Consider the following 238,934-nt stretch of genomic DNA (forward strand, 5'->3'; position numbering starts at 1 on the left):
CATGCCTGGCTGTGGAATTCTGGGAGCTGAAGTCCACAAGTCTAAAAAAATTTGAAACCCACCACTGTGTCAGTGCCTCACCAGCCATAAACTTCACCGCACGTCACTGAATGGTACATAAGGAAACTTTGGTTCTCTGGAGGAACGGCAATATCCTACCACTTTGGGGGCCTCTTCGGAGGTCAGAACAGTCTCGTAGGGACAGTGAGAAACAGGGGCGCTGCAAACCCCCTGGAACATCTGCAATAGCTCCTGACGCAGCATCTAGGAAGATAGCCTTTGCAAGCTATCAGAGTTGGGGCAGCCTCACAAAGAAAGAGAAAAAAGCAGCTTGGAGCATCTGGGTGAGATCATGATAATATCCTGGGGCACACTGTATTTAAAAGATTTTTTTCTCCCTGATTGACTGAGAACAAAAGAGAGAAGGCAAAAGGTGGGGAGTGGATTATCCCTTCACTCCAGAAGCAGAGGCGAAGAGTGAATGCCAATACAGATAAATGACTCATCCAATAGTTTTGGAAGGATGGTTTGGAGAAATAGAGAGCAGACTGAACAGAGTTGATTGCTAGTGAAACTTTTAAATCTTGATATTGAATATTTAAAGAATATTTAAAGAATTAGGAACTCTGAGGTTGCTTTTGGATTTTTTCCCCTTACCTACTTTTTAACAAAAGTGCCATCTAGTGGCAACAGAGAGAATATATTCGAAAAAACAAAGTGAAGTTGGCTGCGCATGTGCGAAGGAACATGGCTGCCGAGCCATCCGCTCCGGCGTTATATGGGAAAAACAGCCAAAAAAAAGAAGACATTGCTTTAGGAGATCGAGCTGGAGAGAGACCAGGGTACGGGCGATTTCTCGGAGGGTCTGGTGCTGGCAGCGGACCGGAGAAATTCTGCTTCTCCAGGCTGCCTTTCGCGAATAACGCCGACGCCGCTCGGAGGTGTTCGGAAGACGCCGCGGCCCAGCTGATTTAAAAAGACGATCAGAGATACCGCCCAGGTGCCGCTTGGAAGTTGGAGAGAAGACCAAGGCACGAACGATTCTTGGAGGGCTGGTGCTGGCAGCGGACGGGAGAGAATTTGCTCTCCGAGGCTGCCTTTTTTACGAAGAACGCCGACGCCGTTCGAGGGCGCCCGGAAAAAACACCGCGGCCCAGCTGATTTGGAAAGGCGTTTAAAGATACTGCCCGGGTGCCGCTTGGAAGCCGTTGCGGCCCATTTCGGCTGGAGACGCTGGGTAATTATTGCTTGGAGTACTGTTGGAGTCCGCTGCGACCTGGCTGATTTGAAGAGAGCCCTGACCCCCCCTCTTCTAGTGAGCTGAGAGAATCCCCCCCCTTACCCCCTTCTACTACTTTCTCTCGCCCCAAGGAGAAGGCGGTTAGCCTGAGACAGTACTGGGAGAGAATGGGAGGCGGTTTCTATCTGCTACGATTGCAACCCCATTCCTCTCCCCTCGGCTTGGCCTCCCCTGTTGGGGCATTCTTTCCTCCACTGGACCGTTGCCATTGCAGGCCCTTTTGCTGGTTGAGCTTAGACTCCCCTCGGAATGCGGCTACTGGACTTTTTGGATTATATTTTCATCTATTCCTTTATTTGCACTTTCATCTGCCACGGCCATTGGTGCCTGAGGCCGCCTTGGACCTGCTACTTCAGATAACATCATTACTGGACGAGTGGGGGTACCTACAGTATATAGGAGGCTCTCTCCTTTCCTTAACCACCTTGGACTTTTTTGGACTCTCCCAGAACTATTCGCACTTTACATTAATCAACTTTTTGCGCAATTTATAATTTCTTTCTTTTCTTTCACCTTTTTCTTCTTCCTTGTATGGGCTATGCATGAGGTATGCTTGATATGAATGAATGTCCCACTTTTATGATTATATTGTTGTAAATTTGTGTTTTTTAACTTTTTACGTGGGGACTGTCTGGGGGAGTGTATGAGTATGCGTGATTCGGAGGACCTGTCGGGAACTGCGGGGGCCACGGGGGTGGTTGAGGGGACCAGAGACACGGGAGAGGGTCGGGGTATTGCGGTCGTAACAGGGAGGGGCAGATACGGCGGGGACTTTAGGGCAGGCCATTACCGGGGAAGGAGGGTTCGCTACATTACAGAGATCCCTCCTTCCGGCCCTAGGAGTCCCACTCCAAGACCAGATGGCGCAAGTGGTCAGGACCCTGGTCTCAGGCTGTTGTCGCTAAATGCCAGGTCTGTTGTACATAAAGCACCTCTCGTCCGGGACTTAATTTTAGACGAGAGGGCAGACCTGGCATGTATTACTGAGACCTGGCTGGGCCCAGAGGGAGGAGTCCCCCTTGTAGAACTGTGCCCAGAAGGATTTCAGGTGCTGCATCAGCCGAGAGCCCAGGGAAGGGGTGGGGGTGTGGCCGTTGTTATCCGGGAGTCGTTAGTTCCTCGTAGGGTCCCTGCTCCGGAGATTGTCGGGTGTGAGTCTTTGCTGTTAAAGTTGGACCTCAAGGGTCAAGTGGGTCTGCTGCTAACGTACCTGCCTCCCAACAGCGTTGCAGCAGCCCTCCCCTCGCTCCTCGAGTCGGTAGCCGAGCTGGCAATTGAGTTCCCTAGGTTGATGGTCCTGGGGGACTTTAATTTGCCGTCGCTCGGTGAAAACTCTGATGGGGCGCAGGAGTTCATGGCTTCCATGACAGCCATGGGCTTGACTCAAGTAATCCGAGGCCCAACCCATTCAGCGGGACACATGCTTGACCTCGTATTTCTCTCGGAGCAGTGGATGTGTGATCTTGGTCTGAGGGGGAGTGACATCATACCCCTGTCGTGGTCAGACCATTGCCTACTGAGGCTCGACTTCCGGAGGCCAAACCCCCACTGTAGGGAGGAGGAACCGACCAGGTGGTTCCGCCCCAGGCGTCTTATGGAGCCAGCAAGGTTCCAGACAGAGCTTGGGGTTATTCCTGACACTTTCGCCCACAGTCCGGCAGAGACTCTGGCTGCTGCGTGGCACTTGGCAGCGTCAGAGGCCCTCGACCGGATTGCGCCACTGCGGCCCCTCCGAGGCGGCGGATCCCAGAGACCCCCTTGGTTCACCGAGGAGCTCCGGGAGATGAAGCGCCGGAGGAGATGCCTAGAGCACCGTTGGAGGTCCGATAAGTCCGCATCGAACCGAGCAATGGTAACCACCTGCACCAGGGAATATACTAGGGCACTTAGGGCAGCTAAAAGATCACACATAGCCTCCCTGGTCGCATCCGCTGAGTCCCGTCCAGCCGCCCTGTTTAGGATAACCCGCTCCCTATTGAACAAAAGGGAGACGGGGGAACCCTTGCAGGGCAGAGCTGAAGAATATGCCCAATTCTTAGCGGACAAAATTGCTCGGTTTCGGACGGACTTGGACTCCACACCTGCAGTTCCAGCCGAGGCACAGGGGGACCAAGTAGAACAGCTCTGGGTTGAGTTTCAGGAGGTTACCCCTGGGGATGTGGACAAGGCCATGAGAGCTGTGAGTTCCTCCACCTGTGTCCTGGATCCGTGTCCCTCATGGCTGGTTTCTAACTGCAGTGAGGTGACACGAGGCTGGATCCAGTCGGTTGTAACCGCCTCCCTTCGGGAGGGGAACTTCCCCGCCGCACTGAAAGCGGCGGTGGTGAGACCCCTCCTGAAGAAACCATCCTTGGATCCAGCTGTCCTTAACAACTATCGCCCGGTCTCCAACCTCCCCTTTCTGGGGAAGGTTGTTGAGAAGGTGGTGGCCTTCCAGCTCCAACGGTCCTTGGAGGAAGCAGACTATCTAGACCCCTTCCAGTCAGGCTTCAGACCCGGTTACAGCACAGAAACCGCTTTGGTCGCATTGATGGATGATCTTTGGAGAGCCAGAGATGAAGGATATCCCTCCATCCTGGTCCTCCTTGACCTCTCAGCGGCTTTCGATACCATCGACCATGGTATCCTTCTGCGACGACTGCGGGAGGTGGGAGTGGGAGGCACCGTGTTACGGTGGTTCTCCTCCTACCTCTCGGACAGGTCGCAGTCGGTGTTAGTGGGAGGGCAGAGATCGTCCCCAAGGCCCCTAAAATATGGGGTGCCGCAGGGTTCGGTCTTATCCCCCCTACTATTCAACATCTACATGAAACCGCTGGGAGAGATCATCCGTAGGCACGGGATTAGATACCATCAATATGCGGACGATACTCAATTGTATCTGTCCGCCCCGTGCCAAATCAATGAAGCGGTTGACGTGATGGACCGGGGGCTTGAAGCCGTCATGGACTGGATGAGGATTGACAAACTTGTGCTCAACCCAGAAAAGACCGAGTGGCTGTTGTGTTTTCCTCCCAAAGATTTGGCCAATAATCCAACACTCAGGCTGGGGGGTCAAATTTTACACCCCTCAGAGAGGGTCCGCAACTTGGGAGTCCTCCTGGATCCACAGCTGTCATTCGACCATCATATAGCGGCTGTGACCAGGGGGGCATTCGCCCAGGTACGCCTGGTGCGCCAGTTGCGACCCTACCTGAATCGGGAGGCCCTCACAACAGTCACTCGGGCCCTTGTGACCTCTAGGCTGGAATACTGCAACGTGCTCTACATGGGGCTGCCCTTGAGGAGCATCCGGCGACTTCAGCTAGTACAGAACGCAGCCGCGCGAGTGATTGCGGGTGCACCTCGATTCACCCGCATTACACCTATCCTCCGCGAGCTGCGCTGGCTACCTGTCGATCTCCGGATGCGCTTCAAGGTGCTATTGATCACCCATAAAGCCCTACATGGCAGTGGATCTGGATACTTGAGAGACCGCCTTCTGCCAATTACCTCCCTACGACCTATAAGATCCCATAGATTAGGCCTCCTCCGCATTCCATCGGCCAGCCAGTGTCGGCTGGCAACCACAAGGAGGAGGGCATTCTCAGCAGTGGCCCCGACCCTTTGGAACGAGCTCCCTGTAGAGATTCGTACCCTCTCCACCGTCCAGGCCTTCCGCACAGCCTTGAAGAACTGGCTCGCCCGTCAGGCCTGGGGATAAGGATTCCTACCCCGCCCGAATGTTGTATGCATGTTGCTCATTATTTTATTATGTGTTGTTGTCTCAATGTTGTATTTCCCCCTTCCCTGGTTTTCTGTGAGCCGCCCTGAGTCCCCTCAGGGAAAAGGGCGGCCTACAAATGCAAATAAAACCTCTAAACCTCTAAACCTCTGAAGTTAGAAATAATGACCTGGACAACTCATAGTGACTTGATTTGATTTGATTTGATTTATTAAATTTATAGGCCGCCCAATCCCGAAGGACTTGATAAACAGAATGGTGATTAAAAACTGCCACATAAGACAAAACACCAGCTATGGATTTATTTTTTTGTGCTTTTGTTTTCTGCTTTCCTGATTACAACTTTGGAGTTTTGGAACTATTTTGGAACTCTGCTTGTATTAAGAATGGAAGTTATTTTCTTGGTTCCTTTTTTAAATCAATTCATTTCTTGTTTTTTCCTTGAAATTCTCTACTTAGTGGGTACTTATTGGGTTTTTCCTTTTTATTTTTTTTCTCTCCTCCTATTAAAGCTGGAGGTATTCCCTTATTCAGGAGGATTAAAGACATATTTTTATTTTACAATTGTGGTCAATTTTTTACTATTTTTTTCTTTGCTCTTTTTTTTGGAATTTGTTTTTTTTCCTTTCTATTCTATTACTACAAGTGGATTAGGGTAATAAGTACCTGAAGCATGGCTGACCAGACTTGGAGGGTTGACCTTCAAAATTTGGATTTTCCGCGTTTTCTCTTCTTTCTTTTTTTTTAACATTTGGATTACAAAAATAAATCAACAAGATGAAGAAGATAACAACATATTCTTCTTCGACAGCAACAACCTCCAGTCCTACAGCACAAAAGTAATCAAATACAACAACGCAACAAGATAAACCCAGTATGAAGTTAAAGAGTATGTTCCAGGCTATGCATGAAGACCTCAAAGAAAGAATAAACGAAGTGGATGAAGATTTGAAAGAGGTCAAAGAGATAATGGGAAAAATGAGCAGAGATTGCAGAAAGTGGAGGAAAAGATGGAAACAGCAGAAAAGAAAATAGAGGAGATGGAATCATAGTCGTGATACTGAACCTATGGCATGCGTGCCACAGGTGGCACATGGAGCCATTTGTTAGGGCACACGAGACATTGCCCTGTCAGATCCAGCACATATGTGTGCGCTGTCCAGCCGACTTCCGTCTTCATTTTCAGTTGTTTTTCTCCCCCCGGAGGCTTCTCTGAAGCCTCTGGAGGGTGAAAAACAATGCAAAATGCAAACTAGGATTTTGGGAATGGACTTCCAGGTTGCCCATAGGGCCATTTTTCTCCCTCCGTGGGGGTATGGAAGACTGTTTTCACCCTCCCAATGCTCCTAGAAAGCCTCTAGAGCATGGGGGAGGAAGGGTCCATCGTGTGGCCCAAAGTGAGGGAAGGGCAGGGATCACAAGTGCATTTACACAGGGGGGTCACATGCATAGAATTACAGGTGTGTGCATGCCAGAACACAACCCCCCTGAACTCCCCCCACTTTTGCCATCACTGGATTATAGACTGATAATAACAGACAAAAATCAAGAAAAGATAAATATCTTTTGGGAAATGGACAAGACTGATTATTATTTAAGATTCCAAAATATTGAAGAGGGAAAGGAATAGAACCTAGCAGAAAAAATTGCAGACATATTGGCAGATGAACTGGAAGAAACCAAGGAAAAGATGTTAAGTGGGATTGACAAAATTTACAGGGTCCATACAAGATAGTCTATGAGAAATAAATGACCAAGAGAGGTACATGTAAGAAAACACTGAGAACAGAGATCTTGCAAGCTGCAAGGAATATTACAGTAAAATACAAATCTAAAGAAATAATAGTTCTTTAAAAAGTGCCAAGAAGGGTGAAAGATCTAAGAAGAGAATATCAATTCCTGACCAAATGCCTAATAAAAAAGGAATTAATTTCAGATGGCTAATACCAGAAGGGATACTAGTAATTTGGCAGGAACAAAGACGTAGGCTGGGTACAGTAGAGAAGGCAGAGTTATTTTACCAACAGTACTTTGGACCACAAGAAGAAGAGAGGCGGAGAGAGGAAAGAGGAACAAAACTACAAGAAGAGAAGGAGAAAGAACAGAGAGAACTAGCTAAAGAACAAGAAGAAAGGGTGTTAAGAGAAGGAGCAAGAGCAAAAGAGATTGAAGAATAAATGGAGATGAGAGTGACTAGATCAACTAAAACTACAAATAACTAAGGCATGGAAGAAGAAATGAAAATAATCTCATTAAACATAAACGGATTACATTTGAGCATAAAAAGAAAGAGAACATTTAATAAATTAGAGAAATTGAAATTAGATGTAATATGCCTGCAAGAAGTACAGATTAAAAAACAACACAAAAATATTTGGATTATCCAAAATTGGGGAAGCTGTATACGACACTTGCTGATCAAAGCAAAAAAGGTGTGGCACTATATATTAAAAAGTCAATGCAATCAAAGCAAATATTTGAAGATGAAGAAGGGAGAATATTGATAGTGGAAATAATGATAATAATGATAGTCCAAAACTACTAGAACAACTAGAAGAGTATGGAGGAGTGGCAGGATTGAAAAGTAATAAAGATAAATCAAAAATTCTAGTGATAAATCAAAAAAACAGAAAAGGGAAATAATGGAGAAATTAGATATTCAAATAGTACAGGGCGGGGCATAACCTTTTCCTAGGGGGTCACAGCAACACTTGTAATAACAACACAAATAATTCATACACCATTCGAAAGCCCATCAAAAACTGAGTTTATTGACACGATTTAATAGTCAGTATGACCACCATTAGCCCTTCGAACAGCATTCAAACGAGGTGGATAAGAACACAACAAATCTTCAAACAGTTCCGTTCGATTTTCCAGATTTTTCAACACAGTTTCCAAATTCATTCTCAAAGTTTCAACCGAATATCGATTTTGACCTTGCTCCTGAATCATCAGAGCTTCCACTTCATCCTTAATTATGGCCCCAATGTTCTCTGCCGGATTGAGATCTGGCGAATTTCCCGGCCAGACGTCATTGCCCCAAAATTCGACATTGTTTTCCTTTAACAATTGCTGAGTCGCATTTGCACGCATGCAAGGAGCTTTGTCATGAAGAAAGACAGCCTCACCAACCACCAAGACATTGTCTGGATCACTGAGAAATGGAATGACATTCTCCAATAAAATTTTCTCACGGAAATAACTGCCATCCCAGGATTCCCCTTTATCCTTCAAAACCCAATGCAGTTTCTTGGCTGTGAAAATGACGAAAATCCCGCTGCAAGTCGGATTGCGAACGATTTGTCGATATCGTTCATGTTTGGCGATGTCGTCGACGTCTTTAGCCCAAATTCGATCGTTCTGGAAATTCGGTTTTCGAATGGCATAAACGAAGAATTCGTCAGATGGCGCCAAATGAAGAAAATCTTCCTCGGTCCATTCAGACAACCAATCGCACAACCAAAGCCGATCTTGAACGTGTGTTTGAGTTTTCAATGGTTTGCAAATGACGTGGAATGGCTTCAAACCTTCTCGTTCTCGATATCGGCCGATTGTCCTTTGATCAACTCGTTTTCCACGAATTTGAAGGATTTCTTGGGCCACTTTTCGGTTTCCTTTTCGTTGTTTGCGACTGCCAGTTGCAATGATGGCTTTGCTTTCTTGGGACAGTTGCAGAGGACGCCCTTCTCCAAATTTTGTGAAACATTCTTGGGCTGTTTTGTTCCAATTATCAGTAACCCAATCCGGATGACGTTTCAATTTGTTTGCAATCCATTTTCGATTGATAAACGTCGCTCCAGCATCGCGAGCCTCTCGAAAGGCAATGCATTTTATTCTGTCAATGATCCTTTGTTCTTCCGAATCGAATTTTCCAGCCATTCTTAAAGCAAATTTAACATTTAATAGCTCATTCAATTCAGTTTTTTATGGGCTTTAAAATGAGGTGTCGCGGAAGTTGTAAACTGCTGTCGATCTTGCTGTGACCCCCTAGGAAAAGGTTATGCCCCGCCCTGTAAAAAAGTGAAATATTTGGGAATACGGCTGACTTCAAGATATGTAACTATTAAGGAAAATAATTATTATAAATTAAGAAATCAAATTGAAATGTATATAGAGAAATGGAAAAACTTACAACTATCATTAATGGGAAGAATAGCAAAATTAAGATGAATATATTACCAAGAATATTATTTTTATTTCAAACAATACCGATAAAACTGGGAAAAAATACTTCGAAAAACTAAATAAAATAATAGGGAAATATATTTGGCAAGGAAAGAAAGCGAGAATTAATATAAGAATGCTACAAGATTCAAAGATTAGAGGTGATTTGGTGTACTAAATTGGGAATTATACTACCAAGCAGCAGCTTTAACGTGGATAAAAGAATGGATAAGAATTAAGAAATGCAAGGTTATTATCCTTGGAGGGACACGATATGCAACTGGGTTAGCATGCATTTTTGTGGTATGGGAAAAATAGATTCTTATCTTATCGGTCGGAGGGAGGTAATCGGCAGAAGGCGGTCTCTCAAGTACTCAGATCCACTACCATGAAGGGCTTTAAAGATGGTCAACAGCACCCTGAAGCGCACCCGGAGATCAACAGGTAGCCAGTGCAGCTCGCGGAGGATGGGTGTTATGTGGGGGAACCGAGGTGTGCCCACTATCACTCGCGCGGCCGCCAATGTTCCCTCTAATTTTTTTTCAGTGTGAGCGGAAAAGTATAGTGTTTGAGCGGCACATTTTCATGCCTGAGCACCTGAATTTTTTTCACAGATGTCACCTAAGACAACAACGAAATCAGTATTATTTGAAACTCAAAGTTATGTTTATTCAAGGTACCCGCTTAATTAAAAGTGTTATATAATATCAGTATCACTTAACAACGGTCCTGCTTAGCAACCAAAATGTTGGCTCAGAAACTCTGGCATTGAAGCGTGCAAGTCTTAAAGCTGTCAAGTTACAAGACCCTCGCACCCCTAGCCCTTTAGGAAAAAAACCTCAGGGGTCTTCAAACCTGACAGCTTTAAGCCTTGTGGACTTCAACTCCCAGAATTCCTCCTCCAGTCATGTTGCAGCAACGTCATCTGCGTGGATCTGCTCCATCTTCGGTTTTTTCACAGGAGGCAGGGCTGCTGCTGAAGATGCCAACGAGCTCCCGCCGCCACTAGAATATGCATTTGTTTAGCATGACATAGAATAGTCTTTCAACCAGAAGTATGGAATAAAAGAGAGACTGATAAATATTAAAAAAAATAAAACCAAAAAGCAGCTATTTATTTGAGTTCTAGATAAACATTTAGTTCGGAAGAGATTAGAATAGAATAGAGAAAGAATAGAATATAGAGAATACAATAGAAATAGAATTGGAAGGGACCTTGGAGGTCTTCTAGTCCAACTCCCTGCTTAGGCAGGAAACCCTACACCACTTAAGATAAATGGCTATCCCACATCTTCTTAAAGACTTCCAGTGTTGGGGCATTCACAACTTCTGGAGGCAAGCTGTTCCATTAATTGTTTTAACTGTTAGGAATTTTCTCCTTAGTTCTAAGTTTCTTCTCTCCTTGATTAGTTTCCACCCATTGCTTCTTGTTCTGCCCTCAGGTGCTTTGGAGAATAGCTTGACTCCCTCTTTTTTTGTGGCAACCCCTGAGATATTGGAAGACTGCTATCATGTCTCCCCAATTCCTTCTTTTCATTATACCCAGTTCTTGCAACCATTCTTCATATGTTTTAGCCTCCAGTCCCCTAATCGTAGAATAGAATGACAGAAGGGACCTTGGAGGTCTTCTAGTCCAACCCCCTGCCTAGGCAGGAAACCCTACACTACTTAAGACAAACGGTTATCCAAAATCTTCTTTAAAACTTCCAATGTTGGAGCATTCCCAACTTCTGGAGGCAAGTTGGTCCATTGGTTAATTGTTCTCACTGTCAGGAAATTTATCCTTAGTTCTAGGTTGCTTCTCTCCTTGATTAGTTTCCATCCATTGCTTCTTGTCCAGCCTTCAGGTGCCTTGGAGAATAGTTTGACTCCCTCTTCTTTGGAGCAACCCCTGAGATATTGGAAGACTGCTATCATGTCTCCCCTAGTCCTTCTTTTCATCAAACTGGACATAACCAGTTCCTACAACCGTTCTTCATATGTCAATATCATTTAGACAAAGTTGATCCCCTTATTCTCCACTCCAGAACCTTGGAGTTTGAAGTTCTTTGGTTCTCTTCTCCCACCCTCTGTGTTCCCACGAGGGGATTAGCATCATAGCTCAACTGCCCCCCTCCCACCCATAAAGACCAGGAGAGCATCGCTGCGCATAGCCAAATGCTACCATAGCAACTATGGCGTTGTCTGATGTCTTTCTTGCACGCTAAGATGGACTGACGGGGTGAAGCATAGCTTGCATTGTCCCTACTAGTGTGGATTCTTTTCCCAGCCTTGGTCACTTTACGAGGGGTGGACTTCAGTTCCCAGAATTCTTCAGCCAGGGAAATTCTGGGAGCTGAAGTCCTCCGTCCCTCCCTTATTCCTGTTTCCTTTTCCTTCATTATATTCAACTGTTTCAATATTAAGTGTAATTCTTCCTTCCTAACATTTTTCCATTTTTTTCCTTATATTCTTTTCCATTTCAACATTGTCTTTGTTCCTTCCATTCTTTCTTCCTTCTTTCAATCCTTCCAATATTTTTTCCTTCATTCCCTTGTCTGTTTCAATATTAAGTACATTTCTTCCTTTCTTCCTATACTTTTTTCCATTTTCTTCCTTATATTCTTTTCCATTTCAACATTGTCTTCCTTTTTTCCTTCCTTCCTTCCTATACATCTTTCCATTTTCTTCCTTATATTATCTTTTCTGTTTCAACAGTCTTTGTTTCTTCCTTCCTTCCTTCCTTCCTTCCTTCCCTTCCTATACTTCTTCTTTCATTCATTATATTTTCTTTTCCATTTCAATATTAAGTGTAATTCTTTGTTCCTCCTTCCTTCTTTCAATCCTTCCAATAATTTTTCCTTCATTCTCTTTTCCTTCAATATTAAGTGCAATTCCTTCCTTCCTTCCTTCCTTCCTTCCTTCCTTCCTTCCTTCCTTCCTTCCTAAGTTATTTCCATTTTCTTCCTTATATAATATTTTCTGTTTCAACATAAAGTGCCTTCCTTCCCTCCCTCCCATCCCTTTCTTTATGTTTTCTTCATGCTTTCTTTTTCCTCTGCTCTTTTTAAATCCCCCCCCCTTCTTCTCCTCCTCTACATTTAGGTTGGATTAGTTTGTACAACGGTCATCAAACTTCTGAAGTAAAAATAAATAAATAAATCATATTTAAGAAGAAGAAGAAAAAGGAAGACGTTTTTAGTTAAGTCAAACGTTTTAATAAAAGTTTCATCTTTTAAGATTCGTCCAACACATCCAATTGTAACCTTAACAGTAAAGAATATCACCCCAGCTGCTAAAGGTTCAACCAGTCTGAGAACCATTGAAAAGACAACAGTGCAAAATCCAAAAGACACAACTTCCTCACCGCCATTGCTTTGGTACCAAATCTTTGAGGAAGGGGCTCCAGAAAGAAGGAGGAGGAGGAGGAGGAGGAGGAGAAGGGAACCAAAGAGAGGCTTTTACCGGGTCTGCGCCCCACAGCCAGGACCGTCCTTGCGCCTCAAACCGCGTTTCTTCCTGCAAAGCCCTTCGGGCAACCCGAGAGTTCCGCTTGACGCCAGAAGGGCTTTGCAGGAAGAAACGCAGCTTGAGGCGCAAGGACGGTCCTGGCTGTGGGGCGCAGACCCGGTAAAAGCCTCTCTTTGGTTCCCTCCTCCTCCCGCTCCTTCCACAGCCTGTGTGACGCTGCCGCCGTAGGCTGAGAGCTGCCGCTGAAACAAGTTTGGGAAGGTCCTTTGCGGGCGGCCAGTTCTAGCCGCCTGCAAAGGACTTCCCTACGTTTACTTTGAAAGAAACCTCTGCGCGGCAGTTAGAAACCTCTGCGCGGGGGTTTCTTGCCATGTGCGCGGCCGCGCGGCCGCGCACCTTAGAGGGAACAGTGGCGGCCGCATTCTGAACTAGCTGCAGTCGCCGGATGCACTTCAGGGGCAGCCCCATGTAGAGCACATTGCAGTATTCCAGCCTAGAGATCACAACCACTATTAAAACCACTATTTGTCAAAATGTCAAATCAGACAACAATATATCAATCAATCAGAGTAACACTGGAAGGGACCTTCCGGCCAGCTACAGAATTGAACAGGGGGGGGGGGGTTGTCTGGTTAGGACCTTTGTGGCTCTATGAGTGTTTAAGGTTGCTGACCCTTGATCTAAGTGAACAGGTCTTCCAGCTCCCAGATCACCTATTCTCACACAGAGAAGAGCTACAGCCTCCCTATGCCAAGTTTGGTCCCATTTTGTTACCTTTTTCAGAAAGCTGCGCTCTTATGGCCAGACATGGAACAGCTCTGGGCTACTTTATTCTCACATGACTGTTTTGCGGCTGGATTGGAGTCAAAGGAGGGAAGGGAAAGGAAATAATTTACCCAACTTGAAAACTCTTTTAAATATCTTTGCAAAGGTGTCACACGTTGTGAAAAGCAGAAAAGGGTTCCCTATTTACTTCTGCCCTCTTAGACTGAAGCTTTCTTTGAAGAAGGTTAACTGAACAAACTGGCCCTTCTCGAGTCAGGTCTCAGTCTAAATCAGGGGTTAGCCACCCGCGGCTCTGGAGCCACAGATGGCTGTTTCATGCCTCTTCTGCAGCTCCCTGTCACCAGTCGGTAAAAGGAAAAAAGACACCATGCTAGGAGGAGACTTCCGGTCGGCAGAGGAAAAAGGAGGCCATGCTAGGAGGAGACTCTATGGTGGGGGTACCGAACTTCCAGCTGGCTCCAGAATTGAACGGGGGGGCTTCTGGTTAGGACCTTTGTGGCTCTTTGAGTGTTTAAGGTTGCTGATATTGCCTAACAAAATATTTTTGTTAGGCAAAATACCACAAAGTTATGATAAACAGACCAAATGCTCAATGCTGCATGTATTTATTTAAACATATTTTTTATTTCCATTTTCATAACATACAATCACATGTATACTATACATAGCCAGTATCATATAGTAATAAATCATCAACGCCCAAACAAGAAGAAAAAAAAGAAGAAAAAGAAAGACAAAAGCCCATTGTTAGCTCTTCTGCTCTCCATACACCTCTTTCCTCTACCTCTCTCCTACTTCCTATCTTCCCTCCCTCATCCTTTCCTGCTCTACCTTCCCTCCCCTTCTCCTTCTCCTCTCTCTACATTCCACTCCTCCTTATCCTCACCCTCCTCATCTTCCCCCCTTACCCTCTCTCCTATCCCATCTTTCTCTCTACATTCCACTCCTCCTTATCCTCCTCATCTTCCCCCCTTACCCTCTCATCTCTCTCTCTTCCCATCTCCCTTCTGTTTCCCACTCTTCCTCTCATTGGTGTATTTCCACTTCTGAGCCAACTCCAATCTATGTTGATAGTTTTTGTACTTCCATAACAATATACTTAACAAATCATAGTTTTAAAGAAAACATAAGGGAAAACAGTATACATGTGCAATCATATTACCTTAGAATTTAACACCCCTTGTCAAACCTCCCTCCCTCCTACCCTGCCACCCAACCTCCACTCAACCTTCCCTCCCCCGACTTCCCAGAACCCATACACGGTGTAAATCTAAAAAAAAAACACTCTAAAATATATTGGGGGGAAAAAAGAATAGAAAAATTGATAACTTCTTTACATCAAGCTTAGCTCCTCCTTGCTAAACTAACTTTAAACAGTTTATATCAGTCCTGGTGTTAATCATAAGCTATCTGGAATTTCTTAGTCCTGTATTTATTTTGAATATAATCAATCCGTTTTTCCCCATCTCGTTTATCCATATTTATTTTGTATATAATCAATCCATTTTACCTAGTCTCATTTATTTCTCTCGTTTAATTGGTGCTTACGATATGTAGGTATTTTAGCCATCTCGGCTAAATCTGTGACCCCAAGTGTCCCCTCTTGGGTTATAGGCAAGTCCTCCCTCCTCCAGCATGGCGCCACCGACAACCCAACTACAGTCATTAAGTGCAAAGTCAAATCACTCTCCACAGCTGTACATTCAGTCCATAGATGTACCCTTATTCATATTAAAAACAAAGTATTCTGCTAACAATTTTTAATTCATTAATATATTTCACATGTCTGAATAAATTTTCATTCAATCTCCCAACCCCTTCTAAATTGCGTCACCCCTCCCAACTCCATCCAAACTGGGTTATGAATTGATGAAGCTCTGGCACATATCTTTATCTTCTTCACCCTAGAAAACAAATCATTGGTAATTAGTTGATTGTTGTATTTTTAGTTGTTGACCCATTCGTCTGGTAATCACACGGTATTGACTTTGTTCCTTGGCGCCTTGTACTTCTGAGGGAGAGAGATGATCCATCCTTGTTGATAGTTGTGTAGTTTGCTGTCTATCTTGTCCTTCTTGTTCTCTTTCTCTAGGCCCAGGTGGGGCAGGATGTCCGGCCTTCAAGATATTATGGTAAAAGTCTCGAGCTTCCCCTACTGATCTAAGACGGTATCTTTGCCACTCAAAGATGAATGATAGTCCAACTGGTGCCTCCCATCTGAACTGTAGCTGACGATTTTTAAGCTCTTCAACTAAAAAAACATAGTCTAAAAACTTTGCTTTTCTCCAGGTTAAACTTCATTTTGTTGGAGAGGGCCCATTGTTCAAGCCTCATCTGTGAATTTGATGAGTTCCCCTTATATGCCCTAATTAGTCATTTATGAAGATGTTGAAGAGTACTAGGCCTAAGACAAAACCTTGTGGTACAATCTTTTAAGTAGTCATTCAATAACATACTTTTTTTATCCATATGTCATTTAACAGCTTATAACAGTAACTCTGAGTATTGTTCCAACAAGGCAAGAGTTTAATTACCTCCAAAATGCCAAGGATTAGATAAAGTTCCAGGTCTAATGTCTTCATATGTTTTTATTTCATTACTCAGTTCATCAGTCCTAACAGAGACAGATGTGTATAGGTCAAATAAAGCTAGCAGTTTATGTAGTTAAGATACATGGGAGCCATCATGTCGCCCACTGTTTTAACTGGAAGCCCATTAATCCCATCATAGGGTATGGGTGATAACCTCAACATTTCTTCCAACAACTGGTTCTCTGAACTGCTTAGAAAGTTAACAACCGATTCTCCCGAATAGGTGCAAACTGGCTGAATCCCACCACGGGGGTACGTTGTTTTTTTTTTTTTAAAAAGGATGGATGTGAAGTAATTAGACATCATATAGAATCCATTTTGAAGACGGTCTTTGCTTTAAATGAACATGAGCAAGGTAGTCCTTGCTTAACTATATTAATTAGGAGTGCAATTTCTACTCAAATTAGGAGTTCTAATTTCTAAGTAATATGGTTGTAAAGAGCAATGTTATGTGAGCTCATCCCTTAGCAACCACAATTCCAGCAGTCCTCATTGCTGTTGTTAAGTGAGGATCCCCTTGCAATTCCCTGCCAGCTTCCAACAGGCAAGATTCATGGGAAAGCTGGCAGGAAGTACCAAATCCCAGGCAAGCAGGTAAGTGACTGCTGTGGCATAGCACAAGGATGACTGAGCAGAGAATAGGTGCTACAGGGTGCAGTAGGCATGCCATGTTAATACAGTCATGTGAGCATGGTATACAGTGCATTGTGGGTGGGTGCTGCTGGCAGGTGCACACACTGGAACTGCTATTATATACCGGCCTCTATGCCTGGGAGAACAGCCAATTCCTCGTGGCCTTCTAGAATGGACAGGATCAGGCAATCTCAGAGGGATATTATTCTACATGACAGCACAATGACACAGAGGGCACACTTTCTATGACTCAGAGTATGCACACTTTGGACGTTGTAAATGTTGTAAAATGGGGTAAGATTCACTTAACTTAGCAACAGAAATTTTGTCATCAATTGTGGTCTTAAGGATTATCTGGTGTTTTCTTCACTGTATTGAAATAAGGTGTTTCATACAGCTACCTGCATACATTTTCTCTAGTGACTAATCCATGTTGTGTACATGTCTGTTGCCTGTTTATGTAGGCCCAAACAGGAAAAGTACACCCATCTGTATGTTTGTTTTCTCCTGGTATTACATGTGGCTTTGTATACATATGTGCACAGGGAAGCACATGGCTGGATGCATATGCCCTGTTCTGCATCATACAACCAGCTGGGAAAAGGGGAATTACAGCAACAGGCCAGGTCATTTTCCAAAGCGATGCATGAGGAAAATCCTTCTGGAATTTTCTTCTCTGCAACCCTTGTCCAAATCCATTCTATTTTTGAAGCTCACCTGTTTATTTTTGCCATTCCTCTTCCCATGCCAAGTGTGGTCCCATTTTGTTACCTTTTTCAGAAAGCTGTCCTCGTATGGCTCTTTCATCCCCAGTCAGTAAAAGGAAAAAAGACACCATGCTAGGAGGAAACTCTATGGTGGGGGAACCGGACTTCCAGCCGGCTCCAGAATTGAACAGGAGGGCTTCCAGTTAGGACCTTTGTGGTTCTTTCAGTGTTTAAGGTTGCTGACCTTTGACCTAAGAGAACAGGTCTTGTAACTCCCAGATCACCTGTCCCACTCATAGAAGAGCTACAATCTAAAAGGGCAGGAGAACCCAAAAAAGACTGAGAATAGAAAGGTAATAGAAGAGGATGAAGAAAAAAAAGATGAATAAGCAGCATATCGATGAGAGAGAGAGAGAGAGAGAGAGAGAGAGAGAGAGAGAGAGAGAGAGAGAGAGAGAGAGAGAGAGAGAGAGAGAGAGAGAGAGAGAGAGAGAGAGAGAGAGAGAGAAACACAGAGTGACAGAGATGGGAGAGAGGGAGGGAGGGAGAAACAGAGACACAGAGACACACATACACACAGACTGAGTGAGTGACACACACACACACACACACACAGAGTGACAGAGATTGGGGAGGGAGGAGAGAGACAGAGAGATAAAGAGAAAGAATGACAGAGAGAGACAGAGGGGGAAGGAGGGGGAGAGAGACAAAGAACCACACACAGAGAGACAGACAGACAGACAGAGACAGAAACAGAAAGAGAGAGAAAGAGAAAAATATATTCTCTTAATATATAGATATATTAAGAAATATTGCATAATATATAATTACATATTGTTTTTGTGATTAATCACTATGTTTTAATTATGTTCAATTTATAACAATAAAAATATATCCTGCATATCAGATATTTACATTACAATTCATAATAGTAGCAAAATTACAGTAATAGAGTAGCAATGAAAATAATTTTATGAATGGGGGTCACCACAACATGAGGAACTGTATTAAAGGGTTGCGGCATTAGGAAGGTTGAGAACCACTGGTTTATTACAAACAATTTATGTATAAGCTGCTTAAGGGTCTCCAGCTAGAAGAGCTTTCACCAAGCTAATGAAAATTGTGGTGCCCCATTGGTGTACCTGAAAGTGGCAAAATATACTGTTTAAAGGCCATCACTCCGAGCTTAACTTGGTTACCAACTAACAACTAAAGAAACTGCACCCTATAAAGTACTTTTCAAAGATGACTCCAGCAAGTGTTGTCTGAAAAAGGCCAATATTCTTTGCCAGGCATCTTCCTGTGCCTCTGCATGTTCTTTCCGCTTTCCGCCCCAGTTTAGAAGGCCCCCAAGTGCCTTGTTATATGAAATACAGCATAAGGGCATATAAGGGGGCTCCAAGAGGTGTCCAGCTCCAGGATAGCAATAGAACTCCACATGACGTCCATTCTGCTGAAGGCGACTAACAGCCTCTTGGCAGAACATTTGACTTTTCAGGTTTTTGTCATCCTGTCCACATATGAAGAGGAACTTGCTTGAGGACTTTTCAACAGGGATGCGGCATGGCCAGATCGATGGGTTACTGAGGTTATCCATTACTTCAGCAAAATTTAGTACATTCGGAACATCAGTAGGTTTGGCCTTCTTCAAATCAAAAGGATGAGGTGGAATGATGTGTCCTTTAACTTTCAAAGGGAAATATGTATTTGACCCTGAGCCAGAAATACTGACAGTAGCTTGGATGTCTGGCCAAAATGCAGGTAAAGAAAGACCGAGATCTGCACCTTTCGATAGTCCCAGGACTCCAATTTTCATAGATTTAACCTGAAACCATACGAAAAGGATTATCTTAATATCCATATCCATTCTTTACCCATTAATTTAAATTTATCTCCTAACTTCCTTTCCTCCAGATGGTCTGCAATTATAACATTCAAAATACACAACGAATTTGGAGAACATTAAGTGGAGGGAGGGTGGCCAAATAGAAATTTTTGCAACACAACATGAAACCAAACCCAAAACCTCTTCAGCATCAGCTTAAGATAAATTTGCATTTATGAATCTCAGTATAAACTAAAGTTTTCCATTGGAACAAGACTTCAGATTAACTGCATTGCACTACAAAACTATAAAAGCACCAAATTATTTCTTGCTCAAAGGTCAATGCTCCATCACCCATGATCTTAGTTTGCTTCCATACCTTTTGTTGTTTCTGCAGGAACATTATTGCTTCACCAAAATAATCTAAGTCAATGAACTGTGGGACAGTTGGGAGATCTTCAAAAGCTACAAAAGCAAGTGCCAGTGTAACAAAACCTCTGCTTGCCAAAAGACTTGCTCTGTACTCCACCAGTCCGCTTCCAAATCCATACAAGTCAAGAACTGCTGGGAAAGGTCCAGGACCTAAAAAAGGACACAAAAAAGAACAGGGCTTTACAGGAATATAAAACCACACAGGCTGACACTTTTGGAAGGAAAATTCAGTGACCAGCCCTACAATTTAAGACACCCTTTCCCAGTTCTCCAACAGTTGGTGGACTTCAAGACACCCAAATCAAACCATCTAGAGATTTTGAGCTATCCAGCACACCTGTGGAATAAATGCTGGACAGACCTTGTTTAAGACTGCTAGTAAAGCCTTGAACCTAGAAGGGAAGCAGCTCCAGGGATGGAGAGATGTGTGTTTGTCTCAGGTATTTTCAATCATCTACCTTTAGGGATGAAATTGTTTCCAGTCAGTTCATTCGCTGCCCGCTTTTCCACAGCCCTCCTAAGCGGGTTCGTTTCAGAGACCTCAGCCCCGCGAGCCCCGGGATTTCAGCCCATCCACCCGTGCAACTTGCAACTCACCGGGCGGGTAGAAAAGCGTGGCTCTGAGCCGGCCTTCTCGCACGGGCACCCTCTTCACGCCTTCGGCCACGAAGTGCCTCTCGCTGCGGCAGCTGCAAAGGAGCGAGCCGGTGACTCCGCGCCCGTCGTACACCTCGTAGGTGACACAGAACGGGGTGAGGACGTTCCTCTTACTCAGCCTCTTGTAGGGCGTCGTGGATTCCAGCGCCCACAGTAAGCCCATGGGCTCCACCCCGCAGTAGCTCCCACCTAGCGACGGGGAGCAGCTGAGGTCCAGTTCTCCGTTCCCTTCAGCCCGATAGTACGCGCGCGATTGGAAGAGGTGGCCGCTCTCATCCTCCAAAGACGCCGCGACGGTGACCTCCTGTAGCGGAGAGAGGCCCTCGATCTTCACCTGCACGGGATCGTCATGCAGGCAGACGGGGGAAGGCAAGAGCAGAATGCGCACCGCCATCACAGCAAATTTGTTAAAGCGGAGAAAGCTTCGTTTTGCTCCCGCTCAGACTTGCCGTGCTTCTTTCGCCTCCTAGACTTTGGCTCCCAGTTTATAACCCGAAGGAAAACACGCCATGGAGGTTTCTGGGAAATGTAGTCCTTAAAAATAATAAATAATAACAGTCACAAAGTTCTGACAAATTGGGTGTGGGGGAACGAAGCGGAAGTCAACTCAACCCTGCGAACTGCCAAGGGCTTGCAAAAGTCCCCTTGCTGGAGTTTGCTCCCCTGCACAGCAGAACTGGCAATCAAAAAGCAAAAGTGAGAATTTTTGACATTGACTTTAATTATATGATGTAGAGATTTTGTGGACACCAAACCTACTCAAAAAGATGGGACTATCCTATTAAAACAACTGGCATATTCAAATATTGCCACGATGTCTATTATAAATCATATTTATTAGGGACCAAAAGATTATTGGTTTTTTTACACATTTATTTAAATATTTATTTGCAACCATAGATGTTACTAAAACACATATGAAATTACAGCCGTCATATTAGTTCAACAGATCAGCCCCAATATTAAAACCACTATTTGTCAAAATGTCAAATCAGAGAACAATATATCAATCAATCAGAGTAGCACTGGAAGGGACCTTCAAGTTTTACTAAGGTTTTATATAGTGGTACTAATACTTCACATGATTTTTATTCTGTGCCTCTGTTTATACAACCAAGGATTGTATTAGCGTTTTTGGCTACACACACCCACTGCTGCCTCATATTTAAGGGAAGGCAAGACCAGGATGCGCGCCGCCATCACAGCAAATTTGCTTCAGCCAGACAAACTTCCCTTTGCTCCCGCTCAGACTTGCCGTGCTTCTTTCGCCTCCTAGACTTTGGCTCCCAGTTTATAACTCGAAGGAAGGGCGGAGAGTAAAAGCACGCCATGATGGTTTCTGGGAAATGTAGTCCTTAAAAATCGGAAATAATTTGGGGGGGGCAACGAAGCGGAAGTCAACTCAACCCTGCGACCTGCCAAGGGGTTTGAAAAGTTCCCTTGCTGGAGTTTGTCCCCCTGCACAGCAGAATCCGTTTATTACATTGGTTCTCAACCTGTGGGTCGCGTCCCCTTTGGGGGTCGAACGATCTTTTCACAGGGGTCGCTAAGAACATCGGAACTCTAAACTTTAAACTCCACTTCGCGTTCCTCGAAACCTCCCGCGGATGGGCTCCGGAGTCATCGCCATCTGCGCAGAGAGTTGCCGCGGCTAACGCTGTAGAAAACATAGGTGCGCATGCACACCTCGTACAATTACAGCTTCGGAGACTTCATAATGGTGAGAAAGTGTTCTTACTCTGACAAAGCGCTGCCTTGTCTTTCACAGCCACCTCGTTTCCATTTTTTTTTTGAGGGGGGAATCCTCTGCATGGATCCCCACAATTGGAAACGAGGCGGCTGTGAAAGATGTGTGGGGTCCAGAGCCCATCGGTGGGGAGGGGGTACCCATCGTGTTTCTCGTCTTCCCGGATGGGCTCCAGAGTCATCCCCAGCCGCGCAGAGCCTCGCCGTGGCTCCACACCATTGAAAACAGGCATATGATGTGCACACACCCTGTAACTTACAGCCTCGGAGACTTTCCGCCACGGAAAAACGCCGCTGCCAGGTACTTTTAACCTGTGATTAAAGGTGACCACAGTATGTGTGTGTGTGTGAGAGAGAGAGAGAGAGACAGACAGACAGACAGACAGACACACACACACACACACACACACACAAACAGAGTGACAGAGATGGGAAGGGGGGAGGGAGAGAAATACAGAGAGAGGGAGAATCAGAGAGACAGACAGAGAGTGACAGAGATGAGGAAGGAGGAAGGAAGGTAGAAACAGACAGAAACAAAGAGACAGAGAGAGACAGAGTGAGTGAGTGAGTGAGTGACAGACAGACAGACAGACAGACACACACACAGAGTGACAGAGATGGGGGAGGGAGGAGAGAGACAGAGAGATACAGAGAGAGAATGACAGAGAGAGACAGAGGGGGAAGGAGGGGGAGAGAGACAAAGAGCCACACACATGGAGACAGACAGACAGACAGAGAGACAGAGAGACAGAAAGAGAGAGAAAGAGAAATATATATTCTCTTAATATATAGATATATCAAGAAATATTTCACAACATATATGTAGTCCAACCCCCTGCTAAAGGAGGAGACCCAGTACCATTTCAGACAAGTGGCTCTCCAGTCTTTTCTCAAAACCTCCAGGGATGAAACATACAGAACTTCCGGAGGCAAACTGTTCAACTGGTTAATTGTTCTCACTATTAGAAAGTTTCTCCTTAATTCCCGGTTGCTTCTCTCCTTTTTTTTTTTTTTTTAGATATTATTTATAGGCCGCCCTTTTCCCTGAGGGGACTCAGGGCGGCTTACAATTTATGGGAGGGAGATACAAGACAAGACATGAGACAGTACATAAGTAAAAATAGAACACAACATTCATTCATCATTCGGGTGGGGACGGATTAGAATCTTTATCCCCAGGCCTGACGGGATATCCAGGTCTTGAGGGCTGTGCGGAAGGTCTGGACGGTGGTGAGGGTGCAAATCTCCACGGGGAGATCGTTCCAGAGGGTCGGAGCTACTACTGAAAAGGCTCTCCTCCGCGTAGTTGCCAGTCGACACTGACTGGCAGATGGAACTCGGAGGAGGCCTAATCTGTGTGATCTAATAGGTCGTAGGGAGGTAATTGGCAGGAGGCGGTCTCTCAAGTACTCAGATCCACTACCATGGAGGGCTTTATGGGTGGTAAGTAGCACCTTGAAGCGCACCCGGAGATCAACAGGTAGCCAGTGCAGTTCGCGGAGGATAGGTGTTATGTGGGCGAACCGCGGTGCGCCCACAATCGCTCGCGCGGCCGCATTCTGGACTAGCTGAAGTCGCCGGATGCTCTTCAAGGGCAGCCCCATGTAGAGCACGTTGCAGTATTCCAGCCTAGAGGTCACAAGGGCCCGAGTGACCGTTGTGAGAGCCTCCCGGTTCAGGTAGGGTCGCAACTGGTGCACCAGGCGAACCTGGGCAAATGCCCCCCTGGTCACAGCCGACAGGTGGTGGTCAAAGGTCAGCTGTGGGTCCAGGAGGACTCCCAAGTTGCGAACCCTGTCTGAGGGGTGTAAAATTTGGTCCCCCAGCCTGAGTGATGGAACACTAGCCAAATTATTGGGAGGGAAACACAACAGCCACTCGGTCTTGTCCGGGTTGAGTACCAGTTTGTTAGCTCTCATCCAGTCCCTAACGGCCTCGAGACCCCGGCTCATCACGTCCACCGCTTCATTGAGTTGGCACGGGGCGGACAGATACAACTGGGTATCGTCCGCGTATTGGTGGTATCTTATCCCGTGCCTCCGAATGATCTCGCCCAGCGGTTTCATGTAGATGTTAAATAGTAGGGGGGATAAGACCGAACCCTGCGGCACCCCATATGTTAGGGGCCTAGGGGTCGATCTCTGCCCCCCAACCAACACTGACTGCGACCTGTCCGAGAGGTAGGAGGAGAACCACTGCAAAACAGTGCCTCCCACCCCCACCTCCCGCAGTCGTCGCAGAAGAATACCATGGTCGATGGTATCGAAAGCCGCCAAGAGGTCAAGGAGAACCAGGATGGATGCATGGCCTCCATCCCTGGCTCTCCAGAGATCATCGGTCAATGCGACCAAAGCGGTTTCTGTGCTGTAACCAGGTCTGAAGCCGGACTGGAAGGGGTCAAGGTAACTAGCTTCCTCCAAGGACTGTTGAAGCTGGAAGGCCACCACCTTCTCAACAACCTTCCCAACAAAGGGGAGGTTGGAGACTGGACGGTAATTGTTAAGAATGGCTGGATCCAAAGATGGTTTCTTCAGGAGGGGTCTCACCACCGCCGCTTTAAGTGCGGAGGGGAAGTGCCCCTCCCGAAGGGAGGCGGTAACGACCGCCTGGATCCAGCCTCGTGTCACCTCACTGCTGTTGGCAACCAGCCAGGAGGGACACGGGTCCAGTACACAAGTGGAGGCACTCACAGCTCTTATGGCCTTGTCCACATCCCCAGGGGCAACATCCTGAAACTCAACCCAGAGATGGTCTGCCAATTTGTCCCCTTGTGCCTCGGCTGGATCTGCAAAAGTGGAGTCCAAATCCGACCGAAACCAAGCAACTTTGTCCGCTAAGGACATAATCCTCAGCCCTACCCTGCAAGGGGTCCCCCGTATCCCTCCTACTTAGGAGGGAGCGGGTTATCCTAAACAGGGCGGCTGGGCGGGACTCAGCGGACGCAACCAAGGTGGCAATATACGTTCTTTTTGCTGTCCTCAATGCCCTGATGTATTCCTTGGTGCAAGTTGTTAAGAGTGCTCGGTTCGATTTGGATTTATCGGACCTCCATAGGTGCTCTAGGCGTCTCCTCTGGCGCTTCCTCTCCCGGAGCTCCTCGGTAAACCAAGGAGGCTTCCGAGATCCGCCGACCCGGAGGGGCCATAGTGGCGCAATCCGGTCAAGGGACTCCGATGCTGCCGAGTGCCAGGCAGCAACCAGAGTCTCCACCGAACTGTGGGCAAGAGTATCAGGAATAACCCCAAGCTCCGTCTGGAACCTCAAAGGGTCCATAAGTCGCCTGGGGCGGAACCACCTGGTCGGTTCCTCCTCCCTACAGTGGGGGTTTGGCCTCCGAAAGTCAAGCCTCAGTAGGCAGTGGTCTGACCACGACAGGGGTATGATCTCATTACCCCTCAGACCAAGATCACAAGTCCACTGCTCCGAGAGGAATACGAGGTCGAGCATGTGACCCGCTGAATGGGTTGGGCCCTGAATTACCTGGGTCAAGCCCATGGCCGTCATGGAAGCCATGAACTCCTGCGCCCCATCAGAGTGTTCACCGAGCGAAGGCAGATTGAAGTCCCCCAGGATCATAAGCCTGGGGAACTCAATTGCTAGCTCAGCTACTGACTCGAGGAGCGAGGGGAGGGCTGCTGCAACGCTGTTGGGAGGCAGGTACATTAGCAGCAGACCCACTTGACCCTTGAGGTCCAACTTTATCAGCAGGGACTCACACCTGACAAGCTCCGGAGCAGGGACCCTACGAGGTAACAGAGACTCCCGGATAACAATGGCCACACCGCCACCCCTTCCCTGGGCTCTCGGCTGATGAAGCACCTGAAATCCCTCTGGGCACATCTCTACAAGGGGGACTCCTCCTTCTGTGCCCAGCCAGGTTTCAGTAATACATGCCAGGTCTGCCCTCTCGTCAACAATTAAGTCCCGGACGAGGGGAGCCTTGTGAACAACAGACCTGGCATTTAGCAACAGCAGCCTGAGACCAGGGTCCTGATTACTCGCGTCATCTGGCCTCGGAGTGGGACTCATAGGGCCAGAAGGAGGGATCTCTGTGACGTAGTGAGCCCTCCTTCCCCGGTAATGGCCAGCCCTAAAGTCCCCACCATATCTGCCCCTCCCTGTTACGACCGTAATGCTCCGACCCACTCCCGTGGCCGTAGTCCCCCCAGCCACCCCTATAGCTCCCGCGTTCCCCGGCAGGCCCTCCGAATCAAACACACTCATTTATTCACTCAGACAGTCCCCACGTAATAGTTAAAACACATAGAATACAATAGTAATGGGGGTAATAAAAAGTGGGCCATTCATTCAATCACAAGCAGATCCCATACACTCACCATACCAATTAAAAATTTGCGCAGTCGTGCGAGTTCGTAAAAGGTCTTAAAGATCTTATGCAGAAAAGTGGCTCTTCTCCCTCTCCTGAGGCCATACAAGGTCCAAAGCCTGGGAGGCCACAGTCTGGAACTGGCTTAAGTTGCTCAAGAAGGTGGAGGGGAGAGCACCGATTTTCGCAATGCCAAGTCCTCGCTCCTACGGCTGCCATCCTCTATTGCTCCAACGGGGCAGCACCAGAGGGAGGCTGTGATGATAAAGAGGCCAATAGAGGGCCGTCCAGGCCTCTCTTCTCTCCGGACTAAGGAATGCAGAAACGATGTTAAACGGCACGCCAACTTCCTCTCCACTCCGAGCACAGGCAGATGAACGGCCAGATCTGATGGATGGGGCTTTATTCCGCAAAGGGCCCACAAAGGGGCGGCGGCAGGGTGAGCAAGGCGGCAGTAAGGTAAACAATAGAATCGAGGGGGGGGCGTCCAGGGACGGCTACAGCGACGGCAACACAGCCAGCCGCCTAATCCGCCAATCCCGAAGGTCTCCAACAGCCCCCACCCTTCACCATCTCTCTAGAAGATAATAAGAGTCAGAAGATAATAAAAGTCAAGTCCTCAGGCTCACCGCTCAGTCAGAATCAGTCCCCAAACTCCCCGCTCCGTCAGAGTCAATCAGAGTAGTCAAAAGAGGAGGGGGGGTATCAAGTTTGCAAATCGCTGCAGTCAGTTCCAGGCCGCCACCAGGGCGAACGGCTGGGGGCAAGAGTCAGTGTATCCGCTAGACTCGTCAAAGAGAGCGCCGCTGTTGTCTGTTGTTTGCACAGTGAGGGCGGGCGCGCGATGGGTGGGGGGGCGCCTAGCTGTTACTCGCCCCTAGAACTATCCAAAGCCCCCAAAAGCAGCCCCCTCCAGATGGAAACGCCGCTCTTCCCAGCGAAAACGCTGCCTCTCCCATTCAACATCAGGCGAAGAACGCTGCTGTTAGCTAGAAACCACCATCTGGGGGGGGGAACGCCGCCCGAAGGCCATCCCACACCACTCGGCATCGCCGAGGCCCGTCTTAAGCAGCCCGAAAATGTCTCTCTCAAGCAACAGCTCCCCAGGACGCCCTGGATTCCTCTCACCCCAGTTCTCCCATTTGAGAGGTCTGGCAGTCGGCGGGGGCTCGGTCCAGGCGTTTTTCTCTCTTCCAACCTGAGCGGCAAGCTCAGGCAACCATCTTCCATCGCACATGCGCAAATCACTCTTGACTAGTTTCCATCCATTGTTTCTTTTCCTGCCCTCTGGCGCTTTGGAAAATAAGTTGACCCACCCCCTCCTCTCAAATACTGGAATACTGCTATCATGTCTGACCTAGTCCTTCTTTTTTCCTGCCAAACCAACGCAAATCCTGCAGCCCTTCTTGATATGTTTTTGTCTCCGGGCTTTTAATCATCTGAGTTGCTCTTCTTTGCACTTTTTCCAGTCTCAACATCTTTGTTGTAATGTGGCGACCAAATTGGATGCAGTATTCCAGGTGTGGCTTTACTAAGGTTTTATAAAGTGGTACTAATACTTCACATGATTTTTATTTTATGCCTCTGTTTATACAACCAAGGATTGTATTAGCATTTTTGGCTACAGACACCCACTGCTGCCTCATATTTAAGTGATCGTGCACTATGACACCAAGGTCCCTCTCAAGTTATTGTTTTTGAGCCAGGTTTTGCTTAATATGAACTTGTACCTTTGGTTTTTCCTACCCAAGTTTAAAAACTTTGCTTTTCTCCAGGTTAAACTTCATTTTGTTGGATAGGGCCCATTGTTCAAGCCTGTCAACATCATCTGCGAATTTGATGAGTTCCCCTTATATACCCTAATCAGTCATTTATGAAGATGTTGAAGAGTACTAGGCCTAAGACAAAACCTTGTGGTACAATCTTTTAAGTAGTCATTCAAAAACATAATTTTTTTATCCATATGTCATTTAACAGCTTATAACAGTAACTCTGAGTATTGTTCCAACAAGGCAAGAGTTTAATTACCTCCAAAATGCCAAGGATTAGATAAAGTTCCAGGTCTAATGTCTTCATATGTTTTTATTTCATTCCTCAGTTCATCAGTCCCACAGAGACAGATGTGTGCAGGTCAAATAAAGCTAGCAGTTTATGTAGTTAAGATACATGGAGCCATCGTATCATCCACTGGTTTACCTGGAAGCCCATTAATCCCATTATAGGGTAGGGGTGATAACCTCATCATTTCTTCCAACAACCGGTTCTACGAACTGCTTAGAAAGTTAACAACCAGTTCTCCCGAATAGGTGCAAACTGGCTGAATCCCACCACGGGGGTACGTGTTTTTTTTAAAAAAAAGAATGGATGTGAAGTAATTAGACATCAAATAGAATCCATTTTGAAGACGGCCTTTGCTTTAAATGAACATGAGCAAGGTAGTCCTTGCTTAACTATATTAATTAGGAGTGCAATTTCTACTGCTAAGCAATATGGTTGTAAAGAGCAATGTTGGAGTTGGAGTTTGGAGTTTATTCAATTTGTAGGCCACCCTATTCCCCGAAGGGTCTCAGGGCGGCTGAACAAAATCCAAGGGAGGGGAAATTACAAAAAGTAAAACAAAAACAATCGGACAATACGAACAATTTAAAAGCACAACAGACACAGCAAATTCGAGTGGGGGGGGGGGGACTCAACCCCAGGCTTGCTGGGACAGCCAGGTCTTCACGGCCGTCCGGAAGGCCCGAAGGGTGGAAAGGGTCCGAATCTCCATGGGGAGCTCGTTCCAAAAGGCCGGGGCAGCCACAGAGAAGGCCCTCCTCCATGTGGTCGCCAGCTGACATTGGCCGGCAGATGGAATACGGAGGAGGCCTATGTGAGCTCATCCCTTAGCAACCACAATTCCAGCAGTCCTCATTGCTGTTGTTAAGTGAGGATCCTCTTGCAATTCCCTGCCAGCTTCCAACAGGCAAGATTCATGGGAAAGCTGGCAGGAAGTACCAAATCCCAGGCAAGCTGGTAAACAGGCTGGCGAGCAGGTAAGTGACTGCTGTGGCATAGCACAAGGGTGACTGAGCAGAGAATAGGTGCTACAGGGTGCAGTAGGCACGCCATGTTAATACAGTCATGTGAGGATGGTATACAGTGCATTGGGGGTGGGTGCTGCTGGCAGGTGCACACTAGGTTGTATGAGTTCCCTGGGATTCTCTACTCTCTGGCTGGGCTCCTCAGGAGAAAAAGCAGCAGAGATGATCTACAGGAATGACTTGCAACCTTCCCAACCAGCTTCCCCAATGACTTTGCTTGCCAGAAGATGGCAGGGAAGGTCACAAATGGTGAGCATGTGCCTGCAGGACACTGCAGCTATCAAGTTGCCAAGGCCCAGTGTCAGGTCCCCATAGCTCCCTATCAAAATGCTGCCATTCTGGTGGGAGGAGGGCGTGACCCGTAAAAACCGGGGTCCACTAAAGTGCGCCCGATTAAAGCGCGTACCTGACATCATCAGCAGCGCGACAAATACGACCGCAGAGAAAAAAGGGCGCTTTAAAAAGCGCTTTTAAAGCAAGCCGATTCACATAAAGGTAAGGATTAGGTTTAGAGTTAGGGTTAGGGTTACGTTAAGCGTTAGGGTTAGGTTTAGGGTTAGGTTAAGGGTTAGCGTTATGTTAAGGGTTAGGTATAGGGTTAGGTTTAGGGTTAGGTTAAGGGTTAGGCTTAGGGTTAGGTTTAGGGTTAAGTTTGGGGGGATTATGTTTAGATTTACACGTTAATTTTAAGTTTACCGCTCACAGCGTGCTGTTTTCGTCACGCTGTGATGACGTCACGTACGCGCTTTCGTCGAGCGCGCTATAGTCTATCGCGGTTTTGTGGTGGAACTGAGGAGGGAGCCTTGGTATTTTTATGATCTGTCACTTGCTTTGGTCCTTCTTTACTTCAATGTATCTTCCTGGGGAGGGATGAGCCTGGGACCATCAGTTTTGTCTCAGCTCTGAAGAAGATGAGAGTGCAGTGCCTGAGAACAGCTTCTTATCACCGACTCAGCTTGAAGTTCTCACAGCAACCCAACACCTGGTGATTGGCCCGTGTCGGACTGAGCAGGGGAGTTGTTTTGACCAACAACTTTTAACCTAACATTCTAGTGCAGGAACTTTAGATGCTGCCTCTTTGCTATCACTGTCTCCCAATAAAAGACACTTCAAGAGTTCTGCTTTCTTGAAAGGGCCACTGAGGTTTATGATTGCAACAGTGCGGAGATGACCAGTCATAAGTTCCAATTGTTCAGCACTACACTAACTTCAAACTGAAGAAATGGTCATTAATCAAAGACTACTTACAGCATATATACAATTCGTACCTTGATTTGCAGCAAAGAAACTGCTAAACTCTCAAAATATGGTGGTATATTTTGAACTTTCCAATTAAAATGCAACATTATTTTCAGATCTCATCTGTTCAAAGGCTGACTTGGACCCTGAGTTGCCTTCTATAAAATAAATATTATTTCAAGTGGAAGCCCCAATTACTAGAAGATGATAGAGGTAGTTTTTAGCAATTCTTTCTTTTGCAATCTCCTCAAGGTCACCGAAGACTCCAGCTAAAATGTCTGTCTGCAGAACAATTCCATGAGTAGAATTTGAATGAGTGAAGCCAGATCTTTGCCTACAAATGGTTTGTTTTGAAATGATCACAATCTCTCTCCTTCCGGATGAATATAATAACCTTTTAAAGATCCCTACGCTCATCTAATGCTCTTACTCTTGTTTTTAGATTCTTTAAAGCTTGCTTTTTATATGTATTTTCGGTTTTAATACATACATCCTATACATCATCTAGGTTTGCACTTTTTTCTCTTTTTTGTTACTGTAAATTCTGGTGAGTTTTCTATGCTTTTAAATTGACTGCATCTCGCCCTCCTTATACTGGCTTATGATGATAATAAAGATTGGATTTGATATTTTGGAATGACATTGAACACAATCTAACTGAAGACAGAAGGAAACCATTTACATATTGATAGAGAAATCTGATGAACTTCTACCTATTATAAATTAAATGATACCTTTGGAATTTTTCTTGCCTGCTGTGCAGCTATGCAGCTATGCAGCTATGAGATTGCGGAACATGAGGGAAGCAAAGAGGAGGAAGATACAACATTTCACCAGACTTCACAGGACATCTTAAAGGCTTTGCCTGAACATATCCTGGGTATTGTTTCAGATGTGGACTTAAAAGATCTAGAGAGATCCAGGGTACCCTTGCGGATAAAAGGTTAATATGATATTAATAGCTAATAATAAGATAATTATTTCTTCCAGAACTGAATCATTTTATTTCTTTTTAAGATAAATATTCCAGCTGGGAAAAAGGGGATTTCAGCAACATGCCAGGACATTTTCCCTAGGGAGTCATTAGGAAAATTCTTCTGGAATTTTCTTCTCTGCAACCTTTGTCCAAATCCATTCTGTTTTTGAAGCGTGCCTCTTTATTTTTGCCAGCTCCTCTCCCTATGCTAAGTTTGGTCCCATTTGGTTACCTTTTTAAGAAAGCTGCCCTCTTATGGCCAGACATAGAACAGCTCTGAGCTACTTTATTCTCACACAACTGTTTTGTGGCTGGGTTGGAGTCAAAGAAGAGAAAAGAAAGGAAATAATTTAGCCGACTTGAAAACTCTTAAATATCTTGACAAAGGTATCACATGTTGTGAAAGGCAGAAAAGTGCTACATGCTACACGTATTAAGAGCAGTGAGAATTGTATTTGCACGATATTGGAAAAATGAGAACACCCCACCAGATGAAAACCAGGGACGTGCAGTCACTAGAGGCAAGGGAGGCAGGGTCTCACCAGTCTCCTCAGAGAAAGGAAAGGATTTTAAATATTTTTTTTAAAATAATTAAAGTCAGGGTAGTTGCTACCAGATTTCAAGTCACAGTGGCCTGGTGTCTGCTCTCAGTATTAACTAGGAGGAGGCCAGAGAACTAGGGGCCTCTTTTGCATAAGGAATTTTTCGCCTTTGAAGAGTTAAGCAAGGGTTAACAAGCGAAGAATTCCTTATGCAAATGAGGCACGTATTCTCTCGCCTCCTGTAGAGGGCATTTTTAGATGCTTTTTAGAGTTCTCTGGGAGCAACTAGCTCAGTCTGACAGAGCTCTGGCTTTTCAAGAGGGGAGGGCAGGGCAGGGCAGGGAGAAGCAGAGTTGAAATCGTCTCTGAAACAGCTGGTAAAGGTGCGTGTGTGGGGAGGGGGGAGGAATTCAAAAAGTTTGATCGAAAGGCAGCAGGGGAAGGGGAGGTATGACAGAGGAGCTGCTTTCAAGCCTTTGGAAAATATATCCAATCCAACTTCTGTGTTTGTGTTTGAGAGTGAGTGAATGAGAGAGGGATCGAAGTTCTCTGTGTCCGTGTGTCTGTTTGAGAGAGGGGGGAGGGAGGGAGGGAGAGAGGAAGGAAGGAGGGGGAGGGAGAAGAAAAAGAATGGGAAAACTTATTTTGCAAGGAGGAAAAATGCTGTCGCTTTAAATCGGAACTGAGCATACCTGGCTGTGGAATTCTGGGAGTTGAAGTCCACAAGTCTAAAAAGTGCCTCACCAGGGCTAAAGCTGACCACACGTCACTGATGAAAACAATTCAGAAAATATTGGACTGTGCAGAGATGGATAGATTGACATTGAAAATAAAATATAAAGATACAGCGTACTATTCAACATGGAATAGGCTTCATCTATGATTAGAGATAAGAGGTAGAAATTAGATGAAGAAAGTTTGTTATATGTAAGTGAAAAAGGAACGTTGTTTATAATTATAAATATGCTAGTACAATTAATATATTCATAAATAATATAATATAATTATAAATATGGTTATAATTATGTGTATAATCATTATTACAGTCAGTATATCTGTTATTGTTTTCCTTCTTTTGTAAAGTGAAATGCCAGGACAAGAGAATCTGTATGTAGTATCAAGGTGAGAGCGGAAATTGTTTATCGGGTATGGCAACTATATTCAGGGTAGTTGTATATGCATGTGCAATTCACTTATATGGGCCCATTGAAAGCATGATGACACCTAATACATCCTGATAGTTTGCCTCTAGTCCACAGAAACAATTTGCAAGTCAGGTTTTGTAGTCTATCAATATGAAATACTCAAACTGCAACTGATTGGAGAGAAGGATATTTCCTTTTATTACATACGATGTATGTGTGAGGTGCTGAAGGGTCTCCAGCTGGACGAGTTTTCACCAAACTAATGAAAATTGTGGTGCCCCATTGGTGTACCTGAAAGTGGCAAAATATACTTTCTAGAGACCATCACTCCGAGTTTAACTTGGTTACCAACTGACATCTAAAGTAGGACAAGCAATTTAGCCTTTCTTACAACCAAGTGCAAAACTGCACCCTATAAAGTGCTTTTCAAAGTTGATTCTAGCAAGTGTTGTCTGAAAAAGGCTAATATTCTTCGCCAGGCATCTTCCTGTGCCTCTGCATGTTCTTTCCACTTTCCGCCCGAGAGCATAAGGCCCCCAAATGCCTTGCTATATGAAATACAACACAAGGGCATATAAGGGGGCTCCAAGAGGTGTCCAGCTCCAGGATAGCAATAGAACTCCACATGACGTCCATTCTGCTGAAGGCGGCTAACAACCTCTTGGCAGAACATTGGACTTTTCCAGTTTTTGTCATCCTGTCCACATATGAAGAGGTACTTGCTTGAGGACTTTTCAACAGGGATGCGGCATGGCCAGGTCGATGGGTCATTGAGGTCATTCAATACTTCAGCAAAATTTAGTACATTCGGAACATCAGTAGGTTTGGCCCTCTCAAAATAAAAAGGATGAGGTGGAATGATGTGTCCTTTAACTTTCAAAGGGAAATATGTATTTGACCCTGTGCCAGAAATACTGACAGCAGCTTGGATGTCTGGCCAAAATGCAGCTAAAGAAAGACCGAGATCTGCACCTTTCGATAGTCCCAGGACTCCAATTTTCATAGATTTAACCTGAAACCATAGGAAAAGGATTGTCTTAATATCCATATCCATTCTTTCCCCATTAATTTAAATTTATCTCCTAACTTCCTTTCCTCCAGATGGTCTGCAATTATAACATTCAAAATACACAACGATTTTGGAGAACATTAAGTGGAGGGAGGGTGGCCAAATAGAAATTTTTGCAACACAAGTTGGAACCAAACCCAAGACTTCTTCAGCATCAGCTTAAGATAAATTTGCATTTATGAATCTCAGTATAAACTAAAGTTTTCCATTGGAACAAGACTTCAGATTAACTGCATTGCACTACAAAACTACAAAGGCACCAAATTATTTCTTGCTCAAAGGTCAACACCCCTTCACCCATGATGTTAGTTTGCTTCAATACCTTTTGTTGTTTCTGCAGGATCATTATTGCTTCACCAAAATAATCTAAGTCAATGAACTCTGGGACAGCTGGGAGATCTTCAAAAGCTAAAAAAGCAAGTGCCAGTGTAACAAAACCTCTGCTTGCCAAAAGACTTGCTCTGTACTCCACCAGTCCCCCTCCAGTTCCATACAAGTCAAGAACTGCTGGGAAAGGTCCAGGACCTAAAAAAAGACACAAAAAGGAACAGGGCTTTACAGGAATATAAAACCACACAGGCTGACACTTTTGGAAGGAAAATTCAGGGACCAGCCCTACAATTTAAGACACCCTTTCCTAAGCTATAGTTCTCCAACAGTTGGTGGACTCCAAGACACCCAAATCAAACCATCTAGAGATTTAGAGCTATCCAGCACACCTGTGGAATAAATGCTAAACAGACCTGGTTTAAGACTTCTAGTGAAGCCTTTGCTTCAAGATAAATGGATATCAGAGAATGTCTCACCCAGTTGTGAAACAGAATTCTGAGTTTTATTGAGCTGGAATTCTTCTCTATTCAGATCTAGAATAATTCTTTATTTTAACTATTTTGATTTAATGCTGCTGTTTGATAAGTTAGTTTCTGTAGAATTTTAAGGCCAGGTTTATGGTCTACAACTGTGAAATTTTAGTCTTTAATTTCGTACAATGTATCTTGTATCCACAGCAAAGAGCACCTAGACTTGGAAGGGAAAAAGGCAGGCAAAAAATGGAGATTAAAAATCGAAAGCACACCTGCTACTCTTAAGACATCACCACTTTATAGAAATTTCTACAGATGCAGTTTGTTCATGTGCTCTAAGATGCATATGAGTGGAAAACTCCTGGATTTGGGAACTTAGAAGGGAAGCAGCTCCATGGATGGAGGGTTGCGTGTTTGTCTGGACTAATTTCAATCATCTACCTTTAGGGATTAAATCGTTTCCGTTGTGCTCCCTTTTCCACAGCCCTCCTAAGCGGGTTCGTTTCAGAGACCTCAGCCCCGCGACTGCCGGGGTTTCAGCCCATCCACCCGTGCAAGTTGCAACTCACCGGGCGGGCAGAAAAGCGTGGCTCTGAGCCGGCCTTCTCGCACGGGCACCCTCTTCACGCCTTCGGCCATGAAGCGTCTCTCGCTGCGGCAGCTGCAAAGGAGCGAGCCGGTGACTCCGCGCCCGTCGTACACCTCGTAGGTGACACAGAACGGGGTGAGGACGTTCCTCTTACTCAGCCTCTTGTAGGGCGTCGTGGATTCCAGCGCCCACAGTAAGCCCATGGGCTCCACCCCGCAGTAGCTCCCACCTAGCGACGGGGAGCAGCTGAGGTCCAGTTCTCCGTTCCCTTCAGCCCGATAGTACGCGCGCGATTGGAAGAGGTGGCCGCTCTCATCCTCCAAAGACGCCGCGACGTTGACCTCCTGTAGCGGAGAGAGGCCCTCGATCTTCACCTGCACGGGATCGTCATACAGGCAGGCGGGGGAAGGCAAGACCAGGATGCGCGCCGCCATCACAGGAAATTTGCTAAAGCGGGGGAAGCTTCGTTTTGCTCCCGCTCAGACTTGCCGTGCTTCTTTCGCCTCCTGGACTTTGGCTCCCAGTTTATAGCCCGAAGGAAAACACGCCATGGAGATTTCTGGGAAATGTAGTCCTTAAAAATAATAAATAATAACAGTCACAAAGTTCTGACAAACGAAGCGGAAGTCAACTCAACCCTGCGAAATGCTTCCAAAAATTCCCTTGCTGGAGTTTGCTCCCCTGCACAGCAGAACTGGCAACCAAAAAGCAAAAGTGAGAATTTTTGACATTGACTTTAGTTATATGATGTAGAGATTTTGTGGACACCAAACCTACTCAAAAAGATGGGACTATCCTATTAAAACAACTGGCATATTCAAATATTGCCACGATGTCTATTATAAATCATATTTATTAGGGACCAAAAGATTATTGGTTTTTTTACACATTTATTTAAATATTTATTTGCAACCATAGATGTTACTAAAACACATATGAAATTACAGCCGTCATATTAGTTCAACAGATCAGCCCCAATATTAAAACCACTATTTGTCAAAATGTCAAATCAGAGAACAATATATCAATCAATCAGAGTAGCACTGGAAGGGACCTTCAAGTTTTACTAAGGTTTTATATAGTGGTACTAATACTTCACATGATTTTTATTCTGTGCCTCTGTTTATACAACCAAGGATTGTATTAGCGTTTTTGGCTACACACACCCACTGCTGCCTCATATTTAAGTGATCGTGCACTATGACATCAAGGTCACTCTCAAGTTATTGTTTTTGAGCCAGGTTTTGCTTAATATGAACTTGTACCTTTGGTTTTTCCTACCTAAGTTTAAAAACTTTGCTTTTCTCCAGGTTAAACTTCATTTTGTTGGATAGAGCCCATTGTTCAAGCCTGTCAACATCATCTGCGAATTTGATGAGTTCCCCTTATATACCCTAATCAGTCATTTATGAAGATGTTGAAGAGTACTAGGCCTAAGACAAAACCTTGTGGTACAATCTTTTAAGTAGTCATTCAATAACATACTTTTTTTTATCCATATGTCCTTTAACAGCTTATAACAGTAACTCTATTGTTCCAACAAGGCAAAAGTTTAATTACCTCCAAAATGCCAAGGATTAGATAAAGTTCCAGGTCTAATGTCTTCATATGTTTTTATTTCATTCCTCAGTTCATCAATCCACACAGAGACAGATGTGTGTAGGTCAAATAAAGCTAGCAGTTTAATAGTTAAGATACATGGGAGCCATCATGTCTCCCACTGGTTTAACTGGAAGCCCATTAATCCCATTACAGGGTACGGGTCATAACCTGAATACTCTCTGTATTGTCAGAGAAATTATGACAAAGGTAAGTATTCTGCAATGTATTCTTTTCCTTGCTGGTGAGGGTACGTCAGTGGTGGGATTCAAATAATTTAACAACCGGTTCTCAGCCCTAATTACCAGCTGGGTAGGTGTGGCTCGGTTATGTGACTATGTGGGCGTGGCCAACTCAATGTCACTCAGGTCAATGGGCACTTCGCCTTAGTTGTTACAATGTAATAAGGGTTAACCAGAGAGGCAGTTTCTATAGGCAGGGCAATAAAGATGAGGCTAGAAACAACACCAGAATATTTACTCCTGCCTTCCATACAAGATTAACCCTGTAAAATGGAAAAAAAACACAAAAAGAGATTTCTTCCAACAACCAGTTCTCCGAACTGCTTAGAAAGTTAACAACCGGTTATCCCGAATAGGTGAGAACTGGCTGAATCCCACCACTGGGGTACGTGTTTGGTTTTTTTAAAAATGGGTGGGTATGAAGTAATTAGACATCATATAGAATCCATTTTGAAGACGATCTTTGCTTTAAATGAACATAAGACTGAGCAGGGAAGGGTTTTGACCAACAACTTTTAACCTAACGTTCTAGTGCAGGAACGTTAGATCCTGCCTATTCTCTTTGCTATCACTGTCTCCCAATAAAAGTTCCTTTTGAAATGCTACCTGTTTCAAGAGTTCTGCTTTCTTGAAAGGGCCGCTGAGGTTTATGATTACAACAGTGCGGAAATGACCAGTCATAAGTTCCAATTGTTCGGCACTACAATAACTTCAAACTGAAGTAATGGTCATTAATCAAAGACTACTTACAGCATATATGCAATTCTTACCTTGATTTGCTACAGAGAAACTGCTAAACTATCAAAAGATGGTGGTATATTTTGAACTTTCCAATTAAAATACAACATTATTTTCAGATCTCATCTGTTCAAAGGCTGACTTGGACCCTGAGTTGCCTTCTATAAAATAAATATTATTTCAAGTGGAAGCCCCAATTACTAGAAGATGATAGAGGTAGTTTTTAGCAATTCTTTCTTTTGCAATCTCCTCAAGGTCACTCCAGCTAAAATGTCTGTCTGCAGAACAATTCCATTTGAATGAGTGAAGCCAGATCTTTGCCTACAAATGGTTTGTTTTGAAATGATCACAATCTCTCTACTTCTGGATGTGTATAATCATATTTTAAAGATCCCTACGCTCATCTAATGCTCTTACTCTTGCTTTTATATTCTTTAAAGCTTGCTTTTTATATGTATTTTTTGTTTTAATACATACATCCTATACATCATCTAGGTTTGCACTTTTTTCTCTTTTTTGTTACTGTAAATTCTGGTGAGTTTTCTATGCTTTTAAATTGACTGCATCTCGCCCTCCTTATACTGGCTTATGATAATAATAAAGATTGGATTTGATATTTTGGAATGACGTTGAACACAATCTAACTGAAGACAGAAGGAAACCATTTACATATTGATAGAGAAATCTGATGAACTTCTAGCTATTATAAATTAAAAGATACCTTTGGAATTTTTCTTGCCTCCTGTGCAGCTATGAGATTGTGGAACATGAGGGAAGCAAAGAGGAGGAAGATACAACATTTCACCAGACTTCACAGGACATCTTAAAAGGCTTTACCTGAACATATCCTATTATTTCAGATGTGGGCTTAAAGGAACTAAAGGATCCAGGGTACCCTTGCGGATAAAAGGTTAATATAATATTAATAGCTAATAATAAGATACTTATTTCTTCCAGAACTGAATCATTTTATTTCTTTTTAAGAGAAATATTCCAGCTGGGGAAAAGGGGATTTCAGCAACATGCCAGGACATTTTCCCTAGGGAGTCATTAGGAAATTTCTTCTGGAATTTTCTTCTCTGCAACCTTTGTCCAACTCCATTCCGTTTTTGAAGCTCGCCTCTGATTTTTGCCAGCTCCTCTCCCTATACCAAGTTTGGTCCTATTTTCTTACCTTTTTCAGAAAGCTGCCCTCTTATGGTCAGACATGGAACAGCTCTGAGCTACTTTATTCTCACACGACTGTTTTGTGGCTGGGTTGGAGTCAAAGAAGAGAAAAGAAAGGAAATAATTTAGCCGACTTGAAAACTCTTAAATATCTTGACAAAGGTATCACATGTTGTGAAAGGCAGAAAAGTATTCCTTATTTTCGTCTGCCCTCTTAGAATGAAACTTTCTTTGAAGAAGGTTAACTGAACAGACTGGCCCTTCTTGAGTCTCAGTTTAAGTCAGGGGTTAGCAACCCACGGCTCTGGAGCCACAGATGGCTCCTTCATCCCTCTGCTGCAGCTCCCTGTCGCCAGTCAGTAAAAGGAAAAAAGACACCATGCTAGTGATGCAGGAGGGGTTGCACAGATAAACCCACCAGTGGCTGGCCAGGTTAGGTGGTCTTAATAGAATGGACCTTATAAATTCATATTAGTTTGGCTTTTCATTCTAGTGCCCTGGAGTCCCAAAGTTGACTTTTAGCTGGAGTGAACTTTTCTCTCCAACTTCCTTATAAGTATTAAAAATAGGGCTGAACAGTGTGGCAAGATCCTGTAAGGGGGGCACAGGAAGCCAGGCGTGGGTGAGAGATAGAACAGAGGTAAAAACTGTTGACAGCTTAAGACATTATAGGAACTGCTCTTTCTTGTATTTTTCCTATGTACTTTGCTGTAACATTCCAAATGAACTTCTGCTTTTTGAAATGTCATGCTTGTCTCGTGTATGGAAACGCCTTGAGAATGCACAGTGTGGAACACGGCATAAAAGTAGGATCCTGGGCAGAGCCCAGGCAGTTCAGATTTTGGTGTGTGAACATGCTGAACTCGATGCATCCAATAAACCTGTTTCTCTCACCTTCGTGGTATCAAGTCCTGGTCTTTTGTAAGTAGATTACAAACCTCAATCTGCTGCAACACTAGGAGGAGACTTCCGGTCGGCAGAGGAAAAAGGATGCTGTGCTAGGAGGAGACTCTATGGTGGGGGTACCGGAGTTCCAGACAGCTCCAGAATTGAACGGGGGGCTTCCAGTTAGGACCTTTGTGGCTCTATGAGTGTTTAAGGTTGCTGACCCTTGATCTAAGTGAACAGGTCTTCCAGCTCCCAGATCACCTATTCTCACGCAGAGAAGAGCTACAGCCTAAAAGGGCAGAAGGACCCAAAAAAGACTGAGAATAGCAAGGTAATAGAAGAGGAAGAAGAATAAAAAGATGAATAAGCAGCATATTGATTTAAAGCCAGAAATATTTTTATTAGGCATAATACCAGAAAGTTATGATAAACAGACCAAATGCTCAACGCTACATGTATTAACAGCAGTGAGAATTGTGTTTCCACAATATTGGAAAAATGAGAACACCCCACCAGATGAAAACATAATTCAAGAAATATTGTACTGTGCAGAGATGGACAGATTGACATTGAAAATAAAAGATAAAAGGAGATACAGCGTACTATTAAACGTGGAATAGGTTTTACCTGTGGTTAGAGATAAGAGGTAGAAATTAGTATATGTAAGGAAAATATGTTGTTTATAATGATAGGTATGCTGGTACAATATGATCCTAAATAAGCTAATATAATTATAAATATGATTGTAATTATGTGTATTATCATTATTACTATTAGTATATCTGTTATTTTTTTTCCTTCTTTCTTTCGTAAAATGAAATGACAATACACTGTCTTCAAAATATTTATATATGAATTAAAATTTTGACTGTAACAAAAAAAGAAAGCGAGAGAAAAGTCTTCAGATGAACTTAGATCTCTCAACCGTTCATAGTGAAAAACTAGAGAATATTCACGATGGGCTCAGCAACCTAGCACCTGCTGAGATACAAGCTCCCTTGTCTGGGCCACTTTGTCTCCCTTTGTGGAAAGGGCTCTAAACCATGGTGGAAAGAGATGAACCCAAAGCTGGTCTCTGCCCTTGCAGAAGAGGCCAGAGTCATTGGCAGCAGAGGAATGGGATGTTGCTTTCTATTGGTCTCAGAAACCCATCATAGCAGGTAGTGTCCAAAATGTCTGTCTGCCTTACGCAGAGTTTATTTGGCTTTTATACAGTTTCAACAAGCAAAGCAAGAGCATAGGTAGCATCTTATTGATACATTCTCCTTGTCAATTTCTAAGACCATCCCAGACAGGGTAGAGGCTTCACAAAACACAATAGTTCATGGTACTATCTGGCTACTAATTAGGTGAGGTCATAGATGTTGAGGTAACCGGTTACTGTGATCATGGCAGTTTGCTGCGCATGTCTGTACATAACCTTTGTATAACCTCTACAGCTTTCCTAAAAGTAAAAGGGCCTGAAACCATTACATCGCTAATGACATTTGTGGCAGTAGCTTAAGGATTTTATTACCAGAGAAACCTTGAATATCCAAATACAAAGATGTATAGCTGGAAGAGAATCGAGGTGGGAGTGGAAATAAATTGTTTATGGGGTATGGTAACTGTATTCAGCTGGGTTGTATATGCATATTCAATTGACTTGTATGGGCCCACTGAAAGCATGACAACACCTAATACATCTTGATAGTTTGCCTCTAGTCCACAGAAACAATTTGCAAATCAGGTTTTGTAGTCTATCAATATGAAATAACCAAATTGCAACTGATTGGAGAGAGGGATAGATCCGTTTATTACATATGATTTATGTGTAAGATGCTTAAGGGTCTCCAGCTGGACGAGTTTTCCCCAAACTAATGAAAATTGTGGTGCCCCATTGGTGTACCTGAAAGTGGCAAAATATATTTTCTAGAGACCATCACTCGGAGTTTAACTTGGTTACCAACTGACAATCAAAGGCGTACGAGCAATTCTGCCTTTCTTACAACCCAATGCAACTGCACCCTATAAAGTACTTTTTAAAGTTGGTTCCAGCAAGTGTTGTCTGAAAAAGGCTAATATTCTTTGCCAGGCATCTTCCTGTGCCTCTGCATGTTCTTTCCACTTTCCGCCCCAGTTTACAAGGATCCCAAGTGTCCTGTGAAGTGAAATACAGCACAAGGGCATATAAGGGGGCTCCAAGAGGTGTCCAGCTTCAGGATAGCAATAGAACTCCACATGACGTCCATTCTGCTGAAGGCGGCTAACAGCCTCTTGGCAGAACATTTGACTTTTCCAGTTTTTGTCATCCTGTCCACATATGAAGAGGTATTTGCTTGAGGACTTTTCAACAGGGATGCGGCATGGCCAGGTCGATGGGTCTTTGGGATCATCCATTGCTTCAGCAAAAGTTAGTACATTCGGAACATCAGTAGGTTTGATCCTGCCCAAATCAAAAGGATGAGGTGGAATGATTTGTCCTTTCACTTTCAAAGGGAAACAAGCATTTAACCCTGTGCCAGAAATGCTGACAGCAGCTTGGATGTTTGGCCAAAATGCAGCTAAAGAAAGACCGAGATCTGCACCTTGAGACAGTCCCAGGACTCCAATTTTCATAGATTTAACCTGAAACCACAGGAAAAGGATTACCTTAATATCAATATCCATTCTTTCTCCATTAATTTAAATTTATTTCCTAACTTCCTTTCCTCCAGATGGTATGCAATTATAACATTCAAAATACACAGCAATTTTGGAGAACATTAAGTGGAGGGAGGGTGGCCAAATAGAAATTTTTGCAACACAAGTTGGAACCAAACCCAAAACATCTTCAGCATCAGCTTAAGATAATGTTTGCATTTATGAATCTCAGTATAAACTAAAGTTTTCCATTGGAACAAGACTTCAGATTAACTGCATTGTACTACAAAACTATAAAAGGACCAAATTATTTCTTGCTCAAAGGTCAATGCTCCATCACCCATGATCTTAGTTTGCTTCCATACCTTTTGTTGTTTCTGCAGGAACATTATTGCTTCACCAAAATAATCTAAGTCAACGAACTTTGGGAAAGCTGGGAGATCTTCAAAAGCTAAAAAAGCAAGTGCCAGTGTAACAAAACCTCTGCTTGCCAAAAGACTTGCTCTGTACTCCACCAGTCCCCCTCCAGTTCCATACAAGTCAAGAACTGCTGGGAAAGGTCCAGGACCTAAAAAAGGACACGAAAAAGAACAGGGCTTTACAGGAATATAAAACCACACAGGCTGACACTTTTGGAAGGAAAATTCAGGGACCAGCCCTACAATTTAAGACACCCTTTCCTAAGCTATAGTTCTCCAACAGTTGGTGGACTCCAAGACACCCAAATCAAACCATCTAGAGATTTAGAGCTATCCAGCACACCTGTGGAATAAATGCTGGACAGACCTGGTTTAAGACTTCTAGTGAAGCCTTTGCTTCAAGATAAATGGATATCAGAGAATGTCTCACCCAGTTGTGAAACAGAATTCCGAGTTTTATTGAGCTGGAATTCTTCTCTATTCAGATCTAGAATAAGTCTTTATTTTAACTATTTTGATTTAATGCTGCTGTTTGATAAGTTAGTTTTGGTAGAATTTGGGAACCTAGAAGGGAAGCAGCTCCAGGGATGGAGAGATGTGTGTTTGTCTCAGGTATTTTCAATCATCTACCTTTAGGGATGAAATTGTTTCCAGTCAATTCATTCTCTTCCCGCTTTTCCACAGCCCTCCTAAGCGGGTTCGTTTCAGAGACCTCAGCCCCGCGACCCCCGGGATTTCAGCCCAACTCACCGGGCGGGCAGAAAAGCGTGCCTCTGAGCCGGCCTTCTCGCACGGGCACCCTCTTCACGCCTTCGGCCACGAAGTGCCTCTCGCTGCGGCAGGTGCAAAGGAGCGAGCCGGTGACTCCGCGCCCGTCGTACACCTCGTAGGTGACACAGAACGGGGTGAGGACGTTCCTCTTACTCAGCCTCTTGTAGGGCGTCGTGGATTCCAGCGCCCACAGTAAGCCCATGGGCTCCATCCCGCAGTAGCTCCCACCTAGCGACGGGGAGCAGCTGAGGTCCAGTTCTCCGTTCCCTTCAGCCCGATAGTACGCGCGCGATTGGAAGAGGTGGCCGCTTTCGTCCTCCAAAGACGCCGCGACGGTGACCTCCTGTAGCGGAGAGAGGCCCTCGATCTTCACCTGCACGGGATCGTCATGCAGGCAGACGGGGGAAGGCAAGACCAGAATGCGCGCCGCCATCACAGGAAATTTGCTAAAGCGGAGAAAGCTTCGTTTTGCTCCAGCTCAGACTTGCCGTGCTTCTTTCGCCTCCTGGACTTTGGCTCCCAGTTTATAGCCCGAAGGAAAACACGCCATGGAGGTTTCTGGGAAATGTAGTCCTTAAAAATAACAAATAATAACAGTCACAAAGTTCTGACAAATTGGGTGGGGGGGAACGAAGCGGAAGTCAACTCAACCCTGCGAACTGCCAAGGGCTTGCCAAAGTCCCCTTGCTGGAGTTTGCTCCCCTGCACAGCAGAACTGGCAACCAAAAAGCAAAAGTGAGAATTTTTGACATTGACTTTAATTATATGATGTAGAGATTTTGTGGACACCAAACCTACTCAAAAAGATGGGACTATCCTATTAAAACAACTGGCATATTCAAATATTGCCACGATGTCTATTATAAATCATATTTATTAGGGACCAAAAGATTATTGGTTTTTTTACACATTTATTTAAATATTTATTTGCAACCATAGATGTTACTAAAACACATATGAAATTACAGCCGTCATATTAGTTCAACAGATCAGCCCCAATATTAAAACCACTATTTGTCAAAATGTCAAATCAGAGAACAATATATCAATCAATCAGAGTAGCACTGGAAGGGACCTTCAAGTTTTACTAAGGTTTTATATAGTGGTACTAATACTTCACATGATTTTTATTCTGTGCCTCTGTTTATACAACCAAGGATTGTATTAGCGTTTTTGGCTACACACACCCACTGCTGCCTCATATTTAAGTGATCGTCCACTACGACACCAAGGTCCCTCTCAAGTTATTGTTTTTGAGCCAGGTTTTGCCTAATATGAACTTGTACCTTTGGTTTTTCCTACCCAAGTTTAAAAACTTTGATTTTCTCCAGGTTAAACTTCATTTTGTTGGATGGGCCCATTGTTCAAGCCTGTCAACATCATCTGCGAATTTGATGAGTTCCCCTTATATACCCTAATCAGTCATTTATGAAGATGTTGAAGAGTACTAGGCCTAAGACAAATCTTTTAAAAAAAATAAGTAGTCATTCAATAACATACTTCTTTTTATCCATATGTCATTTAACAGCTTATAACAGTAACTCTGAGTATTGTTCCAACAAGGCAAAAGTTTAATTACCTCCAAAATGCCAAGGATTAGATAAAGTTCCAGGTCTAATATCTTCATATGTTTTTATTTCATTCCTCAGTTCATCAATCCACACAGAGACAGATGTGTGTAGGTCAAATAAAGCTAGCAGTTTATGTAGTTAAGATACATGGGAGCCATCATGTCTCCCACTGGTTTAACTGGAAGCCCATTAATCCCATTACAGGGTACGGGTCATAACCTGAATACTCTCTGTATTGTCAGAGAAATTATGACAAAGGTAAGTATTCTGCAATGTATTCTTTTCCTTGCTGGTGAGGGTACGTCAGTGGTGGGATTCAAATAATTTAACAACCGGTTCTCAGCCCTAATTACCAGCTGGGTAGGTGTGGCTCGGTTATGTGACTATGTGGGCGTGGCCAACTCAATGTCACTCAGGTCAATGGGCACTTCGCCTTAGTTGTTACAATGTAATAAGGGTTAACCAGAGAGGCAGTTTCTATAAGCAGGGCAATAAAGATGAGGCTAGAAACAACACCAGAATATTTACTCCTGCCTTCCATACAAGATTAACCCTGTAAAATGGAAAAAAAACACAAAAAGAGATTTCTTCCAACAACCAGTTCTCCGAACTGCTTAGAAAGTTAACAACCGGTTATCCCGAATAGGTGCGAACTGGCTGAATCCCACCACTGGGGTACGTGTTTGGTTTTTTTAAAAATGGGTGGGTATGAAGTAATTAGACATCATATAGAATCCATTTTGAAGACGATCTTTGCTTTAAATGAACATAAGACTGAGCAGGGAAGGGTTTTGACCAACAACTTTTAACCTAACGTTCTAGTGCAGGAACGTTAGATCCTGCCTATTCTCTTTGCTATCACTGTCTCCCAATAAAAGTTCCTTTTGAAATGCTACCTGTTTCAAGAGTTCTGCTTTCTTGAAAGGGCCGCTGAGGTTTATGATTGCAACAGTGCGGAAATGACCAGTCATAAGTTCCAATTGTTCGGCACTACAATAACTTCAAACTGAAGTAATGGTCATTAATCAAAGACTACTTACAGCATATATGCAATTCTTACCTTGATTTGCTACAGAGAAACTGCTAAACTATCAAAAGATGGTGGTATATTTTGAACTTTCCAATTAAAATACAACATTATTTTCAGATCTCATCTGTTCAAAGGCTGACTTGGACCCTGAGTTACAAAATGTCTGTCTGCAGAACAATTCCATGAGTAGAATTTGAATGAGTGAAGCCAGATCTTTGCCTACAAATGGTTTGTTTTGAAATGATCACAATCTCTCTACTTCCGGATGAGTATAATAATCTTTTAAAGATCCCAACGCTCATCTAATGCTCTTACTCTTGCTTTTATATTCTTTAAAGCTTGCTTTTTATATGTATTTTTGGTTTTAATACATACATCCTATACATCATCTAGGTTTGCACTTTTTTCTCTTTTTTATTGTAAATTCTGATGAGTTTTCTATGCTTTTAAATTGACTGCATCTCGCCCTCCTTATACTGGCTTATGATGATAATAAAGATTGGATTTGATATTTTGGAATGACGTTGAACACAATCTAACTGAAGACAGAAGGAAACCATTTACATATTGATAAAGAAATCTGATGAACTTCTACCTATTATAAATTAAAAGATACCTTTGGAATTTTTCTTGCCTCCTGTGCAGCTATGAGATTGTGGAACATGAGGGAAGCAAAGAGGAGGAAGATACAACATTTCACCAGACTTCACAGGACATCTTAAAAGGCTTTAACTGAACATATCCTGGGTATTATTTCAGATGTGGGCTTAAAGGAACTAAAGGATCCAGGGTACCCTTGCGGATAAAAGGTTAATATGATATTAATAGCTAATAATAAGATAATTATTTCTTCCAGAACTGAATCATTTTATTTCTTTTTAAGAGAAATATTCCAGCTGGGAAAAAGGGGATTTCAGCAACATGCCAGGACATTTCCCCTAAGGATTCATGAGGAAAATTCTTCTGGAATTTTCTTCTCTGCAACCTTTGCCCAACTCCATTCCGTTTTTGAAGCTCGCCTCTTTATTTTTGCCAGCTCCTCTCCCTATACCAAGTTTGGTCCTATGTTCTTACCTTTTTCAGAAAGCTGCCCTCTTATGGTCAGACATGGAACAGCTCTGAGCTACTTTATTCTCACACGACTGTTTTGTGGCTGGGTTGGAGTCAAAGAAGAGAAAAGAAAGGAAATAATTTAGCCGACTTGAAAACTCTTAAATATCTTGACAAAGGTATCACATGTTGTGAAAGGCAGAAAAGTGTTCCTTATTTTCGTCTGCCCTCTTAGAATGAAACTTTCTTTGAAGAAGGTTAACTGAACAGACTGGCCCTTCTTGAGTCTCAGTTTAAGTCAGGGGTTAGCAACCCACGGCTCTGGAGCCACAGATGGCTCCTTCATCCCTCTGCTGCAGCTCCCTGTCGCCTGTCGGTAAAAGGAAAAAAGATACCATGCTAGTGATGCAGGAGGGGTTGCACAGATAAACCCACCAGTGGCTGGCCAGGTTAGGTGGTCTTAATAGAATGGACCTTATAAATTCATATTAGTTTGGCTTTTCATTCTAGTGCCCTGGAGTCCCAAAGTTGACTTTTAGCTGGAGTGAACTTTTCTCTCCAACTTCCTCATAAGTATTTAAAAAAGGGCTGAACAGTGTGGCAAGATCCTGTAAGGGGGGCACAGGAAGCCAGGCGTGGGTGAGAGATAGAACAGAGGTAAAAACTGTTGACAGCTTAAGACATTATAGGAACTGCTCTTTCTTGTATTTTTCCTATGTACTTTGCTGTAACATTCCAAATGAACTTCTGCTTTTTGAAATGTCATGCTTGTCTCGTGTATGGAAACGCCTTGAGAATGCACAGTGTGGAACACGGCATAAAAGTAGGATCCTGGGCAGAGCCCAGGCAGTTCAGATTTTGGTGTGTGAACACGCTGAACTCGATGCATCCAATAAACCTGTTTCTCTCACCTTCATGGTATCAAGTCCTGGTCTTTTGTAAGTAGGTTACAAACCTCAATCTGCTGCAACACTAGGAGGAGACTTCCGGTCGGCAGAGGAAAAAGGATGCTGTGCTAGGAGGAGACTCTATGGTGGGGGTACCGGACTTCCAGACAGCTCCAGAATTGAACGGGGGGCTTCCAGTTAGGACCTTTGTGGCTCTATGAGTGTTTAAGGTTGCTGACCCTTGATCTAAGTGAACAGGTCTTCCAGCTCCCAGATCACCTATTCTCAGGCAGAGAAGAGCTACAGCCTAAAAGGGCAGAAGGACCCAAAAAAGACTGAGAATAGCAAGGTAATAGAAGAGGAAGAAGAATAAAAAGATGAATAAGCAGCATATTGATTTAAAGCCAGAAATATTTTTATTAGGCATAATACCAGAAAGTTATGATAAACAGACCAAATGCTCAACGCTACATGTATTAACAGCAGTGAGAATTGTGTTTCCACAATATTGGAAAAATGAGAACACCCCACCAGATGAAAACATAATTCAAGAAATATTGGACTGTGCAGAGATGGACAGATTGACATTGAAAATAAAAGATAAAAGGAGATACAGCGTACTATTCAACGTGGAATAGGTTTTACCTGTGGTTAGCGATAAGAGGTAGAAATTAGTATATGTAAGGAAAATATGAATGTTGTTTATAATGATAGGTATGCTGGTACAATATGATCCTAAATAAGCTAATATAATTATAAATATGGTTGTAATTATGTGTATTATCATTATTACTATATCTGTTATTTTTTCCCTTCTTTCTTTTGTAAAATGAAATGACAATACATTGTCTTCAAAATATTTATATATGAATTAAAATTTTGACTGTAACAAAAAAAGAAAGCGAGAGAAAAGTCTTGAGATGAACTTAGATCTCTCAACTGTTCATAGTGAAAAACTAGAGAATATTCACGATGGGCTCAGAAACCTAGCACCTGCTGAGATACAAGCTCCCTTGTCTGGGCCACTTTGTCTCCCTTTGTGGAAAGGGCTCTAAACCATGGTGGAAAGAGATGAACCTAAAGCTGGTCTCTGCCCTTGCAGAAGAGGCCAGAGTCATTGGCAGCAGAGGAACGGGATGTTGCTTTCTGTTGGTCTCAGAAACCCATCATAGCAGGTAGTGTCCAAAATGTCTGTCTGCCTTACGCAGAGTTTATTTGGCTTTTATACAGTTTCAACAAGCAAAGCAAGAGCATAGGAAGCATCTTATGGCTACATTCTCCTTGTCAATTTCTAAGACCATCCCAGACAGGGTAGAGGCTTCACAAAACACAATAGTTCATGGTACTATCTGGCTACTAATTAGGTGAGGTCATAAATGTTGAGGTAACCGGTTACTGTGATCCTGGCAGTTTGCTGCGCATGTCTGTACATAACCTTTGTATAACCTCTACATCTCATTCTTTTTTATTTTATTAGACAAGGCATCGTAAGAGGGGTTAGTAAAAGAATCATAATAAAAAAAGAAACATCCTTACAATTACTTATATAGGGCATATACTTGATCCTGAGGCAGTACAGAAGAGGGTTTCAGGACAAAAAGCTGTGATACATATATTTTGCAAAGGTAGGGAAAACACTGAACAAAACAGCACCCATCAATCAAAATTGCACAAATAATGACTAAATAATGTTGGACAATTTCCAATAGGCCTGTGTGCAACCAAGCCCAAAAGCTTTCCCACCAAGATCCTTAAGTATCAATTTTCAAATCAGAGGCCAAATTGTGGAAAAAATTGAGCTGGTACTGGATGGTTCATGGTTCATCTGAAAAATTCAGACTTTGTCTGGCAGCCTACCCATAACCATAGAAAACACTCCTAGAGCGGCCGCTGCTGGAAGAATAGACAAAACGGCAGGCACAATGAAGACAAACTTTTTCTGATCAGGGGGGCAGAGAGGGATAGAGGAAGAACAATCCTTTAAGCCAATTATTTCATGATCTTCTGGAATCAAATTAGGTGAACAGACATAAAATGTATCTTCTATACCCCCCCCCCTCTTTTGCTAATTGTTCCTCTGACCATGGAGAAGCAGAAGAATTAACCTCTCCATGAGGAGCTGAAAGTCCAATTAAAGATGATTTTGGGGGAATAATTTTGAACTGATCATAATCAGGCAAAGGTTTTGTGGTCAATTGTTGCCCTGCCAAAACTTTAGATCCATTTTTTTCCACTGCATGACGGCACTGAAACCATAGCTGTAATATCTGTACTGGAGCCCTGGGTTAAAGATGTAAAGTTTGTCCTCTTTTTTCTCAGTCACGTAAATGAAACATTCCTCGTTCGGGATACCAAAGACAATGTTTACCTATCTCACCAACCAGCCTCCTTATCTCTGTCTCAGGTGTTGCAACACCTGAATCTGTAACAAGAAGCTAAGTTCTTGTACATGTTGTTGTTGCTGGTGAGATAGACTGCAACAAATATTTACCTCCAAGGGGTCCGGTAGGACGATTGGTGCACCTTGGGGTCTGTTCCGAATGGGAGATAAGTATGTTGGCGATTGCTCCCCCGTAGGGTGCCCTTGGTTCTGTTTAGGCACCAGATGTTGGTCTCAGAAATCCATCATAGCAGGTAGTGTCAACAATGTCTGTCTGCCTTACGGAGAGTTTATTTGACTTTTATACCGTTTCAACAAGCAAAGCAACAGCATAGGTAGCAACAGCATCTTATTGGTACATTTTCTTTGTCAATCTCTAAGACCATCCCAGACAGGGTAGAGGCTTCACAAAACACAATAGTTCATGGTACTATTTGGCTACTAATTAGGTGAGGTCATAGATGTTGAGGTAACCGGTTACTGTGATCCTGGCAGTTTGCTGCGCATGTCCGTACATAACCTTTGTATAACCTCTACAGCTTTCCTAAAAGTAGAAGGGCCTGAAACCATTACATCGCTAATGACATTTGTGGCAGTAGCTTAAGGATTTTATTACCAGAGTAACCTTGAATATCCAAATACAAAGATGTATAGCTGGAAGAGAATCTGTATGTAGTATCGAGGTGGGAGTGGAAATAAATTGTTTATGGGCTATGGTAACTGTATTCAGCTGGGTTGTATATGCATATGCAATTGACTTGTATGGGCCCACTGAAAGCATGACAACATCTAATACATCTTGATTGTTTACCTCTAGTCCACAGAAACAATTTGCAAATCAGGTTTTGTAGTCTATCAATATGAAATAACCAAACTGCAACTGATTGGAGAGAGGGATAGATCCGTTTATTACATATGATTTATGTGTAAGATGCTTAAGGGTCTCCAGCTGGACGAGTTTTCCCCAAACTAATGAAAATTGTGGTGCCCCATTGGTGTACCTGAAAGTGGCAAAATATACTTTCTAGAGACCATCACTCGGAGTTTAACTTGGTTACCAACTGACAATCAAAGGCGTACGAGCAATTCTGCCTTTCTTACAACCCAATGCAACTGCACCCTATAAAGTACTTTTTAAAGTTGGTTCCAGCGTTGTCTGAAAAAGGCTAATATTCTTTGCCAGGCATCTTCCTGTGCCTCTGCATGTTCTTTCCACTTTCCGCCCCAGCTTACAAGGATCCCAAGTGTCCTGTGAAGTGAAATACAGCACAAGGGCATATAAGGGGGCTCCAAGAGGTGTCCAGCTTCAGGATAGCAATAGAACTCCACATGACGTCCATTCTGCTGAAGACGGCTAACAGCCTCTTGGCAGAACATTTGACTTTTCCAGTTTTTGTCATCCTGTCCGCATATGAAGAGGTATTTGCTTGAGGACTTTTCAACAGGGATGCGGCATGGCCATGTCGATGGGTCTTTGGGATCATCCATTGCTTCAGCAAAAGTTAGTACATTCGGAACATCAGTAGGTTTGACCCTGCCCAAATCAAAATGATGAGGTGGAATGATTTGTCCTTTCACTTTCAAAGGGAAACAAGCATTTAACCCTGTGCCAGAAATGCTGACAGCAGCTTGGATGTCTGGCCAAAATGCAGCTAAAGAAAGACCGAGATCTGCACCTTGAGACAGTCCCAGGACTCCAATTTTCATAGATTTAACCTGAAACCACAGGAAAAGGATTACCTTAATATCCATATCCATTCTTTCCCCATTAATTTAAATTTATCTCCTAACTTCCTTTTCTCCAGATGGTATGCAACTATAACATTCAAAATACACAGCAATTTTGGAGAACATTAAGTGGAGGGAGGGTGGCCAAATAGAAATTTTTGCAACACAAGTTGGAACCAAACCCAAAACCTCTTCAGCATCAGCTTAAGATAATGTTTGCATTTATGAATCTCAGTATAAACTAAAGTTTTCCATTGGAACAAGACTTCAGATTAACTGCATTGTACTACAAAACTATAAAAGCACCAAATTATTTCTTGCTCAAAGGTCAATGCCCCTTCACCCATGATCTTAGTTTGCTTCCATACCTTTTGTTGTTTCTGCAGGATCATTATTGCTTCACCAAAATAATCTAAGTCAACGAACTTTGGGAAAGCTGGGAGATCTTCAAAAGCTAAAAAAGCAAGTGCCAGTGTAACAAAACCTCTGCTTGCCAAAAGGCTTGCTCTGTACTCCACCAGTCCCCCTCCAGTTCCATACAAGTCAAGAACTGCTGGGAAAGGTCCAGGACCTAAAAAAGGACACGAAAAAGAACAGGGCTTTACAGGAATATAAAACCACACAGGCTGACACTTTTGGAAGGAAAATTCAGGGACCAGCCCTACAATTTAAGACACCCTTTCCCAGTTCTCCAACAGTTGGTGGACTCCAAGACACCCAAATCAAACCATCTAGAGATTTAGAGCTATCCAGCACACCTGTGGAATAAATGCTGGACAGACCTGGTTTAAGACTTCTAGTGAAGCCTTTGCTTCAAGATAAATGGATATCAGAGAATGTCTCACCCAGTTGTGAAACAGAATTCCGAGTTTTATTGAGCTGGAATTCTTCTCTATTCAGATCTAGAATAATTCTGTATTTTAACTATTTTGATTTAATGCTGCTGTTTGATAAGTTAGTTTCTGTAGAATTTTAAGGCCAGGTTTATGGTCTACAACTGTGAAATTTTAGTCTTTAATTCCGTACAATATATCTTGAATCCACAGCAAAGGGCACCTAGACTTGGAAGGGAAGAAGGCAGGCAAAAAATGGAGATTAAAAATCGAAAACACACCTGCTACTCTTAAGACATCACCACTTTATAGAAATTTCTACAGATGCAGTTTGTTCATGTGCTCTAAGATGCATATGAGTGGAAAACTCCTGGATTTGGGAACTTAGAAGGGAAGCAGCTCCATGGATGGAGGGTTGCGTGTTTGTCTGGACTATTTTCAATCATCTACCTTTAGGGATTAAATCGTTTCCGTTGTGCTCCCTTTTCCACAGCCCTCTAAGCGGGTTCGTTTCAGAGACCTCAGCCCCGCGACTCCCGGGGTTTCAGCCCATCCACCCGTGCAACTTGCAACTCACCGGGCGGGCAGAAAAGCGTGGCTCTGAGCCGGCCTTCTCGCACGGGCACCCTCTTCACGCCTTCGGCCACGAAGTGCCTCTCGCTGCGGCAGCTGCAAAGGAGCGAGCCGCTGACTCCGCGCCCGTCGTACACCTCGTAGGTGACACAGAACGGGGTGAGGACGTTCCGCTTACTCAGCCTCTTGTAGGGCGTCGTGGATTCCAGCGCCCACAGTAAGCCCATGGGCTCCACCCCGCAGTAGCTCCCACCTAGCGACGGGGAGCAGCTGAGGTCCAGTTCTCCGTTCCCTTCAACCCGATAGTACGCGCGCGATTGGAAGAGGTGGCCGCTCTCATCCTCCAAAGACGCCGCGACGGTGACCTCCTGTAGCGGAGAGAGGCCCTCGATCTTCACCTGCACGGGATCGTCATACAGGCAGGCGGGGGAAGGCAAGACCAGGATGCGCGCCGCCATCACAGGAAATTTGCTAAAGCGGGGAAAGCTTCGTTTTGCTCCCGCTCAGACTTGCCGTGCTTCTTTCGCCTCCTGGACTTTGGCTCCCAGTTTATAGCCCGAAGGAAAACACGCCATGGAGATTTCTGGGAAATGTAGTCCTTAAAAATAATAAAAAATAACAGTCACAAAGTTCTGACAAATTGGGTGGGGGGGAACGAAGCGGAAGTCAACTCAACCCTGCGAACTGCCAAGGGCTTGCAAAAGTCCCCTTGCTGGAGTTTGCTCCCCTGCACAGCAGAACCGGCAATCGAAAAGCAAAAGTGAGAATTTTTGACATTGACTTTAATTATATGATGTAGAGATTTTGTGGACACCAAACCTACTCAAAAAGATGGGACTATCCTATTGAAACAACTGGCATATTCAAATATTGCCATGATGTCTGTTATAAATCATATTTATTAGGGACCAAAAGATTATTGGTTTTTTGCACATTTATTTAAATATTTATTTGCAACCATAGATGTTACTAAAACACATATGAAATTACAGCCGTCATATTAGTTCAACAGATCTGCCCCAATATTAAAACCACTATTTGTCAAAATGTCAAATCAGACAACAATATATCAATCAATCAGAGTAGCACTGGAAAGGACCTTCCGGCCAGCTACAGAATTGAACGGGGGGGGGGGGTCTGGTTAGGACCTTTGTGGCTCTATGAGTGTTTAAGGTTGCTGACCTTTGATCTAAGTGAACAGGTCTTCCAGCTCCCAGATCACCTATTCTCAACCAGAGAAGAGCTACAGCCTCCCTATGCCAAGTTTGGTCCCATTTTGTTACCTTTTTCAGAAAGCTGCCCTCTTATGGCCAGACATGGAACAGCTCTGGGCTACTTTATTCTCACATGACTGTTTTGCGGCTGGATTGGAGTCAAAGGAGGGAAGGGAAATAATTTACCTAACTTGAAAACACTTTTAAATATCTTTGCAAACGTGTCACACGTTGTGAAAGGCAGAGAAGTGTTCCCTATTTACTTCTGCCCTCTTAGACTGAAGCTTTCTTTGAAGAAGGTTAACTGAACAGACTGGCCCTTCTCGAGTCAGGTCTCAGTCTAAATCAGGGGTTAGCCACCCGCGGCTCTGGAGCCACAGATGGCTGTTTCATGCCTCTTCTGCAGCTCCCTGTCACCAGTCGGTAAAAGGAAAAAAGACACCATGCTAGGAGGAGACTTCCGGTTGGAAGAGGAAAAAGGAGGCCATGCTAGGAGGAGACTCTATGGTGGGGGTACCGAACTTCCAGCTGGCTCCAGAATTGAACGGGGGGCTTCTGGTTAGGACCTTTGTGGCTCTTTGAGTGTTTAAGGTTGCTGATATTGCCTAGCAAAATATTTTTGTTAGGCAAAATACCACAAAGTTATGATAAACAGACCAAATGCTCAATGCTGCATGTATTTATTTAAACATATTTTTTATTTCCATTTTCATAACATACAATCACATGTATACTATACATAGCCAGTATCATATAGTAATAAATCATCAAGGCCCAAACAAGAAGAAAAAAAAGAAGAAAAAGAAAGACAAAAGCCCATTGTTAGCTCTTCTGCTCTCCATACACCTCTTTCCTCTACCTCTCTCCTTCTTCCTATCTTCCCTCCCTCATCCTTTCCTGCTCTACCTTCCCTCCCCTTCTCCTTCTCCTCTCTCTACATTCCACTCCTCCTTATCCTCACCCTCCTCATCTTCCCCCCTTACCCTCTCTCCTATCCCATCTTTCTCTCTACATTCCGCTCCTCCTTATCCTCCTCATCTTCCCCCCTTACCCTCTCATCTTTCTCTCTTCCCATCTCCCTTCTGTTTCCCACTCTTTCTCTCATTGGTGTATTTCCACTTCTGAGCCAACTCCAATCTATGTTGATAGTTTTTGTACTTCCATAACAATATACTTAACAAATCGTAGTTTTAAAGAAAACATAAGGGAAAACAGTATACATGTGCAATCATATTACCTTAGAATTTAACACCCCTCGTCAAACCTCCCTCCCTCCTACCCTGCCACCCAACCTCCACTCAACCTTCCCTCCCCCGACTTCCCAGAACCCATAAACGGTGTAAATCTAAAAAAAAAAGAAAACAGTCTAAAATATATTGGGGGGAAAAAAGAATAGAAAAATTGATAACTTCTTTACATCAAGCTTAGCTCCTCCTTGCTAAACTAACTTTAAACAGTTTATATCAGTCCTGGTGTTAATCATAAGCTATCTGGAATTTCTTAGTCCTGTATTTATTTTGAATATAATCAATCCGTTTTTCCCCATCTCGTTTATCCATATTTATTTTGTATATAATCAATCCATTTTACCTAGTCTCATTTATTTCTCTCGTTTAATTGGTGCTTACGATATGTAGGTATTTTAGCCATCTCAGCTAAATCTGTGACCCCAAGTGTCCCCTCTTGGGTTATAGGCAAGTCCTCCCTCCTCCAGCATGGCGCCACCGACAACCCAACTACAGTCATTAAGTGCAAAGTCAAATCACTCTCCACAGCTGTACATTCAGTCCATAGATGTACCCTTATTCATATTAAAAACAAAGTATTCTGCTAACCATTTTTAATTCATTAATATATTATACATGTCTGAATAAATTTTCATTCAATCTCCCAACCCCTTCTTGATTGCGTCACCCCTCCCAACTCCATCCAAACTGGGTTATGAACTGATGAAGCTCTGGCACATATCTTTATCTTCTTCACCCTAGAAAACAAATCATTGGTAATTAGTTGATTTTGTATTTTTAGTTGTTGACCCATTCGTCTGGTAATCACACGGTATTGACTTTGTTCCTTGGTGCCTTGTACTTCTGAGGGAGAGAGATGATCCATCCTTGTTGATAGTTGTGTAGTTTGCTGTCTATCTTGTCCTTCTTGTTCTCTTTCTCTAGGCCCTGGTGGGGCAGGATGTCCGGCCTTCAAGATATTATGGTAAAAGTCTCGAGCTTCCCCTACTGATATAAGACGGTATCTTTGCCACTCAAAGATGAATGATAGTCCAACTGGTGCCTCCCATCTGAACTGTAGCTGACGATTTTTAAGCTCTTCAACTAAAAAAACATAGTCTAAAAACTTTGCTTTTCTCCAGGTTAAACTTCATTTTGTTGGAGAGGGCCCATTGTTCAAGCCTCATCTGTGAATTTGATGAGTTCCCCTTATATACCCTAATTAGTCATTTATGAAGATGTTGAAGAGTACTAGGCCTAAGACAAAACCTTGTGGTATAATCTTTTAAGTAGTCATTCAATAACATACTTTTGTTATCCATATGTCATTTAACAGCTTATAACAGTAACTCTGAGTATTGTTCCAACAAGCAAGCGTTTAATTACCTCCAAAATGCCAAGGATTAGATAAAGTTCCAGGTCTAATGTCTTCATATGTTTTTATTTCATTACTCAGTTCATCAGTCCTCATAGAGACAGATGTGTGTAGGTCAAATAAAGCTAGCAGTTTATGTAGTTAAGATACATGGGAGCCATCATGTCACCCACTGGTTTAACTGGAAGCCCATTAATCCCATTGTAGGGTACGGGTGATAACCTCAACATTTCTTCCAACAACTGGTTCTCCGAACTGCTTAGAAAGTTAACAACCGATTCTCCCGAATAGGTGCAAACTGGCTGAATCCCACCACGGGGGTACGTGTTTGTTTTTTTTAAAAAGGATGGATGTGAAGTAATTAGACATCATATAGAATCCATTTTGAAGACGGTCTTTGATTTAAATGAACATGAGCAAGGTAGTCCTCGCTTAACTATATTAATTAGGAGTGCAATTTCTACTCAAATTAGGAGTTCTAATTTCTAAGTAATATGGTTGTAAACAGCAATGTTATGTGAGCTCATCTCTTAGCAACCACAATTCCAGCAGTCCTCATTGCTGTTGTTAAGTGAGGATCCCCTTGCAATTCCCTGCCAGCTTCCAACAGGCAAGATTCATGGGAAAGCTGGCAGGAAGTACCAAATCCCAGGCAAGCAGGTGCTGTGGCATAGCACAAGGGTGACTGAGCAGAGAATAGGTGCTAAAGGGTGCAGTAGGCACGCCATGTTAATACAGTCATATGAGCATGGTATACAGTGCATTGGGGGTGGGTGCTGCTGGCAGGTGCACACACTGGAACTGCTGTTATATACCGGCCTCTATGCCTGGGAGAACAGCCAATTCCTCGTGGCCTTCTAGAATGGACAGGATCGGGCAATCTCAGAGGGATATTATTCTACATGACAGCACAATGACACAGAGGGCACACTTTCTATGACCCAGAGTATGCACACTTTGGACGTTGTAAATGTTGTAAAATGGGGTAAGATTCGCTTAACTTAGCAACATAAATTTTGTCATCAATTGTGGTCTTAAGGATTATCTGGTGTTTTCTTCACTGTATTGAAATAAGGTGTTTCATACAGCTACCTGCATACATTTTCTCTAGTGACTAATCCATGTTGTGTACATGTGTTGCCTATTTATGTAGGCCCAAACAGAAAAAGTACACCCATCTGTATGTTTGTTTTCTCCTGGTATTACATGTGGCTTTGTATACATATGTGCACAGGGAAGCACATGGCTGGATGCATATGCCCTGTTCTGCATCACACAACCAGCTGGGAAAAGGGGAATTTCAGCAACAGGCCAGGTCATTTTCCAAAGCGATGCATGAGGAAAATCCTTCTGGAATTTTCTTCTCTGCAACCCCTGTCCAAATCCATTCTAATTTTGAAGTTGGCCTGTTTATTTTTGCCAACTCCTCTCCCCATGCCAAGTGTGGTCCCATTTTGTTACCTTTTTCAGAAAGCTGTCCTTGTATGGCTCTTTCATCCCCAGTCAGTAAAAGGAAAAAAGACATCATGCTAGGAGGAGACTCTATGGTGGGGGAACCGGACTTCCAGCCGGCTCCAGAATTGAACAGGAAGGCTTCCAGTTAGGACCTTTGTGGTTCTTTCAGTGTTTAAGGTTGCTGACCTTTGACCTAAGAGAACAGGTCTTGTAACTCCCAGATCACCTGTCCCACGCACAGAAGAGCTACAATCTAAAAGGGCAGGAGAACCCAAAAAAGACTGAGAATAGAAAGGTAATAGAAGAGGATGAAGAAAAAAAAGATGAATAAGCAGCATATCGATGAGAGAGAGAGAGAGAGAGAAAGAGAGAGAGAGAGAGAGAGGGAAACACAGAGTGACAGAGATGGGAGAGAGGGAGGGAGGGAGGAACAGAGACACAGAGACACACATACACACAGACTGAGTGAGTGACACACACACACACACACACACAGTGACAGAGATTGGGGAGGGAGGAGAGAGACAGAGAGATAAAGAGAAAGAATGACAGAGAGAGACAGAGGGGGAAGGAGGGAGAGAGAGACAAAGAACCACACACAGAGAGACAGACAGACAGACAGACAGACGGAGACAGAAACAGAAAGAGAGAGAAAGAGAAAAATATATTCTCTTAATATATAGATATATTAAGAAATATTGCATAATATATAATTACATATTGTTTTTGTGATTAATCACTATGTTTTAATTATGTTCAATTTATAACAATAAAAATATATCCTGCATATCAGATATTTACATTACAATTCATAATAGTAGCAAAATTACAGTAATAGCGTAGCAATGAAAATAATTTTATGAATGGGGGTCACCACAACATGAGGAACTGTATTAAAGGGTTGCGGCATTAGGAAGGTTGAGAACCACTGCTTTATTACAAACAATTTATGAATAAGCTGCTTAAGGGTCTCCAGCTAGAAGAGCTTTCACCAAGCTAATGAAAATTGTGGTGCCCCATTGGTGTACCTGAAAGTGGCAAAATATACTGTTTAAAGGCCATCACTCCGAGCTTAACTTGGTTACCAACTAACAACTAAAGAAACTGCACCCTATAAAGTACTTTTCAAAGATGACTCCAGCAAGTGTTGTCTGAAAAAGGCCAATATTCTTTGCCAGGCATCTTCCTGTGCCTCTGCATGTTCTTTCCGCTTTCCGCCCCAGTTTAAAAGGCTCCCAAGTGTCTTGTTATATGAAATACAGCACAAGGGCATATAAGGGGGCTCCAAGAAGTGTCCAGCTCCAGGATAGCAATAGAACTCCACATGACGTCCATTCTTCTGAAGGCGACTAACAGCCTCTTGGCAGAACATTTGACTTTTCAGGTTTTTGTCATCTTCTCCGCATATGAAGAGGTACTTGCTTGAGGACTTTTCAACAGGGATGCGGCATGGCCAGGTCGATGGGTTACTGAGGTTATCCATTACTTCAGCAAAATTTACTGCATTCGGAACATCAGTAGGTTTCGCCTTCTCCAAATCAAAAGGATGAGGTGGAATGATGTGTCCTTTCACTTTCAAAGGTAAATATGTATTTGACCCTGAGCCAGAAATACTGACAGCAGCTTGGATGTCTGGCCAAAATGCAGCTAAAGAAAGACCGAAATCTGCACCTTTCGATAGTCCCAGGACTCCAATTTTCATAGATTTAACCTGAAACCACAGGAAAAGGATTACCTTAATATCCATATCCATTCTTTACCCATTGATTTAAATTTATCTCCTAACTTCCTTTCCTCCAGATGGTTTGCAATTATAACATTCAAAATACACAACGAATTTGGAGAACATTAAGTGGAGGGAGGGTGGCCAAATAGAAATTTTTGCAACATAGGTTGGAACCAAACCCAAAACCTCTTCAGCATCAGCTTAAGATAAATTTGCATTTATGAATCTCAGTATAAACTAAAGTTTTCCATTGGAACAAGACTTCAGATTAACTGCATTGCACTACAAAACTATAAAGGCACCAAATTGTTTCTTGCTCAAAGGTCAATGCTCCATCACCCATGATCTTAGTTTGCTTCCATACCTTTTGTTGTTTCTGCAGGAACATTATTGCTTCACCAAAATAATCTAAGTCAATGAACTTTGGGAAAGCTGGGAGATCTTCAAAAGCTACAAAAGCAAGTGCCAGTGTAACAAAACCTCTGCTTGCCAAAAGACTTGCTCTGTACTCCACCAGTCCGCTTCCAAATCCATACAAGTCAAGAACTGCTGGGAAAGGTCCAGGACCTGAAAAAGGACACGAAAAAGAACAGGGCTTCACAGGAATATAAAACCATACAGGCTGACACTTTTGGAAGGAAAATTCAGGGACCAGCCCTACAATTTAAGACACCCTTTCCCAGTTCTCCAACAGTTGGTGGACTCCAAGACACCCAAATCAAACCATCTAGAGATTTAGAGCTATCCAGCACACCTGTGGAACAAATGCTGGACAGACCTGGTTTAAGACTTCTAGTAAAGCCTTGAACCTAGAAGGGAAGCAGCTCCAGGGATGGAGGAATGTGTGTTTGTCTCAGGTATTTTCAACCATCTACCTTTAGGGATGAAATTGTTTCCAGTCAGTTCATTCGCTGCCCGCTTTTCCACAGCCCTCCTAAGCGGGTTCGTTTCAGAGACCTCAGCCCCGCGACCCCCGGGGTTTCAGCCCATCCACCCGTGCAACTTGCAACTCACCGGGCGGGCAGAAAAGCGTGGCTCTGAGCCGGCCTTCTCGCACGGGCACCCTCTTCACGCCTTCGGCCATGAAGCGTCTCTCGCTGCGGCAGCTGCAAAGGAGCGAGCCGGTGACTCCGCGCCCGTCGTACACCTCGTAGGTGACACAGAACGGGGTGAGGACGTTCCTCTTACTCAGCCTCTTGTAGGGCGTCGTGGATTCCAGCGCCCACAGTAAGCCCATGGGCTCCACCCCGCAGTAGCTCCCACCTAGCGACGGGGAGCAGCTGAGGTCCAGTTCTCCGTTCCCTTCAGCCCGATAGTACGCGCGCGATTGGAAGAGGTGGCCGCTTTCGTCCTCCAAAGAGGCCGCGACGGTGACCTCCTGTAGCGGAGAGAGGCCCTCGATCTTCACCTGCACGGGATCGTCATACAGGCAGGCGGGGGAAGGCAAGACCAGGATGCGCGCCGCCATCACAGGAAATTTGCTAAAGCGGGGAAAGCTTCGTTTTGCTCCCGCTCAGACTTGCCGCGCTTCTTTCGCCTCCTGGACTTTGGCTCCCAGTTTATAGCCCGAAGGAAAACACGCCATGGAGATTTCTGGGAAATGTAGTCCTTAAAAATAATAAATAATAACAGTCACAAAGTTCTGACAAATTGGGTGGGGGGGAACGAAGCGGAAGTCAACTCAACCCTGCGAACTGCCAAGGGCTTGCAAAAGTCCCCTTGCTGGAGTTTGCCCCCCTGCACAGCAGAACTGGAAATCAAAAAGCAAAAGTGAGAATTTTTGACATTGACTTTAATTATATGATGTAGAGATTTTGTGGACACCAAACCTACTCAAAAAGATGGGACAACTGGCATATTCATATATCCATGATATCTATTATAAATCATATTTATTAGGGACCAAAAGATTATTGGTTTTTTTACACATTTATTTAAATATTTATTTGCAACCATAGATGTTACTAAAACACATATGAAATTACAGCCGTCATATTAGTTCAACAGATCTGCCCCAATATTAAAATCACTATTTGTCAAAATGTCAAATCAGAGAACAATATATCAATCAATCAGAGTAGCACTGGAAGGGACCTTCAAGTTTTACTAAGGTTTTATATAGTGGTACTAATACTTCACATGATTTTTATTCTGTGCCTCTGTTTATACAACCAAGGATTGTATTAGCTTTTTTGGCTACACACAGACACTGCTGCCTCATATTTCAGTGATCGTTCACTACGACACCAAGGTCCTGCTCAAGTTATTGTTTTTGAGCCAGGTTTTGCCTAATATGAACTTGTACCTTTGGTTTTTCCTACCTAAGTTTAAAAACTTTGCTTTTCTTCAGGTTAAACTTCATTTTGTTGGATGGGCCCATTGTTCAAGCCTGTCAACATCATCTGCGAATTTGATGAGTTCCCCTTATATACCCTAATCAGTCATTTATGAAGATGTTGAAGAGGACTAGGCCTAATAATAATAATAATACTAGGCATAAAAGTAGGATCCTGGGCAGAGCCCAGGCAGTTCAGATTTTGGTGTGTGAACACGCTGAACTCGATGCATCCAATAAACCTGTTTCTCTCACCTTTGTGGTATCAAGTCCTGGTCTTTTGTAAGTAGATTACAAACCTCAATCTGCTGCAACACAAGGAGGAGACTTCCGGTCGGCAGAGGAAAAAGGATGCTGTGCTAGGAGGAAACTCTATGGTGGGGTACCGGAGTTCCAGACAGCTCCAGAATTGAACAGGGGGCTTCCAGTTAGGACCTTTGTGGCTCTATGAGTGTTTAAGGTTGCTGACCCTTGATCTAAGTGATCAGGTCTTCCAGCTCCCAGATCACCTATTCTCACGCAGAGAAGAGCTACAGCCTAAAAGGGCAGAAGGACTGAGAATAGCAAGGTAATAGAAGAGGAAGAAGAATAAAAAGATGAATAAGCAGCATATTGATTTCAAGCCAGAAATATTTTTATTAGGCATAATACCAGAAAGTTATGATAAACAGACCAAATGCTCAACGCTACATGTATTAACAGCAGTGAAAATTGTGTTTCCACAATATTGGAAAAATGAGAACACCCGACCAGATGAAAACATAATTCAAGAAATATTGGACTGTGCAGAGATGGACAGATTGACATTGAAAATAAAAGATAAAAGGAGATACAGCGTTCTATCTAACGTGGAATAGGTTTTACCTGTGGTTAGAGATAAGAGGTAGAAATTAGTATATGTAAGGAAAATATGAATGTTGTTTATAATGATAGGTATGCTGGTACAATATGATCCTAAATAAGCTAATATAATTATAAATATGGTTGTAATTATGTGTATAATCATTATTACTATCAGTATATCTGTTATTTTTTTCCTTCTTTCTTTTGTAAAATGAAATGACAATACACTGTCTTCAAAATATTTATATATGAATTAAAATTTTGACTGTAACAAAAAAAGAAAGCGAGAGAAAAGTCTTGAGATGAACTTAGATCTCTCAACCGCTCATAGTGAAAAACTAGAGAATATTCACGATGGGCTCAGCAACCTAGCACCTGCTGAGATACAAGCTCCCTTGTCTGGGCCACTTTGTCTCCCTTTGTGGAAAGGGCTCTAAACCATGGTGGAAAGAGATGAACCCAAAGCTGGTCTCTGCCCTTGCAGAAGAGGCCAGAGTCATTGGCAGCAGAGGAACGGGATGTTGCTTTCTGTTGGTCTCAGAAATCCATCATAGCAGGTAGTGTCCAAAATGTCTGTCTGCCTTACGCAGAGTTTATTTGGCTTTTATACAGTTTCAACAAGCAAAGCAAGAGCATAGGTAGCATCTTATTGATACATTCTCCTTGTCAATTTCTAAGACCATCCCACATAGGGTAGAGGCTTCACAAAAGACAATAGTTCATGGTACTATCTGGCTACTAATTAAATGAGGTCATAGATGTTGAGGTAACCGGTTACTGTGATCATGGCAGTTTGCTGCGCATGTCCGTACATAACCTTTGTATAACCTCTACAGCTTTCCTAAAAGTAGAAGGGCCTGAAACCATTACATTGCTAATGACATTTGTGGCAGTAGTTTAAGGATTTTATTACCGGAGTAACCTTGAATATCCAAATACAAAGATGTATAGCTGGAAGAGAATCTGTATGTAGTATCGAGGTGGGAGTGGAAATAAATTGTTTATGGGGTATGGTAACTGTATTCAGCTGGGTTGTATATGCATATGCAATTGACTTGTATGGGCCCACTGAAAGCATGACAACATCTAATACATCTTGATTGTTTACCTCTAGTCCACAGAAACAATTTGCAAATCAGGTTTTGTAGTCTATCAATATGAAATAACCAAACTGCAACTGATTGGAGAGAGGGATAGATCCGTTTATTACATATGATTTATGTGTAAGATGCTTAAGGGTCTCCAGCTGGACGAGTTTTCCCCAAACTAATGAAAATTGTGGTGCCCCATTGGTGTACCTGAAAGTGGCAAAATATATTTTCTAGAGACCATCACTCTGAGTTTAACTTGGTTACCAACTGACAATCAAAGGCGTACGAGCAATTCTGCCTTTCTTACAACCCAATGCAACTGCACCCTACAAAGTACTTTTTAAAGTTGGTTCCAGCAAGTGTTGTCTGAAAAAGGCTAATATTCTTTGCCAGGCATCTTCCTGTGCCTCTGCATGTTCTTTCCACTTTCCGCCCCAGTTTACAAGGCTCCCAAGTGTCCTGTGAAGTGAAATACAGCACAAGGGCATATAAGGGGGCTCCAAGAGGTGTCCAGCTTCAGGATAGCAATAGAACTCCACATGACGTCCATTCTGCTGAAGGTGGCTAACAGCCTCTTGGCAGAACATTTGACTTTTCCAGTTTCTGTCATCCTGTCCACATATGAAGAGGTACTTGCTTGAGGACTTTTCAACAGGGATGCGGCATGGCCATGTCGATGGGTCTTTGGGATCATCCATTCCTTCAGCAAAAGTTAGTACATTCGGAACATCAGTAGGTTTGACCCTGCCCAAATCAAAAGGATGGGGTGGAATGATGTGTCCTTCCGCTTTCAAAGGGAAACAAGCATTTAACCCTGTGCCAGAAATGCTGACAGCAGCTTGGATGTTTGGCCAAAATGCAGCTAAAGAAAGAGCGAGATCTGCACCTTGAGACAGTCCCAGGACTCCAATTTTCATAGATTTAACCTGAAACCACAGGAGAAGGATTACCTTAATATCCATATCCATTCTTTCTCCATTAATTTAAATTTATCTCCTAACTTCCTTTTCTCCAGATGGTATGCAACTATAACATTCAAAATACACAGCAATTTTGGAGAACATTAAGTGGAGGGAGGGTGGCCAAATAGAAATTTTTGCAACATAGGTTGGAACCAAACCCAAAACCTCTTCAGCATCAGCTTAAGATAAATTTGCATTTATGAATCTCAGTATCAACTTAAGTTTTCCATTGGAACAAGACTTCAGATTAACTGCATTGCACTACAAAACTATAAAAGCACCAAATTATTTCTTGCTCAAAGGTCAATGCTCCATCACCCATGATCTTAGTTTGCTTCCATACCTTTTGTTGTTTCTGCAGGAACATTATTGCTTCACCAAAATAATCTAAGTCAACGAACTTTGGGAAAGCTGGGAGATCTTCAAAAGCTAAAAAAGCAAGTGCCAGTGTAACAAAACCTCTGCTTGCCAAAAGGCTTGCTCTGTATTCCACCAGTCCCCCTCCAGTTCCATACAAGTCCAGAACTGCTGGGAAAGGTCCAGGACCTAAAAAAGGACACGAAAAAGAACAGGGCTTTACAGGAATATAAAACCACACAGGCTGACACTTTTGGAAGGAAAATTCAGGGACCAGCCCTACAATTTAAGACACCCTTTCCCAGTTCTCCAACAGTTGGTGGACTCTAAGACACCCAAATCAAACCATCTAGAGATTTAGAGCTATCCAGCACACCTGTGGAATAAATGCTGGACAGACCTGGTTTAAGACTTCTAGTGAAGCCTTTGCTTCAAGATAAATGGATATCAGAGAATGTCTCACCCAGTTGTGAAACAGAATTCCGAGTTTTATTGAGCTGGAATTCTTCTTTATTCAGATCTAGAATAAGTCTTTATTTTAACTATTTTGATTTAATGCTGCTGTTTGATAAGTTAGTTTTGGTAGAATTTGGGAACCTAGAAGGGAAGCAGCTCCAGGGATGGAGAGATGTGTGTTTGTCTCAGGTATTTTCAATCATCTACCTTTAGGGATGAAATTGTTTCCAGTCAATTCATTCTCTTCCCGCTTTTCCACAGCCCTCCTAAGCGGGTTCGTTTCAGAGACCTCAGCCCCGCGACCCCCGGGATTTCAGCCCAACTCACCGGGCGGGCAGAAAAGCGTGCCTCTGAGCCGGCCTTCTCGCACGGGCACCCTCTTCACGCCTTCGGCCACGAAGTGCCTCTCGCTGCGGCAGGTGCAAAGGAGCGAGCCGGTGACTCCGCGCCCGTCGTACACCTCGTAGGTGACACAGAACGGGGTGAGGACGTTCCTCTTACTCAGCCTCTTGTAGGGCGTCGTGGATTCCAGCGCCCACAGTAAGCCCATGGGCTCCACCCCGCAGTAGCTCCCACCTAGCGACGGGGAGCAGCTGAGGTCCAGTTCTCCGTTCCCTTCAGCCCGATAGTACGCGCGCGATTGGAAGAGGTGGCCGCTTTCGTCCTCCAAAGAGGCCGCGACGGTGACCTCCTGTAGCGGAGAGAGGCCCTCGATCTTCACCTGCACGGGATCGTCATGCAGGCAGACGGGGGAAGGCAAGACCAGAATGCGCGCCGCCATCACAGGAAATTTGCTAAAGCGGAGAAAGCTTCGTTTTGCTCCCGCTCAGACTTGCCGTGCTTCTTTCGCCTCCTGGACTTTGGCTCCCAGTTTATAGCCCGAAGGAAAACACGCCATGGAGGTTTCTGGGAAATGTAGTCCTTAAAAATAACAAATAATAACAGTCACAAAGTTCTGACAAATTGGGTGGGGGGGAACGAAGCGGAAGTCAACTCAACCCTGCGAACTGCCAAGGGCTTGCCAAAGTCCCCTTGCTGGAGTTTGCTCCCCTGCACAGCAGAACTGGCAACCAAAAAGCAAAAGTGAGAATTTTTGACATTGACTTTAATTATATGATGTAGAGATTTTGTGGACACCAAACCTACTCAAAAAGATGGGACTATCCTATTAAAACAACTGGCATATTCAAATATTGCCACGATGTCTATTATAAATCATATTTATTAGGGACCAAAAGATTATTGGCTTTTTTACACATTTATTTAAATATTTATTTGCAACCATAGATATTACTAAAACACATATGAAATTACAGCCGTCATATTAGTTCAACAGATCAGCCCCAATATTAAAACCACTATTTGTCAAAATGTCAAATCAGAGAACAGTATATCAGTCAATCAGAGTAGCACTGGAAGGGACCTTCAAGTTTTACTAAGGTTTTATATAGTGGTACTAATACTTCACATGATTTTTATTCTGTGCCTCTGTTTATACAACCAAGGATTGTATTAGCGTTTTTGGCTACACACACCCCACTGCTGCCTCATATTTAAGTGATCGTCCACTATGACACCAAGGTCCCTCTCAAGTTATTGTTTTTGAGCCAGGTTTTGCTTAATATGAACTTGTACCTTTGGTTTTTCCTACCCAAGTTTAAAAACTTTGCTTTTCTCCAGGTTAAACTTCATTTTGTTGGATGGGCCCATTGTTCAAGCCTGTCAACTTCATCTGCGAATTTGATAAGTTCCCCTTATATACCCTAATCAGTCATTTATGAAGATGTTGAAGAGTACTAGGCCTAAGACAAATCTTTTTTAAAAAAAAGTAGTCATTCAATAACATACTTTTTTTTATCCATATGTCATTTAACAGCTTATAACAGTAACTCTGAGTATTGTTCCAACAAGGCAAGGGTTTAATTACCTCCAAAATGCCAAGGATTAGATAAAGTTCCAGGTCTAATATCTTCATATGTTTTTATTTCATTCCTCAGTTCATCAATCCACACAGAGACAGATGTGTGTAGGTCAAATAAAGCTAGCAGTTTATGTAGTTAAGATACATGGGAGCCATCACGTCTCCCACTGGTTTAACTGGAAGCCCATTAATCCCATTACAGGGTACGCGTCATAACCTGAATACTCTCTGTATTGTCAGAGAAATTATGAGAAAAGTAAGTATTCTGCAATGTATTCTTTTCCTTGCTGGTGGGGGTACGTCAGTGGTGGGATTCAAATAATTTAACAACCGGTTCTCAGCCCTAATTACCAGCTGGGTAGGTGTGGCTCGGTTATGTGACTATGTGGGCGTGGCCAACTCAATGTCACTCAGGTCAATGGGCACTTCGCCTTAGTTGTTACAATGTAATAAGGGTTAACCAGAGAGGCAGTTTCTATAAGCAGGGCAATAAAGATGAGACTAGAAACAACACCAGAATATTTACTCCTGCCTTCCATACAAGATTAACCCTGTAAAATGGAAAAAAAACACAAAAAGAGATTTCTTCCAACAACCAGTTCTCCGAACTGCTTAGAAAGTTAACAACCGGTTATCCCGAATAGGTGAGAACTGGCTGAATCCCACCACTGGGGTACGTGTTTGGTTTTTTTAAAAATGGGTTGGTATGAAGTAATTAGACATCATATAGAATCCATTTTGAAGACGATTTTTGCTTTAAATGAACATAAGACTGAGCAGGGAAGGGTTTTGACCAACAACTTTTAACCTAACGTTCTAGTGCAGGAACGTTAGATCCTGCCTATTCTCTTTGCTATCACTGTCTCCCAATAAAACTTCCTTTTGAAATGCTACCTGTTTCAAGAGTTCTGCTTTCTTGAAAGGGCCGCTGAGGTTTATGATTGCAACAGTGCGGAGATGACCAGTCATAAGTTCCAATTGTTCGGCACTACAATAACTTCAAACTGAAGTAATGGTCATTAATCAAAGACTACTTACAGCATATATGCAATTCTTACCTTGATTTGCTACAGAGAAACTGCTAAACTATCAAAAGATGGTGGTATATTTTGAACTTTCCAATTAAAATACAACATTATTTTCAGATCTCATCTGTTCAAAGGCTGACTTGGACCCTGAGTTGCCTTCTATAAAATAAATAATTCAAGTGGAAGCCCCAATTACTAGAAGATGATAGAGGTAGTTTTTAGCAATTCTTTCTTTTGCAATCTCCTCAAGGTCACCGAAGACTCCAGCTAAAATGTCTGTCTGCAGAACAATTCCATTTGAATGAGTGAAGCCAGATCTTTGCCTACAAATGGTTTGTTTTGAAATGATCACAATCTCTCTACTTCTGGATGTGTATAATCATATTTTAAAGATCCCTACGCTCATCTAATGCTCTTACTCTTGCTTTTATATTCTTTAAAGCTTGCTTTTTATATGTATTTTCGGTTTTAATACATACATCCTATACATCATCTAGGTTTGCACTTTTTTCTCTTTTTTGTTACTGTAAATTCTGGTGAGTTTTCTATGCTTTTAAATTGACTGCATCTCGCCCTCCTTATACTGGCTTATGATGATAATAAAGATTGGATTTGATATTTTGGAATGACGTTGAACACAATCTAACTGAAGACAGAAGGAAACCATTTACATATTGATAGAGAAATCTGATGAACTTCTACCTATTATAAATTAAAAGATACCTTTGGAATTTTTCTTGCCTCCTGTGCAGCTATGAGATTGTGGAACATGAGGGAAGCAAAGAGGAGGAAGATACAACATTTCACCAGACTTCACAGGACATCTTAAAAGGCTTTACCTGAACATATCCTGGGTATTGTTTCAGATGTGGACTTAAAGGAACTAAAGGATCCAGGGTACCCTTGCGGATAAAAGGTTAATATGATATTAATAGCTAATAATAAGATAATTATTTCTTCCAGAACTGAATCATTTTATTTCTTTTTAAGAGAAATATTCCAGCTGGGAAAAAGGGGATTTCAGCAACATGCCAGGACATTTTCCCTAGGGAGTCATTAGGAAAATTCTTCTGGAATTTTCTTCTCTGCAACCTTTGCCCAACTCCATTCCGTTTTTGAAGCTCGCCTCTGATTTTTGCCAGCTCCTCTCCCTATACCAAGTTTGGTCCTATTTTCTTACCTTTTTCAGAAAGCTGCCCTCTTATGGTCAGACATGGAACAGCTCTGAGCTACTTTATTCTCACAGGACTGTTTTGTGGCTGGGTTGGAGTCAAAGAAGAGAAAAGAAAGGAAATAATTTAGCCGACTTGAAAACTCTTAAATATCTTGACAAAGGTATCACATGTTGTGAAAGGCAGAAAAGTGTTCCTTATTTTTGTCTGCCCTCTTAGAATGAAACTTTCTTTGAAGAAGGTTAACTGAACAGACTGGCCCTTCTTGAGTCTCAGTTTAAGTCAGGGGTTAGCAACCCACGGCTCTGGAGCCACAGATGGCTCCTTCATCCCTCTGCTGCAGCTCCCTGTCGCCAGTCGGTAAAAGGAAAAAAGACACCATGCTAGTGATGCAGGAGGGGTTGCACAGATAAACCCACCAGTGGCTGGCCAGGTTAGGTGGTCTTAATAGAATGGACCTTATAAATTCATATTAGTTTGGCTTTTCATTCTAGTGCCCTGGAGTCCCAAAGTTGACTTTTAGCTGGAGTGAACTTTTCTCTCCAACTTCCTCATAAGTATTTTAAAAAGGGCTGAACAGTGTGGCAAGATCCTGTAAAGGGGGGCACAGGAAGCCAGGCGTGGGTGAGAGATAGAACAGAGGTAAAAACTGCTGACAGCTTAAGACATTATAGGAACTGCTCTTTCTTGTATTTTTCCTATGTACTTTGCTGTAACATTCCAAATGAAATTCTGCTTTTTGAAATGTCATGCTTGTCTCGTGTATGGAAACGCCTTGAGAATGCAGAGTGTGGAACACGGCATAAAAGTAGGATCCTGGGCAGAGCCCAGGCAGTTCAGATTTTGGTGTGTGAACATGCTGAACTCGATGCATCCAATAAACCTGTTTCTCTCACCTTCGTGGTATCAAGTCCTGGTCTTTTGTAAGTAGATTGCAAACCTCAATCTGCTGCAACACTAGGAGGAGACTTCCGGTCGGCAGAGGAAAAAGGATGCTGTGCTAGGAGGAGACTCTATGGTGGGGGTACCGGACTTCCAGACAGCTCCAGAATTGAACGGGGGGCTTCCAGTTAGGACCTTTGTGGCTCTATGAGTGTTTAAGGTTGCTGACCCTTGATCTAAGTGAACAGGTCTTCCAGCTCCCAGATCACCTATTCTCACGCAGAGAAGAGCTACAGCCTAAAAGGGCAGAAGGACCCAAAAAAGACTGAGAATAGCAAGGTAATAGAAGAGGAAGAAGAATAAAAAGATGAATAAGCAGCATATTGATTTAAAGCCAGAAATATTTTTATTAGGCATAATACCAGAAAGTTATGATAAACAGACCAAATGCTCAACGCTACATGTATTAACAGCAGTGAGAATTGTGTTTCCACAATATTGGAAAAATGAGAACACCCCACCAGATGAAAACATAATTCAAGAAATATTGTACTGTGCAGAGATGGACAGATTGACATTGAAAATAAAAGATAAAAGGAGATACAGCGTACTATTCAATGTGGAATAGGTTTTACCTGTGGTTAGTGATAAGAGGTAGAAATTAGTATATGTAAGGAAAATATGAATGTTGTTTATAATAATAGGTATGCTGGTACAATATGATCCTAAATAAGCTAATATAATTATAAATATGGTTGTAATTATGTGTATTATCATTATTACTATTAGTATATCTGTTGTTGTTTTTCCTTCTTTCTTTTGTAAAATGAAATGCCCGGACAATACACTGTCTTCAAAATATTTATATATGAATTAAAATTTTGACTGTAACAAAAAAAGAAAGCGAGAGAAAAGTCTTGAGATGAATTTAGATCTCTTCATAGTGAAAAACTAGAGAATATTCACGATGGGCTCAGAAACCTAGCACCTGCTGAGATACAAGCTCCCTTGTCTGGGCCACTTTGTCTCCCTTTGTGGAAAGGGCTCTAAACCATGGTGGAAAGAGATGAACCCAAAGCTGGTCTCTGCCCTTGCAGAAGAGGCCAGAGTCATTGGCAGCAGAGGAACGGGATGTTGCTTTCTATTGGTCTCAGAAACCCATCATAGCAGGTAGTGTCCAAAATGTCTGTCTGCCTTACGCAGAGTTTATTTGGCTTTTATACAGTTTCAACAAGCAAAGCAAGAGCATAGGTAGCATCTTATTGATACATTCTCCTTGTCAATTTCTAAGACCATCCCAGACAGGGTAGAGGCTTCACAAAACACAATAGTTCATGGTACTATCTGGCTACTAATTAGGTGAGGTCATAGATGTTGAGGTAACCGGTTACTGTGATCATGGCAGTTTGCTGCGCATGTCTGTACATAACCTTTGTATAACCTCTACATCTCATTCTTTTTTATTTTGTTAGACAAGGCATCGTAAGAGGGGTTAGTAAAAGAATCATAATCAAAAAAGAAACATCGTTACAATTACTTATATAGGGCATATACCTGATCCTGAGGCAGTACAGAAGAGGGTTTCAGGACAAAAAGCTGTGATACATATATTTTGCAAAGTAGGGAAAACACTGAACAAAACAGCACCCACCAATCAAAATAGCACAAATAATGACTAAATAATGTTGGACAATTTCCAATAGGCCTGTGTGCAACCAAGCCCAAAAGCTTTCCCACCAAGATCCTTAACTATCAATTTTCAAATCAGAGGCCAAATTGTGGAAAATATTGAGCTGGTACTGGATGGTTCATGATTCATCTGAAAAATTCAGACTTTGTCTGGCAGCCTACCCATAACCATAGAAAACACTCCTAGAGCGGCCGCTGCTGAAAGAATAGACAAAACGGCAGGCACAATGAAGACAAACTTTTTCTGATCAGGGGGGCAGAGAGGGATAGAGGAAGAACAATCCTTTAAGCCAATTATTTCATGATCTTGTGGAATCAAATTAGGTGAACAGACATAAAATGTATCTTCTATACCCCCCCCTCTTTTGCTAATTGTTCCTCTGACCATGGAGAAGCAGAAGAATTAACCTCTCCATGAGGAGCTGAAAGTCTAATTAAAGATGATTTGGGGGGAATAATTTTGAACTGATCATAATCAGGCAAAGGTTTTGTGGTCAATTGTTGCCCTGCCAAAACTTTAGATCCATTTTTTTCCACTGCATGACGGCACTGAAACCATAGTTGTAATATCTATACTGGAGCTCTGGGTTAAAGATGTAAAGTTTGTCCTCTTTTTTCTCAGTCACGTAAATGAAACATTCCTCATTCGGGATACCAAAGACAAAGTTTCCCTATCTCACCAACCAGCCTCCTTATCTCTGTCTCAGGTGTTGCAACACCTGACTCTGTAACAAGAAGCTAAGTTCTTGTACATGTTGTTGTTGCTGGTGAGATAGACTGCAACAAATATTTACCTCCAAGGGGTCCTATAGGACGATTGGTGCACCTTGGGGTCTGTTCCGAATGGGAGATAAGTATGTTGGCGATTGCTCCCCCATAGGGTGCCCTTGGTTCTGTTTAGGCACCAGATGTTGGTCTCAGAAATCCATCATATCAGGTAGTGTCCAAAATGTCTGTCTGCCTTACGCAGAGTTTATTTGGCTTTTATACCGTTTCAACAAGCAAAGCAACAGCATAGGTAGCAACAGCATCTTATTGGTACATTCTCCTTGTCAATCTCTAAGACCATCCCAGACAGGGTAGAGGCTTCACATAAGACAATAGTTCCTGGTACTACCTGGCTACTAATTAGGTGAGGTCATAGATGTTGAGGTAACCAGTTTCTGAGATCATGGCAGTTTGCTGCGCATGTCCGTACATAACCTTTGTATAACCTCTAGAGCTTTCCTAAAAGTAGAAGGCCCTGAAACCATTACATTGCTAATGACATTTGTGGCAGTAGCTTAAGGATTTTATTACCAGAGTAACCTTGAATATCCAAATACAAAGATGTATAGCTGGAAGAGAATCTGTATGTAGTATCGAGGTGGGAGTGGAAATAAATTGTTTATGGGCTATGGTAACTGTATTCAGCTGGGTTGTATATGCATATGCAATTGACTTGTATGGGCCCACTGAAAGCATGACAACACCTAATACATCTTGATAGTTTGCCTCTAGTCCACAGAAACAATTTGCAAATCAGGTTTTGTAGTCTATCAATATGAAATAACCAAACTGCAACTGATTGGAGAGAGGGATAGATCTGTTTATTACATATGATTTATGTGTAAGATGCTTAAGGGTCTCCAGCTGGACGAGTTTTCCCCAAACTAATGAAAATTGTGGTGCCCCATTGGTGTACCTGAAAGTGGCAAAATATATTTTCTAGAGACCATCACTCTGAGTTTAACTTGGTTACCAACTGACAATCAAAGGCGTACGAGCAATTCTGCCTTTCTTACAACCCAATGCAACTGCACCCTATAAAGTACTTTTTAAAGTTGGTTCCAGCAAGTGTTGTCTGAAAAAGGCTAATATTCTTTGCCAGGCATCTTCCTGTGCCTCTGCATGTTCTTTCCACTTTCCGCCCCAGAGTGTAAGGCTCCCAATTGTCCTGTGAAGTGAAATACAGCACAAGGGCATATAAGGAGGCTCCAAGAGGTGTCCAGCTTCAAGATAGCAATAGAACTCCACATGACGTCCATTCTGCTGAAGGCGGCTAACAACCTCTTGGCAGAACATTTGACTTTTCCAGTTTCTGTCATCCTGTCCACATATGAAGAGGTATTTGCTTGAGGACTTTTCAACAGGGATGCGGCATGGCCAGGTCGATGGGTCTTTGGGATCATCCATTACTTCAGCAAAAGTTAGTACATTCGGAACATCAGTAGGTTTGACCCTGCCCAAATCTAAAGGATGAGGTGGAATGATTTGTCCTTTCACTTTCAAAGGGAAAAAAGCATTTAACCCTGTGCCAGAAATGCTGACAGCAGCTTGGATGTTTGGCCAAAATGCAGCTAAAGAAAGACCGAGATCTGCACCTTGAGACAGTCCCAGGACTCCAATTTTCATAGATTTAACCTGAAACCACAGGAAAAGGATTACCTTAATATCCATATCCATTCTTTCTCCATTAATTTAAATTTATCTCCTAACTTCCTTTCCTCCAGATGGTATGCAATTATAACATTCAAAATACACAACAATTTTGGAGAACATTAAGTGGAGGGAGGGTGGCCAAATAGAAATTTTTGCAACACAAGTTGGAACCAAACCCAAAACCTTTTCAGCATCAGCTTAAGATAAATTTGCATTTATGAATCTCAGTATAAACTAAAGTTTTCCATTGGAACAAGACTTCAGATTAACTGCATTGCATTACAAAACTATAAAAGCACCAAATTATTTCTTGCTCAAAGGTCAATGCTCCATCACCCATGATCCTAGTTTGCTTCCATACCTTTTGTTGTTTCTGCAGGAACATTATTGCTTCACCAAAATAATCTAAGTCAATGAACTTTGGGAAAGCTGGGAGATCTTCAAAACCTAAAAAAGCAAGTGCCAGTGTAACAAAACCTCTGCTTGCCAAAAGGCTTGCTCTGTACTCCACCAGTCCCCCTCCAGATCCATACAAGTCAAGAACTGCTGGGAAAGGTCCAGGACCTAAAAAAAGACACAAAAAGGAACAGGGCTTTACAGGAATATAAAACCACACAGGCTGACACTTTTGGAAGGAAAATTCAGGGACCAGCCCTACAATTTAAGACACCCTTTCCCAGTTCTCCAACAGTTGGTGGACTCTAAGACACCCAAATCAAACCATCTAGAGATTTAGAGCTATCCAGCACACCTGTGGAATAAATGCTGGACAGACCTTGTTTAAGACTTCTAGTGAAGCCTTTGCTTCAAGATAAATTGATATCAGAGAATGTCTCACCCATTTGTGGAGTTCCAAATTTTATTGAGCTGGAATTCTTCTCTATTCAGATCTAGAATAAATCTTTTTTTTAACTATTTTGATTTAATGCTGCTGTTTGATAAGTTAGTTTTGGTAGAATTTGGGAACCTAGAAGGGAAGCAGCTCCAGGGATGGAGGGATGTGTGTTTGTCTCAGGTATTTTCAATCATCTACCTTTAGGGATGAAATTGTTTCCAGTCAGTTCATTCGCTGCCCGCTTTTCCACAGCCCTCCTAAGCGGGTTCGTTTCAGAGACCTCAGCCCCGCGACCCCCGGGATTTCAGCCCATCCACCCGTGCAACTTGCAACTCACCGGGCGGGCAGAAAAGCGTGGCTCTGAGCCGGCCTTCTCGCACGGGCACCCTCTTCACGCCTTCGGCCATGAAGTGCCTCTCGCTGCGGCAGCTGCAAAGGAGCGAGCCGGTGACTCCGCGCCCGTCGTACACCTCGTAGGTGACACAGAACGGGGTGAGGACGTTCCTCTTACTCAGCCTCTTGTAGGGCGTCGTGGATTCCAGCGCCCACAGTAAGCCCATGGGCTCCACCCCGCAGTAGCTCCCACCTAGCGACGGGGAGCAGCTGAGGTCCAGTTCTCCGTTCCCTTCAGCCCGATAGTACGCGCGCGATTGGAAGAGGTTGCCGCTCTCATCCTCCAAAGACGCCGCGACGGTGACCTCCTGTAGCGGAGAGAGGCCCTCGATCTTCACCTGCACGGGATCGTCATACAGGCAGACGGGGGAAGGCAAGAGCAGAATGCGCGCCGCCATCACAGCAATTTTGCTTAAGCCAGACAAACTTCCCTTTGCTCCCGCTCAGACTTGCCGTGCTTCTTTCGCCTCCTGGACTTTGGCTCCCAGTTTATAACTCGAAGGAAGGGCGGAGAGTAAAAGCACGCCATGATGGTTTCTGGGAAATGTAGTCCTTAAAAATCATAAATAATAACAGTCACAAAGTTCTGGCAAATTATGGGCGGGGTGGGGAGAGCTAAGTCAAATCATTCCTGCGAACTGATTGCAAGAGTTCCCTTGCTGGAGTTAATCAAATTGGCAATCAAAAATCAGAACAGTGCTGGAAGGGACCTTCAAAGTTCTTCTACTCCAACCCCCATTTTTCAGACTCTCCAGTCTCTTCTTAAGATGAAACCAGTGATGAAACACACAACTTCTGGTGGCAAGCTGTTCCACTGGTTAATTGTTCTGTTAGGAAGTTCCTCCTTAATTCCAGGTTGCTTTTCTCCCTGACTAGTTTCCATCCATTGTTTCTTTTCCTGCCCTCTGGGGCTTTGGAAAATAAATTTCCCCCCCCTCCCTTTGTGGCAAGTCTCAAATACTGGAATACTGCTATCATGCCTGCTTCTTCTTTTTTCTACTCACCAAACACAAATCCTGCAACTGTTCCTGATATGTTTTCATCTCCAGGCCTTTAATCATGAGTTGCTGCTCTTTGCACTTTTTCCAGTCTCAACATCTTTTTTGTAATGTGGCAACCAAAACTGGATGCAGTATTCCAGGTGTAGTTTTACTAAGGTTTTATAAAAGTACTAATACTTCACCTGATTTTTATTCTATGCCCCTTTATACAACCAAGGATTGTATTAGCTTTTTTTGGCTACAGAGACACACTGCTGCCTCATATTTCAGTGATTGTCCACTAGGAAACCAAGGTCCCTCTCAAATTATTGTTTTTGAGCCAGGATTTGCCTAATCTGAACTTGTACATTTGATTTTTCCTACCTAAGTTTAAAAACTTTGCTTTTCTCCAGGTTAAACTTCATTTTGTTAGATAGGGCCCATTGTTCAAGCCTGTCAACAATCTTCTGCAAATTTGATAAGTTCCCCTTATATTTCCTAATCAGTCATTTATGAAGATGTTGAAGAGTACTAGGCCTAAGACAAAACCTTGTGGTGCAATCTTTTAAAAAATAAGTAGTCCCTCAATAACGTACTTTTTATCCGTTGTTTAAGAGCTAATAACAGTAACTCTGAATACTGTTCCAAGGCAAGAGTTTAATCCTCTCCAAAATGCTAAGGATTAGATAAAGTTCCAGGTCTAATGTCTTCATAAGCTTTTATTTCATTCCTCAGTTCATCAGTCCTCACAGAGACAGATGTGTGTAGGTCAAATAAAGCTAGCAGTTTATGTAGTTAAGATACATGGGAGCCATCATGTCGCCCACTGGTTTAGCTGGAAGCCCATTAATCCCATTATAGGGTACAGGTGGTAACCTGAATACTATCTATATTGTCAGATAAATTATGAGAAAAGTAAGTATTCTGCAATGTATTCTTTTCCTTGCTGGTGAAGGTACGTGTTCATCTACCTCATTCTGAGAGGCAGCTTCTATCCTAGAATCCCAGAAATGTTGCAATAATTGCAGTGCAAACAATGTGACATAGTGTAAAACTTGAACCGGGCCCAAACTCAGAGATGACCATATTGCTTGGAGGCCTAATGGGTAAAGAAAATGGGTAAAACTAGCAGATACTATCCACTAATCACTATTCCGTGTTTTTTCATTCAACAGACAAATACAGATGGTGAATGATATTGAGGGCATTAAAACACTGTTTATCTGCAGGAATCCATTTTACACTAGGAATAAATGGTGTCATTTCCAAACATTATCCTGAAATCTCATTGAAATGGAGAAGAAAATCTGCTTCGTTTTTTTGTTAATCAGAACATGATTTGGCAACTGACACAGTGATGAGACGAAGTATTTCACTAAAAATAGGAAAACAGCCGTGTAAGATACAATTTGTCCAACATCTCCTATAATGCACTCATATTATATAAAAATTGCCTTTTATCTTTATGAGATCAGTTATGAAAATATTTCTTTAAATTACATGAATAAAGATATACAAAAATTGGAAGCACAGTTCCATATCAGATGTAAAAGGTTAGCTGTTGCAAGAAGAATCCAAGATTGGTTGTGCAGCTTTTGTGAGAGAATCCAGTAGCTGATAATAGGAGTATTTTAGATCATATTCCATATCATACCAATAATTCACTGAGGAAGAAAAAAAAGTATTTTAATACTATTAATAATATTCTTACCTTGTAATTTAAGGTTTATAATTCACTCTGTGATTCAATGCAAATTAAAAACCAAATATACAGATAACCTGCAGATTCTACCTTTAATATTATTACCAATTCTTTTTAGAGATTCTGTAATTGGAACCTTGGAAGGAAGTAATCCAATTGTTCTGCCCACTATAAATAAATTCAGTCAAGAGATTTCAACAGTTCTGCTTCAATAAACAACTTTATTACTAGAATTAGTTACTACATGACTATAATGACATTCTGATACAATATTTTCAAATGGAATGTTGGTCCTACCTGAACGTTCTTCTCAGCGTAGCGCAGGACGGTCCAGAAGTGGGTTGTTCAATCCTTATTTGCCTCATGGCCTCCAAACAAAATGGCCACCACCTACACTGACCTCCCCAAAATGGCCACCATACAATTCCCCTTCCAATATGGCTGCCCCCAGGGCCCCATACTTTCGTGGAAGGCACTCAAGGCAGAATTGTGATTCCGGCAAGAGAAAACGGCCCTGAGAACTCCGGATCAGCTGCGCAACTCCTTTGCAGAAAAACCGCCGCTGATCGCGCTCCCAGCCAGCCAGAAAAAAACTCGCACAGCTCGCCAGCGCTCTATCTATGCCATCCCTGCACTCCTCGCATTGCCGCTTGCCTCCTGCTGCCACTGCGAACCAGCGGCAGGATCGGAGCCTCCAAGAAAAGGCACACTGCACCAGGTGACCACAGAGAAAAGCAGGGAAACTGCCGCAGAAAAGCCCCGATAGCCAGTGCGGCTAGCGGCTCACTATTGAGAACCCGGGAAAGACTTTAAGCAGCGCCAGGTGTTAGTTCTCCTTGAAGACGATGCACGCTGGTGAAAGGGATTTGGGAGGCAACTTCTCCACCATTGAGCCAGCCAAATTAATAAATCCGGGAGGTTACATAAATGAACTAATACCAGAACTAAAAAAATCAACTCACAGCAATCGAAAAAAGCATCTCTTTTGGGGCAAGACTGAGTCGGAATGGGAAGTTAGCAGGGGAAGCTGGAGGTGTGGTTTCAATTCTGACTCAGTCTCTTGGGCAAATAAGGATTGAACAACCCACTTCTGGACCCTCCTGCGCCATCAGCTGGAGAAGTAACTGGTTTTATGTATTTTCATGGAAACAGAAGTTATTTTTTGAAATAGTAAAACATCATATAGATGATATTTATTTTAAATGAACATAAGCAAGGTAGTCCTTGCTTAACTATATTAATAAGGAGTGCAATTTCTACTGCCAAGCAATATGGTTGTAAAGAGCAATGTTATGTGAGCTCATCCCTTAGCAACCACAATTCCAGCAGTCCCCATTGCTGTTGTTAAGTGAGGATGCCCTTGCAATTCCCTGCCAGCTTCCAACAGGCAAGATTCATGGGAAATCTGGCAGGAAGTACCAAATCCCGGGCAAGCTGGCAAGCAGGGTGGTAGGGCAGGTAAGTGACTGCTGTGGCATGGCACCAGAGAAACTGAGCAGAGAACAGGTGCTATAAAGGTAGTTTTTAGCAATTCTTTTGCAATCTCCTCAAGGTCAGCGAAGACTCCCTCTAAAATGTTTGTCTGCAGAACAATTCCATGAGTAGAATTTGAATGAGTGAAGCAAGATCTATGCCTACAAATGGTTTGTTTTGAAATTATCACAATCTCTCTCCTTCCGGATGAATATAATAACCTTTTAAAGATCCCTACGCTCATCTAATGCTCTTACTCTTGTTTTTAGATTCTTTTAAACTTGTTTTTTTATCTATACTTTCGGTTTTAATACATATATCCTATTCTAGCTGAATACCCATGCTCCGCTATGACTATGTGATCGGGCTTGATAAATTGACACTTGCAGCTTGAAAATTAATAAGTAGTTACGATCAACCTCTCCTCTCCCCTTCTCTCCCTCAGACTTGCCCCACAGAATCCTCCCCTATCCTATTCCCTTCTCTCCCTCCGCCTTGCCCCACAGAAACCTCGCCTATATTATCCCCTTCTCTGCCTCAGGCTCCTCTCCAAACTCCCAGCCAGCAGGCCGGATGAGTCACGTGCTGGCCATGCCCAAGTGGCAGTTTGAAGAGAAATCTTTTCAGGTAGGGAGGGGAGAGTAGAACTCTTTACCATCAGAGTGTGTTATTAACAATATAACAAATACTAATGATCTGATGGTAATTTCAAAAAATCCTTTCCAAGGGAGCAACTAGAAGCCAAGAGGAACATATGTGCCACATTTCAAGTTTGTAGGCTCTATGGTTCTGGAGATTTCGTGATCCGGCGTGAGTGATTTTCACTTTTATATATTTAGTTCAATCCTACAGCCATGTTCCTTTTGGGATCTTTGGCCTGCCACACTTCTATTCTACTATTCTGTTCTATAGTGGGTAATTGGGAAGGGGGATAGTACGGAGTAGAATGTTATGTAGCCAAAATAAAATTCCTTTCTAGATTGTCAAGGCCATCCTTTGTTTTGGTACCTCTGCACCTGACAGGAACTGGATGGGTGGAACAGCCAGCATGGCAGTGGAAGATTGGACCATGTAGTGGACTTGTGGGTGTGGGAGCAAGATCATGAACTTCAACTTGGGTGGGGGGGGAACGGAAGAAGCTCAGATTCAGGTTTTCCCCCAGATGTGCTAGCCTGGCTCTCTTAATAAATTGGAACTTTGAGCAGCACGTTGCCTTGGACTCTGATTTAATTTTGGATGCTATCTGGAATGCTGACATTTAGATATCATCTATGTTTTCACTTTTTTTTTCTTTTGTTACTCTAAATTCTGGTGTGTTTTCTATGCTTTTAAATTGACTGCATCCCACCCTTATACTGGTGTATGATGATAATAAAGATTTGATTTGATATTTTGGAATAACATTGAATACAATCTAACTGAAGACAGAAGGAAATGTTGACAGAGAAATCTGGTGAGCTTCTAGCTATTATAATTTAAAAGATACCTTTGGCATTTTTCTTACCTGCTGTGCAGCCATGTGATTGCTGAACATGATGAAACCAAAGAGAAGGAAGATACAACATTTCACCAGACTTCACAGTACATCTTAAAGGTTTTGCCTGAGCATATTCTGGGTATTGTTTCAGATCTGGACTTAAAGGATCTAAAGGAATCCACGGTACCTTTGTGGATGAAAGGTTAATACAATATTTAGCTATTAATAAGATAATTATTTCTTCCAGAATTCAATCCTTTTTTTCTTTTTAAGATGAATATTTGAAAAGCACTGAAAATAGAATCCTGCACATACAGCACGTACAACCACATATCAAAGGATTTTAAAAAACAATTACTGTAGAGATGGGACAGAGTTCCAGGAGGACAACCATCACTGCCACCCTACACCGATCTGGGGTTTATGGCAGAGTCGCTAGACGGAAGCCTCTTCTGGGTGCAAAGCACTTGAAAGCCCACTTGGAGTTTGCAAACAAAAACAAAAAAAAAACCCACACCACCTAATGGACACCAAGACTACAAGGAACACCACACTCTCACAGTTCACCACCTGATGAAACCAAGATTGAACAGTTTGGCCTAAATTCTAAACATTATATCTGGAGGAAACCAGGCACTGCTCATCATCTGCCCAATATCATCCCAACAGTGAAAGATGGTGATGGCAGCATCATGCTGTTAGGGTGTGTGTGCGTTTTTAAGCAGAAAAGACTGGGAGACTGGTCAGGGTTGAGGGAAAGCTGAATGGAGCAAAGTACAGGGTTCCCCTCAATGAAAAACTGTTCCACAGAGCTCAGGCTCTCAAACTGGGCCAAAGGCTCACTTTCCAACATGTGTCATGGTCCTGTTGGAGCCTGAGTCTGAAGAGGAGGATGAAATGAAGCTAGGGCAGATGGAGGAATGACCGGAGTAGGAGTAGGAGGCAGTCCCAGGTCCCTCGGGCCTGGGAAGGATCACCAGTGAGGGAGAGGGGGCACAGGAGGACCAGGTGAGGGCGGAGGACAGGGCAAGCAGTAGAGCAGATGAACAATTACCTACCCCCGCCACCCCCAATCCCCAAGCACGGAGAATGGAGAGGAGGCAGGATCAGCACAGGGCAACCCAATGATCGGGAGGAGGATCATAAAAATATTTTAAATTAATAAGATAAAAATAGGTTAATAAAGTAGACTGAAAGTTAAGCATACCTTCTCTGCCGTTTTATCTTCCAGAATATCAAACGACCCATCATCTGTGATGTGGTAAGTTGCTGGTGGATATAATTCTGGAACATGAAGTACATATAGCAGTGTATTGTTTACGATTAACTCTGCAGTTCCCACACTGTGTGCATACCACAGCACCTCAGGGCAATGTGGCAAACTCACTGGAGCAGCATGGAATATTTTACCACTTAATACAGATTATTACCCTTAAAACAAATTGATTTACTGGAAATTATTTTTTCCAGAAATCTGAACTTGAATTTATATATAGCTGGGAGGGGTATATTTATGTATGTAATTATTCATATAAATATAAAAACATCATATATAAGTCCACATATAAACACCTGTTTTAATATTGAGGACAAATTAGGCATTCTGTGGGAATTCATGACTGGAATTCTCTTTTCCTGCCTTTCTTTTTAAGCCACACTGGGAAAGAGAGTTGGAATGGGGCCATAGCACAGCATAAATACCATCTCAACTCTTTCATTAATTAATCCAAATTCTAGCTCCCCAATATTGATCAGCATTGGAAATTTTTAACCATAATATTCCCCCTTCAAAGTTAAAAGCAATTTTAGAAGAAGGGAATTTAGCAAGGAATAGACCAGCCCCCTCCCCCTTCCCAATTGCATCATTCTAAAATCTCCCCACTTTCACACAGATGCTTTTATAAATATTTTAAAAGCAGGAAAGAAACCACAAATCCCATGTAATCCCCAGTTTGGTTACTGATTTTTTTCTTCTTCCAGAAATTGTGCCAAAAGTTCAAGATCTACAGTATAGCCTTCTCCAGCACAATGTGTTCCAGATGTTTGAGGACTATAACTCTCAATGCCCAGCTCACAAAATTATTGTTCCAATAATCCATAGAGTAACAGGTTGGGAAAGGTTACTGTAGTGCATTACGCCCAAGTACAGGTAGTCTTTGACTTATGATCACAATTGAGCCCAAAATTTTCATTTCTAAGCAAGACAGTTAAGTAAGTTTTGCCACTTTTTATGACATTTCTTGCCACCGTTAAGGAAATCACTGCAGTGAAGTTAGTACTGTAACACACTTCTTATGTGTGTTACTTGACTTTGCTTTTGTAACAAGGTCGCAAAATGTGGTCAGATGATCTCAGGACACTGCAACTGTCATAAATATATATAGGTTACCAAGCGTCCAAATTTTGATCACATGACCACAAGGATGTAACAAGGGTTTGTGTAAAAGTTATAAATCACTTTTTGTCAGTATTGTTGTAACTTCGAATGGTCAGTAAACAAATGGTCGAGGACTACCTGTAATGTTTTCTTCATCTGACTACAGTTAACATCTCCTAGGTGAACAAGTAGCCAAAGCAACAGAAGAGGAAAAGGCCAAGAAGTACCAAAAGGATCTCATGTTCCTGTCTCTTTTCCAACCTTCTCATAAACCTCAGATATATCTACCAAATGTGCACCCATGCTGTATGGTAATCCCGAGGTTACAAGCACTCCCTTAATGAACGTTCAAAGTTATGCAATAAGCGCCCCCTAGCATTTGCAAAAAAGTCCCGAAATACAGCACCACAGTAGTTGTTCGCCCTTACAAATAACCACAGAGGCTCTGCAATATTTGTCCTGAACATTGCCAGCTGAAATGGATCTTCCGAGGGGCGGATTCACTGAGAGGTTGGAGAGGAGACTGCCTGCTAGATCTTCACAAGGTAAGTGACCCGGCATGGCCAGTTTGGGGTGGGGGGAGCAATTGGGTGGAGCATGAGGTATTTCAGTGGGTTGGGGAGGCCTTGGGTGGTCTTAAACAGGTGGGTTTGTTCCATCACTACCTCCTCCCCACCGGGCTACTCCACCCTGAAATACCTTATGCACACTTAACGAGCCTTACATTCAATTAGTGAATGTATGGACGAAAGGAGGGAGTGATCCAATTCAAGGTACAAGATTCACTCCCACAAATCCTTGGGTTGCAAATAGAATGGGTAGGCTCCATTTCACTCGTAATTCAATGACTACCCGTATAGCAAAATATTGGGGAAGTTGAAGCCCAGGCATTTTGTTTGAATGACTCACGAAATATTAGCGTCATATAGCTGACACCATTCCTATCCATTTCTCAAAATACCTACCATATGGGATGAAGGGACGGTCACTTGGCGGATGCAACAAAAAATGTTTCTCTCCAGAAATCACGCAGTACAAGTTTTCATAATGATCTTTGTGTACTAAGATTGGAGGGAGAAAAATGAAAAACTGGGAAAAGGAAGAGGGAATGGTCATTTGTTACCTCCATTATAAACATAACACAAAAATAAAGGAAAAATATGAATTTGTAAAGAACTAGCATATTTGCATATGTTTGCACTGTCCATGAATTGGGTTGGTTTTTGTTGTTGCTGTTTTTGCTATCTACCAATCATTTTAAATACAGATTATAATGATATTTAGCAATCAGGACTTGGGGAAAGAAAACCTCAGCAGGTTTCTAGGTAAACCTTTTGTTATGCAATTGCTCTGCTTGATTCCATGAACTGAGACCAGGTATCATTGCCTGTTATTTTAATCCTGTGTCTTTTGATCGCGCCTCCCACCCACTTTCTTTCCTCCAAAATTCTGTCCAGATGAAGTAACTGCAATATGGGAGTGGGGAACTAGGTTCAGTTATGGTAACAGTTAGGAGTAAGGAAGATATTTCAAATATTGTTCCCCAAAAGCAGAAACTTTCCTTTAAAAAAAAAAAGTGTTTTGGTACCAAATTTGCCTTCCAATTATGAACTGCAGCAGAGAATGTTTATGGAGATTGTCAGTTATCCAGGTCATGGCTGTCCCAAAGGTGCTTTTTCAAGAGGCAACTGGACTTTCTGGATTTTCTTTCAAGACATTTTGCTTCCAAAAAACAACAACACACCAGAACATCCAGTTACTTCTTGGAAAAGCACCTTTGGTTCAGCAGAGAATGCACTGATCCCATACGTACATGAAGTCACTGCAGAAGATTCTCCCAGCCAAAAATTCACAGCATCAGGCTTCTTTCCTATTTTTTTAAAAAAAAGTCAAATCAGAAAAAAGATCTGGATTTCTATTATTTTATCTTACAGATCTTCTGGTAAAGAATGTTATTTTCACTCAGTCAATTAGCAGCCTTTCTTAACATCCTTTCTAAATAAATCTGGAAGAAACAGCTATTAATGTCTCAGAAATATATATTATCACTTTTATACACAAGGATGAATAATTTTATATTCCCAATGAAAACAATTTTCAATTTTCAATTTAATAAAATTTGTATGCCGCCCACTCCCTTGGGACTCTGGGCGGCTAACAACAGAGGCTCATTTTCATTCTGGGTTTTTTTTTCTTCCTAGCATTTTCCTGAAAATTCAGGATCTATTTTCAGATCACCCTAGTCCATGATTTTGAAGAGGTAAATTAAAAAAAAAAGTTTTTGCACTCTGCAGGCCTCCCAAACCCTCTGCATGCCTTGGTTTTTTTGCAAAAAAAAAAAAAGGGGGGGGGGAGATGCAGAGCTTTGAGAGGCTATTAAAGTGCTCCTGGAAGCTGGGGGAGGGGCAAAAATGAGCAAACAAATGGTCCATTTTGTGCTCATTTTTGCCCTCCCCAGGCTTCAGGAGCACTTTACCAGCCTCCCAAGTTCTCTGCACAGCCATTTTTGCAAAGGGGGTGAGGTTTCAGTAGGCCAAAAATGCTGTATTCAGTTTATAAGACACACAGAGATTTTCACCCTTGGGGGGGGGGGAGAAGGTGCATCTTATACTCCGAAAAATACGGTATTCTATAACATCCCTTAAGCCAAAATTAAAACTCAGAGAACCAGATTCTAGAAGTTGGAAGGAATCTAATGAATCATTTAATGAAATCTTCTGCAGTAGCCACCCAGCAAGAAGATTCGTCACTAATCTAGGCAGACAGTTCCGCTGCTCAAGAGTTTTTATCAGCAGAAAACGTCTAGCATTCTGCAAGTTTGGCAACACTCAGATATAATTATTTAAACAGATTTAAGTTTTAGTGTTATAGTTTTTTTTTTTTTAAAAATGTAACTACTTGGGACAATTGAACCTATATATCCTCTGTAAGCTTCTATAATAAGGTTTGGGAGAAGGGAAAGAGTTAAACTTGATTAAATAAACTAAATTTTTCTAGAGAATAACGGAAGAACTAAATAGCACATTAACTCACATACTAGCAACACTTCACCACTACATGAACTAAATATGAGAATTAGTCTAAATTCAACGGATTTACCTCTAAACTGGTTATAGGTATTAATGGAACTGTTGGACATAGTTAGGGATATCAAAGAACTGCTGACAAGTAAAATACAGAAAACACCTACACAAATACTTGCAGCATTTAACGAGGATGTTCAAATTATGCAATACAATTAATTATTTCTACATTTATTGTATAACACCATTTAACATATTATCCTTAGATCTCCAAATTTTCTCTTCTTGTTTTCTCCAAGCACCTACTAAAAAGCAGTGATTACAGCAGTAATTAACACCAACAGATCCAGGGGCCATTGAGAACTCCATGGGAAACAACTCCCGCTATTGGTGCAAATATAGCTATAAAAAAGGGACATTGCACAAAGTGGAAAACCTCAACATGGTGATTGCAACTGCAGGATCAAAGTCATGTCCCTTTTTATGTATGTTGCAATGCACATTTTAAAATGTAACTTGGCTTTGATGGAGTGATTAATAAGGCTTCCATTGGGCTTTTTCACACTGCCCCATAACATACCCTTATGTCACTCCTATAAATGGCAAGCACGACTTGTGGTTTTAGGGCTTTATGAAACTCTAAAAAACTTTGGGCTGGCCTGCATGTGTTTGATAAATTAAAATTGGATTTTTAATTTATGGCACACAGAATACGTTAACTGTATTTAACAGCTCAAATAGTTCTGTAAAGTCTTGGCAGGCAATTTCTACTACACCACTCAAGGCTCTTGGTCATTGTGACCAATAACATCATATAACTTATTATTGTTATGATACATATTATTGTTATAGAAGTACATACACAGTAATAAAGCCATCGGTTTTTATTGCAACATCTCCATAAACAATAAAACTTGGAGCATTCCAAAGCCAGAAAGCAGCTGTCTACTATAGTATCAATTCTGGAATATTAGGATTTTAATATTTACCCAGTGCTTCGCTCATCCAAGGTATCTCAGGCTCCACGTCACCTAAAAGTTCAGGGAATTCCTCAGTCAGGTTTGAACACTGTTTCTGCACATAGAACACCCCTGGAGAAGTTATCTTTTTCTCCAAAATGTCCAAAAACGCACTGAAAGGCATATGACGCTCCTCTGGCATAACAAACCAGTCCTGATAAACTGCATCAGCATAACCATTGGGGGTTACTGCCACACTCACCAGCTTGGAGCCCATTATTTGCCTGCATCAAAAACATCACAAGAGATTCATCACTGAGCAAGAAACACAGATATATGCCAGAAAGAATGGTCACAATATTTTAGGCAAAAGTGGAAGAAGACTGAAGATATGCTGGAAACATCATCAAGACATCATAAAAGTGATTGAGGTGTGTGTATATAAGATAGATGGATGGACGGGCAGGCAGGCATATGTATATGCATATGTGTGTATACACCCACAAATACATATACACATATCCCATCGTTATTATTTGTAGCCTCCTACCTCAAGTAACCCAGGGTCCACTTCTTCAGAGCCGGCCAGTGGTGGAAAGCATTTCGGATTATACATGGTTTGTTTGGGCAGATCCATTCCCGGTAGAATTCAAGGGGAGTCGGAAGAATATCAAGGTACGGCACGGATTCTGACCAACACAACTCTATTCACACAGAAGAAGAAAAAAATCTATGAACAACAATCATTTTAGGGATTGACAACTCTGCCTAAAGTTGTTCTTGGAGCAGTTATAATTCTGTCACTCTTCCCAGAAGATTCAGTAACAGACCCAGGAGTAGAATGAATAATTCTTGTACTGTACTAGATATTTTTGCTGTGCAGGCTGGGGCTGCTGAGTGCCACAACTGAACGGGCCTAGGCTTTTGGTTATGACATTTCATTACGCTTCTATAGAATGTACAGCATTTTGTGCATCAGAACTCCTAATTTTGGAAAGGGGCAAACACATTGGTTTTGGAAATGGGAATTTTAAGATCGCCAGGGTTATGATGATCCAGTTGGGGCGCTAAAAAGTTTGCGATGCAAATATCCGGATGTTCCCTGGATGGCAGCAAAACTATGCCGGTTGTTTTTTCAATTGGGGAGGGGGGATTTAGCAGTCAGGGGTGGGGTGGGGGTGTCTTTTTGCAGGTCTCCAGGGCAAAGAAAGGAGGGCCATCCCGCGATCTTTGGATCACCTTAACACAGAATCCAATCGGCGAGAGACAACGTGTAATTCCTAAAAACCTCCCCCTTGTAAAAGAATGTGATCTCACACTCTGCAAGATTCAGCCTGGTACTAAATTACTATCCTTCTCTTTTCTTCCGGTTATTCTTAGTCCATCCGTGGATCATATACTCTCAATTCCATTTATGCACTGGTGGAACCAGGGAAGGGGAGGAAGCTTTCGCTGTCTCTGACGTGCCTCTCATCACACAGGGACATTCAGCTCACCCCGGGCTTCGGTGGGAAAATCAGCCAAACAGCGTTTCATCGCTTGCAACATCCCGGCTTTCCTTTCAGCCTCGGCTATAGAGGAGTCTCAGCCCACGGCCATTCTCAGGCTCCGCCTTCTCCCTCCGCAGAGGAAGACGCTCAACGCGCCTCACGGCTCCGCCCCTTCACCACCACCACCCCCATTTTCAACTCGACTTCAGTGCCTGGTCGCGAGGCAGAAGGGAAACGTTTGTCTTTCGAGCTGACAGACACCCGAGGCCGCCTTGAACAGTTTCCCTGAAGGAAAACGTGTTCAATATAAAACTTCGCCACAAAACGTGCGAGCGCTCTCTCTCTCTCTGTCTCACACACACACAAAATAAAAAGTGTTCAAAATTGTGTTGGATTTCAGGTTCTGCAGTTAGGTTCAGTCTGAAGACAGAAGAGTCTTCAGTCTTAGAGACGCCTCATTTCCCAAGCTGGGAAATTTCCAATTAGGTTTCACTTGTTGGCAGAAAAAATGCCAAAAGCAAGCCACAGTATGCTAATACTGGTTCAAAGGATGCAGTTTCAACTCACTCCCAAACCAAAGTTAAGGTGTATAATCATTAAAATATGCTTTTTGACAACCCAGTTAAAAAACTCTCATCCCAATTCAGACCACAAATTCAATGGTGACTAAGGAGTATGTCTCATTTAGTTTACCTTAATCACAGTGCATAATCCTGCTGAGTCCAGACTCACAATCACTTTATATTTATTTATCAGACTTGTATGTTGCTCATCTCACTGAAGTTGACTCTCCTATCCATTTCCATAGGTAAGGGTTTATTTGCAAAACATACAATGCAAATGTTGTAAAACATACAAATGCAAACCATACCTAATATTCATATACTCACTTCTCATGAGATGGGTAGCTATATAAATTTGATTAATTAATGAATAGTGTCTTTGGATCAGTCTTGATTCCTGCCAACTCCCGGGACAATACCTACAGTTTCCTTAGCAAGATTTTTTGTAAGTGGTTTGTCATTGTTTTCTTGATAGGGCTGAGAAAAAGAGACTGGCTGAAGATCACCTAGGCAGGACTGGAACTCCTGGTCTCTGAGTTCTAAGCCTAGTGTTTGAACTACTATTCCAAAGTGATTCTCCTGAGCAGTATTGTGGTATTAAAGTATTTTCAGTAGCAAAACTAAGAATTACTACCAAATAATTACTACCATCTGTACCATACTGATACAGAAGAAAATATGTAAATCTCACTTTCTATATACAATATATTTGTACTGATGTTTCTTCCCACTATAACTAGGTTAGCTAACAGATAATTGCTGAAACATATGGAAACACAATTGGCTCTGTTTTACTGTACTAAATTTTACCTGCTTGGCAGTTCTCTCTCTCTCCCCCACCCTCCTTCCTCTCTCTGATATAGGACATACACTATTAAATATACATTTATTTTAAGGCCGCTGTACAGGTGGTCCTCAATGGTAATGCTTCATGGACATCATTTAAAAGGATTGACCTGCAAAATCTACATTTGCACATACTGCACAAGAAACTGATTTATAGAACAATAATTAGTGATAGGTTAAGGAACTTTTGCCTGTTTTCTCAGTTCAACATTAGTAGGGGAAATATAGCATATTCCACTTTATTTTGTAGCCCGACTAAGTTCATCAATTGCCTTAACAAAATCATAGTAAACAATAGTATGAAAATAAATTTGTAACAATAAATTTGTTTATTGAAATTTAGACATTGAATACAAATGAATGCAGAATTTAAAATACCCCCCAAAGTCGCTCACAGTGCAAACCCCCAACAACCATTAAAACAATTTTCAAATAATTAAAAAAGGACATTGTAAAAGGTTTGTTTTCCATTAAAGTCAAGATACAAAACACAATTTATAAATAGGAAGGTTTAGGGTTGTTTTCTCCTTTTAAACAAGTGTAAAATAAAAAGGGAGTATTGAAAGAACATAGATAAAAGCTATCTGTACCCTAGGTTTAAAGATACATTGTGTAGACATGGCTTACTGTATTCCTAATTTACAGCAGGTTAGCCCAATATATAAGCAGCACAGCTTCAGCTTATTATTTACAAATAATACAGGATATTCTTTTTTTTTAATCTAGAGAAATAACAATTTAGTCAGCAGTACCCGAAGGGCCGTACAATAGCTGCTCTGCATTCTGAATTTGTAATATTTTAAACATTGGATTCTGTAGATCCAGTGGCTGAGTGCACATACATGACAATGTTATTTATGTTTTAAAACACTGCCCTCGGTGTTGGCTGGTTCTTTCTTTGGAATCAATAAGTTCTGGATCACTGGAGTGAAAAGGAGAACTGAATAAGCCCCAATATCAAAAAGATATTTATGCAAAAAAGAAAACAAGTACAGGTACGTAACAGGACATTCATATGTAGAAACACCAGATACATATATCTATAGCTGGTGTGCACATATTTCAGCCTTTGAAAGTTTTCCTGTGTTTCTATAGAAACAGGGATATGGTCTCATTTGCATGCACAGTTTTTTTTATAAAGGCTCTTTTTGAAAAGAGAAATAGTATAAGAAACTTTAAATCACATTAAGAAACATTTCAGAAAACACAGAGACAATATGCAAATATGACATAAGAAATGGATCTTTTACAGTCTCTCTTTGAGGTTTTTTAATATCTAGAAATTGCATGCATACATTAAAAACAGTAGAAATAGAACAGATTGAAGTACGGCATTTGTATTTTTCCTCTCCCTGGACAACATGTCAAAGTTTCCTTAAAGGGCTAATGGACATCCATAATAACACCAGAAAAGCTGCATGCAGTTGAAAACAAAAAGTATGCTAGCTGACATTTTACGGTCACAAAATCTTCTAACTTGTAAAAAAGCAACGCTCCAAAGTTTATATTTGAATTACTATAAGGTGCCACCAATGACTAAAAAGTGTATTTTACATCAAGTATTTTCCATGGAGAATATGTAAGCTTTTCTCCTGGTTCTTCCTGACCGCATAGAGAAAATAAAGGAGGTCAGAATCTTATGGAACTCAAATGGCTTTGAGAAATTTTATTGGCTGAGAATATTCATTCCCAATACCCAAATCATACATATTAGTGGGAAAATAAAGGGCACTTCAAAAGACAAACATCCCAATTTTTAATTACAAACTCATTTACATTATTATTTAACTGCTAACTCTACACTTACAATGTCTCTTTTCCATTCCAGAACTTTTTCATTCTATTTTACTCCTTGAATCAACTGATTCTCAGTCCTATACCTTTTCTAGAAGCCTTCAGTATGCCTTTAAACAAAATATCAGAAATTACAGGCCTATCCATTCCTCTTTAAATATCTACTTACTCAAGACACACAAAACTACAGTTCTAGTTCACATCCAAGTCCCCATCTGTGTTACAGTATTTTCCTACCTGGGTCTATGAAAATAAATAGTTCCTGATCGAAGAATAACACAATGAAACTTAGTCACTGGAAACTGCTTTGAAATTAACAGGGGGTTTGATGTTGCCTCTTATCCAAGGCAGTCCCTGATTAATCAGTACTTGTTAATGCTTGAGGTATAAATTATCAGCAAGTTGGTTTTATTTCCAAAGACATTTGAAAGTTTGACCCTGTAATGGTTGAATAGACATTCTGAATTTCTCCTTGTTCATGCCACAGGATATTCTGGAAGCATGACTTCTTTACCTGAGTGCATGTGTTCCAGCATAGGAAAGATTCCTGAGCATTGAACACTTTTTACAGTCTGGATATGAACAGGAAGAAGATATTTTGGCTATTAAGACATTTCCCAACATGGACATGTAGAAAAAAGCCATCTTAATTTTCATGTAAGAGTATATTCCAGCAGTCTATCCTTAGAAATAAGATTCCTTTTCTTGTATCTCTGAATTCAAGCATCTACTGTATAGCTGGAAGGAAAAAGCTCAGTTTTAAGAAGTGTGTCAACTATCATTCAAATCTATTCAGAGAATTATCTATACAAATCCAGAAATGACATAATTAAATGGTGCTAACTGCTCCAAGTCTCCAGCCTTGGAGTTCAATGGACAGCCAAAATGGGAACAGGTCTGCAGATTTCCTTAACACTGCAGTGGTGCTGGATGAAAGCCAATGAGATTCAGACAAAAAGCTATACCACAGGTGGCTATACCACTATCTGGAGCAGTGAAGACAGATGTCCACATGACAGTTTACAAAATGCAAGTAGAAATGCCACTCAGGAATATCTAAATCAGCCTATTCCACCCCGGCGCCCTCTAGATTGACTGTGAGTGCAAATCTTCAGAATTTTAATTTGGGCCACACTGGCTAGGAATTCTCAACAAAGTTCTTTTAACGTCAAACCAATCTAGGAGGCAGAATAGGGAGGCTAGGCTACAACATTGAAGCCATTTATTAAAATGGTCAGCTCACCAGTAAGAAACACAGCTATTCTCTAACCTGAGAGAGTAGTATTAGAGTTTTATAACTTCATTGTTTTAAAAAGGTTTCTTTTTTATCGGTGAATACTTCAAACATGTTAGGATTAATAATTCAATACAAAGGGTACCAAAGCTGAAAGGATGTAGATCTGCACTTACTTTCCTTCTTTATTTGAACAAGGGCAACGTACTAATTGATACAAAATTGGAGAAGTATGGCATAATGTAGAACACAGTAATATTTCATGCAGTTTTAGTTATGTTCCAGTGTAAGGGAGGAAAGGAAATAGAATAGTAATGTCATAGCAATCCGTATTTCCTGAACACTTACACTTGGACACCACTGTCATAACACAGCAGTAAGAATTTTTTTTAAGTGAATAGTTATTCAACTGTATCAATTTGACTCTGATGGATCCGGTTTTACATAAAACCTGAGAAAAGTAGAACTAGTTAAAAAGCCTTTCTTTTAACCAACAAGCTTTGTAGCAAATCTCTGGATGTTGAACCAAAGGATAGGTGTTTTGTGGAAACAAATGTCGATGAAAAATAGAGCACAGGATTTTCTTTACACAGAAAACAGAAGCAGAATGTTCATAATGCTAAATACAAAATTAAAATCAAACATATTGGCATAATAAAAAGGAATAAGGAAGCAAAGTTCAATAATGCAGGCTACAGCAGAAAGCAGTTCTATAACCTACCTACTGTTCCATCAATATGTTTACTATATCAAATCTCTCTCACTATAAATGTGGAAAAGATGTCAAAATAATCATAATGACAAAACCTAGGTAAAAGTTTCAGAATTATAGTCGTAAAAATAAATTAATAAATAAAAGTTTTAATAGTCTATGCCTATGTCTCAGATAACACTGCAGAGGGACAAAGCTATTTCAGCTTGATCTCATTCTATTAAGTCAGCAGTTTCAGGCTGGGCCACCCCTGGACCATTGACAAATTCTCTTTAATCGCTGGATTGGTTTTAAGCCAAATATTTCTTATAACACTCTTAGTGGAGGAGATAGGCACAAGGGGATTAGTACTGTGACCAGCACATTTTAAAAAGTTGTGGACAGAACTGTTTCTGTTAAAAGATATTTGCCCATTGGATTAAAAACAAACACCCCAAAGTGTTATTTCAAGTTGTCAATATGATAACGTTCCATCAGTTTTTGTGTATGATTCTCAGCATTCCATTAAAAGTGTTTGTTGTTGAAAACCATAATTAAAGTTTTTTATCCATACGTCGTTCAACAGCTTGTAGCAGTAACTCTGAGTATTGTTCCAACAAGGCAAGAGTTTGGTCATCACCAAAGTGCAGAGGGCTAGATAAAGTTTCACCATTGCCCTCCCGTAATGGCATTCCAACTATATTTTGTGGTTGCATAAGTTGATCTTTCTTCCTTTGAAGTCCATTGCCATCTTTCAGGGAATCCAATTCTTTTTTCATCACAGAGAAAGTTTCAGTTAAGAGACCTGAAATCTTATCTTTATCAGGCGAAGATTCCATATCAGTAGATACCTGAAAAATAAATGTAAACAGATTTGTTTTAGAGCTAAGTTTATTATATTAGAAAAGTAAAGGAATAAACAAAAGCTATTAGCAGTAAACCCTGTGTTGCAAGATTAACACTTATAATCACAGAAGAGTATTTAAAACTCAAGTCACCCTTCCTTAATCTGGGCATTCCTCAGTTATATGGATTGGGGGAGGGGGTCAGGCAAAGGAGAGACTGCCTACTGAATTTGCTTACTTTTTTTCTTCTCCTCCCACCCCTCACAGATCAGAGAGATTGGAGAAAAAGAGACTTCAAAAGAACAAATGTCTATGGCTTCTATCTCCAGGCTACCACATGATTGCATTGCTTTTGATGTAGAAAAGAGCAAAGAGCTCAGTCCCTTGAAATCCTTCTTCAATCTCTTTAGTCTGCAGTGGAGGGAGGGAAGGATCAGAGGAGAGGAGGAAAAGGGCAAGGAGAGATTGCCTACTTGCTTTTTCCCCCTCTACACCCTCTTGCAAAATGGAAAAATTGGAGAGAATGATTTCAAGAGAGTACTGTAAACTGTTTGTATAGCATGCCCATGACCCCCATCCCGAAGCTCCAGACTGCTGGCACAGTCACATTGTCTTCAATGTATAGAAGAACAGCTTTCTTTCTTGCAATCCATTTCTCTCCACTCTTTCTGCTCTACAAGGAGAGAGGGGAAACACAGGGTTGGCAGAAGGCAACGTGTACTGAATGTAATTGCACTCCTGAGATGGAGGGATTCTACAATGGTTATAAATGCTCATAAATGGGCCATAAAATTATTCCTCTAGCATCGTCATAACTTCCAATGCTCACTGAATGAATGCTTGGTAAGTGAGGGCTACTTGTAATCATTTAAAAAAAACAATATTTGTCTTCTTCCTCTTCTGATGAATTTTAAAAATAAAGTCAAACAAATGCATTTCATGATGCTTCGGAAAGGTCTTTGGCCACTTGCAAGTAAAAAAAGTAAGGAGCTGCTAAAGTCTTATGAATGCATAATTATAATACATATTTTGTCCTTCAGCTATAGCCGGTCAGCAGCTTGAAATTCTTTCGACTTACCTTCTTGTTTACTAGTGTAGTTATTTCTGGTTTCTAATCACACACAAGAACAAGAACAGATGTCTGCTCTTTAATGAATTTTTTTTTTGCTCCTATTCTTTGCTATATATTTCTGAATTAATAAGTTAGTTTTATACATAAGCAGTTAAATCTAACAGAAACAAAGGGGTGGCTTACCAGGTGATATATCTGGATGGCCTTACGCATACTGTCCTGGAGCTCAGACACTACATGCTTGCATTGCTCAACACTGATTGAAGAACCTGGTAGTGTGGAGGAACAAGAGAACATAAATACTGAACAGAAGTATAATTTCTGTTTGCCCTAAGATTCACTACTGAGAAATGCTACTGATGTCATGCAAAATCATATCAGTTTTGGAGAAGTCACTGATTTTTGAATATTCACAGTGTGAAGCATTTGATTACCATTATAATTCATGAAATGTATCTTAATGCAAACATTGTCAATTAATTTGATTTGTCAAAGAAAGAATGCTGAAGCACTAATTAGGCCTATCCCCAACCAAAGTTGCTTTGCCTTCATTTCCTTCCCATCAATAGGCATATCTAAAATAGTAAAACAGTAATTCTCAAAAAAAAAGTGGGGGGAGGTGAATAGTTTTTTAAAAGTGCAATAATAATTGGATTATTTAGATTTGGTTTAGCCGGTTCAATCTGAACCTGCCAGACTTTGGTTAAACAGCTATGATTACAATCAGTGTAAAAGTCTGCTCCCAATTAAAAGAAGAAAGAAGTACATCATAGCTATCTGAAATCTGAGCATTAGAAATTAATAATTTGCACTTTATTCATATAATCCCCCAACGCATCTTTGACTTACTGAGAGGGATACAATTTAAGGTAGTGATGGTTATGGAAAGTCTATTTTAGCATTGCATCACTTTCTTTCAAGTATTAAAAGGCAAGTTTAACTTTGGTTGCTTGCTTAGCTGCTATCCCACTAATTAAGCACAGTCAAACATGTAAAAGCATGTAATAACACACAATGAGACACAATAAATGACATAAAAAGGGATAGACACATATATATATGTAAGCCTTTATGTCCTGACAAAGATAACATTAAAACCCACCAAAAAGCCTTCTGTAATTATATATATATTTAAGCAAAAGGAACTGCAAGAACTGAATAGATTCAAAATAAAGTCTTGCTCAACTCATGCATTTGATAACCACACAAATGTATACATTTGGCAAAGATCTAACTATTTCCTTCTTTGGGATTTTTCCCAGTTTTCCAATCTATCCTACAAACCTGAGATTGCCTCATTCAAAGGGGAAAAAAAGTCAACACAAGCTAACATTTGAGTTCCGTTCATTCTTCACATTTTTGTTAATTTACAGTATGAATAATCTCTATAATCTTGTTAATTATTCTTTCTGAATGAATTATGAACCATTCTCTTTTCATTACAAGTGCAATTCTCCCATTATTATATATTTACATTGCTGTTGAAATCAATCAATCAATCAATTCCAATGCAGATATATGGACACGTTGCTTATGGTATCTAAGTATTCCAAAATTCTTAGATTAATGTTGTACAAGCCTTCAAAACTAATGGCAATGAACTTTCAGCCATGAATAGCAGTTAGCCATTGTGATGACCACACTTCGTCTCCCATGTTATTTTCTTCCATAATCAGAAATATGTGCACAATTGGTAGATGGAAAAGGTCTGGAAGCAGATGTTAGATCATTTTTCCCAAGGCCGAAAGTTGCATGCAAGCCATTAGTAAATATAAAATGACACTCACCCATGCCCTCAAATATCCTTTGTTCTAATGTGATTGAGCAATACAATTTATGTGAGACATAATTTCAAGGAAGAATAGCAATAGCAATAGCAGTTAGACTTATATACAGCTTCATAGGGCTTTCAGCCCTCTCTAAGTGGTTTACAGAGTCAGCATATTGCCCCCACAGTCTGGGTCCTCATTTCACCCACCTCGGAAGGATGGAAGGCTGAGTCAACCTTGAGCCGGTGAGATTTGAACCGCTGAACTGCAGATAGCAGTCAGCTGAAGTGGCCTGCAGTACTGCACCCTAACCACTCAGCCACCTCGGCTCCTTGTTTCTACAGCAAAACGTGAAGTCTATTACAGCATTAAAAAGACTGCTTCATTGTTCTCTTGATACTTTATGTAAAAGCATTTTATTAAGTTGATTTAATTGTGTTGTTGTATTAATTGTTATTTTTAAGGCAGCTTTATTATTTATTGGTTCAGGGGTGGGTTCCTGCCAGTTCTAACCACTTCCATAAATCTACAGTGCCGTTTAGAACTGGTTCCAGCTCCCTCCCCCCCCCCCGTCCGCACATCATCAAGATGAAGAGCGAGAGGAAGAATTCTGGGAGTTGAAGTCCACAAGTCTTAAAGCTGTCAAGTTTGAACACCCCTGGGGTTTTTTTCCCTAAAGGTTAGAGGTGCAAGGGTATTGTAACTTGACAGCTTTAAGACTTATGTGCTTCAAATGCCAGAGTTTCTGAGCCAACATTTTGGTTGCTAAGCAAGAGCGTTGTTAAGTGAGTTTCACCACATTTTACGAGTTGGCCACGCCCACCCAGTCACATGACTGCCAAGCCACTCCCACTCGGTCACATGGCTGGCAAGCCACTCCCACCCGGTTACATGGCCGCCAAGCCACTCCCACAAAACAGGCCACACTTATAGAAGAGGTTCTAAAAAATTTTGAAACCCACCACTGTATTGGTTGCTATAAAAGCGCTTCAGAAATAGGTGGTTAAAAATATTGTTTTATAATACACCTGTTATTTCATACCAACATAACCACTTTATTCAAATTGGAGAATAAATTATTTTTGGATAAATCCATTGTAAAAAAGGGCTTAGACGTATCTTTGTCACTGAAACTGCTTTGGTTGCCCTGTGAAATCATCTTTGCTGCAAGGAAGACAAGGAGAGAGCTGCCATACAACAGCTTTCAGTATTACTGACCATGATACCCTTCTGAAAAGTTTGAATTGGGTATGTGTTGAACACATTAACATTCGCTTTGTTCAAATTTGGTGTTATGACATCTGGGAGATTTCTGCTTAATACTATACAATATTATTAATACTACATCAGCACTGTAACTTGCTGTTTAACAACTATATTGTAAAATTGCTGAATGATTCAAGGGTTTAGAATAAAGTGCTACCAGTTTTCTGCTCTCTCATCTTAGTTACTGTAAATCTCTGTATGAGAGACAGCCAAAAACTTCCAATTAAAGAGGAATACTCAGTGTAGCTGGTATTAAAACATGCCAGCATTTCATCCTTTTTATTGCCTTCTAGTTAATTTCCTATCTTAATTCAACATGTTGTTAACATATAAAGCATTTCACAGCCTACAGTTTTTGAAGCAATGATTATTTCAATTTCATATTCAAACCAAAAGTTGATATCCACAGTTGGCTTTTTGGGATTGAATTCAAGTGCTCTAAAGTATTTTGTCAATAAGACACAGAGTTTATTTTGTTGTATTTTCAACGCTAAAGAGATTAAATTGATATCATTTTCCTATTTTCATTTGTCTAAAATTGCTCTTCAAAGGTTACTTACTACTGGAAGATAATATTTGTAGCTCAGAGTTCAACTGTACAATAGTGACTGTTAGAAGTTACAATGACACTGAAAAAAGTAATTTATGACTGTTTTTCACTTTTATGACCATTGCAGCATCCCTATAGTCATGTGATCAAAATTCACACAATTGGCAACTGACTCATATTTATGATGGTTGCAGTGTCTCAGTGTTATGTGATCAACTTTTGCGACCATGCTGACAAGCAAAGTCAATGGGGAAGCCAGATTAACTTAACTGCAGTGATTCACTTAATAAATGTGGCAAGAAAAGTCATAAAATGGGGCAAAACAAATGTCTCGCTTAGCGATGCAAATTTTGGGCTTAATTATGGTCATGAATTGAAGACTTTGAACTGTTATTTTTTTTAAAAAATAATAGATTTTAAAGATATGTTAAACTTCCTGAGAAAAGTTCCATTTCAAACATTTGTTTTCAAATAAATTGAAATATTTTAAAAAAAATCTCTTGTAGTAAAAATATGCTCAATGTTAGTGGCCTCTTGTAAATAAACTAAGTTTACATTATCTGCAATGTAAACTTACTCAACCAGTTGAAGTGACCTTTGATACAGAGGTATGGTATAACTTTGAAACAGAAATCCAACAGAAAAACCTGTATTACGGAAGACACTTAATTTTCTGCAGGTGGGTTTCTGCTAGCATAGAGGAATCTTCTTTCTCCATGTATATTGCCCAAGTCTGCTCCTGAGAGTCTCTCAACTTTTCAGAACAGATTTTGGGAATGTATTCTGCAGGGTGGAAGATTATCAATGAACAAATCTTCTTCTCTTGCAAACATTTCTGTAAAAAAACCCTCCGCCCCCCTCATATTTCATTCTACTACTCCATGAGCCATGGTGGCGCAGTGGTTAAAATGCAGTATTGCAGGATACCTCTGCTGATTGCCAGCTGCCAGCAGTTTGGCAGTTTGATTCTCACCGTCTCAAGGTTGACTCAGCCTTCCATCCTGGTAAAATGAGGACCAGATTGTTGGGGGCAAAATGCTGATTCTGTAAGATCACTTAGAGAGGGCTGTAAAGCACTATGAAGCGGTATATTGCTATTGCTATTTCGATTGCTACTAACATTTAAAAAGCCTTGGAATATTTGGAATCTATCCTTTAAATTCTAGAAGTTACATTTTTTTTTCTTCAGCAGCAAGAGTTACTACCTCACAAAGATTTTTTTTTTTTTGCCAATTGTCTCATGTTTCTTACACTGCGTAAGTGTTAGCATATAGTATCAGAAAAGCTGAGGATTTAATTCTGTATATTCTGGCAACATTGGGCATAAAATCCTATTTTCCACATATAGAACATTACTTAAAAACTTCCTTGCTTGCTTTTATCCCTATTCTTAACATCCCTTTTGAAGAAGAAAAACATGAGAGCCATAACATTTGCATGCACCAAAGCAAAATGCAAGTAAAAGGGGAAACAGAAATAGAAAATAAAATAACATAAGACTGAAATGTCTCACCACCGAAACGATGCCTTATGGAACGGGACAGTGCAGATAGGATGAGACAATCAAAAGCTAGATGGAAAGAAGCATGATGGAACGGAGAAGCAGTTCACAAAGACAAAAGACAGAAGGGAGGAGGGGAAAAAGGTAGGAGAAGGATATCTGTGCACACCTGAATCCTTTCCAAGGCATTTTGCATTTGTAGGTGACCTTGGCCCACTTTGTTCATAAGAGCAATGCTCATTGTTAGCTGGCAAATAACTAGCAGTGACAACTTTGTCCCTGCATTCCAGTGGCAGTTTTTCTGGAGAAACCGGATGCAGTTCATCTGAAGGCTCTTTTTGCTTGGAATTAGTTACTCTTGGCTCAACTTGGGCTTTGGACCTCAGTTGTGTTTGGTTCTCTTTCAGAGCATCTGCACAGGGACTCAAAAGACTACTTTTACCAAGGCCAAGAGGTTCAGAGGCTTGGCTTTCCGATTTCAAAGCCCAGCCTTCAGGAAAAGACTGCTTCTTTTTCCCAATAGCACCAGGTGATTGAGGAGATTCTGATCCTAGCACAGTTTTTGACTTTGTCTTTGGTGAGAAAGAAGCTAATATTGGTCTATCAGGTAGAGGCTTGGGGATGTCAAGGGTCAAATGGGCTCGACTAGATGCCAACTTGCTCTGAAAGGACTGGGGTGACGAAGAGCTTGCAGTTTGCTGAAGAGAAGGTTTCACTGAGCTGTTGTCTTTCACAAATGGCTTATTCTTCTCAAGGTCCTCTAACAGATTTAATCCTGTCTTCTCTGATACTTGTGGGCTGATTTTCACTTCATTCTGGTTTTCTGAACTATCACCAAAGCACAGATTCTCTCCCATGGACACGCTACGGGACATCTTGGCCATGAAACTTGTGGTAGGACTCATATAGGACTTTGGTTTTGCAGTTTTAATGTCTTTGGCTTGCAAAAAGCTGGAATTCTCCATCTTCAATAGTGTTGCAGAAAATGTCTGACAATGGTTGGATTTTGGCTCCTTCTCACCTACCATTAGTGCCTGAGGCCTCTGCCTGGCAGACAGCATCACACCAGGAATTTTATCTGTAGAAATGGAATAAATAAATGCACACAACTGGTCTGGAGCAATTTGTGCAGTCAGAATTAAAATAGCTCCAGCTTCTAAATGTAATTATTTCACTTCAATTTCTGGAAGAAATAGTAAGCAAAATAACAATGTTATTTCAATATTTTTGAACCAGCACACTTTGTTCTACATAGTTTTTCTCTAAACATCATTACCTTAATTTCTGTTAGAAAATTTTAGACAAGAAATAGTGTTACATGTCCTATTTGGGTCTTTTGCAATAAACCATAGGAAAGTTGCAATAACATATCTCCTTTAAGCAAAAAGTAGCCATAGAATAATAATCCCAGTTTGTTATTGCTAACACAGAATTTGTGATATTTATTCTGTGAGTAGTGCAAAATACTAAGAAAAATAAACGCAGCCCCAAAGAACACATGTAATATGGGTTAAAAAAAAGTGAGATACCAGTCCCTAGACCAGTGATGGCAAACCTTTTCAGCACCGAGTGCCGAAAAGGTCACGCAGAAACATCGCACATGTGTGTACGTGCTCGTTAGGGCTGCGCTCTGGAAAAGCCAAACTTCCAGGTTCTAATGCACATGAGCACCTGATGATCAGCTGGCTGGAGCTCATGTACAGGCCGGTTTTCAACACTGTCGTACACGCAAAGGGATCATGCTCTGGAAAAGTCAAACTTCCGGGTTCTGGCGCGTATGCACACCCAACAATCAGCTGGCCAGCACACATGCATACACCCATTTTCGGCACCGCTGCGCATACGAAGGACAGCTAATTGTCTGCGCGCATGTACACCAGAAACCTGGAAGGCAAACAGGCAAGGTCGTGCATGCTGGGCGATATGGCTTTGTGTGTCACTTTGGGCATGCATGTCAGGGCCCTAGAGATTGACTTATTACCAAGATGTTCTGGATGCTTTAAAGTATGTTGGGCTAAACTCCTGTCTACAACAGAGAATTCAAAGCCCTTTCAAGCTCAGTTCACCAAGGCAGAAAAGGAGGAGAAGCAGCTACTGTTTTCATTGCTGCTACTTCTTCTTTTTCTTTATCTCTTTATTTCTTTAAACTGTTGCCCTCCCACTGATGTCAAAGGAAGCAGGAGAAGGGAAATATGTTCAGGGTTTGTGTAGGTCTCTCTGAATTCTGTTTCATGTCAAGGACATGGGAGGATTGCCAAAATCTCATTCAGCACACCAACAGAATGCTGCCTGATCCATTCAATTTTCCCCACAATTGATAGGGAGGGAAGGGCAGCTAATGTTTCTACGGGGTTTGGGAGGGATACTTGAATGAGACCAAATCTTCTTTTATGGGGGTAGATCTCTTTACCACTCTTTTAAAAGAAAGATCTAAGTAATCTTTCCTTTCCTTTCAGGGCTATGTAGCATTTAAAAAAACAAACATTGAGTATCAATTTGCTCCTTCTTGTCATCAGATGTAGGAATTAGCTTTCCCTTCTGATCAGTGTCTGCCCAACTCAACCCACCTCTGAGACTGATCAGTAACTACATTTTGTAGTGAGAACTTGTGATTTCTGAATGAAAACATTAAGAATTTTCAGCCTCAAAGACAGATTACTGTCATAGAATCATCACTCTAACCATTTCATAGAAGGCACTTCCTTACCATTATGAACAAGATCGTGAACTGATTGGGATTTCCGCAGCATCACCGCTCCATCACTATCTGGGAAAGACCCTACAGATCTTCCACGTCCTCTATTGATCTCTACAGCAGGTTTCCTTTTTTTCTGCATATAAAGTGACCTAATGGAATTAACATCGTTTTGAAAGAACCCATTCTCTGTGAGCATGTGCTGATGGTCAAGCCCATTTTTCAGCAGTTCATTGGTAAGTTGCTTTGGCAAAGCAGACCCTTCAGTAGATTTCTTATCCAGTAACAGCTTTGATGCAGAAAATGAGGGTTCCCTATGGAATTGAAGACAAAATATTTGATTGACAATTATATGCCATCATAATGTCACATTTCTACCATCTACTACTACACAGCATCATTATGTTGCATTCTTGCCAACTACTATAAAATAGAGTAGTTCTAAAAAGGTGTTTCCTAAAGTCTTTAAAAAATATTTAAGGCTAATTCTTTCCACACAAAAAACTTTCTTATGGAACAGTTGCCAATAAGAACAGAAGCACTAATCCTGCATGGCTATATCTGACACAATGATTTAGGGAAAATAAGGAATTTGTGCTATGCAAGGCATAGTAACTACCAGAGTAATTTCTTAATATGAGATAGTTGAGATCTTACTGCGAGATAGTTGGCATGGCTATGTCTGACTAGAAGATTTAGTGAAAAGGAGGAAGTTGAAGCAAGTAAATCAGTTGCTCTGGTCTCTTGTATGCTGACAAAAAGAAAACCAAATACTTCCCAATAGAACAAACATCTTTATCCAACACGCAAAAACAATAAGATTCACATTCCATCATGCGTAATATTTCTATAATAAGTTATGAAATATTCATGCAGCACTGAAGAGTAAGCATCTTTGTCCCCCACCTAATGAAAACAGATTGGAGCTGATTGGAAAAAATGGACAGAATTTTTTTTTTTTTTTACCATTCAAGATGAATGAAATGCTGAAGTAAAGTAAAATGCCTTAACAGCAAAGACTAAATAAAATTGTAAGGTTCAACCTTCATTAAACCATAAATGGACTGTATCTATTCAGCCTAAGAAGTAAATGCAGCTATACAGTATCTTGATCAAATATGGCAAACTTTGGCTTTTGTGCTTTTCCTGAAAATATGCATCAAAAAGATTGAAAGCTTCATTTAATCTCATCTTGTTCCTCAGATCTAGAAAGTATACCACCTTAGCTCGCCTTTTCTGAGCAAAGCCTGTTTTGCATTCATAAAAAACGGAACTCTACCTGAGTACTGGAAACCGAGACAGAAACCGAGAAGAAATACTGTTTTCCATTCTCTCCAGGGTCCTACATGATCCAGCTGTCATTTAAAAGGGAGGAAAAATACTCAAATTAGGGATGAAAAGCTGTAAGGGATTTGGATGTGAAATTTCAGTAAGAGAAACTTGAGTTGGGTTTTTCTATTTTGCGTAAAATGCACAAGAATAAAGAACCCTGGAATAGCATACTTTGCTTTCCAGCACCCCACATCATATTACAAACTATTCCCTAAGTTCAATGGAACGTAATGCCATTGTTCTCTGGACTGCAGATTAATAGACAACTATTAGTTTCATCTTGACTAATTTATGGCCGTATATTCCTATAATTCTTTCCTCTAACATTAGGCAATTAAATTGTTTCTGTCTGGGCTTTGACACTCTTATTTAAACCAGAGAAAGCATTAATCTGCTTTCATTTCACTGATCATGGTCTACTGGGAGACTAGTGGACTTCCTTTTGTAATTGTAATTGGTTAGTCACCATGAGAACAGACTGCTGGATTAGATGAGCAAAGAGTCTGATCCAGTAGGGCATCACTTATCTTCTTATAGACTGTATGATGAGGGATATGAATCTACAGATTAATCTACATGATAGATTAAGGGACTTGTGCCTGACAGAGAAACTGGAGTTAACAGTTATGGATTCCATTAAATATATAATGTACCCTTATCAGTGTTACTGGCTAGAGTCTCAAAATGCTGCTTGAGGAACTTTTCTTGATCGGGAGTCGTGGGAACATCTCCATCCAATAATCCAGTGTTTACATCTTCCTCATCTTCTTCACCCACTTGCTCATCCAAGTCTGAAGTGCCATCCACACTGAGAGGCTCTGTACTTTCAGAATCTGAAATGAGAAATGATACACATCATATGCAATTTATACAAAACATTATATATCAGTGAAACCTGAAATAATATATTACACTAACAGAAAAATTCTTGGACCATTCCTCTGTAACAATTCTGGGCGCATGGGGACAGTACTATTATTGTTATTCTATTTTCCAAATATATATCACGGTATAATCAAATTGATTCCAATGATTCAGAATTTAGCCAAGGACTTAAGAATGAGGGAATACAGTGTAATATGTTCACAGTTCCAAGTATTTCACAAAATTAGTCTATCAAGTCCAATAAATTTAAATTTTCTAAATAGTTTGGAAGTATATCAAGTTATAGTCATAATTGGCATGACAACTGATATTTTTCACCATAATCTTTTAAACCTCAATTTTTAAATCACAATATTATGTTATTTTTCTCCAGTTGATTTTCATCCATTAAACTGTCTCTGGCTTATCAGTGAACCGTATCTTTTTGCTATAACAGTAATACCTGGTGTATTGTGTTTTTATCTGTCTACCAGTTTGAATTTTGAAAACCCACCAAATGTTGATCTCACTTTGCAAAACTTTTCAGGCACAGGATCCCTGTGGCATTTGTAAACAGCCAAATATTCCACATAAATAGCAACAGATATTTTTCCCAACCCTATTATGATGTTTATGCTCTGTGGGGGTTTTTTTTTTTCTACAGCACTAATAAGCACTATAATTTTAGGTTTACTTTTATGACATCATCATCATTATCATCTCCCTTTTCTCTCCAAAGCCTTTTCCTTGCAATGTTGTACAAGAAGGATTCAGTCTGGAATATTAATTTTTCAGCTGACATCTATTGGCTTGTTTGTCTAACTATTGCTATTTGCTCTTTTGGAAAAAACAAGGAAGGGGAAAGCTATTCTTTGTCCTTATTTGAAGAACAACTTCATGGAGAAAGAAACGTTACCCTCAAAGAATTAATTCACCTAATTTTAAACTCTCATCCCCATAATAGTACAATAGTTTCAGTAAACTATTTCAGTGAGTTTCAGTGAGCCTTGCCAGATATGTGAGACAGTTGGCCTGTTTAGGTCCTTGTCAGGCTGTTCTGCTAGGCCCATTTTTCTATTGTTTTTTATTGCATATATAGAGAAACTTTTCACCAAATAAACAGAGGACAAACAACAATTTCATTCTTAGAAACTCAAGAATCCAAGTAGTTAGAAGCTCTAGCTTCCAATTTTATTATTAGAATTTTCACATTTTTACATTTACATAGCCATTATTTGCATCAATTGCATCTTATCTAATTTGGTTATGTAGATGGTCCTCATTTAATGACCATTTGTTCAACACCTGTTTGAACTTAATAATGGCATTGAACAAATGGTACTAAGCAGTGGTGGGTTTCTACCAGTTCAGACCGGTTTGGCCTGGGTCACTGGAACCGGCAGAGACGCAGCCTGCCATGCCCCCGAACCAGCTCTCCAGGTGGCGCCATAGGTGCTGCCTTCTTGTTTTTCATTTCTGCGCATGGTAGAACAATTTTTTATTGCACTGTGTATGCGCACGCAAAGTGTGCACATGGCGCACACACAAGTGAACCGGCAGTAGTGCCTGCCGGAACCCAGCCCTGGTACTAAGTACCAGCCCTCATACTTATGATGATTGCAGCATCCCTGAAGTCACAATTCGGGAGCTTGGTGACTGGCTTGCAATTATGACATCACCTTGTCCCATGGTGACATGATCACCATTTGTGACCTTCACTATCAGCTTCTGTCAAACAGGTCTATGGAAGCCAGCTGGAAATTGCAAATGGTGATCACATGATATTGCATTTAACAATGGCATGAGATCTGCTTAATAGTGGCAACTAGAAGTGCCAGAACTACCAGGGCTAAGTGATGCATTCACATGAAGTTGCACTTTATGACCATGACACTTAGCAACAGGCATTCTAGTCTCAATTTTTTTTAAAAACTGTCGGAAAGATGTCATGAAATATCTTGGTTCGTCATTTAAAGCAAAAGAAAGATAGGGCAATAACTCAAATCATCATAGATAAAAAGGATGAAATATATAAAACTCCAATAGATATAAACTGTGGATTTTTAAAACTTATTCAGAATGTTACAGCAAGCCAAAGAATACACTGAATGAAGATATAAATGCCTTTTTAAATAAAGTTAACCTACAACAGTTGATACACAAAAACAACTTTTACTTGTTCATCTATCTGAAATGATTCCAAAAATGGAAAGACCAGGATTGGATAGACTCTCTATTGAGTGATATAAAATATTTATAGATTTCTTGGTATCTAAATTTTGTCAATTATATGAGGAAATATTTGATGAGGGAATCTTATCAGCAGCATTTAATCAGGCTTATTTTTCTGTTGCATCAAAAGCAGCTAAAGAGCATATTCAATGTTCCAATTCATCCAATCTCATTTAATCAATGTTGATACAATGATATTAATAGCAGCACTAGCAAATAGATTATATCTGGATATAGTCATTATTCAGAATGACTAAGCAGGATTCATAAAAACTAAACAAGCAACAGGTGTTAAGGTAGTTACAGATTTAATAGATTTGAATAAATGTAAAAAATAAATTTACAATTTTATCATTAGATGTGAAAAAGCCTTTGAAAAAATGTATGAACAATACATTAAATTGTAGGAAATAGGCTTTCTTTTGGAATTAATAAATGGGATCAAGATACTATATGAGTCACTCACATCTAAAGTAAAACATATTTTCTCCTACTTTCCTGCTATTCCGAGGAACTAAACAAGGATGTCCACTTTCACCCTCGCTTTTTAATATCTGCATGCTACCGTTGGCTTGTGCCTCTAGACAAAATAGAATTAGGGAATAACTCAATTGAACATACATTGGTTTCACTTGCAGATATTACTTTATTTCTAAACACAATGTCCAAGTGTTGATGCAGATGAGAGATGCCTTTAGTAAAATAGCAAAATATCCAATTAAGTGGCTCAAATCAGAATTGATGCCAACTGGTGAAAACTTGGTTACTCATCTATTTCAGGAATATTAATTCTGTGTCTATTAAAAATATAAGTATATAAGATATAATCCAGTTAGTACCATAGAATATAAACAACATATTCAGAGAAATGTTTCTTTATATATCAATAGATGATAGTCATTAAACTTCAGTCTTCGGGAAAAGGTGAATGGCCTTAAAAAGAATGTTATTCCGAGGTTAATTTATATTCTGAAAAGAATTCCAGTCTATATATCCAGAAAATATTTTCAGAAAATACATTTTTTCTTTAACAAAACTTTCAGTTAACCAAGAATATATACCATTTATGGGGAATCAATATTTCCTTAAAATGTGCTCACACTTTAAAAATGTTATGGTGTTCATGCTATTTAATGCATTCTAAACCAAGGTTAATTTCAGTTTTTGATCTGTTTGGGTAACTGATGTTGCAATTCCATTACGTACTTTTCTCTTCAACAATTTGCCAAGCATAGTAGTAATTCCGTGGGATAGAAAGATTAAAAGTATACGGAGCTATATAGTCTAGTGATTTTCCCAACTATTTAGCACAGTAAATCAGATGCTGATTAGCAGTACAAGGGACTTCAATTAAGCTTTCTAACTGAGAACAATTCAAATGACATTCAAAAGTAAAAAGGTAATATTTTAATCTGGAAAGGTTTTTGTGTAAGGTGACCAGACGTCCCCCATCTGGCGGGACAGGCACGCCTTCCCATAATTTTTCCCGCGTCCCGGGCCGTTCTCAAAAAACCCCGCTTTATTTTGGCGCTCACAGATCGCTCGCTCCCCCTCCCATCAGCTGCTAGCTTGCTCGCTCGTTCCGTTCTACACTAAAAATCTAAGGCAGCCCAGCCTGCCGCTCACTGATTGGCCTGGACTCCAGCCAATCAGTGAGCTGGCTGGGATGGAAAACTTTAAGCATGCGGCATGCTTAAAATTTTCCATCCCAGCCAGCTCACTGATTGGCTGGAGTCCGCTTAGCTTAGCACGCTCCATTTCATTTCGTCTTTTGCTTGCTGCTTAACTGGTGAGTAATGTTACCGGTGGGAATCGGGAGGCGCTGGGGGGAGGAGACGACCCTCTTCTCCTTCTCCCCCTTTGCAGAGTTTCCCTGTGTCTCCCAGGCCGCGCCCATCCCCACTCAAAAGGATTCACCCCGCTTCCTCCTCTTCTTCTTCCTCCACCTCCTCCTCCTCCCCGTCCATGGTGGCAGTCACAGGATGGGGCGGCAGCGAGAGAGAGTGTGTGTGAGAGAGAGAGGCTTCCATCCCGCAAGGAGACGCCCACCGAGCTGCAGGTCCCCCCGCCTCCTTCTTTCCCTCGTGGTCGCTTCCCTTCTTTTGACTCATGGTCATTTCCCACCGCTGGCGGCGCCTCACTTCCCACCATCCCACCATTGCCCAGCCACCGCCGCTGCCTTCCCTTCCTCCCTCTCTCCCCCTCGGACTCCTCTTCCCGCCCCCGCCACCTTGGCTTGGAAGGGCCAGGAGAGTGAGAGAGAGAGAGAACGGGGGAATCTCTCGGGGCTCGCCGGAGCGCTGCTCCTTTCCCAGAGCGAGGGCGGCGCAGGGAAGACGATCTGCCGGAGGAACCTTCTGAAGTGGAGGCGGCGGCGGCTGGGCACGCGCTGCTCTTTCCCTCCGCGCCTGGGTCCTCTCCATTCCCAAGCAGCCCCATCCTCTCCTCCTCCCTCGGTCCTTCCCGCGGCCACCTCGCCAAAACCTCACTCTCCCTCTTCCTGCTTCGGCCGCGGCTGGCCATTGTCTAATCAAGCCCTCCCCCCCGTTAATGGTGTCCCTCTTTAACAATCTGAAAATCTGGTCACCTTAGTTTTGTGGCCACGACTGAATTGGCCAGTAGAGAAAATTGGGTGCATTATGAGTCCAAATGATTTCAAAGGACTCACCTTCATTTGGACTTGATAGTCGACTGCTGCTATAATCCATAGAACAAGCACTGTCAGGACTGTGCTTATCTGGGCCCTCGTTGCTATTGTAGCCTCTACCAAGTTTTCCATGCGGAAGCGCTTTTACTTGGAAATCACTGTAAGAGAAAAGAAGAATACAGTGGTGCAGTTTAAGAAGCTGTTATCACTCCAAGACATGGGGAAGATTTTGTGGATGGTTAGAGAAAGACATACAGAAAAGAAAGTAAGGGGAAGATATGGAACCCCAAGGACACACCATTAAGTAGAGAAGGGGGGAAGAGGGGGGGAAATAGGGAAGAAAATAACAATATATGTACAAGTGAAAGTCAAAAAAATAGAATATTGTTTATTTCAGTAATGCAACTTAAAAGGTGAAACTCATATATGAGATAGACTCATTACATGCAAAGCAAGATAGTTCAAGCCGTGATTTGTCATAATTGTGATTATTATGGCTTACAGCTCATGAAAACCTCAAATCCACAATCTCAGCAAATTAGAATATTACATGCAATCAATAAAACAAGGATTGTACATAGAACAATATCAGACCTCTGAAAAGTATAAAGATGCATATGTACTCAATACTTGGTTTGGGCCCCTTTTGCAGCAATTACTGCCTCAATGCGGCATGGCATTAAAGCTATCAGCCTGTGGCACTGCTGGGGTGTTATGGAAGACCAGGATGCTTCAATAATGGCCTTCAGCTCTTCTGCATTGTTCAGTCTCATATCTCTCATCTTTCTCTTGGCCATGTCCCATAGATTCTCCATGTGGTTCAGGTCAAGCAAGTTTGCTGGCCAATCAAGCACAGTAATCCCACAGTCATTGAACCAGATTTTTGTGCTTTTGGCAGTGTGGGCAGGTGCCAAGTCCTGCTGGAAAATGAAGTCAGCATCTCCATAAAGCTCATCTGCGGAAGGAAGCATGAAGTGCTCCAAAATCTGGTAGATGGCTGCATTGACCCTGGACTTAATGAAGCACTGTGGACCAACACCAGCAGATGACATGGTTCCCCAAATCAACACAGACTGTGGAAATTTTACACTGGACTTCAAGCATCTTGCAGTGTGTGCCTCTCCACTCTTCCTCCATACTCTGGGTCCTTGGTTTCCAAATGAGATGCAAAAGTTGTTCTCATAAAAAAAGAGGACTTTTGACCACTGAGCAACAGACCAGATCTGTTTTTCTTTAGTCCAGGAAAGACGCTTCTGACGTTTGTTGTTCAGGAGTGGCTTGACTGACAAGAGGAATATGACATTTGAAGCCCATGTCCAGGATCCGTCTTTGTGTGGTGGCTCTTGATACACTGACTCCAGCCACTCCTTGTGAAAGTCTCAAACACTTTTGAATGGCCTTTTCCTGACCATCCTCTCCAGGTTGCGGTCATCTCTGCTGCTTGTGCACCTTTTTCTTCCACACTTTTCCCTTCCACATAACTTTCTATTAATGTGCTTTGATACAGCACTTTGGGAACATCCAACTTCTTCTGTAATTACCTTTTGAGGCTTTCCCTCCTTAGGGAGGGTGTCAATGATGGTTTTCTGCACAACTGTCAGGTCAGCAGTCTTTCCCATGATTGTGATTCCTACTGAACCAGGCTGAGAGACCATTTAAAGGCTCAGGAACCCCTTTCAGGTGTTATGGCTTAATTAGCTGATTAGAGTGAAACACTTTTCACAATATTCTAATTTTCTGAGATTGTGGATTTGGGGTTTTCATGAGCTGTAAGCCATAATCATCACAATTATGACAAATCATGGCTTGAACTATCTTGCTTTGCATGTAATGAGTCTATCTCATATATTAGTTTCACCTTTTAAGTTGCATTACTGAAATAAATAAACTTTTGCACGATATTCTAATTTTTTGAGTTTCACCTGTATATATTCAAAAGTAAGATATAAAGGGGGGAACAAAACATAACCAGGATAGATTTGAGAAGGAAAGGGAACAAGAAACGATATTTAACTATTTTTGGGTTTGCGGAAATACCACCCCAAGAAAATAAAAATTAAGAGCTGGAAGAGACACTGACATCAATAGAAAAACAAAGGAAGAGAGGAGGAGAGGAGATGAAAGGAAGAGGAGGGAAAGAAGATAGAGGTGAGGAGAGGAAGATGGAAAGGAGGAGAGAGGGAGAGAAGATAGGAAGGGGAAGAGGAAGAGAGGAATAGAGGGAGAAGTAAGGGAAGAAGGAAGGGAAAGGAGAGAGGAAGGAAGAAAGGAGAGAAGGGAGGGAGGGAGAAAAGAAAGGAAAAAGAAGGTGGCGTCAAAACAGGCGAGGGATGTTTAAGTCCCAATTAACGGGTTCTGGGAAGTCTGGGGGGGGAGAAGGAGGAGGGGGGTTGGGGGGAGGGTGGAGGGAGGGGTATATATTAGGCTAGACAAGAATTTGGTGGTAAACTAGAATTATTTTGACATATAAAAAATTGTACTTCGATGTCTTACTGATTGAGGAATGATGAAATGTTTGTCTTAAAAGAAATAAAACTTTTGAACCAAAAAAAAAAAAAAACCAGGCGAGGGATGGTAAACAAAGCAAACCAAATGGTATGTTATAACCCTTTAAATGGAATGATAAATGTATAAGAATGACAAATGTAAAAATGAATAACAACTATGTGAATGTCTAACTATAATTGTATATAGAGAACAAAAAATAATTTTTTTTTCCAAAAATAAGAAACTGTTATCACACATAGAACCCTTCAATGCATAGGGCAAGGCTATCTCCCATGGTTTCTGCCCATCTGGTAAAATCAGGCACAGTTTTGGTACACTTCGGGTCTCTTAAACAATGCCATCTAGGAAGCATGCCTTTTCTGTTGCAGTGCCTGACCCCTGGAATGGTATCTCCCCAGAAATTCATATTGTTCCCAATGAGCCTCCAGAGTTCTTCTACTCTCAGACCTTTGTGGAACCCTATTGATGTGTTGCTATGTGGGTTATTGTCCAAATGCTCTAGTTCCTTGTTACTGTTTTTCTGTTTAAAACCCCAAGCCAATAATCAGAATCATTCTGCTTTTGGGTGGCCTTCAAATTAAATCAATCAATCAATCAATCAATCAATCAATCAATCAATCAGTAAGTAAATAAGTAAGTCAAAGCACAGAAGCAAAAAAATTTTTTTATGACCTGCTGATATCAGCAGGAGGAAGATCATCTTGTTCTGGGTAGATGACACATTCTTCACTCTCTGAAGGTTCCATTTCCTGTGGGAAAATCCCTCCTTCACAGGACACAAGTCTAATCACTTGAGGTCGAAGGCAAGGCTGATTTTCTTCAAGAGCTGTGGAGGCTCCTTCCTGGAAAAGGAGTCAAGTAGTGAAACACAATACCTGTATATGAGTAAATCTACATGCAAGGTTTGAAACCTAGGATTAAGGAAACCACCTGACAAGAAAGGCATGAACTGATCTAACAAAATTATTTACATGGAGCATTTTGCTAATGCTTTTATATGGCTGTAGTCCTTTGTACTAGAGTTTCCATAAGCCAAAATGATAGGTGTTATTGTAGAACACCCTTCCCTAACCATCTCCCCCTGACCCCCAAATGTGGCAAAACTAAGGAATCCCCTGTTTCGGGTGGGTTCCATTTGAGATGGGGATTTCTTACTTTCTTGGCATAATTTGAGACATTGATGGATTCTTTATGGTCATCTCCATTGCTGGCCTGGGAAAGAGAATCTTGACTAGCAGAACGAGAGACTGAGAAAGACTCCAGTTGACGTAGATCAAGCATAGATTTAACCGTCATCTCTAAGCTGCTCGTTGGCTGGCTCCAACGGCTTCGCTGCCGAGGCATCTTGCTCATGGTGTTTTCTGAAGCCTGGCTCATCGCCATTTCTTTTGCCTAAAAGTGGTAAAATGTTTTTTTTTTTATGTTCTAATGGTAAATCTGCTCAGGAAATTGCAATACTCCAAAACAACTATAACAAAAGAAAAACAAAAATATAGGGCAGCCTTCTTCAACCTAGAAAGCTGCAGATATGCTGAGGTTAACATTTCTAGAATTCCTACACAGTTGAGTAATTCTGAAGTTTTAGGTAGGAAAGGTAGATGGAAGAGAATGATATAAGATTTCTAAACACAATGGGGAAAAGTTCTTTATGATTCATCTTTGGAACAGGAAAATGAAAAGGAACAAAATTTCTTTCTATGTACTTAAACTATTACCATCAGAAAGCTAACAATGAGTTTTACATTAACCAAACTGAAAAATATCCCTTATGCTTTTACTGACAGCGTTAAAACAGAATATTTCAATTGGGGAGATAAGTAAAATAGCCCATTATAGCTAAGCACAAATTTTCTATCTTCTTTTTGTGTGTGTGTGTACTTTCATGTGCAAGCATTATTCACAGAAGGCAGAACAAGATTGCTGCCAAAGTAATAATCAAAGTAATAGGACAGCATTCAGTTTTATGGTTAAATGGTTAATTTCATTTAAACAATGCAAGAGCTCATTGGAAGATTTATTTAGATTTATTTCAATAACAGTTCATACTGTACAATCCATAGAATCTTTGGTGTAGGCAAGATAAAAATAAAGATATAAATAAATTTGATTTCTACTTTCCGAGTTTTGACATGTTCAATAAATCGCTCATCAGCACAAAGCTATCTATTTTGAGGAGAGTTGCAACGGGTAATATTGCTAAGATCTTATATGTACTTGACAGCTAACTGCTTGAATTGCAGTTGAATATATAGATGCTATGTCATTTAAAAACTATCAAGAGTCAACATTAGGGCATCGTATATTTACTCACACAACTCTCCAAGACTAAACATCCATTCTTTAATTTTAAATATGTACTGGAAGCTTACCCGTCTCATTTCCCAGTGAGATAAGCTTCTTGAAAGAGAAAGATCTGAATTTAGGACAGAAAAGCAATCAGATTAGTAAGCATAAAAAAATAATGGATTTTGGTTTTTGCTCCAAGTTTTTATTTTATTTTATACTGACTTTATTATTTTTTATAAATAACTCAAGACAGCAGACATACTTAATACTCCATTCTCCTCCTATTTTCCCCACAACATTTGCCCTTTGATATTCAAAGCACAGCCAAATCTATTTGCAATGTCTTTGAATATTAAAAAAGGAATCAGGGTTGATGCAATTTAAAAGCCAAATAAGTTTCACCGTGGTATACTTTCATTGGTACATTAAAAATAAGGTTCATATAATTAAATACCAAGAAACTTCACATCATAGTACAGTTACCTCTGCTGCTAACAACTGTTCATTGATATCATATGTATGTATGTATGTATGTATGTATGTATGTGTGTGTGTGTGTGTGTATGTATGTGTATATATGTATATGTGTGTATATATATATATATATATATATATATATATATATGTATGTATGTATGTATGTATGTATGTATGTATGTATGTATGTATGCATGTATGCATGCATACACACACACACACACATACATTTTCTTATATAGATAATTCTAGCTTTTCTTTCATTCTTAATGTTGCTTAAAAATAATTTTCTATTCTTTTTTCTCTTTGTGCGTTAGCAAAATAGCCTGGAAGGCTGATGTAACAATAAGTATTAGGCTTGTCTCCTACTCTAGGAAATCACCTGTTTATGACAAAAATCTTATGTTCATTAAAGTGTTCAGATTGTATCATAACAAAATTGCTTGAAGAAGAAAACACTCACAATGGGAAAATTAAAGACAAATTTCAGCTGCTTAAGGTATGAATTGAAGATGATGGCAACATCAAAAGCTGTCAAGCTGTTTGTATTGTGTTTGATGAAAATGAAGAAAGACCCAGTGCCTACATGATCTTAATTTATTTATTTTCTCTTGTACTTCAAGGTTGAGTCAGCCTTCCAATCTTTCGAGGTCGGTAAAACGAGGACTCACATTGTTGGGGGCAATATTCTGATAACTGCTTAGAGAGTACTGTAAAGCACTGTGAAGCGGTACATAAGTCAAAGTGCTATTGCTATTGGTATTGCTATATCTCCCCCATCTTCATATTCCCTTATACCTGAACAACTTTCAAGATTGACATTGGTTGTCATTTGGAAAGACTGTAGCCCATGTAACTCATCCTCATCATTTCCTTCGTCTTCACCATCCTTATCGCTGTCTGATGAAAGCACTGGTGCAGATGAGAGGGCGGAGACTGATTCATGCCTAGAGAGGTCGTGTGGAAAATGAGCTTAATTATATCATAAGTGCAAACATTATCAATTAAAAATAGGTTTGCATACAGCTCCATTTATATGTTACAAATAAAGGTAAAGTCTGGGATTTCTGGAAAATTTTGAATTGGAAAATGAGCATGGTTCCAGTTAATATGTTTATCTTAAAATCCATGGACTACACAAGTATGTGAGCTACATTATTTGATATGAGAAAGAGCCATGAAATAAATCCCTGCTTCTCTCTTGTTTTTTAGAACAAGCAAACATCATACAGCTTTGGAATTGCCAAACTTGCCCAAAATGGGAGAAGAAGAAAAATAAAATCAATGGGACATTCTGATCTTGAAAAAAATTCTAGCCCAACATTTCTGTTGGGATGCTTGTAAAATTCTAAAACTAAGAACTGTACGTACAATTAAACTTCCCCTACTCAAAATCAACACTACTTCAAAGCTTTTAAACAGTATTAAATTATATCCTTTACTCATTTATTTTTATAATTTTCATTTTAGCACTATTGTAAAAATAAAATCTATAGGCAAAATCGACTACCTTTCTTGGAACAGAAGAATCAGTTATATCGAGGAAAATGATAATGTAAACCCATCTACCAATCTCAGTGTTACATTTTTAGCCATGAAACAAGTAAAAAGAATGTTTGAAGTATCAAAGATAAAAGTTTAATTATAGTGCAACTGATAAGCAGGTATTACTGGCACATCATCTGAGCATATTCAAGATGCATACATACATGATTAGATCTCTTTTCTAGCCAAGAACCTAGAGCAAAGCTTAAGGAATGACAATAATTTGATCCACCAGATTTTCCTACAGTTTATAAATTAACAGGAATGCAAAACTTAGAACTAAAGGTTATTCAGTTCTTTAGTATTTCTGTTTTACACAAAGAGGAAATTCAGCCTTTCATAAGGTAAAAAGGTAAAGGTTCCCCTCGAACATATGTGCTAGTCGCTCCCAACTCCAGGGGGTGGTGCTCATCTCTGTTTCAAAGCCAAAGAGCCAGCGCTGTCCGAAGACGTCTCCGTGGTCATGTGGTCAGCATGACTAAACACCAAAGGCACATGGAACGCTGTTACTTTCCCACCAAAGTGGTACCTATTTTCCTACTTGCATTTTTACATGTTTTCAAAATGCCAGGTTGGCAGAATCTGGGACAAGTAACGGGAGCTCACTCCGTTACACGGCACTAGAGTCTCGAATTGCTGACTTTCTGATTGACAAGCTCAGTGTCTTAGCCACTGAGCCACTGTGTCCCTTAGCCTTTCATATTAATATGCTAATTAAAACTGCAAGTGTCATTTCCACTGGTCAGATTTATCCACAAAACTGGGTCAGTGGCATCCTTCAGGACAGATTTTAAAAATAAAGAAAGATGGTGGCAATGATGACAGTGTGATCCAAACCTTGTCTCTTGTTTTACAGTATTAACGTCATATAGCACACAAGTACAAAGGTACATCTTGTTGGTTTTAACCTTCCTGCAAATTCACTAAACTGAATTGGTTTTGAACATATGAATGACTGTAAGGAGCCACAAAGCTTTCACTAATATGGTGTAGATCTGAGTCCAGATGCTAATAAGTGATGGCTGTCAGCTCTCCAAGGTAAACCAGGAAGCAAACAAAACAAGATGCACTACTTCTATGTTACTGTAATGCTACATTATCAGAATCTTGCAAATCTGAAGGTACTTCCCACTGCAACTTTCTTAGTTTTTTCTCTGACTTTGAAGGCAATAGAGCAGTTCTGGATGCATTATATGCTGGCCACGCCCCCTCCCGGTTTAGTGAAGAGGGGAAAGTACCGATATGCCACGTGACGCTGCCTGACAACATGAGTTTGACACCTCTGCAATAGAGCGCCCTGTCTCTCTTGTCTGATAAGTTCCAAGATGGAATATCTTTCTCTTATTCCCCAAAGTCATCTCACATTCCATTATAGTGGGTCAATACCACACCACATTGGAGGTCCCCATACCAGCTCTGCATGAACAATGCAGATAGAGTCCTGCAAAATCTATACACTACTAAAACTCCCTTTGTGCTTATCAATTTCTCTTGTTTGTACCTTCAAGCTATCTCAAAGTGCATTACACTGCAACAATTTTTGAATCAAGGTACCTAACATATGTTAACTTAAAGAATGTGTAAAAAATCCAAGACCTATTCAATTCCTATGAATTGAAAATTATGCATGTTCAGACTAGTTTTAGACTCAAAATTGTGGTCACTGCAGCATCCCCAGCAGGAAGCAAACATTGGTCCTTCTTCCACTGTTTTTTTAACCTATCCATGGTCATCCATCTGATTTACCTGTTAGCTAGCATGAAGATGGGTTAGCCAATGGTAGAATGGCTCACCCGAACCCCTCAGTTTGGCCACTGGCAATTTCAGAACTGTGGCTTAAAAACTCCACCTTCAAACCAATGTAAGCGTAGCAAAAGAGAGAGAACCACACATTCCTCATTTAGATGTCCTCACCTACCCATTGTTTGCCTCAATATGTTACGGGAGGCATTTATCTACAATATATCTGCACATGCTGTTATACTTCACCAGCCCCAACTGGCCCAGGAGCGTTACAGATGGTGAGAGTGGTGGGGAAGAAAGGAAGGAAGGAAGGAAGGAAGGAAGGAAGGAAGGAAGGAAGGAAGGAAGGAAGGAAGGAATTCATTGTGTCATATACCGTATTTTTCTGAGTATAAGACGCACCGGAGTATAAGACCTATCAAGATTTTGAAGAGGCAAATTAAAAAAAAAGGTTTTGCACTCTTCAGACCTGCCAAAAATGGCCAATTTTTCATGAAAATGGGCCTGTTTTTCCCCCCTTGAAAAGAGCATGAATAGCCTTTAGGAGGCTTGTAGAGTGCTCCTGAAGGGTGCCCTCCCCCAAAACAAGCAAAAACAAGCAAAAAGCAACCCATTTTTTGTTTTGCAAAATGGCCCGTTTTTTGTCAAAAAAAAGGGCATGCATAGCCTTTAGGAGGCTTATAGAGTGCTCCGGGGGGGCTGGGGGGGGCAAAAGTGAGCAAAAAAAGGCACATTTTTCTCTCGTTTTTGCCCTCCCCAACCCCTAGGAGCATTCTGGAAGTCTCCTAAAGGCTATGCACGGCCATTTTGGTGTTTGGGGTTTCGGGAGGCAAAACATCCTGTATTCAGTGTATAAAGCGCACCCAGATTTTCAGCCTCTTTTTTGAGGGAAAAAGGTATATCTTATACTCCGAAAAATATGGTAGTTGAAAGGCAATTCAACCTTTAGGCAATTAAATCCAAGCAGATTAGTTAAGTCCATTTTAAAAAAAAACAACACATAAGATATTAACATAGAAATGCTTGAAGAAATTACATCCTTGGGTAAGTAAGTCAGGTGTTGATATGCCTCTATTTTTCCCAATATAGTATCAAAGAAACTGTAATAATAAATGAAATTACATTGTTACTCAGTAACAGATTTTCTACTGCAAAATACTGGAAAACCAAAATATGTTTGCCTTTCAATCTATGCTATTTAAAATTGTGGGAAAGAACACTAACTGGAAAATGGACATAACAAAAGAAATCTTAAAAAAGACTTATTTTACTCACATACGTTTTCCAATTTTGGAAGTAATATGAAAGTAATTTTCACTAGATTATTCCTGTGGTTATCAATGTCTTCTTGACAGAAATACTGAGCTTTTTTAAAATACAAACATACCTGTATATGCTCTGAGACTCTATGTTCCTAATATTGTATTGCTTTTTTTATTTTGCTGATGCATTGCTTAAGTTTAAAAATATAAAGGATTAGAAGGAAATAAATAGTAAGTGTTGCCATAATTGTAAATGTCACTGTGATTGTAGCTGCCAGTCAACTCTTCAGGCCACACTTTCAGTCCACAGCCCCATAAGGGAGAGATGTCCTCAGCCAGGGACAGAGTGCGATTAACACAGTCTCTTCCTTTTCAGGAGATAGGAAAGGATGGCTCCTTTTAAAACAAGGAGAGGCACACCCGAAATTCCCCTTGACTCAGAAAGGAAAAAGGACAGCCTACACCATCTTTCCTTTTAGCATTTGATTAAACTTTAGAACCCACCCCCACCCTCCAAAAAGACACATTCTTTAAACACTAAGATCCATAAAGTATTTTGTGGCTGCTGCTGTTTTCTTTTGTAATATTTAAATTTTAATTATTGGTATTATCTGTAAAATTTGAGCATATGTATATTTTATGTATGTTTTTTAAAGATACACTTTGTTCTTTTTTTTTTTAAAGAGATGATTTTCTAGTTCTTTACCGGATATTGGAGCATGATTTGTTTTCTAGGAAAAATGAACTTATTCTTCTATTATTATTCTCATCTTCCCTATTACCTATCTCATCTTCTTTTGAACACAATTTTGTTGTTTGTATCTTACGATTTATGTTTACTTAGTATCCTAGTATGATTTATGTTATTTATATCTTATTTAGTATCCTATGACTATCACTAAGTGTTATATTTTATTTTTTATGATGAATATATTTTTATGATGATTATAATTACAATTTATCACTTACTGCTTGTAGGTACACTGAGAGATTTGCACCAGAGACAAATTCCTTGTGTGTCCAATCACTCTTGGCCAATAAAGAATTCTAATACTAATATAGGACTAACAAAATAAATGATATAATTAATCTGTTTAAATGTCACTTTTGTCATTTTTTTTGTTATTATAACTTCATTTTGAATTGCAACACTTTTACAAGCTCTACAAGACCACATTTTGTGTAGAACATATAACCTATACAAAAGTAATCTCTCTCCCTCTCTCTCTCTCTCTCTCTCCCCTCATGCCTCTTTCTCTCGCTCCCCCTATCTCTCCCTCCCTCTCCCCCGCTCTCTCTCCTCATACATCTTATGAAGAACAGCTCAATAATTCAGAAAAGAATCCACCAGAATCTGAAGTCTCAATAAAGCATTTGAAGAAGAAAAAAAATTCTTATAAAAATAGAAGAAAGAATCCTTGCAATGTTTCATGACCATCAGCTAAACATTTTGCCACAACAACCTGGAAGAGTAATTATCTGCACAATCCTTTAAACAATCCTTTGGAGATTTGGAGATTGTGACATTGAGTCATGCACTCCTGCCACATCCCCATTCTGCTTAATTTCTGGGATTCCTATTTGTTCTAACAAAGAAATGCACCTACGAAAAGCTTCTTGCAGTCAAGAGAATTTATGGCATAGTTTTCCTACTTACTGAAATGGGAAGAGGCAAGAATGCAAATCCCACCCTTTTCCTGCAGCCTTTGATGAGATATTGCCCTGGCAGTTATGGAATTGCAGGAATGGAGAGAACTGAACCACAAAAAAATGCCCATACTCCATTTTTTCTCTAGTGGAAATATTCTGAATATTCTCTCTCCCCTGTGATCAATTAAAACTAGAGTTCCACCAACATACTCGATTCATAAGCCATAATAAATTTTATTACTCTATCAAAATATAAAATACAGAAATACAAAGAAAAAAAGAAAATAACGAGAATAAGGGAAAGGAAGAGAAAGAAAAAGTGTAGGGGAAAGGGAAAAGAAAGAGAAAAGCATTCACCTCTGACTCTTTTTGGCACAGCAGAAAAATAGCAATAGCACTTAGACTTGTATGTTGCTTCACAGTGTTTGCAGCCCTCTCTAAAGTAATATAATTAGTGCAACATTTAAAAAAAAGCTTTATACTCCAAGCACAGTCTCAAATCAATAATTAGGGACAAATGCAATCATTATTTCTATACCAGTCATCAAAGTAAAGTATGATCTAAAATTGAGAAGCCGCAATGTGATAGAAGAACAACAGCACTGAAATTCAGATCATGGTTTGTACAAATGAACCCATGACTTTTCAGAGGCCTTATTTTATTTTTATTTTACTTTTATCATTTCATATAACATCCTTATTCCTATAGCTCTTTAAAAAGCTCAAGATGCCTGGTTCAACTTGTGACAGTCTCCAAACATATATCTACTAAAATCTGGATTATCCAACGACATGCATCATCATCTTTATTGTACAGCAACTTAAAGCAATGAAACTAAAAAGATAAACTCAGTCACATCTACCAAGCTACAAGCTTAATTTAAATGCTTGTTTTCAAAATCAAATTCACTCGCATAACATCACACACAGTCCTCAGTGTTTCAGCCCCACCTAGGGATGCTCGCATAATGGCTTACGTTCTTTCGGCAAGTGGCCTCCTCTGATCGCTTCTAGTACAGCAAAACCAGAACCAACCTAGAAACAGAAGCTGGCCAAACAGAATGGATCCAGCTTAAGCAAAGAGGTCAGACCTGTTTTCCAACCAGCTGTTGGGCTGGTATGCCTTAGATTCAACTTTCTAACCAATAGCATGTGGCTAACAAGCCTTGTGATACTGACAAGAAACCAGGAGTGTCTGATAGAAGCTGGGCCTTTAAAAAAGCAGAGCAATGCAGCTGCTGGGATGGTGAAGAGCTTGCTATAAAAAGAACACTGCTCCACAGCTCCAGAATTTTTGGCTTCAACAGGCTTCTCCCAAGCTAAATAAGAACGTAGAGGAAAAGGGTTTTTAATATCAGCAATGACTCAGGATTAGAAAGGGTCAATTTTATCTCAAATCTATGTCAGATTGAGCATCTCTTTTGAACATACCCAATCTGCTTCATCCTCATTCTCCCCAACTGGTTGCCCACTCCCCATTACACATGAGAAACCGTCAGTTTAGATGATAAGAATGCTGACAGGCCAGGGTTGGCAATACTTTTAAAAGAAGTTAAATACTTTTCACAAAATAGCTTAAGGGAAACTTTGATTAGGAAGTGTGTATTTATTTACTCAATTTCATACTAGTGACGCTGGGTGATTCATGGAGGATTAAAAATTTAAATAGAACTGAAGTATAATAAATGGACACAATGGTATTCAGGAACAACAATATACGTCAGCAAATAGAACATTAGTCTTGAGAGCCCAATTATCCCTGTTTCTCATATCCATGTAAATTAATTTGACGCAAAAAAAAACCAGTCACCTACTTTTCTATTTTATTTTTCCTGACTTCCATAAGCCTGTCTGCAACTGGAATGTTTTTTTTTTCACTCTAAAATAAAGCCCAGTAACTGCTAACATGCATGTTTTATATATTGAGCAGAAGTATTCAAGAAATATTATTTGTTTTTCTGTACCTTGAACAGATATTATTATATTATATACATGAATTATCTGCAACAGAATTCAGGGTAAAGGCTTATTAAGAATGGTTAATGAAAATGAGAAGCAAGCAGCTAGGTGAGAGAATGAGAACAACCAACTTAGTTTTCCTATACGTAGTTCTAAATATGAAAAATGAACCATTTATTCATTTCATTCATTCATTCATTCTATTTGTTTGCTTGATAGGGACATTTAATTTATCATGTTCAGAAATATGATTTGAATAAGATTCAGTTGAGTCTCTTATTGAAGTGGCTTTCAAACCCAAACAGTTTAAAGATCTCAAATGGGCAATTTGGATAGCTAGTGTGCATAAACATATTCTTCCCAAATTATTCACAACTCTGAATCAAATCAAGTTTTTTAATCGTTATTTTGTGTTTTAATAGAAAGTTACTCAATTCATATTTCTTGAACTCACATAAAGAACAAAATTTAATTTTGCTCATTTTTAAATTTAAATTCTCCAGAAAAAGTATTACAAATGTGTAGGAAAAAGATACATAAAAATGTATAAAGAAAGCAAAGTATCTTACTAAACAGTGCACAAAAACTTTTTTAAAAAATGATTTAAAAGGCAAATATGCAACTCTGACTCTAATACTAAATAATGCATATTTTAACCTCTATCCAAATATTTTTTGGGATTTGAATAATGCACATTTTGAATCTATATCGAAATAATACATATTTGAATCTACATCCAGCTAAATGCATATTCATGTTTGTAAACGTTTAAAAAGAATAATTCACTGACCTGATCTAGAAATAGCATTAAACAAAATTAAATCTGGAAGAATAAGAAACTGAAGTCTGAATAGACGGATTTGTCTCCATATATATTGTCACATTAAAATTGCCACCAAAATGTCAATATGTTGTAATAATAAATATAGCACTGTTCAGATAAGAAGACAAAAATCTCATAATACTATACAATTTGGTCAGAAAACCTTTTATGAACTAAAAGCAATACTAACACTACGTCATACCTGGTAAGACCAGCTGTTTTGCCTGGTTGAATTTTTTCTGCTTGTTTTCCCCTTTGCTTCACATCAGCCAACCGCTGACGCATATTGATGGTCATCTCAGAACTCAGACGCCAAATGAAAATGCAGCTGAAAGAAGAAGAGGAAAAAATATTCAAGCATCATAGCCTGCTGTCTATATATCTGAGATTCCATAAAGCATCCCCCTATTCCATACCCATTTCCCTATGGACGGTATTTCTCTTTACACTTCCTGTTTTTAATGCTGGCACTTCAAAGGCTGCTAGTTTTAAGTTTCATTCTCCATTTCAATATAGTTTTTACTTTAGATCAGGCAACTCTTTATATAAGAGGCAAAACTTTCATCAAAAAGATACATCATATTGAAAGTATGGCATTGGTGCCACATAATGTACTTACATTTTTGATGGGAGCTTTGGGGAACTCATAGACAAGTGGAAAATAGATACATTAAAATACCTATTTTTACTGTCCCTCCCTAAATAAAGCCAGCAATTGCACCACAGCAAGTCAGTATTTAGGTTCCAGATTTCAACAGCGTAAACTTGGAAGGCCTTCGAAGCCATAAAAATAACCCAGGTGAGGAGCATAAATGGCCTGTCAGTTGTCCAGCTCACGAAAGCAGCATTTCACATTCTCTTTACAGACTTAAAGCATCTCCATTTTAATTTGGAACTTAATGTCCAGGAGTGTAAAACAGAAAATGAAGCAGGTGGAATTATCATTTAAAAACTAATTTCCAAATCCATCCTCATTGTTTAAAATGGTAAATGCCAAGTTTCATTTTACAGATGGAATTTAAATAAAGAATATCCTTTCACGTACCTGTCACCAGAGACTGAAATCAAGTGTTTACAGTCATTAGTGAACATCATCCCAGTTACGATCTCTGTAAAAATCAGAAGAACAAGCCAAACGGTTTTTAAAAATTTCCTGGTGCGAAACAACAGCCATGTGGTAGCTTGGAGATCCTTGCCGTTTCTTCTCTTTACACATGCAAGTAGTCCTCAACTTACAACAATTCATTTAGTGACTGTTCAAAGTTACAATGGAACAGTAAAAAGTGACATGACTGTATTTCACAAGCTTTGCGTCATCCCCATAATCATCTGCTCAATATTCAGACGCTTGGCAACTGGTTCATACTTATGACCGTTGCTGTGTCCAAAGTCATGTGATCCCCTTTTGTGACCTTCTGACAAGCAAAGTCAATGGGGAAGCGAGATTCACTTAACAGCCAGGTTACTAACTTATCAATTGCAGTGATTCAATTAACAACGGGGGCAGGAAAGGTCGTAAAATGGGGCAAAACTCACTTAACAAATGCCTCACTTAACAACAGAATTTTTTTTTATTTTCCAGATTTTTTTAAAAAAAAATTGTTCTCTTACGTATCATTTTAAGTATACATTCACATAATTGTTATTCTTCTTTACATTTATCATTCTTACATATTTATGATTTCATTGAATAGGTTATAATATACAGTTTGGGTTGCTTTATTTACCATCCCTTCCACCTGTTGTAACACCACCTTATTTTCCCTTTCTTTTCTCCCTCCCTCCTTCTCTACTTCCTTCCTTCCTCTTCTCCTTCCCCTTCCTTCTTCCCTAATCTTTCTCCTACTCCTACTCTTCCTCTTCCCCTTCTTACCCTCTCTCCTTCTCTTTCTCTCCCTTCCACCCTTCTCTCCTTACACTGGAACCGGCAGCGACCCAGGCCTGCCACGCCCCCAAACCGGTTCTCCCGGCAGCACCGTAGGCACTGCCCTCTTGTTTTTTGCTTCTGTGCATGCGCAAAGCAATTTTTGTTGCACTGTGCATGTGCGCATGCGCAGTGCGGCCCTAAGCAAACTGGCAGTAGCGGCTGCCGGAACCCACCCCTGAACCAAACACCACTTCTGCCCCGGAAGGACTCACTTTCACGACTGCACAGTTTCCAACAAACCAATCAGGAGTTTAATCTGGAGCCGGTTGCTACACTTGTCCCTCCAAATTTCCTTCCCACTCAAAATTTAACTTTCTTTGAGAGCATATTTTTGCATTACCTGAGTGCCCATACATTGTGGCTACACATTCGCCTGAATAGAAATCAAAGATAGAAAGGTTCTTGTCAGAACAACTGGTTGCAATGTACAGACCAGAAGGATCCATTTGTACCTGAACAAGTAACAGAGAAGGGGGGGGGAGGAGAACATATGTGGTTATCTGTGGTACAATTTCTAGGCTTTAGAAAATTGGATATGCGTAGTTTTGGTAAGCCTTAAGAACTAATGCTCTATGCTTAATGACTCTTTCATACTTCATGCCAGCTACACCCATCCTGGAAAAATACAACTAGCTCAAAACATCTGAGAAGATCAGGTTGGGAAAGGCTGTTTTATGTTGCAATCTATATTTGCAACCACACCAGTTTTTCCCACTATGATTATGCAAAACCCAGATTGGATTGAAGCCAGAAAATCGAGCCGGCTTGGCTCTATGTGTTTATTTTTATTAGAGAGTAAATCAATCAATGTCTATATTTGCAACTCATCAAAAGTCTGCATAAGTCATTATTCAGGTTGCAGACAAATCATGGTTCCTTCAACTCATCTTTGTAAGTAATGCATTAGGTGAAAACTTGGCCCTTATGTATGAATAAGAGCACAATCAAACACATCTGCTATTATAACGTTATATAAAAAATCAGCACAAACATAACAAAATATGTATCATGAATGCATTTTAGTATCTGAAATGTTAAGTTTGTCTTTATATTAAGTATCTATGGAGCTTCTCGGTCATCCAGGTCCTGGTTGTCCCAAAGGTGCTTTTTCAAGAGGCAACTGGACTTTCTGGTTTTTCTTTCAAGATGTTTCACTTCTCATCCAAAAATCTTCTTCAGCTCTGACTGGATGAGGGAGAATGGAAGGATTTAAAGGAGTATAAAGGAAGTATAATAAATCCTTCCATCCCCCACCATCCAGTGAGAGCTGAAGAAACTTCTTGGACGAGAAGCGAAACCAAAACGTTTCCTCTTGAAAAAAGTACCTTTGGGATTACTTATATCACTGCTATGTGTGTTGATTAGAAAATGAAAGACTCATCCAAGGATACTCAGCACTGATTAAGGTATAAGCTGATTGATCTCTTGTGAATATACTTTAGGAACACACTGCTGCCAGAAAGGTTTTTTTTTTTTCCTGGAAGAAATTCTGGGGATCCTCAAAGTAGAAAACATGTTCAGGTGCTGAAAAAAACTGTCACGTACAGTACACAGGAACCTCCCCAGTTCTTGGAGGGAAGAGTTGTAAGGCTCCATATACAATGAGAAGAATGCATATTCATTAAATATTGCTTATGCAGCACAATCAGATTTTTATGTATATGGGTCAGTTGAGAACAACAACAAGGAAATTAGACACAGCTGCTGCTTTTTTTTTAAAAAAAGGCATAGATTAAAGAACTTCTCTAAGCCCTTATTCATATGCTCTTCCATTGTTAGTGCAGAAGGATTTGAAATGGGAAATTTATGAAGCTCAGTTATTTTCTGGCAGACTAGACATCAATGTTGCTCTCTTTTGTCTTCATGAGCTTTTCTTTAATTTGCAGCTGGAACGCTTTGCCAATCTATGAACCATTTTGTAGCTTACACAAATCCATCAGTAAATGCCATACTGCAAAGTGTTAAGTATTCCATATGAGACAGAACTAACTTAAAATCTTACTCTCCAATTAGAATATTAAGCTGGAAAAGCATAGCAGGCATAAAACAAGGAGATGAGGTATAGAGAATAAGATGAAAATCAACACAATTTGTTGTGGCGGAGTTAACAAAGGCCTTACTTTAATTAGAGTGCCATCTTCACTTTGAGATCCCTTGTATAGTTTCTTTTGCTTCCCACTGCTGATGTTGAAAATCCTAAGAAGAAATTCAGACATACAGTAAAAAGAAACTTCTCTACTCTTAAATCAAAGCAAAGTTATTTATCTGTGTTTGACAGCAACCAGCAAAATGTCTCTGGAAAATTATCAAAATGAGTCCAATATTGTTCATACACCTGAATGCTGAATGTATAAATTCCATATAGTTGCTCATAGCTAAAAGAAAAACCTTTATCTTATTGAATTTGTATATCTCTTTAAAAAATACCTCTGTCTCTGTACTACAACAACTCATGCCTACCTAGGCAAAACAGTGCATCATAGGACAAAACATTTTGAACCAATGTACCTCAAATGTATAAAGCACTTTCAGCTATTGTAAAACATCACATACACACCTTGTGGTCACATAATTGCATTTCAGGTGCTTTGCAACCTGTTCGCACTTTGACCAATTGCCAAGTGTTCCATGATCATGTAACCTCCAGTTGCAATCTTCTCTGCTGGCTTCCCCAGAAAGTCAATAGGGAAGCCAGCAGTGAAGGTTGCAAGCTGTGCCATCTGCACATAAGACTCCTTCTCATCCTTGAGGGTTGCCTTAAGGAGTTGCCTGTCAAGGATAGTTGAACTCTTTCTCCAGGCTACAGAAACAGAGCTAAGATCTTAAGGGTCTGATCTCCACATTTGCCTGGCGGAGGACTTTTCTTCTGCACATAGAGGGGAGCTGAATACCTTCCCATGGCTGAAGAAATGGAACTCAGATCCTGAAGATCTCTGCTCCATTTCTGCAGTCCTTTGGAGGAGTTCCCCTCCACATATGGCAGTCAGCTCTTTTGTTCCATCTGCTTAATAACCTGGACATTGCTTAACAACCACAACAACGAGTATTGGGATTTCCGTTATTAAGCAAAGTAATCACATAGGTATTTAACTTAATGACCACTCAACAACTGAGATTCCAGTTTCAATTGTGGTGGTAAGTAAAGAACTACTTGTACATTGGATCCTAGATATACCTATTCAGAGGTAGGTTCTGTGGATTTGGTGAGGCTTGCTCCGAATCTTGAGGATAAGACAATATTAAAATGTTCAAAGCCATAACTTCTATGGGGAAAAAGCTAATTAAACATGTAAAAGTCTCTTTAAAAAAATAAGATGAAAATTACATGTCTCCTCAGAAAAACAAAGCAAGATTGTTTTAGGTTTAATGGAGGGAACAAGTGTGTCAAATTGACATGTCCTAGCTAGGTCAAAAATTAATTTCCTTCTAAAAATATGCTTTTAAAAATATAAGCTTTCCAGATGCATTTGAACTAGGAAGCTCCTATTAGAATTTATGAACTGACCTGATGTTACGGTCTTGGCATCCAATAGCAGCATATTTCCAGTTGGGGTCCACATCCATATCATAAAGAGTAGTCTTCCTAACAACATGATGTGTACGAGTAAAGTGGACCCCATCATTTGTCTAAACACAAGAAATACAATAGCAATGACACCTCCACAATATGTAATCAAATAGTATCAGTACACGTGTACAATATTTTCCCCCTGGAGGAATTTTTTGTGTGTCCCACCAGGAAATGTAAGAAAGAAAAGACTACAATGCAGTGGTGAAATTCATTTTTTTTTTACTACCAGTTCTGTGGACGTGGCCTGGTGGATGTGGCAGGGGAAGGATACAGCAAAATCTCTATTCCCACCCCACTCCAGGGGAAGGATACTGCAAAATCCCCATTCCCACCCCATTCTGGGTCCAGTCAGAGGTGGTATTTGCCAGTTCTCCAAACTACTCAAAATTTCCGCTACCGGTTCTCCAGAACCTGTCAGAACCTGCTGAATTTCACCCCTATTACAATGAGACAATGATCAAACTACTCTATGATCAGTATTATTATACAGTTCCTAACATTTGGTTTTTTAAAAATGTATTTGCTGAAAGAAAGCCATGAGGCCTAGAATACTTGAGAGACCGCCTCCTGCCAATTACCTCCCTGCGACCAATTAGATCACATAGATTAGGCCTCCTCCGAGTTCCATCTGCCAGTCAGTGCCGACTGGCAACTACACGGAGGAGAGCCTTTTCAGTAGTAGCTCCGACCCTTTGGAACGATCTCCCCGTGGAGATTCGTACCCTCACCACCGTCCAGACCTTCCGCACAGCCCTTAAGACCTGGCTAGCCCGTCAGGCCTGGGGACAAAGATAACTGTCCCCACCCGAATGATGAATGAATGTTGCTTACTATTTTACTTCTATGTATTGTTTGTGTCTATTGTCTGTATACACCCCCCCCCCTCATTTTATGTAAGCCGCCCTGAGTCCCCTCAGGGAAAAGGGCGGCCTATAAGTATTAATAAATACTCAAAATACTCAAATATTGTCCAAAGCTTTTGCTTTCATTAGAATCTACAACACATGTTACATAAAGAGTGACTACTCCAAAAGAATTACCTTCTGTGCAGTGCGGAAATAGATGCTCTTATCAGCACCACAGCTGATCATTCTCACCTTCCCATCGTTGGCTGAAGGAAAAGAAAAATATCAATGCCCATGAACATGAAGATGGGCAATCAAATGCCTTTTAATTTCTTCTATATGCTCTTACTCATGCCTTACAGTTTCTCTAGCCTGACTGGGGAATTCTGGGAGATGAAGTCCACAAGTCTAAAGTTGCCAAGTTTAGAGACCCTGATCCAGATAAGCCATTTATCACTCCTACTATGTTGTAGGAAAAAATGTAGGAATTTTTTACTTTAGAAGCACTCAGCCCACCTAAAGAGCCTCTCTCATTCTTTTCTGACATTGCAATTAAGTTTGGGGAAATCTGTCCAGGACAGCCAGAGAAAAGTCATCTCTTCCCCTTCAGCCCTACCACTTCCAGCCTGTGCAGATGGTAAGGGAAGAGCAGATGCTACCTGTACCAAACAATTGGGTTACAAACTATAATTAAGGTTGGACAAAGAATCTGTCTCCAAAGATAACAAACAACTGTCCTTGTCATATTAATGAATCAAGTTCCATCCAATTTGAGAATCATTAGTGGCCACAAGAAGGCTCAGCAATCAAGGGCCATTCTATATGATAATAATTAACTTTATTAACCATATGTTCATTTTATCACTGGCCTCAATGGATCACTTTAAACACCTGCAGGACTACAAGTTCAGCAAACCATTGCCACATTTTTCACTGGATGAGAGAAGAATTGACTATTTAGAATAGTTAGAACACCTTACTATTCAGGAAATATGACACTACTGTATGTGGACAATTGGATAATCATACAGTAAATCACTATGGCATCTACTTTAACTTCATGCTTGAAGGCATGAATATCTTTCCATTACTATCACATCACAAATTAACCTTTAGAATCTGAATCACAAATTAGAGGATCAGTATGTTACAAACTGCTTTATAAACAATTCTATAACACAAAGCAAAATAACCAAACTCTGTGTCGCAATTTAGGGCAAAGCAATTTGACAGAAAATAAATTGATTGCTGACTACAGTAAACCAACAAACATTTAGTATGCAAGCTCTCCACCAGAGATGGAGAGCATGTTGCTGATATCATTAATGAACTATAACATTCCACATCCTTATCGATGATTGGAGCTGTGTGAACTTTTAATTCAGCAGCATCTGGAAAACTGCATATTGTATAGCTCTGCTCTATGTTTACAAGTTGTTTTCTCACTATTGGGATAGCAACACAATACAATACAATAACAGAGTTGGAAGGGACCTTGGAGGTCTTCTAATCCAACCCCCTGCCTGGGCAGGAAACCCTATACCATTTCAGACAAATGGCTATCCAACATCTTCTTAAAGGTTTCCCGTGTTGGGGCATTCGCAACTTCTGGAGGCAAGCTGTTCCACTGATTAATTGTTCTAACTGTCAGGAAATTTCTCCTCAGTTTTAAGTTGCTTCTCTCCTTGATTAGTTTCCACCCATTGCTTCTTGTTCTACCCTCAGGTGCCTTGGAGAATAGTTTGACTCCCTCTTCTTTGTGGCAACCCCTAAGATATTGGAACACTGCTATCGTGTCTCCCCTAGTCCTTCTTTCCATTAAACTAGACATACCCAGTTCCTGCAACCGTTCTTCATATGTTTTAGTCTCCAGTCCCCTAATCATCTTTTTTGCTCTTCTCTGCACTCTTTCTAGAATCTCCACATCTTTTCTACATCGTGGTGACCAAAACTGAATGCAATATTTCAAGTGTGGCCTTACCAAGGCATTATAAAATGGTATTAACACTTCACGTGATCTTGATTCTATCCCTCTGTTTATGTAGCCTAGAACTGTGTTGGCTTTTTTGGCAGCTGCTGCATACTGCTGGCTCATATTTAAATGGTTGTCCACTAGGACTCCAAGATCCCTATCACAGTTACTACTATTGAGCAAGGTATCAGCAATAACACTTAGATTTATATACCACTCCATGGTACTTTTCAGCCCTCTCTAAGCAGTTTACAGAGTCAGCATATCCCCAACAATCTGGGTCCTCATTTTACTAACCTCAGAAGGATGGAAGGCTGAGTCAAACTTCAGCCAGTGTGAATCAAACTGCTGGCAGCCAGCAGTCAGTCAACCTGCAATATTACATTCTAACCACTGTGCCACCGTGGATAATTACTAATAAGGGCAAGAACTTGGGTCATATGAAAAGGTGGGGTGAGAAAACCTTGGCAGATCACAAAGAGCTGCTGCTGATTCATAAACAGAATTGTAGTACCTGCAAATTTCACTGCAGTTATGGAAGATGAATGTTCATCCAGGGTTTGTTGTAGATTATAGTCCTTCTCTGCATCCAAGACATGAATCAATCTATCCCGACTTGCGGATGCTAGAAGCTTCAATCCTGTTAAGGAGATTAAAAAGGAGCAGAATGCTTATTTATCTGAGGTTCTTTGACTAATCATTGATGAATACACTGGCATTTGGACAATTGCAGATGGTTCATGGAATTAAAAGAAAGAAGCATGTTGTGAACTTGGGTTATTAGGGCTACCAAGGAACAATGAGGATATACCCAGCCAAGTCCTTTGCAATAACCTTCATCAGAAACAGGACTACTGAAAAGAGACTGAGGCAAACTCCCAGACACATAAATAAGGTCAGCAATATACTCAGACCCTGCTGAAATTTTAAGGACATTCACTGTTAGAATGGGTGCACCTTCTCAATGTTGTTGAATGGATCTGGGAAATTTCTCTTACAATGGGACCGGGCAGGAGTCAGGTAAAACAAAATTTGGCAATTCTCAATCTGTTATTAGCACATTAGCAGGGTTAAAAAGAGCAGTCAACAGAGGTGGTAAATTAGATGAATTGGCAATGAGACAGCTAGTACCACAGAAGAAGAAAAAGTAACTCATAATAATACCCTGTCCTTAATTGTCTGGTATTATTTGACTTATCAGATGGGTTTTGAAGGACTAGTCGAAAGACAACTTTACTGCTCACACTGCAGAAAGGGAAGATATTTAAAGGATCCAAATTTTACCAAGAATTAAGCAGAAGTCAGATTAACAGGAAGTTTGGGTTGATGCTCATTACTTATTAAGGCTTTCTGCTTGACAGATGCAACAAGCCTTGATGGTCTCCTGGCAAAAGATCAAACAATATTGATCTTTTTGAACACAAAAGGTTGCACATTTGCATATTTAGAACTTGTAGACTGCTGTCTTCAAAGTCAGCTGGTTCTAAATGGTTTAAGAAACCTGCAAAAAATTATGTAATGGCTCAAGCAACCACAAATAATAATTAAAGCCCAATGATAATGCTAAGGGGAAAAAGAAATAAACATGATTGAAGACTTAATCATCTGCTAAATATGGTAGACAAAAAGAAATTAAGAAAAAGAATGGAAATAACACCAGTGTGGCACCAAAAAAGTGGGACTCTTTCTCAAAAGTCTTAGCTCTAAACATATAGAAGGGTCAGGTTCAGAACCCTGTGTGATTATAGGGTGGCGTGGGTCGCTGGAACCGGCAGTGACCCAGGCCTGCCACCCCCCCGAAGTAGTTCTCCAATTGGTGCCATCAGCAGCACCATCTTGTTTTTAAGATATGCGCATGCACAGAACAATTTTAATTGAACTGCACATGCGCACATGCATGCAAAACACACACACGAATGAACCAGCAGTAAAGTTGGCAGGAACCCACCCTTGTTTATAGGGAACATGAAGTGAGGGATACTGAAGTATAGCAGGACCTACCCTTTAGAATAGCCTCCCAGTTGAAAGTAGGTTTGCGTCTATCTTGATTTCACAGGAACCATCTAAGACCGTTGTGGTGAGTCTGTGGCACATGTGCAGGCCCACCAGCCATCACCCCAGCCCACCTCCACCATACATGCACACGTGCCTCCCACAGGCCAGCTGGTCTTCATGTCTCTGCCACGCATGCCCATGGGCAGGCACATACAGGGGATAGGTACGCGCAGGAGGTGGGATGCATGCAAGAACACGTGCACATGTGCAGGGGTGGGGCACATGCATGAGGGGTGGTCACATTGCATTTTGGGGCTCATGCAGTGCCCCCATGGCCCCTTTTGGTTTCCAGGTTGGTGCAGGAGGCCTTCCAGTCCCAAAACGGAGCGTGCCCCTTCCCGTACCCCATTTTGGGCCTGGAAGGTGCCCTGCACCAGCCTGGAAGCCAAAATGGGGCATGGGGTGGGTCACTCACACATCCACGGCGGGTTCACATGTGCATGTGGGGGGGCAGGGGTATGCAGGGGGGTGTCACATGCACATGTGCCGGGTGTGGGGCACACGAGGGGGTTGGCACATGATGACAAAAGGTCTAGCCATCACTGATCTAAGATGTATTGCATGGCTGCTTGAAGAATGCCAGATATAATTGTAAAATAAAAGTGTATTTAATTCTTATTATTTTTACTATTTTATATTATGTTAAATCATTTTTACTTGGATGTTTTAATGCTACTTCAGAATAACAGAGCTGGAAGGTACTTGGAGGTCTTCTAGTCCAAGCTCCTACTCAAGCAGGGGTTTCTATACCAGGCCTGTTAAACTGGCAGCCTGCAGGCTGGATGCGTCACATGCAGGCCACATCCACCCCGGCTCCTCAAAGACAAAAATGTCATGATACATCACAATGCATCATGGAATACAATTGGGTTTGACATCTGTGCCCTATACAATTCCAGACAAGTACAGTAGCTGTCTCCTCTTAAAGCTTCCAGTGACGGAGCACCAGAACTTCTGAAAACAAGCTGTTCCCCTGGTTAATTGTGCTGTCAGGAAATTTCTACTTAGTTCTAGATTGCTACTTACTTTCTTACTTACTTACTTATTTACTTACTTCCTTTGGATGTGATATCTATCCAACATTGTTAAGTGCCAGAAGTTCTAGGGAGACCAGTATACAAGATGAATGGATTAATGAATCAGTCAGTCAAATCTTACCTGTCTCTGGTCTAGAATATTCAAGGCAGAGGATTTCTGAATCATGGGCTTCTACCTTCAGCATCTCTCTTAGGGGCTTCAATTCATAGATCCTGAAAATGATACAAGCAAGTAAGCAGTTAGGGTTCTTTTGGTGTTATTATGCAGGGACACGCTCTTCAAAACTCCAAGGTTTACCTGAGAGTGCCTATCCTATCACCTGAGGCCAGGTGTTCCCCAGTAGGGCTCACACACACTGTCCGAATCCCCACTTTTGTATCTATGGCTTGTGTGTCAGCCTTCTCTACACCTCCAGCTGTATTGTATTCTGTGTCCAAGAGGGCCTGAGTGTTTTCATCTACATAGATGATTTTCATCAAATCCTAATGAGACAAAACAAAAGATTCCATTTGAAGCAAGCAGATGAAAGCAAAGGGAGGCACAGAATAAAAGCAGTATTGAATACTAATATTCTCTTAATATCAGCAACAAAGAGACAAACTGGAAATACACAATACCATGGGAAAGCAAAAAAAATTCCCAATCTTTCTAGCAAGCTTAACTGAGATCTGTGAATCAGAGTTAATAATAATATTAATAATAATATTAATAATATTACATTTTGGTCAGATATAATCAAACTAGATACAACTAAAAAAAGGCTATAAGGCTAAAATATACATGGATACAGGACAGTAATGCAAGAATATAATTTCACAAAGAGTTTCTGCACAAGGCCCTTAATGCACTGTGGAAATAAAAATTGGCAAAAAAAGTGCTGTAAATTCCATAGCATTATGTAACTAATTTATTTCAAGCCCATTTTTTTCCACCACATGGTTCTATAGACACACAGTTGAATGAATTAAAACTGGAGATGGAGGAGGAGGAGGAGGAGGAGGAGGAGGAGGAGGAGGAGAAGGAGAAGGAGAAGGAGAAGGAGAAGGAGAAGGAGAAGGAGAAGGAGAAGGAGAAGGAGAAGGAGAAGAAGAAGAAGAAAGCATCTGTTCAAATCAGTTCTGAGATAAGGTTATTTATGGTAGTGTTACAAGTACATTTCCAACCTTGTTTGATTCTTTCCTAGAAAATAAAATATCAGAATGCCTATACAGCATTATGCCATTCATACTTAGCCAGCTGATTTGTACACCTATATTATTTTAATGGTATACTCACAAGACATCAACAACATACATGTATAGTTGCAGAGAACCTTTTAAAGAAACAATCACACATTATTCATTCCAAAAATGGATAAATGGACGGACAGATACACACACACACCACTGGGAGACTGAAATAGCAATATACCAGGGGAGTTTTCATAGATGAATCTTAACTTAGTTCCTGATATAAGCAAAAACAACAACAACAACCACCTTGCATTGACAAGAAAATGTGTAAAATAAAGAAAATGTAAGCCACCCGGAGTTGGGCCATCTCAAAATTGTCTAAATAAATAAATATTCTGCATGCAATGGACTGCTCTTTTCCATTTCATTTTAAGTCAAAGATTAAGCCATGTCATCTATCCTGAGCTCAGACAGCCTTACGTTGCTCAGGATGTTTCGATGCAAGGAGGCCCCATGGATGTTTGAGCTCTCAGTGTTCCACAGGCGGATGGTGTTATCTGAGGAGCAAGTGATGAAGGTGTTTGGGGGCAAGCAAGACTGATTGCTATCCTTTACCTCAGGGTACACCTAGGGGGAAAGAAATTGTAACAGAATTAGAAACATTCTCTATAGTCTCCAAAACTGGGTGGTGGTTTTAACTGTCAAAGGAGGACTGAACCCAAGAGAAAAAACAGGCCTCCTTACTACCTGTTCACAGGTATGAGAGAGAGGTAAATCTCCTCACTCTTTCAATTTCCATGAAAATATTCTGCTTCGTTAATCTTTTAAGATGGTTTTACCAAGACTGTTTATAGCATCAGATTCAAGCTTCATAGAATGATGTGATTGGGATACTGTGGCAATTGGACCTTTCTATAGGAATTTGTCAATATAAGGATCCCAAAGATTCTGTTCTGATGCAAATGGAACCACTACATACTTTCATTATCCTTTGAGCATTCTTACACATCTAGGCCAGCAGGGAGCAGCACTTGGCTACTGCCATAATTGTGACAACTAGAAGGAAGGTGCAAATTGAACCTTTATTCCAGTTCCAAAGAGGATTAATCAAGACAATATGGAAAGATATTCAGGGTATGCATGCAGTAAATTACCTTAATTTTAACTGGATTTTGGAAGAACACTCAGCAAATGACTAACACCAAGAACTGGGACAATAAGAATATATTTTTGTAATGGAAAATCAACAATATGTGTCTATTCAGCAGCCACACAGACCATTACTGGAGACAAGCAGTCAGAGAAATCTCAATTTTTTATTACCCAGATCTAGGTTTTCATTTAAAACAGTTGCTTTATATTATTGTCTGAAGGCTGATCTACATTCTAGCATATACACAAGTTCAGTTATGTGGCTAAAGAAATATAGATTTTTCGACTTTTCTTTTCCCTTCCATTAATTCTAAATGGTTAATCATTAGTGTGCATGAAAAATATAACCTAAATAATACCTAAAAACCCCAAAATGCAGAGATGTCTAGTTATAAGAAAAAAAGAAAAACCACACTGGAATTCTTGCCATAATAGGAAAGTGCCTTCTGAAACACATTAATTTTGTAGGAAATCAGAAATGATACTATTGGTGACCCTCATTGCATCTGTATCAATATTTGTGACTTAACATTACCTCAATGTTCCAGACACAGGAGGAGTGGTATAACGCAGAATAAACCTTGCCCACTTTCTTGGGGTCTTTGACATCCCACACATACAAGCTGTGATCATTGTAAACACAAGACAGCCACTGGTTATTCGGATCAAAGGTTAAGGCAATGGTGTCTGGATACTTGGCATCAGTCACATTAGAGAAAAGCCGACTGCAAAAAGATAATACAATTGATAATTTTAAATAGTCGATATATAAAGGTACAAAAGACAGCAGGTTTGCTAAAAGGAGACAAATACAGAAATTGGCCTGTTCTACTAGTATTTTTTATGGTTACATATTTGCATGCTGTTAGTCATTTCTAGTATTCCAAATGCTGCACATACATCGTGCCATTGTAATTGTGTAACAATCCTGTAACTTCAGTCAGCATTGTTATCCTCGGATTTCAAATGTACTGTGAGTGTGTGGTGGCTTATGGCCATATGAATGCATGACTTAGCTGGCCCTAAAACCAGCAGATCTAATCTCTTTCCTTCAGTCAGACAAGAATAGCTTAAATTGTAATCAGATCTCAGACGGAACAGATTTGGTTTCGTACGGCATTATCCTATCCTATTGCAATAATATTGGGGCTTTATTCCTTATTACTGTTGAGTTTCAGACCAGATGTAACACTGAGATGGCACTGATTGCACTTATAGATGACCTTCGGAAGGGTCAGGAGAGGAATGGTCATCCATACTAGTCCTCTCAGCAGCTTTTAGGACCATCAATCATAGTATCCATAGATCCCAAAACTGGGACCAGTTTTGGAAGGAGAGTGAGGAACAGTGTTGCAGTGTTTCTCCTCCTTCCTCTGAGGTGGGTTCTGGTTGATGTGCGCAGGGGAGAGAGATTTGTATCTGGAACCCTGTTCTGCAAAGTTCCTCAGAGCTCTACTTTATCTTCCTGTTTAATATCTATATTAAGCAGTTGGGTGAGGTATTCTATCAATGAGGGATTAAGTATTGTAAGTATACCAATAATAACCAATTATGCAAACACAGGCAGCCACACACATAGACCAACCCACATACACCAGCCTGACTTCACTTCAAGTTTCTTTCTCATTGTCTAGAGGCTGTGAGGCCAAGAAAGCTGTGAGGATGGAGGAAATTGGCTTTGGCTTAACCGAAGCAAGACTGAGCAACTGTGGGCTTTAGGGCCACAGAGATCTGTGGAATTGCCCTATTTAGTTCTGAACAGTTCACAGTTTAGCTCACTCCCCCAAAGAAAACTGATGTGCAGTGTGGTTTTTTTTTGTTTTGCATTCCCACCTCCTGCTTAAAGAGGAGCTGTAGTCGTGAGGATGGGATGCTTTTCCTATCTCTTCTGCGAACCATGTCCTATACTGTTGGTCCCCCAGACAAAATTGTAGTTCTGTTCTCACAGTTCATCTTTTTTTTAAAAAAAAAAAATGCTTGAATAATTATAGTACTGTACTGAGAGTCAAGTATTTAATAAAACTGTGAGCTTTTGGAAATACCCAGGCAACCTTGGCACAGAGAATGGATTGCATGAATTGGTTATCATGGCAACGGTGCATTTCAATTTCTTTTAAACTCCAGGGGAAAATATGACTTAGAATAACTTTATTGTCACTTTGAATGTACACTAATCGGCATACATTAAAATGACATTTTGTTGAATACAGCTCTCAAAGGGTCACCACCTCCAATATACACTACATAAACATGACAAAATAAATACAAGATTATGCCTATACCAACATATATTATGTGACACAGAGAAATAACACAGTCTAATTCAGATGTATACATGTACATTGTGAGAAAAACAAATCTTGTAAGTTTAACAGATGGATGGGCATAGGGAACAAAGCTGTTACAGAATCTGATTGTCCTGCTAGAAATACCTTGAAACCTCGTCCCAGAGGGGAGCAACAGAAGCAGATCGTAAAGTGGATGTGTGGTGCTCTAACAATGCTTTGAGCTCCAAGCACATAGTGCTTATAAGAGTATCCTGAATAACGGGAAGTGAGTTTCCTATAATCTTCTTGGCTGTTCGTACCACTTTCTGTATGGACTTTCTATCTGAGGCACTGTTGCTACCAAATCAAACAGTAGTGCAGTTTGTTAAAACGCTCTCAATTGTGCCTGTGTAAAAAGTGGCCAAGACAGAAGGAGGAAGACGTGCTGTCCTCATCTGACGCAGGAAATATGCATACACCTATACATTTACTCAGTCTCTAAACCTCATAAATTAGAACCACGTGCTTTTGGGTGCTTGGCAAGAAATTACAAGCCTAAAATTGTCAGATTTTTTAAAAAAATAGATTTTTTTTTTAAAACAGGTTTTTAAAATACAGTTTTCTTGATCCAAATAACAGGAGGATTCTTTTAAAGAGTACGAAAGGACTCTAAGCTCTGTGAGCAATTCCACATATTCAAATCCTTCCAATTTTAAGATGCAGTTCTCATTAATTGTTCGTTCCGTCTGTCATAAAAATCTGGCCATGCAAGGCAAAACTGCAGTCCAAAGGGAGCTTACTATAAATGAGCTGAGGAACAACAGTGTGCACGTGCGTAGCTTTCCAAGTTTACAGCTTCTAAAACTAAACTGGCAGATCATATTTTAAGCTACACAGTACCTTGGCCTTTCCAAGTCACTAAAAAAAATCTGAGGCCAGGAGTCAATGTATTGAAAGTTCATTAGGATGTTCCAAGAACACAGACAGATGCTTTGTACATTTTTACTTATTTCTATTTCTCTCTGTTAGTTTACCATGGCAGTGCATGCTAAAACTCTGCCAGGAACAAAAGCTTACAAAGCATTAATAGATCTTGTGGGCAGAGAGATGAGAAGGGAAAAACAAGCTGGTTGAGATATTTGAAGTTTGCCTTTATATCAAAACATTTTTTTCTCAGAAAGTTATGCATTTAATTAAAACATATGCAGGCAGCCACCAAGTCAGCTTTATAGCAGTTAGACTTAGCAATAGCAGTTAGACTTATATACCGCTTCATAGGGCTTTCAGCCCTCTCTAAGCGGTTTAAAAGAGCCAAGGTGGCGCAGTGGTTAAATGCAGCACTGCAGGCTACTGCTAGATCAGCAGTACAGAGGTTCAAATCTCACCGGCTCAGGGTTGACTCAGCCTTCCATCCTTCCGAGGTGGGTAAAATGAGGACCCGGATTGTTGTTGGGGGCAATATGCTGACTCTGTAAACCGCTTAGAGAGGGCTGAAAGCCCTATGAAGCGGTATATAAGTCTACTGCTATTACAGAGTCAGCATATTGCCCCCAACAACAATCCGGGTCCTCATTTTACCCACCTCGGAAGGATGGAAGGCTGAGTCAATCCTGAGCTGGTGAGATTTGAACAGCCGAACTGCAAAACTGCAGTCAGCTGAAGTAGCCTGCAGTGCTGCATTTAACCACTGCGCCACCTCGGCTTTATATATGTGCCTCTGTATTAATTCAAATATCACTCTAGTTTTTCCAGTAGAAGATGTTGTAAATATGCAGGCTGCTGACTCTAAACATTTATAGACTTCACCTTGCTACCTCTGATATGCTCAGTCTACATCTTTTTGACTGAGTGATACTCTATGACACATATACAAAAGGAATTACCTCAGCCTCTCCCCCAGCTAAAGAAAGGGAAGGCCTTCTCTGGCAGATCTTAATTTCTGGGGACTTTAGAAATATACCAAGATGACTACAAGTAGTCCTTGACTTACAACCACAATTGAGCTCAACATTTCTGTTGTTATGTGAGTTTTGCCCCATTTTATAACTCTTCTTGCCACCATTCTTAAGTGAATCATGGCAGTTGTTCAGTTAGTAACACAGTTCTGGCTTCCTCATTTACTTGCTTCAGTGCTGTTATAACTTCTAATGGTCACTAAACTAACTCTTGTAAGTTGAGAACTACCTGTACTTCAAGATATTCTTGAGATGGGACAGAATTCTGGCCAGTCAGAGTTACCCCAAGAATGTCACCATATCTAATGCCAGTGTCAACTCTGAAGGGAACCTGGCTGAAGCCATCTTTTGCAGCCTCATAGTTGCCATGAATCCAGAGAAGGGGATGGGAGGGGGGAAGTAGGTAGGCCAGCTAACAGTCAAAACAAAAAGTTTTATTGTGAGAACCAAGGTCATCTCAACGGTTCCACCACAAATCCGCGAAGCCCTTCTGCGCGGAGACATAAGCGCGAAGACTAATTCGCGCCGTTCTAAGCACTGAGGAAAAACGCAACCCTACTGCGATGACATAATCGGGGAGGGAAAAATCGCGCATTCCCAAGCACTCAGTACCCTAAACCTAACCCTAAACCTAACCCTAAACCTAACCCTAACCCTAACCCTAACCCTAAACCTAACCCTAACCCTAACCCTAACCCTAACCCTAAACCTAACCCTAAACCTAACCCTAACCCTAAACCTAACCCTAAACCTAACCCTAACCCTAACCCTAACCCTAACCCTAAACCTAACCCTAACCCTAAACCTAAACCTAACCCTAACCCTAACCCTAACCCTAACCCTAAACCTAACCCTAAACCTAACCCTAAACCTAACCCTAAACCTAACCCTAAACCTAACCCTAAACCTAACCCTAAACCTAACCCTAAAACAAACCCCTAAACCTAATCCTAACGCTTACCTTAAATGAAGTCGGCTTTCTGCCGCGGCGCCATTTTAAAGCGCCCTTATGTTGCCGCGCTGTTGTCGCATCGGTGATGACGCGCGGTGATGTCGCAGCTTTAGCGCCGCGATTTTATCGCCGCGATTTTGACCAGTGCGGTTTTGTCGTGCCACGCATCTCAAGAGGTGGCAATTGAAGGCGGACAGGAGTGACCAAGCAACCTGCCAGCTACTTTCATTGGACAATGTGATTGGTGACATCTGGGAGGGGAAACCTTAGTTCTTTTAATTAAACCACAGGAACTTTTAGAGTTAGTTTTCACTGGCTGTGCCAATATGATGTATCCAATAAACATGTTCTTTGAGGAATCTACTGGTCTCAGAGTTCTGCTTTTGGCGGATGTGTTACTTGGAACGCTGGCAGCCAGCTGTACTACATGAATTACCAGCAACAGCAGAATAAGCACTACCTATGTCATCACCAAGAGACAGACAAGCCTCCAGAAATACAGTGCGGAGAAGGGGACATCTCAAAAAAGACCATCTTGAAAGCAAAGGTGAGTCCAATATAGAAAAACATTCTACTACTTTGCCTTAGAAATTGGATGAGGAAGGAAAGAATAAACAATGAACATTACCCCCCAAAAAAATGCAAAACAGCAAAAGGAAATAGAGTGAAGAGTTACAATGTATTTCTAAATCAGAAAATTACAAAGTAATTTACATGTTTTAATGCATGACACTGCTTTGCACCTTGGCAGACTGTTGACACATTTATCCCAGAACCATTTCTGCCAGCCTCCTGAAACATGATGCTATGCATTGACTGGGGACGATAGAAGTTGCAGCTTAGTATAGGTGAAAGAAACCCTTTCATCAGCAAAAACTTTCCCTCTTGCTCACTGAAAGATTTTATTTATTTATTTGTAAAATTTATTGGCCACCCCTCTTACCTGAAGGTAACTCTGGGTGGTTTATACATGTACTTGCAAATGCAAGAACGGAGAGCGAAGCTAAATTCTGACACAAGTTGCTTCTGGGTCTTTACTTTTCCTACCTGGCTTCTGTAATGCTGGCGATATCCGTCCCTAGGAAGTGCGGTTTAGGGAGTGTGGTCACAAAGTGAAGATTTGAAGGATTAAAAATCCGAACAGTACCATCAGCACAGCCACAGAAGATGTAATCGTGGTTCAGGGAGATGCAGTTTGCCACAGTAGTCTGGGGACATAAGATATCAACATGAGCCACTACATAACACAACAAAGCATGAAAGAAAATAGTAGTCAAGAAAGAAGGGGAAAAACTGAAGGAAGATGAGATGGAATCACTAAACATTAGGGTTAAAAACTAAACTGGAGGTATTCTTCCATTAACTACCAGAACAGAACTGTTTCTGTAGGAGAACTATTATTATAAGCTCCCGTTTTCAATAATTAGATTAGTGTCTCTCAACTTTGGCAACTTTATGACCTGTGGACTTCAACTCCCAGAATTCCACAGGCAGAAGAGACAATCTGTGCCACTCGTCATCTATCCAAAACTGTATCAGCACTACACCAGAGTGAAATAACAGCCACTTCATAGAAACTCTGAAATTTGATCAATGGACACTGAGCATGCTCAGTGAGGAAAGAAGAGTGACTAGAAAAAAAGATTTGAAATGGAATGAGCATGGCCGAATGACCAGGACAACAGCATTCAACAATAACACTAGGACACAGGGGTATGGATACTTCACTGAAAAAGATTTCCCTTGTATTAGGAATGGGAAGTAACACTATGTAAAGCAACTGAAGAAATAGACATAATTCCTGAGGAAGACCCAATCTCATTCCAGTTTTTAAATTCTACTGCAATGAGCACAATTGCAAAGAGGGGGGGAAAAACCACGACAAATGGGAAGGGTGCTAAGGCAATGGCATGTCGGAAACAAGAGACATTAGAACTTACTGTGAAGCTGTCTGTGTTCTAAGTAAAAGAAAGAAGGGTGTTTTCAGTGTCAAAAGAAAAAGAAGGAAAAGAAAGAGAGAGAGAGAGAGAGCATTCAGTTTGAAGAGTAAGCAAGGACTTAGGAGGTGGGTTCCTTTATTTAAAAAAGGGAGAAAAGGCCTAAATCTTTGCATTTACCATTTCATTAGGAGGAAAAGATTTTCACAATGACTTTCAACAAAAACACATCATTCAGGATCTATATAGACTGGGAAATCGAGACACAGATCTAAGAAATATTTAGGTCTAAGGAAAAATCAATTTACATGAAAGTTCTTCCTGACAGGTGGACTTCAACCAATCATTCTTTTTCTATCTTGGTTACGCAACTGAAGCAGAGTACTAATACATGGCTGTATGGATACAAGCACAACTGAGCAGATCTAAAATAGCTTGTGCTTATATTAGGAATGGGCTGTAAAATTAATTGTTTGCTAATGAAGTAGGTACCTTCTGATGCCATGATCTCCAGCAGTTTTGAGACTATTTTTGGCCAGAGTGAAACTCTGCAAGATTTACAAAACTACAGGAAGTGACAGTTAAATATATATCAAACAGAGAATAAGAATGCAATTTAAAAGCACACGGATAAAAAAGGTGGTGAACTTTTCTAAAGAACACCTATTTCTCCTCAGTGATTTCTCCTCATGAAATACACTTCTAATACTCAAAGATAGTTAGGAGCAAACACTTGGAGAAAAGGATTGCCATTCTTATATAGGTAGTCCTCAACTTATGATCACAATTGAGCCCAAAATTTATGTTACTAAGTGAGACATTTAAGTGAATTTTGCCACATTTTATGACCTTTGTTGCCACTGTTGTTAAGTGAACCTGACTTCCCCATTGACTTTGCTTGTCAGAAGGTGGTAAAAGGTGATTACATGACCTTGGGAAACAGCAATGGTCCCATTGAAGCAGTTGCCAAGCATCTGAATTTTGATCATAAGAATGCTGCAACGGTCATAAGTGTGAAAAATGGTCATAAGTCACTTTTTTCAGTGATGCTGTAACTTTGAATGATCGCTAAATGAACTGTTTTAAGTCGAGGACTATCTGTATAGTACATTCAGATTATCAGAGTTGGAAGGTCATCTTGTCCAACCTCCCTGCCCAAGCAGGAGATCTTACACCATTTCTGACAAATGGCAATCCAGTCTCTTTTTGAAGCTTCCACTGATGAAGCGCACAATATCTGAAGGCAACTTCTGTTCCATTGTTGATGGTCCTCATTATATGGCTCATACCTAGCTACTTAGATCCCATTTTTTTTCATACAGAAAGTGCCAGACATCACCCCATCCAAACATCCATTTCTGTGTCCTAGGTTTTCAAAATCCTGCGCTAAGAAAGCTGGTAGAACAGAAAGATCTTCTCACCCCAAAATGAACAGATACCCAAGTGCCACAGGCTACTTACCCTCAATTCCACCCACTTGTCCAGGAGCCTCTTGTCATTGAATTCACACAGCAGACCAGAGGAAGTGATACAAAAAGTGCTGTCTGCTTTTTTACCCCTGCCGCATGCCACATCTGTAAAAAAATTGTTCCTCAATTCTCCAAGCAAACCAGAACGCCCAAGCAAGGGGACCGTAGCATTCACCTGGTATGAAAGAACAACATGTCAAGACAGTTTCGCTTTGGGTTTGATCAACACTTTTCAGAAATAATCATAGATCTCACATAATTCTCTTAGTCATGAATATCTCCCCTTCTTTTAACAGCCTCAACAACGACCTTTACCTTAGAGGTTTTGCTATCAGCCAGGTACCAAAATTTGATGTGCCGGTTTCCAGCTGTAACAAAATAGCTGCAATCCTCAGAGAATGAAACTGCTGTCACTTTGCTTGAGACTTTATTGGCTGCCACAACAATGTTTTTCTGGAAAGAAGACAGTTGATCAAGTCAGATGTTCTGCTAATTAAATCTATTTGTCTGATTTAGGCACAAATCAGACCTCTAGGAATACACAGCAATACCTCCCAGAGTGTATACATGGAAATACTACAGCCTCCCACAGATCAAGTGAGTGTGTGTGTGTGTGTGTGTTTGTGTGTGTGTGTGTGTGTGTTTGTAAAGAAACAGACATTGCAATCTCTGGAACTTTAAAATATATTGCTCGCTTACCTTTCATTAGCCACAGCTAACATCGTCAGAGTATAAAAACCATTAAAGAGCTACCTGACTTTATACACTATTAATCAATTTGGCCATTGGGTGCATGAAGGCTAAGTGAGCAAATTTGTAGCAGTTTGGGACTAGGAATTAAGTTTGAAATGTGCATTAAAAAATACTGTACAAAAATATTACTACTATTGGGCTAGGATTGTTGCTACCCTTGGCATAAGTAACAACATGTAAAGTAAAGAGGGATAGGGCACAGAATCAGAACAGACCAAAGGCTGATGCATGAATAGAGAAAATCTTCATGGACAGAAAAAGGCCTGCAACTACCTCCCTCATGATCACATGAGTTGGGACATAAGAGCTCCATGGGGATTCCCAATGGTGAGGTAATTTGTGAAGACTCCCAACAAATCAAGGAGCTATGAGAGAAAGCAGGAATCTTGGCCTTCCATTGGTTTAGGCATCTGCATTGATATTAACCTTAAATTCTGCAGAGGTAAGATAACATGACTCCTCATAGTCTCCTGCTATCCCATATGAAAGAAAAATCTTTTGCATAGATATATACTAGGAGTTGCATTCTAATATCAGAAACCCAGAAGTAAATTTACCCCTGACTCACCAGGTCAGAAAAAAAGTATTTTGACACCACTTAATAAACATGCAGAGATAAAAAGCAGTGAAACAATTTATGACTAACAGCACAGTGTGCTGAGCAGAAGATTATATAAGAATGAACAAATCCAGACTTAACAATGACAGTTTACCACACTTAACTTCAACAAAAAAAATGCCCAGCATTAATTTGGCATATAAAACTCATTGCCATTTTAGTCCCTTGAGATAACCTCATTTATAGTTCTGATTTCTCATATATAATCAGATAAACTGAACACATTTCGGTTATACCAGGAAATAAATTAAGCACACAATTTACTCCTAATAATGTTTTGAAAAGGCCTTAAAGATAAAAAAAAAATACCCAAATCTTTGCTCCTTGAAGTGACATGTAGTTGTGTGCCACTTATTTTTAGAAGACAAACCAAATAAAACTCAGAATGTATTACCAGTTGTTTAAAAGAAAATATCTAATAGCTTTTTGCATTGAGAGTAAATATCGAAAACATAAGAAACATCAAACAGAGCCGTAACATGGGTTATTTTTTTTGTCTTAGCTTGTTCTGTAGACCCAGCCAAATACAGTTAACACAATTAAACGTACTTAAAATAAACCATGAGTTAGTACAATGTGTGGACCCAGTCAACCTGAGAAGAAAAGGGCAGTGGTACCAAACATCCAGAAGGCTTCTGGCATCTTCAGCTCAAAATCAGTATCCATCACTGCAGACCAGGACAGAATGAGATGTCAAAGTGGCCTGACCCAGCATTAGGCAGTTTCCCATCTATCTATCTATCTAATGAAAAGGAGATGAATCAGCCTGCCATGATCTTTCATTATGTGAGCCTTAGCAGTAACCAAAAATCTTCCTAGCTAGGCTGCTTTGCCATTTCAAGAATGTTTATTCTACATACTAATAACCAAAGTAATGAAATATTGCATTTTTAAAGCTAGAAGAGGGTCATTAAATGAACATTATTTCTGTCTCATTGAAATCTAGCATACAGCTCCATCACAAACCTCCTTTCATTTCAGTTATTGCAAACATAGAGCTTAGTGCTTTATCAGACATCTTTCCTTCAGCCTTCCATCCTTCCGAGGTGGGTAAAATGAGGACCCAGATTGTTGGGGGCAATATGCTGACTCTCTGTAAACCGCTTAGAGAGGCCTGAAAGGCCTATGAAGCGGTATATAAGTCTACTGCTATTGCTATTGCTATTGCTATTTTGTGAAGTGAGCACCACTTTTTGAGCTGAAGCCCAAAAGGAATCAGGGCCTACGGGCATGATGAAATGTGTATCATTGAGTTTTAAATTCAATAAAAATGATGAAAAATAATCAGAATGGTTGCACTCCAAGTTCTAAATTACATTCTTCTATTTAATTTCATAATTAGGAAGGGCTCTAGTCCACGTGCTATCTATCTTCAAGAATTCATGCAATCCTTGGAGCTCGGACTGCGTATTCTTGTTATATATAGCAAGAACAAACTCAAACTGGAAAACAGAAACTCAGAGTAGATTATCTGTAAGGAAACAGCATTGGTATTTTGAAGGCATATCATAATGCAACTTCTAGTTGCGAGCTCACTTATGCTCACATAAGGACTACAAAAAATCTTGCTATAATTTACCTTCCATGACCAAACATTGACTATCATGTCATGCTGATAACCCACTGAGACAATGTACTTGGAGCTTGGTGAGAAGGCCACACATGCCACTCCATACTTATGCTCCTGAAGTTCAGCCATCTGGGTCCGCTCAGCAACATCCCATATACGGACTGCAGGCATATGCCCACTCTGTAAGCAGAAAGAGAATTGGCCATTAGAGTATAGTCACATACATGCACTTTTATTCAAGCATGGAAGACAAGCCAAAACCCTCAACCACAACAAAGTTAGTCTTTTGCAGCGCTTTGACACTCTGTGAAACAACATGAGTGGTACAGTTCTTGACTGCGGGAAACTCTCATTTTCCAAGTTTTGCTTCCCTAACAGTTCTTCCACAGATAAAACTAGCTTAATAGCTTCACAATTCAACTACCAAGGTTTATTGTTCTTATGGTCAAATACATGCAGCAATCAATTGTGAGGTTAGTGTCAATGTTTCACTGGCATACGTTAGAGCATTGATCGAAAACTTTTCTCTAGGGACATAGGGGGGAAATTATGCTTAGCTTGCTGAATGCCTGCCAATCGCATTTAATGCGCCATTCAATTTCCTTTATAGTATCACCTTCCATTGGTGCAAAGAACCGTGGAAAAATACATGCTCAGCATTACAAGATAAGATAGAAAAACCTGCACATAGATTAGGGGTGAAATGGAAGTATATGATATCATCAAGAGAATAAAAGAAGGCTGGTCACATAGCAAGAACTGATCGCAGGTAGACCAAGGCAGTCATAGAATGGATCCCACTTGATAAAAAGCATCCACGAAAGAAACCTAAAACAAGATGGATTGTTGATATCAGCAAGTATTGTGGGCATAATTGACAAAAGAAAGCTCAGGACTGGGTTGGTTGGAAACATACAGCAGGGGCCTTCATCCTGCAGTGGATAGACAATGGCTAAATTATGGAGGAGGAGGAGGAGGAGGAGGAGGAGGAGGAGGAGGAGGAGGAGGAGGAGGAGGAGGAGGAGGAGGAGGAGGAGACGACAGAGACATGCAACAAAAGCATTATGATGTGAATTGGAGAAAGTTCTTTTTTTAAGCTAATGTCAGGATAATGATTGCTTAACATTATGTGTTCTCTATTAAGAGCAAAAATAGAGAAACTAGTATTAGTATGGAAAGGACCAGGAAGAATACAAAAACCACTAATTTATTAGCTTTTTAAAATCAAAGCCTGTTAAAATGGCTTTTTTGTTAGGGAAATGTCATTTAGTAGCAAATAATTCTAGGATGTTTTCTATATTTAAATAAACTACTTGAAAATGTGCAGAGGCCAATCTTAAGTGTGAAGACACAACAAAATGCCTATTTCTTTAGAATTCTAATACTGCATACTTGGTATCATATTCTAGCTTCTGCAATTCACTGCAACCTGTTCTCATTTTTGAGCAGCATAATTCTTTTTATCAGATATAAATTTGAAATACCTTCCATATCTCACCACTTACTTAACCTTGTTTAAGCTGCTGAAAAGTGCCACTGGTCGACCATCTTCTGAGTTGGTTGTAAAAGACTATTCCAAATATTTAACTTTGTTTCTAATTTTGATATTGCTTATGGGCTAATCAATAAACTAAACTACCTAACTTTGTTTCTAAACATATACTAAAGTACTACACTAATACCTGACTGACATGCTTTTCCACATCTCCTTGGGTGACAGAAGAATTAAGTTGCACAACAGCAACAAAAAGGAATATTAATGTCTGTATGTTCAGCAAAGAACTGAACAGACAAAATATTTGTGAATTCCAGAATTCCAGATTTTTTCTTTAAGATTCTGTCTATGTGAAATCTAGGTATTCAAGGCTAACATAACCCTATCTGTTCATGCATTCAGAGCAATAAACAGGTTAAGGAGAGATGAAAGGAGACATAAAAGGCTATAACAGGTGATCGTCACAACCTGTGGAAATAAAAATATGGAAGAGGGAGAGAAAAAGAAGGCTGCCAATAAACTTCCAGGTTAGCTTAAGGTGTTGATTGTGTTTAAAGCCCTGTGTGATCTAGCATGTAGGGCCACTTTCTCCTAGGAGTATCTGCCTCACTAATAAAACCCACCAGAATGGGCTTGAGAGCCAGTGTGACACAGTGGTTAAAGCACCAGCTAGAAACTGGGAAACCCTGAGTTCTATTACCTGAATTATGCACAAATCCAGCTGGTTGACCTTTTAGGCCAATCACTTTCTCTTAGCCCTAGGAGCTAGGCAATGGAAAACCACTTCTGAAATTCTACAAAGCCGACTGCAGGGACTCATCAAGCAGTCTCCAAGAGTCAACACTGAATTGAAGGTCGCCCAAAAGGGCTTGCTCTGCCTTTTCACTCGTAGTCTGCTATCTTCACTGCCATCACAGAGACCATTTTTCTCAGTAGATGTTTCCCATCTATAAAATAATATTCTGCCAGATATCCAAATAGCTCCTGGCTTTCATAAAATCCATCAAATCATGGCTTTTTCATCAGGTTTTATAGTCTAGAGTGGTATTTGTCATTTCTGGTAACAGATGTTGACTTTTGCTCAGGGGTTGTTAAAAGGATTAGATCCCCAGAACTGAATTCTGCCATATATTATTTTTATATAAATCATGCTTGCTGCTATTTTACTGAAATGTATATTGCATGTTTTTAACCCAATTTATAACACCCAGCCGAAGTCAGCTCTAATGGAAGAAGTGGGTAAGCTTATCAGAAATAAATTTATAAATAAAAATGGACACCGCCTAAAACATAAAATCTCCATTTGAAATGTACATTTCTGGAAATGATGTAATATATATATATATATATATATATATATATATATATATATATATTACTGGTATGTTAACTTATGTGGATGTCAAGGTCATATGCAAAATGTGGGTAATATAACTAAAATATTATATATTGAGTGGGTCAGGAGGAGGGCTGAGAAGATTTATACAGACCCCTCCCATCCTGGACATAATCTTTTTCAACTCCTCCCCTTGGGAGGACACTACAGAGTATTGGATTCCAAAACAACTACACACAGGGACAGTTTTTTCTCTCGCATCATCAATCTGCTAAACACCTAATTCTCACACTGCTGTCTCATATCTATGTATATTTGGTCATGTAGTATGGGTATAATATTATCATTTATATCTTATTATCTTCTTTTCTCCCTCCGATGATGATGATGATGACGATTCTGTTCTTTGCATGTGCACTGAGAACTTCTTTACCAGAGACAAATTCCTTGTGTGTCTAATCATACTTGGCGAAATAAAATGTTCTCTTCTGTTCTGTTCTGATCTGGTCTCCGACAATCTCTAAAGTCATCTTAAAAGATTCTTGTAATGGATAGCTTAAAATGTTCACATGTTTAGTCTGAGGTGGGAAATACATTTAAGGAATATACTGTGGATATATAAGAATAAGTTGGAGCAAGATGAATACTTATCTAACAGTGCAGTAAGAAAAGAAAAAATATATACCCTACACCCTACAAAACTATCCTGAAGTATTAATTACTAGCAGAAGCAAAGTCAACACTATAGGCAATCACTGCATGAGAGTGGAATGGGAAGAATAGTTGCCCTTAGCTTAAGGAAGAGAAGGAAGTGATGGAGGCACTGAATTCTACAGCCAACACCATGTAAGAGCTGAGCTGCCCAACCATGAAATGTCAGTGTTAACATTTATCCAATCCCTTGCCATTTAAAGTTCCTCTTCCCTACAGAGTGAACCGTTCCAGCCTTCTGCCGTTGTTTACTATATTGCCACTAAGCATAACTTTTTTTAAAAAATAATAATAATGGATTGCAGTTATTACAGTGTTTATGAGGCATAGTCAAACAGAGTTAACAGTTAATTCCACTGATTTAAAGTTGGAAAATGTTCTGTACAGCTTCAAAACTCCAAAAGAAGATGAGCAGTCTGATGCTTCAGAAGTCATGAGAGGCTAGAGGCTGAGCAGCCATCTGTCAAAGATACCGTTATTGCATCCAACTTTGTAAATCCTGCATTAAGCAAAGGCTGACCTCAAAGGGCCTTTCCAACTTAGGGTCTTATGTCCTGTGGCAAAATGTTCCGAGCATCAGATTCTCATGGAATAAGAGAAGCTCCCGCCTTGTCCTTAAGCGATCAGGGATACGTCGCTGCCCATTCTCAAGTCTAACATTGTAAATCCCGCACAATCATTCTTATGTTGACCCACTTACAAGCTTGCAGGTCACGTGACGAGCACTCGCATTCTACAGTTCATTGCTTGACTTGGTGGGAGTGGGGTGAAATCGCCCCTTGAATTCAATAACTGCACTCCAAAACATTCAAGATAATGAAGGGATTGTGTACACAGTCTATTAGTAAATCAGCTTCTTTGGACACACATGGCAGCCATCCAACAAGAGGCGGTCAACATTTTTGTGGGTTTCAAGCAAGCACCAATTCAACCTTCATAACACACACAGTGGTAGTATTGTACGTATATCTGGTCTACATCAGAAACTGAATACTGGCTTTTTCAGCTTTGTACATTTTTTTTAAAAAAAATGAAAACTTTTGTTGCCAGCAACTAAACCCAGCGCTGCCAAATCTAAAGCATCAGCATCTTTGTTACTATATTCAATTCCCCCCCCCCCGCAAAAGACCTTCCCTCATAAAAAGTGTAAATGAGACTATACACATTGGCTTCTTTGTACCCCATCCGAAGCAGAAATCATCATCATCCTTTCATTTTCTACAATGAAGGGTTTGACATTCTACATTAGGATTTGATTTGGAAGAGGTGCTTCAAAGCACATGGGAATGCAAGGCAAAACTGGTTTGCAGTCCATTTAAATCTTCTGTATCAAATATGAAGTTTTGTAAAAGCTGAAGACACATCGCCTTCAAAATGGTTTTGACCTTGCAGATCCATCTCTGTGGCTTCCCTGGTCTACATGGTGTCTCTCCAGCAGTTCTAACTGCAAAACAATCCAAAATGAGCAACTAGCTTCCTTTCTATTTATCCAGCCACTTAAATCAGTATATATCCATAGATTAAGAATTTTCCTTCTATTTAATAAAACAAGACATTCTTAAAATATTTTAGTAATCATGTATTTGTAACTTCAGCAACCCTTCTTATTTTCCCCTGGATCTCATTTATGTACCCACAATAAGGGTTTTTTTTTAACCTTTGTTCACAAGTCTTGCATTGAAGACCCCATGAATAATCAACAAAATGTGACCCTTGTACAAGAACCCATTAAACCATTAATGGTTCACCATTAAACCATATAGACCCCTGCAACACATTCTCACAGATCTAGCACAGATAATCTGGGATGTATCCTTATGACAACAATGTCCTGATGACACTGGTTTGGGGACCTCAAAAACATCCTGGTGATATTGGGAGAAAAATAATTATTTTTCAAAGAGAAAACCTTTCCTGTTCTTGAAGGTTTAAAAAGAAATCAGTTGATTCGACAGAGGGATTAAATCAGCTCCAGCTCTTTATAGTTATAAGCTGTCTTGATGACTCTCCTAATACCTGCATTCACTTGAAACTCTGTGCAGCCATAGCACTGAAGCTGTCAGCTGTCAACATTGTTCTTTCTGAGCATGCTGTTTCAAGTATACAGGCCTTTTTAATAGTGAGACTGTTGAGGAGCTGTTGAGGATCCCATGCTCTCAAAATGATGCCTCCATCAGTTAAGCTTGTTCAAGAGTGAGGCTCAAATTGAAGTGGAAGGGTAGGCAGCAACTGGCTGCCACCATCTTTACCTTAGCTATCAATCGAAAATGGGGAGTTGGCAGTCATCCACACCTTCTTGTGGTTCCAAGTAGCTGGTGTAGAGTATAGAATTCTGGTCTTTCAGGGTAGATGGGCAACAGCAATGTTACATACCTGGATCTCAGGCTCATTCCTCCTGCCACACAAAGCAAGGAGCTATTTTTTTTTTGTTGTTGTAGCATGTCTCTCTCCCCGGGTCATGAGTAAGGCTTTTAAGTCATTCCTGCCTTAGTTGACTATTGAAATATGAAGGAATGCTTGGATTTCTGGCACGAGAGCCATGTGATCCCAACTTACCTCTCCAGTAACCAGGTATTTTCCATCAGGAGAAAAAGCAAGGGCCGTAATAGTCTTCCTGTACAAAAGAAGAAATCCTACTGTGAAATACTAAAAAAAAAATCAATACAATATTGGCATTTTCAACTCAATAAAATAAGTAACGATAAGGCCATATACTTTCAGTGATGTTCCTGTACAATTCCTTGCACTATGACGGAAGGTTTTACAAGAGCCAAACACTACATCCTTATTTGCCTAGGTGTTGAAACAACATAGCCTGTTGTATAAATATTTGTCTGCTAAAGCTTTTGAACATCAGACCATTCATTCATTCATTCATTCATTCATTCATTCATTCATTCATTCATTCATTCACTGAATTTCTAAGCTTCTCAACTTTAGAATAATTCTAGGCAGCATGAGGGGAAACACGGGAAAGCAGAACAAAATGGACATCTGTGTTAATCTGGTGGTTGCTTTTGCATGCTTTTTCAACAGAGATGTAATTCAGATGTTAGATCCAGGCAGGAGTCGTTTATGGAAAAAAGGCTTCAACAGCTCAGGCCTCCACAGCATTTCATAAAAAGAAAAAAAACACAAAACTTCAATGTGCAACAGTCCACTCTGTAAATGCTTTAAGCACCTGAACTGCAGAATAATCTTACATTATTTTAAATTGCCCAAATTAAGAAATTGGCTGTTTAACCACAATTTTGTTCCCCACAATTATCATCACCATGACTTGATTTCTGGCATTCACAATGTAAGATATACTCAGGAGTTCAACATAAAGGAAATGCAGCATTCCACTTCTGTAATAAATTTCCAAAGAGTAGAGAAAAAAAAATGTGATCCCAATTCAAACTGTTCCTATAAACTTGTTTGTTCTTTGTACAAATTGTTCGTGTGTGTGTGTGTGTATGTGTGTGTGTGTGTGTGTGTGTGTGTGTGTACTTTAGATGCACTCTTTGTCCATTGTAGGTTATAAAAGTGAGACACAGTTCTTAATTAGGAAGATTATTGACAAATCCTCAACATTTACTTCGAGACCATATAAACAAATCAATCATTGAAAACTCAGTGTTTTCACTTACCTGGAGCTGTTTAGAATATGATGCTGCTTGTTTTTCCTGGGGTTAAACAGCACAACAACACACCTGCAGAACAGGAATTGCAAAAGTTGAAAAAAGAAACATGGATAGAGCCTGCAATTTGGGTTATTGAATATTGTATTTCCTTCTTCTGCAAAAACTGAAAGGTCACCTCTAAATACTTAAGAAAATTACTCTTCTGACAGGATCTTAAATTTGGGGTATTTACTGGAATGGAAGTCTTATTCTATGTAACTAGGAATTAATAGGAGTGATAATCTGCCAATATTATCCTGTAACCAGGAAATTCATGGCTCAAAAGTCACTAATGGCCAGCATGAAACAGGCTTAAATTTTGGCAGTCATCAATAATTGTAGTAGCTTTCTAAATGACTGGAAGTTAACTCGCCCACATTAATCCTGAATGGTATCTTCATGCATTCTGAAATAGTACAATGAGGTGTAATCCTTTGAATAGGTAAAATGTCGAAAGTTGCCCTGTGCTTCCCATGCATAAGAGGAAGAAGATGAGGGTCAGCAAGGAAGTTTTCCACCAAAACTGTGGTCCACGTTGTTGTATCAGAAAAACTAAATCTATTATAAAAACGACTATCAAGTCTCAGTCACATTTTAAATGAAAATGTATTTTATTAAAATTGTTCATGACAGCATTGCAGAGTTACACCCATAATATCCTGGCATTCTATAGCCATATCTAATTAGTGTAGGCAACTTGTTTGCAGACAATTATTAGCTTTCCATAAAGTTAGTTTTTTTTTTAGGGCTTTACAGAACATACACACTGGGGGGGGGGGAGAAACTTGTACAGAAACTTTCTTAACAAAGTGCATTTTCACTCCAATATTGTCCATATTTCTTTCAGAAAAGCAGAAGTACAGTCTAAAAATGAAAACTTGTAAGGAGCAGCAGCTATCTTTAATCTGGTTTGAAAGTTCCTCCTATATGTTACAAAGGAATACATGACCAGATATAATTTTTTTTCTAAAAACTATTCTGCTAAGGGAAAACAGGCTATTTTCTGTCAAAAATATTTTAGCACATCCATTACAGCAACATGATTTAGACTGCCATCCTTCCGAGGTTGGTAAAATTTGGGGGGGACAATACGCTGACTCTGTAAACTGCTTAGAGAGGGCTGTAAAACACTATGAAGTGGTATATAAGTCTAAGTGCTATTGCTATGGAGAACAGTGCTTTTCAAACTTGTCAGCTTAGGATGCATGGACTTCCACTCCCAGAATTCCCTAGCCAGAAATTCTGAGATTTGAAGTCCACATATCTTGTCAGGTTTGAAAAATACTGGTATGGGGTAATACTGAAACAAAGTCAGTTGAGGAGATTCAAAATATCATAACTGACTCTCAGCTGAGTATTAGAAGTCAGGACCGTGATACCTCCAATACCCAAGCAAACCTACGAAATAAAAATAAATATAGAGTTAAAATAAAAACATCCAAATTGTGAAACGGCCGAGTTTCAGTCTTCCCACATGAGTTTTTGGGACACTAACAGGAAAGGCCATATGAAATGTCTGCATTCTCATGCAAGAACTGGGTATCTAGCATCCAGTATTCATTTATTCTGAAGTATAGGCCTCATCATGTGAAGATACATAAAAAGACTTCAATCAATCTGTTTTTGTTTGCTCACAGTTATTTGTGCAGCATTTTCTTGTCTTTCCCTTGGTTTTTAAACACTCTTTATTCTTTATGTTTATAAAATATACTTCTAGAAAGGGAGCACAGATTTGAGTCTGACACACAAAAGGTGAATCAGCGTTGTAAAAATACAATTTCACTATAAGCTGGTGAAAGAGGTTCTCCTTAAGATGCCTACTGGCAATGTCATAATCTAGCTTCTATTATGGGCTCATTTTATGCTTATCTGTATGCAACCTTTTTATATTGAATAACAGTCACAATAGGCTTATAGCTTTTCAATAGCTTCTATATGAAAGCTCAAGAAAGGATAATTACATATAGTTAAAATAAGTGGACCTTCGAAAAGGTTGCATTTTTGCATTTCCATCTTAAAGCTAAATTTAGGAACAAAGCAGCAAAGGAATCGGACGTCAAAATCACAATTAGACTGAATCTGACTCATCCACCACAGCAATTCTAATAAACCGCTTCCTTCCAGCCTTATCTCTGTTACAGATTTCTTCTCCCCTTCTCATTGATTTCCCCCAAACCTGTGGTATTACAGGCATTCATTCTACTCCAGTTCAATCCTCCCTCACTAGCTCGATTTATTTAGTTTGGTTTGACAGTTTCCTTGCCTTAAGCACTATTTTATTGACCTTGGCCCTACCAAAGCCATTTGTTTTTCTGTGAATCTTTTCACTAGAATCTTGTAGTAAAGCAGGAACAGTCAGACTGAGAGAAACTGACCTAGCAAAGGAAAGAGTAAGTAGACCACATAATAATAGTTTCTTCTGCTTCAGTAGATTGAGATCCTTTTTCCTGACTAGATTTCCAACAAAGAATGACAGACAAAAATATAACAAGGTGCCATATTATTATTATTTTTCAAAACGTTGTTGATGAAAGAGTTGTTCAGAAACAGATGTTATTATCTGAAAAGTCTTGCAAAGAATAAGAGACTAGCTGACCATGCCAGGGACTCTCTTCTTCTGAAATAGGGTATCAACCATCACAGATCTATCACATGCAACTCCATAATGTGATGTTGCATTTCCTCATTCAAGATAAGTGTGCAATTTGGGAAATGTCCTAGACCCACAGCTACTATTCAAACAGCAGATGGTAGCTGTGGCCAGGAGGGCCCATGATGTATGCCAGTTGTGTCCTTTCCTTAATTGTGTGGCCCTTCAAATGGTTACTCATGCCCTAGTGACTTCATGATTGGACTATTTCAATCAGTACAAGGGACCATACATGCAACTGATGTTGAAAACCATGCAAACCTATTCTGAAAGGGCCCTAACCTGTGGAACAGAATCCTGTGGAGATAATTATCTGGCTCCATTCCCATGCTTGAAGTTAGAGGATTTGTGAAGAATCTATCAATTTATTTTCCATGCGTGTTATTTATATGGCTTTTCTGGGCAGTCATGGTTCTTTAATTAATGTGTTCTTTTAAAAACTGTAAATTGCCTGGAGTCTTTTTGGAATTGGGTGGCCTCAAAATCCGATATGTAGGTCGGTAGACAGGCAGACAGGCAGACACATCTGCAACCCTCTTCTTAAGGTTGCAAAAGCTTTGAATGAAACCTAACCCTAATTCCAATTTAGGTAAAGCATGGCAATCCTAAATAGATTATTTATTGTCCTACATATGTAGCATATGCAGGTTTCCTTCCATGCAAGAGATGCATGAGGGAGGAGGAAGGCATATACTCTGTATTCTTCCTCTCACCATTATAGAATAAAGCTGGTAGAATTTCAAACTGCAGTGATTTATAAATATATTAGTAAGACCAAACAGTCTGTTAAAAGAAAAAGTTACTTGGTATGCCTAAATTGTAGCAGTGGATTTACATTTTCTTCGTTTGCACATTTCCTGATACTCAGCCCTTCGGTTACTGCCAGCGTGACAGTAAACACAATTAATAGCTGGCATTTAAAAACACTTGAGAAGATACAGGGATTCATGGCACAAGGCTGAATGGCACTTCCTCAATGAACTCAGTGAAACAAGCTCTATTTGTTAGATGAATGATAATGAAAAGGAAGTGAGCAGGAAATAACTGGGGATTTCACAAGATAAGAATAAAAGGCACAAATGCTTTATTGTCAGCAATGGACATTCCCAGCTTATTAAGAAAGATGGGAAACCCTTGAATCTAACATAGTGAACACTTATGGAGGGATAACAGGACTAAGAAGCTTAGAAGAAAATAGAAAAAAGTCAAGCAGAGAGAATGGAAGACTCAAGGAATGTTATTCTAAGGTTCATGTCTGCAAGAAGAGATCTTATACCCTGGAGCGTCTGTATAAATTCCAGGGTATCACTATTGTGTCCATTGCTCTTCCGGGTACTGCCCATTGCTCACCGGAAACTGGAAGAGCAGCTCCCTGGCGCACATGCACACACTGGGAAGCTATACTTCCCATTTCCGGCATGCACAGCCAGCTGGTCTTCGTGCGCACATGCACGTCGGAAGCTCAGCTTCCCAGCACACGCATGCATGCTGGGGAACTGCTATTCTGGTTTCTGGTGCTCCCACATGTGTGCACCGGGGAACTGCTCTTCCGGTTTCTGGTGCTCCCCCACCCACCCGCCCTCCCGCATTCCCATTTCATCACTTGGTGCCGAAAAGGTTAGCCAACACTGGTATAGGTAGTCCTCGACTTATGACTATAATTGAACCTTCAATGTTGAGTGTAAATCCTGACGGTTGTAAAGCAGGTCACTATGCCACCGTGCCTGAATTTACAATTTTTTTTTTTTTAAGAGCCAGGTTTTTAAGATAAAGAACTTTTGGCAAAACGATGGGTTGTACTTCAAGCAGTGAAAGTGTTTGGGATATACTTTGCAAATCCTCTGGCAAGGTCACTAATAAAAGAGGGGCGAAGGGAGTGGGTATGCTATAGGAACATATGGTTGGATAATAAAGTGATATGGGAAGTGGAGAAATCCTCAGCTCCCACTTTGCTTCTATTTTCTTCCCAAAATCTAATTGTGTTCAGTTAAGTAGAACAACTAAAGGTGGGAAGAGGCAATACGAGGTAAGTAAAGAAGCTACTATGAATATGTTTAAGTGTCCAAGACCAGATCAGTTATATATGAAATGCTTGAAAAAAACTTGGCAGTGTCTTTTTGGAGCACATTTCTGTGCTCTCTGAGAAATCATGAAGGACACACACATTGCTAGAGGACTGGAGAAGGGAAACACAGTTCCTAGCTTCAAAAAGGAGGAAAAAGAGGACCAGAGGAATTACAAAGCAGTCAGCTAGATATTAGTATCAGAACAATGGAACAGATAATTAATATTCCCAATTTGAAAGCTCCAAAGTGCTTCTGTGTTAAAAGGATTTGTCAGTGACATCACCATTGCCTAGGTACAGGGGTCTTCAACCTTGGCCACTTGAAGACTTGTGGACTTCAATTCCCAGACTGGAATTGATTCAATTCTCCTTACCCCCACCATTCTACAATGTCAGTATTTATCCAAAGTAGACTAGAGAAATACTTAATAGGGATTTTTAAAAATTCAGTATTTCAGAAGCTATGGAATAACCTTTCAAAGAATTTTTTCTAGAAATATTATAGCTGAGCACATCTTTAATCTCTGTTTCTCAAACTCTCCTCCATCTCCTCTGAAGCTTATTCAGTCCTTGAGCACCTCTATAGCTAGCCTTAATTCATAATTGTCCATGTATACATGAAATATCTTACTCAAACCCTGTTACTGTTTTATGAATTGGGATTTATGGATTGAGATACCAATTCCAAAAATGGAATTTTAACATAGTCTTCCTGATATACCATGGCTATCTAACAAATAATACAAGGAAACAGGCCAAATAATAGAACAGTTACTGTTTCTGAGCAGCTTTCCCTCAAAATAATGTTAGGGTGAGAAAACCATGAAGCCATGCGCTTCTCAAAAAACAATTTCCATATTTGACCAGTGATGGCCTTTTGTCAAGGGGCAATCAATCAATCCACTTGATTGTTGAAAGATAAGAATATCAACCTAATGGCAGGCTACATTTTTTGCACGTGAAAGGATCCAGGTTCTGCCACTGGCAATTTTCATTAACAAGATTTCAGTAACCGATGCCCCCAAAATGTTTCCCAGAACTTTAAAAAAATGTTGTCAATAGGAAGTGATAATCTATTGAGCCAAAGTCATTGGCTCGTTACAATTATATGGGCATGGCTAGTCTAGTGAAGAGAAGAACCAGGGGAGTCAATCAAGATCAAGTGAGGTACTAACACCCCGCTATAAAGCCTTAGTAAGACCACACCTAGAATACTGCATCCAGTTTTGGTCACCACACTATAAAAAGATGTTGAGACTCTAGAAAAAGTGCAGAGAAGAGTAACCAGGATGATTAGGAGACTGGAAACTAAAACACATGAAGAATGGTTACAAGAACTGGGCATGGCTAGTCTAGTGAAGAGAAGGACCAGGGGAGACATAATAACAGTGTTCCAATATTTGAGGAGCTGCCACAGAGAGGAGGGGAGTCAAGCTATTTTCCAAAGCACCTGAAGGTCAGACAAGAAATAATGGATGGAAACTGAACAAGGAGAGATTCAACCTGGTAATAAGGAAAAATTTTCTAACAGTGAGAATGATCAAGTAATGGAACAGTTTGCCTTCAGAAGTTGTGGGAGCTTCATCACTGGAAGCTTTCAAGAAGAGACTTGAATGCCATTTGTCAAAAATGGTGTAGGGTCTCCTGCTTGGGCAGGGGGGTTGGATCTACAAGGTCCCTTCCAATTCTGCTAATCTGTTAATATACTTTTCTGGTACATATGGCTTGTTTTAGAATGGAATATCTTTTACCAAACATACACTCATTCACTGTTTTCATTTCTTCCAAACTGAACATCACTCATCTAGCCTTCAAATCCAGCAATATGTTTCTTTAGAGATGCCAATTACTTTCTAATATTAAGGAATAGGCAGACAGGTAATCCCAAATCCATATTTTAAATAAAGCATATATGTTAAGCAATTATTTTAAGAAAGAGGTTTAAAATCACATTATCAAACTACCTAGAATAAGCTCAGTAAATGAAGAAGTGTTATGGGAAGATACTTCCATGAAGTTCTAATCCCCAACCCATTCTGTTATTCACTGAGTAGCACTGATCAGCAAAGCTACATTAGGAAACACTGGTTTGTTTTATACAACCATCACTTCTGCTGCTTTGTAAATAAACTTCCTTTCCCCATTCAAATGAAGCAGAAGCCAAAGGATTCCACTCCAGTTTGCTGTCAATAGATCCATTTTATTTGGAATTGGTCAGAGGCCATTCTTTCTCTTTGCTATAGTCCAGACTAGAACACTGGCAGTGTGTGATGCTTTCCTTGGGTGCAGAGTAAAATGTTATTCCAATTCCTGCATTCTTCCACGAATGAAAGGGCTTCTATTGCCTCTGATTTATTTGGGAGAGAAGGAATCACAGAAGGGAGAGAACAAGGAACTCATTGAAAAAAAGTAATCATAAAAAAATAAATGCAATCTCTGTACCACAGTTCAGAATCCAAAAAAGTCAATACTTGTTTTTAAAGATCTTTTGTCCATACAACAGACTCCAGACAAGATCTGTATCTCAGAAAAAGAACAATGATAAAAGATTAGGAACTACTTTGGATGTATAGGCAATGTGAAAGGAATATCATGATTGCACATCACATGAAGTGTAAAGATTTTTCTTAAATCCATTCCTGAAATCCAGTTATCCCACTCTGATTCTCATCCTAAACAAGCTGAAATAAAAAGGGCGTTGGTACTTACTTGATACGCCTCTTCTCATAGTGGGGGGAGGAGTATCCAGGATGGGTTTGACCTTATCCTCTCGTGATTGGTTTGAGTCAGATAAGCTCTTTGGGCTCCGCCCCTTGGCAGTGAGCATGCCCAGTTTTATGACGAAGAACTCTCTCCGACTCGTTGCATCATTCACTCCAGACTCTTGATTCAGTTTTTTTGCTTTTATTGTCTTCAACATCAATAATTAAATAACAATATAAACAATGAACATAACACTTAGTTGTACAAACATAGTCAGGGAGGGACTGGATACTCCTCCCCCCACTATGAGAAGAGGCGTATCAGGTAAGTACCAACGCCCTTTCTCCATAGTGAGGGGGGAGGAGTATCCAGGATGGGACGTACCAAAGCCTGCACGTCCCTAGGGAGGGAGATCCCTGAGGCCATATGTCCCCCTCTCAGGCCTGTTGAGGCACGGGTCCAGCCCTGTGAACCACCTGCAACACCCTGTGGCCGAACGAGGCCTCTGCCGAGGCAAAGGAGTCCAACTTATAGTTCCTAACAAAGGGAGAGGGGGAAGCCCACGTGGCTGCCCTGCAGATTTCGGCCAGGGATGCTTGTGTGGCCCAGGCCGTGGATGTGGCAGCACTCCGTGTGGAGTGGGCTGTGATATGATTTGGTGTCTGTAACCCCTGCGATTGGTAAGCAGTGGCAATGCAGGTTCGCAACCACCTGCCGATAGTGGTGGAAGTTACCTTATTACCCAGGGATCCTGGTTGGAAGGAGACAAACAGGGCTTCGGATTTCCTGTTTGGCCTGGTTCTCCTGAGGTAAATCCTCAGAGCCCTCCTAACGTCCAGAGTGTGCCACTTCCTCTCCAATGGGTGAGAAGGGTCTGGACAGAAGTTGGGCAAAATCAGTTCCTGGGCCCGATGGAAGCAGGAGCACACCTTGGGAATGAAGGATGGATCCAGCCGTAACACCACCCTATCTTGGTGAAAGACACAGAGATCCTCCCTGGTGGACAGCGCCTGCAGTTCGGATATCCGCCTGGCGGAAGTGATGGCCACCAGGAAAGCCACCTTCAGGGTCAGGAACTTAAGGGAAACTGTTTGTAATGGCTCAAATGGGGCGCCCGTTAGAGCGTCCAATACCCTGTGTAAATCCCAGGAAGGGTACCTGTGTACCGTAGGTGGTCTGAGGTTGGAGGCCCCCTTAAGGAATTGCCTGACCATGGGGTGGTGCGTCAGGCTCTGGTTTCTGCCACACAGGAGAACTGATGAGATGGCTGAGACCTGTCTCCTAATTGTGTTAGGAGCTAACCCTCTATCCAGGCCCGTCTGGAGGAAGTCCAGAACCTGAGGCACCGTAGCCTGGATGGGGTTGAACCCCCGGGAGTTGCACCAAGAGTCAAAGGCCCGCCAAGTGGAGCCATAGATGCGCTCTGTGGAGGGCCTGCGGGCGGCCTGGATAGTCCTTATCACCCTGGGGGAGAAGAGGTCTTTCCTCAGGATGCTCCGCTCAACCGCCAAGCGGTCAACTGGAGCCATTGAGGATCCGGGTGCTCCAGCGCCCCCTGGCTGAGGGAGATCCTCTCCTGGGGAATTCTCCAGGGCCTCTCCACTGACAGAGACTGGAGATCTGCAAACCAAGGCCTCCGGGGCCAATGAGGAGCCAACAGAACCACTTCCGCCCCCTCCTGAAGGATCTTCCGTATGACCCTGGGAATCAGGGGCAAGGGAGGAAAGGCATACAAAAGACCCCTGGGCCATGAGCTCCGCAGAGCGTCCGTCCCTTCCGCCCCCCGTGTCCGGTACCTGGAGAAGAACCTCGGGAGCTGAGTGTTGAGGGGAGTGGCGAACAGATCGACTTCCGGGCGCCCGAAGCGCTCGGCCACCTCCTCGAATATCGCAGGCTGTAGCCTCCACTCTGAGTTGTCCACCTCGGCCCGGCTGAGCCAGTCGGCCCTGGTGTTGTCCACCCCCGCTATGTGTTCTGCCCTCAAAGACCGGAGGTTCCTTTCGGCCCACTGACCCAGACGTTTGGCCTCCTTCATGAGGGCCCTTGATCTTGTCCCCCCCTGTCTGTTTATGTGAGCCTTGGTAGTGATATTGTCTGTGAGGACTAATATGTGCTGGCCCCTGACCGAATTCTGGAACCGTAACAGAGCCAGGCGGACCGCCCTGAGCTCCAACCAGTTTATGTTGTGAGTCCCTTCCGCCTGAGTCCACTCTCCTTGCGCCATCTGAGCCAGCAGATGGGCACCCCACCCACTCAGACTGGCGTCCGTCGTTACCGTCAAGCGGTCTGGTGTCCAGAAGGTTTCGCCCTTTGTGATCGCTGGGGATGTCCACCAAGCCAGGGAGCGGGAGACGTCTAGCGGGAGAAGTACCTTGGTCTGCGAACAGCTCGTGCGTCTTCGCTGGAACGGCAAGAGGAACCATTGGAGATCTCTGGTGTGGAGGCGAGCCCACGGGACGATGCCAATGGCGGAGACCATGGTGCCTAGTAGTTTAGACAGAGTGGCTAGGGACACCTTGCGCTTCCTGGCTATCGAGGAGGCTAGCTGTCTAAGCGCTATCTGTCTGTCGGGTGACAGGAAGACCATGCCCGCCTGGGTGTCTATTCTGGCTCCTAGGTGAATCAGACTAGTAGAGGGGTGGAGGTGACTCTTGGCTAGGTTCACTGTAAACCCATGGTCCCTCAGGACTGTCATGGTGATGTCTAGGTCTTGCAGAGCGCCCCTAAAGGAAGATGACTGCAGGAGCAGATCATCCAGGTAACATTGGATGCGCACCGGGACCTGTCTCAGGTGCGCTGCCAGCGCTGCCATTACCTTTGTGAATACCCTCGGGGCCGAGGACAGCCCGAAGGGGAGGGCCCGGTACTGATAGTGATGACCCATGTAGCAGAACCTGAGGTACCTACGGTGATCCTGGGCAATGGGGATGTGCAGATAGGCCTCAGTGAGGTCTATGGAAGTGAGAAAGTCTCCTTGTCTAACCCCCTCCAAGATAGAGTGTAGGGAGTGCATCTTGAACCTCCTATAGCGAATGGAACGGTTCAGGCGTTTCAAGTCAAGGATCGCTCTCCAGCCCCCAGAGGCCTTAGGGATGACAAACAGGATGGAATAGTGCCCCTGACCCTGTTGCTCTGGAGGCACTGGCTGGATCGCCCGGATCTCCAACAGGTGTTGGATGGCTTCCTGCATCAGCAGCCTCCGGGTCGGGTTCTTAGAAACCGGACATATCCGGAAGAAGCTCGGGGGACTGGAAAGAAATTCGAGTGAAAGGCCATGCCTGATGGTCTTCTGCACCCATCTGTCAGAGGAGGTGAGGTCCCAGCGGTCAGCGAAGTGCGCTAAGCACCCCCCAATGGGGAGAGTGCTGGACCTAGCTTTAATATTTGCGGAAGGAGCGCCCCCCTCCGCCTCCTCCGCCCCCTCGAAAGGGCCGCTTCTGTTGCCTGCCTCTTTGCTGTCTGTCTGGGTACCTCTGTCTAGCAGGGAATCCCCCTTGATACTGCCTGCCTCCTGAGAAACCTGCCTCTGACCCCCTAAGGAAGTCCTGACCCCGAAAGAAGGAACCAGAGTCCTGACCCCGGGAGTAGGAGCGTCTGGGGTATGGAGTTGACCTGAAGCTGCCTTTCTTCTGGGCAGTGGCGAGGACCTTCCTCTTGTCCTTGTTCTCAACCAGGAACCGGTCCAGAGCCGAGCCAAAGAGGGAGTCCCCTGTGAAGGGGGCTGAGGCCAGGCGCCACTTGTGACGAACCTCCACCTGCCACTGTCGAAGCCACAGCAGCCTGCGTGATGCCACCGACGATGCGATCGCCCTGGAAGCGAATCTGGCTGCAGCCAGGGTGGCATCCGATGAGAACTGGATGGCCGCTGCCAGCCTGTTGATGTCCTGATGTGACCGGGCATCTGCTATGGGGGTGCGTTGCTGTAGCTCCTGCAGCCACAGCAAGGAAGATCTGATGATGAAAGAGGCTGTGGTGGATGCTTTCACCGCCCAGGCCGCTGCTAAATGGCCCCTCTGCAAGGTGAGGTCTGCCTTCTTGTCCTCCGCCTTCAAGGCATCCTCTGGCTCCCCAGGCATGTTGGTGGATGTATGAAGGGCCACTATTGGATCATCTATGGTGGGCTGTGCAAGTAGCTTAGCCAGCTCTTGGTCCACATTGAAGAACATCCTGTCTGAAGAGGAGGGTGATGGGCCCTTTGTAGGAGATGCCCATTGGCGCCTTATCAGGCCTAGGAAGGTCTTGGGCGTAGGAACAGTGTCTGCCTCGATGGCCTGCTCATCAAAGATGTTCTCTGCTGAGAGGCCCTGGCGTTGGGGTGTGGCCTCCGCTGCTCTGTTGCCTAGCTTGACCGTTGCCTTGGCCTTGAAGAGCAGGGACTCAAACAGTGAGGGCTGGAACAACCCAGTGAATGTGGGTTTAGGAGGAGGCATGCCTTCATCCTCTGATAGCTTGAGTTCTCTGATCTCGCCTTCCTCACTTTCATTGTCACTGTCCTCCTGGGATGAATCTGAGGAGCTGTGAATCTCTTCCTCCTGGGCCTCTGGGAATTCAGGGGCCCTGGGGGTGGGGGGGAGGGGGGCCCCCTGAGGCTGTGGCTGCTGGAATGCTGCAGCCATGTATTGCTGAAAAGCCTGCATCATTAATTCTTGGAAGTTGGGGGCTCCTGTGGGAGGCGCTGGGTTGGGGCTGAAGCCCCCCTGAGCAGGGGGGGGGGCTGCCCAAAAGGGGAAAGCCAGTAGGCAAGGCTGCCCCCACAGTAGGGGTGATAGGGGATTGCCACCCCTGAGTGGAGCCCCAAAGCCCCGAGGTGTCTATAGGGATCCTTGTTGGCAGGGCTGGATTCTCCCCTGAGCCTCCGCTGGATAAGGGAGTGCCTGAATTTTCCCCCCCTTTGCCTGGGGCGTTCTGATGGCTGGCTGCTTGGTTGCAAAGTCTCTCTAAAGCCTTATGCCTCCTCCGCTCGTATTTAGAGGGCTTGGAGGGCTTGTGACCCCTCCCTTCCTCTGGATCTGCCCTGGGGGAAAGGTGCTTGGTTTTGCATTTAGCCTTTCCTCTTCCCCCCCCTCCTCGGGCAGTCTCTGGGGAAGCCACTGACCTGGGTGCTTGTTCTTCTGCCCCTCCGGTGGGGCTGCAGTCCCTGCTTGCAACTGCCTGGGATTCTCCTTCCTGGTAGTTGCTGGGCGCCGCCATTTTGGACCACGTGGGTCCTCCCGGCTTCAAAATGGCGCCGACCGGCTTGCAAAGGGGCGCGAAATTTAAAAGTGCCTGAAGCGAGGCTTGAGCTCCTGAGAGCTTGCCACGTGCGCTCCCAGCCGGATTCTCTTCCTCCTGCCTCTCCTCCGATGCCGCTGTGGCCAGGAACAGCTTCTTCGGCTTCCTCACGATCCTCTGGCCACGTGGAGGCAGCACGGGCGCTCCAGGGCGTTTGAAAGCCCTGGTTCGTCGCTCAACCCTTGAGGGGAGCAACGGAGCGCTCCAGCGACTTACAAGCCTCAGCGGTTGGGGCTGCCTGCTAGAGGCTTTTGCCCTTTCTCCTGCTGCCTGGTCAAGCTCCTCACTGAGAGACTTCGGATCTCCTCAGTGTCCAGGGCAGCCTGCCGCCCCAGGGGGGCTAGTGGCAGTTCCAATCTTGCAGGAGGAGGCTGTGTATAAAGCAGGGAGGCAAACTCGACGGATCCAATTGAATTTTCCTAGTAAATTCCTGGAGCTCTCGAATGAGCAACTTCTCACGAAGGTTTTGAGTCAGAAAACTGGGCATGCTCACTGCCAAGGGGCGGAGCCCAAAGAGCTTATCTGACTCAAACCAATCACGAGAGGATAAGGTCAAACCCATCCTGGATACTCCTCCCCCCTCACTATGGAGAACGCCTTGAGCTGCTATTGTTTTCCTGGAACTGCAAAAGGAAAGGGAATGTTAGACTCTGGGCTTCCAGCAATTATTGGCTAGTAAACTTCAGTTTAGTGGGTCACTTGTTGAACATTGTGTTTCCTACCGTCTTACAAAAATAAAGTGAATTACGACATGTTACTTTGTCATATTTTAATCTTGGAAATATGCAGTTATTACCTTGTCTTAATTATTAGGGATAACCCACAAATATTGTAATAAATAATAAAATAAATGTGAGTTTGCTAAAAGAGCACGTCATATTTATTGTACTCTTTTTCAGATGCCAGGGAAATCAACACAAACCAAAATATTCCCAGCACTAGGAATACTGAGTTAGTGCAGTGGAATAATTATTTTGAGTCATCGATTGTTTTAAGAGAGCCATTGTGCAGAGGTAGTAAATTATGCTTTTCATTTTTAGATAAACATGCCACATTTCCCTCAAGTATTCAAGGTAATATATTTTACAATTCTTCTTATTTTGTCCCATGTTCACCATGCTGTAAGGTAAAATTCAGTATAATGGGTTTACATTATGATCAACACTCCCTTCTCTAAAAGAGAAGGACTTATTTGCTTTGATATAAAAATAATAACTATCCAGTAATGGGCAGAAAAACTTGGTTTTATGCATTGCAGACATTAAAAAAAACAAATTACTTCAAGGCACACCATTTTAAAGGTTTAACCAGTGATCTTTAACTTCAAAAACTGCATGCAGTTTTATTTCTTGTCAATCTAAACAATGTGATAAAGGTATCTGATTCAAATTAACTGCCCTAATTGTTTTTTTTTAATATATATTTTGAGTATTACTGGAAAAAATCTTGTGAAGGTCGATTAATAGTATCACTTTATTTTATACATATGGTCCTTTGGTAATGTCCATTTATTCAGTGATCTTTCAGGCTTACAACAACAACCATTGAGCAAGTGATTCTTACGACTTCTCCTTGACCTTCCAGCCATCACAGCAACCCTGAAGTGAATTGGAGGCAACCTGGGCACTTGGCAACTGGCTTGGATTTCATACATCATTCAGGTGATCATGGTTTGTGATCTGTTGTGGCCCAGCAGGTGCTGTTGGAGCTGCCACCAGACTCCGACAATAAGGGGCCCTCTGAGTCGGCTCTGGAGGATCCTGATCAGGGTTGTGATTCTGAGCAGGGCGCAGAGAGGTGGTTGGCCACCACCAGAAGGCACCTGAGCCTTGGACCAGTGGGGAGGAGACAAGGGAGAGTGAGCTGGAGGTGAGTTGTAGTTGTTGTAGTGAGTTGTTCCTGGATGCACGCCATCGAAGAGTTATTAGGCATCAGGAACAATTACGCAATTACAGGAGGTGCTTGCACTCAGCTGGTGGTCATTAGGCTCCTCTCCAGACTATAAAAAGCTATTTGTGCACATGCCCCTCTTTGCAGAAGTCAACGCAGGATTGAATACTGTGAGCTTGGCAGGCTGGATTGCTACCAAGCCTTATCTGTGTTTATTGCTGCCGGAGTTTGTCTGAGTTGCTGCCAAGGTCCTTATCTGTTTGTTATGCTTGGCTTTCAGCCACCGAGGTTTTGGTTTCTTGCTATTAAAGTACATTCCAGTTAAGCTTGTCTCAGCAGCCGTTACTGGACGCAGGAGGGGGTCAGAACAGTGAACTATCCCTGCTGGCTTCCCACAAGCAAAGTCAATGGGGAAACTAGCAGGAGGTCAGAGATTGTGGACACCCACGATCCTCATTTAATGACCAGTGGACATTCATTTAACAATGGTAACCAGGGACTTCCACCACTAAGCAGCACAGTCACCTGACATCACACTTTAACATCACATTGCTTAATGACAGAAATGCCAGTTGCTATTATCATCATTAAACTAAAACTGCCTGTGCATTGTCATTTTAGCCTAAGAAGCCTTAAATAATCCCCAATGATGCCTATTTCTAATTGCCTTTTAAAATATTTCCTTTCCTTTGAGTCAGAGCTGGACAACATATTCCCAGCTATTTAAGAAACACATCACAAGAAAGACACTCACAAGTTAGTGTCTCTGCTTGAAGCCTGATTCCCTCCAAGCTACCCACTTTTCAGCCCTCACAGGCACAGGCAGGCGACAGCAACAGTGTTTTGCTTGATTTTCAGCTATGTAAGATGCCTGCACGTATTTTGAGTGACACCCAGTCTTTATAGGGATAGCAATTTCGTAAGACTGAAAAGCCTTATCTGAGAACATGCTGTGCACAGCATATAATTTGACTAAGAGGTCGTTTTTTCCATTTATCCAATGTTTTGCGTCCTGCCATTATGTAGTCATCTACGTGGCAGGAAAAAATGAAAAGAGAGGAGGCTCTGGAGTGAGAAACATGCAGTTTCAAAAGGGAATTTATGAATTCAGGAAAGAAGAGAGGGAGGAAGGAAGGAAGGAGGGAAGGAAGGATAGGGGCAGGGGAGAGAAAAGAAAGAGAGAGAGAAGGAGGAATAGATAGATAGAGAGGGAGGGAGGAAGCAAGGATGGAAGGAGAGGGGCAGGGGAGAGAGAGAGAAAAGAAAGAGAGAGAAGGAGGGATAGAGAGGGAGGAAGGAAGGAAGGAGAGGGGCAGGGGAGAGAGAGAAAAAAGGAAGAGAGAGAAAAAGGGACAGAGAAAGAAAGGAAAGAAAGAAAGAAAGAAAGAAAGAAAGAAAGAAAGAAAGAAAGAAAGAAAGAAAGAAAGAAAGAAAGAAAGAAATTGTCATTCAACATTTGGCATGATTTACTCTTTACTATAGTATATTTAAATATGTGCTGAGCAGATTTTTTGGCTGGAGAAATACAGAGTGATATCTGTTCCCACATCCTACCACTTAGCTTGGCTGTGACACAGATGACTGTCATTTTCCATGAAACTTGGCTCAGAAATGATAAGCAAACTAACTCTTCAGTTTAGAAAAAGCAGATCCTGAAAGTCTATGACTCAGGAGTACAGGGCTCATCCAGTTCATGTGGTTTAATCCAAACAATCAAATTGAAAGAATAGCCAGGGTGATGATAAGAGTTAGAAGGAAAAGATTATTGACATTCTGCACTCAATTCAGCAGGTTTGCAGTTCATGCTGGCAACATTTGCTTAAGAGGGGAAGATCTTACACTTCCAAAGTCCAATGATACCCAATAATGGTAACCTGTTTTTTGGTTATACCCAACAGGCACCATGACATAACATGACATCTTCAGAGGCTGGACAACTTACAGTGCAGACTAAAGTCCAAAGGCACATGTGACAGAGAAGCTGCATTTATGGAGAGCAGCCTCTCCTAGAACTCTTGGCCTGTATTCACCCACTTCCCAGCCAACATGACCAAAACTCCCTTCCAACAGATTTGGAAGACGCCCAACTAGGGGAAGCTAATCTTAATAGTCTGAATCATTATATCAGATTACAATGCTGTGCACAATATAACCTCTACTTGGTGCTGAGAAGTAAGGACAGATTCTTTTAATGAGAATGCCTGCAGGATCTCTCAAGAGGACAAAGCACTAGGAACCTCTCTCTCATAAGGTATAACAATTGTACTATTTTCTTTAAGGCTTTTCTCAGGGTCAATATGAAGTGTTTCACCAGGTTCAGTAACTAGACTGCATCCCTATCACCATGTCCCCAATCAAGATGCTAACACACTTTCTCCTGGATTCAGGGCTCTGGGCCTTTTAAATCAGGCTGACCTCTAGACCGGCAGATTTCTTAAACATCAGCACAGCAACAACAATAACCAAATTTCTATTTTTCTTTGTAAGCAATCACAACCCAAAATTATTCCTCAACCGCTGTCTCTTTCCACCTTTTTGCAAACCCATTCAATAGTTTCACCCATTCTAATACCAAGACATTATATGTTCGATTGCAAACAGCATGGAAAGGCAAGATTTTAGTCCCTTTATCTACTTGTTGTAAGGGAGTGGGGAAATGCAGGGAGTAGAACAACGATACAAAGTGGAGAGGATTGATCACAAAAATGGACAGAGCTGTTTTTTCCCCCCATTTCTTCTTTATTTGGAGTTGTACAAATGTGGTGGGTTTTTTTCCCTTTAAATCGTTTCAAACCCCTATGAAAGCTTATACTGTGTTTTTCATTATATTCCAAACAATATTAGTAGGTGACCGAAATTAGACACAAAACAGCCCTAGTCTTATAAATTGCTAGGGCTTAACTTGAGTCTAACCAGGCAGATTATAAATTGTCAGCTACGGCATGTAAAACATTTACCTGAAGGAGGAGGTGGTGAAGGATGGTGAACAACTTGGGGGAAAGGGGTTCCATAAGTATATGTGGCTTTTCCTGAAGCAAATGTTTACAGCCTTGCTATTTTTACTTTTTTAAAGATACGTATTAAGTACAAAGCATCTGACTCGGAATTCAGATGGATGAGTTTCTCCTCTTTACGTCCTTTTACTCTTCAGTAGTAACCTCTGAGGAGTTTTAGTTTTGTTTTACTTCTTGTTTCTAGGATACAGAGCCTCAGCAGCAACGTCAACAAAACACACACATAAGCATGTGGCAAGATCGGGAGAAACTGCAAGAGGGCAATGAGAATACTTTGGCCTGTTAAAATAAAATATTGTATAAATAAATAAAAGAAGCTTAAGGCTTTCCATCATTATTAAATCTTAATACGGTGTGACGGTTGAGAGATTGTTTTCACAAACTTGCTGAAGGTTTCTTCCCATTCATAGCCTAGATTGTATATACAAAATAAGGGAAACGAGGCAGTTGAAAGGCTTTCTAAGGTGAACTGCAAACTACTTCCCTTTTTTCACCAAGAAAGGAAAGAGACAGAAGTTAGAGATGAACACACAGACTAGGAGTAAACAAAAAGTGGTTCAAGAGACACATTCTGTTGTTTAACACATGAGCTGTGGCTCCTGAGTCAAGAGATGAAACCCCACATGTTGTAGCTTATGGCAGCTCCTTGATGTGTTGATAGAACTAAAGCTTTCGTTATGCATCCCATTACAGGACTGAAGTTAAGACTTTACCACCAGTCCAATAAATCCCTTCACCTCAAGTAGCCCAATGTCTTAGGCCAGTCCAGGATAGGTGGGCCAATTCTTGGGTTGCAGATACTGCTGAGAATAAAAGGAATTTATCTCACATGCGGAAAAGAGATTTACTAACTGAACTTATCGAAAATGATCCTGTCTACAAGATGATTTTAAAAGATCTGCTTATGGCCCTACCTTAGCAAGAGGGTGAGATGAGCATGGGGCACAAAGAAACATTGCCCCGTGTCATGGAATATGCTCTCCCCCTCCCAGAAAGGCTTAGTTTGTTCCCTTTTGGCATTCAGGATGGCACAGAAAGTTCTTCTTGCAGAAAGACATTCTATACAACTCCGATGGCAACAAAATGAAATTCAATTTAGAGAAAAGTAAAGTCTTACACTTTGGCAAGAAAAACCAAAAGTACACATGTATAGAGTGGGTGAAACCAGGCTTAATAGCAGTAACTATGAGAGGGATCTTGTAGTCTTAGTGGTTAAATATGAGCCAGCAGCGTGCAGCAGCAGCCAAAAAAGCCAACACAATCCTAAACTGCATTAATAGAGATACAGTCAAGATCAAACTGGCAGACGAGATCTCAGAACGACTGAACTATATCTTTCAGAGATCCTGGAGCACCGGGGAACTGCCAGAGGACTGGAAAAGAGCTGATGTGGTTCCCATCTTCAAAAAAGGGGGGAAAAAGATCTAGGAAACTATAGACCTATCAGCCTGACCTCAATACCAGGAAAGATTCTGGAAAAGATAATCAAGCAACAAATTAGCGAAGACCTAGAAGTACCAGGGGAGACATGATAGCCGTGTTCCAATATTTGAGGGGCTGCCACAGAGAGGAGGGGGGTCAAGCTATTTTCCAAAGCACCTGAAGGGCAGACAAGGAATAATGGATGGAAACTGACCAAGTTTCAACCTAGAAATAAGGTCAAATTTTCTGACAGTGAGAACAACCAACCAAACGGAACAGCTTGCCTTCGGAGGTTGTGGGAACTTCATCACTGGAGACTTTAAAGAAGAGATTGGACTGCCATTTATCAGAAGTGGTGTAGGGTCTCCTGCTGGGGGGGGGGGCGCTGGACTAGATGATCCACTAAGTCCCTTTCAATTCTGTTAATCTGTATCTAGGCAGCCTTTGCCATTATAGGTTTATTTCATGGCTATGGAGGCATTACTGGCAAGCTTATCCTTTATCAAGAACCTTAGGATTAGTCATTAGTCATGATGGGATCAATGTTTTATGTTTAATGCCTTTATATTGTGATACACACTTGACTCTTTGAAGAAGGTGCAGAAATTTTGTAAAATAAATAAATCAAGGAACCAGGATATATGACATTATATAAAATACAGTGAATCCTCGACGATCACAATTGAGCCCAAAATTTATGTTGCTAAGTGAGATATTTGTTAAGTGAGTTTTGCCACTTTTTATGATGTTTCTTGCCACAGTTGTTAAGTGAATCACGGCAGTTATTAATAACATGGTTGTTAAGTGAATCTGGCTTCCCCGTTGGCTTTGCTTGTCAGAAGGCCTCAAAAGGGGATCACGTGACCCCGGGACACTGCAACTGTCATAAACATAAATCAATTGACACATGTCCAAATTTTGATCACATGACCATGGGGATGCTGCAACGGTCGTAAGTCTGAAAAATGGTTGTAAGTCACTTTTTTCAGTGCCGTTGTAACTTTGAATGGTCACTAAATAATCTGTTGAGTTGAGGACTACCTTAAAGGGGGAGTAAAAGCAAATCTAGCCAGCATACTAAAAGGCAGAGACATAACCCTGACAATAAAAGTGTGTATAGTCAAGGCTATGGTTTTCTCAATTGCAATGTATGGCTGTGAAAGCTGGACCATAAGAAAGGCTGAGCGCCAAAGAATTGAGTCCTTTGAACTCTGGGGCTGGAGAAGACTCCTGCGAATCCCTTGGACTGCAAGGCGATCAAACCAGTCAGTCTTAGAGGAGATCAACCCTGACTGCTCTTTAGAAGGCCAGATCCTGAAGATGAAACTCAAATACTTTGGCCACCTAATGAGAAGGAAGGACTCACTGGAGAAGAGCCTAATGCTGGGAAAGTTTGAGGGCAAAAGAAGATGGGGATGACAGAGAACGAGGTGACTGGATGGTATCCCCGAAGCAGTAGGTGTGAACTTAAATGGACTCCAGAGGATGGTAGAAGACAAGGCCTGGAGGAACATTGTCCATGGGGTGGCGATGGGTTAGATACAACCTCGCAACTAACAACAACAAGAAGCATGACAGGGGAAGAAAAAGAAGTAATATCATGGAAAAGGTAACTTTGCAGTTACTGCCTGCAAAGATAACCCAACAGAGACCAAGGAGATGGAGAGGAGAACAGGTTAATCTAAAAAAGAACTCATTCAACCCAAGGAGAAAGAAACAGAACTACCAAAGCCTTGAGAAGGAAGCATAGCCAGCCTGTACTGTCTTCTTCCAAGGACCCATAGCCTCGCTGTAGACATTAGGTCCCTTTGTTGCTCTTGTATTAATGGGAGGGGGGTTATGTGTGTACGTGTGTATGTGTCTGTGTGTAATCTGTTCTTTCCGCTTTGAAAGGGCCTGGTGGTTCTTTACAGAGCCTCGGAGGATCTTGTGAGATAAATCTGTGCAGGCCCTCCTATTCACAGAGGGCCCTGCAAAATGTATGACATCAGGTTAGAAGTAATGCAGCTATTACAAAGAAAAATGAAGCTTTAAACCAGAATGGGAGGAAGATTTGGCTTTTGTGGTTAAAGGAGACCAGTACTTTCAGGGTTGCTCACTCACTACCTGCCAAGAGCTCTTATGAAGCAAGACATTGAAAAATGTTCCTCTCAATATCCTCTTGGGTGAGTGTGTGTTGCAATGAAACACACACTCACCGGGGGAGAGGACTTTTTAAAACCCAAGGAATAAGGTCAGCATTCACTGTACAAACTGCTTTATTACTTTTATGCTATTAATGCGAAATTACAATTGAACGGCACACGTTGCATGGTTCTTGGACTACTGAAGACTGTGGTCTGTGGCTTTATCGCTACTGGCATGGACAACTAAAACACAAGAGAGGGAACCATGTTCAGATCAATGGTCCTTGCCTAAAGCTGAAATACACAGATTCTTCCTGGGTCATTTAACACATTTTGAATTTAGGAAAAAAAAATCACAATTTATAACTACCATGTTTCCTTGAAAATAAGACAAGGTCTTATTTTCTTTCGACCCTCATGGCTGCTACTATACTGCAATATCTTTGGGGATGGTTTATTTTCATGGGAGGGCTTATTTTAGTGCATGCACTGAAGAGCCCGATTGGGATTATTATCCAGGGAGGTCTTATTTTGGGGAAAACAGGGTAAGTAAACACAAACATGCGATAAATTATTAAACTGAAATCTCATGAAGACATGCCACATGGATCTGGATAATTCACAGCAAGCGTTAAAGGTCTCTGTCATCATTAGATCTCATTATCATTTTCTAAGTACAGACAAGAAAAGGCAAGAAGGTGAAGTACCCACCTGGCAACCAACAGAAAGGACAAGCCCCATAACAGCAACAATGCTAAGGGCACGAGAGATTTTCATCTGTTCTGCCAACTTTCAACACCTCCTCCTGCTGATGTTGATTTAAAACACTAATCTTTTAACTCAGCAGAGGAAGAGCTACACTATGCACCAATTACAGTGGACTAAAATTGCATTTAAATTACAGGTTCAATCTTGAGTTCAAATCTCAGGCTGGCTGTCCTGACAGGACATGCCACGCAGAGTGCCATCCCCCAAGCCAACGTTACAGGAGCTGGGAACCTTCTCTGGTGTTAGGCATTTCGCAATTTTTGAATTCTGAAAGAGAAATCTAACTTGCACAGTTAGATTTATTAGGATTGGGGTTTCTGTTTTGGAACAGATCAATTCAGCAGACGCCAAATGGCATTTAACATCAGCATTTATCAAACAGATAAAGGAAGGGAAATTTAAAAAGACATTCAGAAGCAAATTACAAGATTTTGATATGGTCCTCCTGTGAGATTTGAGCCTTTAATTCTTACCAGGGTCCAACAATGTTAATGAAAATGAATGTGAGTTTCCCAACAACTCTGCTGTAAAAATAATGCTTCTTACAAACTTTGGCGCTGAGTTGAAATAGCAAATAGAGTTGAATCTCAGGCCTGCCTTGTACTGGCAGTTTTTAATAAAAGTTGAGTCAACTAATGGGATATCTGGAGTGGAACAGAGCAGAACTAAGACATATGCAAGAACCATAAGGAAGGCATCCATGTGGTGTCAAGCATACTGTGCACTGCTCCAGTCAGCAAAATGCATATTACTCCAAGAACAAGCAATCCAGCAAATTTTATTCACCATGCAGAGGAAGGCTGCAGAAAGAAAACCCCATAGTCAGTTTCACAACAATGCCAAGGAGATTTCTGCACCCTGCCAAGAAGGTATAATTCCTTGTGAATATGAGAAAACAAACTGACCCTGCAATTCAATTAGGGCAGCAAACTATTTGTCTTTTTATGCCTTGACAGTGGCTATGCCCTCAGTAACATAAAGCAGCCCACCATAATGGACAAGTAACTATTTAGCCAAATCACATTGCAGAGTTTATGAACTATGATCCCTTTATCCAAATTTAGAAAGTTGTTTTATGTATTTGTTGGACTTACACTTTGGCATTACCAGTAAGGCAGAATTTAATATTACTGTAAAGGGAGATTACGAAGAAACTAGTTTTGCTTTAGCTCATCACCAAGACATACAAGACTCTTCTGAAAAGTTCAGAGAAATTTCCTTTTTCTCAGCTGCCTATATTTTTCTGGGAATGCCAAAGACTCCTAAAGATTCCTGCAGTTTCTCAGGCTTCATTAAAATGTCCTTAGTTGGCACGGTACATTGGATAACATCTTCCCAAATAACTTCCTTATCAAGTGGAAACAGAAACGATTTCTGCTTTTAGAGACTGTGGGCATGACGAACAAGTTCATCTGGCTGGAGAAAATAAGAACATTATTGCTTTCAAGCTGCAATCCTGAGGTCTAATCCTCCAAGATTTTGGGTGAGGCTCGCAAAGCCCCTCTGAAAGTTGCTACTGAGTTAAAATTTTCATTTGACCAAAGTGGAGGCTTATTAAATACATGGGAGTAATCCTATTAACTAGATTTTGTTCCTCCCAGTTAAAGTCAACTAATTCTAAATTTTCTCTTGTTCCCACGCCTGGCACACACTTACCAAAGACTTGTGGTCCTTTGAATCCTATTCAACCATTGTTCTCCCACAGCTTACAATAATAACTGAGTGATTGCACTGCCCATTAAATGCATGTTCTACATTTGCACTGACTTTCATTAACATTCTTTTAAAATCCATTCTGAGCTCGGCTATTGTGCTATTACATATACACAATCATAGCGCATTATTTTAACAGAGAATGAAATGTACAGCTCTAAAACCATCGTACATATAGTCAAAAACAGCCTTCCTGGCCTTAAGACATGTTTGCTGAGGCTACTTGGGGATAGCAGGTGTCATTGTAGCATTTTATTGGACAAACAGCAAAGAGCAATATGTGGCTACCCATAGAAGACAGAGAACAGCTACATAAAACCACCATTCTGCAGCAATACCAAGATCATGTAAACCACCCAGAGTTACCTTGTGGTGAGATGGGTGGTAAACAAATTTAATAAATAGATAATAACCCCAACCTTACAACCACACAAAAAACAACCACAGGGGACATTAAGCATTTCTTCAAAGCAATGCTTAGTTTCATAACATCTTATATTTGGAAGGAGGTGTCAACCTTTCAAGCTGGGTTCAGTTCAAGAAACAAGACTCCACAAGAAGACTGAGATAGGTTGCATTAACAGAATTTTGCAAGTTTTCTGATATTTTCTTTCCTCTCCCTCTTATACCCACTGAGTTAAGGAGGAACCACCTTGAGTCTCTTTCCAATACGATCTTTCCAGGGCTCAAGGAATGCTTCTGCTCCTTTTATTTTCTGAATATTCCGGTCAATATCATCTCCATGGCTCTTTTGGGGGAGTAGCGAGGAAGGAGGAAGGAAAGAAATGACTCCAGCAGGCAACTTCTATGATTTTGGGTTGTTACCTAGCCTCTCCTGATTTAATTTTGCTGCAGGATTCTGGCCCAATTGCTCAGCAAATATCCATCTGTACCCAGCTAATTCTTTTCATTGTTATCAGCCAAGAAGTCTAAACTTTCACCATTGACTCCAAATCCCAAAATTCAGACTTTAAGAAGTGACAGAATAACACAGCACGTAGAATGCCTTCCAGATACGCTGGGCTAATACAACTCTCGTCATCTCCAACTATGTGGCTAATCCAGCATTTCAAAGTATATCCAGATTTCACCATACAGGCCTCCAATTTTACTGTCGGCTCCTTTCTTATATGCAATTATGCATCCTATAGATTATACAGCCTCTTTTCTGAAGGAAAACATCACTTCTAGTTTATCAGAGTCTGCAAAAACCTTAGGTTAGCTCAGAGACAGAAGTTGCTTTCAAGTGTAGGGAGCTAGCACCCACCCCACTTCTAGAATAATGAAATATTTTAGGAAATATTAAAAAGAACAGAATATTTTCCCTAAAAGGGAGGCAGAAACTCAGCTCCCCCACCCCTTTATCAATGGGCCATTAAGACCTGAGTCAGTCTATTCTACATAACAAAGATTTACCTCCTTCAGGCAGAGCCATAAGGAATACCAAAGCCTTTTCATTACATCATCATCCAGCAAGACTCAACCAAGCCTGGGATACAGAACAGCCTACAGAATTGCTCCTCCATGGCCCCAAGGGGGTCCGACAACCAATCAGAATACAAGCTCAAATTCAAAAACCCAGAGAAGGCATAAAAGTAGGCCACTCTCAGCATCTTTTCCCTTTTTTCCCCCAGGACCTCAAACCATGAGGTCCTGTCCATCATCAATAAACCTTCTTTTCAAGCAACTTCCATGAATCCAGTGTCTTTTTCTCCACTTGGAACTGAACCCAGAAGGGCATTTCTTCCAACACAAGGATAGCACAACCAAGCAATGAGAAGGATTATTGCTGTCCTTCCTTCTTCTATAGACTCACTGTGGCCAAACCAATAGCTTTCTAAGAGTGGCTTTGATTTTTCTTCTTCTTGTTTGAAATTCATTAGAACCACCCAGTGACATTAGCAAAATGAAATGTTAAAACAAGGTAAATGTTCATTGCACTCCTCAGTCACTGCAGTTTGAAATTGGAGGACTGCCTGGCCCATGTCAGCTTTTCCAAGATGCTTGCTTACAGTTCCTAATTTGTATTTCCGTCCTTCGCTCCTCTTAGTCATTTTACTCTGTTTGCACGGAGAGACAAGAGTATATGCTAGCCCATACAAGGAAGAGAGATTGGCTCCAAGAAAAGACTACGGGCCCTTTTTCTAAGCCTATCTTTCCAAAACAGCATTCAGTCATCTTTTGCTGAGGTGGGGAGTGGAAATTATTTATTTATTTTGCAATGGGACTACACACTACTCATATCATTAGAAAAATCAGAACAATAGCTACAGCACTAAGATTGGGTTAGTAGGCAATTGAGAACACAGCAGTAACGTCACCAAAAATACTGAAACCAGAATAGTAATAGCAATAGCACTTCGACTTATATACCGCTTCACAGTCTTTAAGTGGTTTACAGAGTCAGTCTATTGCCCCCAACAATCAGGGTCCTCATTTTACCCACCTTGGAAGGATGGAAGTCTGAGTCAACCCTGAGCCTGGTGAGATTTGATCTGCCAAAATGCTGGCAGCTGGCGATCAGCAGAAGTAGCCTGCAGTACTGCACTCTAACCACTGTGCCACCACAGCTCATATGAAACTTTTTTGTCATTTTTATTATATTTCTTTTTTAAAGGAAAAAGGATATATTAAACCTGGCAAGGTTTATTGCACTAGTTTTCTTTCCTTGGGGGAAAAAATAGATTAGACTAAAAATTGTCCTGCTGGATTTCCACTTTTAGGATTGGGGGAATCTTCTGGCATCACAAAAAGAAAATGGGGCTGGGAACAAGGATGATGTGGTACAAGAACATTGGAGCTAATGATTTGAATCCATTGTTTCAAACTATTGTTTGATCTCTGTGAATACATGTAAAGCCTAACTGAAAGTGGTGATTAGTCACCATTTGAAACATCTTCACTGGCCTCCAGGAAAACCCAAAGCATATTGCCTACTAATACTTGCTTCCAAAATATGATGGAAGGGTCCCACTCACTGAATTTATTCATCAATTAGGTAATTATTTTGGCCCATATAAGAAATACTGCGAAGAACAATCTAATCCCAGGACTAATATTACAACACAGAACAACTATTCACGCAAAGAGGAACTTTGGCTCATAAATCTTCATATCACACAGCTATTTCCCATTCTAAAAGGGCAACTCCAGCTTCATGAGGAATTCAGATTCACATTTTTCTGACTTTTGTTTAACCTTCTAGTTAAAAAAAATCTTAGCAGAGAACAAGAGGAGGAACCTCAAAAATAGCAATGCAACAGCAATAGCACTTAGACTTATATACCGCCCCATAGTGCTTTAAGAGTTGTTTACAGAGTCAGCATGTTGCCCCCAAGAATCTGGGTTCTCATTTTATTGACCTCAGAAGGATGGAAGATTGAATCAATCTTCGAGTCCAGTCCGGATCAAACTGCAGGCTGTGGGCAAAGTTTGCTTGCAATATTGCCTTCTAACCACTGTGCCACCAAAGAAAGATAATTAGTGCAGTAAACCTTACCAGGTTTAATATACCGGTACCTCTTTTCCTTTAAAAAAAAGAAATCTCAGAAAAATGACAAAAAAAGATTTCATTAGTGATGACAGATGAAAAATATACGAGTTTTATTCCCTCGAGCAACCATTTACGTTAACATTGCTTATGCATCATAATTGGAATGAATTTAGGAAAACATTTCCAAAAATCTCACTCTACTACATGACATGTTTGGCAGACTTTATCTCTAAGAAGTATTGCAGTCATTTAAAGAGTGCCTTTAACAACTTACCCAGCTGGATAAGCAATGAGACCATTCTTAGGATCACAGGCCAATCCTCTGCCTCCAGAGACAGTGATTCCCAGCACTTTTTCTAAAGTCACCTAGTTTAAAAAAAAACAAAAGATGATGAATATATAGCTTTGACATTCTGTACAACTGCATGTGTTATACTCTCCTCATTTTATGCATCAGTTTATTCAGGGTATTATTTCTCTCTTGGAGATCAGATGACATTCAAAAAATCTGTTTTAAAAAGCTATCCAATATTTGAACATTCTTAACTTGATGAGGACAGCAAGAGTGTACTTTTTTTTAAAAAGAGAGACACTTCTCCATAGCAACTGAAAAGAAGCTGTTTTGAAAATTGCTTCCAAAAGTGAAAGCAACAAGGAGGCAATCAGCTGAAAGCCTGCGCAGAAGCATAGGCCGCCCTCATCCCTGCCAAGATCTTTTCAAATGTCTGGGACCATATTCCAGAGATATTTGTAAAACTCTTTCAGCAACACTGAATGGGATACTAGAGAAAATCCCTCTCCAGAGCTTTCCAGAAGACAAGGACAGGTTTCAAATCTTTTAAAGAGGAAAATATAATCTCAACTTTTAAGGCGTTAGGGGTTGGATAGTCCTTCAATTCATTCCATTTAACCTGAAACAAAGTAATATTTTTCTTTGTAAATATATTATGAATATATTACCAATTTAAGTTATTTTGTGGCAATTCTGCAATGGTTAAGCCAATTAGCATCCCAAATATTAACCAAAGATTTGAACCTAACAGAATAACAGAGTTGGAAGGGACCTTAAAGGTCTTCTAGTCCAAACCCCTGCTCAAGCAGGAAATTCTATAACAGTTGTCCAGTCTTTTTAAAAACATCCAGTGTTGGAGCAACCACAGCTTCTGGAGGCAAGTTGTTCCACTAATTAACTGCTCTTGAATGGATTAACCAATCTGCTTGTGTTCTCTGCAGTCTTAACGAGCTATTCTGCTTTCTGACTTCTACCTATTAAAAAGTAGCAATGTAGCTGAAGAATAGACACTATTTCATAGAAGAAGAAACCCCACACACCAAAAGAAACATGTTGGTGATTACACTTCATAGAGTTCTTTGTAAAGTACTTTGGTCTGACTGAAGCACACTCCTCAAAGCATTAAAGCAGCCATCTTCATCTTCATTCAATGTCTCTAAGAGCCATCTTTAGCTGTGTGTTCTTTTGGTATGGAAACATTTTACTATAACTGATGGTCCCAGCTATCTGAGATTACACAACCAGGGAAACTAGGGAAAGCAATCATGTGACTGCCACAAAACAGTACAACTACTTTAACTCTTTGACTAACGCTTTCTTCATCCAACATACAGCTTCTTTCAAAAGCATTGTGAGCCCTTTTACTGGAATTCTCTTAACTTGTGTGGATCTGCAAGTGGAAGTCTTCCCCTAGAGTAACACCACAGCATCGGTGTCAACAATCCATCTGCCCTTTCTACAAATCAACTTTTTTATTTATTGTACAAACCTATTGTTTGTGTAAGATCATTAACTTTGCCAAGCCATGACTTTACTGAGTTCAGTAAAGTCATGGCTTCTGTTTAAGAGTTAGAACCACTGACGGTATCTTCTGTCCCAGCTCCAAAAAAGCCTGTGGTGATCTCTCTTAGCCATCCTAAAAAGACTCTAGACTTCTCAAAAAGCTCCCACAAGAACTCTGGTAAGCAGGTTCAGAGCACACCTTAAAAAAGTCCTGTGGAAGCAGATCACCCATATTTAGTCACAAAGATGATTTGTTAAAACAGGCTTCCTCATTTGTAAGATAATTGTTGCTCCCAGGGATATTTCTTAAGTGCTTCTTTCATCAATTCAATTAGCCAGCTCTAGAACCAAACTAGAAGTCTGAGGGTAAAAAAGATTAATAACTATCAACAATCTTCCCACCCAATCCCCTTCATGGCATTTAGTTCAAATATTTTTTGTACCAGATGCCTTAAAATGAGACCGAAGAAGCCACAAAACAAAAACACTGCATTTTCAGAAACAAAAGCACTGCCTTTTTTGCTTATTATTTTTTAGTGCACGTTATTTTTCTGGAGAATGCATTCATATCTATTAGGTAACTGAACACAGGAGGATTTAACTGGATGTTGCTGTTCAAAACTGTTCTCTTTGCTTTTCAAAAAAACCCACTGCTTTTAGCCAAGAAAATATAATGGGCGGGAGCTCAGATTTGCACAGCGTTTTTTTTTTGACTCAGCTGAAATTGTTATTAAAGTTGCATAAGGTGGAATGCTCTAAACCAGCTTTTCTCAACAAGGGTTCTTCAAGAGAGTGGAATTTGGGGTGGGTGGGAAATAAACATCGTTTTTGGAACTGAGGGAATTGATATTGTTTGTGAGGGAAGAGACACCAAATAAAAAAAAGTAGGCTAGTAAGTTTGGCCAAAATAAAAGATCCAAACAAAAAAAGATATTCTCTATTCAAAAGCGCACTGACAGTTATTGTTGGACAATCTACAACTTACTGACAACTATAACATATAACTGACAACCTGTAGATTTAATAATTGTATGCATTATTTTTAAGGCTTCCCTTCAGGGTAAAAAGATTGGAAAAAGCTGCTGTTGGGACTCACAGCCAGTAGGCTGCCCAGCCCAACTCGGGAACTTTAAAAATGAATGTCTTGCAAATGTTTCAGAGATTTCCCTAAGGTGCAGAATAGATCAGGAGATGATGCTGACACTGACTGTCAATTACTTGAAATTTTAGTTTCTAAGTTTATTCTGTTTTATTCTTTATCCATGTCTTCCATGGACTTGCTGCTAAATGAAAAAATAGACAAAGATACAAATTCTAACAGGCAAACAAAATAGAACAGGACACGATTGACTGCTGCAAAAACTAAATCCAGGAAAACAAGAAAACATGAGTTTTCTTCTCAAATAGGTCCTCTACTACACAAGGAAAAAGTAATTCCTACATATTTAAAGATATAATCAATGGGAGTATTCTATGGGAAGCAAATAGTTCAGTACATCTACTAACTACTTGCAGCAGTGTTTACGACCCTTATAATACAGCCATATCATAACCCAGGAGTTGCTGGGTGTTTTTAGAATATCACCAGCTTTTATACACAGGCATCATTTACTAGGTTCAACAATAAATTGTTAGGATTTATTATGTAAGTTTCCTAACTGGGCAACAAGAGCAATAACTCTGAATAAGACATACAATATAGGGCAATTAATAATCTAACTCCTTGATTCCAAAGTAAGAATACTACGTCCTTTACATTCAAATTTGGTTGCCCTGGCCTACTCCATTTGTAAGGGGGGGGGAGAACGCTTAGTGATTTTTGACAGCGCAAAAAGACAGAAGTGTTTTTCATTGACAAGGATTAATATCATTCTAGTTATGGTCTGGTGATGAGGATAAACTCAGCACTTCAAAGATTCTGTCCTTGTCAGTCTCTTGAATTTATGAAACATAATTGTTGTATTAAAACTTGTATAAACTAGCCGGAGAAAGTTTCCCACAATGGAAGAAAAGCTGGGAAAACTTAGGAGACTAGCAGAGATGGCCAAATTAATCCAACATTATTTCTACTTGGAAGCCTCTTCTGTCTTTTGTGCATCAGACAGAAAGAAATGAAACTTTGATTTTGGGATTTGTTGATTAGACACATTTGCTGTTATAGAAATGGCTAATGCATCTTAAGTATGTCAAAGTAAAAAGTCTATAATGTTATTATTTTATTCTACTGCACTGAAAGGAGTCAGAAGTTACTTCTTTTCTTTCTTCTCCTTTATCTTCCTTCCCAATTTTTGCACTTATGTTCATTTTCATATGTATGTATGTATGTATGTATGTATGTATGTGTTTGTGTGTGTGTGTGTGTGTATATGTATATGTATATGTGTGTATATGTGTGTGTGTGTGTGTGTGTATGTATGTATGTATGTATATATATATATATATATGTATGTATGTATGTATGTATGTATGTATGTATGTATGTATGTATGTTATATTTGTGCTGATAAATAAATAAAGGGAGACTAATATAGATCTATTTCAAGCTATTTAGCTCTCATCAGCTAGTCATACCCTTGCTGGGAATCGAATATATATATAACTTTAATGGTATTTGTATGCCGCCTACTACCTAGGGACTTTGGGCGGCTCACAACAAATAAAAACAGCAATAAAAAAATTTAAAACATTTAAAATTACAAAATTAAAATCAACACAACATCCATTTCATCAAATGGGGCTGGAATACTCAACAGCCCCAGGCCTGCCAGAACAGCCAGGTCTTAGTCGCTTTACGGAAGGCCGGGAGTATGGTGAGGGTCTGGATCTCAGCAGGAAGCTCGTTCCACAAGGCCGGTGCAGCTACAGAGAAGGCCCTCCCTCGGGGAGCCGCCAACCGGCATTGTCCGGTGGACAGTACCCGGAGGAGGCCCAACCTGTGTGATCTTATTGGTCATTTGGAGGTAAATGGCAGGAGGCGGTCTCTCAGGTAGCCAGGTCCGATACCATGTAGGGCTTTAAATATATAATATTTTGATAAATTCAATTTTAAAAATTATATTTTAAAAAGTAGCCAGAGAAAGTTTTTTGCAACATTTGTTGAAATCACACATATTATTTTGATCCCTGGCTATTAGTTTATGGCCTACCAGACTTATTGTGAACGTTCCCAAGTTTTTAAATACTGTGATTAACACAAGACAATCAATGGCAACTCTGAATTGGATTATATGTAACTTAATTTCATATGTTCTATATTGATTAATAAATATTGTGAGTTGTTCAAAATGCTCTACCATTTCAAGGCTTCATTTTCAAAACGATGAAGAGATTCTGGGATTGAAACAAAAGAGTTTTCAAGCATTTGTGTTATTTCACTCAATGCCAACTCTCAGCTGTACTGAGCAACCTTCTCTTTGTATTTACACTATGTGTGAAGACCAAAGTATAGAACAACAGCAGGAGGTGGAATGAGTCAATCTGCATCCTGTGGTTACAGCAACCATTTTACTTGCTCTTTCCATATTGTTTGACTACTTCAGCAATGAGACAAAAGTGGAGCCTTTTTTATTTTATCTCGAAAAGAAAGTTGCAATGTTTTAATCTGAAAAACTAAGATTTGGGATTTGCAAGGTTTCAAATAGGGGATGAATGCTTATTTGAAGTGTGGAGTGGTTCCCCCAGTTCTCTCATTTCTCTTTAACAGTCACATGAAGCTAGTGGGTGAGATAATCTACCAGCATGAGTTGAAGTATTATCAGTATGTTGTATGGTCTCTGTTCCTGACGAAGTGATGCTTTCTCAATGTCTAAAGGCTTCGAGGCTGTGGATGGGGATGAACAGAAACAGGATATTGACCCTGGCAAAACCAAGTGACTATGCTTGTGGGAGCTTCTGGATATAGCAATAGCAATAGCAGTAGACTTATATACCGCTTCATAGGCCTTTCAGGCCTCTCTAAGCGGTTTACAGAGAGTCAGCATATTGCCCCCAACAATCTGGGTCCTCATTTTACCCACCTCAGAAGGATGGAAGGCTGAGTCAACCCTGAGCCGGTGGGATTTGAACCGCTGAACTGCTGATCTAGCAGTAGCCTGCAGTGCTGCATTTAACCACTGCGCCAGAACATTTTGTATCTGAATAAGGTAACCCTCTCAAGAAATGACACACATAGACATCCTCTTGAGCTCTCAGGTTCAGTACACATTAAATGATCCTCAGTATGGTTGGATAATATATGTTTTCTGATGACTACAGCTGGATCATGAGGATGGTTGCTCACATAATTGGCAGATATTTATAGTGGATTTGGAATTTTTGTCCACCTATCAAGTTCTTCCCAAGGGATAAGCAAAAGTTTGTATTTATGTTGCTAAATGTATCATTGCAGGATGTGTTCCAGGATTATTACTATTATTATATACTTTATTCATTAAACATGAAACTCAGTCAATTGAACATTTAAAGATGTGTCACAAATACCATTGACTGGTGCTAATGGTTGTTACGGGTTGCTACGAGCTTCCTAGGAATCAACCAAGTATCTTCTTAAAATATACGATGTTCCTAGTAGTGCAGTTTTTTGCAGTTCTGCTGGTGTTATTGCAGGAAGCTGCAATTTGTTGATGTGTTTTGTAAAATTCTTGGACATGGTACCAAGTGCCCTGATGATAATGGGTATCACTGTTACATGTTTCATCCATAGCTGTGTAATTTCGGTGGCCAGGTCGCAATATTTCATGATTTTTTCCAATTCTTTTTGAATCTAACATCTCCTGGTACAGTGATATCAATAAACTGTACGCTTCGGCCCTCAACAACCATGATATCTGGTGTGTTGTGTTTCAAGTGATGATCCGTCTGTATTCAAAAGTCTCACAGGATCTTCACCATCTCATTTTCGGTAACTTTTTCCACTTTATGCTCCCATGGCTTTTCAGATACAGGTAAGGCATATTTTTTACATAGTGACCAGAGGATTAATTTAGCAACTCAATCATGTCTAGCTCAAGGTATTGTTGTTGTTGTTATGATGTGGTTAATCTTTGGTGAGATTCACAGTCTTTGGGGCTGGTTGGTAACTCAGCAGCTCGAATCCTAACCAAGGACCTAGGAATTGTTAAGGTAACGTTGGAGGATATAAGCTCTTCCAAGTAGGGTGGTTTTTTGTAGAATCAGAATGTTCAAGTCTGATAAATTTAAAATTTTCAAATAGCGAGGTAGCCCTTTAGGTACTGCTCCAAGGGCTCCAATTACAATCAGGACAACACACAATTTCTTTTTCCACAGTCGCTCAACTTTAATTTTCAAGTTCCGGTACTTTGTGATTTTTTTTCTTGCTGCTTATCTTCAATTCGTGCATCTCCAGGTATTGGAATGTCAATGAACCATACTTTTTGGCACAATTTCCAGTGAATTATCTTAGCAACACGGTCATGGGTAGGTAGTCAGTTTGTGAAATTTTGCTGCACCCACTGATCAAGTGGTCGACTGTCTCGTCTTTCTCATTACAGAAGCGACATTTGCTGTTGGTGGTAACATGTTGGATTTTTGCCTTCATGCAGTTTGTGGCTAAAGCTTGTTCTTGAGCTGCCAAAATAAAGCCTTCTGTTTCTTTTTTCAGTGCTCCTTATCTTATCCAGTTCCAAGTTAGCTTTTGGTCAGCTTTGCCTTCAATACTTTTCAAATATTGGCTATGCATAGCTTTGTTTTTCCAATTTTCAGATCGCTTCTCAAATACTTATTTCCTATATTTAGCTTTTGACTTAATTGTCTTTAAAAGGCCTCCTTTATTTACTTCCTTAATCATTGGTTCTTCACTTTTCTGGATGTAATCATTCAGGCTGTGTTTTTCTTCTTCCACAGTCTGTTTTACCTGTAGGCATCCTCGACCACCCTCTGCTCTTGGTAGATATAATCGGTCAACATCACTTTTAGGGTGCAAAGCATGATTCATTATCATAAGCTTCCTTGTTTTTCTGTCCAAATTGTCCAACTCCATCTGGTCCAGTCAATTATTCCTGCAGAGTATCGAATCACAGGTATAGCCCAGGTATTTATGGCTTTTATGATGTTTCCTCCATTCAATTTGGACTTTAATATCTTGCGAATTTGTCGAATGTACTTGGCTGAGGTTAATTCCTTGACTTTATTATGCATTAAGTCAGAGGCCTATAAAATCCCCAAATACTTGTAGCCTTCTTCTGGTTTTACTGCCTTTATCATTTCTTCATTCTCAAGTTCTATTCATCTTCCATGACCTCGCCTGCTTTGGTTGCCATTGTTGCACATTTCTCAATTCCAAACTGCATACCAATGTCTTGGCTAAATTCTTTTGTGCTTTCAATTAATAAATTCAGTTCAGCTTTTGTTTTACCAAACAGCTTCAAATCATCTATGTACACCAAGTGTGAAATTTTCAGTCCTTTCTTTGCAAGTTTGTATCCATAGTTCATCTTCTTCAAAATGATTGTCAGTGGTAGCATTGAGATCATAAAAAGTAGGGGTGATAGGGAATCTCCCTGGAAAATGCCTCGTTTAATTTCAACTTCACCCAGTACTTCTTCAATAGCTATAAGCTTCATTTTCCAGAGGTTCATTGAAGTTTACATGAATTTTTGTATGTTGCTGCTGATGCATTTCTTGATCCAGCTATGGGGAACTGAATGAAATGCTTTCTTATAGTCTAAGCCATGAACAGGTTGATTCATCTTTTCTTTGAATTATTTAGGATTAGTTTGTCAATCAGCAGTTGGTCCTTTGTTCCTCTTCAATTTTTGCAGCATCCTTTCTGTTCTACAGGAAGCAAGTTATTTCATTCCAAGTATTCATAAATTTGGTTTGCAATGATACCAGTAAGGAGTTTGTATGTTGTTGGCAAACAGGTGATTGGCCTATAGTTTCCAGGATCCTTTCCTTTTTCTTTATCTTTTTGGATCAAAAATGTCCTTCCAGTTGTCATCCATTCATCATTTTCAGGTGTTTTTAAGATCTGGTTCATTTGGGCTGCCAATCTTTTGTGCACACTTGTAAGTGCCTTTTACCAGAAGCCATGTAACTCATCTGGTCCAGGTGCACTCCAGTTCTTCACTTTTCTTGACTGTCTTTGCACAATTTCTTTTTTCATTTTCACATCTTCCATTTATGCACTTTAATAGAATCCTCAATCTGTTTGATTCATTTTGCATTTCTGTTGTGCTTCTTGTTATTTTCCCACAAATTATTCCAGAATTTCAGAGCTTTCTCTTTATCAGGCTTTTCATTTGTTGTTACTCCATCTCCACTTTCTAAGCTCTTATAAAACTGGTGCTGATTTGCCCTGAACTGGGAGTTTTCCTTGAATTGAGTTACTCGGTTTTCATATCTTTTAATCTTTTCAGCAACAGCAACAACTCTCTGCTTCAGCTCTTCAATTACTATCGCAATCTCTTTATTCACCAAATCGTATCTTGCTTCCAGGCTGCTTTTGACCTGCTTGTTCTTTAGCTGACCTTGCCTTAGGTTCTTCAAGTTGCTCAAGTCTCCACAAAATTTTTTGATCTTCAATTCCAATTGTTGTTATTATTATTATCATTATCATTATCAATCTCTTTAATTCATTAAACATGAAACTCAGCCAACTGAACATTCAAAAATGCATTACAAATACCATTGACTGGTGCTAATGGTTGATACGGATTGCTGCCAGCATCCTAGGTATCACCCAAGTACCTTCTTAAAATATAAGATGATGTTGTAGTAGTAGTTGTTGTTGTTATTGGAAGTGTTGTTAGTGACTTGGAGCCATAGATGAGTACTAAGCAGTTATTTAAAAATGCTTACATAAATAAAAACATGTAGTTAGTAGGGATCTGATGTGATGAAGTTTCACAATCTACCTTATATGCTTGCAATGTCAAAATTGGACTGACTTGTAATTTCAACCACAACCTGCTAAAAAAATTTTTATTTATTTATTAAAATATATGCCACCAATCACTCCAATAAGGTGACTCTGGACCTTGAGTGGGAAGGAAAAAAGAATATCCTTGTTTATGCTTCCTCCACAACAACTGAAAAATCATAAAACTTGTGGATCAAGCCATTATGCAGAAAACAGTACATGGAGAAATCCATTGTCAAAACTCATATCTTGAGGTTGCTTTGCAACAATTAAAAAAAACCTCAATCTATCACAACTAGCATTGTTGGACTTCATATGACGCATAGAGTAGAGAGAAATTACAGGATGCTATTGTGCTCAGGAAGCCTTTGAACATTTCCACTGCACGAGCTTCATTTTAAGATTTTATAATGCACTTCACATGTATCCCATTTGATCCATTCCCATTATTAAATCTAAGATCTGGAAGAGCTGATCTGTACCAAGGTTTTTCATCTCTATTATATTTTTAAGGGATGTAAAAACAAAAAGGTTTTCCAACTTAACTCCCATTAGTATTAGCTAGCATGACACCCCCCCCAAAAAAAGGAATTACAACTTATAGGCAAAAACAGATCCTTCCCTCTTTTCATTCATTCTCATTCTCTCTCTCTCTCTCTCTCTCTCTCTCTCCCTCCCTCCCTCCCTCCCTCCCTCCCTCCCTCTCTCTCTCTCTCTCCATCCTTCCTTCTCTTTGGTATTCAACTTAGAACAACTTCATTTTGCAGCATCGTAAACACATTTATTATTCCAAAATGGATTGCTGTATTTTTTATTTTTATTTTTTGGTTACTTCATCTAAAGTCTTCTTGTTAGTTAATTTATGATAGCAGTTTTAAAACTAGAACATACTATAATTTAAGCAGGAACAAACTAGGCATACCAAGACTGGAGATAGGCAATGATCTAAAAATAGTATCAGAAGTACATTAACAACACAAACAAAAGATGTTCCAATATCTCAGGGGTTGCCACAAAGAAGAGGGAGTCAACCTATTCTCCAAAGGACCTGAGGGTAGAACAAGAAGCAATGGATAGAAACTAATCAAGGAGAGAAGCAACTTAGAACTAAGGAGAAATTTCCTGACAGTTATAACAATTAATCAGTGGAACAACTTTCCTCCAGGTGTAAATGCTCCAACACTGGAAGTTTTTAACAAGAGATTAGATGACCATTTGTCTGTAGGGTTTCCTGCCTAAGCAGGGGGTTGGACTAGAAGACCTTCAAGGTCCCTTCCAACTCTGTTATTCTAATATGTGTCTATCTTGGGTTATCATCTGATCAAATAGTTTTGATGCAAGTACATTATACAATAAATGTGTGAAGATGGCATCAATTAATTGCTTGGGAAATTGTTGTTAACCAGATCACAGTACTTATTTACCTAACCCAAATATTTCAGAGGTCAGCCTGTTCTCCAGATCTCAAGAACAGAAGTGTTGTATCATTTGTTCCAAAAAATCTTTAGAAAGCATATCCTAGGAGATGAATTAAACAATTCTCTTGTCCAAGTGAAAATACCACACTTCCATCTTAAATTCTGTAACTGCTTTTAAATCAAAGCAGACTGAGTCAAAATCGTTGTGCATTTCTGGCAAACAAGGAGTTCAAAGCTTCTCATTGAATAGGGGTGTCAAACTGGATTTCTTCAAGGGCTAAATCAGCATTGTTCTCCTGGGGGAAGTGGGAGGCAGGATCGATGCCTCCTGCAGCACCCTGCTGGCCAAACCCAACCCCCCTGACCCCCATTTTGGGCAGCAGGAGACCGCCCAGGCCGAAAATGGGCACAGGAGGACTGCACGGGCCCCCCATTTTGGCTGACAAAGGCATTGCAGGCTGGTCCTTTGCTATTTCCAGGCCGGATTTAAGCACCCCACAGGCCAGATCTGTCCTGCGGGCCTTGAGTTTGACACTGCTGTCATAGAACATGTATTCTGGGCCCGTAGAAAAAGTCAGGTGTAAGCTAGGTTCTTAGGAAGAAAAATTATGAAATATTAAATCTTCCTCATTTGTCAAGTGATCACAATGTTAATAGCTAGGTGGCTTATAAATGTTTGTTAATTTTGTGGTTCATTTGGCCAAGTGACTAAAAATTATCCGGCTGAATCAAAACCAATCCCCTCAGTATGAAGCATTCACAATGTGAATCCTTAATTAGACTACCGGTAAATATCAGCACTTTGACTGCTTTGAACCTAAGAAACTGGTTATGCCAAAACCTTGACTGTGGTAATGTGTAGTAGCAATGTGAATTATGTTCCTTGTTTTGTTTATGACAGACATGTAAGTACTCCTAAAATTATTTTCCTCTGCAAGTGTGATTCACTCTGTGATCACCCACCTTGAAAGTAAATATGCTGTGAACATGCTCGAAAATGTTGATCACAAAGCCATATTCCATTTTGCAATTTCATGTGCAAATATTGAAGGTGGGGCATTTCTAATGAAACCATCTGAATGAAACCTTTCATTTTGCTGAGGGTACACTTGGCACAAAGGGCCAGGCTCTAATATCCTAGTTTGGACACACGATGTGAAAATCTAGCTCTCTAGGGATTTAATACTTACAAAGGTGGATGGAAAGAGAAGAAGAGAATGACTAGCAACAAGATGGATGAATTCAATTTCCCTGGCATTGAAAGTGCATTGGAAGAGCTTCAAATGATCAGGTAAAGGGGACTGATCATCATGGAGACACTCTATCTATGGGATCAATAACAATCTACATGTAATTCTCATTATTATTATTATCAATCAACATAGTACATATGTTGACCTGAAGAGAACAGGGCAATGGCCAAAAGCAAAAAGCTTTCTGGGAATGATTAATGAAATGAATATTTCCAGTTAAGAAATCACGAACCAAAAATTTGGATTCAATTCAAGAGGAGAAAAAAGGAAGCATCTGGGGGAGTTCAAAGAAAGCCTACAGCAAAAGTCCTCTGAGTAATTTTCAATCATTTTAAAATAAAAATTGGAGTCTTTTTTTCTCCAAAGTTAATAAAGAGATTGGGATTTATTACTGTTAGTCATTCTTTAATTATGAAAGCATCTTTTCCTTCTCCTGATATTTCTCCAGAATAGTAGTGCTTATAAACGGCAGAATTAAATTTTACACATTAAAATAATACTCGCCTTGCTGTTGAAAGGTTTAGTAATGGCTCATATCATATACCAATACAAATATTATCAGATACATGTGTAAACAATAATGTATTAGGTTATGGTTTTGTAGCCTGCCTCTTTGAGATGGTATCAGAGTAGAAAATGTGTTCTGTTCAGGAAGGTGCCTTCATATTTTCATGCTGTGGGGTGTGCAACAAACACACTTGAAAGCCAATGTGTGCTTTTAAGGGAAGACAAATACAGCACAGAAAATGGCCAGACAACTCTATTGGGTTTCAGCCAGTGTTTTAAACAAATGCCAGTAAGGCATCATAGATAACAGATTCTGGGTTTTTCTAACAGAACAGCTGCTTGACAGTGAAATCAATCTTTTTATGTGATGGTCTCCACACCACTGGATGTATCCAAACAAGCAGGGAAGCAGACAGTCCCTTTCCATAGAGGCTGTATTTTAGAATTAAAATTCCTAAAATGACCAACATCTTTTTACCAAATCACTCCCCACCCCCAACATCCTTTTTATTGTTGTTTAGTCACTTCCAACTCTTTGTGACCCAATGAAGAACAGTCCGTAAAAGATTGTATGCCTTTTCCCAAAAAATAAGACCTATCCCAAAAGAAGATCTAATATGTTTTTAAGCATGTGCCTAATATAAGCCCTACTTAAGAGGCCACCCATTCCGCCCGGCCACCCATTCCGTCTGGTTGCTCACAGTGCTGCAGCCATGAGGTGAGGCAGGGTGGTGGTAGAGCTGCCTCACGCCCCGCATCAGCTTACTTCTCGGCGCCTGTAGCCAGGCCATCCACACCCCAACACCTGCCTCATGGCGGCAGCACCAGCAACCATGTGCAGCAGGACCTCACATGCTTGCTCGCAGCCGCAAAGGAGCAGAATGCCGAGCAGTGTGCTGGTGCCACGCCCACAAGGCAAGGCAGGGGTCATGTCCATCTCCCCCGTCTTATGGCTATAGCACCAGTGCATCACTTGGCCCCCTGCTCCATTGCGGCCACAAGCAAGCAGAAGTGGATCAGCGGCTGTGTGAGGTCCTGCTGGATGGGGCTACTGGAGCGACTGCCACAAGGCGAGGGAGGTCTTGAGGTATGGGTGGCCTGGCTGCAGGGGCCCTCAGGTAAGCTGCTGAGGGGTTCATGAGGAAGCTCCACTGCCCTGCCTCACAGTGGCGGTAGTGTCACACCACATGACTTCCTGCTATGCTGCAAGCAAGCAGAAGAAGTGGGTTTTCTATACATGGGGGGACACCAGTGGTGGGTTTCAAAAAAATTTAGAACCTCTTCTGTAGGTGTGTCCTGCTTTGTGGGAATAGCTTGCTGGCCATGTGACTGGGTGGGAGTGGCTTGTCGACCATGTGACCAGGTTGGAGTGGCTTGCCAGCCATGTGACTTGGTGGATGTGGCCAACTTGTAAAATGTGGTGAAACACACTTAACAATGCTCTTGCTTAGCAAGCAAAATGTTGGCTCAGAAACTCTGGCATTTGAAGCACGCAAGTCTTAAAGCTGTCAAATTACAAGACCCTTGCACCCCTAACCCTTTAGAAAAAAACCCAGGGGTGTTCAAACTTGACAGCTTTAAGACTTGTAGATTTCAACTCCCAGAATTCCTCCTCCAGTCATGTTGGCTCAGGAACTCTGGCATTGAAGTGTACAAGTCTTAAAGCTGTCAAATTACAAGATCCTTACACCCCTAACCCCTTAGAAAACAACCCCATGGGTGTTCAAACTTGACAGCTTTAAGACTTTAAGGTTTACATAGGACTCTTAGAGGTGGGCAGGGCAATTGGTGAGCTAGCCAATCAGTGAACAGTGGGCGGGGCAAGCATGGTGCGGACAGGCAAGGGGAGGGAGCTGGAACCGGTTCTAAACGGCATGGTAGATTTGTGGAACCTCTTCTACAGAAGAGGTTAGAACTGGCAGGAACCCACCCCTGGAGGACACTCTCCAAAAATAAGTCCTAGTGTTTATTTTGGGGCTAGAAACAAAATAAGACCTGGTCTAATTTTCGGGAAAACACAGGTAGTACTGCTGCTCTGAATTCTTGTAAGCTCATGCTTATCAAGGATAGCATCTAGCTGTTTTTTTTTTCTGCCAGCCTCCTTTTTTTACTGCCTGACATTTTTCAAGCATCAGAAGATTCTTTCCAAAGACTCTCATTTCTGTATCATGTTTTCCAACTTTTTAAAGATTTAAGTCCTCGTTAGCGTTTCCAATGAGCTGTCTGATTTTGTTTTGCATCCAGTATTGAACGAATTGTTCTTCCTGTCCAAAGTACTCTCAACAAATTTCTTCTGTACCACAGTTTAGATGCATTGTGTTTTTCCCTTTATTCAGCTTTTCTGATGGACCAGCTTTCAGAGCTATATATTACAATTGGGAAGTCAATTGGATGTCTGTACTCTACAATATTTTTTTACATTTGTCCTCCCAAAAAGCAGATAAAGATTGATATCATAGGTACAGTCACCATCCAAGTAGATTTTTGAGCTCAGGAAGGCAAAATTTATACTAACTTCCCATCCTATTGCTCTCTGATGTTACACTTGCATAGCGCAATTTTTGGTGAAGTTACGGAAAATTAAACTCAACAACATCTGGGAAGCAATTGGGCAAGGAAAGCTGGTCAAATTTGAGCTGTTTATAATATTTTGAAGGTTTTTCTTTACTCTTCATTTAGTTTACCTAACCTTTTGACTAAATGGGGCAAGATCTAAATTCAATCAACATTGATACTTTTCTTTGGTACTAATATATCAAAACCACTTATGTGCTACGCAACAGATCATCCACCTTCAATTCTTTAGACTTATTCATTCATCTGCATAGCAATTTAGCAAATTACAATTGGCAATTGGTGAGAATATTAAAGCTCTAGAACTAGTTCTGCAATGATTATCTTAAGAGCCAAGGTGGCGCAGTGGTTAAATGCAGCACTGCAGGCTACTGCTAGATCAGCAGGTCAGCGGTTCAAATCTCACCAGCTCAGGGTTGACTCAGCCTTCCATCCTTCCGAGGTGGGTAAAATGAGGACCCAGATTGTTGGGGGCAATATGCTGACTCTCTGTAAACCGCTTAGAGAGGCCTGAAAGGCCTATGAAGCGGTATATAAGTCTACTGCTATTGCTATTGCTATTGCTATTGCTATCTTTACCTGGAGCAATGACAAGTCATTTGTTCGTAGAAAATTTGGGTTTGACTTTCATTCCCTACTTCTGCAGCAACCATTCTTATTCATTAAATCCCTAATATCCAGTGTGTAATAGCAGAACTATGTAATTTAAATTAAGCTGCCTACTGAATATAGTGAGGCCTAGAAATCACACCCAATTTCTATTTTAAAATCCAATCCTGTGCATTTTTACTTTTGCTTTTCAAATTAATCAGCAGTCACACATTTGTGGTATGGACTTCTCCTATAAACGTGAGTTGGATCCCATAAAGATAGTCCTTGACATGCAACTGCAATTGCAAACAGGATTTCCACTGCTAAACAGTTGTTAAGTGAGTCATATGATTTTATGACCTTTTTTGTCACAGTTAACCAAGTCACTGCAGTTAAGTGGATCCTGTGGTCATTAAGCATAACCAGCTTTTCCCATTGATTTTGATTGTTGGAAGCCAGCAAAGTCATAAATGGCAATCACTTTCAGGATGCTAGAATGGTGATGAATACATGCCAGTTGCGAAGTGCCCAAATTTGGACGCTATGACACTTGTGACATCAAGGAGTGGTTGCAAGCATTTTTTTCAGTGCTATTGTAAGTTGAAATGGTCACTAACCGATTCTAAGTTGAGGACTACCTGTAATACAATCCACGGTTGCCTATTGTAAATGCAGTAGATGGCAAATTGCAGTTGTCTGAAGGGTGAAAGGTAAAGTAATGGACAACTCTTCCAGCCCTGCCTCTCAGATGTTCTGGATTGGAGTGACTTGACCTTCATCCTTAGCCTTTATTTTGTGTCAGATCTGGGCCACATGGAATAGCAATAGCAATAGCAGTTAGACTTATATACTGCTTCATAGGGCTTTCATCCCTCTCTAAGCAGTTTACAGAGTCAGCATATCGCCCCCACAGTCTGGGTCCTCATTTCACCCATCTCGGAAGGATGGAAGACTGAGTCAATCTTGAGCCGGCGAGATTAGAACCGCTGAACTGCAGATAACAGTCAGCTAACCACTGCGCCACCTCGGCTCTTGCAGATAACATAAAGGAAGATAAAAGATCAAACTGTTCAGGTGTCCCTATTGGCATCACTTAACCACAATTTCGGGTTCTTTCAATTTTCCACATCCGATTAAATCCCACACCAAAAGAGGCTGCTGTGGTGATGATCAAATATATTGAAAGCAATTAAGAATACAGCAGCAGCAGCATTTGGAAAGATTTATAGACTTAACATGAAGAGATCCCTCTCATCCAGAGAAATAACATACCAGTAGATAGTGTTTCACCACTTCGTTTCATGAGTTGGTTTAAGGGTTTTGTTTTGTTTTGCTTTACTACATTCTCCCAGCCACATGAGAGCTATTAACTAATGCAGAGCTCTCGGGCAATTATGAAAACTTTATAAGTGCAGTAGAGAAGCATGGGAAACCGCGGGGCTCCTTCAGAGTCCTTCCCAATGTGTGCAATCAGGCGGGGATTCTGGGAGTTGTATTCCTGTCATGTGAAGTGAGCCCCAGGCGGGTTGTCTGTTTGATCAGCATCACCACACAGCTTGCTGTGTTGCAAGCTCATGACTCAGACACACAGCATTACAGAACAGGATAAAATATCTGTGTGGTCTGCTTTTAGCATAAAAATATTATCCAGGCAGAGAATTCCTCTCCTTTGAAGTGGCCTTTAAAGAAAACAATGGACACCACCAAGGGGAAGGGGAACTGTGTCATTTTTTAAAAAATGCAGTAGTTTCTAATGTCTTGCTGAAAAAAAGAGGATGGATGGATAAATAGCAAATCTCAAAATAGAACAACTCACCCTTACTAATTACCCTTACTAATGTGCACAACTGTGCATTTTAATTCTGTTTTTTTTTACCAGGCACTTATATATACAAACACACACCTTTGCATCTCCAATTTCTGACTTATTTACAGCTGTTTCCTTCCTATTTTTTCTCTACCCAATATGTGGGGTGAGAGTATCATTCTTCCATAAGGGCTTCCTGACTGCCCTTGTTAATTACAAATACTCTCCGTGCTCTCAAAGTGGAGAAATCCAAAAGGATGTAATCCAACAGTGCCGACCATTTATAACACAAAAAGTATACCCCATTATTGGTGGCACTATTCTACCTGCCTCATAGCTTTTTTGGTACAGACATTGTGCCCTGAACTTTAATTATCAAGAAAATATTTCCAGGAGTATTTATATTAAAACCTATCAGGTTCAAAGCAGCAATGTGGGAAAGGATTATTCCGCAGCAGGAGAGCATATGCTTTGTTTACATTTATATGGCCACCCACTCAACACAGGACTCTTGGCGAGGATTCTTGGCATTAAAGCACTATTTTGCACTTTGCCAACATTAATAATGTGACATTGACATATTTCTGCCATTTCCCCTTAACACACAAGTTCTCTGCGCGCAAATTTAGGAGAGTCCTGCTCATGATTTGTTCCCAAGTCTAGGTTTAAGGATTTGGAAATCCAGAAGCCACCAACTCTCCAGTTTTTACTTCTCTCCAGGAAAGTCTACTTTTTGAAACTAAACAAATCTTACTGCTCAGAATGCATAAAACCCAAGGCTGATATTGAGCCTTAATAGATTATTTTTCTTGATCATATAATGCTACCAAAGGAGACACCAGCAAGAGAATACAGTCTAGTGATGCAATAGGGATGTTTTGTCTGCCCAGTAAAATACAAATATTTCCTAGACAAATGTCCCCAGTATTTAAGCATGTCTCTTTGCTGTTTGTTTGTTTATTAAATTTATAGGCAGCCCTTCTTACTACAAGGAAACTCATCCTTTAATGCTGCACATGCCTATTTTCCAACCACTGCTAAACAGAAGATCTTGTATGTTAATCAGGTTCTGTGGCAGAGAGATTACCCTGTTATCCATCCCATCCCATTCTATTCCCATATTTAGCATTCTGGTCATAAGGTTTGTAAAAAGGGGCTATTACTTATAAAAGGAATAATAATGTTTTCATGTGTTCCAATTTTATCTTTTTAAATCGCACTCTGAAAAGCAACTCTGGGTAGCTTACAATTAAAATCATAAATATAAAAGATATTAAATAAGTTAAATATAACAACAAGAAGCAAAAAAAAAGGCTAACTGGCAAAGCCTGGTTTTAATGCCCTTCCAGAAGTTCTGAATCATTTGAAAACTCCATAGGAAATTTTCAATACCAAGTGATGGCACCTTTTCACAGCTTGAAAGCTCATGTATTAATCTATGCATCCTTAATAGCTTTCAGTAATATATAATGCTGTCTACCTAGACAGCCAATAATTCTAAAGACTGTTAGCTTGTAAGTATTTAACTCTAGCACATGGCATACTTTATAATTACTAAAGGAACAACAAGGAAGAAAATCCATACGTATTAGTTTCTGGATTTTTCCTACAGATTAACAGAAGACCAATTTCAACTATTTTAAATTAGCAGAGATCGAGAATTAAAGAGATTCGGGTCACTCAGGAGGATTGTGTTTTCTTTTTAACAGAAACATGCCAGTTCACTTATTTTGATACAAATGTTTGAAGCCTTCAAGATGGCCAAAGATTTCCCTTTATCAGGTGCATTACAGACATATAGGGTCAGCTCAGGGTTTTTTCCATTTCAAGGCATACACAAAGAAATTGGACCACTTTTCTCCAATTGTCTCTTATCTTTCCCATCAGATTGGGCAGTAGAAACATGTTTTGGGCTTTAGGACACGGGTGTCAAACTCGCCATGTCATGTTGCTATCATACAATGTCACGTGGCGTATCGTGACTTTTTTTCCCTTCGCGGAGCTGGAGTGGGCGGGGCCTGCGCATAACGCATCAGGCCTGAGGGCCGCCAGTTTGATACCCCTGAATTAGGAAATGATGCAGGAAGTATGCCTTTTCCGTTGCACTCTCTCTGAAGATTAATTAGGTCCAACTCTGTTAGCCTTTATTTTCCCAGCCCCCAGCCGCAGGGTAGAGAGGAATTAAGTCCAAATGGGCTGTTTCCCTGGTTGCCATTGTATGTTCATCCTTGTCTTCAGCCTCTCTTTGTTTTGTATAATGTTTACATTTTGTTAGCTTCCTAGAGTCATCCCAAAGGCGTTTTTTCAAAAGTCAGCTGAACTTTCTTGTTTTTTCCTTGAAGACGCTTCTCTTCTCATCCAAGAAGCTTCTTCAGTTCTGCCTGGAGAATGGAAGGATTTATATCCCTTGCAGTCCTCTGGTGGTTAGACCTCTTATATAAATCCTCCCATTCTCTCCCATTCAGTCAGAAGTGAAGAAGCCTCTTGGATGAGAAGCGAAACGTCTTCAAGGAAAGAAAAAAAAAGTCCGGTTGCCTTTTGAAAAAACATCTTTGGGACTGGATGACTGAGAATCTGCAGAGACATTTCCAGAATCATGTTTGTGAGATGGGTGGCCATTTAAGTCAATAATAAATAAACATGCGGACACAATGGTGGTGTGGAAGAACAGGCTGCTGAGAAAATTGCAGGCATCTGTGTTGCGTTCCTCTCTTCCTATTTGGGCCTTCTCCCCAGAGTCAACATGGCAGAGTTGCCAATAAAACTGCAACCTTGAAACTGGGGGGGGGGGGGAGATGGGAGGAGTGTGAAGGAGGGGCACATTTTGGAAGCTGTTCAGCCACCAGCAGAGTAAAGCAGCCGAATAAAAGAAGGCATTTTTTTTTCCTTCAAAGGGCGTGAATGGCCCAGAGGGAAAGCAATATAGAGACACCACAAGGAAAAGTGCAAGTATAAAAACACAAAATGGAAAGTTGCAGGTATTCTACATGCTGGCCAATAACATAGAAGAAAAAAAGCAGAAGACATTCCAAAGAGAGAAATTAAAACAGACTACTGTGCGAAGAAAACATTGTTACACAACAGTGTTACCATAGAGCGTGGTATTGTAACAGTAATTGAATAGTAATGGAGTATATTAAGTGTAATTGTTACAGCCATAGTAATCAGAATAGTAATATAGAAATAATAATAGAGCCTGGGTCACTCTAATGAGTACAATTTAAAAACAGAACCTGTGACAGATGGAGAGCCATGTGGTCAAGGGTAGCAATGCTGCTGAACCTCTGTGAGTGCTTCCTGCTGCTTCTCACTGAATAAAATAAATTATTATGATGTCAGGCCCAGGGGACACTTTCCAACAAACCGCAGAAAGCGTTTCCAACCAAACAGCATTATGCAATGATTTTATCTTTCTCTTAATTAACGGATTGATGGCTTCTCAGTAAAATCCTTGTGTTGGAATGAATATTTGCTTCCATAAGATGGAAGCACCCCACTGGTCACAAATTACCCTTCTTGCTATATTACATATCAGAAAATCAAAATCTAAATGTATTCTTACATTACACAGAGCAAATGAATTACCAGCAAGATTATTATCAATTATTTCCTCCATCAGAAAAAAAAATAAATTGTTGAAAAGCAGAGTTGATAGTAGCAACAATAATAACACAACACCTCTCCAGCAAAATTATGTTAAAATAGCCAAAGAAAGAGTGCAGAGAAGAGCAGCAAAGATGATTAGGGGACTGGAGATTAAAACATATGAAGAACGGTTGCAGGAACTGGATATGTCTAGTTTAATAGAAAGAAGGACTAGGGGACACACGATAGTAGTGTTCCAATATCTCAGGAGTTGCGACAAAGAAGTGGGACTCAAACTATTTTCCAAGGCACCTGAGGGTAGAACAAGAAGCAATGGGTGGAAACTATTCAAGGAGAGAAGCAACTTAGAACTGAGGAGAAATTTCCTGACAGTTAGAACAATTAATCAGTGGAACAACTTGCCTCCAGGGGTTGTGAATGCCCCAACATTGGAAGTCTTTAAGAAGATGTTGGATAGCCATTTGTCTGAAATGGTATAGGGTTTCCTGCCTAGGCAGGGGGTTGGACTAGAAGACCTCCAAGGTCCCTTCCAACTCTGCTATTGTATTATTGTATTGTATTGTAAATAAAAAAAGAAATCATAATGAGGGCCATTCCTGGTTTTGGAGGGAATTTTAAAGGCATAAGGCCATCACTTAAAGAGCTTTGTTTGTCCTGCCTCTTCCGAATTATTCTTGATGGCAAAGCCCATTTCAGTCCCAGAGATTGACATGGGCTACACAAGTTCTTATGGACCCAGCCAATATTTCAAATTTACCTCACTGAAACTATTTAGAACTATAACATGACATATTTTCAAGTTTAAATTAGGCACAGAAATAAATTGGCAGCCAAAGCAAAACATTAGCTGCAAATATCTACTTCATAAAACTAATCAATTGCCCTACTCTCATCTTCCAAAGTATTCCAACATGGTTCAAGTATTATTATGAGATTTACAGATCCACAGGGGAATGAAGGTTACTACCTTCTAGACAATTCTTTGTATGTTTAAGTACAAGCAAGAGGTAATTATAAATTCATCTGCCCATCCCACCAGGTCCAACCGAATGAGTATGTAACAGATTCTGTCAGATACAACAGAATATGTTACAGGTTCCAACATCTAGGAAACAACCTTTGGTGGGCTGTAGGCCATGGGTCTTTTATGCTGTGGTGACCACCTTGTAGAATCTTCTCCACTAGAAATGAGGTTGACCTCATCACATCTAAGCTTTCAAAGGTTCTTCAAGACCCGGTTATGCCAGCAGGCCTATGGAGGCTAGCGGCTGGGTAAACTCATGAGGTGGATCCATTATTATTAACATCCCTCCATCTATTATTGTTTCATGTTTTACTTCTGTTGTTATAGTTTTAAATGCTTTTAAAACAATTATTATGATATGAGAGATGGTGCCCACAGAGGGGCAGTGGTTGCGATGGACTGTGAAGGAACAGTTTCCCAGGAAGAAGACAGATCATTTCAGAAATTGGGGTGGGCAGACCAAAAGCCCATCCTGATATGGATAGAGGAAGAGAGGAAGAATTATTTAGAATCTCCCAGGTCTAGAGTGAGATTACTAAGGATTTAGTCTGGCAAGATTTTGCCTATTGTGTACAAGCAAATAAAGAACTGAACTCTGGCTGAATTGCTTTTTGGGCTTAGCCTGACATCAATACCATTTCTTAATTAATGATTGTTATATATATTTACTGTTTGATTGTTGTATGCTACCCAGAATCACTTCCCATGAGATGGGCAACCATATAAATTGGATTAATACATAAATAAAACAGCATAAATAGTACACATATAAAAACAAAATAGCATATGCTATGAAACGGAAGCAGTTAGTTTGCAACCTGAAGGATCATCCTCATTTATACAGATGATTCTTTGTGCTGTATTCATCAGGTCTATATGCAAGATGCATTTCTAATAGACAGAATCCCCTGTGGGTTTTTTTTAAATGATCCTGTTTGTTCAGAAGGGAATCCTTTTGTATATGTATGTATACTTCCCGCGAGCATTCTATGCATACCTCTTTTTTCATTTTAACATATAGAGTGAATAGGAATGGACATAGCATTACTCACTTTTTAAGTCTGCGGGAGATGCTGAGTTTCACCTTCCTCCAACCCAGCCCCTTTAATACTCACTGACACAGAATCTGCCATACATAAAATTGCATGCAAAAGAGCAGAGCCTCTTAAAGGGGTCCAAATCTCTTCTCAGGTTCCATACAGAATACAATGGAGTCTTTTATAGAACAGCTAGGTCATCTTGAAAAGGCTCCTACTTAATTTAGCTTTCCAGGTCATCAGTTCAATCTGGAGCCTAAAGCAAAGTGGCATTTGCATATTTCAATAAACAAAATTAAATCTACACTCTGAGTTAGTATAGACAAAGCTGGCTATGTACATATTTTCTTAACACTGATTCCCATCATAGCCAGAACAGATGTACTGTTACTGGCTATGATGGGAAACAGTATTCAGAAAATTGGGGTTCTGCCCAGGACTGCCATATAGATTTACTGGTTCTGTACAATTGTTTAATCTGTAATCCATTCATCCAGAATACAGTTTAAGGCACCGCTTTCAATAAAAAAATAATGATTAAAAAAATCAAGTGTAGTAAGGCAAAGACACATACTGTACTCATAAAACTGTATTCCAGATAAGAAAGTTAAACCAAATCAATAGTGATGCACAGTACATCACCAAAAGTACCATTTATCTCTCCTATTTGTTTGTGAACACAGGATCTGGAAACCTCTGTGAGTTCCTGACAATATTTGGCAACCATAACTCATCAAGGCAATGGAGAAAGAAACTCAATGTCTTCCTCCAAAACGAGAAATAAAATAGCAGGGAAAGTTAAGTTATTCTCATTTTTGACTCCTTGTAAATAAAGTAGAAAAATATCAGTCTTATTTGGAACTGCCCAACGTCATCTTAAATGGGACAACCCACCCCACCTCACACACATTCACAACTAAAAAGATCCAAATCTATAGAGAAGCACCTATATCCGCAATGTGGAATATTTTTCTGAAAGAAAATCAGATTTAAGGGCAGGGGAGAAATTTCAATAGGACATCAAACACTGTCATGCTATCGAAGTGGAGAAGAAAAATAAGCCAATTGCTAAGTTCTTTCAGAGCATGCAGTTTCTAGTGCACATAGTTTTTAGAACTTTTCTCCTTATGGATGCCTAGATCCTTCCCCTTTCAGAAGGACGATTATTAGGTATTAGAGATTCTTCAAACTGTTCACCCCTAATTTACATTAAGGACCCATATTACTGACACCAATGCTGCTGAAACACAGCTATTGTTAACACCTAAAAAAAAACAAAAAACACAGGCCCCAGAGTTTATTTCCAGAAAGTTGTAATCCAACACTGAAACACATATATACATCCAGACCACAGTAGTTGGAAATAGCAACATGTAAGTGTCGTTTCTTCTGGGCTCAGCAAGAAAAATGTCTCACTGCCTCTGGTTGAAGAAACAACACACAAAGAAGCTGAACAAGTTGCTTGGCAGCTGCACGTCCCTAACAGATTTCTACTCCGACCTCAAGACAACTTTATAGACATTCATTTTCTAAAACAGCTCTCTGCTGCTTGTAAAATATCACTACAGCATCTTTGATCACTAACAGATTGAGTACACACATACAATACTATAAGGAATCCCAGGAAGAATGTGGCTACCATAAGTTTTGAGTTAACTTCAGTAAGTTTAAACATGCAAACTGAAACCAGACTATTCTTGAAGTCTTGGTTCATCTGGAATTAATGATAGTTCTCACGCTAATCTGCCTGAAGACAAGATATGATCCATATCAACAATACCTTATCTCGATGCCAAAAGGGAAATGGTGCACTTGGGCTACATTTTTCCGATATTTTTCCAAGGAAACACAACAGGCCTCCTTTATTCCGATGTTTGGAGTCCAATTAGAGCAGAGCAAAAACTTCTCCTGGCTGTTCCCCTCAGTGACCTTCCAGATGTCTATGAAAAATCTATAAACAGAGCCTCGCTGCTGAATTTAGTAGCAGTAGTCCAGGTTGTCATTCAGGAACACAAGTGCTCTCAAGTGCAAACTAATCTGCACCATTTGGATAAATGGCAATTTTTAAACTAGAGTGCCCCCATGCCTGAGAGGCCATTAAAGCCAGTCTAATATTTCCAAACTGTACTACCAAAGTCAAGGGCCCTTCCCCAGTAATGGCTCTCTTTGTGTGCTCACATTTGCGAATTGGTAGCGAAGATAAATTGATTTCAACCCTGTGCCAGGGGTCCTTGCTACGCTACTAATGTACAGAAAGCTGGACACTTGAAGTATCTGATTGCAGTTATGCCTGTACTTGCTTACCTCCTTGAGGATGGTACAATGCTGTCCATGATGTACTTGACCTTTGAGGTCTTGCATAACATGCAATATAGCATCTTATACATGTGTTATATAGTATAAGTAACCTCAGTTGCAGGCCTCACTTATTTTTTAATTATTCTAAGCAAGATACATTATAAAACGTACGAGTAATTAAAATAATGCTATCAATAAACAATTAAGAAACTTCTTCATGATGCCATAAATTAAACTAATTTAAGTGTCTTGCATGAAGACAATGCTGGGATTATAAAAATTGTAGAGTTTGGGAAGCATCACTTTCTTTACATCTAGCCACATCACTAAAGCTCAGTTAATAGAGTATTTATAAAGCTTGCTCTCCCTTGTACTTTGAAGTTTCTCCTATTGGTGGACACAGCTAAGCCTATTTTATGGACAGAAATCAGTAACGAAATATGCTTAAGCAATCTATACATCTGCCTTGCCTTCTCTTACCCCATCTATGCTTCTATAACAGGACAGGAGGGCCTGCTTCCCTCCCAATAATTTGGCCGATATTCCAACACTCAGGCTGGGGGGTCAAATTTTATACCCCTCAGACAGGGTCCGTAACTTAGGAGTTCTCCTGGATCCACAGCTGACTTTTGACCACCAGTTGTCGGCTGTGACCAGGGGGGCATTTGCCCAGGTTCGCCTGGTCCGTCAGTTATGGCCCTACCTGAACCGGGAGGCTCTCGCAACAGTCACTCGAGCCCTTGTGATCTCTAGGCTGGAATACTGCAATGGGCTCTACATGGGGTTTCCCTTGAAGAGCATCCGGCGACTGCAGTTAGTCCAGAATGCAGCCGCGCGAGTGATAGTGGGCGCACCGCGGTTCGCCCACATTACACCCATCCTCCGCGAGCTGCACTGCCTACCTGTCGGTCTCCGGGTGCGCTTCAGCGTATTGATGACCACGTTTAAAGCACTCCATGGTAGTGGATCTGGATACTTGAGAGACCGCCTTCTGCCGATTACCTCCCTCCAACCGATTAGATCACACAGGCTGGGCCTCCTCCGAATTCCATCTGCCAGTCAATGTCGACTGGCGACTACACGGAGGAGAGCCTTTTCTGTTGCAGCTCCGACCCTGTGGAACGACCTCCCCGTTGAGATTCGTACCCTCACCACCATCCAGACCTTCCGCACAGCCCTCAAGACCTGGCTCTCCCAGCAGGCCTGGGGATAGGTTTCCAATTTACCCGCCCGAGTGTTGACTGTTGAATGCATGTTGTGTTTTACCATTTTATTTTGTTCACTTATTGTTTGTCTTTTGTTATTGCACCCCCTTCCCTCATGGTTGTAAGCCGCCCTTAGTCCCCTTAGGGAGAAGGGCGGCCTATAAATCTTAATAAAATGTCTAAAAAAAAAATGCCCTGCATTTGCAATGTACAGTATGCATTTTCTGATTTCTAGACCAAGCATTTATTTCTCTAGCATTTTTGCCTTCCCACATTTCCAAACAAAAATCACACAATCTGCCTTTTTATTGCTGGATTTCATTCATAAAATTGTCCTTTGTCCAACTGGTTCTGAAGCTTATGCTGATTTTTCTTTGAGTCAAGCTCTGCACAAAGTCACTCTGGCAACAATATGCTTTAACACTCTGACAAATAGTGTACTACTACAGAGCCTCAATCTTTAAGTTTATAATAAAGAATAATGTGTTACATCTATGTGCTGCCTGCCTCCATAAGATGCCTGGAAATTTGTAAGGTGTGTACTTCTTTCCTTGTACAATTTGTCAGCTCCACTTGCTAAAGCCAAAATTCTGGGTGTGAAAGTAGATTTTCCTCAGAAGGACTCCCAACAAGCCTCCAGGCAGAAGTAGATGAGTGATGCAGAAGTGAGAGGATTTCCCTGGTTCTTTTAGGACTCCTGAGAAGAGTAGCCAGAAATGCAAAGAAGCCCAGGAGAGTCTCTGGCTAATCCCGAAAAGTTTTTCCTCAAGATGGTGTGGGAAGCAGCACGCTCAACTGGTATGGCAAAGAAGGTATCAGCCTCTGCTTTGCTGCTGCTTCAGCTGTCATTGTAACGGGAAGGGGGGGGCTGGTATTTGGGAGGGGAATCATGATGTGCTGGAGGAAGATTCTAGACGCTGACTTGACCATCTTACTGCGCATGTGGAGGAAGGGAGTTTCCCGCCAAGGTTAACTGTCCGGCATTCCATCCTGGTGATGTCTTTTGAAGTTATCTCCCACCTGACAGTTGGGTGCATTATAATTGGACTATGGACTGCGGTGCCAAGGGGAGGGGATTGGATTATACATGATATTCTTTGCTTTCGCGCCTAATTAACCAGATTCAGCTTAGCTTTGCTACTGTTTGTTTATAATTAGTAAAAGTACACTTGATTTCAAACAAATGGAGTTGAGTGGTTTCTTTCCTGATTATTAAATGAAGTCGCACTTGACAGAAGGGACATTAAAGGATGCTTGGCTGAGAGCAAGAATTGAACCTCCCACATATTTGGGAAAGATCGCCCAGGCTTGCCACTTTAAAAGGTAAAAATGTAGTTCCACAAAAACGTGTTAAGAATTTTTTTTTAAAAAAAGCTTTTTCCTGGTAATACTAGGAGCTGTTTGCCTAAGTGAACTCAAAATCAGTTAAAGCACCTAAAAACATGTTCACTTCTAAATTCTCTTACTGATCCCCTTTCCTTGCAAAAAAGAAAAAAGAAAGAAAGAAAGAAAAAGTATTGGGAAGAAATAAGAGAGTCTCCAAATAGGCCAAGTGCTTCAATCATAAGTTTGGAGTTTACAGTCGCAAGATGGAGACTGAGACTGGATGTATAGTGTAGTAATATGTAATTAGTAATACTAATACAATGCAGTAGTAATAATGCTGCCTGTCTCATATTAAACCTAGCAGTCTATATTTAAGTTAGTATTTGTTTATTTATTTATTCATCCATGAGATTCCTATGCCACTCAACTAACCTAAGTGACTCTGGGCAGTTTACAATAACACATGTCACAAAATAGGAAAACATAAATAAGAACATTTTTTTTAAAAAAAAGAGAATTAAGTATTAAGTATAAGTTATATACTCAGGCTGAAATTAGGTTACTTGTGTAACCCAGGGCAATGATCCTGAACTTGACAGATTTTTTTTTAGGCTTATAGTACTTAATTACAGAAAAACCCATACTATATTTATATTTATGGCTGATTTAAAACCCCTTGTAGACTTTTTCCATGAAATGGGAAAACTGCATTTTTGGTGTTGATGATTAGGAAAAAAAATGGATAATAGAAAAAAGTGAACTTTTATTGTAATCCTTGAGCAGCAGTCCTCAATCTTTCTTGTTCCATGGACCGGCAGCAGGAACGGTGATGGCGGTGGTGGTAGGGAGGGGATGGTTTCACATGCGCAATCTAGCTTCCACGCATGCGCAAATGAAGATTTGTGCGCTTCTGCTTACACAGCCTGGTTTCCAACAGGCTACAGACTGGTACCAGTCCTCATGCTGGGGTTAGGGGATCCCTGTCCTACAGTAAGAATTAAGACAGTAATCATACCGATATTTGATACAAAAGAAATCAAGTTTCTTTCTATTTCTTCTGGTTCTTTTTTTCTAGACTTTTTATTTTCTTCTTCCTTCCTTCCTTTGCTGCTTTTACTCTATTAGTTTGGGTTAGTTTTTATGTTCTTTGTAAAACTTTTAATAAAATGTATGTAAACAGTTTTACTGTTGTGTAGATATTTATTTTAATCTATCTACACAAATCTAATTTCATTCCATTTGATTTCGGTGAGTTTTCAAATTTCAGTTTGTCTTTGTCAGAATGCTTCCGCTTCAGACAATAGTTCAGAAGAGCAAGAACAAGTCTTTTTGTTTAATCCTAGCTCCTGAATTTATCTAATTAAATCCTTCCTTAAATTCAAAATCTTAAAATAGAAGAGACTGGAAATCCACAATAAAGTATAGAATGTCAGAAGAGAAATGCTTCCCTGCTGTCTTTTCACACACACCAACTGTTTCTTCCCTAAGCCCCTGAATGCACATAAGGTCCATCTCAGCATCTAACTGACAGCAAAAACAAGAAGAGATTAATCAGCAAGAGATTATCCCTACCCCCTTCTAATATGGAAGTCAAGATCCAGACTCAAAAGCAGTTTTGAGGATTTAGGAAACACCCCGGTAGTTCAGTGAATATTGACAGCTTCTGCCCTATATAAATCTGTTGGCCTTGAGGATTATTAAGACACTAGTCATGTTCACAATGGACTAATTGTAAATGACCTATTTGTTATTGCATGTAGTTCATTTATTCCACCCTAGTAAGTATTTTGTGGCATCAATTGTTTTGTCTGAATGTTGCCATAAGGGAGGTGGGGGTATATTGGGTTTAGTATTTGAGATCTTATTTTTGTCACTTGGAGTCACCATGAGTTGGGCAGCCATATTAATATCCTTAATAAAGAAATTAAAATATTGCCCTATTTGTTATTGTATGTAGTTCATTTATTTTACCCTGGTAGAGCAGGTAACTATGCAAACCAGGAAAGATTTGTCCAACATATGGTAAACTAAGGATCCTAGTGTCTTTCTCCATTTATAGAGAATGAAAAAAAAAAGTTTGTTCTTGCTTTCTGAATTCTGATTAATACAAGGATCAAAAACCAGGTTTGGACAACCAGATCCAATTTAGTTAGATGCAGTTATGGAAGGAGCTAACTATAATGAAAAAGGCTGTGTGCATGCTGGTCATTTAAACCAGCCAGAATATTCTTAAAAACTGGCTTATAATTTACGGCAAATACAGCCACTTTTTTCTGTAATAGATTCTACTCACAAGGCGTTTTGGTATGAATCTTCAACCTGACATTTTTCTGTAGCTGCCAAATGGCATAAAGATCAAGAGTATGCTTCTAATAAATATATTTTTTAAGATAGTGGAAAAGAGTTTGCAATCAAAGAATTGTGCACCTGCTAGCTTGCATTTTGTTCTAAATCTACCCAGATGTTTCTTACCATTGTAATAAAAAGAGGGATACTCATGACATGCAACGAGGGAGTAGTTAAGCTACATTATTATATTCTAAAGATATCAAAAAGGTGACCCAAGGCAGAAAGATAGGAAGTAGATGTTGGTCTTCATTAAGAACAAAGAGAGATCCATCTATATACTACTAAAACTCTTGTTCTGTAACCTATCACTGGCCAAAATGTTACACCATAGAGCAACAGTTTGTGAAACAAACTACCTCAAATGGACTAATTTACAGACGATGTCCAAAATCTGGGATCCATGACTCTCGTGGAATTGAAATTTGCCAAATTTTATATTTTATACATAAAAATTATTTTAAAAAACAGTTTGGAGCATAATACAAAATGTCATAAAACATTTCCTGTGTTGATGTTTGACTATTCCACACATTGCAACATAGGCTACTTTCAAGGCAATTATATCTCTGAATGTATCCTTCATTTTCCACTGAAGGTATTATTAGAAGAACATTAAAAGTTCTTGCTAATAACATTGGGGAATCTAACAAGGAAAGGATGACCCAGTTGGTTGCAGGTTGTCTAGTAATTTCTGTTGAGCAACCCTTAAACTGGCTATGTTTCTTTCTATCTGAAGTTATGCAGTATCAACTGTTGAGAAATAAATGTCATTTTCCCAAGATTTGTATGTGGCGAAAGAGAAGCACATATCTGAGTTGTAATGAAAAATGTCCAAAATATGATTGTTAGTATTCAAATCATGGTGCATTGGTACTGTAACCATATCCTCTGAGACTACTATAATTTGAGGGGGCTTTATTCCGTAATGGCTATAATATTTAAAAGAAAAACATTGCACCAAAACTCAAAAAAATTGTATAATTCCCTCATCTAATAAACACAGAATTACATACACGCCTTACCAATTACACTTTTTATTTAGTTTACTCAGGGCAGAGAGGTTTAAAAAGTAATTTTCAGTTATTTAAAGGCCTTGGTATTTTCTATGAAGATATCATTTATGTTCTTTCAATGGTTATGGCTAGGAAGTCTTTTGATCCACTATCTCAGTCATTCAATTATGGTCTCTTCCATGCTATTAATTTCACCCAGTCTGCTTCCCCAACACTCTGATTGATCCCCAATCCTGTCCATATTCAAGAGACCCTTTGGTTCTATATTATATGCAATTCTCCAAAGAAATTGAAGTTTCCTGAGAGCAGTGTGTGTCAACCTTGACAATTTTAAAACGTGTGGACTTCAACTCCCAGAATTCCCCAGTTTGCTTTGTTGGCTAGGGAATTCTGGAAGTTGAAATCCATGCATGTTAAAATTCCCAAAGTTGAGAAACATTGCCTTAGGGCTTGCAGGCAGAGTATTTGAAAACTGCAACAAATGTCAGCTGTAAACATCTGTTTAAATTATTTAATATACAAACAGTAACATACTTGAACATCCACCCTCATCCCTAAACATAAGAGAATTAATTACTTGGCTACATTTTTTCCCCAAAACTATAATTCCAGCATGTTGGATTGTTTCTATCATTATCTATATACATTATAACTATGTCCAGGTTTGCTTTCCATGCTTATTGGGAAGGTAAAAGTTTAAACTTTTCATTCTGATATATTTATTGGTCACTGATGCGTGGTGTTTAGACCAGAGAAGGTTAGAGAAAAATTGGAGATCATCATGCCTTGATAATTGCCTATACTTTGTGATGAAAAGCAGGAAAAATTGATATTTGGATGAAATACTGTCAGGGAATCAACATGCTATCCATAATTCTTTTATGTCATAAACAATGCAAAGTTATGTACAAATTATGTAGGGAGATGTGGAACTGGTTCACAATTATAATACATCATAACTTGATTAGTCATGGTTTCAGGAACTGGTTGATAGATGAGCTGGAACCACATATTCATTCAAAACCATTCCAGCATGGTTTTGCACAAGTCTAAATTTATGAGTCGCCCCTCTTGCAGAAGCTGCATTAGTTGCTGAATTGTTTCTAGGTGTTGATTATCACCTTCAAAGTTTTGGGTGGTTTATGACCAGGTTATTTGAAGAATCCTTTTTTCCCCCAGTTACATCTACCGAAGCACCAGACCATGGAGGCAAGGTATGTTATGAGTCCCACTCCATTAAGGAGGTACATTACTGGACCAAGAAGAAGGGCCTTTTTCTATGCTCTCAATGGAACATTATTCCTACAGAGATAAGAATGGCTCCTACCTTGACACTCTTTCAAAAGGCCCTTAAGACATGGTTTCATCCGCAGATCTTAGGATCCAAAGCTGATAAGAAGCCCATCAAGTATTTTGTCTGAATGTTGCCGTAGGGGAGGTAGGAGTATATTCAGTTTTGTATTTGAGATCTTATTTTTGTCACCTGGAGTCACCATGAGTTTGGCAGCCATATTAAAATCCTTGATAAACAAAGTAAAAGATTGCCCTATGGCCACATATTATGATTTACAATCCTCAAGGGTCAAAATTAAACAACCCAGATTATTGCATAGTCAATATATGAATACATACACACATATGTGCATATCTTCATATGAAAGGTGTGACTTTGATAGGGGATAATCATTTGAGCAAAGGCAGTTCCTAACTCATAAAAGTCTTTAGGAATTTAATATTTTGCTGTAATTTTGAAAATAAAAAGGGAGTAATTACCAAGCAGCTGCATTTAGCTACTTAGGACTCAGAAGATCTTCACTTCTACGAAATAATAATAATTTGACAGAATCAATGATTATTTGCCCAAGTAGCCTGCATATTGCAAGCCTGTACTAAGAAAAGGCTAGCAAATGCATTTCCTATAGCCTCTTGCCAGCTTTGAAACCCCAAAATAGAATAAGTACTTATAATGTTTACATGAATCCATCTTCTCACAGTTGCTTTGGATCAGGTGGCAAGATTTGCTTAGCCTGTTTTTCATAACAAAATTGAGAGCCAGATTGGTGTAGTGGTTAAGATACTGGACTGGAGACCATCAGTTCTGGTCCTCTCTTAAGTATGAAAACCAGCTGGGTGACTTTGGGCCAGTCATTTTCTCAGCCCGACCCTCCTTACAGAGTTGTTCTTCGTCTGACCGGCATACTCCAGAGGGGAAGCAGAATGTTCCTGAGTTCTTCAGAATGGTCTACTCCTGAATTCCTGAATCTTATATATCCTGGCTTTTAAGTAATTCAGAATAAGTGAAACAAAGCAAGATGGATCCGTGAACATTGTTAAATTCCTGCCATGTTTGCAAGTAAAAATTAAGGGCTAATATGTTTTGACTCATGATTACAGAGGTGGGTTCCTACTGGTTCAGCCCAGTTTGGCCGAGTAGGTAGTAACTCAGCCTGCCACGCCCACAAACCGGTTCTATCGGCAGCACTGTAGGCACCGCCATCTTGTCTTTTGCTTCTGCGCATGCGCAGAAGCATTCTTTTTAATACTGTGCATGCACGCATAGTGCGCATAAAGCAAGCACATGCACAAAGCGCGTCCCTGAGAGAACCAGCAGTAGCAGCAGCCAGAACCCATCCCTGAATGATTACTCTATTGAAAATTATTCACTATTTTACTCTCTTTTTAATATGTTGTAGTTCTTCCAAAGGCTTTCGTATAATTTATTTGAGCTCAATCCATCCACTTTATCTGACTTTTCCCCTTCTGCTCCTCCTTCATCCTTGCCACATATGTCCCATCCAGTCATATTGCAGCAAAAATATCAGTTAGCAACTTCTGTAATCCAACTTTAGTTAATATTCAAATATTTCCCCTCAAATAAGCATTGTTTTGGAGCACAGGCTAATATTCTTCGCTGTTTGTGAGCATCCCATTACTTTTTCCGCAAAAGAGAAATAAGTGGTCCCAGGATGCTATTTATCTCCATAAGAGGTCAATTTATATGTAAATACTTGAATGGAATACAGCATTTAAGTAAAAAAAAAATCTATTCTTGTATGCCTCCAGAAGGGTAATTTGATGTTTCTCTAAGCAAGGTCATTTCTTCAGTAGTGAAGACAACAGGAAGCACTTATTATCTTATCTCCCAACCTGACTGCTTTTTGGTCGGCATTGGTGGTGGTAGGGAGGGGGTGTGTGTCTATGGCTTTAAATCTTGAAATGGAGCCTTGTATATTAGTACAGTAGTTACTCTGATTCCTTGCTTGGCCAGGTGTTGCTTTCTCTTTTCAGCTCTAACCGTAGCCTGGCTCATAATACTTATTGCAAGAAAGTCTGGGAGTTAGAATAATGGACTCAAGTATGGGAAACGCAGCTGCTAGTTAAGCCATAAACTCAACCTACATTTATCTGCCATTGTTGTTGGGCAAAAATGAGATCAATGGCATGATTTTCAGCTTTAAAAACTGATACGAGTGCACAGTACGCATAGTCCTTGACTTACAACGGTTCATTTAGTGACCATTCAAAGTTACAATGGCACTGAAAACAGTGACATGACAATTTCTCACAGTTACAACCTTTGCGGCATCCCCATAATCACATGATCAAAAGTCAGATGCTTAGGCAACTTATTCATACTTACGACCGTTGCAGCGTCCCAGAGTCAATGTGATCACCTTTTGCAACCTTCTGACAAGCAAAGTCAGTGGGGGAACCAGATTCACTTAACAGCCAGGTTGCTAACGTATCAACTGCAGTGATTCACTTAACAACTGTGGCAAGAAATGTTGTAAAATGGGGCAAAACTCATTTCATGAGTTCTCACTTAACCACATAAATTTTGGGCTCAATTGTGGTTGTAAGTCAAGGACTACTACACATTGCATCTCGGACTTTAAGAGTGAAAGCTATAAAACTTCCACCATGAAAAACAGTTTTCCAAAAGCTAAGAATAATCACAAACAGAAGATGCATGTATCCCTTACAAAGTCCCATTTTAAAATAATTGAAAATAAGGACTACCCTTGGCCTACAGTTTAATTCTAGGATTTGTCTCAGGTATCCCTTCCATGTACATGCATATGCATGTGCACATGTATACCTATATATGTAGATTTTTTTTTTATAGTAGCCAGCAAAGATCTCATTTGAGACATATATAGTTTGGACACATTATACACAGATCTGGCTCTCTAGAGAAGTCTATAATTCTGGGAAAGGTGGAAGGAAAGAGAGGAAGGGAAAGACCAGTTGCAAATTGGATGAATTCAATTATGGACATATGAAATTCCATTTTATATTGCTTTTATAAAATTTTAGTAATAATTTGTTTCTGGAACTTTGCACTTTGATATGGCCCAAGAGCTAATCAATAAAGACTCAATGCGAATGTCAATTATATTGACCATGGAAGATCTAAAGGACCTTGTTGAGAATAGATCATCCTGGGGGGAAAATCTACGTATTTTCTAAGCATCAACCTTATGGGACATAATCAATCAACCAATGAAGCTAGCAAAGAAGAATTTAGCCTAGACAGCTTATGACACTAAGCTTACAAGAGATGGAAACAAAACAGCATTTTAATGCTGCACACAAATCATTTGAACATTTCTACTATAACATTATTAATACACACAGTATTTTAAAAAAAATCACAGAGAGGACATAGTAAGGCAGTATTAATTACAACTATCCGCTCATTATAGTCCTCCAAACAAAATCCACTGGAAGGATAACCTAAATATGGTGAAAAAAACCTGGATATAATTACAATGAGTTCTATGCCTGGAGTTCTGAAATTTTTTATACCAGCATATTATTTTCTATGTCTTGTGGCAAAATTAGAACTAAGACTTCTAATTGCTCTGGGAATGTTTTGTTAATTATTCCACATTCCCTTAACAAAATGTGTGCCCTTTATGAGTGATCCCTGTCTCTCTTACTTCCATTTCTATCTTCACAACTTACTCAACTTCACTGTGTTAAAATAACAATTAACTGTTTGACACCACCAGCATATGAAAGTTGCCCCACTGGATTTCAAATGATGTTCCTGTAGTGTGTTCACACTTTGATCTCCCACTCCCACCCCATCACTCCACCCAACTTTACCCGTTAGTGACATCAGTTGCAAATCGTTCCCTTTGAAATTCAAAGGGAATTGAAATTCTACAATGGTCGCATATTTGTACTGCTTGGATCAACTTTATATAAGAGATTATTAGATGCAGCTTATTTATGGATACTTACAATGAAATATAATCTTTTACTGAAATGTTATGTAAAACTTTACACATATGATATAAGCAAGAAAAATCATCTTGTATAAAATTTGACATTATTTCATATTTTATTCAACTTTTTCTTTCGCTCCATTCTATTAAAATAAGAAAAAAATGAAAAGACCCAACACTCCCACCAATTGTATCAAAAGGACCGTGGCTACTTAAGATCGGTGTAACCTTGATGTTCTTGCTGTGGGTTCTTTGGTGCAACTGTGACTCAATATAACCTCCTTGGTGCTCTCTGAGGTTGGTTGTTTCCTTGCAGACATTTTATTACCCAAAGTAGGTCTGCAAGAAACATCTGCAAGGAAACAATCATGCTCTAGGGCAGTGTTTCTCAACCTTGGTAACTTGAAGATGTCTGGACTTCAAGTTTCAGAATTCCCCAGCCAGCGAATGCTGGCTGGGGAATTCTGGGAGTTGAAGTCCAGACATCTTCAAGTTGCCAAGGTTGGGAAACACTGCTCTAGGGCACCAGGCACCCCTCATTTCAACCTGGAGCTACAAATATTCTCCTTTATTGGTATCAATATAACCTGCTAGCTTTGAAAATTATCATTTAAATCCTTTCCAGTAATTGGTGAGTTTGCCACCACATTGGAAAAATATGAAACTCTGCTATCTGATGGTTCTCTGAGGGTGACACTCCCAGTTTCCTTCAGGAAAACATGGACCTTTATTTCAGCCCAGCACTCTGAAATGTGCAGAAAACATAACCTTAAGCACATTGCCGTTACCAAGACAATGGGGAAGCCAAAGAAATCTGAATCTGGGCCAGAACTATATTCCAAGCAAGAGTCAGGGTTCCAAGTAATAGATCCACAGCAAGCAGATTCTACTCCAAGGAAGGTAGATTCCTCAAAGGATAGCTTTAGTGGAATATCACATTGGCACATATCTTGTGAAAACCAACTCTAAAGGTTCCCACGGTTTTCACCTAGTTAAAAGAGAAAGTTTTCCCACAACCCCAAATAGTCACATGGTCCAATCAAGACAATGTCTAGTTGTCTGGTGACCTCCCTCCTTCTTTCACGGTCCAGGTGTGAGAATGTCCTTGGTTCTCAAAAGAAAGTATTTTATTTGGGCTACACAAATCCCTCTATCTCTAATTCTCCCTCCTTTTCCTTCAACTCCAGTGTGGCAACACTGAAGCTCCAATATGGCGCCAGTCAAGTTGATTTCAGGGTTGACAGCAAGTATCTCAGATAAGACCCTGCCTATTCTTATGAAGATAGAGAAAGAAGAAGTACATAGAGGATTTTGTTATTGTAGCCATATAATAAAAGTAGTACTAGCGTTTGTGATTTTGTTTTCCTAGTCCTAGTAGCTTGACATCCCTTAGTACTTCTTTACTAAGATGGTATGGCAGTCCCTTGTTGCACGTTTAGATATTTGCAAGCTTTACATTTATGAGTGAGCTGCTGTGTATATACTATATTTTTTGGACTATAAGGTGCAACGGACTGTAAGACACACCTAGATTTAGAGGAGGAAAACAAGAAAAAATAGTTTTTGGCCTGCCTGGCCTCCAGAAGCATTCTGCACTTTTTTGCCCTTTGCAAAAACGGGTGCGTTTTTGGCCTGCAGAGTGCTTCTGGGGGCCAGGGAGGGCAAAAATGAGATGTACTGATGGTTCAGGAGGCCAAAAATGGGCCCATAATTGTGTGAATAGCTCTTATGAAACTACCACATTTTGAACTCAAAAGAAATCTATACATTTTATTAACAAGGTTGCTGGATAGAGTGACAAAATATGGCAAGATTTTTGTTTCTTTTTAATTCTGATTGAGAACTCTGCTATGTACAAGAAATAAAACACTGAAGTTAATGTTCACCACATCTATGAAAGAAGACTCTACGGAATTCCACTGAGTTGAATGACAGGCCTTTGTCACCTGCCTCATTCATTGTTTTTTACATCAATACGTTTACCAGCAGTATAAAATGTATTTCTTGAGGGGGGGTGATTGCACAATTTTTGAATTCCCCCTCCACATAAAAAATTAAAAATACAGTAATTCAGAAAAAACAACCATAGGGAATATGCCCATGATAACACTTTTCAGCTTCAAAGAAATAGTCAAAAAATTCTACCAGTTTGTTTCCCTCAAGTTTGTGTCCTGGCCTCTCCACGGACACTTATCTTATCCAGCTGTGATTATAGATCCGATTACAAACAGGCCTAGAAGGGGAACTGGAGATACAGTAAGGCCTTTCGGGCCCAATCAAAAGTCTTGAAATACAGTAAGGGATTCAGAAACACATTCTGTTTCCTTGAGTTTGTGGAGAAGGAACCACAACGTCTTTATACTTAAGACAGTCTTTGCTTTAAAACAGTGTTTTAAAACCTGTGCCTATCAAAGCTGCCAATTTTTCCAAAGAGCCATGCTTGCTGGGAGCTATCAAAGCTGAAATCTTACACATCTGGAAAGCACCAGGCTGGGAAGGGCCATGCTACAGCTTGAAATGCTCTGAGGCTTCAGAAAATTTGCTTTCCAAACCGCTGACGTACTTTCAGGAGATTGACTTGCTCTGATCATAAACAGCTTTTCAGGCATTTTTAACTAGTCTGAAAGAGTTTATTTCAATTAACACCCATTTCTTGCAGTTTAATCACACAGGAATCATTGTGGTCATTAAACAATCCAGTTTAAGCTAGGTTCATTTCACTCTTTAGGATTACAGGACAGTATTGGTGAAGGCAGCCAGCTGGCCTCAGCATTACACTTTATCTTCCTTCTCTGCCTCCCTCAGGCCTGCCAACAGGTTTCTCCCCAAAAAAATCTTTAGACAAAAAAGGACCACATTGACTGGGAAGTTTGCCACTGATGACCCAGCCATTAATTAGAAAGCAGCTCAGCCCCTTTTGTAAACAAGCCACAGAACTTGGACACCAAGAAAAAATACACACAGGGAAAATGCTGTTACCAACCCTAACCCAGAATAACTTGAAATCTATCAAACCTGAAAGTATTTTTCAACCCACATCTTCTCTAAAACCAAAGCGGTATATTGGCTGGACTTCCTGTTTATTTCTGATAAAGACACAATCATTCAATTCCCATCCTGAACAAAAGTTTACTCACATATGACAATCTGAGAAAAAATATGATTTAAAAGAAGCTACTTTTTCACCACAAGGGTTATAAAATGAATATTGAATTTTGAACGAGATAAATTACATTCTTAGCTTAGTGTGTAGAAACCAACTATATTTTTTGGAACCATCCTGTCATTATGCATTTGTATTTTATAAGTTACCTGGGGGAAGAATTAAGGGGGGGGAGCTGTTTACAGCACATGGAGGTATAATAACAATGAATAAGGCATACATACTGTATGTTTCTAAACCTGTTTCTCATTGCCAATATAAATAATTTTCCTACGTCCTTAAATATGGGGACACTGTGATGCTTGTAAGTGCAAGGACCAGTTACATATTACTTTTTTCAGCACCACTGTAACTTCAAATGCTTATGAAATGAATGGTCAAAAGTTGGGACTACGTGCATTTTAGTATTTTATGGTAAAACAGCCTTTTACAAATCATGTTTACCTATCAATGGCAGATATTATTAGAAAGCGCAAAATGACCAATAGCTAGGGAAGGAAGAAATGCACCGATATCCTCAAGGATCCCAATCTCCACAATGTAGCTCTGTCTACCTCTTATACCACTCACTTACAAAACAGGCTACAGGAGATGGATGCTGATTTAACTATCATATGTTGGAGATTATTTCCTCAATGAATATTTATAATATACTCCTACATAGTTTTAAATTCTACCACCTCTTAATCACACAACCGTAAGTATATTGCAAAAAACATCCAACCCACTTTTCAATTTTACCATTCCAGCCCATCAAACAAGAAAAATTAACTTGGATGTTTCACATGTATCCATGTATTCATTCCTTCCCTTTCCAGGAAGGAAATCAAGACTCATATCATTTGAATTCACATTTTTTCATTATTTCATCACTCCTTTTATTTTGCTTAAGGTAAAGGTTCCCCTTGCACATATGTGCTAGTCATTCCCGACTCTAGGGGGTGGTCCTCATCTCCACTTCAAAACTGAAGAGCCAGCGTGTCCGAAGACATCTCTGTGGTCATGTGGTCGGCATGACTACGAAGGCGTACAGAACACTGTTACCTTCCCACCAAAGTGGTTCCTATTTTTCTACTTGTATTTTTACATGCTTTCGGACTGTTAGGTTGGCAGAAGCTGGGACAAGTAACAGGAGCTCACTCCATTACAAGGTGCTAGGGATTCGAACCGCCAACCTGCCAGCCTTTCTGACTGATGACCTCAGTGTTTTAGCCACTGAGCCATTGCATCCCTGCTTTATCTTGCTACTGTAGCCCCTCCAAAAGATATATCTAAAAATCAAGAGGAATAAGCAATTAACTTTTACTCTAGAATCGGACAAAACCTAGAGAATTAATTCAAAAAGGTCATATCCCAACAAAGACAGCATTTTTTTAAAAAAACCCAAGCTTTGAAAGGACATGGGCATGGTAAACAAAGTTCAACTATTTGTCATTCCTATAGAAACATATTGAAAGCTGAGCTTAATCTCTAACAATTCATATTCCACAGCTGCACACCCATTCACCTCTGTATATCACCTCTGATATTGCAATGGCTTTTGCGCACAAAAAGTGTCCTTCCCAAAAGAATGTGGAAAATGTATTAATGTAAGTACAGAAAAACAAGGGCTAACCTCCAAAACCAAGTCCCCTTTCTCAGGTTTCTATGTCATACTCTCTCATTTGCAGGACTTTAAGTGTTCATAGTGCCCAGAATTACAAAAGCATCACCAATCTTCTGAAGTAAATCCTGTCTCACCTAGTGAGGTTTCTCCACATTACTTCATAGCTCAAATTCAGCTAGTATCGCATACTTTAAGCAAATCCTCAGGAGTGATTACTTATAATTATGTACCATTATATTTAATTTTTGGATGCAAAAATTGATGTATTTGCTATTTTTTTTTTGCTGCAAAGGCGTGTGATTAGGCAATGGCTGAGCTCTCAGGTAAGTAGGCCTCCAGACTCATATTTTAATGGTTACTCAAAGTATGGCCAACCTCAGTCTTCCCTTATATTGAGTACACAAATTAAATATTATCTCCTAAAAGAGAACAAAACAACTGTTGTCTCTCTCTATCGCTGATCTCAGAGCAATAAGAAAAAGTCACAGAATGGGGAAAAAATATTGGGCAAAAGTCCATTATTTGAAAAATGCCCCCCAAAAAGGAGGAAGTCACACCACTCCAATAGCAGTATTTCAGGAAGTATTGCCATAATGTTTAGTTCCCTTTAAGCATGAGTAAAATGAAACTGTCACGAATGTGTCAAGTAATAAAACAGCATTAGGCTTCTGTCAGATACCTGTTGCTCCTCAGAAGCAATTCCAAAAACACAAGATGTACAAATTAAAATTTTGCTCAACTAAGGAGACACTTAAGTACTCGTTTCTGTATGGAAGAAGCACAAAACTTTTGATGGCTCTTATAGGAATACATACTGTGTCTGTTGCTGGGTTTTAATAGTTTTGTTATCATTTTATGGTTTGCAACCCAGAATCCATTGGGAACAAGACAACTTCAAATTGCTGAAAAAAATTAAATACTGCCCCTTTTTGAATGCAGTCACATTCTTGATCATCCCCTTGCTTGTGTCTACTTCTTGTAGCCTAACGTCCCCTGCAGTATCACCTGGCTTTAGAAAGCCAATGTATAGGTACCTTCAAAGCAGCAATCGAGACTTCCCCATCTATATTGCACACCCACTTCAGGAAAGCAGGTATGACAGCTTCTGCTATCATCCTCATCACCACCACCAAATGCAATACAGTGCAACCCCTTGTGAAGAATGGTTCTACCACAAAACCACGGACGACAAAATCGCGGTCGACGAAAGCGCGTATGTGACGTCATCACAGCACGACGAAAAAGATCGAAAAAGATCGAAAAATGTAAAAATAAAGCTAAAACCTTCCCCTAACCCCCCCAAACCTAACCCTAAACCTAACCCTAAACCTAACCCTTAACCTAACCCTAAACCTAACCCTTAACGTAATAAAAAACCTAACGCTAACCCTTAACCTAACGCTAAACGTAACGCTAACGCTCTAACCCTAACCCTAACCCTAACCCTTAACCTAACCCTAACCCTAACCCTTAACCTAACCCTTACCTTTATGTGAATCGGCTTGCTGTAATTTAATTTTTATTTCAATTTTTCGATCTTTTTCGTCGCGTTGTGATGACGTCACATACGCAATTTCGTCGACCGTGCTTTTGTGGAACGCGCTTTTGACAGGTCACGGTGAAGAATGAACAAGTGAAGAATGCTAACAAAAGAGACAAGGCCAAGTGGCCGAACTTGCCTTAGTGCTGATGTTTTCCCGCTTGGTCCCTGGTTTGCTTCTTCTCAATTTGATAGAGGGAGACCGAAGCAAATTTTTTATTCTGCTCGTTATTGTGGAGCCTTCAACCGACATCATAGTCTCAGCGGGGAGAAAACACAGTCCCCTCTCAAATGCCTTCCACAAAGAAGTTCTGGAGGGCTGGATTTCACATCACTTTCAGGAGACTCCACACCTTCTTCTTTTACTTCATCATAGGGCTTCCACTCCAGGACACATCGAACTCTGCCCAGTTCTTCTTAGTTCAAAAGACCAAAATCAAAACAGACCTTTGGGAAATGAAAAGGGGAGAGGGGGAGAGAACCAAGGTAAACCAAGGTAAACCAATAATACAACCTTACAATCTTATTCAGAATCCATATAAAGTCACCACCATTCCCACACTGCCTACAGTTTACAAAACGTGGCTGTTTTAAAAATGGGTGTGTGGATGTGACTGTAATACAAAGATGAAAATTTGAAGGCAGCCCACTACTCCAGCTTTGGAGCTGAGGGACAATTCCTCCTAACAATTGTATGGAAATGTTCAGACACTGAACCACAAATGCATCAACCACATCTCACCAAACATGGAGTCCGAATCCAACTTAATCTAATCTTAATCTGTAACTCAAAGCCATGCACATGTAGAAAAAATGAATTCCTCAATTCCTGATGCAGTTAATTATAGGTATTTATAAAGGTAGCTTAATACTTGGCAGGATAATCCTTATTTTGGAGAGGAGTGCTTTGCAAATTTCCCAGGAAATTCCTCCCTACTACTCTGCCTGGAGTTAACAACGCACTGTTATGTTGTTGCAAATGCTTAAGGATTACCCTTTTAAGAAACAGAAATCAGACACCTAAGCCAAGTAAACCAAAATAATACCGTTGGCAATTCGATCAACTCAGGGGTTTTGAGCTCAGCTTTTAATACAGTGGGCATTTGTCAAGCCTAAAGACGATTCACTGCTGCAAACTGCAAACCCTTCACTTCACGCATTAAAAAGAGAACCACGACCATGCAAGAATATCAGGGCTTCAAACCCACCCACCCCCCTCTCAAAACCTTCCCAATGGCTGTGAAGTCAATTAAAGGAACCGGACGGAGATTTCCGAACAGAAGTTTGCGTAAAACCTCTTTCCCATCCGCCAAGGCGAGGGAGGCACAAAGGGAGGTCGAATATAACACCAATGCAGAAGCCCTTACAGCTTTTTTTCAGGCCAACAATAGGAAGACGAGGATGGAGAAACCCGCGAGCAATTCAGTCAGACCCGTTTTCTGCCTTAAAAGCCACCAAACGCAGCTTCTCGCTTTAAAAGAAACCCCTTGGGGGGAGGAGAAGGGGGGGGGTTCAACCACTGTTACCTTGGAAAGGGGGCATCGGCGCTCCGTAGTGGAAGGGTAAAGGGAAAAGAAGAAGCCAGCCCTCTCCCCCAGTTCTCGTCCATGCAGCCAGGTTTCGTCCTTTCACGAGCCACGGTCGCATTCAAAAAATGCCCCCCTTGCCTTCCCGGCGCTCCCGCCTGCCGCCTTTCTTCTCTAGCCGGCTCGGCTTTGCGGGCTTCCCAAACGGGGAAGGCGGGGGACACCGGGAGCCCTCCAGCTGCAAGGGGAAGCTCCCTTTCGGCGGCTCCGAAGCTTGGAGGGGGGAGCGAACGAGGCGAAGGGGGGGGGAGAGAAAAGGGCTGCCTGCCTTCCCTCGGGTTTCTAGGCTGCTCGCTCGCAGCCGGTCCTCGCCGCTCCTCACGCCCGCTGACAGCAACGGCTTTTGGCGAAGTCGTCGGATCACCCGTGCCGGGAAGGTTGCCAGAACGATCCCCGCCTCCCCGCCGAGCCTGGGCTCCAGCCCCGGGATCGTCCCTCCCTTGGGCTCCTCCTCCTCCTCCTCCTCCTCTTCGCTCAGCTGTTTCTTCTCGGCGAGTCCCGAGCTGGCGACCCCTCTCTGTCGACTGCTGCCCCCGGTTATAGTATGTATCCCTCTGGAGCTCTTGACAGCGCCGAGCCAGCCGGCCAGCCCAGCCAGGCAGATTCCGCGGAGGCTATGGTGGCCTAGGCAGACCAAACGCCGCGAAACGGAGACGAAATCACCAGCCGCCCGGCCAGCCTCCCTCGATTTCACGGCGTCGATTTCGGCGGGTGGGCGGGCGGGCGCGGGGAGGGGGGGAATGGATTTGTCGACCGCAGAGCTCCTGCAGGAAGAAGGCGGCTCCTTTTCACGGCGGGGGAGAAACCCGGCGAACGCTTTGCCCGCCTTCTCTGGCTGGCTGGCTGGCTGGCTTGAATCGGCAAGCAAAAATCGAACCGGTTTGGAGATCTTGCCCGTTTGTTTCTGGAACACCTGGACGTGTTTTTTTTTTACACGGAGGCCAAGCCACGGGCCCATTTGAGGTCTCCACAGTAAATTATGAACGGCATTATTAGGTGGGGCTTGCCAACTTTTTCTCCGAAGACCTTGTGCTGTAAGAAATGTATGGAATGCAGAAAAATAAGACACACACACACACACACTTTGTTTTAAAACCACCCTGAAAGGAATTCTGAAAACGGGCTTCCTCCATACAGGTAGTCCTCAACTTAACAACAGTTCCTTCAAAGTTACAATGGCACTGAAAAAAAAGGGACCTGTGACCATTTTTCACACTTACGACCATTGCAGTATCCCCATGGTGACATATATTAAAATTCCAATGCTTGGCAATTGGCTCTTCTTTGTGATGGTTGCAGTATGCTGGGATCATGTGATCAGCTTTTGCAACCAAAGTCAGCATGGGAAGGCAGATTTCACGTAACAACCTAACAACCGTGTTACTGACTACTGCAACGATTCACTTAACCATGGAAAGTGTAAAATGGGGCAAAACTCACTTAGCAAATGTTTCACTTAGCAACATAAGTGTTGGGCTCAATTGTGGTCGTAACTCAAGGACTACCTGTACCTGAAAGCCAAATTTGGTTGTTGCACTAATTCAAGTACTGTACATTTGCCTAAGTTTGCACAACCTGCTAAGCCTTTGTATGATCTGCCTAGTTTCCACATAAGATGTGAACCATGCCTTGCAATTTAGGTGTTCTTTAGCCCCAATCAAGTAAACTATAAGTAAGCAAAAATGTAGCCAAAGTGCATGCTATCTGAAGTGCTCTACTGTTCAGTCATCTTGCATCAGAAGGAAGTGACTTGATTAAAGGTAATTTACTACCAATTAAAGCTACTACAATCCACCACCATTTCTACACTAAGCTAACCTATGCAAAGGTCTACTGGAAGTAGGCTTAAATTTCTGGATTTTTCTCCCCTGGTTTTTGTATGTATGGAGAATGTGATGGGGCAAAGATAGGTTCAGCTCTCCTCCAGCCTAATTATTTCTTGGCAAACAATAAGGATGCTGACTAAGAATTTAGTTTTAGTCTGCTTTCCTCAAAGTGTTTACACAAATGCTACACTTCTTTTGGCAATCAACTCTCTTTACTTCCTCATAATGACCATTAAATTAGTCAGCAGACATATGCCTTGATCAGCACAAATCAAGTTGCAAGTGTGCTTACGTTTCAAAGCAGCACAAAGTAAATAACAGTTTTATTTAAGCTCAAATAGTTAGCTACATCTTTCTGGGAACAAACACAGAATGCAACCAGAGTAGATCTCTGTCATAAAACATTTAAGAATGGTTTGGTATCTGTTAAAAGTTCTTGTGTTAGGCAAGCTCCCCGTTGGGGGAACGAGTACGTTCAGTGAAGCATTGTGAGAGTTGTGTTGGAGAACACACAAACCAGCATACAGAGATACTGCAGTTTAAATAGGCTTTTACTTTCGTGGAAATAGAGGTATCAGAGTCCATCAAACAGTCTAAGTCATACATGGTTAATACAGTCAGTCATCAATGTCTTTCAGTAAAGGGATAATCCAAATAACATAGTCCAGTATCATATAATCAGTTCAGTACTCAAAGTTTGCTAGCAGTTGCAAAACTTACAATAGCTCATGGCACTTTCTAACAGCTAGCTTCCAAGGAACGGCGTCAGCGGCGGCAGCTTTACTTCTGAGGCGCTGCACACTTCCCCAATAGTCGTCACAGCCCAGGTAAGAGAACGGGAACTTCCCGCCTGGCTTCCAGCCCGCACCGAAAGGGGGCTGTTGGGGTTTTTTGTGGAGCTCGGAAAGACGCGCGTCAGCTGTGCGCGTCCACCTCCTCGGGGCCACTTTTGCCCAAGCGCCCGAGGCAGCCAACCCTGGTAAGCAGGTGGTGGTTAACTGGCGCCTTTGCTGCAGGTTTTTCTGGAAGGGGCCACTGCCGCTGTCCGGAGGTGACCTTGAGCTGCTCGCTCGCTCTATGCAGGGCTGGTGGGGCTGTGACGCTCGGAGGTGGCGCGTGTGGGAGTGAGAGGCGCGGGGACTGGCTTTCTCCGGACCGGCTTTCTCCGGGGGGGGGGGGAGGCGAAGGACCAGGCTGCAGCGCAAAGGCTCCTGGGCCGTGCGCAAAAGCTCCAGGGAAGAGAGTCCCGCGCACCCCTGCGCGCGCTCAGCGGGCCACGGTAAAATTATCAAAGGCTGACTGGTCCGCGGCGATAAAAAGGTTGGGGACCACTGCACTAGAGCATTCACTTTCACAAACCTTGTTTAGAGAAACCACCTACTGTCTTATCAGGAAAGGTGTCAGCCCATATTTTGTAAGAGTGTAATTTGAAGCTGCACCATGATTGCCAAACCAAGCAAACTAGAAATAAACAAAGTAACTAAACACAAGTGCTGTATTCCAAATCTTCATGACTGCAGACTAAATGGACAACCTGCCTTTCAGTCCTTCTTTACCAATGTTACATGCAGCCAAAACCAACATGAACGTATTGTTTTTCCTTTCCTAGCAGGTCTTTCTAACACTTGATGCTTCTCCTCACTACTTCTTTACGTGTCATTTTTTTATTTTCCCTATCCTACCTGTCTGTACGAGTGGTGGGGTTTGTGCAAAAATATTTTGCCTGGTATCCCATTTTCTCTTTATTTAATCTTTGATCTAACCCTAAAGACTGAGTAGGAGAAATAAGGTGAGAAGTGCCATAACCAGTATTTCTCACTGGCTGAGAAAGGAAAGAAAGAAATGCACCTGGAAGCCCAGGGGAGGAACGGTGCACTTTTCAAAACAAGGCTGTGACTCAAAAAGTTTTAAAACGATTGGAGCAAATCAGTTCCCATCTCTGCAATAAATCTTCATTTGTTTGCTTGTTTTGGCCTGGAGTAGATTAGCTTGTTTTAAAGCTTTCTCCCAAATACTGCCCAAGGTTAAAAGTTACACCTTTTTTTCTTTGTTTTTTGAAACAGTGCTCTACTACAGTTGATGAAACTTTATTCTGAGTCATCTTTAAAGCCTTCTGCCCTGATATCAGAAGAGATCTTAACTCTCACATCTGTCATCAATTTTCAGACATGGCACGGAAGAAAAGGAAATGAAAGCCCTGTCCTGACGGGTATGCAGTATATGGTGGGAAGATTGCTGAGAAATCTACATGCAGAGAATGAAGGCAATAGCACTTCCAAGAAGGGACTTTTCTACCTGTTAAAGGTAGAACTGCTTTTTTAACATGGGGCATTTTTATTTTATTTTTAAGAAATCTGTTCATTTATTTATTTATTTCTTAGTTCAGTTCAGATTCCATAGTCCTCCTCCTTCCCCTCCCCTTCCTTTTCTCCACAAGCCAAAGGTGGGTTTCTACCGGTTCGGACGGGTTCGGCTGAGTAGATAGTAACTCGACCACCCACACCTCCAAACTGGTTCTATTGACAACGCCATAGGCTCCGCCATCTTGTTTTTTGCTCATGCGCATAAGTAATCTTTCATTACTGCACATATGCGTGTGCGCAAAGCACATGCAAAGCATGCATGTACATGCGCTAAACACACACACACATGCTAAGCACACATGCACCCAAAGTGCATCCCTGACCGAACCAGCAGTAAAAGTATCTGGAACCCACCCCTGTCACAAGCATATCATACCTTCTGACCTGTCACAATATTTCCCTTACTATCTGGGGGGAAAAAAGGAAATATGTCTCCCTCACAGAATAGCCATATTGTTTGAAGCTCCATAACACAAGTAGAGCTGACACTTTATAAGTGGTGATTTGCAATCTAGTGGAGAAGACGGCAAGTAGCAAAACAAGGCCTTCCATCATCCGTCACCCCCATTTTGTCAACTTACTTTTGATCCACAGTGTGCTGTTTGCACCATTTGGGCCTTGTTACAGAATTTATGTTCTGTATTAAATGCCCTAAGGTTTCCTATGTCAACGTTTGCATTTAGCCATTGATCAACTGTAAAGCAAGAGTTCTCGAGGCAACGTACCTTCATATATGATTAAAAATGAAATTATAAAAAATACCAGACATCATTTAAACCTCTATAGAAAGCTGTAGAATGGCTTAGTTACAAATCAAGAGCAACAATAATAACTGGAGTAAATACAGTATAAAATATTGATAAATTGCTTGTGTGTTTAAATACTTCATCCCCTAATAATCTTGCAAATCAAATATATCTTGGGCCTCCTTCCATGATCAGAATACTGCAGCCCAATACTGCATTTCTTTCTGGTTTGTGTATGCCGTAAATTAAACATTCTCATATTATGCACATTTACACAAAAATAAATTACATTGTTGTCAGCTTTTATCTCTTTAAAGTGTTTTAGGGTTGCATTCTAGATAGTGAGGAAAGCCTGTATTATGTTTTACTTTAAAGATCAATGCAGGAGAGGAGAACCATCTATTCCCCCTTTCCTTCATTATTCATCCATTAAAATAGCACGGTTGGGATAACTACATTGGAATGGCTGGCATATGATTGCCTCTCACCTAGAGAAGATACCTGACTTTGGAGGTACAGTACCTCATGCATAAGCGACCTCATTGGACATCTTGCGGTAAAAAATGGATTCCTGATCTTCTACACATTGCAATGACATGCTCATCAGCTCATTATGTTAAATGGCAGCATGTCTTCCCCCCCCATTCCAATCAGCAAAATGCATGACGTTTTGTTGCATCTTACTATTGCAATTAAAGATGTTTCAGTGTCATATGCTAAGCAATATCCAAGCCTTGAACTATAATCGTAGATGTTGTTATGCTAGCTACACTTTATTAGATGACTACAATATTCATATTCCCTTTGTGTGTCATACTAAGCCTAAGGCTCAAGGATTTCCGGTTGATTGTCACGTAGTATTTAATTATAAAGTCTTAGCATGTGGTAATAAATTGAGGAAGTGAAGTAATGGAAGTTGCCATTTGTGTTAATTACTAAGAGCCCACTCCCTTGTTCTATTTAGCATTTATATTTGTTTTCGTAGAGATTTGCATGGATGGCTGCAGCCTTAGGTGATGAGGATAAATTTATCCATTCAGTTGTGTCCGACTCTTGGCGATTATATGGGCCAGGTCTCTCCACATCTTCCGATCTTGCGCTACTTGTTTGAGTTTGTCTATGCTCTGGCTGGTATCAGCTTTGATGGTGTCCAGCCACCACGTCCTTTGGCCATCTGGTTTCCTTTTACCGCCAATTCTTCCAAACAGAATTGTTTGCTCCATCCAATGAATTGCCCCACATGACATGGCCAAAATAAGTGAGATGCAGTTTTGTGATTTATAGCCTTAGGAAAGAGGTGCAAAAGGAACCTGGGGCACAGATCTAGGACTCCGTAATCTGGAAAGGTCCCCAAATGACTAGAAGCAAGGACAAGGGTTTCAGGACAGTAAAATAAAGTGCTTGCAGGCAAATCTACTGGTTCATGCTTTGCAGAAATAGACATCGCCTTTACGGACTGTGCCTGAGCCTTTCTGTGGGTTTCCAGGATTTGATAGAAAACTCCATGCAAACTTGATTTTGAATTTCTCATTCTTTTATTAAATAGTAGTGAGTTTCACTTTTAGACACATGCTTTAGTCATGTGTGGCTCAGTGTGGGTTGCCAATTTTTTTACTACCGGTCCGGGCGTGCTCCTGCATGTGCAGAAGCGTCCAGGTGGGTGGATGGAGTCTCCTGCCCCCACTACTACCAATTTGCCCGATCCGGGCCGAATCAGGAGCAACCTACCTCTGGTGTGGTTCTCTTGATTATTTTCAGTGATAAGATGCAGAGAATGAAATCTCAACCTGAAATATAAAATTGTGATTGGAATTTTTTCCCTTCTACTGAAATGTGCAGCTAAAGCTTTTCTAAGCATGTACTGAATATGTTTGCAAGTCATACAATTAGTGGGTGCCTACCCTTCTATGTTTCTAAGTACTGTAAATACTATTTTTTAGCATTAGGAAAGAACCTAATGCTAAACACTTCCTCTCAGACAGTCTGGAAACCAGCTTGTTTTGACTGGTAAAACCTCTTCTCTTCTGTCATCTTTGACTTTCTCCAAAGTTCACCTTCTTTGTGCTCTCATCTATTTCCGGAGGCTTCACACTTCTCAAACCTACTTGTTGAGAACAAAACAAAGCTTCATCAGTCCATGTTAATACGGTTCAGTCCTCTTTGGATTACTAGCTATCTTCATAATAAGCCAAATCAAATCTTCAACATCTATCTTTTTTAGATTCATTTTAATTGCCAGACATTATATCCACCTCCACTCCAGCTGTCCCAATTAATCCTCCTAAAGTTGTACCTGATATTTTAAGATAA

At 41.0% G+C, this 238,934-nt stretch overlaps 9 protein-coding genes and 1 pseudogene across 11 annotated transcripts; all 10 read right to left on the reverse strand.

Annotated features, from left to right (window-relative positions):
• Positions 1-17,819: 17,819 nt before the first annotated feature.
• Positions 17,820-20,663, reverse strand: LOC148049693 (acyl-coenzyme A thioesterase 3-like). The gene is made up of 3 exons (XM_087722225.1): positions 20,210-20,663; positions 19,560-19,762; positions 17,820-19,180 (listed from the first exon to the last, which is right to left on the reverse strand). Exons 1-3 carry the CDS (start codon positions 20,661-20,663, stop codon positions 18,581-18,583), a joined length of 1,257 nt encoding a protein of 418 aa, XP_087578351.1. The 3' UTR covers positions 17,820-18,580.
• Positions 20,664-33,739: 13,076 nt separating this feature from the next.
• On the reverse strand, positions 33,740-36,245 carry LOC148049694 (acyl-coenzyme A thioesterase 1-like). The gene is made up of 3 exons (XM_087724616.1): positions 35,769-36,245; positions 34,719-34,921; positions 33,740-34,339 (listed from the first exon to the last, which is right to left on the reverse strand). The coding sequence occupies exons 1-3, from the start codon at positions 36,220-36,222 to the stop codon at positions 33,740-33,742; spliced, it is 1,257 nt and encodes a 418-aa protein (XP_087580742.1). The 5' UTR covers positions 36,223-36,245.
• A 5,948-nt stretch (positions 36,246-42,193) lies between these two features.
• Positions 42,194-44,741, reverse strand: LOC148049695 (acyl-coenzyme A thioesterase 1-like). The gene is made up of 3 exons (XM_087722235.1): positions 44,214-44,741; positions 43,410-43,612; positions 42,194-43,029 (listed from the first exon to the last, which is right to left on the reverse strand). The coding sequence occupies exons 1-3, from the start codon at positions 44,665-44,667 to the stop codon at positions 42,430-42,432; spliced, it is 1,257 nt and encodes a 418-aa protein (XP_087578361.1). The 5' UTR covers positions 44,668-44,741; the 3' UTR covers positions 42,194-42,429.
• A 7,295-nt stretch (positions 44,742-52,036) lies between these two features.
• LOC148049696 (acyl-coenzyme A thioesterase 1-like) lies at positions 52,037-54,804 on the reverse strand (annotated as a pseudogene). Its single transcript, XR_015697910.1, has 3 exons — positions 54,291-54,804; positions 53,249-53,451; positions 52,037-52,868 (listed from the first exon to the last, which is right to left on the reverse strand). The product of XR_015697910.1 is annotated as an acyl-coenzyme A thioesterase 1-like (transcript).
• A 5,715-nt stretch (positions 54,805-60,519) lies between these two features.
• Positions 60,520-62,865, reverse strand: LOC148049697 (acyl-coenzyme A thioesterase 1-like). Its single transcript, XM_087724837.1, has 3 exons — positions 62,297-62,865; positions 61,647-61,849; positions 60,520-61,267 (listed from the first exon to the last, which is right to left on the reverse strand). Exons 1-3 carry the CDS (start codon positions 62,748-62,750, stop codon positions 60,668-60,670), a joined length of 1,257 nt encoding a protein of 418 aa, XP_087580963.1. The 5' UTR covers positions 62,751-62,865; the 3' UTR covers positions 60,520-60,667.
• A 2,349-nt stretch (positions 62,866-65,214) lies between these two features.
• On the reverse strand, positions 65,215-68,147 carry LOC148049698 (acyl-coenzyme A thioesterase 1-like). The gene is made up of 3 exons (XM_087724933.1): positions 67,654-68,147; positions 66,857-67,059; positions 65,215-66,477 (listed from the first exon to the last, which is right to left on the reverse strand). Exons 1-3 carry the CDS (start codon positions 68,105-68,107, stop codon positions 65,878-65,880), a joined length of 1,257 nt encoding a protein of 418 aa, XP_087581059.1. The 5' UTR covers positions 68,108-68,147; the 3' UTR covers positions 65,215-65,877.
• Positions 68,148-75,248: 7,101 nt separating this feature from the next.
• Positions 75,249-78,065, reverse strand: LOC148049699 (acyl-coenzyme A thioesterase 1-like). Its single transcript, XM_087722257.1, has 3 exons — positions 77,612-78,065; positions 76,801-77,003; positions 75,249-76,421 (listed from the first exon to the last, which is right to left on the reverse strand). The coding sequence occupies exons 1-3, from the start codon at positions 78,063-78,065 to the stop codon at positions 75,822-75,824; spliced, it is 1,257 nt and encodes a 418-aa protein (XP_087578383.1). The 3' UTR covers positions 75,249-75,821.
• A 1,780-nt stretch (positions 78,066-79,845) lies between these two features.
• Positions 79,846-91,283, reverse strand: JMJD7 (jumonji domain containing 7). 2 transcript variants are annotated; one of them, XM_087722284.1, is made up of 8 exons: positions 91,155-91,283; positions 90,209-90,362; positions 89,689-89,942; positions 87,490-87,546; positions 86,642-86,737; positions 84,507-84,583; positions 83,327-83,486; positions 79,846-80,311 (listed from the first exon to the last, which is right to left on the reverse strand). In XM_087722284.1, the coding sequence occupies exons 1-8, from the start codon at positions 91,204-91,206 to the stop codon at positions 80,202-80,204; spliced, it is 960 nt and encodes a 319-aa protein (XP_087578410.1). In that variant the 5' UTR covers positions 91,207-91,283; the 3' UTR covers positions 79,846-80,201. The 2 variants fall into 2 exon arrangements, with proteins under 2 accessions (XP_087578410.1, XP_087578417.1); XM_087722291.1 differs by having other exon boundaries at positions 91,126-91,251.
• Positions 91,284-92,867: 1,584 nt separating this feature from the next.
• MAPKBP1 (mitogen-activated protein kinase binding protein 1) lies at positions 92,868-188,723 on the reverse strand. Its single transcript, XM_087704460.1, has 31 exons — positions 188,706-188,723; positions 187,153-187,244; positions 159,731-159,793; positions 158,655-158,712; positions 152,566-152,736; positions 149,930-150,067; positions 149,607-149,789; positions 148,149-148,166; positions 147,256-147,416; positions 141,570-141,759; positions 140,363-140,509; positions 139,008-139,192; positions 138,831-138,922; positions 136,132-136,257; positions 133,841-133,911; positions 132,735-132,856; positions 131,350-131,425; positions 129,570-129,681; positions 128,348-128,411; positions 127,505-127,630; positions 119,119-119,267; positions 117,927-117,970; positions 116,713-116,949; positions 116,230-116,399; positions 113,071-113,207; positions 107,960-108,139; positions 107,254-107,329; positions 105,987-106,288; positions 103,449-104,357; positions 98,377-98,462; positions 92,868-97,127 (listed from the first exon to the last, which is right to left on the reverse strand). Exons 1-31 carry the CDS (start codon positions 188,721-188,723, stop codon positions 96,831-96,833), a joined length of 4,800 nt encoding a protein of 1,599 aa, XP_087560586.1. The 3' UTR covers positions 92,868-96,830.
• LOC148049700 (uncharacterized) lies at positions 168,520-172,142 on the reverse strand. The gene is made up of 2 exons (XM_087728279.1): positions 171,168-172,142; positions 168,520-171,085 (listed from the first exon to the last, which is right to left on the reverse strand). Exons 1-2 carry the CDS (start codon positions 171,819-171,821, stop codon positions 168,668-168,670), a joined length of 3,072 nt encoding a protein of 1,023 aa, XP_087584405.1. The 5' UTR covers positions 171,822-172,142; the 3' UTR covers positions 168,520-168,667.
• Positions 188,724-238,934: the final 50,211 nt, after the last annotated feature.

This window comes from Thamnophis sirtalis, unplaced genomic scaffold, assembly GCF_051295495.1.
Source record: "Thamnophis sirtalis isolate CommonGarterSnake01/CBP01778 unplaced genomic scaffold, rThaSir2_p1.2 scaffold_1, whole genome shotgun sequence".
NCBI lineage: Eukaryota > Metazoa > Chordata > Lepidosauria > Squamata > Natricidae > Thamnophis > Thamnophis sirtalis.

Excerpts from the sequence above, each read along its gene's own strand:
- LOC148049693 (XM_087722225.1), bottom strand. The coding sequence starts at position 20,663 with ATGGCGGTGCGCATTCTGCTCTTGCCTTCCCCCGTCTGCCTGCATGAC. Across the intron at positions 19,763-20,209 it reads CACGCTTTTCTACCCGCCCG|GTCCTGGACCTTTCCCAGCA; the intron begins GTGAGTTGCAAG and ends GTCCTTTTTTAG. Across the intron at positions 19,181-19,559 it reads TCCTGCAGAAACAACAAAAG|GTTAAATCTATGAAAATTGG; the intron begins GTATGGAAGCAA and ends GTATGGTTTCAG.
- LOC148049694 (XM_087724616.1), bottom strand. The coding sequence starts at position 36,222 with ATGGCGGCGCGCATCCTGGTCTTGCCTTCCCCCGCCTGCCTGTATGAC. Across the intron at positions 34,922-35,768 it reads CACGCTTTTCTGCCCGCCCG|GTCCTGGACCTTTCCCAGCA; the intron begins GTGAGTTGCAAC and ends GTCTTTTTTTAG. Across the intron at positions 34,340-34,718 it reads TCCTGCAGAAACAACAAAAG|GTTAAATCTATGAAAATTGG; the intron begins GTATTGAAGCAA and ends CTATGGTTTCAG.
- LOC148049695 (XM_087722235.1), bottom strand. The coding sequence starts at position 44,667 with ATGGCGGCGCGCATTCTGGTCTTGCCTTCCCCCGTCTGCCTGCATGAC. Across the intron at positions 43,613-44,213 it reads CACGCTTTTCTGCCCGCCCG|GTCCTGGACCTTTCCCAGCA; the intron begins GTGAGTTGGGCT and ends GTCCTTTTTTAG. Across the intron at positions 43,030-43,409 it reads TCCTGCAGAAACAACAAAAG|GTTAAATCTATGAAAATTGG; the intron begins GTATGGAAGCAA and ends CTGTGGTTTCAG.
- LOC148049697 (XM_087724837.1), bottom strand. The coding sequence starts at position 62,750 with ATGGCGGCGCGCATCCTGGTCTTGCCTTCCCCCGCCTGCCTGTATGAC. Across the intron at positions 61,850-62,296 it reads CACGCTTTTCTGCCCGCCCG|GTCCTGGACCTTTCCCAGCA; the intron begins GTGAGTTGCAAG and ends GTCCTTTTTCAG. Across the intron at positions 61,268-61,646 it reads TCCTGCAGAAACAACAAAAG|GTTAAATCTATGAAAATTGG; the intron begins GTATGGAAGCAA and ends CTGTGGTTTCAG.
- LOC148049698 (XM_087724933.1), bottom strand. The coding sequence starts at position 68,107 with ATGGCGGCGCGCATTCTGGTCTTGCCTTCCCCCGTCTGCCTGCATGAC. Across the intron at positions 67,060-67,653 it reads CACGCTTTTCTGCCCGCCCG|GTCCTGGACCTTTCCCAGCA; the intron begins GTGAGTTGGGCT and ends GTCCTTTTTTAG. Across the intron at positions 66,478-66,856 it reads TCCTGCAGAAACAACAAAAG|GTTAAATCTATGAAAATTGG; the intron begins GTATGGAAGCAA and ends CTGTGGTTTCAG.
- LOC148049699 (XM_087722257.1), bottom strand. The coding sequence starts at position 78,065 with ATGGCGGCGCGCATTCTGCTCTTGCCTTCCCCCGTCTGCCTGTATGAC. Across the intron at positions 77,004-77,611 it reads CACGCTTTTCTGCCCGCCCG|GTCCTGGACCTTTCCCAGCA; the intron begins GTGAGTTGCAAG and ends GTCTTTTTTTAG. Across the intron at positions 76,422-76,800 it reads TCCTGCAGAAACAACAAAAG|GTTAAATCTATGAAAATTGG; the intron begins GTATGGAAGCAA and ends CTGTGGTTTCAG.
- JMJD7 (XM_087722284.1), bottom strand. The coding sequence starts at position 91,206 with ATGTTGCAAGCGATGAAACGCTGTTTGGCTGATTTTCCCACCGAAGCC. Across the intron at positions 84,584-86,641 it reads CCGTCCCTTCATCCCATATG|AATTATATCCACCAGCAACT; the intron begins GTAGGTATTTTG and ends TTCATGTTCCAG. Across the intron at positions 83,487-84,506 it reads AAGATAAAACGGCAGAGAAG|GTACCGTGGATTCCTTTAGA; the intron begins GTATGCTTAACT and ends TCATCCACAAAG.
- LOC148049700 (XM_087728279.1), bottom strand. The coding sequence starts at position 171,821 with ATGATGCAGGCTTTTCAGCAATACATGGCTGCAGCATTCCAGCAGCCA. Across the intron at positions 171,086-171,167 it reads ATTTAGCAGCGGCCTGGGCG|CAGATGCCCGGTCACATCAG; the intron begins GTGAAAGCATCC and ends GCACCCCCATAG.
- MAPKBP1 (XM_087704460.1), bottom strand. Across the intron at positions 141,760-147,255 it reads GCCAGCATTACAGAAGCCAG|TCGGCTTTTCTCTAATGTGA; the intron begins GTAGGAAAAGTA and ends ATCTTTTTGCAG. Across the intron at positions 129,682-131,349 it reads AAGATGGCACTCTAATTAAA|GTACAAATGGATCCTTCTGG; the intron begins GTAAGGCCTTTG and ends TTACTTGTTCAG.